This window comes from Xiphophorus maculatus, chromosome 6, assembly GCF_002775205.1.
Source record: "Xiphophorus maculatus strain JP 163 A chromosome 6, X_maculatus-5.0-male, whole genome shotgun sequence".
Taxonomy (NCBI): domain Eukaryota; kingdom Metazoa; phylum Chordata; class Actinopteri; order Cyprinodontiformes; family Poeciliidae; genus Xiphophorus; species Xiphophorus maculatus.
Window position 1 is genome coordinate 1,186,374 of NC_036448.1, and position 288,358 is coordinate 1,474,731.

Genomic DNA, 288,358 nt, shown 5'->3' on the forward strand with positions numbered 1-288,358 from the left:
CTTGCCACGTTCCAGGGGAACACAGGGGGCGGGACAAAGATAAAGACTAGCCACACGCTTGAATAAGCCCAACGCTTCTGGAATACCATTGGCCTGGATATCTGTAAGACTCGCCTATTTTTGTAAGTGCCACATTTTATTGGCCGTGAGAGCTGTCGGGCAAACAGCGGATGGGGTTTGTCCTCCTGCCTTATAGAACTCAGATCTCAAAGAATTTTTGATTCCTTTTCACTGCTGGAACTGTGTCAGTACGCTGTTCCAGGTTCGGTTCTGCCACACATCCAGCATGGCTTCAAAGAAGACTTCAAAGTCAAGCACAAAAGGCAAAGGTGCGTTGTTGCTAATCTTGTTCATCCTGTTCTACGAGGTTACAGTGGTTGAGATGCTGTTATCAAAGCCAGGCCTGGAGAAGTTTATAAGCTGTATTTGAACTTTCCTCCTGGCTTATTCTCCTCGCTATTTAGGCATTAAAAAGTTGCGTCACCGTGTCGTTTGCCGAGTGTTTTAGTTCTGCACGCATGTAAACAGCACTAGCGCGAGCTCACTGCGTTTACACGTCAACACGGCTGCGTCAGAAAGACAACTCTAAGCTGTTCGCTCAAAACGCTTTAACTTCGCTGCTTGCATTATTATGTCAAATATTTTCATAGTAGCCCAAATTATGATCTGTATGACTGAGTAACCGTCTGTCCTGGAGCTATTGGTTGGCTGGCTGGCGGATCTAGCCACAGGGATTACTGTGGAGCGCCGCTTCACACGCACAGATGACGCCAGTCGCTCAGCCCAGTCCGCGGGCTCTGCAGCAGGGAGGCCTCTTGCCTCTCTCCGCGGAAACTCTGGGACACACGCTGACTTTCCCCGGCATAGTAACTGTGCGCCCCGCTTTCCAAACGTTCACGTGTCAGTATACCCTGCGGAGGGGTGTCTTACAGAAGGCGGCCCGTGGTCCAGTAACCAATCAGCACGGAATGATCCTGTACAGCTACGTCCTCACTGCTTACGTCTCTTCAAGCGTCAGGAGCAGATAGACAGACTGCTGCTGGAGTCTGTCATGTAGGGGACCTGCGCCGAAAATCAGACACTCAAACCCAGAACATCCCCCACTTCTGAGAAGTTTAGGTTGTTCAGTCCAGGAAGGGAAATATATAGAAAATGTACATACTGTATGGAAAGCTGCCTTGTTTATAGACCACTCTTCTCCATCCGCTCTCTTACTCCCTCTACTGGTATATTTGAAATGAATGATCACAGCAGGTAACATTCAGAAGTTACCAGGATATATTTACCTGGATGGTAACGTCTGAATGGAGCTTGGGGGTCCCTCCCTCCTGGAAAGACTGTCTAATTGCACTTATGTATAACATTAAGCCTGTTGCGCTAACTTCATTTATCTTTGAGCCTTTTGAGAAGATAGCAGCAGATTTCCTGAGAGTAACCTAAACCTCTGTTTGTATTTTAGATCCAAAAAAGTTTTTAAATTACCCTGAAAGGCCATTTGAATGACTCTGTAATTAGTGTGGAATAATATAGTCCAGATTTGAAGAGTCTAAGGATTGTAGTTTTTTTTAAACAAACTCTCAAGGTAGTGAAAAATTAGGTGGAACCGCCCTTTAGCCATCTCTTGAAACAGAGATTACAATGGGAAGCCAACCTCAGCTTTGTCTGTGATTTTTTTTAATCAAATTTGCAAATGCTGTTTTTTTCTATTATAAAATCAGAAGACCATTAAAACAGTATATTATACTCAATATTGGAAAATTCTGTGATTGGGTTGTCCCTTGAACGTCTCAGACACTTTCACTATGCAGAAGTAAAGTCAAGAAGTAAACAGTGCTATAGTTGAGGGTTTGCTAAGTAGTGGCTGGCCATGCATTTGTTACCTGGGCCAGAAAAAGGGGTTTATCGATTGTATCCACCTTTATGGTGTCACAATTCTAAAAGTTACCAATGATATGGTATACAAAAACCCAACATAGCAAGTCCTGACATCATCATCAGCCTCCTGCTCTAATTGCGTCATTCAGACAGGTATTTAAATGCATCCTGAGTGGACACATTGACCTGGATCTCTCTAACTGTGCTGTATGCAAATAAATACAGAGACAAGGCAGCTAAGACTTTATTGTGGATACTTCCGTGGAGGGGGGAGCTTTGTGCTTTTATACCCGAACGTGGGGCTGTGACCAAGTTGTACCAAGCTGCACCGGCTGCAACCAATAGGAAAATTCAACTGCCTAAGTAGCAGTTGACAGAAGAGGCTCATTAGTGAGTAGTGAGATGGTTTCAGGCAAAAATAAATTTTTAATAATATTGATAAAAATACATATCAGTGAAAATTGACAACCAAATTTCACACCATAACTTGACAGAAAATGTTCATATCTTTACAGTCCTTAGCGCTCCATTTCATCTAGTGTTGAGTCATCTGCATGGGGCAAAATGTATTTTATAGACTTATAGGTTTTTTCTAACAATTTTTTGTTTTCTTTAAGTATTTCAGTGTCTTATTCACCAGTGAATGGGAGATTAACAGACACACTGAATCTTTGCCTGCAGTATTGAGGGCACCACTCTGCTCTACTGTGGTGATGCCAGGGCAAAGCTCTCGATTTATTGGTCTATGTACGTTTTGACCCCACGAGATATGAATCAAGACTGAAAGAATGAGATCCTGGATACAAACAATGAAATGAGCTTTCTTTTGAGGGAGGCTGGACTCGGCCTTGGAGTTAGGGTGAGGAGTTTTAACTTCCTGAAGCAGAGCTCGAAGTAGAGCCTCTGTTTCTCCACATCAAAAGGAGTTCACTGAGCAGGTGCAGACATCTGATCAGCCACATTCCACTAGCTAGTTGGCCAGAAAAAGTAGTCTGTTCATTTTATTTTCATTTTATTTCATTTATTGCAGCATTTACACACACACATACACACCCCAACGCACACAAAAGGAATTCAACTCATTCTCTTCTTACAAAATATATCAAAATAAAAAATACATTTTGTCCTAAATATTGCAAAGACTAAAATTTCCTAGATAAAAGCCTCCTATGTTTCAGAGGTTTGATTTCTGATTCTTTACTCTGTTCAACCAGCTTAAAACATAAAGATGGGGTTCAAGTTCCCAATAACTCCAAAGTTAAAAACGGTGTAAGAATTTCCTGAGTTTAGGTGCAATTTTCTTGTGTGTTCTGACTGGTTGAGTGCACACTTCTCTCAGGAACCCATATTTCTGTCAGTTGTTAGGATCAGTGCTGTTCTCAGCCTTTCTTGCTGAATGTTTGAACAGGAAAAGGAGTGTTTGATCTAATTGATGTGACTAGAACATGTGCCTCGTCAGCATTTCTTCTGTTAGGACTTTCTTCAGTGGCTCGTCAGATACTTGCTTTGGCTTACTGAGTTGCTTGATAAAGGTGTACAACCAGTGAGCTGTTAGCCAGGTGTTTGAAAATCTAATCATTCGACTCTTGGAATGTTTGAGGCCTTTTTTTTGTAATTAGTATGTCTGGTTCTATTCGAAACGTTACACAGTGTTAACTTTTACAAACATTAGTTGGGAGCACAAGACTAAATTTACTGTGGTATTTGTTTTCTAATCTAAATGGGGTCAAAATCATGCATACATCCTCAAATATTATATGCTGGTGCCTATCTCCAGCTCGCGTTGCGAGCAAGAGGCGGGGTCACCCTGGACAGGTCGCCAGTCTGTCGCAGTATCCAGAAATCAACCAGTTACAAGAAATAAAACTGGACCATTCATTACACAAAGAGTGGTCAAATATCAACTTTTATCTAATCATTACTGGGGCTGTATGTATATATTTGACACTGTATGGACCAAAAACAATCCACAGAAAATTCAAACTTGTATACCCAATTCTTGTTTTAATGATTCATTGAATTTGTCTTTTTTAATCATTCCTCCATGGACAAAGGACAATTCAGAGACATTAATGAAATTATGTCTGCTGGATGAAATAATGAAAAGCTGGATCTGTGTGTTTGTAATCAAAGATCACTGCTCTCATCATTCTCACTATATTTGCTCTTACATTTCTGTAATGGTTTCCTTAAGGGCTCTTGCTCCTTCTTCCCTGTTCAGAATCCTGGGAGGTGCTGAACTCTGCAGAGATGGAAGGGTAACAGCCAAGTCTGTTCCTCTGGGATCGTTGTGCTGTGTTGTAGTGTTCTATTTATTTATTTTTTAAAATTTGCATAACGTCACAAAAATCCTTAAATGCAAATTCCTCTAGCTGACCTTGCATGGACTTGCGGTGCTGTATTCATTTGGTTTTCATTTGGAGGTGTGTTGTGTCTGCAGTTAAACTAATCTGAACTTTGCAAGGTTAAATGTAGCCTTCAGCCTTGTTTTCAGGAAACGGCTGATTCTCTTAAGGTGTATTCAGTATTCTGGAATTTTAGTAGCACCTTTTTATAAGTTTTAGCAGCTGACTAAAGAACTTCTAGTGCTACTGTTAGGTTACTTTAGGAATTAATTATTTTACCTCCACTGTATCTTTTAAGCCATTTTATTTTCAACTTATACTGGAGACTTTCAGGATTCTTCTCCCCAAAAATCCAGATGTGATTTCCTTTTTACTGCTTTTGAGGTGCTGAGCTCCCAGCCTCCATCCCTGGAATGCACTGTCCAAGTTCAAAGATTCCAGTGCTTGAAAGTGAACCAGCCAGGGTTTCTGCAAGATTCCACAAAGTGGAAAACCTAAAGGTCCCCACTTTGAACTAAAAAGACAGATTTAGTGAAAAGTTTGTCGACTGTGTCAAGCCTGAATGTCCTCAAAAGGCATACAGAGATGCATGTGGGAGTGGAGTGTGGACGCAACAGCATGCATGCTTGTAAAAAGCCTTCAGGGGAAGAGTTGGGGTTAGGAGCCAGGAACTCGGCAGAACTTGCGTAAGATTTAAGAGGAGTAGCTTAAACTGAACAATGTGTGCAAAAAGAAGAAACTCAGCAGCAAGGTCTCTTATTTGTCTGAAAAATACTGGAATCCAACCATGTGTGTGAAATAACTGCTGCACTAATAACATTAACAATCTGGAAGGCATGGATGAACGGAACGGTATGTTATGCAACAGTTTCTGTGTTTGGGCACGGCAGTTTTTATTTATTGTGTGTATGTGTGAATGGGCTGGCTAGCCTTCTCTTTGCACAAACTGTGTTATACATACTTGAAATAAATATTAGACAGCACTGGAAAAATGTTCAGCATAATGTTGATGATACTGATATTTATCCATGGAGACTAACAAAAGGAATCATTGGGACTGCAAACATTTCCTAAAGACAAAGTCTGGACGACACAAACTGACTTCTACTGCTAAACTGTAAACTTTGTATTGCATTATCTAGTGAGTTGAATAATAAGAATTATGTATTGTTATGCTAGATGTCTCAATGGATACAGTTCTGTGAAAATGTTTTAACACTACATCCATAGTTTTTTTTTGTTGTTTGTTTTTCTTCCCCTTGTTTTACATTTCTGATAAATAGCAGTGTGTGCTGCATGGTGGTGTGGTTGGTAGAGCTGGTGGTTTGCAGTAAGGAGGTCCTGAGGTCTTTCTGCATGGAGTTTGCATGGAGCGTTCTCCCTGGATACTCTGACTTCCTCTTACAGCCAACAACAAGACTGTCAAGTTATCATAATTGCCTCTTGACCATTGACCACTGGAGATCATTGGTCACCCTCAAGCACAAGTGGTTTAAAATGGCAGATGGATAGAATATTTTGTTAGTTGTTTTTTTGTTGTTGTTGGTTTGTTTTGTTTAGTTTTGTTTTGGTTTTTTACCAGTGAGCATAAACATTATTTCTAGAATGTTACAATTTGATAAAATTACTTTTTGTAATTGAATTTCAAAAAGTTCAGTTTTACATAGCCCTTTAATTGATAGAGACACACCTGTAGATTAGTCTGTGCCTCTGGTGTTCAATAAAACCTTCTAAATTTGAAGACATTAGCTGCACAAGGTTACTTTAAGTGGTCTTGTTTTAAAACCTGTTGGGGCATTGAGATCAGTGCAGTTTAATCTACATTGGTTTAGTTTGATTTGACCCAAATGTTATATTTTAAGCTGAGTGGTGCTCAGGGACTCACTTGTCATAACGCATAAACCAGATTTTCCTGCTTTCTCAAATCTGTTGCAACACAACTACAAATGAAAAAGGAGCAGCAGCATTTACAGCCATGCTTTTTTTGTGGTTGACCATTTAAAATTGGGCCACTTTTTTTTCTTTTTCTTGTTAAACTTCATGTTTCAACATCTAGACACATTCATAACAGATGGTAAATGTTTTTTTTCATGTAAATCTATTTTATTCAAAACAAATTTTATTCAAACTCTCACTGGCTGTGAATTTACTACTAAACTGATGAAGGAACTGTTCTGGTTTTTCCAACTCCATCTCAGTGCCAAAGTACATGGGATTATTATTTTTTTATTTTATTGTCACAGAGAACAATGGAGTGAATCGTTGCATCTGTTTGTGTTTGAATGCCATGCATAGTGAAGTTATGAGTACGGTGGCCGACAGGTGCAAATGCGCAGCAAAAGAGAAAACATGCAAACAAAAAAGAAGACACCCCCGAATGAAATGCAGCAAATAAAAAGAGAGACGCAAACACCCCCGAATGAAATGCAGCAAACAAAAAGAGAGACGCAAACACCCCCGAATGAAATGCAGCAAACAAAAAGAGAGACGCAAACACCCCCGAATGAAATGCAGCAAACAAAAAGTGTTGAAAACGGAAGTGCTCCAGACCACTAGGGGGAGTCAAAGAAAATAGTATTCATTTCTATGGGACCAGATGCAAGATTCAGAGAAAGAAATTTGAAAGAAAGTAAAGGTATCTCTCTGAATCTTGCATCTGGAAAGTGTGATTATTGTGAGAAGTCTGAAACAATAGAGCATGTTATTTTAGAGTGTTGTAAGTATGAAGAAGAGAGAAGATGCATGCTGAGAGAGTGTGTAGGTATTAAAGAAATGTTTAATTTAATAGAATTTTTGAGGAGAGATTTCGGGAGTAGACATATTCAAATAATTATTCGGTATCTTAAAAAAACAAAGCTATTTCATAGAATATGAGTAGAGCAAGTTGGGTGTGAATGTGTAAAGAATATCAAAGAGGGGTATATAAAGTTATAAGCAAGTTGGATAATATAAGCAGGTGTGTATGTGTGGGGGTATGTTTAATCAGGAGTTAATGGAGGGAAAAGGTAGAAAGTGAAAGTTTATAGACCATCTCGAACCACACTCCAAACTGGTAAGTGGCGGTAATGCTACTGTAAGTTTGTTGCCAACCGCCAATAAATACCAAGAAGAAGAAGAAGAATTTTGCATCTGGTCCCATAGAAATGAATACTATTTTCTTTGACTCCCCCTAGTGGTCTGGAGCACTTCCGTTTTCAACACCTTTTGTTTGCTGCATTTCATTCGGGGGTGTTTGCGTCTCTCTTTTTGTTTGCTGCATTTCATTCGGGGGTGTTTGCGTCTCTCTTTTTGTTTGCTGCATTTCATTCGGGGGTGTTTGCGTCTCTCTTTTTGTTTGCTGCATTTCATTCGGGGGTGTCTTCTTTTTTGTTTGCATGTTTTCTCTTTTGCTGCGCATTTGCACCTGTCGGCCACCGTATATGAGAGATTTTAGGCTGACTAAGCAGGACTTTGATATGTAAATGATCTGATCTTTTTTACAAAGTTCTAAGACATTTGAATCCAACCTCAAGTTTACAAAACCACACCACAGATTTCACGCCACTGTTATTTAACATATGAAACCAAAAATGAAATGCTGTGTGTGGGAAGCAGAGGCACTGCAACGGACCTTTCCCACTGATATGGCTACATTCCCAAGACAAATCTAATTGAATGAAACACTTCGGAGAGGCTCTGATGCTGGGGGTGGCGATGTAAGGAATTGTGAGCGTTAATACACACTAGAACCAAACATTTTGAGTTGCCTAATTGCAACTTTGGCATAACTGAACTTGGACTACAAAATCGCTGTGAGGGGGAAAAAATGGTGTATTCATAAAACAGTGAGGGTGATGGCCTATCTAGCCATCTATTGTCCATACCCGCTTGTCCATGCAGGGTGGTAGGGGGCTGCATCTGCCTGGGACCTGGGACCTTCTTGCTGCAAGGCAACAGTACTTCCAACTCTAAAGGCAGTGACCTCTTTACACGAAATGTCATGTAGGCTATCTGCTTTGACACAGCAGAGCAAAACAAATACTTCAAGACTCTGAGATGAGGTGAGCCCATGCTGGGTTGGGCTTTACTGTTTGCTTTGAGAAAGAGAGACTGGTTTCTGTGCACTTATCCAGTGCACAGAGCAGTGAAGTGAGATCCACCAAATTACATAAAGATATTCACACAGATATGATTACTAAACAAAATGCTCTTCAGTCTCTATAGGTAAGCATGAGTTGGTTACCTAGAGGGGGCTGAATGGAACATACTTATAAACTATTACTGCACACTACCAGTCAACTGGCTGAAAGAAGGCTGCTATGCTTTTCATCAAACAGAGGCTATGAGAACAATATTTCTTGTTACAAAAAGTCCCACAGTAGGGTAGTAGAATTCCAACATTGTTTTTCTTTACCCCTCCAAGGGGTCTTTTGTGGGCTCTAGTGTCCCTTATATGACAGTGGCCTGACAGGAAACAGGGAAGGAGAGGGGGGAAGACATGCGGCAAATATCGTCGTGTCTGGGAGTCGAACCCGCGACGGCTGCGTCGAGGACTGAAGGCCTCCAAATACGGGTCGCGCTAACCGCTACGCCACCACGGCACACCCAGAATGCCAACATTGTTATGGCAAGCTGTTTTAAATACCAGCAGTATGATGTTACATCGAGGAACTGAAGAAACTTTCATGGAAAGCAATGTCTCCTGTCATGCAAACACGTAAAGGGGGATGAAAAGGGAGACCAACATAAAAACTGCTGCTAATGTTTAAATGTGGTTTAATATTGTTGGGGTTGATCAAATGAGCTGACCAAACTGTCCACTGTATACTCTGAAAGTTGAACCAACCACAATGGTCTAACAAAGTGTAGTCTTAATGTATTTTCCTGGACCTAGTGGAGACGATGCCTAGCTGACCTAGAATGGCCATAAGAAATATAAATGTCTGTTTGGAGGGACACAGTAGGTGGAGATAGAGCAGGGAAGACGCTGTGGCTGTCAGGTGAAAGGGGGAGCTCCTGGTCCATTAACTCACTCAGTGAGGGACTGATTGTTGCTGAGGTTAGTTCACAGAATCAGGCAGTGCATTATTTAGCACAATCTTTAAATAATATTGTGGTCTATGTAAGATGTAGATGTCAAACATGAGATTTTATTCTCTTTTCTCTGCTTGGGAGCAAATTCTTGTTGACTCCCCCTCCACTTGTTCCAGTCTGTGGAGGACAGTGACTGTGTTCCTTTCTTTGCCTGTATGTCAGGGCCAGCTGTTTAACAGCACTATAAATAGCTGAGTGACCTCCACATCCATACCCACAGCAAGAGTGACTTACTGACTGACCTGACTAACAACAAAACAAGTCAGGAGGGAAGGGCCGGATAGGAACACAAAGGAGGCAGCAGAGGCGGGGACTCAGAGCTGCTTTTTCAGCCCACCACTAGTTGTCAAGCTCTCATACGGCAGGGATGGGTGATCCAGCAAACCTGGTGGAGTCCATCACACCGCCTGTTGTCACAGCGATTCCTGCAGGGGAAATGCAAGGTGAGGAACAGGTCTGCTCATGAGTGACTGATTGGGTAGTAGGGAAGATGAGGGCAGGTTCAGGGCCATTGAATGGGACTGGTTGTTAGGTTCAGAGTGAAGGACAGCTGTCTTCTGAAAACCTGCCGGTCTGGTTGTGTCAGGTCATCCTGTCCTATTAACTTCATTGGTTATTTTATCATGTATTCTAAATGTTTGTTAGAAACCTTTAATGGAGTCAGGTACACACCTATGTTTGACGTTTGGCCACATTTAGGCATTCTGTGTCCAACTGTGCTTTCACACAGTTCTGAAGCAACAAACCTTTTGTACAATTGCAGCACAGACCTCTGTATCACACTTCAACATTGTTCTGGTCAAGTTTTACCTGATAGGTGAGAATTCCCTTACAGGTTAAAGGCACTAAACATTCCTTTTGTTTCACCCAGGTTAGTGAGCTTTGCATTTGGAACAGTGTTCAGAGTTGAGCACTGCTGGGGGTCTCTGAAATCTGACCTAGCAACACAAATCTCCCTTTAGCACCTGTTCATTCTCTCTGCCCTTTCTCCCGTCATGCATTGTGGGATATCTTTGGCACACCCGGAATAACCTTTTGGATCTGGTTCATCCTTTCTGGTGTAGCCTTTTTGCTCCTCCAGGGGAGCTCAAGTCCAGTCCTCCAGAGCTACCGTCCTGCAACTTTTAGATGCATCGTTAGTTCAACAGACCAGGATCATCTCTGAACAGGCCTGAAAATGAGCCATTCATTTGATTCGGGTGTATTGGAGCAGGGAAGCATCTGAAAGTTGCAGGATGGTAGCTCTTGAGAACTGGACTTGAGCAATCCTGCACTAGTGCTTTAGGGTTTTCAATTCTGGTCCTCAGTCCACACTACCCAGCATGTTTTAAAAGTTTCCCTACTTTAACACACCTGATTCAGGTGATTGCAGTGCAGGCAGAGCCTGTTGGATCAAGGCACTGCTGATTTTCATGGTGATTTAAAATACTGTTGCTTTACAGGATCAAAGTACTATAGTATCAACATGTCAAACAAAAATTTTATATGAGCAGAATAATTTTTATTTATAGCAGCACTTATTACTGTTGGTGCTAAAATAATCCAACAATTTCATTGTTGCAATTATAAAAATGTTATCTAAATCCCTTTTAATAATTAAAATTTCAGAGTTTGGATGCGTATAATGTGGAATATTGCACCTTTTGTGGCATATGTATGTCAAAAGTTTCCACACCAGGGCTGTTATTTGTTTCCTGTGGAAATGTGTCCAAAAAAGTGATTTATAGCCTTTTATCAGACAGCAGAGCAGAGCAGCAGATGAGGGAAGGGGATTGAGAATCAGAAAAAATGACTGGCTCTCATGAACTTGACTGTAGACCATAGGAATACTTTGACAGTTTTATTTATTTTGTTACTGCTGTTTTTTTTACATTAGCAAGTAAGGGCCCTGAAATTAAATTTTTTCTATTTAATGGATGAAAACTCAAAATTCCCACTACTAATAAAGTCTGTAAATGCATCAACAAATGTTACTTTGTTAGAAGAATTTTTCACTATAACAAATGATCTAAGTGAGACGTTGAAACTTTGCTGAGTTGTGTGATCCTTACATCTGGCAACAAATCCTACTATTGTTTATCTAGCTACATTAGAGGTTCTAATCTAGAAATAATTAGGGATGCACCAATATGAAAATTTGGGCCAATATTCGATATAAGTACAGGCCATTAATGTTGCTGTGATGGCCAATAACTAGGCCTGTCACGATAGCAAATTTTGCTCAACGATTAATTGTCTCAAAAATTATTGCGATAAACGATAATATTGTTTGAAGACCTTTTTACACTGATTTAATGGAAATGACGTAATAATGCATGCGATTTCCTGCCAAAGATAAATACACTTTATTTTCAAAGAATATTTAACACTGGAACTGATAAACAAAATAAACAAAACAACCAAAAACAAAATGGATTCTCAGTCTCCATTAACAAAAAATGTACTTGATAAAAACTAAACAACATAAAGCCAAAGTGGAAATAAATACTGCATTCAACCAAAAGAGTGCAGATTATGAAGTCTGTATATTATGTTGCCCTTCAGTAATAATTTAATTTAAATAGAAAAAATGGCCACATCGACCACCTGATGCAATAATTCACACTACATGATTTTTTGCTCCTATTTTTCCCCTTACGACAATCTTAGAACGTTGATCTTTCTAAGATTGTGTGGTGTGTTACGGTAGATCGTCTTTGCCGCTAAATCAGGGATTTTCCCCGACTGGGAGCTTTAACTACACCTGTTGAATGTGACAGGTAGCCAATCAGAAAGCGAGGATTCTCCTCGTGCTTTCTGAGGGGAAATTACGGAGGAGAATCTCTAACAGCTGACATGGTGCAACCCGAAGTGCAGCGAACATTGGAGATGATATGTGGAAACAACATTAATGTTTATTCAACATGCAAAGAATATAGAAATGACAAGAGGAGGAGTTGGAGCCAAATTGCTACCGCAGTTGATAAACCCGGTAACTTTTCAGCTGTTCTTCGTTAACGTGACGTAAATAGGTTCTAATGATTTTCATTCAGTCAGGACTGACACTAGCCACATGCATTGCAGGTAGATTGTAGTAAAGCATTGATTAATGCCTGGTTTTAAAATTAGTTCACTGGACTTGTAGCCATTATTTTGTGCCCATTGTTGGACACCACACTGCAGGAACGAACCCGATCGAACTGTTATATCTAGGATTTCTGTCGGCTAATGTGTGGACTGTCAGGTTTTGAAACTGGGCAGACAATCGGCAGACAGATCTAAGATCGTGTAGTGTGCGCTGGGCTTTACACTGAGGAAATGAGGAAGGAGGGTCAGTGGAGAGCACCGGAGTTGAGCCTTTTTTCATTCAGTGTCATCAACAGAAAGAGAAAAAGGCCGGAAGAGACGATAATGCCGATAATTAAAATGACGTCGATAGTTTTAATTTATCGTACGATTAATTGATTTACCGTTTATCCCGACAGGCCTACCAATAACTCATGTTTACCAATATTATTTATATTTCAGTAGTGTGAAATAAGATATAAATAAATATCAGTCATTAATATCAGCCCATTTTAATTTATCGGGCCAATACCAACAAGTTAAAATATGGTTAATATCGGCCAATACCAATGTCAGTCCTGATATAGAATAGAATAGAATTCAACTTTATTGTCATTGCACTGTCACAAGTACAAGCAACGAGATGTAGTTTGCATCTATCCAGAAGTGCTCTATGAGATATAAATATTTATTTACAGATGTACAAGACTATGTATGTATGGACTATAACGGGTTATAGCAAGAGATATAGATATTGTGTATAAATCTAAATATGGGAGCTATATGCACAGATTATACAGAATATACAAGAATGTTAGGGAATGGATTATAGATAAATAATGGCAGATAAAATTTACAGGTTCATATTGTGCATCCCCAGAAATAATTATCCATCCATCCATCCATTTTCTTCCACTTATCCGGGTTTTGGTCGTGGGGCTAACAGCCTATGAAGGGAGGCCCAGACTTCTTTCTCCCCAGCCACTTGTTCCAGCTCCTCTGGGGGAATCCCAAGGCATTCCCAGGCCAGCCGAGAAACATATGTCCCTTTTCCACCGGCCCATCTCAACTCTACTCCACTTGCTTTGTGAGCGTTTCCACCAGTTTTTTTTTTTTGAGGCTGCTGTACTGCTTCCCCCTCCTGAGATGCCGGGTGGTGGCCAGGACCCCTCCCTCGGCTTCCACCCATCCCACTGCACCCAACCTCTTTGGCCCCTCCCATGGGTAAAAGCCCTGCTGCCAGGCGCTAGTTAATGTGCCCCAACTCCAGGCCTGGCTCCAGGATGGGGCCCCGGTGACCTGCGTCCGGCCAGGGAACACTGAATCCAATCCAAGTCATCATTAGGGGTCTTCGGACTGCGCTTTGTCTGGTTCCTCACCTAGGGCCTGTCTGCCTTGGGTGACCCTACCAGGGGCACGAAGCCCCAGACAGCAAAGTTCCTAGGATCTCTGGGTCACTCAAACATCTCCACGCCAATAAGGTGGCAGCCCAAGGATGGGAGAAATAATTAAACCTAGCTTATTGGACTTGTTCTTTGAACCTCAGATACTCATCAAGCTAAATTAACACAGTTACTTTTTACTGGTGGGTAATAAATGTTCTAATTTTTACTGCTCGGCTGTTGATTACAAACATCGACATAAAGAATATGTTTTGCGAGACAAGGTAAACTGGTGCTTTTGGAAAAGCATTATTTACTGACCTTAGTTAAAGTCATCATTTAAATGGTTTCGCTAATGAAAACTAATTGACGGTCCTAAACCTGACGCTTTGTGTGTTTCTGTTCCAGATGCAGGTAAAGGCCTGTTATCCAGTAAGAACGGGAAGAAGCCGGACTCTGGCTCCAGCAGCAGCAGCAGTTTCTTCACCTGGTTCATCGTGCTGGCCCTGCTCGGTGTCTGGACTTCTGTGGCTGTGGTCTACTTTGACCTGGTCGACTATCAAGGAGTTCTAGGTGGGCACATGTTGGAACATACATCTAACACTTAAGACTCATATTGTTGCTGTCTTCATGTATTTGTGGCTTTAACGCTTGCCGCCTCCAAAGTGAATGATAGTGAATTGATAGGAGCTAACTGTATCCACGGTAAATAGCAGTTCAAGAAACATGTCTCTTTCAGCACTTTATCCTGGTTGTTTGGCCTCTTTTTCTATGAACTGTAATTTTAACCAAATGCTGATGTGCAGATGCAGCACTGTGAAATAGGCTGTGGTTTGGCCAGTCCAGTGAGTTCAGTACAAAAGGCAAAGCTGCACCAGCTATTTTAAAGGGATAATTCAGATATTTGAATTGAAGTTTTGTTAGCAGGTTGTGACACTTTAATGCTATGTTGTTAGCATCTTCATTTTAAAAGAAAGATCAGTTTTCCCATTAGAAGTGCACCAAGAATTCGGCTGGCTGATAAATCAACTTTGATTTACCTAATTTTGGGAGACTGGCGATCAGCCGATACCTCCATGAGAATCCGACCTTCTCTCCCTCCCCAAAAGTCTGAAAATCAGCAACAGTCTCCTTCTGCCCTACAGTGACAGACTTGCCCACCAGATAATGTCTGCAAATGTCACCCCACTGCTTGTTGCTATATTTAGTGACTTTGCAGACAAAAAAAACTATGTCAGGCTTTTTAAAGACAGGTGATCAGCCAGAAAAATGCAATCAGTTCACAAATATTCCACGCAGAGGCTAGTCAGGTTTCATCTTAAATCCACTTTACTTTCAAAACCTATCCTAGTGATTTTATGTCTGCTTTTCTAAAAGAAAATACGCTCAGTGTCTGCATTAGTCTTGTGTTTACATCAGTATGCTAATTTCCACCACAGACCATGGCACACTGCAGGTTGTAACAGTGACCTCTCATGTGAAACCTGTTAGGGTTCTCCCTCTTACTGCTGCCCTGGAATCTGTGGGGACTTCAAATCAGCTTTGGTTGAGAAGGCTGAGATGAAATTCTAAATGGATTTGATGAAGTAACTCTGTGGAGCTACTGCAGGGAAGATAGTGACTGCTCATAGCTTTTTAACAGAACTATGCTTGGCACTGGCAAGCAATAGCAGTTTTAGCTCCGAAACAATGTTTTTATTTTACAATATTTTACATAAATCTAATTATTTAATTTAATTTATAGCTTGTTTTTATAATGAGCATAGAAAGAGTTAGCATCTTACCTGCATTAGACAGCGCTCTGTACCATCCCTGTTTAGATGGGACAGGACAGTCAGTAATAACTACCCAGTGTTTTCAGTCCTTTTTATTTCTAAATTAAGCTCAGACTTATTGCTGAACTTGATCTGCAATCTTAACGCTTGATTTAGCACTTAGGTGCTGCATGTAACATTTACATGTAAAGAGGAGACAGCAAATCTCAGGGCCCTCAAAAGACCAGTTTCATCTAATTCTATATTTGAAATATTTCCTCAATATTTTACTGCAAAGCTTTCTTTTGCTGCTTTTCATGATGTTGCAAGTTTAAAAATCCTTCCAGAAGTCTTTCTCGTTTTTAAACTCATCTCTTCTTGTGAGGTTGATATTTTTCCTCTGCTGTGATCCAGCTTGGAATCACTCTGTGCAAATCAAACTGAAGCATCACCTTCTAAAGATGGAGTCTGGAATTTAGTGCTGGATTTATAAAGGAAGAAAATGTTTGTGAGAAACTTGATTTTTAAACCTAATCCTGTTGTATTTTTAAATGCATGTCTGATTGTTGGATCGGTGTCTTCTGATTAATCTGCATCCTCATAAAAAATGATACATTCTTGTCTGTGGTATGTATCTTTGATTAGTGTATTCCTTGTGAATCTCCTTTGCTCCCTTTACTAATCTTGCTGTTCTTCCAAATTTCTTGTTTTGCATGCAGACAAGGCTAAGGGCATACAGATTAACCTGTCTGAAACCTTGCAAGGTAAAGAACACTAGACACGTTTCTCTTGTTGTTATGGATATTTCTATTAGCTGTTTTTGTACTCCACAGATTATTATTCTAGAATGCTTAGTATTGCTTAAACATGTTTACTAAGCCAAAGTTCATTCTGCCTGGATTAGAACCGCATGCAGTCCTGACCTGCACCCCAACCACACCCCTAGCTAGAGCATCTAGTGCATTACAAGGTGAATTATAAGTCAAACATGACTGCAAAACATTTCCTTTCAGATCAGAATGTAGTTTTTTTGTTTTGTTTGTGTTTGTTTTTTAGGTAACAGCAGCTGTTGAAATACTAGTACATCAGGGGTGTCAAACTCCAGTCCTCAAGGGCCGCTGTCCTCCAACTTTTAGATGTGCCTCTGCTGCACCACACCTGAATAGAATAATTAGGTCATTAGCAAGGCTGTGGAGAACTGATCTACACAAGGAGGTAATTAAGCCATTTCATTCCAGTGTTTTGTACCTGTGGCACATCTAAAAGCTGTAGGACAGCGGCCCTCGAGGACTGGAGTTTGACACCTGTGTAGTACATCAACAACTTGGAATGTTGTATAAGTGAAATGTTTCTTACCAGTCATCTCAGAAACTGGAACTCATATATTCCACAGAATCATCACAGTGATTTATTCTAAGTCTTTTGTTTCTTGTCATTTTGATGATAATAGCTTACAGAAAACAAAAACTCAAAATTCAGTTTCTCTGAAAATTCTGCTACTGTGAAAAAGCTCAGTAATGGACACCATAATAAGTGAATTAACCTGCAAACAGCTGAAGGTTTCCTGAGTGCTCTCTCACTCTGGGTCAGTCGGCACAGTCAGCGTCCACAAGGAGGGGAAGACACAGCAAATCAATGCTGAAGAAGCTGGTTATTACATCCAAGCATATTCATAGAAAATTGAGTGGAAGGAAGAAGTGTGGTAACAGAAACAGGGAGGACTGGCCTGACCTTTAACCCCACAGACAATCTGTGGGATGTTGTTAAGAGAAAGATGAGGCCCCAGACCCAACTATCAAAGCTACCTGGACTTTATTACATCTGAGCAGAACCACAGGCTGATCTCCTCCATGCTGCGCTGTGTTGATGTAGTAATTCATGCTAAAGGAGCCACAACCAAGAACTGAGTGCAGAGAAATGAACCGGCTTTTCAGCTGCCTCAGATTTGTGTATAAAAAATCCTGTTTCATTAATCTAATGTAATTTTCTGAGATGCTGCATGTTTGGTTTTCATTATCTGTAAGTCCTAATCATTCAAAATGCAAAAAATAGAAACTTGAAATCTTTGACTCTGTGTAATGAATTTCTATAAAATGAATGTTTCACTTTTGGAGATGACTGGTAAGAAATATTACCATTGTGTAATTGTGTAATGCTGTAATTGTGTAATTACAGCATTACACAATGCTGTAATTTTTCTGGATGTACCTGTTCTCCTTTGACCAGAATATTTTCTAGCATCATTTTATAAATGGGGTCTTCCTCTTTAAGTCCAGGTGTCTGGCCCCTCCCCCTAGGATCTAAATGTGGGGCTGAATCAGTCACCCAGCTGACTGCAGTATTCTAAAGGTTTATTATAAAATACAATTTCCAAGACTTTACACACACCTGGCTGTTAGACTCTCCTTCTGAAGTACAGACTAAACTCCTGATAGAAATACTGAACAGTGATAACATGATGATGAACTTACAGGACTAACTTAATTTCTTTGCTTAGTCCAATTGAATAACATTTTCTGAGCTTCAGTAGGAATGTAGAATGTTGTCTGTTGTCTAGACAGATGCAGTAATTCTGTTTCTGGATGGCTCCGTATGTTTGTGGCTTCTGTAGGTAAACTGGCGGCGTACGACACTGATGGAGATGGTGACTTTGATGTGGAGGACGCTAAGGTGCTTCTAGGCAAGTGGATTTATTTCTTGTTAACCAGCACTGCGTTCATCTGAGCTGCTGACAAGGGAACCAGAATCTAGAGAATTTTTAGTAGAATTAGAGCATGCTATCTGGTGTCCACTTTCAATTAGCTAAGTGCACTAAAATGTATTTGCCAACAGTGATAACATTTAGAAATAAATTTCTAAGAATCTTGACATCAGAAAGCTTTGGGAGATTTTTAACGTACTGTAAGCAATGTTAGGATCTGGGGCTGAAAGTCTCAACATTACAAGATATTCTATTCAGTTGAAAAATACGTTATTGATCCCAAAGGGAAATTAAATGTTTTTGTGACTCATAATATTCAATGTTCTCTGCAGCAGCTTCTTTGAGCTCTGTGACTTTAAATAATCCATCAAGTGTTCTCTGACCAGTTGCCTCTGAATGACCAAATGGAAAGGGAAGCCTCTATACCCTCATGTCATTTCCATGTTGTTCGTATGGAGCCTGGTGATGATAATATGCGATTTGTTCTCATCAGAACCTTGAAACCGCCTTAAATGATGATTAGATGGTATTTCGACTCATAACTTGGCCCAGATGTTCACCTAGAAGCTCATTCTTCCTGTTCCTTCTTTTCTCTGTAGCAAAATCTAATCAAGTACATTTAGCAACAAGTGCTTCACATCATAAAAATACAAAAGTACAAAGTCATAGAACACACAGTCAACAAATGAAAGATTTTGTCAAGTGCCATCATGTTGTTGATTAATGTTTCATTGATTACAGCACTTCTAACAAAGTTTCAGGATAAAATGAGTCCTAAACTTGACTGACTGACGAGCTGGCTCACACTGTGTGCTTTCAAACCTTTCCGTGAATATCATTCTATTTACAATTAGAAGTCATTTTGTTTTCCACTAAACCGGGTTGTTGGATTGATTTGCCAAAGCCCCCAAAACTGAACTAAAATTGGTCAATATTAGGCCTGTCGCGATAAACGATAAATCGATTAATCGTACGATAAATTAAAACTATCGACGTCATTTCAATTATCGGCATTATCGTCTCTTCCGGCCTTTTTCTCTTTCTGTTGATGACACTGAATGAAAAAAGGCTCAACTCCGGTGCTCTCCACTGACCCTCCTTCCTCATTTCCTCAGTGTAAAGCCCAGCGCACACTACACGATCTTAGATCTGTCTGCCGATTGTCTGCCCAGTTTCAAAACCTGACAGTCCACACATTAGCCGACAGAAATCCTAGATATAACAGTTCGATCGGTTCGTTCCTGCCGTGTGGTGTCCAACAATGGGCACAAAATAATGGCTACAAGTCCAGTGAACTAATTTTAAAACCAGGCATTAATCAATGCTTTACTACAATCTACCTGCAATGCATGTGGCTAGTGTCAGTCCTGACTGAATGAAAATCATTAGAACCTATTTACGTCACGTTAACGAAGAACAGCTGAAAAGTTACCGGGTTTATCAACTGCGGTAGCAATTTGGCTCCAACTCCTCCTCTTGTCATTTCTATATTCTTTGCATGTTGAATAAACATTAATGTTGTTTCCACATATCATCTCCAATGTCCGCTGCACTTCGGGTTGCACCATGTCAGCTGTTAGAGATTCTCCTCCGTAATTTCCCCTCAGAAAGCACGAGGAGAATCCTCGCTTTCTGATTGGCTACCTGTCACATTCAACAGGTGTAGTTAAAGCTCCCAGTCGGGGAAAATCCCTGATTTAGCGGCAAAGACGATCTACCGTAACACACCACACAATCTTAGAAAGATCAACGTTCTAAGATTGTCGTAAGGGGAAAAATAGGAGCAAAAAATCATGTAGTGTGAATTATTGCATCAGGTGGTCGATGTGGCCATCTTCTCTATTTAAATCTAATTATTACTGAAGGGCAACATAATATACAGACTTCATAATCTGCACTCTTTTGGTTGAATGCAGTATTTATTTCCACTTTGGCTTTATGTTGTTTAGTTTTTATCAAGTACATTTTTTGTTAATGGAGACTGAGAATCCGTTTTGTTTTTGGTTGTTTTGTTTATGTTGTTTATCAGTTCCAGTGTTAAATATTCTTTGAAAATAAAGTGTATTTATCTTTGGCAGGAAATCGCATGCATTATTACGTCATTTCCATTAAATCAGTGTAAAAAGGTCTTCAAACAATATTATCGTTTATCACAATAATTTTTTGAGACAATTAATCGTTGAGCAAAATTTGCTATCGTGACAGGCCTAGTTTACATTTTGAAAACTGTCACCATGTTGTGACAGTATAATATGAGGCAGATGATCTGCCTCCACCTCCTCCCTGTGCTACTATTGCCATCTGAAAAAATGCATGTCAAAAACCACCAAACAGAGCCAGAAACTCTAACTTTAAAATGATATTTCATTTGGTGTCTGTATTCATTTTAGATTTTGTGTTTAAAGTTTGATTCACTTAAATATTCACATTAACTCCTCAACTAAGCTTTAGCTCCAGTCTCCTGTGCTTTGCTGCTGTGGTCCATAATAAAACTGAGTGTCCAGATGTCTATTCATCATTTCTCTACTTAAAGTTAACCTCATCAGGGAGTTATGATGCTCTATCAGCCATGTTTGTTTGGAAACGGTAGTGCAGAGGCCAGTGACTTCACATAAACAGACTGTAGGAGTTTTAAGAAAGTGTTCATTTTGAGAACTTAAAATTATGACATTGTGATTACGTTTTGATTCAATTGATTGATTTTTGTATCATTTTTTTTATAAATGTGATCATAGCCCTGCTGGCTTACCTTATGCAGCCTTTCACTGTGGCTCAGCAGCAGAACGGCTGCATGTTGATTTCAAACCTTAGTCACATTTGTCCTTTCAGAAATCCAACAGCTAAAACTGTTGATGAGAAGATACGTCAGACCCAGCTCTTTCAGCTGCTACATTTGATCAGCTACGTCACTATGCTGCATTAATAAACCAGGAGAAGATTGGAGAAGATTTTAGTTCCAAATCTGCCAGCCACTGGGTTCAGCTGTTCAAACAGAAAATCAGTCAGTTTCTGTTACTGCTGAGCAATCAGTGCAACTTTACATAACAATTGTTGCACCTGGCTTGACACCATAAATTATGCTTAGCAGAAATTTTGCAAATTATAAAGGAGCAGAGTAACCATGTCTAAATGTTCTCCTTTGTGACCCCCTCTGACGGCGCACAGTCCATCAGAAATGGAATGTTAGATTGGCTCTTTATCGTCTTTAGATGTGTTGAAATATATACATATTTGTTTTTTTTACACATGAATTTTTAAGACATGTATTTATGAATCAGATCTACATGAATATATAATTGGAACTTTATAAATATAGGAGTTAGGCCCTTTTCAGCATCCAAATAACATGTATTGGTTTGCTGATGTTATTCCACTGCCCATGTAACAGATTAGATTTACATTTTTGCAAATAATTGGATTTATTATTTGTCATCCTTGTGAGGTCACAGTAGACCCAGCATTAGTTTTCCTTCAGTGTACTGTGTGTTCATGGCTGTCTGCACATAGTGATCAGTGTAATTCTTTTCCCCATAGGCATCCCTCTTTCTGTTAGCCTAGCTTTAGCCCCAGGCAGCGCTCCCAGTGGATCCTGTGCAGATGGTCTGACTGGTTCTAGTTGTGTAAACAGTTCCCTCGCCACCTAACCTTCGTTTTAAACTTCTCTTACCTTTTCCGTTTGTTTCTCCCCCTCCTTCTCTCTCCTCTCCCCCATCCTCTCTTCCCTCCTCAGCACATGTTTTTCCTTCATTTGATCAAACTTTCTTTTTTTCCACCTTATGTTTGTTGTTCACTGCTTTTGGTTATCACCTCCACACATTTGGTCCCTGAACTTCCCCTTCACCTCCCCCAACCCCTCACCCTCTTGTCTGCGTAGGCCTGACCAGTTTGGGCTGCGGTCAGGGGGAAGCCCAGGTTCTGGATTGGTTAGAAGAAGTGGAGGAAGGTGGCTCTGATTGGTTAAACAGTTTCTTCACTTTCCTGTTCGGTGTGATAAACCCACTAGAGCCCCTGGAGGACAAGGAGGATCATGGCACCTCAGGACTCATGAATGGTCAGCAGGAGGATGAGGAAGAAGATGAGGAAGAAGTCAGACAAAGAGGTGCTAAAGACGATGGAAATAAGGGTCAGAAGATCGTCATAGTGGGCCTCCATAACCAGTAGTAATGGCAGCAGCTGCTCAGAACAGTGCAGGGTGTTCTCTCCCTAACTGCTTTAGCAGGTTCTGCCTTTTATCATTTCAAACCTTTTATAGATACCAACGTCTCCAAGCCAGGGTATTGCTATCCCAGCCTATTCTCTCAGTGGAATTTAGTTCCTTTGTGAAGGACAGCTCCATTCTGTACAAACCCATACCCTTCACTTCAGTCTCACCAGTCCCATTCAGGTTCAGGCCAGATTGGAACTGTGATCCAGTTCCAATCGATCAGAGCAGACTGACTGGGCCCCTGGCAGACTTGGCCATCCGTCTGCTGCTGTAGTCAGATGACTGTAAAACATGTAACCGCTTCTTTAGATTTCAGTTTCTTCACTTCAGAAATCCAACATTTCTGGAAAGCTGGATCTCAAACTTTACTGACTGGATTCCTGCATCAGCAGATCTTTTCCTATGATGTCAGCTCCTTAGCCTTGACATGGAGAGGATCCTCAGGAACTCTGCTCTCACTTTCTCTCCGTCAGCCCTTAAGAATTTAAACGTACACTGCCTGGCCAAAACAAAGTCACCAGCTGGATTTAACTAAGCAAATTGGTCCAAACCTCCTACTGCATAATTACTGCTTGGGCAATTATCTTTCAGCTGACAACAAGTTATTTAATATTTAGCTTCTCATGTCTTAAACCATGTGGAAAGACGCATCCTGTCATTGTGTAAAATATGTTAGATGTTTTCTCTGCTTGGTGCAATAATTTGAGCCTTTTTGAAACAGACTAAAGAGATGCAGAAATGACTGGGTTGTGAACTGCCAAGGTTTTATAATCATTTGAAGGCAAAGTGGGGAAGCATTGACTTTTAGGAAGAAATGTGGCCAGAAAAAATGAATGATGGCTGATCACTGAAGTGTTCTGCTGTGGATCGTCCTCCAGAGTTCAGACCTGAACCCCACTGTCACTCTTTGATATGTTCTGTCTGGACAAGGCTGTGAGCAATGGTCAGACTCTCCCATCATCAATACAAGAAGATCTTGACAAAAAGTTAATGCACCATTGGATGGAAATAAATCTGGTGGCATTACAGAAGCTTATTGAAGCAACTCCACAGCGGTGAGCTAAGGACGATCCGAACAAATGTCAGTGACCATTTTGGTGGCTTTTTTTTTTTTTTTTTGGCCAGTCGGTGTATATTTTCTGCACAAGCCTGTTGACAACAGCCAGTAACACTGTAAAAATCATGAAATGTGTTGAGGCTCCGCTGCATGCCAGAAACCTGAGCTGAAATCAGCTGCTACACACTTGTACAGTTTGCATGCATTTGTGCATTTTTATGCCTCTTTCAAGTTTAAAACTTTTAGTTTTATATTGAGCTAATTTTCTTCACTGGTAAGAATAAACTTTTTGTATTTGGAATAAAACAAAATGTAAATGTTATAGTAGATAGATGATTAGTACCCAGAATGCTGTAGGAATGTGGAAACCAGACCTGCAGGTTCTTCCTCTGGCGATGTGTGATGCATCTCAACTTCATGCTAAACTGTGAAATATTATCAGATTGATGAAATTATTTTATGACAGACACAAAGCCACACATTTATTCCCAAAAGAAAGCAGAATTATTGTGCTGAAGGGAATCTAATGAGATTTACTCGAATTACAGATTATTAACATTTGTGATGGTGAATATCAACCTCAAATTTACTGCAATAGTTTGTGGTTGTAACTACTTTCATGACAAAGCTTTATCTAAAATTCAATTAAATCTTTTAGACTTATAACTTCTCAGTCCTTAGTGAAACCAGCTGTTCAAATAGATTTCATTACACTGACTTGTTGGTACAGCTCTACCCTTTAGCCATGCAAAATAATGATTCCATTTGTTCATATTTTGAAACATGAACACAGCATTTATTATTCCACTCATTGAATCAATAGTGACCATTTTATTACCAATGACAAATTACCACAATTTTTTTTCTATGATAGATGACACTATATTTCCCATATCAAGTTACTAGCTGTGTTTTTAATTAGTATTTCATATATTGAGATTTAGTCACACCGCAAGCTCACTAGATCTCAGTAGATCTCTTCTCTCTGAACAATATGCAGCAACAGTTCCATCTTCTCTGTGTGCCTGCCTGAGCAGGAACTGCTAACCTGGCCTGTTCCTCATCTAGCTGGCTGCATTTATCTAAAACACTGGATCATAACTGATTCAGACACTTCTGTCCTGTTAAGCTGCAGATTAGATAAGTATTTGTTCCCCTCTACAGATTTTCTGAATGCCAGTTCCTCTGTCTCAACACTGAGTATAGTTCTTCCTGTCAGTGACAGTTACAGGCTTACTGAGCTGAAACCTGCCTCAGGTGTATTCAGTGAATGTGAAGGGTGTGTTTTTCTGAGTCACAGTTTGCAGTGAACTCCTAGAATAGTCAGGAATACTTGGCTTACACCTGATTTTTAAAAACAGGCTTTTCTTGATGTGAAATGAACCACCTCTGGCTGTGACTTGTTCACAAACCTTTAAAGCAGAAAAAACAAAACTGAATGATCAGCTTTATTGATTTTTTTTTGGTCATCAAATAATTTATGAACACTTAAACATTACAGCAATTTAAACAGCTTAATTGAAGAGGTACATGTAGAAGCACAAGGCTTATATTTCTGCCTCTGCTATACATCAGTGTGAGCATTTTCTGCTGTGAGACTGTTCAGGTGACTAAACATTACATTTGAATGGAAAATGAAAGTGCCTAACCCTTGAAATACATTAGCCAACAATTACTGCACTCCCAAAAGTCCTTTGCTAGATGAATATTGCACACACTGACATGGCGAATGACGGTACATTGTGCAGTTCTAGTTTTAATGTCTCATACGACAGGATCTCTTTACACCCCTAGTTACACCAGATATCTTATGCGTGGTGTTTTTGTAGTTGACTTGGCAGTTATTTTATGTCACAGTTTAGCAATGATTCAGGGGGAGTGGCTGATACTTTTCCTCAACAAAAATGTATATCTTCATATTTAATGTTTGTCTGTTGCTTTTGAGTTCTGAACTTTTAAAGGTGTAATATAAAGACATGAGGTGATCAGAGGATTGTCAAAGCTGACGAGAGTAAATATTTGGTGAATAGGAACAGTTTTTTTAATCCTTATCTTGTTTTTATTAAACATCAGATGATAAACCTGTAGAAGGGGTATGCAGAGGAGCAAATAAAGGTATAGTTACAACAGCCACAGCATGAAGATGTGTTGTATTTAAGTGTAGCATGGACTAATAGATGCAGTGTAATCCTCTTCTACATGGTTTTGGTCTTGGACTAAACAAAGTGTGACTGTACTTGGTTTTCATTTGAATGAATTCTCAGTTTACTGGTTTGTTGAGATTTACAGATTAAAATTGAAACCACAAGTTTACATACACAGAACACTTCACATGGTTGGAACGGAATCAGACCAAACTTCTCTTGCTTTAAGTCAGAATGACTACTTGATAAATGAATCGATGCATGAGAGAATATGTCAGATTTATTTATGGATGTCTTCAAAATCAGAAGCTTACTATATATTTACTGTCTCTATAAACGATGAGGAAATGTCCAGATGACGATGTCATGGTTTTGGAAACCTCTGATTGGTTCACTGACATATTTGAGTAAACTGGAGTTACACGTGAGGATGTATTTCAAGGCCGTGGAACACACCGCTTTCTGCTTTGACATGATGGGAAGGTCAGCAGAAATGAGCCAAGATATCAGGAAGAGAACCATGGAGCTGCTCCAGTCTGGTTCATCCTGGGAACCATTTACTGATGCTTGAAGCTGCTGCGTTCCTCTGTTGGAAGGAAGTTAAACTCTCGTAGTAAATTTGTCTTATAGATGGACAATGACCCTAAGATATAGCCAGGTTACATAGTGACTACAAAGTCAGTGTTTAGGTGTTTAGGTTTAGGTGTGGTCATGAGAAAGCCCTGGTCTCTTTGCCCTGTAGAGAATGAGGCGGCCTACAAACCTGACTCTGTTCCAGCAGTTCTGTCTGATGGAATGGACCAGCTAAAGCTGCCAAATACGGAGAAAGTATGTAAACCTCAGATTTTAATAAATATGTTTCATAGGCTTTCTCTCATTATTGTGGCATTTGGAAAATAGAAATAATTTTGGTAACTGAAATTGACCTAAAACAAGAGAAGTTTGGTCTGGTTTAACTTGAGACAGTGAGGAAAAAATGTGTCTTTTTATTCAGTGTATGTAAACTTCTGGTGTCAACTGTATTTGCTGTGGATGGACATCCTGAATTTAAACTGACTTTCCCATGGCTGCCTGCTGAGAACCTGAGCATGGTGTTGCTGCTCATCCTTCCTCTGATTGGTGTGGCACCAAACAGTGTTGTTGATGGTTCTGTCCCAGAATCCCTTTCACCCAGAGATGTTGGCTTAAAGCTTCGGGAGGCTCTGAAGCAGCAGCTGACAATCATCCATGAACGTGTGGAGGCCAAGAAGATGGCTAAGCTGGCTCTGGCTGAAGTCAGGCAGCTGCTGGCTAAAGAAGAGGAGGAAAAGGAGCTGGACCTGGGCAGGAAGGAAATGACTGCCAGGGTGAAGGAGAGAGTGGCCAGCAGACTAAAGGAGGAGGAGGAAAAGATGGAGAAAGAAGAAATAGAAAAGGCTCTGGAAAAAGTGCGAAAGGAAAAGGTTAAACAAAACGGCGAGGAAAAGGAAGAAGAGACCAAAGATAAGGGAGGGGAGAAGAAATCAAAGAAAAGAGAGGAGAAGGTGCTGGGAAAGGAAGTAAAAAATAAAGAAAAAGTTAAATTGACTCTCAAAGAAAAATGGAAGAAAATTAGAGCTGAGAAATCTGTTAAAGAAGGCAAAAAATAAACTCTGAGCTCTGTACATTTTATAAGAAAGGCAATCCCAGTCACAGCCATTTTTGATTGGTGGACTGGTAGTCAATATATGTTATACTTAATAGTCGTTATCTGTGTAATAAATACCAGAACCTCTAAATGATGAGACTATAGGTCCTGATCTGTTTTACCTGTGATTCCTGTTTTGTTTAAATATGACCCTTTAAATGGAGCCAGTGCAGTCAGCTGATCTTTGTATGGAAACCAGTCCTTCCATTTGCACTGTTGTGATGAGCCTGATGCAGCCTATCAGAGCAAGGAGTCATGAAATCACACCTCAATAACATCTCATATTATCTATTTTTGCTCTTTTTTTGTGAATTAAAAAAATCTAATTGCTCAATAGATTTTTAAGTGTCTGAGTGTAAAATATTAATATTCACAAAAGCGTTCGGTGAGATCAGTGAGAAGGCTGCAGTGTTTATGCTCGTTATTGTGTCGACTCTTTCTACTGAATTTCCCAGAAAAATGGATCAGACTGGCAAAAATCAAGCCATAAATAATGTTTTCACAGAATTAAAAAGTTTTCTATTAAAAATGTCATAATTTTTATGTTCTGAAGTTTAACATTTGCGATAACACTTTATTTGATGGGTTGTGAATAAGACTGTCATGACACCGTCATAAACATGACATAACACCTGTTATAACATGACTTAACACCTGTCATGAACATGAGGAAGTCTTCATGAATATTTATGACTGTTGTCATAAAGTGGCATTCGGTAAATCATAACACTTTAATGCAAAGTTGACATTATTCAAAATGTCTTTACTGATTAAACTTTAACTTTAATAGCTTAAAGATACATAATTTTTAAAGTTGAATCACTAATACTTTTATAACAAATTTATGTCAGAGCATGATTTCTTGGTTAATGTCAAGTTGTCATAACAAAGGCATTTTGAATAATGTCAACTTTGCATTAAAAGTGTCATGATTTACCAAATGACACTTTATGACAACAGTCATAAATATTCATGAAGACTTCCTCATGTTCATGACGGTGTTATGTCATGTTTATGACGGTGTCATGTCAGTCTTATTCACAACCCATCAAATAAAGAGTTACCAAATGTACAGAATCATTAATGTTGTAGCCTTTAAGGATAAAATTATTTAAAATAATAGATGGAAAATTAAAAATAATACCTTAAATTAGGTACTATTTCTCATTATGTATGATCCCTAACACACAGCATATCAAAGCAATATTGATATTTGACTGGACTGAAGAATCTAGTGGACCTAGCTTATAAGATGGAATAAATTGATTTTTCTCTTGCCAATAAAGATTGTTCATCCTTGTAACTGGTTTAAAACTTTTTTATATATATTTTGTGTTTTTGTTTGTTTTGTATTTCTTTGTATCTTCACAAGTAAATTGTGTATCAGCATTTGAGTTCAATGAAGTTGGAAGACTTGATGCCATAGGATAATAACGCTCCCACGCAGCCTTCCTGCACATTTAATCCTGTTTCATATCCATTCAGGATTCAGCAGAACACTAAATTCCACTGCATTGGTCTCAGTATACACGCTCTAGTCCACAGGTATCAAACTCCAATTCTCAAGGGCCGCTGTCCTGCAGGTTTTAGATGTGCCACAGGTAAAAAAAAACACTGGAATGAAATGGCTTCATTACCTCCTCCTTGTGTAGATCAGTTCTCCAGAACCTAATTATTCTGTTCAAGTGGTGCAGCAGAGACATCTAAAAGTTGCAGGACAGTGGCCCTTGAAGACGGAAGTTTGACATCCCTGCTCTATTCAGAGCAGAAGTGCATCAGAAACAACACATATGCTTCAAACACATTATGGGACTTGATGTTTCTCCAATTCTGTTCCATGTCCTCACGTTTCGACTTGTGTAAAACATGTTTTACAGTTGTTACAGGAAACTGTTGAACAGCAGCTTTAGGTCTTCACTGTTAACTTTACAAGTTTTTCATTACAATTTCAATTTCTATACACAGCTCTGTTGACATTACTTTGGGGTAGCATCTGTAGTTACACATTTTAACATTAAAACGTTCGTGTGAAATCCTGGATTGTACTTAACCAAGTTGGTTAACAGTGAAGAAAATGGACAAACATAATGCAGTTCAAATCTACTGTAAAAAAATTGAATTGAATTGACAAAGTTACAAAGAAGAGTTTTTGATTAGCCATACTTTAACAATACTAGAATGTTGAAATGCTGGGAGAGGCTGCTGACTTCAAAGGAAACCAAAACCATTAAAACAAGTTGATCAGAAAGTCATAGTGGGAATGAAGTCTGTAAATACTCAAGGGTTTATTGCTAAGAATGCACTGAAATGTAGCTTATTGGGTTTTAGTGAACAAACACATGAAGTCTAAGGAACACAGCAGGGAACTGAATGGGGGGCGGGGGGACTAAACTGGGTTTAGTTATAAAACAAGACTCCAAGGTTTAAATCTCTCGGAGATGGAAAACCAAAGGCTTACATGGTCTTTGGTTACAGTCAAAACGATGAGTCCATAGAATTGCACAAAAATCCATGAGGGACGGCCGAGTCCCTGCTCGAAATTCCATGAAAGAGGTGTACGGAGCCTTGTGCCAGAAGCCCATTAAAATGCTGTCTACATCGTTTTAAACTGTGTGATTGTGAGAGTGAGTGGGAATAAAAATAGCAACAGGTATTTTGTTCCATATAACACAGTAGGAGTGTAACAGGTAAACCTTTTATGGATGCAAACTCGATTAAAAACCCTCCTGTTTAGGATTGTATTTGAAACGTAATCAATTACAAATTTATTGATGTAACTTGACTTAATGTTGTGTTTTGATTGTTGATTCTATATTGCATTGTGTTTCTGTGTTTGATATGATGTAAAGCACTTTGAAATGCCTTGCTGCTGAAATGTGCTATACAAATAAAATTTGATTGATTGATTGATTGATTGCTGGAAGACTGACACTTTGAACACATCCACTGCACCATGAAATGGCAGCATGTTTCTTCAGCAGGGCCGGGGGGGGGGGGGGCTGGTCAAACCAAATGGGAAGAAGGATGGAGGTAAATCCAGAACACTCTAGAAGACAAGCTGCTGGTTGTTAAAACAGACTAATGGATCACTAATGAATCAGCCCCGATTTCCTTAGTTTTGGGTGATCAGTATTTTAAAATCAATTATTCATTCATTAACAAAGTCTCTTTTTTTAAAGACCTTTTTAAGTCACCATACAGTATTAAACCTTTTACTTCACAATTTGCTGTGGTGTGGTAGAAATCTAGAAGTTTCTGGTCATGATGTGACAAAGTGAGGGTAAAAATGACGGGATGTGAATACCTTTGAAAGGCTCTACATACATGACAGTATTACACAAACATGTGCACTCTTCATCTGTTCTTTACTCTTACATGCGACCTACCAACAATCTGTGCATTATTTAATATAGGACTGAAAGAAAAGGCTGCTGACGCTTTCACCCGTAGTGAGGATTCTGCTCCTGCTGTGGATGCTGAGGAACCTGAACCAACACCAGAAGGTACCACATGTTCCAGGTTTGACCCTCAGCAGCAAGTCAGGTTCAGGCTGAACTGAAGGCCTCAGCAGGGCTGTTCCTCACACCATTTCAAGTTTAGCAGATTAAGACTTTTGTTGTCTGAAACAAGGAATTGATACATTTCAGAACTGATAACAGTTCTGAAATGTAAATTAAATGTTAAGTTAATTTAAATTATAACCACATGAGTACTTTTTATATTTGGACTTGACTTTTCCTCTTTATTCATTTTCAGTCCTGTTCTACCTATTTTCAGATCTTATTTTTGCTGTTGCAAATTTAATATTTTGTTTTTAGATTTGCATCTATTGGTTTTACTGAGGATAAAATTCTACATGAAGGAGATAAAACAGGGTTATTACATTATGGACAACATAAAAATGTTTAGAATTAGATCCTGAAGCACTCTGTTACCAGTCCTAACATGGGCAGTGTTGGGTTGGATCTACAGAGAAATCCAAAGATAATAACTTTCACATTTAAAACTAGTGCATTACACCAAATAAGTCATTCCTAAACCATTATATGCTGCTGCAGATTAGCAATGTTTAAACTTGACATTAACAGTATTTACCTGAGCGATGCCTCATCCATAAGCAGATCCATGTGACTCATGGTAGGTTTTCAGACAGCAGCTCTTTGGTGCTGAACTATAACTTTCTTTATGTCCTGATCTTTGCTCAGCCATAGTTGAACCGGACCCTGAGCCTGTGGAAGATCTGACTGAGGATGAGATTGAAGCTGCTGTGGCAGAGGAGACTGCAGCGCCATCACTAGGTGACTATCTGCAAATGGTATTATTATAATAAGTGTAGATCTCTTCGGTCTTAGCAGGGATGTCCAGTGATTGTCTATGCCAGGTGTCAAACTGGAGGCCTGCAGGCCAAATCCAGACCACAATAGCTATTTATGTGGCCTCCAATTAGAACTTTCAAGTACTAATGAAAAGCAGCCATTTGTCAATTTTTTTAACAGTTCATTAATGGGTCGTTTGATCAATAGGTTCTGCTATAACCAGCTGTTTTTAGATCAGTCATGATCTAAAAACATGATCTTCATGTGACCTGAAATAAAAATGAGTTTGACCTCCTGACCTGGGCTGATAATAGAACATTCAGCCAATAAAAATCTGTGGTCCCACATCAGCACCACTGGCTGAATGTGGACCATATACAGCAGGTTCTAATGATCCAGGTATGGGTCTGAACTGTGAGGGAGTTCTGAGCGACTCAGAAAGCTTCATGGACATAGAACACTTCTCTGCTTCTCTGTCCTAGAAGCTGAGCCTGAAGTACCTGCTGAGCCTAAGATGGTGGAACCAGAACCAGAACCCGAGGAGATTCCTGAGGTTAGAACAGTCCAGCAAGTTAATCTCCAGCTCACTTTTTATTTTGGGATGTTCTCTGTCTACTTGCATGTTGAAACTGAAATGTTTTGTCGTTTATTGATTGATTGACCAGAAACCAAAGGAATTATGGGTCGTAGACAGTCTGGTCGATCAGCTAGTTGAAGTTTATTAGCTGGCTTGCTGGAGTTTTATTCTACAACTGACCCAAATTACTGTAGTTCCAAGAAAGTCATCAGAAACGATCTTAGAACAGCTGGCCACGGCCAGAACTCTACACACATTAAAATAGCAGTCAGTCTGCAGCCTCAAAACCCTTTACATGCTGGACACTGAGCTAAATGAGCTCCTTCTGTCCACACATCCTATGCTCACCAGCTAGAATGGGTGGGATTCTTCATTACTGAAGAAAAACCTTAAGACTGGAGCCAGCATATTTTCCTTTTCTGTGTATTCATTGAGGAGAAACAGTTCATCCCATAGTCCCAGAATAATACGTTTTAATGCAGGTTACAAATATGTAATACAATACATATTAGTCTTGCTTCCAGTTCAGAACTTTTCTTATCAGTTCAGTTAAATGTTTATTTCAAATGTGTAACATTTACGTGGCTGTGTGTGATGTTTTAGGTGATAGAGGAGGATCCAGAGGTGCTTGAGGAGGAGCTTCCTGTGGAGGTCTGTGATATGATCATTCTGTTACATCATGGTGGTAATAACTGCTTTTTAATGCAACTATTACAACTGGAAGTTTGGATGTGGAATAAAGTAAATTAAAGTATCTTAACTAGGTTCAGGTGTGCAGCTATGCATTTTAGCAAATACTAGGGAGAGAAATCCTGCTTTTGAAATCTACCTTTTAAGTAAAGCACCTTATAGAAGTCCATATCTATAGATTAAAATAGCATAAAAAGGTTTGATGTTTGTATTCAGTTCTAAAAGTGAAACTCATGTGGATTTCTGGAATTAAACCATATACAGATTTAACAAACGGCTCTATTTCAGTCATTTATTTCTGTCATGTTTGTTGAGGATTTATTGCAGCAAAGGAAAACCTGAAATTCAGTTTCTCAGAAAATATAAAAATTCTGAGGGTTGGGGGTTACAGCTGTAATTGATAATCTATTTGATATTCTCAGAAATAAAAGCTTAAATACATTATTCTGTGTTTAATGAATGGACCTTTCAGTTTACTTTTGAATTACAAAAATGAATGAACATTTTTATGCTGTTCTACTTCCTTGAGCTGCAGCTGTAGCTGTAAACGGGAAGTGTAGGTGTGTTTTTCATAAAGTGAAGTATTTCTGCCTCAGGAGGAGCCAGCTGAGGAGGAAACTGAGGAGGCCAGGGATGCAGAACAAACCGAGAACTCTGATCAGCCCATAGAGGAGGAGAAACTTCCTGCTGGAGTTCTGGAGGAGCCAGTTCAACAGCAGGAGGAGGAGGATGCTCCCGCTGAGGAAGCGGCAGAGGAGACCTTCGCAGAAGAAGCTGTGGAGGACTTAGCTACCACAGAAGAAGAGGAAGAACCTGTGGAGGAAATGGGAGGAGCTCCTTCAGAGGAGCCTGCTGGGGAGGGGCCTGCAGAAGAAGCTGGACACTCAGAGGATGTAGCTGAGGATGAGACAGAGCCCCCAGAGGAAGCTGCTGTAGAAAAACAAGAAGCAGCTGTGGAGGAGAAAGAGACTTTCTCAGAAGAACCAACCATAGAAGAAGAAGCTGATGAGCAGGAGGAGCCTGCAGAGGAGGAGGAGCCTGCAGAGGAGGAGGAGCCTGCAGAGGATGAGGAGCCTGCAGAGGAGGAAGAGCCTGAAGAGGAGGAGAGGCCTATAGAGGAGGAGGGGCCAATAGAGGAGGAGGGGCCAATAGAGGAGGAGGGGCCTATAGAGGAGGAGGGGCCAATAGAGGAGGAGGAGCCTGTAGAGGACGGGAGGGAGGTTGAAGATGCCACAGATGCAGCTGCTCTGGAGGAAACTCCTGAAGAATTAGAGGAGGATCAATCAGTTCCAGGTGAGAATAGAACTTGGAAGAAAAACCTCAAGCTGAAGTTCAAGTAGTCAGAGTCTGGTTCTGGTGTTCAAATATGTGTTTATTAACCTTCCTGCACTTTAAGCACCATTCTCTTCATACTTTCTGTTTCCCTGTTAATCTACAGATAAAGAAGAGGTAGAGGAGGAAGCAGAGGAAGGTGGGTAACTCTTTGAAAACGTTCTTCCCATGTGAATGGTCCTCCTGGGCTCACTTCTCACACTGTGTGTGTGTGCGTGTGTGTGTGGGGTTGTGCGTGTATGTGTGTGGCGCACAGCAGCAGCAGCAGGAGACTTTGCTGATACAGAGGAACAGCATAAGGATGAGCCCACAGGTAAAAGTCCTGTCCACCGTCCAAGTGAGAGAGGGCTTGTTAGCTTGGCTTTACTGCTGGAGATTAAACTTCTAGAGGAGACTCTGCAAAAGTAATCACACCCCTGGAACTATTACAGCTGCAACTTTCAGAGGATTTGGTTCAATTTTATGTGATAAACCACAACAAAGAAGTGCATCATTTTTGATGGAGTTGAAAGAGTCTGTTAACAGCACAGCTGTTAGACATGCATGGCACAAACTGGCCTTCTGGGAGAGAAGGAAGAGGTTTGCCACAGGTCTGTAAAAGAACCACAGCAAACAATAAAGAAGCTGCTTTGGTGAGAGGAAACCAAAGTAGAACTTTAAACTAGCACTGCACATCAACCCTAAATTCAATTCAAATTCATTACAAAAAGACTTTTTCCAAAAATTAAATGCTGTCATAACTCATATCATCCAAGTATCTTCAATATTATTGTGGTATATATTGTGGTTGGTGATTCTGTGGCCAGGAAGGATCTCCTGTAGCAGTCAGTCTTACAACAAATACAGACGCCTCTGACTGAATTTCTGAGCAGCAGAGACGATATTCCACAGCCACACATGAACAGCATCATCAATTTATGTGTTAATCCAAGAATGTGGAAGGTAGCTAGAGTTAAATCTTGTGAAAGACGTGGCACGCTGTGCTATGCTAACTTGTAGATGTTTATTTTGTCTGGATTTGGCTCCAAACTGAACATCAGTGCTGCTTCACTTTAGTCATGTGCAGATGAAATTCAGAGAAACGTTGTTCTCCCTCTTCATAAGTTCTGTGCTGTGGTTGGACCCTCCTAACATGTAATGCTCAGTGTTTCAGCTGCTTTCATGCACACACACCTGGTTCAGATCACAAACCCGGACCTGGAGATGCAGCAGACGAGACATTCTCACTACTTGTAAAGGCTGCTGTTTAGGGAAAACACATGCTTGCTAAATCATTATAATAACTTTGAATGTATATGAAGGCTTGCAATAAATCTTGGCCAGTATTTACTTTGTTCAGATACCAAACAAGAGCTACCAGAAGGAATTTGCTAACTGTGTTTCTTCCTTCCAGCAGAAACGTAGAGGCAGCAGCGCTCACTGTGCTGATGGAGCCGCTGATGGATCAGCGCAATCTGAGCTCGCTCAGAGTCATGCATTTCTCCACATACAGAGAAGTCTCCGTGACAACCCCACCCCCATCTTCACTTCCTCTTTTTAAAATGTTCCTTTAGTAAAAATGTGAGACTTTGGATAAATTGTTTACTAAAACGGTATTGCTGTTTGTTTTCCCCATCCTGTATTTTCATCATTCCTTTTTGCATCCTTTTTGTTTGTTGTTTTTTCTTTTTTTTTTAATTTAGCAACATAAGTAGCTCAGAGTTTGGGGAATGTTTGGGATATGTGTGCGTCTACCTGCAATATCAAACTATTTCTTTCATTTTTGAGTCTTTCTGTATAATAATTTTGTTTTAGAGCCAGATCCTGCTGCAGTTTCATTAACGTTAGTGATGAAGTCAAACTTTAATCTGAAACGTTGGTCTGAATGCAGCCAGAGCACATTTCCTGTCTCCTGACTAGAACCTCATTCTCTGTTCATGCAGTCGGTCCAGTCGGCTCTGCTCCTTCTTTCATGTAAATGTTGAGGTCAGCTCTGGCCACTTCTGATTCTATGCAAAGGTGAGGCGGCATTCACCTCACCACCACCACCCCCACACCTTCCTCTGCCCACTCCAGGCCAGATGAATGACCACTCCTGGATGAGCCATGTGCTAGGACCTGCACTCTGACAGAAAACTGTGTGTGCGTGTCTGTGTGTGTGTGAGATTGAGTTGTCTGTTGAGCGTTTATCTAATCACTTCTTTCTGAGCCCATGTAATCAGGATGTCTATGTTTGAGACTTTACCTCTTCTTCCTCCTCTCAGTGTGACTGACTGACTATTTGCTCTGTAAGTTCTGTTTCCCTGGTATCATCACCTGACCAGAAAACAAGTTGTCAGAAGTTTTAAAGTGAAGCTTCAGGTCCTGAAGTGTGAGCTCAAGCCAGCTGTGGATTCAGGCTGCACTGAAGCATTTTCACTCCATGACATGCAATCGTTCTTCTTGTTGACTTACTTCTGACTCATGGGGCGTCAAACAGATCAGCCATTATGTTTTTGAGGAAACTTCAGCCAGGGGTGTCCCGATACAACTTTATCGGTTTTGGCAGATACTGATGTTAACCAGATGCAATGTCAGCACAAATTAAACATACTTTTATTACTTATTTTGTAGTGTGCAATGTTTGAAAAGGCTTGATCAAGTGATTTTACTCCAATAGCCAACAACAAATAGGAGAACAACTGACCCGTTTATCGTTAAATGCGTCTGCCTGTGGATGACGATCTGGGCAGGCTAAATGCTCAGAGTGCTAAATATCAGTGTGCTTCTATCAGCAGGCCCATATAATCAGTTTCTGATACCGGATCGGGACACCCTTAGCTTCAACTAGCTGTGAGTCGAATTGTGTTGTTTAACTTCCCGGTTCCGTCTTAAAGGGATAACTTTTATTATTCCATCATTTTCTTTTACCTTCGTGACATTACAAACCTGATGAAATATTTTCCTACACATCCAACCATGATTGATTTTAATGTCTGTATACAGAACTGTATTCTGAATACTGCAGAAGCTGGCTTGTAAACTGAGCATCCATCACTAAGCTTCTGGTGAAATCCACTGACACACCACCAATCAGAGACACCGATGAAACGGTCCAGTCCCTGCAGCGCCGCATTAGAAAGCAGCAGCTGGGCTTTGGTGTCTCTAACCCCTCACCTTGTGGGGGATGTGTGCTAGCTGTGGTTTTGTCCTGTAACACTAACCGTTTGGTTTTTTTTTACTTCCTCACCCTTTGTAAGTGGCTGTGAACTGAAAGACATTTTTAGTGTTGAACATTACAAACTTTACTAAAAGAGCTTCTAGATTTTTAAAATGAACCTTTCTAAAAGTCAAGAGGACATGAAGCCTGTTTTAAGAAGCGTTCTGATCTAAAGCCATAAGCTGTGTGACCTGCAGGTTGAAGGGACCAGGCCACTTTCAGTGTGTTTTGAAATAAACAGTAGAGCAATAAGTTAAAGGCACAGAGCAGCCAGGTCACACCAGAGAATCCCTGTGAACCAAATCTTCATCACTAATGAGTGGCATACATTCCCAGCCTGACCCGCCTCAGATGCATGGAAGCATCAGGCTGACTGGCTGCCTCTGTCGATGTTCTCTGTTTCAGTCTGCAGACCTGCTGCTCGTCTCTGGACAGTGACTGTGGTGAATAAATTATTGTCATGCCACCATGGTTTGTTTTTGATTTTTAAAGTGGCATAGTTTTCTGTAAAAACTGTTCTGGAAGCTAAAATAAAATGTTTGGGACAACACGTTAATGTGTCCAGCATTTTTCTGTCTTTCGATAACATAACACCATCATTAATGTCAAGTCATGGATACTCTTGACCATCATTAATGTCAAGCCTGTCATCAGAGTATAAAGGTTCAAACTCTTGTAGTTTGAGCCGAAGAGGTTCAGGCCACACAGCCAAACTCCTCTGTCTACATTTCAACCATCATCTGAATGTGACTCTATATGTGTATTTGTGTTTTCATATTGAATCAAAGGTATGGAATCAATGTTAATTTGTGTACGTTTTTTGCTCTGATAGGTCTACATCATAACATACCATTAAAAGTTTTTTTCCACTGGTATCAAACACAATTTTATTGGCAGGCAATGCCAATAATGTGAACATTATGTTCAAAATTATCTTACATATTTCCAAAAAATGACAACATGGCATAAATATTACATATTGATTTTTACAGGGGATGGACATTGTCAACTGAGTGTGACACATTAATCATCTAAACTCAAAGCACCTGCACAGGTTGGTTCAATATGGGAAAGAATGCAGACCCAACTGGCCAGAAGACCATCACTGATAGCCTCTAAAGTTCATAGCTAAGGAGGGCTGTTGACAGAGAGCTGTTGTCCAAACGTCTCAATGGAAAGTCTAGTGGAAGGGCAAAATGTGGCAGGTGAAGATGCACCAGTAAAAGAGATGGCCGTGGGCTTTAATGCTTTAATCAAACAGAGAAGATTTAAGAATCTAGCAGAGAACCAGACAGAGTGGAATGAGGAGGAAGTAACCACTTCAAAAACCACCACATTCAGACGCTTCTGGGAGACGGGCTACAACTGTCAGATTCCTCGGGTCAAGGCACCTCTGAACCTGAGAACTTAAATCTGGACAGTTTCTCAGTGATCCAAAGTCTCTTTCAGATGAAAGTAAAGTTTGTATTTTATTTTGAAATCAAGGTTCTAGAATGTGGAGGAACAGTGCAGATGCACAGAACCCAGGCTTCTTCAGGTCCAATGTGAAGTTCACAGTCAGAAAGGATTTGGGGACTTGTGTCCTCTTCTGGCGTTGGTCCAAGTCTATGCAGCCATCTTCTATCAAGACCTTTTGAAGCACTTCCTGCTAGGCCTGGACAAATTGATCTGAATATTCATACTATTAGGATCAATAACTAGTATGATGAGGTTGAGACTTTTGTCTACAGTTTTTCTTCTATATGCCCAGCAAATCACTGCAATTTTCATGCTAAAAATGCTAAATATAAAAAGCTTGCATTTTCAGTTTGAGAATGCAAACTGAAAATGCATTGAGTGCATTTTGAGTGCATGCGTTCCTTCAAGTCTTTTTAATCCCCTTCATTAAGCACATCATATAATGTACATGGAGACACATTTTAAAAAACACATTATCTGGGTTAAAGATTCTTTTTTAATGATCTCATGTTATATTCTAATCTTCTGAGAAACACATTGTAGGATGTTATGAGCTGTAAAACTGAAAAATCTCAAATATTTCACTCTGCGTTCTATGGTCGTACCAACTTTGGCCAGAAGGTGTCATCCTAGCTCTCTCCCTTAGGGCTCTTAGATTTAGTCTCCATCTCGTAGCAAAAACCAGAATATGTGGTTCATCTTCTATCAACTGATCACATTCAGTCTCAGTTTGTTTTCTAACCTTATCCAACAATTTCTCCTTGTTTGTTTCTTCTTCAGAAACCTGATCTTTACTACAGTGTTGTTTCTTCTGTGCGTTTTAATCAATCACTAGTTAATGGGGCTCCAATACATGTATTTTTTAAAATCCAGATATAAAGATGGGTCAGTATTTCGGAATTAAACTGGGAAGGACCAACTTTAAAAGAAGAATGAAAACTCATGTAAATGTCTGATTTTGTTGGTAAGAAAACTCTGGATTTCTAGTTGCAGCTCTCACCTTCATGGTACTGATTCACCTTTTCTGCATCAAAGTTTTCTGGAGGACGACTGGGGGATCAGAGCTAATTAACTGCTAAACTCATTGTGATGGCAGTCAAAAGCTTTTCTGTATTCATTTTAAAACCAAAGTACCAAAACAGTCCAAGCAGAACATAAACTGAAGCAGCCTGGTAAGAACCAGATGATGGAAATAGGAAAACCTACAACCTTCCTGCAATCAGAAGGTTGTAGGTTGTAGTCACATGTCGATTTGTAAATGCAAATGGATAAATGTGTGTAACTGAGTGGTCAGCTTAACTGGAAAAGTGACTCCATCCACCAACACACTAAAAACCTAAACTATGAGGAAACCATAAGACAGAAGCAGAGTTCATCCTGTGTCATCCTAGAAAATCGGTTCAGCTGTTGACACTCTGTTCTTGTCAGAGCTTGTTGAGGCTGCCTCCACATCAGAAAAAAAGAAAATGCGTTAATGCAAATTTTGTGAAGTAAAACTGACCCTTAGCTGTCATCAAAAAGCAGTGTTGGTTGTGCCCCGGTTCTGCTCAGGGGCCCCAGATGAATGATGCTGGGCCTGTAAAACACACTCCACTGCAGCCTCAGTCAGGTCTGGCCTGCCTCACTCCATCTCTTCCTTTTTTGCAGTGTGTGTTCGTGTGCAACACTGTGGTGAAGTGAGCTCCTTGGCATTGTTGCCATGGTGAATTTTTGACCAGCCAATCAAAGCTTACACAGCAGTGTAATTGTCACATGTGCGTGTTTGTGCAAATGTGTACACACATGGTTATGTAAAGCTCATACTACATAAAGACATGAAGAGATTGCATTTCTATACCAAAACGTCTCTGGTGTCTCTGCACCCGCCCCCAGTTTGTTTGGCTTCCCAGCGCTCCCTCCTCTTATTGCCATGGAAACTCAGCTGAAATTGCAGGGTTGCAGCTGCAGAGAGGAGATCCGGTGAAAACCAGGGAACGAGGAAGACAGAAGAGATGCTTTTGTATATTTTTGATTTAAATGCCTAATCAGGAGATGTGGAGGTCATCATTCCCACATCAGTCCTGCATCTGCACAGAAATCAGGTCAGCAGCTCTGTCCCTGCTGTCTGTCCCTCCCTCTGACTGAGGGGGTGAAGAAGCTGTCCTTGAAAAGCTTTAACAGGCACTAAACACTGCTGTGCTTCTCTTTCCCTCTCCTGACTCAAACCAATCCAGATTTCAGTGACCTTATAATGTTCCATGTTGGCCCTAATCACTGTCACTCAGTTAGCTATTAATAGCAGGGAACACTTCCATTAACACATCCCCTTCCTCTGCTCTCATACCTCACAGTGTTTATCATGTGAGCTGGCAATCTAAGGCTAATCATCACTTTGATAAGAAGCAATGACCGCAGAAATCAAATCTTTTCATAGCAATTATCACACTTAATGTTTTGCAAGCATTCTTGAGCCCTTAAACTTTTTTTTACACATTTTAACTGAGATTTTATGTGACAGACCAACACAAAGTAGAGCATGATTGGAAAGAAATGATGCATAAATTGAAACTAACGTCAGAACAAAGCTTGTGTGTAAACAGGAGGTCTCACTTTAACATAAACTGTAGGAGTGTTTTGTATCTCAAGGTTTTGGTTAAAACAAGCTTGGTCTTTATTCAGTGAAGTTACTGACCGTGGGAAATTTTTCAGAAGTTTACTCAATTAAGAGTAGCAATACTTCATATTTAAATTACTCAAGTAAAAGTAATAAAAACATTGTAGTAAAGCCTAAAACTATGTTGTTGTTTTTGTTTTGTTTTTTGCAAAGTTTCTGAAGTAAATATAACTGAGGAAATGTAACTAGTTACTACCCACCTGTACATGTTTGATAGATTTTTTTTTCTTTCAAAAATCATCAACTTTTCTATAATGGAATATTCATCCATCCATGTGTTACCTAACACGCTTCTCCTTGCAGGGTCACCAGTGGGGTCACCAGTGGGACCATCAGAGGGTCACCAGTTCCCTTAGTTCACCCTGGACATTCACATTTTATAACATTTCTTTAAGAAAAAAAAAACCTTTACTTTGCAAACTGAAAGCAAAAACATAACCACAAAAATATTCAGTGCATATACATTTGAGAAACTGCTAAGGAAACATTTATTTATTTACTAACTTTCAATTTTAAAAAATTCTGACTGTTGTCATAAAGTGTCATTTGGTAAATCATAGCACTTTTAATACAAAGTTGACATTATTCAAAATGCCTTTGTTATGACAACTTGACATTAACCAAGAAATCATGCTCTGACATAAATTTGTTATAAAAGTATTAGTGATTCAACTTTAAAAATTATGTATCTTTAAGCTATTAAAGTTAAAGTTTAATCAGTAAAGACATTTTGAATAATGTCAACTTTGCATTAAAGTGTTATGATTTACCGAATGCCACTTTATGACAACAGTCATAAATATTCATGAAGACTTCCTCATGTTCATGACAGGTGTTATGTCATGTTTATGACGGTGTCATGACAGTCTTATTCACAACCCATCAAATGAAGTGTTACCAGAATTTGTTATCATTTTGGTAACAGTTACTGGTAGAGGATGCAGATCCCTGACTCAGACCGTTCTACTGCAGCTCTGGCAGTCTGTTAGGGGAGGTAAATCTCTGCCCAGTGAAGATTTGTAGCTCTAACAGGTTTAAATCCTCCCCTTACTTCTGACCAGCTTCACTGTTCCCACTGAATCTTCCCTGCTGCACGATTTTCTCAACACAAAGTGTCAGAAATATTAGAGGGTGTTACTCCTTTTTTGAAATTTCTCGCTCCTTCTAGCAATGGATTGTCAGCAACTAGATTGGATTTCTGCTTAGTGTCTTTCTGTAGAAATAAAATACAGTTTCTGTTCCAATAAATGCAGATCAGAGAAATATAACAAACATTTTACTGACAGGGTCATTTTGATATCAAACCTTTATTTTGTTACAGAAACACCACTGCAAAACATAAACTTTGATATTTGTCAGTATCGTTACACTGAACTGATCAGTGACGGTAGAGTAACAGTTAATTCTCTTCATCACATCAACAGTCTGAATTGTACTGCATGTAGAAACCTTTCTGTGTCCTCTAAGCAAGGCAGTGCTTGTCTTCATGTGACACTTTGAATGTGGAAGCCACCTTATAGTGTCAGCTCAAGAGCAAACTTCACCCATTTCCCTTGTTTAACTTTGATCCCAGTTTCAATGTCTGAGCTGGTCGTCCTGTAAAAACACTGTTTTACTCTGCATGTTGGCAAATAACAGCAAAGATGATGTGAAAACATGAAACAGGCTGAGAAAAATCCCAGTTTGACACAATCTCTTCATCTGAGAGGGCTTTACTTCTCAGTGATGAAGCACACCTCACTCACTAAAGGCTGGGGAAAAGAAATGCTTATGTTCTAATTCCAAGAATGGAAAAGAAATAAAAAAACATCTTGATGTACAGTGATTAATCACTGTAAATATCACATTAAATTTTTTTTTTTTTTTTAATTCCATCTCTGAAGGCTTTATGCTTCTCTATATAAAGACAATCTGAAATGCTTATTGTTTCGAGTCAAAAGCATAAGGCGGAAAATACATGACCAGTATATAATTCACTGCCCTCAGAAACAGACATACTTCTCAAAATCTGAATATTGTGAAAAAGTTGAATATTTCTTGTCAGAACAGACACTTTACACATAGAGAGTGGAATAGTTCAAGTCCTTATGTCTTGCAGTTTTGCTGCTTACAGTTTACAGATAATGAAAACCAAACATGCAGCATCTCAGAAAATTACATTAGATTAATGAAACAGGATTTTTTATACACAAATCTGAGGCAGCTGAAAAGCCGGTTCATTTCTCTGCACTCAGTTCTTGGTTGTGGCTCCTTTAGCATGAATTACTACATCAACACAGCGCAGCATGGAGGAGATCAGCCTGTGGTTCTGCTCAGATGTAATAAAGTCCAGGTAGCTTTGATAGTTGGGTCTGGGGCCTCATCTTTCTCTTAACAACATCCCACAGATTGTCTGTGGGGTTAAAGGTCAGGCCAGTTTGCTGGTCAATGAAGAACAGGAACACCAGAATCACTGAAGCAGCTTCTGGTACCTCTATCAGTGTGGGCTGGTGCCAAGTTTTGCTGGAAAATAAAATCATCATCTGCATTCAGAGGGAAGCATAAAGCGCTCTAGAATGTCCTGGTAGATTCTACATCGACTGTGGACTTCAGAAAACCCAGTGGACCAGAACCAGCAGATGACAAACCATCACTGACTGGAAACTTCACTCTGGAGTTCCTCTCCACTCTTCCTCCAGACCCTGAGACCTTGATTCCAAATAAAGTTACTTTCACCTGAAAACAGAACTCTGGACCATTGCATTCCAGTTCCAGTTCCAGTTCCAGTTCCAGTTCCAGTTCCAGTTCTCCTTACCCTGACAACGCCTCTGGTTCAGGAGAATGTGACATGAGGAATGCAGCATTCGTCACTCATGTCTGGTATTCGTCTGTGTGTAATGACTCTTCTGAAAAAGATTTCACTTGACAACCCTCTCAAGGCTGCAGTCCTCCCTGTTTCTGTTACCAAACTTCTTCCTTCTGCTCAACTTTCTATGAATATGCTTGGATGCAATAACCAGCTTCTTCAGCATTGACTTGCTGTGTCTTCCCCTCCTTGTGGACGCTGACTGTGACTACACACAGTCAGCAGATTGTGTGTAGCCGACTGACCCAGAGTGAGAGAGCACTCAGGAAACCTTCAGCTGTTTGCAGGTTAATTCACTTATTATGGTGTCAGTTTCACCATGAGGTTCTAATATTTTCCTTTTTGTAATATTCACATTTTCCGAGACATTGAATTTTAGGTGTTCAATATCTGTGAGCCATAATCATCAAAATTACAACAATATTTCCCTCCATGTGATTAATCTATTTTATGGGGGTTTCACTTTCTGAAATGAATGACAAAAATAAACTTTGAACTCTTTTATTAGCGGAAGATGGGTGCCTGTACTGAGCCAGGTTCTGGTTCTGGTTCTGCTGCAGGATTCTTCCTGTTAAACGGGACTTTTTCCTTTCCATGTCACTACATGCATGCTCAGTATGAGGGATTGCTGCAAGTCAATAACTTGATGCTCTGCTGGTTTTACTTAGAAACTTTTTAAGCTACTTTGAATAATTAGTTGAGCATACTGTACTGTTTGATAACTAGAATCAATTGGAATTGAACTGAAATGATTGTTTTGTAAAGTCCTTTGAGACAACATTTGTTGTGAATTTTGGTGCTATATAAATAAACTGAACTGAATTGAACTTCTTCATGATCTTCATGTTTAATGTACTTGTAGCTACAGAGTCAGCACACTTATACTGAAACTTATACAAGTTAGGAACAGATTCCAAATGTCTGTTCTTTCCAACATACCTGATGATGTCAGAATCAGCAGGTTGGCTAAGACTTTGGAACAATGAGCAAATCTACATGGAACCAGGAGAACCAGGAGAACCAGTCTGAGCTCATGAACACTTTACAGGGATAAGTAAAAAGATATAAATATTTATTTTTTTAGCAATAGAAACAACAAAGCTCACATTAATAAGCATATTTTAAAGAAAAAAACCAAGCCAAAACCACACTAAACCTTCAAAAACATTTTACAGCAGCAACATTTTAGAAATGCAAATCTGGACCATGTGTGAGACATTCTTGGACATTTGTCTTTAACAGTCTAGAGGCAGTGTCTTGATAAAGGGAACACTGCAGCAGCTCTGTGAGAAAAACCTCTTATTTAGTCCATAAAACATCGAGAATGTGAAGCCCTCAGGAAAAGCCCTCGCTGCTGTTTATGGGTCGTACAGTTTGGTAGCTCAGCAACCTATTATTTAATACACAAAAAATATAAGAGTCTTCTAGTTTGTAGCATTTCATATGATTTCTTTCCTTTGCTTCAAAATGTGGAACTTGGACCTGGGATCATGTTCAAGGTTCAAATCTGAAACCCATTGAAATTTTGCTACGTGTGCCTAAAGTAGAACAGATAGCAATGGAACTCTCTTTATTTTATGCATCCAAGTGCAATAAAAACATTTTCACTAGTAGACGCAATTCAGTAGCATCACATGTAGTGAGACATACTGTTAAGGCCAAGACCCACCGAATCCGATTTGGCATCAGATCCAATGTAAAAACCTCACAGATGAAATATGCAGCAACTAGAAACTCCAGCAACTAGAAACACATCTAAAGGTGGCAGGTCCGTGTCCTGCCACCTTTAGATGTGTCCCTTGTCCTACACACTGAAATTACTGTAAATGGCTAAACTGCATGCAGTCAGCTTCCACAGAGTTCTGCTGATGAACTAATGTTGGTGTGAGACATCTAAAAGTTGCAGGAGACCGACCCTTCAGGGCTGGAGTTTGAGATCACAGCTAAACTGGAGAAACTTTGGCCTGTCCCAGTCTTCATCTGACTGGGATCCAACCAGACATCGGTGCTGGCTGGAACTTTAAACATGAATTGTTAGCCTTAATGCAATACATTATATACTTCAAAGTTAAATTGTAGGAAATTTTAAGGGTTAAGTTTGCTTTTCTTACGCTCATATTGTACCAATATGCCTCCTTCAGCCAGGACAGCCACTGTCCCATATGGCTGCATATAAAATCCAGTCAAGGTTGCAGCATTTTAATATTGTGTATCACATTTACAACCCCTACATATGAACATGTCTATTTAGCCTTTTAACATAAAACAGAGAGAAAATTAATTCTGTTGACTTGAATTGCTAATGGTAATTAGCAACAAAGCAATTTGTTTTCTGATTTGGCATGATGTCATTTCCACATCCAAGCACCAGTTCCTCAGACAAACCCACTGTAAGTGTTTCAGCATTTCAACGTGTCTGGAAACAAAGTGGTGTTAGATGGACCTGATGCTCTCAGACGGTTACAGCAATCCCTTCACAGCTCACTACAGGCCTGACCGGAGAGCCAGTCCCCACCCTGACAGTACACTATATAGTTGCTATGGCAAATATTCACATTTAGCCAGAGTAAATAAAAGCTATACACTGAGAGAAATATCTACATAATGTTTAATACTACAAGCCATAAAAAGAAAAAACACAAAGTATTAGAAATACGTAGTATTTAAATCATTTTCTCTGAACCATTCACTTTCAGTGTCATTAACTTTGGACCAATAGGTAGTATTAAGTATGTTTCAGAATGTTTGTGCGGAACCGTCCAGGACACCAAAGGGTCCTACAGAAAAGCTCTCACCATGGTTTGAATGAGTGAAAGATGAAATCAACATATGAACTGTAAACACTTGATAAAGCTACTTACACATTTGATATTAATAACGCAGCTCCATAGCAACGACATAGAAAGCAGTTCAGACTCAAGGATGGACCACAGACATGTAATCAGCTCTTTAGAATGCTTCTCATGTCATAAAGTTGGAAATTGATCAACATTTTAAACAGCAAACTCAATCCATTTTAAAGTCAAGGACAGCTCAGTGAATTTCCGGTGAATAAGTGAGATTTGTTGGAATGTTTTGGGGTCGACTCATTTCTTGCGTGGATCTAAGTTGTGCTTCCAGATCGCTCAGACTTGTGCCAGTACAGCCTGACTTTAAATGTTATATTCCAGAAAAAGAAAAGGTACACAAGGTCAATAACATTTCACAACATCGAAAAAATGGACATAAGTTTCCATTGACAAATGACTTTAGGCTTTGAAATCAAATTTCTTTACATTTACATTGAACAGTAGTTGTTAAGCAAGGAGATTTTCAACAACATCCTGCCGAAAACATAAATAATTACAACTACAGGTACAACCTGAAACTGAAGCAAATATCAAATATGATCAAATATTCTGAGGGATTCATGTGTCGGGTAATAAGTGTTAACACCAGACTAGATCACACCATGGGATGATTAGAAATCACATTTACTAACATTTATCAAAAATATTCTTTCCTTTCTGCAGAACTATACAGAGGGATAAACGTATGAATAGGGTACACTGTCCCCCAGTATTGTTGGAAGTTATGGACCACATATCTGCAAATAGCTCAAATTAACTTCAGAGTCCCTCTAAAAAAGCTTTGAACTGTGTGGGATGTGCACACATAAACTCAGTTTTATTTTCATTCTCAGAACTATGCAAGTTAAACAAAATGGCACTGGATGTGATGTCGATTCCTAGCTTATGATGATTGAGAAACATTGTATTTGTGGAAGGTAATGTGAGAAAGTTCTGCCCTCCAATTGTGACTGATAAAGCAGTTATTCTCTTATTTATAAAGATTTGCAAAAACAACAAAAAGGTACTCTTGGTTTGTTCTTTTTTGCAGTGGTTTTAACGGCACAGTTTGGAGAAGCACCAGAAGTAGTTTTTGCCCATTAACACATATAATATTAATGTAAAAATAAGTAAATGCAACTGTGAAAGAATAAACTTCAAAATGTTAGAATTACGTTTGGAAAAATTGCACTTTTTGAGAAATATTTCAAACTAGCAAACTGGAGTCGTTGATCCTTGCCAGGATTGTATGTTGCTAACATTCATTATAGATCCTAAATACAACTTTATTCAGTCTGAACCTTCTAGACAGAGTGCTGGTCTTTTAGGGCACTCCAACAATCTATGTATTATCTCTAATAGAATTATTTTAACTAAATAAGCATAAAAGAAAATATTAATATTTTAAAACTTATTAAAATACATCTTGATTTGTAAACAAACGTGAACACTTTTAAGTTCTATATATTTTAGGATAAAGTCACAATGACTTCCTTTTGACATTCTGTATAATAACTTCCTTTTTCTATATTAGTGTTCAAGCATTTGAAAATGAATACTGGTTCTGTGAGAGCTCCTCAGGGAGCGTTGTTAAGACCTGCATCACACTGGATGAAGACGCTCCACATGAACTATCAGAACTGATGCATTCCAGTGAATTAGCTAAATTTTCCCCATGACGCTGATGTGCTCCTAGTACTTTTCAAAGTAGTTTTTTCTGCTGTTTTCTACTTCCCAGATGCTCTACACACTTTAAAGATGATTTATGTATTCCTGGAACATTCCTATGCTCGGGTCAATGACCTGACGCGACTCTCTGACTGTGCTTTACAATAGAAGATCCTGCTACCAACACATGAACAAAACCATGGGGGTCAAATTTTAGCTGTGTTTCAAACTGTCAACTAGCAGGCTCATTTGGCTCAGGGTGGTTCTGGTGGCTCTGGGTGGTTCTGGTGGCTCTGGGTGGTTCTGGTGGCTCAGGGTGGTTCTGGTGGCTCAGGTTGGCTCTTTTGGCTCAGGGTGGTTCTGATGGCTCAGGGTGGTTCTGGTGGCTCAGGGTGGTTCTGGTGGCTCAGGGTGGTTCTGATGGCTCAGGGTGCTTCTGGTGGCTCAGGGTGGTTCTGATGGCTCAGGGTGGTTCTGATGGCTCTGGGTGGTTCTGGTGGCTCTGGGTGGTTCTGGGTGGTTCTGGTGGCTCAGGGTGGTTCTGATGGCTCTGGGTGGTTCTGGTGGCTCAGGGTGGCTCTTTTGGTTCAGGGTGGTTCTGATGGCTCAGGGTGGTTCTGATGGCTCAGGGTGGTTCTGATGGCTCAGGGTGGTTCTGGTGGCTCATGGTGGTTCTGGTGGCTCTGGGTGGTTCTGGTGGCTCAGGGTGGTTCTGGTGGCTCTGGGTGGTTCTGGTGGCTCAGGGTGGTTCTGGTGGCTCAGGGTGGTTCTGATGGCTCTGGGTGGTTCTGGTGGCTCAGGGTGGCTCTTTTGGCTCAGGGTGGTTCTGGTGGCTCAGGGTGGTTCTGGTGGCTCAGGGTGGTTCTGATGGCTCTGGGTGGTTCTGGTGGCTCAGGGTGGCTCTTTTGGCTCAGGGTGGTTCTGGTGGCTCAGGGTGGTTCTGGTGGCTCAGGGTGGCTCTTTTGGCTCAGGGTGGTTCTGATGGCTCAGGGTGGTTCTGATGGCTCAGGGTGGTTCTGGTGGCTCAGGGTGGTTCTGGTGGCTCAGGGTGGTTCTGATGGCTCAGGGTGCTTCTGGTGGCTCAGGGTGGTTCTGATGGCTCAGGGTGGTTCTGATGGCTCTGGGTGGTTCTGGTGGCTCTGGGTGGTTCTGGGTGGTTCTGGTGGCTCAGGGTGGTTCTGATGGCTCAGGGTGGTTCTGGTGGCTCAGGGTGGCTCTTTTGGCTCAGGGTGGTTCTGATGGCTCAGGGTGGTTCTGATGGCTCTGGGTGGTTCTGGTGGCTCAGGGTGGTTCTGATGGCTCTGGGTGGTTCTAGTGGCTCAGGGTGGTTCTGATGGCTCTGGGTGGTTCTGATGGCTCAGGGTGGTTCTGATGGCTCTGGGTGGTTCTGATGGCTCTGGGTGGTTCTGCCCCCCAGCTTCTCCATCCTCCCAGTCAGATAATGATAGACTGCCATCACACTTCTTTTTCCTCCTTTCCTAAATTCCGTTTTCAGAGTTTAGGGGCTCTAACTCCTTTTCATCCTTCCACCAACTCTGATTCAGGACAATAGAACCGATTTCCTATAAAATCCTTTGTATAATCTAACAACTGCAAAACATCAAACCAGGTCAAAGGTTAGCACAACAATGTGCTTTTTGTTGAGTGATCAGGATATTTGGGGCCCATCCTTCACTGACTAGACTCAACCTGTGTAGCTGCTAAAGCACATTCAGTCACACTTCTAAAATAATGCCCACTATGTAATAAAAGTTGAAATATTTTTTCCTTTTACTATTTTGGATGAAGTTAAAAATACATCAACACATACTGACAGCGTATTATCATCATATAAGCTTCATCATGACAGCTAAAATTTCATAATAAGCAAACTAACATCTGAGCAGAAGCCTATAAAATCATAATATACAAAGCAGCAGTTATACATATCTATTGTATTCTGTCTATTTTCTGACAAAGCCAACACCTGATACTTACATACTGTATAAAACATTAAAGTCATTTCTAAAGGCTTCTTTAGAGAAATTTTATCTTGCCTCATGTTCAAAGTTTCTATACATGAGGATTACCATGCCTCTAAAGAATTTGTCTAACCATAACATTTGATGAGGCTGTGCTTTTAAAGGCTATTGATTTAAAGGTTAATTCACAACTTCTGAGTTGCGTCTCAAACAAACTGTTTAATGTGTGTTTTTATGGGAAAATCCAAAGAAATCAGCCAACTGAAAATCTGGTCCATCCATGGCTGGAAGGTGCCAGGTTCATTTATTTAAACTATCATTGATGAGGATGAACAGCAGTCAGGAAGGACCTGGTGTGAAATGTGTGCATCAACCCAACAACAAAAGTAGGAGATCTGGTGAAGATGCTGGTGATGGCTGATGATATTTCGGTTTGCAGATGCATTCTGGGATAAACTCTTTAGGTTCTGGCGACATGTTCAGGTCTGATAAACTAGAGTTGAAGTATTTGACCATAATGACCATTGTAACATCTGAAGTAAAAAGGCGGAAGCTTGTAAGCCAACTTTGAGGTATGGGAGTGGCAGTGTCATGCTGTGTGATTGTTATTCTGCAGGTGCACTGATCAAAATAGCTGACATGATGAACAAAGACTGCTGTGGGGAAATATTGAAGCAACATCTCAAAAGATCAACCAGGAAGTTAAAACTTGGGTAGATATGGGTCTTCCAAACAGACAGTGACCCAAAGAGACAAATGAGTTCCAAAATATTACTGGGCAGAACCATAAAGCTGTGTGTGAGCAAGGCAGCCTACAAATGTGACTCAGTTCCAGTCTGTCAGAGAGAATGGACTGTAAAGGCAAACCAGTCTGAGACTGAGAAAAGTTACCAGAAACTTTTGACCCACATCAAAAAACTTAACAGAGAATTCTACTCAATACTGAGGAAATGTATCAAAGCCTTTCAATGTAAAATATGTTTAAAAAAATCAAAACTAATGTATCTCACTCATTATAATGATCCTAACTGACCAAGAACCGTTTTATCTGAATAAATGTCAAACTGTGAGAAAAGGAGATTGTTTTTATACATAAATAGCTCTTTCAACTGTGCTTATATATCAAACAAGCCAAACATGACAGCATTTCTGTTTCCAAGGAAGTTGCAATAAAACGATGAACACACTGAGAGCAGCTGACTGTACATGTCTTCTTTGATGACACTTTGGCAGGAAGTAAAACAGGAATATGAAAACAGATCATGTCTGTGGACAAGCTGGCTTACCGGCAAAAAGAAAAAAAAAATCACTGAAGGATTTATACCTGCTGAATTTATCCTATTGATGTGATCACTGCTGGAGCTGCACTGTTGCCTGGCAGCAAGAAGCTTTTGGGTTCAAATTCCTACCTGGGTATTTTATGCATGGAGTTCACATTAGGGCTGCACAATATTAGAAAATGTTGTGATAGGATCATATCAGTAAATACTGCAATAATATCACGTGAGATCTGTGACTACAGGAAAGAAGGAAGGAACAAAGAAAGAAGAAAAAAGGTGAAAGGAAGGAAGGATATGATTGATAGAACCAGCTACATAATGTCTCACTGTTGAATGATGGCAACATAAAGCTTGAAGCGTTCTTCATAAACCATAATGTTCTGCAGCAGACTGTTGTTCTGGTCTGTTCATCGTCTCTCATGTTTTCGTTAAAAAGTTGTGTTACTAACAGAGTTTCACATTTTGGTTCCACTTGTTCTTCAGGTTTAAAACAGGACTAGGTAGGTTTGGTACAAGTGAGTACAAGGGATGCACAATATTATAAAATCTACTGATGGCAATCATTTTAATTTTGGTAAATATTGTGATAATAATATCAGGTGCCTGTTTTCTTCTTTCCTCTCTTTTGAATCTGTGGTCACTCTGTGATCTCTTTGCCTGGTTTGACCATTTGCTGTCCAGACTTTGTCCTACTGGCAAAATATTGCATTAACATGAAAAATACAACTTGTAAAATATATTACCCAACAATTATTGCTGTCCAAACATTTTTTTGTGATATGAATATTGAGCACACTGATATTTTGATGATAATACATTTGTGATATATTATGCAGCCCTAGTGAGTAGAGAACCAACAGAGCCATACTGAACACTTTTGACATAAATATATGTACAACTACCTAGCAATTATTAATATCAATTGTAATGATATTGATATAGCAAAAAAGGTTTAGGTGTGTAAAATTCACTAAAAACAACTAAAAAGTTGACTTATACATTAAAGACAAACTGCCTTATTCATTTTGGTGCTATAAACACATTAACATCTAAAGCTTGTTATGGATACAAAATTATAGACAGGTAAAGAAATTGCTACTGTTTAATTATCATTTTGAACAGGGATTCTGATGTGTTATGGATTGTTAGTTTTAAAATCATATTGAAATTTATATAATTATAAATAAATAAAATTACATTTCCCATAATACTATATCCCCTAAACCAGTGGTCCCCAACCCTCAGGCCGCAGACCGGTACCGATCCGTGGACCAATTGGTACCGGGCCGCGGAAGAAATAATTAAATACTTCCGTCTCTGCGCGCAACCCCCCCAGCCCCCTGGTCCGCAGTGCAGTCTTGTGCGCAACCCCCCTCCCTCAGGCCCGTCCGTAGCAAATATGCTAAGTGTTGTTGCGTGCCCCGCCCCCCCGGTCCGCAGCGAATTTTCGAAGTCTTGACCGGTCCGCGGTACTAAAAAGGTTGGGGACCACTGTCCTAAACTATATGTAGATTTTTATAATAAATGAATCTTTCTGAATCGTAATGTGTAATTTGTATCTCTACGTCTTGGGTTTAGTCTTTGGCCTCGTTGTTGTTTCGGTGGATTTAGATCATTCACACTCCACATGTCAAAGCACCAACAACACTAAGATCAGCAGCAAATCATACTGCACAAAATTAAAATGTTGCATCTAATAGAATAAAGACAGCATGTTTTACTGTATATTTAACACAATATGTAACTTATTGATCTCTGCCACCACAAACACAATACCACAGTCACCTATAAGATACTGTTACTGCTCTGACTGCACTCAGGACTGCAGCCCACTCACACTGAAGATTGGGGGGTCGATTCATTTCAGGCTGCAGATTCACACAAAAAACATCACAGGGTGGCCATAGAATGTAGATCAATTGCTCACTCTGTAATGTTCACAAGTTGATGGTTTGTTTAGTAAAAGTATAAAAGCTGATAAATTTGTAAATGATTGTGAATCCAATCAGCGTCAAACTCACAGGTGTAAAAGGAGGACAGCGGATGGAGATCTGGGTTCCCTTGTACACTAGCATCACTCAGTTTGTTCAGCCCATTGTGTATGTGCCTATGAAGTCACTGTTTGGCAAAAGTTATCCAGTCTCTCCAACAGGCATTGATTTAAATATAAAGTTAAATAATAAACACAATAAAAAATGGGCTCAAACTCTTACACATAGAGCCCAGGCTATAAAATTCACAACTGATGGAGTTGGTTGGAACTGATTGAATACTCACTATTGTGGGAGAGGGAAACATTCCCAGTCTTGATCCCGGACAGTGGATAGATATGATCCCACACTCTTACAAGTTTTGGTCCCACCAGCAGTCTCAAACTGGTCACATTGTTTTAAACACAGGTACAGATGGATGACTCATTCTTTATAGGCCAGCCCCAGAGTAGGAGGTGGAGTGTGAGTCAGGAGGGGGCGGGGCAGAGTAGGAGGAGGAGTTGGGCTTGGACGACCAAACACAACCTGCATCTGCCTGTTGGGGAAATTAGGCTGGATTGGATTTTCTTGAAAATTTCGAAGGTTTTCATGGAAACGGTTGCTGCTCTCATTGTCAAGGCGGTTGCTGTCATCACTGGGGCGGTGGTTGTTATGGAGATCCGGGGTGGGTCCTCGGTCTTGGACATGAACAACATTGGTGCTGCCCTTTCTTCGAAGAGTGGACTCCCGGCTGGACGAGGCCACTGACTGGCTGTCTGAACCTCCGTCACTGCTAGCAGCTGTCGTCTCCACTGGGGTCACCCTGATAGTGGTGACTGCTTGGGGATGAGGGTGGAAGGGAGGAGCAAAGGTGACAGTGGAAGGAAAAGACATGTTGGAGTTGTTGGAGCTGGGGTTATAATTTGGATGAACATTGTTAAAGTTTGGATTATTGGGATTGTTGGGGTTAAAATTGTGATGCTGGTAATTGTTAGGATTATTTTGGTGTAAGGGGTGCAAAGGATGCATCACACGTGGATGATTGGCGAATGCACCTCCTCCCCCCACCCCTCCACCTCCTACATCCCCCCCACCTTCACTCTCTGATTCAGTCCCTGTCACGCTCCTCCTTCCGTCCACTGAACCTCCATCTCTCAGAGAATCGCAGCTGTCTGTGTGTCTGTTTAGGTCATTTAGGGCGAACGTTGACTGTCGAAGGGATGCTCTTTGTTCTGGCGGTTTCCATCGCCATGATCCACTGCCATCTGTGCTTGGAGGTTTCACCACAGGCTTTTGTCTGGATTCAGGATGAGCTTCTACACGAACTATGCTGCCACTTCTTTCCAAACCACCTCCTACAAAACAGACCAAGGAAACAACTATCTATTGTACATCATACAACAACAGTTGGTGGCATGGCATAGAACTGTCTGAAGTCCATTTTTGGGATTTGTCTTTTCACATCTATGTGCTTCTAAAGACTTCTGAAACAGAAAATATCTTGACATGATTACGCCAAGATTCATACTGCCAAAGAAAAGTGCGCAGATACCTCCAACTCCTATTGCCCCAGTGGTAGAGGCCGGCGGAGATGGATCTTGATCTGTCAGCGCTCTGTACCGAATAGATCCACCATCTTCAGAACGAGGAGAGTGAAGGAGACCTTGCTGTTTGGACAAGGCTATAACCTGGAAAAAGAAAGAGGCAATAAATGAAAGCCAATTCCAAACACTGCTGCCAGGAAACTAGACCAAAAAAATTGCCTAACTTTCCAGCTGAATGTGAAGTAGCAGTGCTACAGATAGAAGTCTAGGAAAAGGATTCCTAGATAGACATCTACAGTATAAGACAGGGGCCCGGAGGACCAGAGTTAAGACCCACTGGATAAAAAAGCTTTATAATGACTGCATGGCTAAGCGATATAAAGCATTCTAGTGCTGACCCATATGGATGTCAGAACAACATTGCTGATCAGAAGCAGAGCAGCAATTGCAACACCTTCCTGAATACTGGCTGAATTTGTGTTTTTGAAAGTATTGATAGTATGGCAGCCTGGTGAATTACAGGCAGAGTAGACTTGCTTAAATCTGTTTGTTTAAATCAGTGGGTAGCAAACTGTTCGGTTTGTTTGAGTCTCCAAGCTACTTCTGTCAGACATCCTCCTCCCGTCTGGTATCTTGCCACATTAATATTCACTTTATGAACTCCAATTTAAGCTGGGGGCTTTGCTTTCACTTCATTCTCCATGAATGGCCACTGATCCCCAAGGCTCAGGTTCCAAACACAACATCATCCTCCTGCCACAGTTCAGTTGCCTTGTGGTGACTTTGTCTTTTAAGCAGTGTGCAAATTCAAAATATGTCATTTTGAATTTGCACACTGATATTAGCCCAAATACAACTGTAAAGGAAAACTTCTAAAAACATCACATAGAGTCTTTAAGTTGAATTATTGTAAACATGAATAGAGAGGATCTACAGAGGGTGAGCCTCTTCTATTCCAATTATGTCACTTTGGTAGAAATGAACAAAATTAATTTGCAGTACAGTAAATCTTTTAAAAATATGTTGTTAAAGGGGTGGCATTCAGTGACATGCTGTCAGGGGAAGCAGATATGTAAACATATCAAATGAAACGTAATATATACGTATGTTAACAATGATGAGAGAAAATCAGTTTGTCCACTTTCTATAAATGGTTTATATTGCTAATTTCAACGTTTTTATGGTCAAACTCGTTGAATTTAAGCTTTTGAAATACATGAAGTAAGATCAGGGTGAGGCAGTGCAGTGCTGTGCCTCACCTCTGGGGGCGCTGTGTCAGACAAGAGAATGAAGCATGCAATTGGCGCTAGCTGCTGTCTGTCTCCAGACTATATTGCTAATGTACTTGTTTAACTACCCATTTTCTACATTTTTGACGTTCCACAGCCTGTTTGATATATTTAATGAATGTGTGTGACATATTTCATTATTCTATTTGACCATAGATGTGCAGTGAAAATGTGTGGCTGAAGCAGAAAGTACTGTGCTTCACTGATAGGGGGCAGTGCTGAGTGAGCTCTATAGACACAATGAGCAACAGGTGCTCTTCTTCTACACATTGAAGAGAATTAAATCAGTTGGTGGTGGGGATACAGACCATTCTGTTTGGCTGACACATTTTAGAAAATTAAAGGAAAATGAGAAGCAAGGATCTCTCCATGACATATTCATGGAGAGGGATAGGTGCATGAATGTCATGTAAAATAAATGTAAGACCATACATTTTCCAGATTTTCAATTTTAATCTGGAAAGAGAGGTCAGATAAAGAAAAGATTCAAATAATTAAAAAAACTGTGACCTTATTAAATATTAGTTTGTCTTTCTTGCTATTATATTGTTACAAGTTTCAATTAGTGACTGTCAAAATTAAAATATAGGTTCTATACTGGATTTTGAATTTGCACATCTGATTTTGGTGGAGTCTGTGCCTCACCAGTCATGGTGGCATTATATGTTTTTCAGGCACATGATGCCATTTTGTAGCACAATCAAGTAAGTATGTTACCTTTAGTTTTTATAATAATGTTGTTTATATCAAATATAACTTAAGAGAAATTGACTTCACAATTTGATGCCATGAAATTGGGCCTATGTCTCTTTCATAACCTCCTGCTTTTTCCAACATTCCTTCTTCACAAAGTCGTCACAACAGTGTTTCTCCATTATTCCATTTACAAGTGTTCCTAGGAGAATTGGATGAGAAGAAGTTTTCATGATGAGCTCAGCAGACTCCAGTTCCACCAGCTGTTTGCTAATTGCTGCTGCCACTAGTCTGAAGGGCTAGGAGCAGGCAGGGTGGAGGGCTGCTCTGTGAAGCAGAAGCTCTGCTGAAGACTGCAGCTCTACGGGGGAGCTTTGTGGACATAGGTGGAGGTGCAGGTGTTTAGGTTCCTCTGAATAGAATAGGCGCCTCTCAAACATGCATGAAAAAATCAAAGCAACACTCCAGAAATGTTTTTGATTATAGTATAACATTATAGTATGATGTGAAGCCAAGAGAAAACTTTTTTTTCCCATAATACCCTCCCTTTAAAATATCTGTGGATCAGAAAGTAAAAGAAGTTTAACCTGCATTAGACGAGGCTGTCCTCCAGCACTCAGGGGTCTGCAAGGAAGGGTGGTCTTCTCAGCCACTCTCAGCCATTTTTCTCTCACTGACCCTCCGCCGTCCATCATGCTGTCCTCTGATTCACTCTCCTGGTCCTTGCTGTTAGGATTTTCCTCCTCAGGAATGTGAACCAGCTGGGAGGATCCAGGACGAGGCTGCATGGAGACTCTGGCCCCACCGGCCATTCCACTGCTGCCATTATGTGCCAGGTGATTATGATTGCTAATGGGGACAGAGCTTGCTGCTAATTTCATGTACTGCGCCGGGATATGGGCCCCAGCACGCATCTCCACTTCCTGGCTTGAGGACGAAGGTATGTGGGCTCCAGCCCGGAGCTCCGCCTCCAGGCCCATTGCACACGGCTCGGAGGAGCAACGGAACTCTGTGTTCCTCTGGGGAGAAGAGGAAGGGAGCGGCCTTATTCCATCCATCACCTGCATCGAGAGCTTCCTGTTATCATTCTTGTTCTTCCATTGGCTGAGCAGCTGCTTAGATCTGGTGGAGTCCATGGAGGTGTGGATGGAGGCATGTCGTCGTGGGATACGGCCTTCCTCCACAGAGGAGCCTCCATGGGACCTGGAGAATGATGAGATGAAATACAAGACAAAAGAAGACTGTGGCAAAGGTCACTATGTAGGCACAAATCTCTCAAATAAAGTTGTTCCATGAAAAGATAAATTTAAAAAAGAACTGAAAGACCCTCTGAAAGGCCAGAGAAGCTCAGATCAAAACCACTGTAAAAGAGTAACTAAAGTACCTGGTGCTTTAAAACTTCACTAGAACCTTCAACATTGGTGACTAAATGTGTTCGGTGTGAAACAAACTGCTACCTTGGCAGTGTGCTGCTGCTGAAGGTCATCATGTTGTCACGGTTTCCAGGTGGACTGGACTGAGTGATCACCTCCACATCAGCACTGGCTCTCTTCAGATTGCTCATAGATGGCTCCCGATAGGAGGAGCTTCGGGTTAGGATGGGTACTGGATGGTCAGGGGCCAAAGTGTGGGAGGAGGTCCTTGTAATGATGGGCTTTGGTGGGCTGGGGGCCAGGGTGTGGTGGACTATCAAAGACAGCAAAAAAGGAGTTAAACTCTTACTGCTGGGTTAAATCTGAGGCAATTAGGACATCTGATTAAAGTGAAAATTTAATTCAGATAGCCATATCTGGACCACATCAAAACTGATGGAATTCCCAGAGCTTTAATACAGTTTGACTTTAATAATAACTTGCTATAGACTGAACAAAATGTGAAGCATTTGTAGTTTTTCTATGACCCCTGGTGAGGCACCAGGGGTCAGGAGGCACTGCCGATCTCCAGCTAACGTTCCGGGCAAGAGGCGGGGTCACCTGGACAGGTCGCCAATCTGTCGCAGTGCTTTTTACATATTTGTGAAATTAATAGAAAATGTGAATCCACACAACAGGGCGCAGTACAAAATGCTGTAGAAGGTATGCCGGGCCAATCGGTGGTGCTGTAAGCAAAAATATTGTTTGTTATTTGTGTGAGTGAGGTGGATGGAGGTTTTCACTTTAAAATGTATCAACTCTGGGATCCAGTTTCAAAATGACTGTTGTTTCTGGCCTGCCAAAACGCTGAATTCATGCAGACACAGAGTCTAAAAAAACAAAAAACCTAAACTTGTCTCAGTGTGTTCTGTCTGTTTGGTGTGTACCTTAAGGCCCCCACATACTCTGGTGTACTTCACTCCACATTATATCTGCTGGACACGTCTGTGCAAAGGTACATTTTTACAGCCATATATGCATATGCTCAGTGTTTCAGTGGAAACTGTGTTCACATCAAACTGTTTGATAAGCGACACTGAGATGATAAGGCTGAGAGTCAGTGCAATCTGTTGCTAGAAAGCGCATCAGACTGCTACTTTGTGCCGCACTGACAGGTGTGCAGTGGTTGCCCTGGTGAAGCAGAAACGGGACTAGGTGCCCAGCTGGCTCAGCAAACTTGCTAGCAATCTGCTGGGTTTGTTTAGACAAAAAACTCATTTTTACCAATTTGAATAATGAAATGAACTTGGCTTCATCATCTGATAACTAGTATCAATTCGGAAAGATTGTAAGAAATTAAAGAATTTGTCACAAGAAATGCAGGCAATCAGTATACTTGACTATAAAATTTCAACCGTATGCAGAGTTTGTGTAGCTAACAGCATATGTGCAGTATGTCTTAGTATGTGGGAGTCTTTAGTGTGAAAGTACAATGTGTGTTAAAGGTGTCATTTAACACATTTCAAAAGGCACAAGATTTTACCTTGGTGGCTGTTGCTGGTTGCTGATTGGCTGACGTTGGGGAGGGAAGAGAGGGATCGCTCTCTAAGAATGGGAGGATTCAGTTGACTTCTGCAGCGATCTTCACTTGGCTTGAAGTTGCTTACTGCGTATACACCCTGTACAAACAAAACCCAAGCAGACAAAGACCCAGGCTAGCAGCAGAAAATAAAGATGTGTCATGATGTTAGATGTCAAATGGAACTGTCATAAGTTCAGCCTCAGTAGAGTCAAATAAAACAATGTATAACCAGAAGGGATGTCAAAACCATGAGGGTTTATCAGACAACAACATGTTATATGTTCGTTCAGGAGGAGTGACTGCTACAAGTCAATGACTCAATGGAATCTGCTGAGTTTCCTTAGGCAGAAAATTAATTTATACAAATTTGAATAATAAACTGAACTTGGCATCATCAGTTAGTAACCAGCATCAATTTCTAAAGCATGTAACTGACTGTAAATCTTATCTGACTGTATGATTGGACAGTTACCTTATTTTATAATGTGCCATAAGACAACATGTTGTGAACTGGTGCTATAAATAAACTGAATCAAACAGAAGCAGTCTGCAAGCCAAGCTGCCGAATTTTATACACCTGTACATGTAAGTTATTGGGGCACGTGAACTCAATGTTCTGGGGAGCTGACCCACTATGATGGCATTATTGTGTACCTCAAATTTGTAATAGAGAAGAGAGTAGGACATGTCAGACTTCCACGAGTATGTTTTCTTTAACTATGAGTAAATTCAGATTTTAATTCTGAATAAAAGTTTCTCAACATGACCAGGCATATCTACTGGCAGAGTTTCGCCCTGCAGGACAAACCAGAACAACAAAAAACGTGGGTAGCTGCAGAGGGAAGTGTTAGAATGTGTAGATGTGTCAATGCTTCAGCAGAAAGTCTGAAAGTGTATACTGGCAGTGTCTAAAGCAGAGAGTGGGCCGAGGGTTGTGGTGTGTAGGAGGTATTATACTATATGACTATCAGCCAAGCAGTTCCTACATATCAGGATTTCCTCCCAGTCAGAAGCTTGGCTCTAAGAATCTTACATCTAATAACATGTACCATATGTTATATGAGTTTGACTATTTATTAAGCAACTTTGATAGCTAACTGACTAACTAGATGCTAAACACTATTAAAGTATACTATAAAAACCGATAAGACTGTTGGTGTAATATTTTCATGTTATAATGCTCACTCTGCTCATGAAGTTAATAATGAATTTCTTCTTTTCTTTTTCCATCATTAGGATATAATCAAATAAATGACTCAGCAGGGTCACCAGCCACCTGTCTACTGTTCACACAACCCACAACTGCAGAGACCCCTGCAGGTTGGTCCAGATGGCTGTGTTCAGAGTGATAAAGGAAGTGAGAGAACAGGCTGAAGTGATGGGGATCATACTCTGATTTAGGATGAGATGAATAATCAAGTCACTTAAATTATTTGATACCAAAAAATCCTGGAGCGGAAACTCCCTGATTTGATGCTCTGAATACAAAATGCAGGCTGAGCAGCAGGCATGCTTCTCATGCTGTACAGATATGTGGTAAAGCACCATGCTTTTTCCCACATTATGACAGCCAAGTCAAACTGCTCCACAAAAACAAACTAATTTGTTTCCTGACACTACAAGAACAAAGCACAGTAGACTAGATTTTTCTATAAGACATGTCTGAAATATATAAAAGAAAACGCAGGTTGGAAAGCTGCACTATTGCCTGTATTTGCAAAGCAGCCAATGCAGGAACGGCAATCATTTTCCTTGGTGCTGATTGACTGTACTCCCAAGAGGGACATAAAATGGACCATAATTATTTGCTTCAACTGTAATAAAAAGATGTTTTTTACTGTGATAAGTTTATTAAAATGCATTAATAGACTATTAATGCATTTAATAATTTATTAATGTATTAATAGTTTCATGCATTTAAACTATTAATGCACTGAACTTTAACTATTTAACTATAAATAGTTAAATAGTTAACTATTTATTAACTATTAATAAATAGTTAATAGTTTGTTAACTATTTATTAATAGTTAATAAACTATTAATGCATTTTAAAGTATATTTGGTAATTGAACTATTAAAATAGGAAGTTAAAGGTGTCTTAGAGGGAGTCCCAAGTGTTTGCTGGATTTGACCATTTTTCTGTTCTTGTAGCTCATGTGCAGGTCTCATGATGTGAGTCATGTACCTGCTATATACACAGTTTTTTTTCTTTGTTCATTTCTTGAACACAACATAGGCAACAGCACTCTGTGCTCTGCATGCTGCTACCATGTGAGGAAGACTGAAAGGCCATATATTTTCACATTCACTGAAATTCAACATACTAGATTTTAAAATGTTAGACTTAGACTTAGACTGACTTTATTGTCATTTTGCATGCACAGGGTGTATACAGAACGAAATTTTGTTGCATACGGCTCAGAACAATGTTTGAGGTTCCAAATTCCAGGTTCCAAATGTTAGTAGTCTTTTGGAAGTTTAGTGGTAAGAAACTACATTTTCAAGACAATACACACACAGACAGACAGTTTCTAGTTAGTAATGTCCCACACCTCTGTTAAAATGCCAGGATTTTGTGATGTAAAAAAAAAAATCAAATGACCAGGATACTGTTATTAATTTTTTTTTTTTGCATATAATGTAACAAACATCCAGTACAATTCAACTGAATACAAACAAAACTGTTCAAAAAACACAAACATAAAAAAATGAAAAGTGTAAGGTTTAAAATCAATTCAATCAGACAAACATTCCAACTGATCCTAGTTTTCAAAAAGCGCATCAGTTTCAGTTCATCATTCAAATTGGTTTAAAGTTTCTATATAAGGAAATCCAGCCGATTGCATCAAGTCACGTAGCAATCACCTGCTTGGTGTCGTTGACTTTGCAGCAATCCTTCATACAGAAGATTTTTGTTTGCCCTGATAAAGCTCAAATGTTAAAAGTAAGCCAACCTTTCTGCTGCTACATGTAGAGATCACCAACTTTCGAGTGATGCTACCGGGGTGAGTGAGCGTGGCTGTAGGTGTGATAATAGATAGAAAACCTATCAATGTCATATCATATTTAAATACAAGTATGTTCAGGGTGAAAGGGTTCATGTACCAAAATTCAACAATTTGAAACAACTGTTTGAGGGAAACTGGTTCCAGTGCTTAACTGGTGATAGAACTTGCTACGCACCATCACTTTGTGTTTCCACTAGTAACAATTGGTGTTACTAGTGCAAATGATCTGCCTCGACGCTTACTTAAATGATGTTTTACTGTTTAGCGCACCGTGTTCTGGCTGGTGATTATTATTTATATTGTGCTACTCTCACTTCTTCCTATGAGTTGTTGATGAATGCTAAGTGCTATCAGTGTAGCGTCCAATTTTCAAGTTCTATCCAGGAGAATTTTATTGACAGATGATAATGTCCGGGTTTTTATCATTTATGGGAGGACCAATAGGAATCCTTAAAATGACTGGCATGAAGCCTGGAATACAACAGACTTTTTCCTCCAGACCTGCTGCTTCGTGACCAGTTTAGAATAGAATAGAATAGAATAGAATAGAATAGAATAGAATAGAATAGAATAGAATAGAATAGAATAGAATAGAATAGAATAGAATAGAATAGAATAGAATAGAATAGAATAGAATAGAATTACTTTATTCATCCCAGCAGGGAAATTATTTCACACTTTGGAGCAAACAGTGGCGAAGAGTGTGGCAGGTGTATCTATACAGGTGAAGCAGAGACTCACCTGTATAGATATGCAGATAGATATAAACAAAGAAGCTATAAATGGCTGTGCAAAGTGAGAGTCCAGTTATTAAATTGACTGAAGATGAATATATAAACTAAAAACTGCTGTAGACATTTTTTTAGAAGTGTCTTTATGAATCTGTTGCTTTATTATTAAATTAAATATAATTTCAAATTGTCCAGGTTAACTTAAAAAGTGAGCTACTGTTGTTACATTTTAATTCTCTAAACTACAAAAAAGTAATTGTTAGGGATGCTCAAATATTAAAAATTGGGCCGCTGTTCATATCTGATATTGATACTGTAATATTTTACCAATAAAATATGGTTAAAATATTTACCAATATTTTATTTCATAAATGTTTTTTACTCGATTAATCATCAGAATAATTGATAGATTACTAAAATAGTAACTTACAAAAGGCCAACACTAATGTATGTTCCGCCTTCTTCAGGAGAGCATTTCTAATGCCAGTTGGGCAGGTTAGGGTTAAACCTAAATGTCTAGTGAAGCGTTATACTCAGAAAAAGGTGGCACACTAGAATGTCTCATGCTGTCTCCCAATCAATGGACTGTGTTGTGTGACACCCAGAGCTCCACTCTAACTGTCCAGTACCGTTGTGTTATGGAGCTGCAGCTGAAGGAATGGAGCGGCATAGGTCACTTTTTACAATGGAAAGACAAAGTAATGCACAGAATGCACCAACCTGTGCTCCACTGTGGACCCAGCTCCTAGTTTCAGTTCGCCCTTCTAAATGGGCAGAGGGATGGATCAGCAGTCTTGTTATTGTACAAAGATCATAGCCAGCATTAAGCTCTCCTTAACCTCCTTAAGTTCATATTTATTATCTTGCTAATGGTGACGAAACAAGTGTACTGAACCAAAAACCATCAGTCAGGAACTGAATCAGAAGATTCATTTTGAGATATGTTACCTCAGCATATTATTCACATTCAGATTTAATATTAAAATCAGCCATAACTAGAGCAACAAAGATAACAGAGTACCGGTTCCCTGGTACTCTGGCCGGTACTGGCGGCCTTGTGGTGTGTGTTATTGACTGATTCCCTTCTATCAAATTAAAGTACATTCTCTCAATACTGAAACATGGGTTTTACCAAATAAACAGCGATGGCAGCTCCCAGTAACCAGCCACAGTACACATCCACAGGGTGGTTTCTGAACTGAATGATCCGGATCAATCCGGCCAGGATGGCCAGCATGACGAAAGAGAAGACCAGCAGAGGCTTCAGGAGCTTGGCTGAGTCTGTCAGCACTGTGTTGAAGTACATCTAAGAGACACGGTTACAAGTGTACCACTTATTATTTCTGATCATTTTTTTAACAATAATGACAGAGTTCAGCATTTACATGCTTCACTCTGCACATACAAAAGTGCAAAGACTACTTACAGAGATGTAGACAGCAGCAAAGGCAGCCAGCGTGGCATGCTGGGATGGGAAAGACTTCCTAAAAGACAAAAAGCAAGGAAAGCTGAGTGTTCTGCACCATGTTCACACAGCCAAGGACATCGCTGAATATTTATCTAAAAGAGGAATGTGACTTTTAAAGAAACTTGGATGAGTTATGTGGCAACACTGCACTAGCAGGTGTATAAATGCAGCATGTAAAAGAATAACAATGAATTATGTGAGGATTTGTTTGTCCTGTTGTCCCGTCTACCCTTGATTGATCCCAGCTGCGTTCTGTTTCCCTGATTACCTTCTGTGTATTTAAATCCACCTGTGTCTCTTGTTTCCTTGTCAGGTCCTCGTCTGTTCTGTCGTTTGTCATGTTAGCCTGTGTCTCCCCAGTGCCTGTTTTGAGTTATTCCAGTTGCTACCAGACTCTGAGCTATTAGCCTTATTGCTCACTTGTGCTGCCTGGACTTTTCTGTACTCCTCATTGTCATCATTAAAAGTACAAATTTATGTAGGGTTATGGTGGGTTATAATCTGTCACACATCATGACACATTATGCCTCTTTAGTATAGTTTAAAATGTAACTTTGGCTTGGATTGGTAAAAACACATTATTACATTGTTTAACACACAGTTGTTGCTACTTCATGTCCTGATGATTAGTTTGTTCATGTTAATGATAAATCCTCTTGTAGCTGCATTTGATCCTGTTGATCCTTGTATTATAAAGGCCTGAACATGTTGTAGTGATCAAGGAAACAGCCCAAGGCTAAGTTGGATAAATTTCCACTGTTATCCTGATGATACTCAGTTATTTTTATCCATAAATACTGATGCTCAGCATGAGGGATTGCAGCAACGACACCAACTGTCCACCGCGGCCACATGCTCATTCAGGAGGAGTGAATGCTGATTGCATCACATCAATGACTTGAACCACTTTGCTGGGTAGGTAGGACACTTTGAGCCCTTTTGAATATATGGAATTGATTTGAATCTGTCTGTATAATTGGATTGAAATGACATTTTTTCTACAAAGTACCTTGAGACAACATCTGTTGTAGATTGGTGCTATATTAAAAAAAGTGAATTTAATTTAATTGAACAAATATCTACCGAAAAGTATCTTGCATCTATCCAGATCAACAAATGATTTGAATGTTCCTATTCCCAAAAATAATGAGATAAACCCCACTAGCTTTTTAAAAAAGCTAGTGGGTAGTAGTTATGGCAACGACTGAGGAAAACTGATCTGGGAGAAAATTGTCTTGGGTATCTCTATTCAATGTATACGCACATATATAATTTATAGTGTGGAACACAACAATTTATTTGATTTTGAATTTTCTTTCCATGGCCATTAGTGAACTGAGAACAAACAGGCCACCAAAAACTGTGATGAGAAAATTGAACCCTATGTGAGTCAGTGCAACTACCAAAACCAACAAATAATCCCCACACTCCCACAAGCATCCTCTGACATCCTGAGTGGCTCATTGAGCTTCACCTCCCAGCGTTGATGAGTCCCAGGTCCGGTCCAGAACAGATATCCTCCAGAATGAAGGCTTCATCACAGCTCGACATGTTAATGTGGGTCAAGTTGGGTTTGCACACATCCAGCCAGTAGGGCGTATGCTGCCCAGTGGACAGCTGGAGGATGTCCGTAATCAGAGCCGTCACACACAGGCCAAAGATATGGACACCTGTGCAACAGAGCGCATTCAAAGCATGCTTGTGTTAATAATCATACAATAATGTACAACTTCTACACCTGCAGATTAATACACATATTTTGTAGACGTTTTGCTTTCTTCAGTTGTTCTGTTTGCCATTATATCCTCTCACTTTTAAAACAGCTCTGCTGGTTTTATGTTTCTTACAGACACTATGGAGATGTTTCTAATCTGTTGTGGTATAAGGCATATATTCTCCCACCTATAAAGCGGACAGCTCTGCGAATGTAGGAGTTGAAATTACAGCCTGCGGCGTTGATGTTAGCTTCAGTCTGAGTGGTTGACGACCTCCTGGACAGATAGCAGTACAGGATGGCTTCTCCTATCAGGATCTGCAGCACAAAAGAGTTAGCAAACCAGACTTTTATAGCTGCTGACTAACTAAACTGTTAAGATAAAAAAAAAAAAAAAGAAACACAGAGTAGTGTAAGACGTTTGATTGCAGATGTAAATATTTTTTTGTTTTTAGGAATGCATGGATCTTCATGTATTTCACAACCACCCACGATTCGCTGAAATCCACCAATACTTCAGACTCATTTGAAAAACTTTTATAAATGACTACTTAAATAGTTTAACAAACAAATAGTAGTTACCAGTAGCTGCGTTTCCATTAACCATAAAATTGCAGAAATTGAAATTACAAAAATAAATTTGCTTAATGGAGACATGGCAAGTAAAAAAAAAAAAACCTTTTTCAATAAAAAGTTTTTTGCACTAGGATGAGGTGGTTTTCAGCCATATTGAAATAGGTGTATTTTGCAGAACTACAATGGAAACACTTTTTTGCATCACATGAGTCACATGAACGAAAACTGGCTGTTACTACTGGCGAAAACCATGAAGAAGACATCAGGAAGTCGTATTAGGAAGATGGCTTGTTTTTGTTTTTTTCAGACAATGTGCAGCTAAAAAAACCAGAGCTCTCACAGCATCACACTGTTCATAAAAGGTTTTGTGTCATTTGAACATGTTGAATCCTGTGGAGAATTATCCGTTCTCCATGCTGAGTTCTTGATGTATGAGGTTACAGAAGAGTCAGTGAGTTGAATTCATGAATTCCATTTATTAACACCAAAATACAGCTGGTCCATTATGACCTGCTACCTCTAAGAGCTAACAGTCAAAATGGTATCCCACAAGAGTTTCCCATTCCCTTTGTTACCCTCTCTGTGAGCTCCGCCCCAAAGAGGGCGTTACCTAGCTCCTAGTATTCTGTAATCTTAGCTTTGAGGGCTTTTCCTAACATGTCCTTTCCTCTGGCTTTAGCTTAGCAACTAACTAAAAGAGATAAAAGGAAAACACAGAATTATTTATTCTCAACAATCCATAGCTCTTCTCTAAATTCACTGACAACAATTTCCCAAAATGCCGCACACTTAGCGTTCCAACGCCTGAATGAGACGGCAACGCCTCCTCTGATGGATGATGACTAGAGCCAGAACTGAATTATGAATATATATCATGTAACTGTTTGCATTCAGTGCTGCCATGATTTTTAATGACTCATCTCATGAACAAGCTTATTCACATGTGATTTTAATTTATATTTCTTATTTAATAAAAACAACACAACTGCAAAATTTTGGTTTTTCGATATTTGCAGGAAATAGACAAAAATTTGTGCATGTTTGTAACAGAAACGCAGCCAGTACAACATCTGACAGAGATACATCTCCAGACAAGAACATGAATCCCCATCATGTTCTTAATATAAAAGCTCCAGTGAGGTGGAAACAGAAATGGCTAATCTAGGATGAAATGTATTTTTTTAGAACGTGATAGATTTTTGGAACTGTTTTTTTCTTATCATTTAACAACTAACTTCAAAGATGGCAGACAATATAAATTGCTGACAAGTTAATTGTTATTTGTGATAAAGTGCTGGAAAACCAATATATGCATTTATATGCAACAGAAATTTAATGTGTTTGTATGCTATATATTTGCTTTATGCACCAATTTTTTTAAAAATCACACTTTCTTTGCTGGTGAACAGAACCTACCATCATTTAGATCAACCATTTTCCCAACATTGGCAGGTTCTCACTCATTTTTAAAGTTTAATGTTTTCATTAATTCTGAATTTCATAACAGATTTGTTTTCAATTTCAGCATTGAAGAAAAATAAAAATACTGATTAAAAAGCTGTTGGTATTTAGGATATAAAAATAAGGGAAAGATTACTGCTAGAGAATCATTAGAAAAATTATTGATTGATTGAAATAAACAATATAAAAACTGAAAGTGATGAGTAACTGAATGGCTAATTACATAATCACACTGACATTAGGAACTAAAAGCAACTTAACTTACATACACAAGCTAATATGATATTCATCTCGCAATTTATAAATGGCCTGTATTTTTCCACTGTGATAAATTCACCTGACTGATGTGTTGCTTAAGACCTCAGATAAGAATTCTAGTATATCTGTTTTGAAAGTTCATTAATAAGACCAAATTCAATTTCATTCATTAACAAAATGTGATTTCTATAAAACTTACTGTGACTGTTGGAGCTGCAAAGGCCAAGCTGAAGAGCAAAGGGAGTGGGCAGACTTCCTGTCTGGGCGGGATGTAGGGCAACGACAAGCTGCGGTCATTACAAGTGTACCCAGAATGCACCGGCTGGAAAATATCAGTCAGCTCCAGAAAATAAAGACTGACAACAGAGGAGGCCAGGATGGGGAGCTGCGACACAGAGAGAAGATCAGAACAAAACCTCAGAGAAAAGCCTTAAAATCAGGCAGTCACACTAACATGAACACGCCAGCATCTCATCTCCACTATTATAAAGCATAGGTGTGGAAACCCCTGATGTTATTTCTGGGTCTTAATTTCTGGGTGATATCACCTTTATCAATATTGGTGATAAAGGTGATATTGACATTGTTGGTAACAACCCAAATAATCCATACATAGAAAAAATAAATAAACAAGTTCAGAAATTAAGTCGTGTAATAATGTCAAATAACCATCCATCCATCCATCCATCCATCTTCTTCCGCTTATCCGAGGTCGGGTCGCAGGGGTAGCAGCTTCAGAAGGGCGGCCCAGACTTCCCTCTCCCCGGCCACTTCTTCCAGCTCTTCCGGGGGAATCCTGAGGCGTTCCCAGGCCAGCCGAGAGACATAGTCCCTCCAGCGTGTCCTGGGTCTTCCCCGGGGCCTCCTCCTGGTGGGACATGCCCGAAACACCTCACCAGGGAGGCGTCCAGGAGGCATCCTGACCAGATGCCCGAGCCACCTCAACTGGCTCCTCTCGATGTGAAGGAGCAGCGGCTCTACTCTGAGTCCCTCCCGGATGACTGAGTTTCTCACCCTATCTCTGAGGGAGAGCCCAGACACCCTACGGAGAAAACCCATTTCGGCCGCTTGTATCCGCGATCTCGTTCATTCGGTCATGACCCAAAGCTCATGACCATAGATGAGGGTGGGAACGTAGATTGACCGGTAAATCGAGAGCTTTGCTTTTTGGCTCAGCTCTCTCTTCACCACGACGGACCGGTACAGCGCCCGCTTGACAGCAGACGCTGCGCCAATCCGCCTGTCGACCTCCCGCTCCCTTCTTCCCCCATTCGTGAACAAGATCCCGAGATACTTAAACTCCTCCACTTGGGGCAGGACACCCCCCTGACCCGGAGAAGGCACTCTACCCATGTCAAATAACACAAGGAAAAATATTGAACACATACAAAGGGAAGTGGAAAAAGGCATGGGAAGTGTAACCCGCAATTAGTAAAGGACTTTTATTTTTGCGGGCCCACTTCCTGTGTTGCCCAAACTCTAACTTATTTAAAGCCCCGCCTCCAGTGCGCAGTAAAAGGTCCTCACCTGTTCCACTGTGATTGTGGTTTGCTGTTGGCGTCTTCCTCAAGAATTCCTCCAAAAATCTTTGAACCTATTGATTTGATTGCTGGATGAGTTTGCTATTTGATAACAGTATTACTTTTTCATGTGGTACTTCTGCTCGATTTCTCATTGGAGGGTTGTTTTATTAGAATCACTGGCATTGTTTACCTGGACCGTCACCGGGATTCTGTCAGTGCTGATTGTGGCTCAGTACGGCCCACTGTCTTCTAGAAGGTAACTTGTTGCTGAATTTTGTGTTCTGACACCTTTACACTGATGCCGAGGCACTGAAGTTTAAAATAAAATTGATCAGAACAGAATGTAGCTACACTTAAGTTGATATTGCGCAGTATATTTATTTATTTATTTTCCTTCCCTCACTCTGCTTGAGTATTTGACAATTAATTTATTTTATTTTTCTTGATTGATATTTTGGAAGTGCACTTTAACTTTAGCACTTTAAATTGATTAGTTGAAATATGATAGTTTTGTTTTATTTAAATTATAGTTAATTTAACCTGATTGAAATGTTTGTTTAATTATTAGGAATCTAATTATTGCATTTGCATTTAGTATGCATAAACTAGATGTTTAAATTTAATAATTATTTCCTTTGTATTATATTTGTGCATAATTGTTTCTGATAAAACACTTAATGAGTTTTCTGACCTTTTAGGTCAGGGTTTTTCCACCTGTTGGATCAGATTCTCATCTGGATCAAAAGATGGCGAGCTAGGAATGGACTATGGACTTTATGATTTGGAAATCAATTTATTCTGAGTCAATTCTCATGTGTCTCATTGTGTTGTTGTAATTGTATGTTTTTTATTCAAATCACTTAATATATATTCACCAAAACTAAAAGCACTGCCTCCTGTTTTTTTCACACCTCAGGCTCCTTAAAGGCCGCTCTGCTGATGCTGCTTATGTAGCCGCAGTTAGCTGCCTAGCCCATAACTGTTACAGAAGCAAAGAGGCCAGTTAAAATCCATCAGTGATCAGAAAGACATCCTGAACTTTATGAATATCAGCTGTTTCAGTAATAATCTATCTTTACTGAAAATCAATAAACAAATGGAGATAAATTTATCACTAGCACTGCAATAGACAAAGTGATTGGTCTGCATTTGGGATCAGGTCCCAGTAAAACAATCGGGTTTAGTAAGTGTGATAAAGTACACATTATAATGTGTACTTTATCACATTATAAAGTACACATTTACTTGTGTACTTTACACAAGTAAATGTGCAAAGTATCTGGTCAGGATGCCTCCTTATCAATGGAAGCTAAGAAGCAATTTGAATAAAATACTTTGGTTTTATTCAAATGACCAAATGTATTAAATAACTTAGTTTGGAGTATTTGGAAACTAACAAATCCAAAGTATGGAGCAGATTGGAGGGAAGAGAAGAAGTAAGGAGGAGGAAGAAGGTAGATTATGGTACCAATCGTGCATATTTAAAGTTCTTTTAAATGGTAGAGAAATATTTTCTGAGGTCAAATTGAAAATCCAGTTGCTGCATTTGGTCTCTAATTATTTCCTTAATGTTTGAAAGTGTTAAATCAACCAAAACATTCTCCTAGAAAAACCATGAGGTAAGCATAATGTAACTGAAGGAGAACGGAGCCCAGCGACTGCGATCTGATTGCTGAATTCAAGAAGAAGTTTTATTAATCTAGCACTTTTTCAGCAACAAGGCAGTTCAAAGTGCTTTACATGAATTAGAAGAAAAACAAGAACAACACAAGCACAATAAAAGAAAAAAAATCTAAGTTTGTTTTAGATTAGTAAAGAATCAGTTAAATGTTGGTTCTCCATGTTTGATTCTTGTTCTGGGATAATAAGAATAATTTCTAAACTTATAAACATGAATTTCTCTAGGTCTCGCTCCATTATTAAAATTATAAAGCTAAATGTAGGTCTAAAGCAATAGGTACTCCACAATTCATAATGAAATAAAAAGACAGACAGGTGATGAAATGACAGCATCAGCAAGGAGAGAATCCCAGCAGCACACACAGCAACATTCAGACATGCGGCCAGCGAAAAGCGATGAAATCAGGGAGTGTGTATCTTTAGCCTTGAGATATGTGTGCAATAAGTCCGTGAACCCCATGCAGCCAGCTTTCCCAGGCAACAGTCTCTGATTGTCTTATCTAAGAGCAAGTCCTTGGGAGCACTCTGCTCCACAGTTGCATCGATGTCTTCAGGAAGAGAATGAGGTGAGAAAGAGAGTCTTGTTTACATATCATCCAGGAGATCTGAGATAACCTGCTGGCCAAGGCCGACACAGGGGAACCAGTTCAGATAGACAATATTCTTTAGATTGCGTAGTTTTTTTAATTTTCCATCTGCCCTAAAGTCTCACCAGTACATCTCTTGATTCCAATCATCCAAATTAGTTCCTGCCGGGCCAAACTAGCAACTACTCTAAGATAAAGAGGCTCCAAAAACCAGCACAAAGAGAAAAAAAGTCCAGGATACAACTTTCTAGGACTGCACAATGTACAGCAAGTATATTGTTATTGCAGTATTACTGTACACCAAATATCAGTGTGCAATGAACTGCTTCGATTGCAATAAATTTTAACTAGTGCTGAGACTTTAACGTGTCAAATTTGATTATTAATTGAATATACAGATTTTAAGACAATAAAATTTTTTACACAATTAATCACTTTTTTTTTACATACAAAAATCCTGAGCCAGACTCTTTGTATTTTGTTTCTGGTACAACCTTAAATTGGACGTACAAGTGACAATCGCTAACAACAGTGACAGCCTAGTGGGGGTTCATTTCTGATTAGAGAAACGATCTGATGGGAAGCTAAAAAAACACCATCAAGTGGTGCTATAAGGAGTTAGCTTGTAAGTGAACCTATTCAAGCCTAAAATAGTATCTCAATGCTAAAAACATGTAGCAGCAGCACAGATGTCCCCAATGCTAATGTCAGTGTCCACTGTTCACATTTCTAAACAAGTTCCACGAATCATCAGGAAATGCTGAACACTGAAATGCTGAATGAATGGATAGAATACCACTTTGCTCCAATCTGATAACTGAAGAACCTGAAGAACAGATTGAGTAAAAAAAGATTTTAAAGATAATCGAGTCTCACAACCTGCTTTCACTAAATATAACAATTCCATGGAAGTGGACTAAACCATTTCCTCTGGGTGTTTATTTTTATTTTGTAGTCAGCATAATCCTCACATTCATTTATAACTAATCAAATGCTCATCAGATTATGATGTCATACTCTCTACAGTAAAATACTCCCACTGCTTCCAGAATATACTGTGCTGCATTGCAATGAGGCTCTTGCCCTAATTTACTGCCCTAAATCAACTCACATGCTGAAGTTACCAAGGGAGGAGACACTATGCAGGTAGATTCCCCAGCACAGACACACATAGAAACAACAGTTATCTAAATTTAGTTGGAAAGAAAGTATAAAGTCTAATTTTCTGTTGTTAAGAACATAAAACTGATCTGAAGATAATGCATAATGATAATTGAACCAAAGGTTTTCTATTGAGCATGCAGCAGAAAACAGGCTGCAGTAAGAATGTTTTCTTCCTCATAACATCCATAGCCCTGAGCACACAGATATAAAAATACACCCCATTCAGAAGGCCATGTTGCCTAGCAGCCAGCAAGTGGGTATCATAGTGTGGCAGTGTGTGAGATACAAGCACAGCTTTGCTGTGGACAGAAGGAAGCAAACAGAGAAATTTGCACTTCTGATAGTTAACCCAAAGCTATACTGAACCTCCCCTATCATTCAGATCAGAAAGAACAGAAGAACAGAAAATAGCAATATTTCTATGAACATATCAATTCAGTCAACAACTCCTCAGTCATCTCCAGTCCAGTCAGTCTATTCTCAGCCACATTTAAGCGAGCTACAGGCACACTTCTAGAAAGAGTTGCTTGAAAATAGACATAAAGGCCTCAGGGAGAAAGTAAACAGAAAAATACTATAAAGCCACAGTACCAAGACAAAGTAATATGCTTCTAATTCAGAAAGGACTTGAGTACAGTTGCACAGTATTGGTGTCCTGGGGTTTTAGAACGTGGTTTCAGATTGAAACCACAAATCTCAATGTGTTTTATAGGAAGGAGAACAACAGAAAGTTGCACATACACATGTCAGGAAAAAACGATCATTTTTCTATGAGTCCAGGTTTGTGGAGTGCAACTGCACTGGACTTCTCACAGCAGCAAGAAAACTAAAGTTTGTTGTATAATCACTTTTCTTATGGATCTACATCCAGGCAAGTCCTACCACAGGATGTCTATTTTATTCAACGGACCTGAGTAAGTCACAACCACCCTTTGACTTTATTTAACATATTATTAAACATAACACACTCCAGAAAGGCAGATTTTCCAGATTTGTTTTGTTTTTGAGGTTAAACTATGTGGCAAATATCACTATAATTCAGAATTAGTGGTTATAAGTGCATTTCAACTCCATGATGCTGATTATTTTAGCATCATGGATAGAGGTTGATTAGTTTTAGACTTTTAGCAACTATTGAATCTGCAATGCAGGGAAGAAGAGTATCTCACCTACTGTTTGTCTCCGTTTTTGTTAGAAGCGAAACCGCGCACAAAGATCCTCGTAAAAGCGCACGCCCGGACCGCGCACAGAGTAAAAAGCTCGCAGAGTTCAATTGATCGCTTTGGATCAGACAGATCCAACTGACTGATGAACCAGTGCAGATTTCTCTGCAGATGTGGACCAGGAGGAATTTATGAAGCTGTGTGTTCAGACCGCAGTAGGTGAAGTGCTGGTAATTTAATTGGAGTCGTTTAATTTCACTTATTATAAGTTATTGGGGCCACAGTCAGTGGTTTTTGTCACTCCAGAGAAAAAGGTAGATGCATTCATCTCCTTTATGTGTGATGGGATCTGGATTCACGTTCAACTAGGTGAATATTAACTAAAAATCCCCAAAGTAGCATATGTGAATATGATTATAATTTGACGGGTAAAAATAGGAGATTTTGGGGGTTTTTTTAATGCTGTCCGTCAAATGATGGAGAACAAAAAAGTCTAGGGCAACTCCTGGTTGAATGTGGGTTTTTTTGGATATATTTGACATGTTAGAGTTTAAAGCTTTCAGTTCCAGCAGCTGGGCTAAGTGTCTGTTACTGCAGCGCTGCAGTCAGAGGGAATGCAAAAATTCTGGCAAATGCAATTCATAATGAATTTGACGTAAATGAGTATATTCAAATTATAAATTTTCCTAGTGTCTATTTATTGAGATATTTATTATTTTGATAATGCTAGTAGTGACTAAGGTTGTCTGATGTCTTTTCCCACTGATACTAGGTTCTACATAGTTTTACGGTACAGGTCAGTCAAATGTCAAAAAATAAGACTGAAATAGTACTGACTGAAGAAGATAACTCTGTATGCCTTTATATGAAATGAACAGATTCTCCGAGGGGCTGGCAGGTTGGCCAGCATTTTTGCAGGAGCAGACAGAGTTTCCTAAGACCCGGCGGCGCCACTGCTAATGAGACGATAAATAGTAAATGGACTGAATTCTTTGTAGCACTAGTCATACCAACAGATCAAATTATTTCACAATAGAGTCACATTCACACAGATTTTTATTCACACAATAATGATCAGATCAGTATTAAGTGCCTGGCTCAGGGGCACATCAGCATGTGGAAGAAGGAAACTTGAACAACTTTTCTATTGCAGGACAACTAACCCCGCATGGAGGTTGGATGAAACAGCCCCTGGACCTCCAGAGAACCAGGGGGACTCATGGAGCTCCTTTACCCAGGGATAGGGTATGGGGCTTGCCAAATGGGGGTATATGACCACGGGGGTGTTGCCACTTGGGGGACCAACACTTAAGCACCATTCAAACCTGGGGACCCAGACTTAAGCCAAATGGGTGTTTAGGACTATGGGGGTCTTGCCACTTTGTGGACCCACACTTAAGCACCCTTCGAACCTGGGTATCCCACACTTAGGGTTAAGCACTGTCCCAACCTGGGTACCCAAACTTGCCAAATGGGGGTATATGACCACGGGGGTGTTGCCACTTGGGGGACCAACACTTAAGCACCATTCAAACCTGGGGACCCAGACTTAAGCCAAATGGGTGTTTAGGACTATGGGGGTCTTGCCACTTTGTGGACCCACACTTAAGCACCCTTCGAACCTGGGTACCCCACACTTAAGCACCCCTCCGCGGACTACACCCACCAGTACGCATGGCCCAGAGTCTCGTGCCCCTGGTAAGGCTCCCTTTGTGAACATAGGCTGCCACCTGGGTGTTTATGTCAATGGGAGGGTTGCCACCTGGGTATTCGAGTACATGGGGCTTGCCACCTGGGTGTTTATGACAATGGGGGCTTGCCACTTGGGTATTCGTGAACATGGGGGGTTGCCACTTGGGTGTTTATGACAATGGGGGCTTGCCACCTGGGTATTCGTGAACATGGGGCTTGCCACCTGGGTATTCGTGAACATGGGGCTTGCCACCTGGGTGTTTATATCAATGGGAGGCTTGCCACATGGGTATTCGAGTACATGGGGCTTGCCACTTGGGTATTCGTGAACATGGGGCTTGCAACCTGGGTGTTTATGTCAATGGGAGGCTTGCCACTTTGGGGACCAACACTTAAGGACCGTTCGAACATGGGTACCCCACACTTAAGCACCCCTCCGCGGACTAGACCCACCAGCATGCATGGCCCAGAGTCTCGCGCCCCTGGTAAGGCTCCCTTTGTGAACATGGGCTTGCCAAATGGGTATTCGGCACCATTGGGGCTTGCCACATTTCAATATAAATGCTCTGCCATCTGGGCACATTGACCCTGGCTTCCCCGTGGCACAATGGTTAAGAAGCTTGCCTCCCACCCGGCAGAGCCTGGTTCGATACCAGCTTGGGACGCTGAGCTGCAGGACTTGCCATCCGGGTATCACTTTCAAATGCATTGATGCCAAATGGGAACCAACATTCACGGGGGCTTTAAGGGGGGGTCCCGCGCATTTATTGGGCCAAAGGTGGGCTCGGGTCATCACACACACTTGGAAGAATAAACGAAACCAGGCACAACCTCCTCTGATGACCCCCTGCTCTGGGGGGGCTTTGCCAAGGAATGGAGCACCATAACCCCGCATGGAGGTTGGGAGACAGACCCCTTGGACCTCCAGACAACCAGGGGGGACTCATGGAGCTTCTGTACCCAGGAATGGAGCACCATAACCCCGCATGGAGGTTGGGAGACAGACCCCTTGGACCTCCAGACAACCAGGGGGGACTCATGGAGCTCATTTACCCAGGGCTAGGGCACTGAAAGCCCGCATGGAGGGCAGATGAACCACCCCCATGGACCTCCAGAGAACCAGGGGGACTCATGGAGCTAAAGTACCCAGGAATGGAGCACCATAACCCCGCATGGAGGTTGGGAGACAGACCCCTTGGACCTCCAGACAACCAGGGGGGACTCATGGAGCTCATTTACCCAGGGCTAGGGCACTGAAAGCCCGCATGGAGGGCAGATGAACCACCCCCATGGACCTCCAGAGAACCAGGGGGACTCATGGAGCTAAAGTACCCAGGAATGGAGCACCATAACCCCGCATGGAGGTTGGGAGACAGACCCCTTGGACCTCCAGACAACCAGGGGGGACTCATGGAGCTCATTTACCCAGGGCTAGGGCACTGAAAGCCCGCATGGAGGGCAGATGAACCACCCCCATGGACCTCCAGAGAACCAGGGGGACTCATGGAGCTAAAGTACCCAGGAATGGAGCACCATAACCCCGCATGGAGGTTGGGAGACAGACCCCTTGGACCTCCAGACAACCAGGGGGGACTCATGGAGCTCATTTACCCAGGGCTAGGGCACTGAAAGCCCGCATGGAGGACAGATGAACCACCCCCATGGACCTCCAGAGAACCAGGGCACATCATGGTGCTCAAGTACCCAGGAATGGAGCACCATAACCCCGCATGGAGGTTGGATGAAACAGCCCCTGGACCTCCAGAGAACCAGGAGGACTTATGGAGCTTAAGTACTTGGACCTCCAGAGAACCAGGGCACATCATGGAGCTCAGGTACCCAGGAATGGAGCACCATAACCCCGCATGGAGGACAGATGAACCACCCCCATGGACCTCCAGAGAACCAGGGGGACTCATGGAGGTTAAGTACCCAGGAATGGAGCACCATAACCCCGCATGGAGGACAGATGAACCACCCCCATGGACCTCCAGAGAACCAGGGGGACTCATGGAGGTTAAGTACCCAGGAATGGAGCACCATAACCCCGCATGGAGGACAGATGAACCACCCCCATGGACCTCCAGAGAACCAGGGCACATCTTCACTGAACACTTGGACCTCCAGAGAACCAGGGCACACCATGGAGCTCAAGTACCCAGGAATGGAGCACCATAACCCCGCATGGAGGACAGATGAACCACCCCCATGGACCTCCAGAGTAGTACCCATGAACCACCAGCACTCAGACACTTAGCAAACAAAGCTAAGCCACTTTGCCACAAGGGAACACCGGTCAGAACACCCAAGTGGCAGGCCTCCCCTCCCCCACACCAGCCAGGGACCACACTACCCATGAACCACCAGCACTCAGACACTTAGCACACCCAGCTAACCCACTTTGCCACCAAGGAACACAGGTCAGAATACCCAAGTGGCAGGCCTCCCCATCCCCCACAATGCCCGTGGACCACACTACCCATGAACCACCAGCACTCAGACACTTAGCACACCCAGCTAACCCACTTTGCCACCAAGGATCACCGGTCGGAACACCCAGGTGGCAGGCCCTCTGAGCTGAAAGTGAAAATCTGACACGATTCTATTCCTAATACAAGAGCTCCATCCAGGGGATTTTGCATGAACTGCATCTGCACCCGTATGGCACCAAAAGCGCCCAAATGGCCCATTCAAAGGAATACCGGGGTGGCAAATGAGCTCTTGCAGCCACTTAGGCATAGTGGCAGCCACGGCGGTGTCAAAGCCTATAGGAAAATTTTGCCACTTCGGACCGTGGCCCTAACCCTAACCCTAACCCTAACCCTAACCCTTTCCACTGAGCCAAAGTCACCCATTCAGACTCGGATCAGTCTGAATAGGTGAATGAATTTTCTAATTTAGTAGAAATAAATGAAAGTTTATTTCTATATTTTCTGAGTGGAAACACATTTTCAGCTGTTTGTTAATTTTGCTTGCTTTCATTCTGAAGACTGCTATGTAATAAAGCAGAATAGTTACAGCATGATGCATTTCATTTCATAGCTTTATTTAACAACAACAATAACCATCGTGTGATTTTGCAAATTGGGATGTCAGCAAGGAAAACTTATAATCTCCAGCCAGAAGAGAGAACTAGTGAGCATGCTGGAGGGCTGCTCAACAGTCTGGAGGCGGTGAACCAAATGCAACATGACTGCAGGCTTTAGGCCAAGAGGAAAAAACAATTACACTGAAAGTCAGTGATTTGCTAGAAAAATGGCTAAACCCTAAACTGTGAGCATGAATGTCCAATACCATGATTAAATGGAACCAGGCCCTAAAGTGCATTAGGACTATCTTATATGCTTTGTGTGAACTCTTCACTGTTAAATGCCAATCAAAATATTTGCCTCAGAATTTTTGGGCCAAACTGCTGGATGCTGGATGAATAACAATATCCTGGAAACGACTGCAGAGTCACTGGCAGCCAAAACAAGAGGAGCAAACACGGCAGAGAGGAATGAGAATCAAACTTCCAACCCGCACGAATCACTTCTGGCGACAATCAGAATAACTACAGAGGGGGATGGGATGGAAAACATCAGCAGTCCACCTGACTGACATCTGATGGATGGATGGATGGATGGATGGATGGATGGATGGATGGATGGATGGATGGATGGATGGATGATGGATGATGGATGGATGGATTGATTACCTCCACAAAATAAAAGCATGGCAGCAGAGTGACGCTGTCCTTCGTCTCCTTCCCGGCTTTCAGTCGCTCCTTGGCGCGAGACATGACGAGCGGCCGGTGGTCTCCCCCGGTACCGGGAGACAGTGAACTGTACTTGATTCCCGTCGTAATTTTGGCGAAATTCCTGCCAAGTCCCTGACCGCCCACACCTGGACCGAGTGGAATTAGATCCCTACAGGCCAGCCTGCATCACCTGACGGGGTGGACATGAAGGGTCGCTGCCCACAGAGCAGATGTGTCCGCTGTCGCACCTTCGGCTCAGTTTCTTCTCTTCGAAAAAGAAAACGTCAGCGCAGGAATCCAGCCGCTGTGTCCTCCACACATGTCAGTGGAAAAACAGTCTCGTTCAGAAACGTGCGGCGTCTCTGAAGCAGAGCAGAGTTGAAGTCCCGCCGCAGCTCCGGTCATTCAGTCAGCAGGTCTGTAGCGGCTCTGCTGCAGCAGGTGGACCTCTCTACCTCTACCTCAGACAAAACAAGCCACATATCCTGCCGAGGATTTCAAAATAAGCTTCTCCTCCACCGTCTTTCTTGAGCACAAAACACACAGAGAGCAGCGCAGCGGGCTGCGCAACGTATGACGCACACCACCACCGATTCAATATATCTATATACCGCTAAGAGAGAGAGAGAATAGAATATAGACCAGTCAGGTTCATGTGAACGAGACGTATCCAAAGTTCGGCCATTTATGGTCAAAACACAATTTTAGAATAAAGCAAATCTGTCCTGTAAGCTCAACAAAAAATATTTTGAACTTTTTATCCAGGCTTCTGCATTCTTCTTAATTATCACTGACCCCTTAATATAAATGAACTTTGGATAAGTGACCCATGTCCCATTCTTATTGCTGAACAGGCTAAATCCTAAACGCATCTGTTCAAGACCCTCTAAATGATTCACAGATCCATTTTCTACAAAGGTCTATTTTGTTTGTTTCAATACAATCTTGCGCATTTAGTTTATTATTAAAAAGAAAAGTTACATTTTTAAAACTGTGCTTCCCCATCCCACTTCTACCAAGTGCTTTTATTTTGGCCCTCATGGCAAAAAGTTTGGACACCACTGATCTAAGCCAGAGTCACTCCTCTATGCTTTAAGGCCCTTACTTTGTGAAGCTGTTTCTACCGTGAGCAGAGATTGTCAAAAATGTCTTGGTACGCTACAGTATTATTTTCTCTTTTCAGTCCATTCTGTGTGTGACGACACCAGAAGATCAACATTTTCTATGACCTGCCAATACAAACCACTGATAAAGAAAGGTATAAACTAATCTCGCTTTTGAATAGAAGTCCAGAGAACACAATTACATGACACAAGAGTTTATGCACATCACGAGGTCTACACTGTGTGCACAATTATTAGGCAAGTTTTAGTTTTGACCATATCAACATTTTTATGTATATTTTCCAACTCCAAGATGTATAAACTTGAATGCTTATATGATACTTATATTCAATAAGCAGCAGCAATAATAAAAATAATAATATGTTTATAAACATATCAGGGGAGGGTGGGTCCTAAGGAGATCAACACTCTATATTAAGGTGTGCATAATTATTAGGCACCTTCTTTTCCTCAGGCAAAATTGGTCAAAAAAGAGATTTAGGTGACTCTGAAAAGTACAAAATTGTAAAAAGTCTTTCAGAGGGAGGCAGCATTCTTGAAATTGCTAAGATAATGGGGCGTGATCACAGAACCATCAAATTGTTTGCTACAAATAGTCAACAGGGTTGCAAAAAATATGTTGCGAAAAAAAGATGTAGATTAACTGTCAAAGATTTGAGAACGTGAAGCTACAGGAACCCATCATCTTCCAGCACCCTCCCCGGAGTTCCCAGAAGGACAAGCTGTTCAGAGCTCAGAGACATGGTCAAGGTAAGGAACGCTGGAACCTGACCACCACTGAACAAGACACATAAGTTGAGACCCCAAGCCTGAAGCCAAGACAGACCTGAAGACAGATTTTTCAAAGGTTTTATGCACTGATGAGATGAGAGTGACTCTTATGGACCAGATGGACGGGCCCATGGCTGAGTCAGTAATGGGCACAGAGCTCCACCTCACATCAGACGCCATCAAGGTGGAGGCAGGTAATGGTATGGACTGGTGTTATAAAGATTTTTTGGGTTGAAGATGGATTCAAAATCAACTCCTGAACCTACAGCCAGTTTTTAGAAAACACTTTCTTCAAGCAGTGATACAGGAAAAAGTCTGCATCTTTCAAGAAGGCCATGATTTTTATGCTCCAACAAGCATCAAAGTACTCCACTATGTGGCCAGTTATGTAATAGTGTTTAGGTTGTAGAATCCCACTTGCTTCAGTGCAATGGGGAAATAGCGCCCCCATCTCTGTGTGGCTGGTTATAGGTTGCTGGCCCGTGTACTCAGAGCCAGTCTGTGAAAGCTGCATGAGAGGTGAGTTGCATTCTTCATCACACAGTGTAGAAAAGTGTTAGCAACACATAAAAAACTATTTTTATTAATTTAGATAAATAGAGTGTAATTAATATTGACTAGATGTGTGCCTGGCACCAGTTTTTGTACATTTAGTTTCTTTAATACTATATGTGCTAAAGTTAAAAGCTAACATAACATTCTGTTGTAGTGTGCTGAGTGAAGCTGAGACGTTGCACTGATTCGAACCCCGATATGTTCTCATTCAGGAAATAAACTGCCTGATCACCCAGAAACTCCTTGTCTTCATTAAAAACAAATACACAACGCAGTCGAGGGGTTACTTGGACCAGAGAGAGCTGGAGTTGTTCAACAATAAAATTAATCCTCAAAACTACAACTTATTACACAACTTGTGTAATAATTGTGCAAAAATCCATCCATCTATCCATCCATTTTCTCCCACTTATCTGGGGTCAGGACACGGGGTCAGCAGTCTAAGAAGGGAGGCCCAGACTTCCCTCTCCCCAGCCACTTGTTCCAGCTCCTCTGGGGGAATCCCAAGGCCAGCCGAGAGACATAGTCCTTCCAGCGTGTCCTGGGTCTTCCCCGGGGCCTCCTCCCGGTGGGACGCGCCCGAAACACCTCACCAGAGAGGCGTCCAGGAGGCATCCTGACCAGATGCCCGAGCCACCTCAACTGGCTCCTCTTGACGGGAAGGAGTAGCCGTTCTACTCTGAGTCCCTCCCTGATGACTGAGCTTCTCACCCTATCTCTAACGGAGAGCCCAGACACCCTACGGAGAAAACCCATTTCGGCCGCTTGTATCCGCGATCTTGTTCTTTCGGTCATGACCCAAAGCTCATGACCATAGATGAGGGTGGGAACGTAGATCGACCGGTAAATCGAAAGCTTCGCTTTTTGACTCAGCTCTCTCTTCACCACAGCAGACCGGTACAGTGCCCACTTCACAGCAGACGCTGCGCCAATCCGCCTGTCGATCTCCAGCTCCCTTCTTCCCTCATTGGTGAACAAGATCCCGAGATACTTGAACTCCTCCACTTGGGGCAGGACACCCCGCCCTCATCCTGATCCTCATCCCGGCCGCTTCACACTTGACTGCGAACCGCTCCAGTGAGAGCTGCAGATCACGACCTGATAAAGCCAGTAGGACCACATCATCCACAAACAGCAGAGATGAGATACTAAGGCCACCAAAACAGATCCCCTCAACACCTTGGCTGCGCCTAGAAATTCTGTCCATGAAAGTAATGAACAGAATCGGTGACAAAGGGCAGCCCTGGCGGAGTCCAACTCTCACCGGAAACGAGCCTGAGTTACTGCCGGCAATGTGGTCCAGACTCTGACTCTGGTCATACAGGGACCTGACAGCCCATATCAAAGGGCCCGGTACCCCATACTCCCAGAGACCCCCCACAGGGCTCCCCGAGGGACAAGGTCGAACACCTTCTCCAAGTCCACAAAACATATGTAGACCGGTTGGGCGAACTCCCATGCACCCTCTGCATGCACACCCCTGCCGAGGGTATAGAGCTGGTCCAGTGTTCCACAACCAGGACAAAAACCACACTGCTCTTCCTGAATCCGAGGTTCAACTATCCGACGGACCCTCCTCTCCAGGACCCCTGAATAGACCTTGCCAGGAAGGCTTAAGAGTGTGACCCCCCTGTAATTGGAGCACACCCTCCAGTCCCCCTTTTTGAACAGGGGTCCACCACCCCAGTCTGCCAATCCAGGGGAACTGCCCCCAATGTCCATGCAATGTTGCAGAGTCGCGTCAGCCAACACAACCCTACAACATCCAGAGCTTTAAGGAACTCCGGGCGAATCTCATCCACCCCCTGGGGCCCTGGCACCGAGGAGCTTTTTAATCACCTCGGCGACCTCGTCCCCAGAGATTGGAGAGCCCAACCCAGAGTCCCCTGGCTCAGCTTCCTCAATCAAAGGCATGTTGGTGGGATTGAGGAGGTCTTCGAAGTATTCTGCCCACCAGCCCACAACATCCTGAGTTGAGGTCAGTAGCACACCACCCCCACTATAAACACTGTTGGTGCTGTACTGCTTCCCCCTCCTGAGACACCGGATGGTGGACTAGAATCGCCTCGAAGCCGTGCAGAAGTCTTTCTCCATGGCCTTTCCAAACTCCTCCCACGCCCGAGTTTTTGCCTCAGCAACCACCCGAACCGCATGCCGCTTCGCCCGCCAATACCCATCAGCTGCTTCCGGAGTCCCACTGGCCAAAAAGGCCAGATAGGACTCCTTCTTCAGCCTGACGGCATCCCTCACCGAAGGTGTCCACCAACGGGTTCGAGGGTTGCCGCCGCGACAGGCGCCGACAACCTTGCAGCCACAGCTCTGATAAGCTGTCTCGACAATAGAGGCACAGAACATGGTCCACTCAGACTCAATGCCCTCCGCCTCCCCCGAAACGTGTTCAAAGTTCTGCCGGAAATGGGAGTTAGAGCTCCGTCTCACCAGGGATTCCGCCAGACGTTCCCAGCAGACCCTCACAACACGTTTGGGCCTGCCAGGTCTGACCGGCTTCCTCCACAACCACTGGAGCCAACTCACCACCAGGTAGTGGTCAGTGGACAGCTCCGCACCTCTCTTTACCCGAGTGTCCAAGACATACGGCCGCAGATCCGATGAAACGATGACAAAGTCGATCATTGAACTGCGGCCTAGGGTGTCTTGTTGCCAAGTGCACATATGGACACCCTTATGCCTGAACATGGTGTTCGTTGTGGACAATCCATGACGAGCACAGAAGTCCAACAACAGAACACCACTCGAGTTCAGATAGGGGGCCATTCCTCCCAACCACGCCCCTCCAGGTCTCACTGTCATTGCCCACATGAGCGTTGAAGTCCCCAAGCAGAACAAGGGAGTCCCCAGGAGGAGCACTCTCCAGTACCCCCTCTAAGGACTCTAAGAAGGGTGGGTAATCTGAACTGTCATTCGGCCTGTAAGCACAAACAACAGTCAGGACCCGTCCCCTAACCCGTAGGCGGAGGGAGGCTACCCTCTCGTTCATTGGGGTAAACCCCAACATACAGGCGCCGAGATAGGGAGCAACAAGTATGCCCACTCCTGCCCGACGCCTCTCACCTTGGGCAACTCCAGAGTGGAAGTATGTCCAGCCCTCTCAAGGAGACTGGTTCCAGAACCAGAGCCATGCATCGAGGTGAGACTGACTATTTCTAGCCGGAACCTCTCAACCTCACAAACTAGCTCTGGCTCCTTCCCCACCAGAGAGGTGACATTCCATGTCCCAAGAGCCAGTTTCTGCAACCAAGGATCGGACCACCAGGGTCCCCTCCCTCGGCTACCACCCATCACACACTGCACCCGACCTCTTTGGCCCCTCTCAAGGATGGTGGGCCCATGGGAGGGGGGACCCATGTTTCCTCTTCGGGCTGAGCCCGGCTGGGCTCCATAGGAAAAAGCCCAGTCACCAGGCGCTCGGCATCGTGGTCCCCCTCCAGGCCTGGCTCCAGAGTGGGGCCCCAGTCCCGGCGAGGGAACACCAAATTCAAAGGTGCCATTCATCATTGGGGTTTGTGCAACATTTATCTTTGTTTATGCATTCATATGGCAGTAAAACTATTATTAATCTGAAGCAAACACAGCAGGCTTTGGGGAAAAACAAATGGGTAAAAAGAAATTGAAACTGTTCTCAACCCTTCAGGTTGAAAGGTTCAATGGAAATCAGGGGCTAAGAGGGTGGTGCTGCAGCTGCTGCAGCACCACCCTCTTCAGCTAAGAGCTGGGTGGCCTTTCCAGGCAGGAGGTAGGTAAGAAGATGGTCTTTTTGAAAACACAGGTCCAGACCGGCCCTGAAAGGATGTGGGGACAACTTAGAAACAGCTTCAGTTCCAACAAGTTACTATGGCACCACAGAAGTCTTTCAGTACATCTGTATGGATTTTTTGGACATGTTCACATGTTCTATATTCCATTTTTCATCCTACCATTTCTGAAGGTTCTTTATTTTTTATTATACTTTTGCTGTTGGGTCTTTGCCAACTGTAAACATGACATGGGACACAAACGTACCAATAACTTGACAGAATCTCTACTCAGAAATGTAAACAACCTTGTAAGATATTTAATTGTGCCAATATGCCCAGGTGTAATTTAATGATGCAAGGTTCAATAAATTTGTCATAAAAACATCTTTTTCTAAGGTTAGCATACATGACTGCAAATGCCCCACTTGTAGCACACCAGAATCATGTTTGTAATAATATGTGGGACAAGCTCCCTCTGAGGGGAGGATGGACCATGTCCGCCCTCAGGAAAGAGCCTGCAATATGCCATCTATGCTGAGACAAGACCACTGCCACTCTATTCCACACAGCGTTGGGAAGAAAGACAACTGCAGGAAAGGCAGAGCAGCACATGAAAAAGCTAATGTGATCTTCTAATGTGAAGAAAATTCAGAGGCCAAGTTAATAATAAACATGCATTTTAAGTGTATAAAATCCATTATATCCAGACAGCTACTTTAAACATTAATGTCAAGATTGCTGTTTCTGCAAATCACAAAGCTGTAGAATAAGAGCTGCTTTTCATCAGCATATCAGAATTTCAATCCCTTCCATGTCCACAGGTGTATAAGATCCAACACCTTGGCATGCAGACATGCTTTAACAGCCTGTTAAAGAATGGTCTGAGACAGATAGTCTGGTTCTTCTACTTCCTCCCAGTGCTCCCAGTGCTAACTAGGAACAATCAATCAGAGCCAGGAGTCAATGACAGTCTCATCCCCATCCCTTCTCCCTTGCTTTCTGCTATTCTGCAACTTCTTCCTGCTAAATCAGTGCCAAAGCTATTTAGCATAGCCACTGATAACGGCGGATAATCAGTTTTACTATAACACAATTTATTTGCATGTTTCTCTGCCATTAGCACATTTAGCAGTGTGTATACAAAGATGATTGTCAGTGCTAAGATCCTCCTCTTGGCTCTGATTGGTTGTTTTTGACCAGAAGAACATTTCTGCAGACAGCAATAGCAACACAAGGGGAAGGTGAAAAGTTCGATCTTTTCATAGATTATCTGTCATTTATGACACTAACAGTTTCAACAAATATGTAAAAAAAAATAAAAAGTTTTTTATATACTGCATCTATAAAGAGTTGTCAAAACTCTGAACATAGCTCCAGTTCATCACCATATTTCTGACTCTTCCAACAACTCTTTAGTTATGGACTTTCTTTAGCAATGACTGGTTTTGGCTAGCCTGGCTAGCGGTGTCAGGGACTGTGCTGGTTGATCTATAACAGGGTCTTAACAGAACATTTCCATTTAAAAGCCCTTTTAAAAATTGGACTTATGTAATATTTTGTTTTTGAGTAACTGAAAATTGGGTTTTCTTAAGCTGTAAAACATAAAAGAACAAAAATAATTGCTTGAAATATATAACTCTGTGTGTCACATAAATACAACAGTGAACATTTTTCATATCAAATGTTTTTGCTCCAAACAGTGATAGCTCTTATTGAACAAACCTAATGGACTGCAAAGCAGAATACAACCCATTGATGTCAAAGACATTCGTTTTCAATCAGTAATCAATGCAGCCTTCAGTTACAAGAATTCAATAAATGACCTGCTAAAGAAATTTGAACCTGAAGAAATGTCTTATATAAACTCATCTTATCAAATCCTGCTTCTGAAAGCTCAGAGGAGAAATGAAAGCTTCTGCTCAGAATCAGACTCAAGGCTGCCATCTGGCGTCAGGAGCAGGGCATGAATGAGAAAATGTTTCTGTTTAGTAAAGTCATTAATGTTGGAATAAATCATGTCTTAATAAACCATGTCACTCTGACAGCAAGGTCACTAGAAAAAATACTCAGAGTATTGTCTTTACTCTGAGTGCTGTTTTCAACACATTGAACTTCTACAGCAGAAAACAGGGTCCAACATGTCAGCCCTCTCAGGATAAACAAAGACTCATTTCATTCCATCAAGTAGTGACAATAAACTACTTGCTCTACTTCTAACATGTGCATAAAAAACTAATGTTTGAAAAAGTGAATACATTTGGAGAGGTGGTAAACATGCGTGGATCCCTTCTGGATACAGATGGAAGACATGAGCCACACAGTTTGTTTGTCTAACATGTCAGAATGGAAAATCCTGGAAAATCAGCAATAATTTAGTGCTCAGCCAAGCTCTCCTTCTTATTAATACTGATAAAATAGTTTTTACTTTTTGTAATTTTAACTTACCTGTGACGTGTCAGAAATCCATGCTGAGACACACTGTTGCACTTGTAAATGATTTATTATTACAATACAATGATTTAATTTGTGCTTTGCATTATAATGGTTCAGCACAATATATTAATGAATTTAACAAAGAAAAAACACATTTATGTATTCAAACCTGAAGGCTTGAGCATTATCTAATGATAATAACATATACATAGGAAACCAGATATTTACATACATATTTTCTCTTACTCTGAATTTAAATCAGATCAAATTTCTCCTGTTTTGGTTCAGAATTACCAACAACATTTCTGTTTGCTAAATGCCATAACACATTTTTTGAGTCAGTGCCAGGAGTAATTGTCATTTAAACTGTACAACTCAGGTCAAACCTTCCTTCCAAAAGCTTCTCCCAGCAGCTTGCTGGAGTTCTGGTCCATTCGTCCTGCAGAACTGAGGCAGGTTTGTTTCAGATCAGGGCTTTGGGATCACCACTGACTTCGCCAGTCAGTCCCAAACTGTTACTTCCTGGTTGATGTTTTTCGATGTTGCTTCAATATTTACATATAATGTTGTTTCCTTATGATCCCATTTATTTTATAAATCGCACCAGTTCCTCCCTCCAGCAAAACAACCCCACAGCATGATGCTGCCACTTCCATTCTTCACAGTTAGGATGGCACAAGCATTGCCATTTTTCCTCCAAATGTAACAATGGTCATTATGCCCAGAAAGTTCTGCTTTAGTTTCCTCAGACCACAGGACATGTCTCCATTAATAAAGGTCTTTGTACCTGTGGACATTTGCAAACTGCAATCTGTGTTTTGATGTTTCTTTTGGAGTAATGGCTTCCTCCTTGCTGAGTGTCCTTTCAGCCCACGTAGGTACAGGATGTGTTTCACCAGACTGGAGCAGCTCCATGGTTCTCTTCCTGATATCTTGGCTCATTTCTGCTGACCTTTCCATCATGTCAAAGCAGAAAGCGGTGTGTTCCACGGCCTTGAAATACATCCTGAGGTGTGACTTCAGTTTACTCAAATATGTCAGTGAGCCAATTAGAGGTTTCCAAAGCCATGACATCATCATTTGGACATTTCCTCATTGTTTATAGAGACAGTAAACATAGTATGCAAGCTCTGAATTCAAAGGAAGTTACAAAACACATCTTTAAAAAATATTCTCGATATGTTTTCTAGCATTTAGCAAATATAAGTTAGTTTGAACATTTTAACTGACCCAAAACAGGAGAATTTTGGTCTGATTTAACTTTAGACAGTGAAAAAAAATCTGCATGTCTTCATTTGGTGTATATGTAAACTTCTGGTTTTAATTGTCCATCATGAATCAGATTTCTTATTGGTAATTTAGTTTAAAGTTTACAGAGAATCTGAAGGCCCAATCACAGAATCCTGATAAATACCTGCACCAAACCGAGGAAGCTAACATAGAGCTGCAGCTGTTTTGTTTTAGCAGATATGTTTGCAGCTGCACTATTTACAGAAATACAATAATAACTTGAGATGTATGAGGAGATCAGCTCCTTCCTGTGGTTTTCAGATTATTTTCTTCTTTTCAACATCAAGCCTCATGTGATTCTGCTGACAGTATTTCTCAACCTTTTTTGGGCCAGCGTCCCCATCAAAGAATTTGTAGGCTGCTTTTCACTGAATATTATTTTATTATTAATTACTAGCACTTCAGAGTAGAAAAATATTCTTGTTCTGAGCCATTTTAGTCTGTTTACCTGAGTGTTTTTATGGCTCATGTTTGGTAAATTACTGAATGCAGAGCTGGAAAGTGAGACTGAGTTATTAGTGAGGAGCTAAGGCGGGGGTGTCAAACTCAAATCCACAGTGGACCAAAATTTTAAATTGAACAAAGCCGCGGGCCAAGGTTGAACAAATGAATCTTTTAATATGGACCCAAACAAGTTTTGATTTAACAATAAATATTGAACAAGCAAGGCTTATATAACTTAAAAGTGCAGGCGTGCAAAATTGAGTTGCTAATAATAATAATAATAAAACATATAAATGGCATATTAAATAAAATTTAAATAAAAATTGAAAGCCTCCTTTCTGAGGTAAATGTCAAAATTAGCTTCGTACACAGACTAATAAATTTGAAAATAAAATAACATAACAACTATGAATAAATCATTAAATAAACTATGAATAAACCATTCAGGCCTTGGAGTAACAAGAAAAGGTGCATAGAAAACTTATTTATTGCTCATTTTGCGACACACTGATCTACTCTGATGCAGCCAAGCCAGATACCTGGCATCTTTTCTTGGATGCCAGTTCATCAATGTCGGGGCTCAGAGTTTGAGCTGAGGAAACCTTCATTATCGAACAAAGGTGTTCGTCAGTCAGACGTCTCCTGTGAGACTTTTTCATCATCTTCACTGAGGAGAAAAGTTGCTCACATACATATGTAAACAGATATTCTGTCTCCCACCTGTCCAGAAAAGTTCTATTTTCTGTCTTTCTTTTTGCCATTGTTTGGTAGGGTAACACAGTGACAGCTGTAGTTTGAGGTCGCAGTGTGGTTTGGGGAGAGGCCCGGGGATGCGGGGTGCGCCGGGGCTTTCACCCAAGGAGTGCACAAGAAGACGGACCACCACCTTCCTAATACATCCATGTCCGCTACCATAAGTGCTACTGACACAGAGGAGGAGGCGTGTCTGCCTCTGTCCTGATTGACACGCCAAAAAAACAGCAGAGCATTATGGGATTTGTAGTATAAGCGGTGAATGCAGCGTCACAGCGTTGCCACCGTATAATACCGGCGGGCCGGCTCTAATATTAATTTGAAATTGCCTCGTCGGGCCAAATATAATTACACTGCGGGCCAAATTTGGCCCGCGGGCCAGAGTTTGACACCTATGAGCTAAGGTGTCATTTTTATTTATTTAAGTATCATTTTTATTTATTTTGTAGATCAAACTGTTGCACTGATGTAGAGAGTTGTTCAAGAAGAACAAAACTTGATTTTAGATTTTATTTTTGTTGGTCAAACTGCTGGATTGAGTTTAAAACTGATGAGTCCTATTTTATGAGCTGTTTTAGAAAGAGGCAGAACCTGTTCAATTGCCAGTCAACTTACATCAATGCATTTTGACCAATAATCAAATGTCTTTTGACCAATAAAATATATCAGAATCTGGCAGCCTGTGTGCTACCAGAGTATTTAGCTTGCTAGTTGTGAGCCAAATGATAAAGTTTAGTGTTCAGTCCTGGAATGACAGTCATTATGCTACATGGATGCATAACTTTAATCTGATTATTGGATTGTAAATAGTAACGTGTTAGAATACTTGTTACAGAAACAAGGGGCCAGATTAGAGTAAAGCTTTACTGATGTGTTGATGGCACAATTGCTTATCATATTTCTGCTCAAGCTATTTCCGATGTGCCCCCCCCCCCTCATTGACAGACTCGTTCCTACGACCTTCAATCTAGGAGCCCCAACTAAGTACTGAGTGCTGCACATGCTCATACTTTTAATGTTCATAGTTTTCAGGTGGCCAACAGGTGGATTTCTAAAAATCCTTTTTTTGTATTGGTCTTAAGTAATATTCAAATTTTATGAGATAAAGAATTTGTCTGTGACAGACTGGTGACCTGTCCAGGGTGACCCCGCCTCTCGCCCTGAACGTTAGCTGGAGATAGGCACCAGCACCTCCTGACCCCACTAGGGACAAGGGGGTTAGATAATGGATGGATGAAGAATTTGTGGTTTTCATTAGTTGTCCGTTTTAATCATCAAGATTAAAAGAAATAAACATTTGAGATATATCAGTGTGTGTGTAACAAATTAATATAAAATACAAGTTTCACTCTGACTGGAATTGCTGACATTTCAACTTTTTCATGATATTCTAATTTTATGACCAGCACCTGCATATGAAAGAACACAGAGTCACTATTTGCAGCTTTAGCCATTTTTTACTACAAAATTGGAACAGTTTGGTGAACCAGGCACCTCTGTATCATCACACTGCTAACATACAGACAACAACAATAGCACAGTCATTGATTATACGCTTCTCAATTATTTCATAATTATATATATATATACATACATAAGATGTAATCAGGAGTTCCAGAGTGTGGCGCAGCAGGATCAGGGTGTGGATAAAGTCATCTGTGTTCTTTTCAAAAACTGGTTAGCAGAGACAAACAAACGATAATGTCACAGATTGTTGATCGATGCGAAAGTTGAACTTTTTTTAATCATCTGTTCTTTGAAAGTCATAAGTGTCACATATAAACTGTCAGTAACTTTCATTCAGTTTGTAACATCATCCACTGACGAAGAGCATCATAACTTTTCCTGGAAGCAGACACCAGTTAGTTCATGTGGCCACTGTCTGTTCATCAACCAAGGAAAAGTCACACTTTGGAAAATCACGACCCCTTTAGGCGGAAAAAACCTTCCAGAGGGACAGATGGAGCAGAGAGGAAGGTGTTGGCCTGAAGCAGTCGGTTCAGTCACATAGACCTCAGAAGCAACCCTGATTGCCGAGTGATGCATACAGAGAACATTGAATTAATCAGAGCACTGTTTCTCAACAAATGACACTGTAACACTGTTGACTTATTGCTCAGTCCAAAGTCAGTTTAGGATTTTGCAGACATGCAACTTGAATTCTTCAGCTTTCTGCAGTTTATGACTCATGTAATTGACACAGTGACCTCTTTATCAGAACAGGCCAGAGAAAACTCCACAGAGTTCCCTGAAAGCAGAAGCAAAGCACGGCTTTCTGATTGGTCCAGTCACCTCTGGAGCGTTGTCAGGAGTTGGCTGGGATCTGTTGGTACAAAGTGAACTATTCCTGATTTAGATCTTCAACTTTGACATTCCTAAGACATTCTGAAAGAACCTGGGTTTTGTACTGCAAATTCCACTATTTAAATCAAGGTTCTTTAACACCTTTTCTAAAATAAAAATATTTAAAAAAAAAAAATGTTATGGCCCATGACTTAAGAAAACATTGCTTTTACCAAATGATAAGATCTAAGTGAACTCTGTATCTGAGGACAAACAAAAGAAATAAAAATCACAACAAGCATTTTCAAAGATTTTGATGACATGGGCGACGCCTTACTTTGGGAAATATTTAGCGGAAGGATGAAAAGGGGAGGATGAGTCATCTGTCTGAGCCAGTGTTATGCATCTTTACTCATGATAGGCTGCTGTGTTTGACAGACTGCATCTTTCTATGGAATGTTAAAAAGCTTTAACATGGCCTAAATGAGGCTGAAACAATTAAGTGAAAGTCAGAATAAATAAATTTAGGTCAGTCAACTTATTGGTCCATTTTCTCATTGTAAAATAATGAAGATTTTTAAGTTAATGTGCAATTGACAAGAAGGGGCAGGAATGTCTGACAGGCAGCCCAGAAGCTGCTGCGATGCTTTACAATCAGCAGGTGAAGGTGCAAACATGCTGAAAATATCCTGAGTTCAAATCGCTTCCCACTTATCTCAGGCCCTGATGGGAAACACTGAGGCTCCACCTTATGGCTCTACAGCTGCTCCCTCATCAAAACACAAGGAAATGTCCACACACAAAACTAAACAGCACTTATATGGTCCAAAATTCTGACATTAACAGCCAAAACCCCTCAAGAGATGATTTTCTAAATGTACCTACTGAAAATATGAAGGTGAGCTCCTCATCCTCTCTCTACAGCAGAGCCAGCCAGCCAACTGAAGGAGGAGGAGCCGACTCACATGTCAGCTTCCTTCTGATCAAGATGGGATGGATCTTCCTTTCTGCACTCTTGGTTAAACCAACCAGCAAAGAACCTAAGTGTGACAACAGTCCAAGTGGCTCTCTAATGTTCAACCAGGTAGAAACCACAACATTAGACACAAAGCATCATCAACCTCTTTGTACCACCAGAATCTAAAGGTTCTGCTCTATTGTGTCCAAACAAAGGCTTGGTGATGACGACACGGCTGCACAGATATGAGCTACAAACACATGAAAAACATGCACTGCACCAGCTTCCACTGCTGCTCACTGACAAGCAGAAAACATTCATCCTTACAGGACGCCTTAAAGAAAAAGAATATCTCAAATTGCACAGCCTGGCAGGTGACATTAGGACAACATACTAGCTTCAAATGAAAACTATGATGGAAGTGTGCATGTTAGCCCAAATGTATACCAGATATACAGATTCCCAGCAGCACATTGGAGGCAGATCAGTTAACATTTAACATAGATTAGCTTCCAAGAACCTTCCATCTTATTCTGGGCGTTCCCAGTGTGGTCCAGCACACCCTGGTTCATGGAAGATGTGTCTGCTAACTCCTTCTACTACAGAACTGTTGACTGGTCACTTGTTCACAGAAAGCCAGGATTTTCAGTAATAAAACACCAACAGATCAGTCAGTGATTACATCTTAAAACCTGTGAAGAGTGGAGGCAGAACCTGTGGACGAGTCATCAGAATTCTGACACAGATTTCTTGCTTTTGAAGCAGAAATGTTCAGGTGGAGAACATTTGTTAACAGAGACAGCAACCTGTGTTCCTCAGACATAACCTGTGATTAATCACAGTGCTGCTTACACTCACATCTACAGTCACTAAAAGGTGAACAAAAAGAAGTCAGATTAACCCCTGAAAGACACGCATACAACGACTGGAACAGAACTGCATTACTGCTCAACTTAACAGACTTAAAACTTCACATTACTGCTTTAAATCTTTTAAAAACAGATAGAACTATAGTATTAACTCCACGCCTAATGGACAGCATTTTGTTTCAAATGGAATGCTTTTAAATTCACTTTAGAAATAAAGGGAGATCCATTTTGCTAATTTTATTGGTACCTAAATGTAAGCGAAGTTAAACTTTGGTATGCCTCAACAGTAAAATGGGTTTGAATACTTTATTTGGGCCCAATGAGCTGATGTTGGAACAGCACCAGCTCACCACTAGAACCAGTTCTAAGGTAGATTTCAAACTGGATGATTTCATTTGCCACATGATCCTTCAGCAAACACATCTTTTCACTCTTATGATGTTCATGTTGGTAGTGTAAATGAGTGTGGGACAGACAGGTGACCTCTCCTCTTCATCATCATTCATGCACTTCAGCTAAACAAGTGCTAACAGTAGAACAATTAGCCTTCCTGTTCTAGGCCCTTAGATTTTCAGTTTGGATTTCTGAGGACAGACACTGAGTTAGCAGGCGGTGTTTGGGCATTTCTCTCAGTCACACACCCACACACAAACAGGCGCACACACCCCCACACACATTCAGGAGAACTGTCTTCTAACAGAAAGTATTTCTTCACACATTCCAGTGGAAGTTGGCTGTGGGATCTTCATTGTTTCATAAGGAACTTCATTCCAGCTGCTGTTCCAAACAGTCAGACCTTCACTTAATTTTCTGCTTGATTGTTTCTGAACATTTTCACAAACTCGACCAAATGAGTTTGTCTCATGATTACAACCATGTTTGATGATAGTCAGTGTGTTGATCGTCACCCTGGGTTCCTCATACATGCAGATACATTGAAATAAATCACTGCTCTAGTGGATGACCTTTTCTACAAAGTGCATGTTGGTGTTTCCAAAGCATGTAAGGTGCAAGAAGGCAGCTCTGTGATGACGAGGTGGGAGGAGCTAGAGACGAGGTGGGGTCGGGGGGAGTGGTTGGCTTGGCATATGTTGATCAGAACTGCATCATGATGGAGGGGAAGAGGAAGAGACCGTTTCAGTTTTCTTGGTGAGGAAGAAGAGATTCTCTCTCACTGTTTGGTCCAAATGAACAGAGGAACCCCCTGTGCTACTGAGGGCCCCTCTCAACGCTTGCTTTTTCAGTAGCTGCATTGTTCTTGCTGAGGCTCTGAGGACGCTCAGAGTGATAATTGAGGAGTCCACTGCTGGGTAATCATCAGGAAGGATCATGCCCCCACTGGGTCGGGAAGAGTTTTTATTGAAGGTGGAGGAGCCGAAGAGCTGCTTTAAAACGCTGACAATTCTTCCCTTGAAATAACTGTGAACCCCAGCAGAGGCTTGTGGATAGGAAAATGATTCAGAGGTCAAACCTCGTCCTGTTCTTGAGCTCAACGCCCGCTCGCTGGGTAATCTCTAGCTTAGGAGGCGGAGTTTCCTCCTTTGAATAAATTCTGGACCCAGGCGAGGGGCGTGGCCTGATGTCAGGAGTCATCATCGGTGTCATCGATCAGAACTTTGGTGTCACGAGTCTTTGATCTGTTGGTGGAAAGGAGACATAGAAAACACACAATTATACAATAATATTAATACATTTGATGCCAATACTGTCAACGGTACCATAATAATAGTAATACAAATACCACCACTAATAATTAGAATAATAATGGGTAATTAATATGGCCATTTGTGACTGAACTTAGCTAAATTGGGGCCTGCCATGCAAAGCAATGGCAGGAACCTATTGCTATTCTCCCAAGAAAAGTTTCTTTATTGGGGCCTGCCATGCAAAGCAATGGCAGGAACCTATTGCTATTCTCCCAAGAACGGTTTCTTTAATATTATTGGGGCCTGCCATGCAAAGCAATGGCAGGAACCTATTACTCTACACCCAACAAGCGTCTCTTTATTGGGGCCTGCCATGCAAAGCAATGGCAGGAACCTATTACTATTGTCGGAGAGAAGCGTCTCTTTATTGGGGCCTGCCATGCAAAGCAATGGCAGGAACCTATTACTCTACACCCAACAAGCGTCTCTTTATTATAATTGGGGCCTGCCATGCAAAGCAATGGCAGGAACCTATTACTATTGTCGGAGAAAGTGTTTCTTTCTTCTTCTTTATTTTTCTTCCGTAACCGTTAATGCGGCTCGTACCGCTGGGTGCACACCTACAAATGAGGTATCAAAACGTGCAGAAAATTCACGCCATTCCAGCTATTACTTTTGGTGGGATTTGGGCTTAACGTGGTGACATAATTCGCAAAAAACTACGAAAAAAACCCCATTATAAGTCAATGGGAAAAATCCTAGAAATACCCTATTTTTGAGGATTTTCTGTGTCGTCACAATTTCACCTAGAAATGCCATTCAAATTTCATTTTGTAGATACGTCTGTGATCTCTTCGAAAGTGAAGACGGCTCGTCGATACCAGTTACGGTTTGTCCACAATTTGCCTCTAAGCGACCCAAAGTTTCTCATTTTTCCTAAAGTTAGAGTGCGTCTCTGGCTGCTTAGAGTGAGAGATGAAGACAACTTTTTCAGCCCAAATCATTTTTGAAATCGCCATCACGCCCACAAATATCGCACGATTAGTATCAAAATCGGTCCTGACATTGATACGCCTGTCTGCTCCGGTAAAATGTTTTCGAAATTTATCTAGACCGTACGGTTTTCTGTCACGGTGCTTCAGAGCAAAGTCATGCGACAGGATTTTCTGAGGCTGTCTGAGGCTCTCTCCCATGTATTTGAATAGAATTTCAGATCTGGGCACAACATTTCTTTCTCTCATCGCTGTAAATGCTCTGACTGAGGTACAGATATGAATCTCGGGACTATCGCAGAAGACACATAGGCCTCTCATACGCTCGAAACGCTTTTCGAATATGTATTACGGTTCCCGAACACGAAGGATTTGTTTCCAATGCTTTTTTTCAGTAAAACGTGTAGGCTCAAACACACAATTGTGTGTTTGAGCATGTATGACTCACAGCTCACACCTGCTGAGACCATTATTTACCATGGCAACGGAACTCAAGAGGCTATTGGCTGGTGGTCAGGACTACAAATACGCATCGCTGTAGTTCTATCTATCCTCAGTTGAAACAGATCAGGACTGAGAACTGGCCTTTAGAACTACTTGCTGCTATGGGCTGTATATAACTGATTTAACTCAGTAACTGTTACACATGGGATTAGTTTGGAACTTTAAAATTAAGCATGCTGAAAATTTCAAAATAAAAGCCTTGAATATTTTACATGACGTAATTGCTCTTTTTGGCCGTATATGACTTTTTCATCCAAAGCAATGTTACACATGGGATTAGTTCGGAACTTTAAAATGGAGCATAATAATAATTTCAAAATAAAAGCCTTGAATATTTTTACATCAGCTAATTGCTGTTTTTGGCTTTATGTGACTTTTTCATCCAAAGCACTGTTACACGTGGTATTAGTTTGGCCCTCTGAAATGAAGCATACTGAAAATTTCAAAATAAAAGCCTTGAATATTTTTACATCATGCAATTGCTGTTTTTGGCTTTGTATGACTTTTTCATCCAAAGCACTGTTACACATGGGATTACTTCGGAACTTTAAAATGGAGCATAATAATAATTTCAAAATAAAAGCCTTGAATATTTTTACATCATGTAATTGCTCTTTTTGGCTTTATTTGACTTTTTCATCCATTTCAAAATAAAAGCCTTGAATATTTTTACATGACGTAATGAAGCATACTGAAAATTTCAAAATAAAAGCCTTGAATATTTTTACATGACGTAATTGCTCTTTTTGGCTTTATTTGACTTTTTCATCCAAAGCACTCTTACACGTGGTATTAGTTCGGAACTTTAAAATGAAGCATACTGAAAATTTCAAAATAAAAGCCTTTAATATTTTTACATCAGCTACTTGTGTTTTGAGCATTATATAACTATTTTAACCCAAGGACTATTACGCATGGGATTAGTTTGTCCCTTTGAAATGAAGTTTAACAAAACTTCCAAAATAAAAGCCTTGACAACATTTTAAATCGTACCGAATGGTGCACGTCCACCTCGCTTAACGTTCTTGCGGTTCTCCGCGTGCCACTGATTACGTCGCGGCGTTCTTTAGCGTCGATGCCGATTTGTAGCGACGACGCCGTGCCCAAACCCCACGGGCGCGCCTCGGCAGGCCCCGGCTAAATTTCTTCCGAAATTTTCTAGTTCTTTATTTTTCTTCCGTAACCGTTAATGCGGCTCGTACCGCTGGGTGCACACCTACAAATGAGGTATCAAAACGTGCAGAAAATTCACGCCATTGGAGCTATTATCTTTGGTGGGATTTGGGGTTAACGTGGCGACATAATTCGCAAAAAACTACGAAAAAAACCCCATTATAAGTCAATGGGAAAAATCCTGGAAATACCCTATTTTTGAGGATTTGCTGTGTCGTCACACATTCACCTAGAAATGCCATTCAAATTTCATTTTGTAGATACGTCTGTGATCTCTTCGAAAGTGAAGACGGCTCGTCGATACCAGTTACGGTTTGTCCACAATTTGCCTCTAAGCGACCCAAAGTTTCTCATTTTTGCTCAAATTAGAGTGACAGCCGATGTAGGTTCAGATCTGGGCACAACATTTTTTTCTCTCATCGCTGTAAATGTTCTGAGTGAGGTACAGATATGAATCTCGGGACTATCGCAGAAGACACATTGAACTGTCATACGCTGCAAACGCTTTTCGAATATGTATTACGGTTCCCGAACAAGAAGGATTTGTTTCCAATGCTTTTTTGTCAGTAAAACGTGTTTGCTCAAACACACAATTGTGTGTTTGAGAGCTCAGAGCTCAGAGCTCACACCTGCTGAGACCATTATTTGCCATAGCAACGGATCTCAAGAGGCTATTGGCTGCTGGTTTGGACTACAAATATGCATCGCTGTAGTTCTATATATAGTGGAATACTCAGTTGAAACAGAGGTTGACTGAACTGGCCTTTAGAACTAATTGCTGCTATGGGCTGTATATAACTGATTTAACTCAGTAACTGTTACACATGGGATTAGTTTTGAACTTTAAAATTAAGCATATTGAAAATTTCACAATAAAAGCCCTGAATATTTTTACATGACGTAATTGCTCTTTTTGGCTTTATTTGACTTTTTCATCCAAAGCACTGTTACACATGGTATTAGTTTGGCCCTTTAAAATGAAGCTTAACAAAAATTTCAAAATAAAAGCCTTGAATATTTTTACATGACGTAATTGCTCTTTTTGGCTTTATTTGACTTTTTCATCCAAAGCACTCTTACACGTGGTATTAGTTTGGCCCTCTGAAATGAAGCATACTGAAAATTTCAAAATAAAAGCCTTGAATATTTTTACATCATGTATGTGCTTTTTTTGGCCGTATATGACTTTTTCATCCACAGCACTGTTACACATGGGATTAGTTTGGAACTTTAAAATGGAGCATAATAATAATTTCAAAATAAAAGCCTTGAATATTTTTACATCATGCAATTGCTGTTTTTGGCTTTGTATGACTTTTTCATCCAAAGCACTGTTACACATGGTATTAGTTTGGCCCTTTGAAATGAAGCATACTGAAAATTTCAAAATAAAAGCCTTGAATATTTTTACATGACGTAATTGCTCTTTTTGGCTTTATTTGATTTTTTCATCCAAAGCACTGTTACACATGGTATTAGTTTGGCCCTTTGAAATGAAGCTTAACAAAAGTTTCAAAATAAAAGCCTTGAATATTTTTACATGACGTAATTGCTCTTTTTGGCTTTATTTGACTTTTTCATCCAAAGCACTCTTACACGTGGTATTAGTTCAGAACTTTAAAATGAAGCATACTGAAAATTTCAAAATAAAAGCCTTGAATATTTTTACATCAGCTACTTGTGTTTTGAGCATTATATAACTATTTTAACCCAAGGACTATTACGCTTGGGATTAGTTTGGCCCTTTGAAATGAAGTTTAACAAAACTTCCAAAATAAAAGCCTCGACAACATTTTAAATCGTACCGAACGGTGCACGTCCGCCTCGCTTAACGTTCTTGCGGTTCTCCGCGTGCCACTGATTACGTCGCGGCGTTCTTTAGCGTCGACGCCGATTTGTGGCGCGACGACGCCGGGCCCATGCCCGACGGGCGCGCCTCGGCAGGCCCCGGCTAAATTTCTTCCGAAATTTTCTAGTTATAATTCTTTATTTTTCATCCGTAACCGTTAATGCGGCTCATACCGCTGCGTGCACACCTACAAAAGAGGTATCAAAACCTGCAGAAAATTCACGCCATTCCAGCTATTACTTTTGGTGGGATTCGGGATGAACATGGCGACATAATTCGCAAAAAACTACAAAAAAAACCCCATTATAATTCAATGGGAAAACTCCTACAAACACCCTAATACCCTACTGGCTAAAACAGAGAATTGTCTCCCCCAGCTGGCTCAAATGAAGTATTGTAAGTCTGAAAAGCGAAAAGAGCAAGTATGAAAAAAAAAAAGATTGTGCCTTGGATATACTGGATTAAACAAAACTTTAAATTTGATTGGTAAACATCCAACAGGTAGATGTGAGTGTGGTATGGATATGGAAACAGTAGAACATGTAATAATTAATTGTGGAAAATATAAAGCAAGTAGAGAGAAGCTAAAACAATAAATTAGGAAATATGATATAGAGACATTTAAACTTAATAAGATATTAATTAAACACAAAATAAATAAAGCGGTTATTACATTTTTGAAGGTAACAGGATTATATGTAAGACTTTAGATTGGGGAGCGGTTAACTGAGTAACTGTTACACATGGAATTAGTTTGGAACTTTAAAATGAAGCATAATAATAATAGGCTTCTAAAGAATAAGTCACAGTTAAAAATTCCAGATATTTTGGGATATTCCTCTTCCTCTGAATATTTATGTTATTTCATAAAATTTCTTAAGAAAACTAAACTGATAGAAAGGATTTAGTGTTTTTTTTTTAAGTTGCGCCCTGATCCACACTCCATACCAGTAGGTGGCGGTAATGCACACCATTAAGTTGCTTGCCAACCGCCATTAAAAACAAAAAGAAGAAGAAGAAGAGCTTTCTGCTTCCGACTCTGCTTGGTTAAGGTAAGAAGTGTTTGTGTTCTGTCCATAAAATATACTATTTAATTTCATTACTATATTATTAGAACTGCTTACAGTTGTTAAATGTAATGTGTTCTTTAAGAAATGTGATCGATTTTAAAAGTTTGACTGCTGTGGGATATTTTGTTGTGGCTCTGATAGCGTAGCTGCTAGCTTGATGGAACCACAATTTGTTCACATGTTAGCACTTTGCTAACTGGCTTTCGTGAAACCTGTTAGGCTACAAAATCTCTGTTAACATCAATCTGATCAGCTGAAATAAGGCAATTTTGTTTTACCTCAACCTAGAGCTATTGTGACTTGCAGAAATTGCCACAAATAACCGGAACTAGCATATTAAGCTACTTCACTGAATCAGTTGCTTCGGATACAGATACTCTCAGCTGCCGTCTTGTGCCGACAGTGGAAAAACAGCAGAACTACATAATATTAGCTTGGTATGATGTAAATTAGAATTTTTGTTTGAATTACATAAAATAACTTCATGATCTGAGTTTTCTTTCATTATACTTGGCCTATCAATAATTTCAAATAATAAAACATAAAATATCTGGGTTTATTTTGTTCATCCGAACCAGAACCTCCAGGTTCTCCGTTGTAGAGTTTTACTGAAAATCAGCGGAGAAATATCTGTAGCGCAGCAGCTGCGGTACAGTCTGCCCACTAGAGTAGAACTGAACCGAACCAAACATGAACGTATTTCATCGCCTAACGAAAGACAAGGAAGCAAAGAGATTTCGGCTAAAGAAATCTGAACTTGATTACGTTGCGGTGTCCTTTAGCGTCGATGCCAATTTGTAGCGTGACGACGCCGGGCACAAACCAGACGGGCGCGCCTTGGCAGGCCCCGGCTAAATTTCTTCAGAAATTTTGTTTTTCTAGTTAACAGTAATATTGTCTCTCTAAATCGTTTTTTACTAACAAGGTGACTGACTGTTAGATGTGAATCTTTATCTCGGAGAAAAAGATAAATTCCAATAATCAGTGGTTTGAACACTTCCGCTAATTCGCTAAAGCGGAGATAACTTTGAAAACATTTAGCACACTGAACTTTCTCTAAATGAATTTTCCCAGATAAATTCTAAATTGCAAATTTACCTGCCCATTGTGTAGTAAACCTTCACTTTGTGCTTTTTAGTTTAGTTATTTTTCAAGTAGTTAGACGTTTATGTTCATTTTCTTATTTTGAAGTCACCGTGGGTCATTCCTGGACATTCAGCTCAACTTTGCTAAAAACACTGACTGGCTTTTTAAGAAATGCTCACAGAGACTCAATGCTTTAGGAAGACTTATTTATCTTGGGGTTAGAAAACCAGAGGTTGTGTACAAGATAATTGTTGAGAATGTTTTAACTTTTCATCTACTCACCTGGTTTTGGTCACAGGAGCTGCAGAATAAAAGACAAACTTTTAAGAATTGTTTCAATGGCAGGTAATTAATGGTTGAATAATGACAAAAAGCTCTGTTTCATCTGTTTGCTGAAAGAACATGGAAAACAGCAAGGAATATTTTAGCAGATTTTAGAATCCATCCTTTTCTTCATCAGTATGAACCTCTGAGCTCAAGAAGGCAATAACAGGAAAATGACATTTATTCAGACCAACAAGTTCAGCTAATCCTGATCCCTCAGTTCAACCACTCCGACAGTTTGGTCCAGTGTAGGGAGATATTACACATTTTGTCATTGAAACATACCGACGTAGTTGAAGTTAATGCTTTAGCATTAGTTTCCGCAAATTAGTGCTGGCATTGGCTTCTGCTAGATATCATGTAGAGATTTGGAACGTGACGTCACTGCTCTAGACGTAGGGATTAGTGATGGGATTTTCGGCTCCTTTTCGAGATGCGGCTCTAATGGCTCTTCTTACTGTGGAGAGCCGGCTCTTTCGGCTCCCAAACGGCTCCCCATATATATTTTTGACATAATTAATTAATTAATAGCTTAAACCTAATTTTATAATATTTTGTTTCATTATTGACATTGTTAAGCACTTATGATGAGTAAAAATGCCGCATAACAATGCTATAGCAATACCGATGCGTGTGATGTCCACATGTGCCTGTGCAGGTTGTTTGTCGAAGCTGCACGATAGGAAATGCTGACTTTGCTCAGTCTGCACTCTGCCCTGGAGCTTGATGTAGCATTAAAATGAGTCCAAATCTTGCTCCGTTTTATGCCACTCATTTATTTTCACCTATTCAGTTCTCACACTGACTCCCCTTCTTTCTGTGCTTCTTGACCGCTGAGTGAGTGTCTGTACATAAACACCTGCCGACGAACGCTATACAGCTTGGCCAACTGCCTGCAGTTTCCACCAAAAAAGTGGAGATAAACTTTTTTTCAGTGTTTTCCCGCCACATTATTAATTGAAACTGTGTGTGATTGGTCAGATGTGTGGAGCACACGCTTGACATGAGGGCAGTGGACCGACCGAGGGAAAAAACTCTCCGCTCTAGCACTGACAGAAGAGCAAAACGAGCAAGGAGAGGGAGAAGGAGGGGAGAGACAGCGAGGCACCGCAGGACAAAAAAAAACAATGTGGGGAAAAACTATCGGGCAGAGCACAAGCACAACGACAGGGAGGCGGAGAGATAGCGATATACTGTAGAAAAAAAAAACGGCTCCCAAATAGGATCCTAAAACGGCTCCCATTGTGGAGCCGGTTCCAATCGTTCACTTCAAAGAGCCGGCTCTTAGAGCCGGATCGTTCGCGACCGACACATCACTAGTAGGGATATGAGCGCCATCTTCAGGGGCCATAAACATAACCGACTGACTCAGATATTTTGAATCCAAGTTACTTAAAATAATTTAGCAATGGTACGAACTTCCTGCGTTATTCGATGTAATGTCCGATCACATGACCGAAATGGTAAAAAGATGGAAAACGTTCTTTCGTTTCACGCCTGGAAACAACACGAGGAGGCTAAGCTATCGAAGCTAACGAAAAGGAGACGAATATCCGGTATGGCAAGCCGTTTTAACATAAATTCGGTTCCGTCCAACTATCCGTAATTACATTCTAGATATCTAAAAATGCATTTTGACTAGACAAAACCACATTTTAACTATCCAGAATGGTAATTTAAGATATCTGCATTTACATTCTGACTAGTAAGAATAATAATTTGAGATATCTTCAATTACATTTTGACGAGTCAAAATTCCTTTCAAGATATCTCAAATTACGACCCTGGATCCGTCATTTGACGGGACACATCCGTAATTACAATTTAAGATATCTTGAACTGAATTATGACTAGTCAAAATTACAATTTTAGCTATCTGAATTAAGAATTGCGTGGAATGCCCTTTGTGTTGTCCCAACAGTTGCCTGCAGAATTTGATGTTTCTTGCACAAAACTGAGCTCGGCAATGTTGGAAATGCGGAGAACACAAAACTTCATCAACTGTAAGACTGCTTCTCAAATCTGCAAAGAATTTCCTGTTTATTCATTTCCAACAAACCGAATGCACCTTGAAAAACAGCTTTGAAAAGCTAAAACTGCTTTTGTCAAAGAATTTTCAACATCAAAGTTGTGCATTTTCAAACATCTTTTTTCGTTTTTTCTATTTTTCATTGTTTGGTTAAACATTCGAATTGCCACGTAAGTCAGGGGCGTTTTAACTATACAGAATACATATTCAAGATATCAGTAATGTCATTCTGACTAGTCAGAATGTTAATTTAAGATATCTTAAATAGAAAAGCGGTGTAATTCAATATATCTCTAATTCATTTAAAGATTTTTTAAAAGGAATTTTGATCAGTCAAAATTACAATTCAAGATATCTTTAATTTAAGATAAGATAAATCTTTATTGTCATTGTCACAAGGACAACGAAATTCAAAAGGTGCCATCAGTCGGTGCACATGCCCAAAAACAAAAAATAACTCTCACAATTCACACAAAACACAAGAATCAACAAACAACTGGCAAAAAAAAAAAAAAAAAAGTAAGAACAGCCACATTCTCACATACATCATTCATGATGATTAATGGTTGTTTTTGATTGCATTTAGTTTTGTTATTGCTATCGGGTAGAAACTGTCTCTGAGACGGTTGGTTCTGGTTCTGGTTGCTCTGTATCTTCTGCCTGAAGGCAGCAGTGTGAACAGAGAAGGTCCGGGGTGAGAAGTGTCCTTTGTTGTGCTTTTCTTAGACAGCGGTCGCTGTGCAGGTCCTCCAGTGAGGGGAGAGGGCAGCCAATGATTTTTTGGGCTGTATTCACAACCCTTTGGAGAGCTTTCCTTTGAGCCGTAGTGCTGCTGTTATACCAGACGCAGATACAGTAGGTCAGTATGCTCTCTATGGAGCACTTGTAGAAGGACACCAGCAGCTTCTCCTTGATGCTGTTCCTCCTGAGAACCCTCAGGAAGTACAGTCTTTGCTGGGCTTTTTTTATCAGCTCGAAGGTGTTCATGTTCCATGTGAGGCCCTGCTCAATGTGGACCCCCAGGAAACGGAAATCAGCTACCCTCTCCACACATTTTCCCCCAATGGTTAGTGGTGTAATGTCCGTTTTATTCCTCCTGTAATCTATTATGAGTTCTTTTGTCTTTGAGTTGTTGAGGAGCAGATTGTTCTAATTTAGTTTTCACTAGTCAAAACTACATATCTCCTATCCAAAAATAAATTTAAGATATCTTGAATTATTGTGTTATTGAGATATCTTTAGTTAGAATTATGACTAGTCAAAACAAAAATCGAGATATCTTGCATTTACTTTATGACTAGTCATAATTTAATTGTAGATATCTGAAATGTGTATTTCAGATGATCAGTAATTCATTGTTGATATCTTGAATTGAAGTCTCCATACAACTCAATGGTAAATCTGACATCATTTCGACTAGTCAGAATGTAATTATATGTAATTATATCTTAAATCGTTAAAACGTCTAGTCCTAAAACAATTTGAGATATCTGGAATGTAAGGGCGGCAAAACCGAATTTATGTTAAAACCTTGCCATAGACCTGGCTATCAGCGGTGAGACATCCTGATATTACGTCCTCCTACATTCCAAGTTATCTACTAGTTTGCTCCAGACATGTCCATTCTGGTGAGTGTCTAATCGCTTGTTTGGTGTTGTGTCATAATGTTTTGCTATGATTTTGTCCTGGTGACTCATGTTCAGTTTCATTGAGTTCATTTAAGTGGGTCAACCTTGTTTAGGTCGGGCTTCTATTTTTTATGTAGCATAGTCCGAGTTTTGTCAGTGAACATCGAGGTTATTCCATTATGGTGAAGTAAACTATTTTACTAGTGTTATCAAATTTACAACATTAATACTGATGTGTGTTCTGATATGTCCTCTTAAAGGCAAACCGACGTATGAAATGGATTAGATCAATCCAAACTGAATCTGGGTCACTGCGAGGTAAACGCCACAACATCAGACCGACATGCGCGACAATTAAAGAGGCGATACAGCAAAACCACGGTGGATCAACAAGTTCCAGAGACTGTTTTCATGATTTACCCTAGAAGAAGTAAATAATGACAACACAGCAGTGGAGGCTGTAGAAGAGGAGCGAGTTGGAGAGGCTGAAGAGGAAACCCCAGGAGAGAAGCTCAGTAAGGCTGCAGACTCTGAAGAGGAACATGAACCATTTGGGTTGAAATATGTGTTCAGTTGGAAGTGGCTGTTTTCTCTCATTTAATAATTTAATGTGGTAAAAATTCATGAAACGTTTGATTCAAGCTCTTCAAGTTGCATTTAAACAGGTGATGAAATGAATCACATTTTAAGTAAAAATTTGATATTTAAAAGATTTCAGGTAATAAACATACATGTAATGAAAGATTATATTTTAAATAAACATTTTATGTGGGGGCGCTGGTGAGCAAGATATGGCGTAGGACGTACTTTTCAGAGCTCCTGCAAAATCCGTTTTAATTACATAAAAAAAGAGAAAAAAACAGCATTAACCACGGTAATATCTGTTGAAAAATTGGAGAGAAAAATTGGAGAGAAAACCTTACGGTCATAAATAGCCGGACAATCCGAACATAATCATCCTGAATGGCCGAAAAACTGCAAAAGTATAGATGCGGAAGCGATGCTAATGCTACAAGGCCTGCTAGGACCACGAGACAGCGGGCAACAGGCGGCGCTGACCCACCGACAACCACCGGGTCTGACGGGCCAAATATGAGTAACGAAGAAATGAAAGCGGACATCTTATTGTCACTGAGAGGAGATATCGCTAAAGTGATAAGAGACGAGCTTAAAGGCGCATTAGCGGAAGATTTCCAAGCTATAAGATCCGAACTGCAAGCGGTCCGTTCCGAAATTGCTAACAACTCAAAGGCCATACAAGCTGAAATGGATATTATAAAGACGGACGTTCTGGACTTAAAGGGCGGCCTATCAACGTGGTCAGACGAGGTTACTTCACTACAGTCTACTGTAACAAGTTTACAGAAGGAAATGTCAACGCTCAAAGATAAATGTGAAGATCTAGAGGGGAGAATGAGAAGGTCTAATATCCGTATAGCGGGCATTGAAGAACGTCCTGGCTCCAGCTCCCCACAAGCTGTGGCAAAAATCATCAAAGAAGTTCTGCAGATGGACCGAGACATAAAGGTGGACCGCTCACACCGTACACTCACCGGGAGAGGACCCAGGGACCGTGAGACACCAAGAGTCATCATCGCTAAATTACATCATGACGGGGACGCGGCGGAGATCCTGAGGAGAGCCCGGGGCAGAGCTCCGCTTTTTCACAATGGCCACCGTGTCGCCTTCTTCCCCGATTACACGGCCAGCGTAGCCAAAGCAAGAGCCACCTTCACGGAGGTACGGAGGGCGCTGCAGGGCATCAAGGAGGTCCGCTACGGCCTCCTCTATCCGGCCCGATTTCGGATTACATATCATAATGAAGAAAAGGAGTTCCTCGACCCCAAAACGGCTATGGAATACGTCCGGAACAATATTACTCCAACAGAGTCAGCCGAATAAAGGTACCGTTAGCCTATAGAGACAATAATATTAGAAAATATCTCATTGTCATGGCTAACGTTCATATAGCTCTCTTTATAAGGTTTATGATGATAAATCTATAGATTTCAACGATAGGAGCAAATACGCTGTTTTATTTTAGATTTCTTTTTTAGGATTTGCGGGAGTTTCTGCAGTATATTTGAAGCTTACGTGGTTATATTATTTTCCCCATTATGACTTTAGCTTACTTCCCACCTTGTGTACATATCTAAGCGCACCTACTGCACATATATTCAATCTTGGTTGTGCACTTTAGCGGCTCATTTTAGCTGCTGGGGACTATGTCCCAAATATTCAAACATTGTATTTACCTGTTCTATGTTTTTCTAGTTCGGATCCCTCTGTTCCCCGGGGACCCTGCGCAAATTATTTTTGCAAACTTATTTTGTTTCTGTTATTATCATTTTGCCTCATTTCTTGCTCATACTCATTCTGTGAGACTAGAAATGCTGGTCACAGTTGTCAAAAATTTGCTTTATTCCTCCCTGTTTGGTTTTGTGGACATTCTGTACATATTCCTTAGACCCCACACAGATAAGACAGTGTTATGCATAAAGGGTTTGTTGCCATTTATGATATATTCTGAGATGTCTAAACATAGACCACATAGAGATAATGGATGACCCACTTAAAATCGTAACTTATAATGTAAAAGGGCTCCACAATCCAGCCAAAAGAAAGAAAATATTGAATCAATTAAAACAAATCAACTGTCACATTGCTTTTTTGCAAGAAACTCATCTATCTGATACAGAGCATGAAAAATTAAAAAAATCTTGGGCAGATAAGGCTTTCTACTCATCCCACCAGTCGGGGAAAAAAAAGGGCGTTGCCATACTTGTGCACCGGCAGATTAATTTCACACAAACGTTGCTACATAGAGACACAGAGGGAAGATATGTATTAGTTAATGGTACAATTGATGGCATAGAAGTATCGCTTGTAAATGTGTATGCACCCAACACGGATGCGCCTGATTTCATAAAGTCACTGTTTAAGGTAATATTACAGCACAGTACTGGGCTGTTGTTGCTGGGTGGGGACTTCAACTGTACTCTGTCACAAATATTGGACAGATTACCCACTCCAAAAACCCCCCTCTCTAGAATGAGTAGGATGCTTAAACATCAGATTATAGAGACAGGTATTGTAGACGTATGGAGAAGCAGGTTTCCCAGAACTAAAGACTTTACTTTCTACTCAAACAGTCATGCCTCCTACTCTAGGATTGACTATTTCTTTACCCCAAAGTCAGAACTGCATAGAATAGTAGATATCGAAATATTACCTATTACTATTTCTGACCATGCACCTATCTTATTAAAATGGAATATAGGACACAGGCTAACATCTAAACAATGGAGGCTTAATACGTCCCTGCTTAACGACAAGGTATTCATTGCATTTATTACAGAGGAGCTCAGGATATACCTAGAAACTAATACATCTACAGAAACAACACCTCTGATATTATGGGACTGTGCCAAAGCATTCCTTCGGGGCCGCATAATATCCTTCACATCTGCGAGGAAAAAACAGAAGAATGCTAAACAAAAAGATTTGGAGGACAAAATTAAAGAATTAGAGCTTAAACATAAAAGACACGCTTCAGCTAAAATCTTGAAGGAATTAAATGCAACCCGCAGACAACTAAACAGCCTATTGTCAGATAAAGTAGAGGGCAACTTGAGGTTCACTAATCAAAAATATTATGAATATGGCCAGAAGGCTAGTAGGTTATTGGCATTTAGATTGAGGAAACAACAGTCCTCCAACATGGTTCATAAAATAAAATCCCAAGAGTCTATTGAGACAAGACCTGACAAAATAGCAGAGGCCTTTGCAAAATTTTACAAATTATTATATACAAACACCGATACCTGTAATAATGACCAAGAGCTCACAGATTTTTTAAATAATATAAAATTGAACCACTTAACGGATGAGGCGGCGTTGAACTTAGATCAACCGATTGAGGAATGGGAGATCAAGCAGATAATTAAATCACTTAAGAACAACAAAAGTCCAGGCCCAGATGGATTTACAAACGATTTTTATAAAACTTTTCTAGATCTTCTGGCCCCCCTGCTATTAAAAGCATATCACCATGCTTTAAAATCCAAAACTATGGCACCATCTTGGACAGAAGCCACTATAGTAGTAATCCACAAAGAGGGTAAGGATCCTACAGACTGCCAGTCCTATAGACCTATATCACTGTTGAATACAGATTCACGCATACTCACAGCAATCCTAGCAAGACGACTTAACAAATTCATCACCCAAATCATACATCCCGATCAGACAGGATTTATTGTAGGCAGGTACTATGCTGATAATCTAAGGCGCTTACTAAACATAACAAGCGTTCAAAAAGAGAGAAAGATTGAATCAGCAATCATATCCTTAGATGCCCAAAAGGCGTTTGACAGAGTGTCTTGGAAATACTTAATTCATACTTTGAAATGTTTTGGATTTGGCCCACATTTTGTTGACTGGGTGCAAACACTTTACTCCTCTCCACAGGCAGCAGTTAAAGTTAATGGCTTTAGGTCTGCTAGATTTTCATTAGAACGGGGGTGTAGACAGGGGTGCCCGCTCTCACCCCTTCTGTTTGCCATTAGTATTGAACCGTTAGCCCAAATCATTAGAGATGATGCTAATATTAAAGGGATAGAAATTAACAAGAAAGTACACAAAATCTCATTATATGCTGATGATGTATTATTGTATTTGACGGAACCTAAATCAACAATCCCCCACCTGAAAGAGCTCATCTCTCAATATGGATTTTACTCAGGCTACAAAATCAACATAGAAAAGACGGAAGCTATGGATGTAAATGGCACAATTTCAGACTTCATAAAAGTACAGAGTGGCTTTAAGTGGCCCAAGAACGGTATCAAATATCTGGGTATTCAAATACCTCCACTTCTATGTGACCTCTATGAGGCAAACTATAGCAAACTTCTACGAGTCATTAAAAATGACCTGGAGCGTTGGGATACACTCCCTATCTCTCTGATAGGTCGTGTTGAAAGTATCCGTATGAACGTTTTACCAAGACTACTCTATCTATTCCAGATGCTACCGGTGGAGATTCCCAAATCTACCTTTGACACTTTAGATAAAATGATAACTGGATTCATTTGGCAAAAAAAGCGACCTAGAATCAGATTGAAAACCCTGCAGTTACCTAAACCCAAAGGGGGCCTCAAGCTCCCAAACTTCAAATATTATTACTGGGCTGCACAACTTAAACCCTTATTAGTATGGCTAGAGAATAGTGCAGATACTCGTTGGCTGGAAATAGAGGAAAGCAGGTGCTCAATACCACTACAAACATTACCTTTCTTAGATACTCCTGCAAAGGAAATGACAATCTGGACAAAAAACACCCTCAAAGTTTGGAACAAAATACAATCGGCTTTTAAATTATCAAAACAGATTTCACTTTTATCAAATATAGGATATATGAAGACATTTACACCGAACAATTTAGATTCTGGGTTCAAAAACTGGTCTAATTATGGGCTATCTCATATCCACCAATTAATTAATAAGGGGAATTTCAAAACCTTTGAACAGATAAAAAGTGAATTTGGCCTCCCTAAGACGGACTTCTATAGATACTTACAACTTAGAACCTTTGTGACGACACACAACAATTGGACTAAACTTCTTGAATCTACACCTATAGAAAATTTCCTAATGGACATACAAAGGGGAAAGGGAAATGATAAAGTAATTAGTAAAATATATGACTTGTTTCTGTCCATAAATGTGCACGATTCCACAAACATAAAGCATAAATGGGAGACTGAATTGCAGGAGTCAATAGCAGGAGACACATGGGAAGAAATATGTACTGAAGCACAATTAACAACAAATTCTAATACATGGAGAGAATTCAAATGGAAAGTAATAGTCCGGTTTTTCAGAACACCAGCAATAACCAGTAAAATGAACCCAACACAACCCAGTCCGTGCTGGAGAAACTGTGGAACGCAGAATGCAAATCATACTCATATCTTATGGGCTTGTCCTAAACTAAGTGTATTCTGGGAGGACATTTTTGAAGCTCTCAAGGTAATTTTCAGAAGAAATGTTCCAAAAACCCCCTTGGTGGCAATTTTGGGAGTAATACCCGATGGATTGGACAGGAAGGATGATAGATATCTTCTAAGAATCTTGCTCACAGCAGCATTGAAATGCATAACTATCAGATGGCTGAAGCCAGGACCTCCTACATATAACACATGGATACAAAAAGTTTGGGACATTCATTTGATGGAAGAAATCACATATTCCTTAAGGCTTCAAAAAACAGTTGTTAATATAAGGTGGAGCTCTGTCATACCGTTATTATTTCAGTGACACAATTACAGGATTGCCCTTTTGCACTTGTATGTTCTCTTGGGTCGGTCTAAAATACCATGGTGGGAACCACTTTAACTCAGGGAGGATTTAATTGTATGTTTTGTATTTATTTTATTTTGCTGTTATCTGTCTGTTGATTTTGTTTTGTTGTTTTGTAATCATTATTACATTTGTTAAGAACACCTACTGTCTCATCTCCTGTTGCCAAGTTGTAATGCAGATGACAAATGTCAGTAAGAGACGGAAGAATGTAACCTTGAACATGTGTTGTAAAAAAAAAATAAAATAAAAAATAAAGTTAAAAAAAAAAAAACATTTTATGTGATTAAAGTAAACAATTATATAATCAGACATTTTGCAGTAAACATTTAATGTAAACAATCAAACCAGATGAAAAAGCCCATCTTTAAACATTTAATGTGTAATTAAACATTTCAGAGTAAACATTAAATGTCATGAAATAGATCACACTTTAAGTAAATACTTGTTGTATTTAACATATTTCAGGTAAGAAGTGAACATTTAATGAAATAGATCCTGTCATAGAATTTTATGTAATTGAACATTACAGGTAACAAATGTGATGATCATCTGAAGTAATACATTTTATGAACATTTTAAACAATATATTTTAAATATAAAATTAGTTAAAAAATTAAAAATGGGTCAAAATGTAATAAAGATGAATGTGCTTCATCTATACAGTCTAAAAGAACAATTTCACACTGATTTTGAGTTAATGAGGCACACAATTTGGAAGCTATTGAAGAAAACATTTACTATTAAAATTATTTAAAATATTGAATATGACTTAAAATTTTAATAGAGGATAGTGTGCCTCGTGTAATAGCATGAGTTATCACTTTTTTGTATTAGTTGGTCACAAGGCATTTATTAACAGGAGTGTTTGGTTGGAAATTGACGGTCCCTCTGTGAACCTCGGAGCGCTTGAGGAGGGAGCGGTAGAGAACAGCTGGCCGGAATCAGCGTTCATAAATCGGATCAACCTCGAGCTAAACGCCCCTTACTCCGAGGAGCGCAGATATCCAATATCCAACTTGAAAACAACTTCAATGCGGTCGGTAACACAATGAAAACGCCGGAATAAAGTTTGTTTTGGTCTGCGGCCTTTAAAGATGGCGCCGAGCGACTGTGCGAGACGTAAACATCACATGCAGTGACGTCAGTTCCAAAGTCTATAGGACTTTAGTTGAACCAATGTTTATGATTAGTGCTTCAGTTTTAGCAGAGCTAACCTTTTGGTTAGTACCCACTGCTGCCAACAAGGTCATTTATGAAATGATAGCAGAAAACCAAAATTTCACAAAAACTGAAGATTGGCCACTTAACTCGTTTAATCCCACCGGTAACACTTGTTGCCAGACATTTTTTCTAACTTCTGGAAGCTGTAAAATAATTGTCTCGACTTTTAGCAGCTAATTGAAGTTTTTAAATCAAATAATAGAGTGTCTACTCTAAGCAATATCAATTTCATGTATCTAGTGTGAAAGGTCACATGACCAAACCTCTTTACTTCCTGCCTGTAAAGCTGGAGGTAAATGTGTGTCACAAACGTGTACAAGACATATGTTCTTTCAAGTGTCTTCTACTGATATATGAAAAAAATTGTATCCATTCATTCATCTTTTAATCATAAGAAGAGTGAATGTGAGCATGGCAACAATTGTTGCCACTAGAATAACACATAGACAGCAGCACTATACTGTAAGTGTCAATAAAATAGTTTATTTCTTGAAAAAATGTATGTTTATTTCTAAAAGATAAAATAATGTATTTTAAGTTGTTTGGTTCACGTTTTAAGATTTGTGTTAAATGATTGTATTTTATTTCGTGTCAAATAATTTTTTGTCGAAAGGCATCGTGAGATTTGTGTACATGTGTGAGGCTGCGAGACTTAAATAACCATAGAAGAAGCAGAAGCTCGTGCCAGAGCTATGTGTAGCAGCCTCATGTCCTGTCGTTGTCAAGGTATTTTGTAGTTATGTTTGTAATGTTTTGTGAATTTATTGGTCATGGTGTTTTATGGTGTTTTAATTACTTAATATTTTGGTTTAGAGTGAACAACGACGAATCATTCTGTTAAAGACCTCCGAAGTGGCAGGCGGCCACGACGTAACTTTTTTGTCAAAGCACGTGTCACCTGTCTGTTTGTAAATGTAACTATGTCTAAAGCTTTGTCTTTTATTTCTGTAGTTTTCACGGCATTTAATAAAGAGCCCGTCTTAAGGAAGCCGTGCCAGAGTTGTCACTTTGGAGCTACAGTGAAAACTCGCCCAGCCAGCGCCTGTAAGAAGCTCATTAGGAAGTAGTGATGTGTCGGTCGCGAACGATCCGGCTCTAAGAGCCGGCTCTTTGAAGTGAACGATTGGAACCGGCTCCACAATGGGAGCCGTTTTAGGATCCTATTTGGGAGCCGTTTTTTTTCTACAGTATATCGCTATCTCTCCGCCTCCCTGTCGTTGTGCTTGTGCTCTGCAAGTGCCAGAGCCCATAGTTTTTCCCCACATTGTTTTTTTTTTGTCCTGCGGTGCCTCGCTGTCTCTCCCCTCCTTCTCCCTCTCCTTGCTCGTTTTGCTCTTCTGTCAGTGCTAGAGCGGAGAGTTTTTTCCCTCGGTCGGTCCACTGCCCTCATGTCAAGCGTGTGCTCCACACATCTGACCAATCACACATAGTTTCAATTAATAATGTGGCGGGAAAACACTGAAAAAAAAGTTTATCTCCACTTTTTTGGTGGAAACTGCAGGCAATTGGCCAAGCTGTATAGCGTTCGTCGGCAGGTGTTTATGTACAGACACTCACTCAGCGGTCAAGAAGCACAGAAAGAAGGGGAGTCAGTGTGAGAACTGAATAGGTGAAAATAAATGAGTGACAGAAAACGGAGCAAGATTTGGACTCATTTTAATGCTACATCAAGCTCCAGGGCAGAGTGCAGACTGTGCAAAGTCAGCATTTCCTATCGTGCAGCTTCGACAAACAACCTGCACAGGCACATGTGGACATCACACGCATCGGTATTGCTATAGCATTGTTATGCGGCATTTTTACTCATCATAAGTGCTTAACAATGTCAATAATGAAACAAAATATTATAAAATTAGGTTTAAGCTATTAATTAATTATGTCAAAAATATATATGGGGAGCCGTTTGGGAGCCGAAAGAGCCGGCTCTCCACAGTAAGAAGAGCCATTAGAGCCGCATCTCGAAAAGGAGCCGAAAATCCCATCACTATTAAGAAGACGGCAGCTGCAGTGAGTGACGGTACCGTGGTGTAACACAAGAGGGCGCCATTTGACAAGCTCACCGTTCACAAGAAGTCAAGCACAGCAGCAACAACCTTGTACAACTGAAGTAAGGTAGAAATTAAGAAAGGACAGTGTTAAGACCAAAATAAGAGTGTTTTAAGTGACGTTTAAAGCCACAATAAGTTTCTATAACATTTGTCAAAAGGTTGCTTATTTTCTACTGAACTTTGAAGTGATGTGTTGTTGTTAAGAGTGTTGTGTATTTATCTTGAGGTCAAATTAATTGTGAAGTTAACAAAGTTCTTTAAGTTTAAATACATCTGTATTAAGAGTGAAGCACATTATAGGTACAGTAATATCAAAGTAATATTCAAGTCACATAAGTTAGAATTTGTAAGGAGTGTTTTGCAATTTAAATAGAGCATTGAGTGACATTTAACCAGACTTATAAAATGACTGACAAAGATCATAAAGAGCTCTATGCTGTATCATGTACTGAAGTGGAGGAAAATGATACTGAGCAAATCTCAGAACCACAGACTGTTCGAAGGAGTGAAAGAGTTAGAACATTAACCAAAAAAGGTAAAGAGCTTCAAGAGGAGAAACTTAAAATGGTTCAACACAGATATGCAGTTGGTTTTGAAAAATGGAGATATGAAGCAAGACTGAGCAAAGTAATACTAAGAAAAGAAGCTTCAGACAGTGAATTAAAGGTGCTGATTAACAATGTAAACATCACCTGCAAAGATATGCTAACCATTTATGAAGAAATACGACAAATACAAACTCCTGATGCAGACGCAAGGCACAAAGTAGATGCATGTACATCACTTTCTGCATTCATTGTCAGAAGAGCTGAGAAACAACTGCAAGGAGACTTTGCAGAAGGCGACGAAGAGCCATGGCCAGAATTTGGGTCATGCTTAGGATCTGAAAGTACGACATCAAGGTCAAAATCCAGAAGGTCTAAAAGTAGCTCAGAAAGCTCACAAACAACCAAGAGACTGGAAGCAGAGGCTGAGGCAGCTGCATCACAAGAAATATTAGCAGTTATGGAAGAGCAAGAAAAGGAAACAATTGAGTTACAAAAACTGGAACGTGAGAATTTGGAAAGGCAGCAAGCAATGGAAGAGCAGTGAAGAAAGATGAAACGCTTGGAAGAAGTTAAAAAATTTAATGCTGCAAAAGCACGAGCAAAGGTTTATGATGAAGCTGGAAGTATTTCTGCAAGTCAGAGTTCATCACAGAGCATTAAAGCAGAAAGTGAAATCCAAGCAATCCCTGTCAGAGCACACAGTTCTTCTCCAGCTCTAAATGCTACACATTTCCATAATGCTACAATTGTTGGATCTGTACCACATATTCCTGCAGTAATAAACCAAACTCAACAAAGTCCTGGTGAACAACCTAAGGCCACCATAAGCCAAACACTTAAAGCATCAAGTCCACCATTCACCCCTCAAGCCACACAGGTTCCCTCTGTTGCAGCTCAACAACAGTTAAATTGAGCTAGTTGGAATACTAGCAGAAGCAATAAGTGCTAATCGTCTTCCAACTCCTGAACCTACATTGTTCACTGGGGATCCTTTAAAGTTCAAAGATTGGCAGTTGTCATTTGAAACCCTGATAGAAAGGAAAAACATTCCAAAGAATGAGAGACTCTATTATCTCAGAAAGTATCTTGGTGGACCCGCGAAGAGAGCAGTTGAAGGTTTTCTTCTAGTGGGGACAGATGAAGCATATGACTCAGCTTGGAAAGTGCTGGAAAAACGTTTTGGAGATCTATTCACCATAGGAAAATGCTTCAGAGACAAGCTTCACAGTTGGCCTAAAATAAACTCTAAGGATGGAAGTGAGTTGAGAGAATTTGCTGACTTCCTGAAGAATTGTGAAGCTGCAATGTTGCACATAAGGTCATTGGAGGTTCTCAATGATTGTATGGAAATCCAGAAACTCTTGCTAAAACTTCCAGATTGGTTGACCACAAGATGGAACCGAACAGCCATGAAAATAAGAAAAGCTAGTGATGGGGAATATCCATCTTTTCATGTGTTTGCTGATTTTGTATCCACTGAAGCAGACTTAGCATGTGAGCCCATAGCATCAATGCAAGCTCTTAAAGATTTGGAAATAAGTAAACCCAAACAATTACGCAACCAAGTCATCCAAGCAAAAACACTAACAACAAACTCAAATCACACAAATACTGTAACCTGTCTTTTCTGCAAAAGAAATGGTCACCCACTTGATAAATGTTTCAAATTTATAGAAACCCCACTCCAAGACCGTATCAAGTTTGCACAAGCGGAAAGGCTGTGTTTTGGATGTTTAAAGAGAGGACATCATTCCAAGAAGTGTGACAAAAGGAGCACATGTGAAAAATGTCAAAAGAGACATCCAACATGTCTGCACGATGACACGTTCATTGAGCGTAAAAAGGTAATACCTGCAGTGACTGAAAAGTCTCAAGACAAGGACGAAGCTGACGCTAAAGAAGGAGACAAACCATTGGTTGCGATCTCTAACAGAGTAACTCAAGCAACTTCAAACACATTGGCATCCTCTATACTACCTGTATGGGTTTCAGCAAAGAACGACCCAGACAGAGAGGTTTTAGTTTATGCACTCCTTGATTCACAGAGTGAGACATCCTTCATCTTGGATGAAGTAGCCCAAGATCTTGACACAAATAAAAGTAAAGTTAATCTGCGCTTGTCAACTATGTCTACCAAGTCAACAGTTATACCATGTGACAAGCTGGTAAACCTTCAAGTTAGAGGATATAAGGACAAAAAGAGAATTACATTGCCACCAGTCTATACAAGAGAGTTTATCCCTGTCAACAGATCACATATTCCAACGTCTGAAACTGCCTGAAACGGCCTCATCTGGAAAAGCTGGCAGATAAGTTACCTCCACTGCTTGAATGCGAAGTTGGTCTACTTATCGGCTATAACTGTCAACAAGCCCTCCTACCACGTGAAGTTCTTGCAGGCAAAGAGAACCATCCTTACGCACAGTTAACTGATCTCGGCTGGAGCATAGTTGGTTGCTCGTCTCAAGTTCAAAATCACAATGATATCATCGGTACAAGTCACAGAATCATTGTTCGTGAAGTATTTCCTGTCTCACAACCAGCAGTTGAACTCAAGCAACAAGTGCATTTTGTATGCAGAACTCAAATAAAGGAAGTCAGTCCAACTGATGTGATTAAGGCTTTGGAATCCGATTTCTCTGAACATGCAACAGATGACAATCCAGTTTCACAGGAAGACATTTTGTTCATGTCAAAGGTGACCAAAGGCATAAAGCAGAAGAAAGATGGTCATTACGAACTTCCGTTACCATTCAAAACAGACAATCCGAATCTCCCAAATAACAAGCAAAGTGCTGAACACAGATTGTCTTCATTGGAACGTCGACTCAAAAGAGATGAGAAATGCTATAAAGATTATGTCAAGTTCATGAAGGATCTTCCAATCAAAAGGGAAATGGTGGGAGAAGTCGAAGAGACAGATCCCGAACTTCGTGCAGGTCATGCACACACTGTGCAGTCAAAAGAAGTGAACCCTGTTCTAGAGCGTCTAAAGAAGTTCTCTGATTGGTCGAGAGCTGTATATTGCCAGACTCAAACGATGCATAAAAGAGTTTAAAGGTGTTCAAGAAAGAACAAACAAAGCAACAGATCTTGAAGAAAGAAGAGACACAGAAGTGTTCATTATCAAGCTAGTGCAAAGAGAAGCTTTCACTGAGGAAATACAGAAAATCAGATCACAGAAGGAAAATTCTCTGCACAAGCATAACAGACTAAAGCAGCTAAATGCTTTCTTAGACAAATCCGATGTTCTCAGGGTGGGAGGAAGATTGTGTCAATCAGCCTTGCATCATCATGTCAAACATCCCACAATTCTTCCCAAGGAGTCCCATGTATCAGCCCTCATCGTCAAACACTATCATGGACGTGTACATCACCAAGGAAGAGGCATGACCATAAATGAATTGCGTGCAAATGGCATATGTATTCTAGGATGTGGAAGTATGGTCTCTAAGCACATTTACCACTGTGTTAAATGTAGGAGATATAGAAAGGCCACAAATGTCCAACAGATGGCAGAGTTACCAGAAGTAAGAACAAAAACAGCACCTCCTTTTACATAATGTGGTGTCGACTGTTTTGGCCCATTCATGGTAAAGGAAGAAAGGAAGTCAAAAGATATGGATTATTGTTCACCTGCTTATGTTCACGAGCTGTGCATATTGAAACACTTGATGACTTATCAACTGATGCTTTCATGAGCGCTCTTCGGGTTCTGATCGCCATAAGAGGTCCTGTTCGACAATTAAGATGTGACCAAGGGACGAATCTTGTGGGAGCCAGAAGAGAGTTTTTGGAGCTAATGAAAGATATGGACCAAGAACCACAAAGAGCTATTGGTTGCGAGTTTGTTATAAACGTTCCATCAGCTAGCCACATGGGAGGCATCTGGGAACGCCAAATTCGGACAGTACGAAGCGTACTAATGTTACAGGTTACACTAACAGCAATGTTAGATAAATTCTCAAACAGACTTGATACAACTAGTCTAATAACACTTCTTTACGAGACAATGGCCATCATTAACAGCAGACCCTTAAGTGTAGAGTATCTTAATGATCCCTTGGGTCCAGAGCCATTAACTCCCAATCACATATTAACGATGAAGTCTTCAGTTATTCTTTCCCCTCCAGGACAGTTTTGCAGAGAGGATTTGTACTTGAACAAAAGATGGAGAAGAGTACAATTTCTAGCAAACGTGTTTTGGCAAAGATGGAAACGAGAATATCTGCTAAATCTCCAACAGCGACAGAAATGGCAGAAGGTTTCACGGAACCTGCACATTAATGACATTGTAATCCTACAAGATGACAATGCTCCACGATGTAAATGGAAACTAGCTCTAGTTGTAGAGACTCTAGAAAGCCCAGACGGCAAGGTTCGAAAGGTGAAACTAAAGACAAGTGAAACGACATTTGACAAAGGAAAACCACTGACAAGGTTGATATATTTAGAAAGACCTATTCACAAGGTAGCGACATTACTTGAGTCTAATACAGAGTAAAACAGACTCTACTGTTGACACTCATTGGAAAATCACATTGAGAATCAATTAGTGATTTTGGTGGGAGTGTAAGTGTCAATAAAATAGTTTATTTCTTGAAAAAATGTATGTTTATTTCTAAAAGATAAAATAATGTATTTTAAGTTGTTTGGTTCACGTTTTAAGATTTGTGTTAAATGATTGTATTTTATTTCGTGTCAAATAATTTTTTGTCGAAAGGCATCGTGAGATTTGTGTGCATGTGTGAGGCTGCGAGACTTAAATAACCATAGAAGAAGCAGAAGCTCGTGCCAGAGCTATGTGTAGCAGCCTCATGTCCTGTCGTTGTCAAGGTATTTTGTAGTTGGGGCCTGCCATGCAAAGCAATGGCAGGAACCTATTACTATTCTCCCAATTCTTTATTTTTCATCCGTAACCGTTAATGCGGCTCATACTGCTGCGTGCACACCTACAAATGAGGTATCAAAACGTGCAGAAAATTCACGCCATTGGAGCTATTACTTTTGGTGGGATTCGGGGTTAACATTTTTCACCCCAAAATAATTTTGAAATCGCCATCACGCCCACAAATATCGCACAATTGGTATCAAAATCGGTCCTGACATTGATACGCATGTCTGCTCCAGTAAAATGTTTTCGAAATTTATCTAGACCGTACGGTTTTCTGTCACGGTGCTTCAGAGCAAAGTCATGCGACAGGATTTTCTGAGGCTGTCTCAGGCTCTTTCCCATATATTTCTCAAACATTTCAGATCTGGGCAAACCATTTCTTTCTCTCATCGCTGTAAATGCTGTGAGTGAGGTAGAGACATGAATCTCGGGACTATCGCAGAAGACACATAGCCCTCTCATACGCTTCAAACGGTTTTCGAATATGTATTACGGTTCCCGAATGGAAAGGAGTTGTTTCCAATGCTTTTCTTGGGTAAAACTAGCTGGCTCAACCAGAGAATTGTCTGCCCCAGCCTCTCTCACTAACAGCTCACACTTTGCTGAGAAAATTATTTACCATAGCAACGGAATTCAAGAGGCTATTGGCTGCTGATTAGGACTACAAATAAGCATCACTGTAGTTCTAACTATGGTGGAACACTCAGTTGAAACTGAGGTTGACTGAACTGGCCTTTAGAGCTACTTGCTGCTATGAGCTGTATATAACTGATTTAACTCAGTAACTGTTACACATGGGATTAGTTCGGAACTTTAAAATTAAGCATAATAATAATTTCAAAATAAAAGCCTTGAATATTTTTAAATCAGGTAATTGCTCTGTTGAGCATTATATAACTGATTTTATCCAATGACTGTTATACATGGGATTAGGTTGGCCCTTTGAAATGAAGCTTAAAAAAGATTTCAAAATAAAAGCCTTGACAATTTTTACATGAGATTATTGCTCTTTTGAGCATTATATAACTGATTTTATACAATGACTGTTATACATGGTATTAGTTTGGCCCTTTCAAATGAAGCATACTGAAAATTTCAAATTAAAACCCTTGACAATTTTTAGATCAGGTATTTGCTCTTTTGGCCATTATGTGACTTTTTTATCCAAAGCACTGATACACATAGGATTAGATTGGCACATTGAAATGAAGCTTAACAAAAATTTCTAAATAAAAGCCTTTAATATTTTTAAATCAACTACTTGTGTTTTGAGCATTATATAACTGATTTTATAGAATGAGTGTTATACATGGGATTAGGTTGGCCCTTTGAAATGAAGCTTAACAAAAATTTCAAAATAAAAGCCTTGGGATTTTTACATCAACTACTTGTGTTTTGAGCATTATATAACTGATTTAACCCAATGACTATTACACATGGGATTAGTTTGGCCCTTTGAAATGAAGTTTAACAAAAATTCCAAAATAAAAGCCTTGACAAATTTTAAATCATACTGAATGGTGCACGTCCACCTTACTTAACGTTCTTGTGATTTTCCACATGCTATTGATTACATTGCAGCGTTCTTTAGCATTGATGCTAATTTTTAGCATGACAACGCCGGGCCCAAACCGATGGGCATGGCTTGGCAGGTCCCGGTTAAATTTCTTCAGAAATTTTCTAGTTCTATATGCCCTGCTGTTCCCACACAGCTTAAAACTAGAAGATGTTTTACATCTTCTAGATCTGAAGGAACCTCAAAATGATGTCTTCTACAACATCACTGTCATTCCCACAGCTGAAGCCCTCCCCACTGCCCATCCCCTGAAAGCCGATCCTTTCCACACAGTGTGGCCTGTCCACTGAATGACCACAAGATGACGCCAGGCCTGAAAGTAGTTCAGGACAAGGCGAAGGTCTTGTGCTTGGTCTGGTGGAACAGGGAGAGTGTCCTCTCAGATGCAGATTTGTTCATACTAACATTTTCACCTGATTTTGCTTAATTGATGAAATAATCAAATGAGGTCAAAGGTCACTTGGCACATTGAGACAATGACATCTGCAGGATGTGGCATTGAATTTTAATGTTTCTAAAATATTTCTGAGCACTCTTGTAACCATTCTTTGTTATAATAAGTTATGCATGTCAAGATTTTTCTTATTTCTTTTATGTGTAAATAGGCCAAATTTGTGTCATTTAGACCACTGGTCCCCAACCACCGGTACCGAGCCGCGCAAGAAATAATGAACTACTTCCGGATCTTTTATTATGAAAATCCTAAACCGGATTTTACCGGTTACATCTTAAGCTTCAAAATTGAGCCAACTTGCAGCAGAATGAGTAACAAAACAACATCGGAGTACAGTGAACCCTCGCTATTTCGCGGTTCACCTTTCACGGTCTCGCTGCTTCACGGATTTGCATCGTGCATTGTGTTCTGCATTCTGATTGGCTAAACAGTCTCTCCGCTTCTTCTCTACCTGTGCGGTTTAATATGTACACATACGTAAAACAGCTTGCCATATTTAACATAATTGATGGTGGCATGTCGGTTTATAAGAATCTTTTTGCCCAGAAGAAAAAAGAGCGACAACAACTACCGATAACTATGTTCTTCTCTCGAAAAAAACACACCTGCACCGCGGGCTTTACAAGAAAAAACCCCGCTACAGAGAGTCAGGAAGCAGCGGCTCAGTCAGAAGAGCAGTGAAATACACGTGACTCACTATTTGTCCTACTGTACTTTGTTTTGTTTTTTTATTTTCTCCCGTTCTAATCCAATAACTCAGGTCGCGGTGGGGCGGCGCTGATCTCCGCAATTTGGGCACTGGAATCCGCTTTCAGTTCATATTAAAATTATTATTTTACAGTACAGTAATTATTTGTAAAAAAAAAAAAATGTTTATACAGTACTTTTTAAACAAATGTTTGGGCCTGTAAAGAGGTTTTGTTCTTTGGTTTCAATGTATTATGAAATACTTCATTGTATAATAATTGTAAAAACCCGGTCCACAGCAAAATTGCGAAGGGCTGAACGGTCCGTGCGACTAAAAAGGTTGGGAACCGCTGATTTAGACTATGCAGTTTCCCACCGGCAACAATTGTTGCCAAGTATAAAACCTATATTTTCACTAACATAACCAACATAAAATGTAATAATTCATAAATATCATGTGTGAAGGAGGTCTAAGGAATGAAATGCATGTACTTACTTTGCAAGAAAAAATTAGGGATTAAACGGGTTAATTTTGATTGGTACATTCTGAGAAAGACTATATGTATTGGGTGGAATACACGACTAACACAGACTATAGTTATGATATAGCAGAATATGATGAATGCCTATCTGGGACAAATGCTCACTGTGAGGCCAGCCGTGGCCGGCGCAGACTCATGCTGTAGCTTCTTTTCCAGCTTTTCTTGCCCTGCCGATTCCTGACTCCGTCCTCCTGGTCCATCATCTGCTCCAGCAGCGTCTGGTCATCGGCGTTGAGAGGGGCCACACTGATGTCTCGGACCGCCCTGAACTCACCACAGTTATTCAGATGCTCGTTCTCAAGTCGGAAGAAATTCCACACGAAGCGTCTGGAAATTAAAAAAACGATCCATAATGATGCATTAATGTTGCTCAGTGTCCCCGATAATTGATGCTAGTAATGTTGAATAAAGGATTTTTAAAAAATGGCTGCATCTTTTTCTGAAAAATCAATAACAGTTTTGCATGAGAAAGAAACAAAAAATAGACAATGAAGAGATGATTTAGGAAGACAAATCCTTTTAGCACCTGAAGACCTCCAGCGGAGCCAGCAGGGTAGCTAGAATGTCAGCCATGTCTGCAAAGTTGGTGAGCAAGGTGAGAGTGATTGTTAAAACCCAGGCGAAACGCAGGAGCACATCCTCCACTATAGCACAGTAATAATAGGCCTGTAGAGACAGAGGACATGAAACAGACCTCAGTAAATAGTTACATGAGTGAGCACAGATCCCAGAGCGCTCTGCTGAAGCTCACCTTCTGTGGGTAGACTATCTCCTCCCGTAGGAAAGTGTTCTCTCCTGCATTTCGGTCAAACAGGCCCCAGTCCATCTTCAGATCCCAGATCAGTGTATAACAAGAGCTTACAATTAAACAGGCAATGTACAAGTACAGGTAGATTTTGTGTTCGGGTTCGGAGTCTGTGGAGGAAGGAGTTGGCAGTTAGTTAAGAGGTGAAGACTCAAACACCCACAGACATTAAGGAGAAAAACAAAAACTGAACTAGTCACCTCTGGACTGTACTAGTGAGGGAGGGATGGATGGGGGGATGGATGGATGCATGGATGCATCCATGTACAACCATCACATTGTACATGGATGGATGTACAATGTGATGGTTGGATGATTGTGCTCACAGAAGACAGATGAATATTTAGATGTTGGACAGGGAATAAAAACTATATTGTTTTTCCAGAAACAATTTCCAGTTTTTCAGATCTAGATTCAGATTCTAGTTTCTCCAGACTGTAGGAAGACTTTATTTCATTACGAAAACCAGGTGTGTAAAAGTAAACACCTTACTTTTGTGTGTGTTGTACAGGGCGGAGAAAGTGACGACAAAGAAGGAAGTGGAGTACTTCCCAGCATTAACCAGATGAGGAAAGGCCCGCTTGGTGTCCCGATAGCGCCGCAGACACTGGGCGAATCGGAACCACGCAGGAAGACACTTGATGACCGCCCGAACACCATAGGAGTAGGTGTTACACACGCTTTCTGAACACAACACATTTATCAGCATCAGCCAGATATCTCTCTATCAAGAGACCTTTCTGTTCATCTCACCTGTGTTACTATAAAGCCCATCCTCTTTTGTCCACTCCAGCTCTAAGCTGTAGAAACAGATCATGTACTCCAGATCCATCAGAACCACCACCAGAGAGTTTAACTGGTCAGCCAGCCAGAAGTCTGCAAATCCAACATGATGAAATGGAGCAGTCACCACTCTGAACTGTGGAGGAAGGCAGACAGGACACAGTCACTGCTACAGGTCCAATTCACTGTCTCTTAAAAAATATCCATCTGCTTTGTAACATGAGTGTTTCAACTGTTTAGGGGGTAGGAGTTCATAAGTTCTCACTTCTTCCTACCCCATTTTGAGCATGATATGTTAACTGAAACAAAAAATCTGTATTTTCTCTTCTTTTTTATGCACTTCTTGTTACTGTGCACTATTTTTATTTATATTTGTATCATGTTCGAATAAATTTCAAATTTCAATTTCAAATTTCAAATTTCAATTTCAATGATGAAATGTGGAAAAAACAATCAGTTGAGATCCTCTGAAAGGCAATGTATAAATAAAAAATGACATACGTTTTCAAAATCAAAACTCATTAATTCCAAGACTGATGCATCTAATAAATAACTTCATACATAAGAAATGCATTTGTGCATACAGCAAAGATGTAGAGAACACTACCTGCTGTTGGGCCACTGGAATGTTGAAAATTAAATATATTTTTTTATATTTGTAGAACTTATATATTAACTTAGTACAAGAGAAAAAACTGTTGCCAGGTTTTTTTTGTCTTCTACTGTTTTTCACTGATTTGTTGGGAGCAACTGAAGCTAACTAACCAAGCTGTACCGCTGTAACCAACAGCTACAGTAGCCACCATCAGACCCGGCTTCAGAGGAGTTTTATTTAATATAAATAAATCTTTATGTAAAATGAAATAACCAAGTTGTTTATTAATACAAAATAAACAAAAATGACAAAAGGTTTAGGTGAGTCACCAGAAAATGATGAGTAATCATGCTCAGCATAAACTTTAGCTCAAACATCTCAGAAATTCATGTGTCCCATCTTTGAAGTATGTTTCTGTAAATGCAAAATTAGACAACAATGTGTGAGAGACGAACTGATTGAAAGGGGAATAGTATGCTGTTTATGCTAGCTATTCAGACAAAAGATATTTTGGAATGTGATTCTGAAATATCTGTAAAAACCCAGTACAGATTGCTGCCTGGTTAAAATGGCTCCTTACCTGAGCAGACCCTGCATCATCGCCCTGCTGCTGCCTCTGGTCTAATGTCTCCTGCCTGACTCTTTTCTCTTTCTATTGTGAAAATAAAAACTTCTTTTAAATATGTGAAAAAGCCATAGTGAGCCTAACGTCTGCTGAAAGAGGAGCGGGATTATTTCTGGCACTAAATAACCAGCGAGAGATGGAACATCGGCAGAGGTGGGAAGAATAGCAAAAAGTATACTCAAGTAAGAACAACTAACTCTTACTTGCTATATTTTTGGAAAATAGTGTAGAATTAAACATGAAAATGTCAGAATTTGTACACAAAAATAAAGAAAGAACCCAATTTAGACAGTTTAGCTGCAAAAATACTTCAGGTATCATTTGTGCTTTTGAGATACTAAACAGTTACAAAGTCGACCTTTTCCCACCTGAAAAACATCTCCAGAATTAAAGGACTAATGTCTCAGCAAAAAATAGAGAAATGCATCCATTTATTTTTAGTTGTATTGATTGCTGCAGCAGTGTCTTCACAGGTCTGCCTAACAAATAAATCCTCCAGCTGCAGCTGATCCAGAACGCTGCTGCTGACGTTCTGACTAAAACCAGGAGGATAGAGGACATCATCAAGTTCTAAAGCCCACTCACAGAATAGATTTTAAAATACTGTTGGTAGTTTATAAATCACTGAACAGCTTAGCACCACAATACATTAAAGATCTGCTGTTGTTCCAGACCTCTCAGGTCTTTGGTTCTGGTTCTGCTCTGCATCCCCAGAACCAAACATGTAGAAGCAGCATTGAGTTTTTGCACACCACAAATCTAGAACAAACTTCAAGAAAATTGCAAGACAGCCGTAATACTGAGTTCCTTTAAATCAAGACTAAAAACCCACCTGTTTAGAGTTGCTTTTGAGCAATAATAAATGAAACACTTACCAACATGTGTAATGATGTCACTTGACAAAATATAATGTTTCAGTTGTTGATTTTTGTGTTTTTATGATGTAAAGCACTTTGAAGTGCCTTGATGCTGAAATGTGCAGTACAAATAAACTTGATTGATTAATTGGTTATACATGTGCCTCCCAAAGGTGACAAATAAAACCTTGTTGTCATGGTAACGCATCATAAAAACTGCATAGCAGTGTTGCTGAATAAAATGTTAAATAAGAAGACGTTGTATTATGATTGAGAGGCCCTACCAGCAGCTTGAGCAGCCAGAAGCGGGACTTGTAGTAACAGGTCTTTGACGGGTTGATGAGAAACAGGAGGAAGACGCCATAAAGAGCCAGAGGGTTGGCCTGCATCGGAATCCTGATGTCATCACAGAAAAGACTTGACAGCAAGCTGACGCACCAGAGCACCCCCAACAGGCCTGCAATCTGCAGCCAAACATAAAGACTGGTTCAGTCAGTGAACAATCCATACAGACAGACTCAGCCCTTCTAACGCATTAATACAGGCACTGACTGAGATGTGTGTGTGTGTGGGTGAACGTGTCAGAGAGAGAGAAAGAGTTCTCACCTCAAACAGATGTTGGTGGGAGAGGTTGTTTCTGGGATTAAGTTCAAATATGAGGACATGATTAACTCCTGCCTGCCTCCAGCCATAGGTGTTGATCCCTAAAAGATGAGAAAAGAATGGAATCATATCCTTTAATACATAATTTAGGGCTCATACATGACATCAGTGTTTTCTGAAAATCACTTTTTCTATTACTAAAGCTTTGTATTGCTTTCCTGAAAGAGAAGTCTCTGACATGAATTTGTCTGTTTGAAATTGGTCAATAAATTCTGATTTGTGCATCTCTATGTCTTATTAAAGAAAACCAAAGGGCACAAAAAACTCAATTATAAAAGCTACTTCAATAAAAGCATGTCAAAGCAGTATAAGTGGGGGCGGAAGGCTTCAGTGCACAACCATTTGTAAAGAAATGATTCTAAAGAGTGATTAAAAATTCCATGTGTGTTAGTGTGCACTCACCTAAAAGGAAGAGAAACTCTATTAGCAGGAAGCCTCCTCTGTAGATCCTGACCACAGGCCAGACTTTAGAACCACCAATCTTCACAGCTCCTGTTGGAAGAAATGTGATGCAACAGCAGGAGAAGAAAGAAGAGGTCACATTACTGAATATGTTGTGGTGTAAAAGTATTAATGGAGAGAACCTGTGTCTGTAGTATAAATGCATTTAAGGTGATTCTGCTGTTTTAAATTGAAATGATAAACTGAGCTTACAGTGTCATTGACACTATAAAACCACTGAGATGATTTAAAAAGATGAACTACTGCGCTTTCACTTTGTGTACACAAAAGCTTTTAAATATTTCCCACAGAATACTGGAATACAGAGTGTCACCGTTTTCGTCTGTAGTAACTGGGTTAAACGTCAAAGCTGTCTTGTGATGTAATCAGGGTAAATCAAACCGTAAACACAAAAGTGGAGGAACTTGTGAGGAATTCAGCAAAGATTTGAGCAATTTATCTACAGTTTTGAAGGAGGAAGCCAGATGGAGTGATGAATAAGAAGGAGCTGCTTCTACTGAAGGACTGCAACGCTGTTTTTCTGAGCCATATTGATCAGAAAGCAACGATGATTCCAACATTTCTGGGAAGGAAGGATCCAACAGTGAAGGGTTGGAGCTGGATGTCTGTCGCCTCCAAATCACTGAATGGTAATAAACACATCTATGAACATAATAGTTATTCATTTATAGTATTCTGTGAGAAATCTTTTTTATTAAAAGCTTTTGTGAACACAGAATAAAATCACAAGAGTTCATCTTTTTAAATGTAAGTGGTTTTATTGTGTCAGTGACATTTTAATGTTTGTCAATCCTTCCTCAGTTCAAAAACATGACTGTCAGGTTAACTGGTCTCTTTAAATTCTGTGTGTCTCTGTGTTGCCCTGCGATGAACTGGTGACCTGTTCAGGGTGACCCCGCCTCTCGCCCGATGACCGCTAGAGAGGGGTACCAGCACCTCTCCTGACCCCTCAGGGGTGATACGCGTGTTGGATGATGGACAGATGGGTGACTGAATTGAAATGACTTTTTTTGGTAAAGTGCATGGAGATAACATCTGTTGTGAATTGGTGCTATATAAAAAAAAACTGAACTGAATTTCCTTAATTGCACAATACAAGCTGTGCAATTGGTAAAGCTTTCACCAAGATAATAGAAGAATGATGACTGACATTCATCATTCTTATGTTAGATTATAGATATAAATGGGCACTAAATTATCATCACATCTGTGATTTTATTTCATCAATAGGACAGGTATCATACTGTCCACCTCATCTGGTGTAAATTAATAGGGATGAAATTCAGAAAATCTGATTTTTATAGTTAAAATCTGGGATTTAAACTATTCTTAAATGAATTGGATCATATTAAGAAAAATAACACATGATCAGAAAATTCCTATTTTTTTAGTATCTTTAAGTTGTCGCTTTACAGATATCCTTAGAACAACATTTTAGTAATAACAATAACCTTTATTTAACCAGATAAAAATCTTTGTTGAGATTCAAAATCTCCTTTTCAAGATGGACCTGGCAAACTGGCAGCATGGCTGACAAATATCAAAATCATCCATGTAGTTTTAAAAGAATCAAAGCAGTCATAAATAATATTCTCCATACTACAGACTCCAGAATTTTATATGCAACAAACCCAAAAAGCTACCCGAATACTTTTTGAAGTGAGATAAATGATCTGACTGACAGGCAGTTGAACTTCTGCATGACACACAACATCCCAAAGGAGAACCAAGCAGAAGCACCACTAACCTTTGCATATTGTTATGTCAAACTTTGTTTTATTTCAATCAATCCATCAAGTAATCAATTTTAGCTATAAAGCACCCTTCATGTTGGAAGCAGATCGCTGGAAACAAATAATAAATGGTATTTTTGAACTGGGTTTGAACCATACAGAGTCACAGTCTGCAGGTGCAAATACCAGAGTTGTGAAGTAAACTGAAACTGGTGGGATAATCCCTTTTGCTCCAATCTCTATAAGAGGGCTGGTGGATATTAAAAGCGATGTACCTTTATCTTTTCTTCACTTCCCTGGACTAGCCAGGGGAGTCATTGCTATATTCTTTGCTTAATTTCTTAATAAAATAATAATCAAAATGCATATTGGTTCATTCTTGATTGACTCACCTAAGGTAAGACGTATTTATCTCCTTAACAATTTGTCATTTGATCTGCATATTTAGCTGCAGATAGGACACAAGAACCTGATCACAATAATTGATTACAGTGGAGTAATAAATGATTTGAACATTTAGGTCTTTGTATAAGATCACCACCTGTGCACAGACAGCTGTAGAGGGATTTGTAGCAATTTTCTCCCAACTCAAGATAGCTAATGTGTAAGTCTACATTGAGTCAGAGTCATATGTTCTCTCAAGCAACAATGTGACCTATAATAAAAATAACTTGTGGACAATATCAAATTCCATGAAGTAAAAACTGAGTCAACTTTTCATTGTAAACAAGTTTGTTTGAAGGGGTGTGCAGGGGTGTGTGTGCGTGGGCGTGTGTGTTGGCGTGTGTGTGTGTGGCTGCGTGCGCGTGTAATACCTGTAATGACTACAGTGACAATCAAGACGAGGAATACTCCACAGTAAAGTCCCACTCTGAAGGTGGTCCAAGCTGGAGCAGGCTGTGAACACACACACACACCCACACACATTTCTTAAATCCACACCATCACAAACAACTACAACTTCTGGAACTGGAACCACTGGGTCAAAGAATTACATTCAGTATAGAGCAGACGAGTTTGGAAAAGTCTATACCCATATAAATCCAAACTAATATTATATGTATGATTGAACATTAGATGGTTTATTTGGTCAGACTGAACAGACTGGCAGAACCTGATTTGATTATTTGATTGGCCTTATTGTAAAATTCATCATCAACTACAGCTATTCCACTTGAAGCAGTGAAATCGAAGACAGAGGCAGAGTCTTATTGGCTGGGGCCTGGACAGAGCCAACAGTATGATCTCTGCCAGCATGTTAGGCTTGGTGCATCACACCGCAGCTAGCATCACTGTGAGTTTTAGACTTCAGAACTTGAAAATTCTGACCTCTGAGTATAATGAGAGTGACAAATTGAACCATCTTTTGTCTATATCTATGAAAAGAAATGTTTCTTATACTTGTGGGTTTTAATTCTTCCTTATTGTAAGACAAAAGATAACTCTATGGTGTTAGTTTGTGCGGTTGTGCTACAGAGCATCACTGCATTATATGATCATATAAAAAGAATCTCAAACAATATCAATGGAACCATTTTGTTTTCTTATTAATTTGGAGCAACAGAACAATGTTCTTCTAAGCAGGACGTTTAAGCTGTGTGACTGACTTGTGCAGCTCCCAGTGGAGGAACTCTCAGCCTCTTCATGGCCTTCTGCCGGTCGCCGCCTTCCAGCTCTGTTGTGACCAGAGCCTAGTGAGCACAGACCAAAACATAAGAAACCATTTTTCTATTAAAACTTCTTTTACACATGACTAGTTAAACATCTAGTTAACTCTGAGGTGTGTGTGACTTTCACCTCAGTCTCAGAGATGAGTTGGGTGATCTTCTTGCATGTATAAAATGGAGCCACTTCAACGTGGGCCACCCTCCAATCTGCCCCCTTGGAAGTTTCCAAAATCTTATCATGCTTCTTGAGAATCTTCCTGAATCCTGTGAAGTTCAAGTTCTGACAGGAAGTGAAAAGAGGAACAGTGAGTCAGTGAAGCCCACCAACCGCAGGTCTGTAGACACAGGTGACACATAATGTTAGCACAGCTGTCTAAATTGTGACTGCAATTTAACACATCAGATCTATGACCCACAGGGTAGCTCCAGTGCCTCCATCTGTCAACAGGGTAGACATAACCAGGACAGATGCTGCATTCCAGTTGTGGTTGGAACTGGAAAATTCTGACTTCCCAATCTGAAAAATCATCTGTAACATTCTCTGAAGTCAGATTTCCCACTGAGAGCCTGGAAGCAACTCCATCTACCCTCAGTGAACAATGTCTATAGTTGTTGTCGCCATGATGAAGTTCCGACTTCTTAACTAGGATTCTGTTACCTCGGGTCTGAACTCAAACCCAGCACTGAGTTCACTGGAATGCAGCAAGAGAATCATGTGTGCTCAAATACCTACAGGAAGAGAAACCTCAGAGTGGCTAAGTAAACGTTGTGGTAGAGAGATGACTATCCCTGCCTGCACAGGAAGAACATGGAAACTGCTCACAGAAAGGCCGTCAGTGGGATATGCTGAGAGCAAACAATCCTTAGGCACTGTGCTACATCCATTTAATTATGGATTAAAATTCTCTAATAAAACCTGAAAAGAGCCATTGTAATGTGCTGATATTTGAACTTGTCAGTACATAAACTGTCTTATCATCTACCTGATAATTCTGCAGCAGTATAAGGCTGAGGTAGAACTCGGAGAAGGCCAGCTGCAGATCCTTAATGTTTCTATGTTTGCATCTCTCCTTCTGTGAAAGGGCAAACACAGTTTTCCTTCTTCTGAGGCCCAGCCCGGTGGCAGAGCTCTCCCTCTGGGCGTCCAGCGATGACTGCAGCTCATTCTGCAGCGTGGCGAAGCATCGCTGAGCCTCGGCCAGCTTTTCTGTTGGGGAGGAAACAAAAGTGACCTAAAGATGTAGAAGGAAGTTGTGCCTCATAGTACTGTACTGCTGGAATTACCAGAATAGAAGGTATTGATTTTGGCCAGCTCTTTCTCACAAGTCTGGAAAAACTTCTCCTCAAACTTGGCATAATACCTCTTGACTGTATCATCGTCTGTGACTGTAAAAAACAAAATAAAGCAATTTGTTACACCAATAAGGAAAACTTGCCTTCATCCATTCCATGTAGATACTAAGTTATAGCAGTCAAAGGGACACAGAAGGTTGAACTAATGTACTAAGTCTCTCTGGGACTTGAAAAAACTACTCAATGCAAAAACCCTTTATTTTGTTTTTCAACCACCAGGGGGAGTGGTGAGACAGCAGACAGATCTACCACAATAACAGGCACGGAACGTTCTTCTTCTGTGTTTCTGCGTTTTCTAGGGGTCTGTTCAATATGACAAAGACATACTGACAGAACATCCACTATTTTAGGACAATTATCACAGTTGTATTTCATCCCTTAATGCTGCTAACAGAGTGTAGTTCTGTGGTAAGGTCAACAGAAACAATAACCGCAATATGTACAGCAAGGAAAACACACACACACACACACACACACAAAAAAACAATTTATATGCTGACTGGCCAAAATAAAAATGAACTAAGCAAATAGGTATGAGCCTCCTATTGGATGATTACTGCATGGGCAATTATGTTTCAACTGGCAAAAAATTATTTAACCCCAACTGCTGCAGTGAGTTGCTTCTCATTTCTTAAATAACCATGTTGAAAGACACATCTTGTGGTTGTAGAAAAGATGTCAGTCTGTTTGAGAGGGGTCAAATCAGTGGCATGCATCAAGCAGAGGAGATTGCAGAAACTATTAAAACTGGGTAAAGAACTGTCCAAAGTGTTATTAAAAATAGTGGGGATCCATCGTCTTTGAGGAAGAAATGTAGCCAGAAGAAAATCCTGAATAATCATGATTGGTGACCACTTAGGCAATTGGTGAAATCAAATCAAACAAAAACAGTAGAACTCCGGGGTATGTTTAACCTGTTTTATCCAAATTTATTTTGTGCACAATATCTGCATGCCTTTCAATCCTTGGATGTCCCCAACACATACTATTTATGAATTATTGCATTTTATGTTGGTTATGTTAGTGAAGATGTAGGTTTTATAGCCTGCAACAATTGATGCCAGTGAGAAAGTGCATAGTCTAATTGATACAAATCTGGCCAATTTATACATATAAAAATAAGAAAAATAATAACATACATAACCTTTTATTACAAGACATGATTTAGAGCACAGGTGTCAAACTCCAGTCCTCGAGGGCCGCTGTCCTACAGCTTTTAGATGTGCCACAGGTACAAAACACTGGAATGAAACGGCTTAATTACCTCCTCCTTGTGTAGATCAGTTCTCCACAGCCTTGCTAATGACCTAATTATTCTATTCAGGTGTGGTGCAGCAGAGGCACATCTAAAGTTGGAGGACAGCGGCCCTTGAGGACTGGAGTTTGACACCCCTGATTTAGAGGTTCATCCAGGCATTATATACTGCCTGGCCAAAAAAAAGTCGCCACCTGGATTTAACTAAGCAAATAGGTACAAGCCTCCTATTGGATAAGTACTGCATAGGCGATTATCTTTCAACTGGCAACAAGTTATTTAACCCCAGCTGATGCAATGAGTAACTCCTCATTTCTTAAACAACCATGGCAAAAGACACATCCTGTGGTCGTGGAAAAGACGTTAGTCTGTTTAAGAAGGGTCAAATCATTGGCATGCATCAAGCAGAGAAAACATCTAAGGAGATTGCAGAAACTACTAGAATTGGGTTAAGAACTGTCCAACACATCATTAAAAACTGGAAGGATGGTGGGGAACCATCGTCTTCCAGGAAGAAATGTGGTCGGAAAAAAATCCTGAATGATCGTGATCGGCGATTACTTAAACGTTTGGTCAAATCAAATCGAAGAAAAACAACAGCAGAACTCAGGAGTATGTTTAATTGTGAACGCAAAAGCATTTCCACACGCACAATGCGAAGGGAACTCAAGGGGTTGGGATTGAACAGCTGTGTAGCCGTAAGAAAACCTCTAATCAGTAAGGCTAACCAGAAAACAAGGCTTCAGTTTGCTAGGGAGCATAAAGATTGGACTCTGGAGGAATGGAAGAGGGTCATGTGGTCTGATGAGTCCAGATTTACCCTGTTCCAGAGTGATGGGTGCATCAGGGTAAGAAGAGAGGCAGGTGAAGTGATGCACCCATCATGCCTAGTGCCTACTGTACAAGCCTGTGGGGGCAGTGCTATGATCTGGGGTTGCTGCAGTTGGTCAGGTCTAGGTTCAGCAACATTGTGTGCCCAAAGAATGAGGTCAGCTGACTACCTGAATATACTGAATGACCAGGTTATTCCATCAATGGATTTTGTCTTCCCAAATGGAACGGGCATATTCCAAGATGACAATGCCAGGATTCATTGGGCTCACATTGTGAAAGAGTGGTTCAGGGAGCATGAGACATCTTGTTCACACATAGATTGGCCACCATAGAGTCCAGACCTTAACCCCATTGAGAATCTTTGGGATGTGCTGGAGAAGGCTTTGCGCAGTGGTCAGACTCTCCCATCATCAATACAAGATCTTGGTGAAAGATTAATGCAACACTGGATGGAAATAAATCTTGTGACACTGCAGAAGCTTATTGAAACAATGCCACAGCAAATGCGGGCTGTAATCAAAGCTAAAGGCGGTCCAACAAAATATTAGAGAGTGACCATTTTTTGGTGGCGACTTTTTTTTTTGGCCAGGCAGTGTATATACGTATATACACACACACATATACAGTGCCTTGCGAAAATATTCGTCCCCCTTGAACTTTTCAACCTTTTGCCGCTTTTCAGGCTTCAAACATAAAGATCTAAAATTGTTATTTTATTATTACTAATTTGTGAAGAATCAACAACAATCATGAGGTGGAATGAAATTTATTGGATATTTTAAACTTTTTTAACAAATACAAAACTGCAAAGTAAAGCGTGCAATATTATTGGCCCAGTTGTGTTAATACTTTGTAGCGCCACCTTTTGCTGCGAATACAGCTGCAAGTCGCTTATCAGTTTTGCACCTGGAGAGACTGAAATTCTTGCCCATTCTTCCTTGCAAACCAGCTGGAGCTCAGTGAGGTTGGATGGAGAACGCTCGTGAACAGCAGTTTTCAGCTCTTTCCACAGATTCTCCAATGGATTCAGATCTGGACTTTGACTTGGCCATTCTAACACCTGGATATGTTTATTTGTGAACCATTCCATTGTAGATTTTGCTTTATGTTTGGGATCATTGTCTTGTTGGAAGATAAATCTCCATCCCAGTCTCAGGTCTTTTGCAGACTGCAGCAGGTTTTCTTCCAGAATGGTTCTGTATTCGGCTCTATTGATCTTCCCATCAATTTATATATATATATATATATATATATATATACTGTATATACAGTACAGACCAAAAGTTTGGACACACCTTTCTAATTCAATGGGTTTTCTTTATTTTCATGACTATTTATAAGGCAAGAAATCCCACTTATTAACCTGACAGGGCAGGTTGACCTATGAAGTGAAAACCATTTCAGGTGACGACCTCTTGAAGCTCATCAAGAAAATGCAGAGTGTGTGCAAAGCAGTAATCACAGCAAAAGGTTGATACTTTGAAGAAACTAGAATATAAGGGGTATTTTCAGTTGTTTTACACTTTTTTGTTTAGTGCATATTTCCACATGTGTTATTCATAGTTTTGATGCCTTTAGTGTGAATCTACAATGTCAATAGTCATGAAAATAAAGGAAACTCATTGAATTAAAAGGTGTGTCTAAACTTTTGGTCTGTACTGTATATAGTTTTTTTTTTAAATAATATGTGTTTATGAAAGCCAGGAAACCCTTTAATATAGAACCTTCATAGCATAGGAGGAACGTAGTGTATGAATGCAGTATAGCAGCAGAAGGACAAAGGGACAAAGACAAAATGGTTTCTGCAAATAGAAAAATCAGGAAGTACTTTCTAACTGAAATGTGCTGATGTAGGATTAATCTGCTGCACATGCAGGAACTCTGGGTCTTTGAAAACATTCTAAGTTTGCATGTTTTGACATAAATATCAACATAAGCTGACATAAGAAAATGAGCCAAAATCTTTATTTACTTGTGGGGAAAAAACAAGAAGAGTTTTGGTCCAACTGAAAATAACATAATATTAATGGATATACTGTATTACCAACAAGGCTAGATTACTTTTTGGAAATACCTGATCTTCTTAATTATTGAATTTCTTTATTAATAGGATAAGATTAACAAGGTACAAGAAAACTGTACCTGTACAGTTATCCCAAGATAACTGGGTGCAGTTTGGTGTTAATGTTTGTTTTCTTTTATTTAATGTTTTAAGCAATCTCTTAAATAGCCACAAATCTCTGCTAGGTGTGTCTAGCATTATCAATAAAAATCTTTTATTAAATGAGCACCGTCTAGTTGGTCCATGTATCTTAACTATCACTGCTTTTTCCTGTACATCTGTAGGAACACAGCATCATCCTGTCTGGTGGAAGATCTGTTTGGGGTTTCATTAACAAGTCATTTGGCAAAAAGTTTAGAATCAGTCAATCAGAGGAAAGACCTTAGTGGACAGTAAACAAGACTTCTGACTCAACAATGTCTTTATTGTCAGCACTAAAACATCCAAACATGTATTAAACACTGACAGTTGGATTTCACTTTTTTTTTAATTTTGGTAATTCAGAGAAACTGTAGTTTAGGAAATTGGATGACTGTGGCAGTTTTGCTGTGCTGGCTTCATTTTGATCGACCGATAAGGAAACCAGACACTTTAATATCTTTATCTCTTGTGATGAGAAGGACTATACAGGAATTATTTTTCCAGACATGACTGATCGTTGGTACTTCTGAGGTGGAGACAGCTGAAAGACATGTTGAAATTAGGAATAAATAGAGATGGCGATGATATAAATGTTAGAGTGATACAATTCCAGGGTGGATTACCAGGTTAGTCAGAAGATAAAAATGAACAACCTGTGATTCACACAATGTTAAGTAGGAGCATCTGACCATCTGCACAGGGATCGACCCATATGCTGATTAAATGATCAACTAGCAGACAGAGCTGATACTGTGTTGTTTTTGTAAATAAGCATAAGGTAAAAGTCTAAACAGTTTATGTCCAGGATGTGTGTCTGCAGAGATGCTGACTTCAATTTTCCTGACCCTAAACCTGCAGCAGTCCTGGATGGAAGATCAGCCGTAATGATGTTCACTGCAGACCTGAACATTTGTTGCAGTTTGGACCCGTCCTGTTCTGAAAAACAGCCATGAAGATTTTGAGCAGCTCCTTTGTTGGACTTTTGGAGTTGCTGCAGGAAGTTCAGTCTTGGTCTATATTTCTATTTCTATAAATGTACAGTGGCTTGCAAAAGTATTGGGCATACTCCTTGAACTTTTCCATAATTTGTCATATTACAGCCACAAACATAAATATGTCTTTGGAACTTAATGTGAAAGACCAACACAAAGTGGTATACAATAGTGAAGTAGAAAGAAAATTATATATGATTCAAAACATTTCTTTACAAAGTGTGGTGTGTAAAAATATTCAGCCCCCTGAGTCAATACTTTATGGAACCACCTTTTGCTGCAATTCCAGCTGCTAGTCTTCAGGGTTTGTCTCTACCAGCTTTGCTCATCTGTGACAGAAATTTTTGCCCATTCTTCTTTGCAAAACAGCTCAAGTTCAGTCAGATTAGATGGATAACAGGACTTCTTATGGTTTTCTTCTTGCCGCTCTTTCAGAAAGATCACATTTGTGCAGTGATGACTAATAGTTGTCCTGTGGACAGATTCCTCCTCTGAGCTGTGGATCTCTGCCTTTGGTCCAGAATCACCATGGGCCTCTTGGCTGCATCTCTGATCAGAGCTCTCCTTGTTCAACCTAGGAAATCTTTTTACAGCCTAAGTCTGCTTTAAACTTCTCCACAGCTTTCTCCCTCACCTGTCTGCTGTGTTCCTTGGACTTTGTGATCCTGTTTGCTCCCCAATATTCTCTGAACCTCTGAGGCGTCACAGAGCAGCTGGATTTCTACTGAGATTAGATTACACACAGGTGGACTCTGTTCAGTCATTAGCAGACATCAGGAAACTCCTGAAGGAAACTGGTTGCATTCAGAGAAAAGGGGGATAAATACTTTTGCACAACACACTTTTCAGTTTTTATTTGTAAAAAATGTTAAAAATGTATAATTTCTTTTCTACTTCACAATTGTATACCACATTATGTTTGTCTTTCACATAAAATTTCAATTAAGTCAATTCTTGTTTCCTTCTTTTTTATATACATACCTAAACTATTAAAAATGACCAGTAACAATGTTTTCTGAGGATCTTTTGGAACTGTGACTTATCAACAGCATCCAAACATCGTGTGAGCAGGTGGTGTTGAGTCACACCGTGCAGACTAAGTGAATCACCGTGTTCTAACTTGGACTCTTTTAGACAAAACACCAAATTAAGTCAGTTGGAGTGCGCCGACCACTCCCTGTAAAACTTCCCTGCATCACACAAACAGTTGGCACAGTCAGAAGACAGTAATCTTCTTATCCCTTTTTGGCCTTATTCTGCTGTTTTCACTCTCTGTCTCAGCACATGTCATCATCATTATCATCATTATCATCATTATGACACATCTGTCTCAGTAACAGCCTATACTTTCCATTTTAAAATTGAAGGGTTTTAGGTTTATTATTTAGCAACACCCCTTTTCACTCTTACTCAGCTTTCTGCAATACGCAGCAGCAACAACACAAGGCTGCAGCTGGTCCACAGATAAGGACTAGTTTTATAAAAATGAAAAAAAAAAACAGTTGTCCTACACCTGAGAACTGATTTCCTCTTTCTGCAGGGCCTCACCAGTTTATAAAAAATATTAAGGCTGTACCTTGGTAGAAAAGCTATTGTGGCTTTAATTGTCAAACAGGCTGATGAAAATGCCGATCATTTCATCAATTCTATCACATTTTATTGTATATGTGCCAGTAGGGATCACCATAGTAACTTGTGTATTACAATAAACATCAACAATGAGCATGCCAACCTCTGGATCACATTGGCCTCTCTCAGCTAGGTGCATCCTGAGTAGACCCTACTGTTAATGTGGATGGATGTTGTTCTAGGTGAACTCTGTTGTCAACCATACACAGCGATTCATGGAACTAGTATTCGCTAACGGCTCTGACATGATTCAAGACATGTCAGAGCAAAGGTGAGCAAAATGGCTCCAGAATGGCATCTGGAAATCACCACATAACTTGGATTGTAGGACAAAACCCCCCAGATCTTATCTCAGGATGACAAAGCAGAAATCTAGACTAACTAAAGAAGCTATACATGTCTGGACAAAGTGAGAGTTTATCTATTAAATTGACTGAGGATGAATACATTAACTAAAAACTGGTGTATAGAGATTTTTTAGAAGCATCTTTGTGAGCCTGTTGCTTTATTATTAAACTGAATATCACTTTTTTTATCATTTTTGTCCAGGTCACCTTAAAAATTGAGCTATTACTGTTACAGGTTCATTCTCTTCAGAAAAGTACTTGTTAGGTACACAGAGACATGAAAATTTGGGCCAATGTTGACAGCGGATGTTAACACTGATATTATGGCAGTATTTACCAATATTTTATTTCATCAAATGTTTTATTTGATTACTCAATAAATTGTCAGAATAACCGATAGAAAACTCGATTACTAAAATAATCGTTTTCAACAGCCCTAGTAACAAAATGGTGACAGTTTGAACAAATATGTAAAAAACATATCTTTTATAAAAGTAACATTTTACTTTGCATCAATGAGCTGAAAGTTCAAATTAAAAACCTCCTAAAATAAAATAAAAAGGTTGAAATGATGATATAAAAATGATTTAAATCATAGGTGCAAATATTGTAAGAGCTGAACATCTCATGAACATCTCAAACTGAACATTTTACTATGTTCACATTTTTCTTAAGAATTATTTCAAACTTGAACTTAGTGAATATTGTTGGCAAAGTTAAGACGCCAACATACTTCATCTGATGCAGAACAGTCACATTATTTTGGTACGTTTCTATCCACACACCTCTCACACACTGGCGCTACATCTCCCACATCAGTGTATGTCACGCGCCTTCTCACAGGGTTCTAAAGAGAGGCTGGCTTGGCTTCTTCAGCACCTGCCTGTTAAAGTCCACAAGTCGGAAGCTGAGTCCTCCCTCAAATCTTATCTGCCACTTTAACCAGGTTACCAAGCCTGGCTTCACTGAGCGAGGCAGGGTAAGCTACTGCTGCAGCTCCACTGTGTGGTGTAGTGATTACAGTCTGTCTCTGACAGCTTGCCAGGGTAAGGAAGCACAATGACCACCTCATCTTGCCATTACTACATGTTGGACAAGAAATAGAACAGATATCACTAAGTAAAGTACTCAGTGGCAGTAATTCAACTTCGACACATTACTGAATTCATTGTTTTTTCAGTTTCTTTCTTTAAACTGAAAAAAAAACTGAAAGTCACTAATTAGACTGATGAGCAGTTAGTTTGAGATGTGTGAAGACACATTAGAACAAGTATTTTACAAAAAGGTTGAATGGACTGTGTAAGTACAACCTACAGTCTAGTACAGACAGTAGCATACAACTCTGTGACCTGGTCACTACACCAGCACTACATAGTGCACATTTTGAAAATGTCAAATAAATGTTTGCATCAAAAATTTAGTGGGCCATTATAAGTCCATTACCATCAATTCAGTTTCTGAAGTGCAATAACATATTTAGCCAGTAGAGGCACTCTCACTACCTTTGATGTTCATACCTCATTACATTCATTATATTCTGCAACCCAAAAACCATCTTCGCCTTCAGTCAAGCTAAATGTGAAGCTCTAGACCTTTGATTTTTTTATTTTTGATAAATACCATAATATGAAATGTGTTGTAATTTTGAAACAACAGTATTATTTCTATTTTTGGGTTCAAGAAAAAGACAAGCATACAACTTTTGCAAACGGATGATGGATACATTTTCTTACATATGACTACTAAACTCTCACTAATCTTTTATTAAAATAGAGCTTAGTTTTAGTTACTAAAATATTGACACTTTTTATTATTACTCATTTATTTTATTATGATTGGAGCATTTCAACAAAATTTCATTTAATATGTAAATTTTAAATGTACAGTTTAATGACAACAAAGTTTGTCTGCCTATGTATATGACGTAGATATTTGCTAAAAGCTGCATTCAATATTCTATCTATATTTAAAAATGTGACTTGGTTTCTTATCATTTTTAGCCAAAGTGACTAAGAACTAGGGCTGCACCGATTGCAATTTTCTGGCCGATCACTGATTACCAATCTTTTAAAAAGCCTAACTTACCAATTCTGATTTTGCCCGATGCCATTTTTTTGTCTGAAAAGAAGGTTGCTGAATTGGAAACAATGGGATGACAAATGTGCAGACATAAGCTGGTCGGCCGGTTTGTCAGTCAAACCTCTCTCACGGTAGAAAAAAAAAGCACAGTGTGTGATTCTTAGACCTTTGCCGATGTTGATAACATCAATGGATAAGATCGGCCGATCACTGATGTCCCAAAATTAAGGAAATTGGCATTGATAAAATCAGCTGGCCGCTAAATCAGTGCACCCCTACTAAGAACCATTGTGGAAGGTCCAAACAGCCACTTCTGGGTCTGCAGGCACAGGGTGCAGCCCCAGCCTTCTATAAATGATTCTCTGCTCGCATGGGGAAAGATGTGGATATGCTGAAAACAAAATCATGGTTGCTAATGCAGAAAATGTGAAATAAAAAAAACTATGCACATCTTACATTAATAATTGTATATCACTCAGTTCTAAAATATATGGTCACAACCTAAATTAATAATGTAATGATTCATAATCAAGAAAATGACAATTTTGTCTTAAATGTCAAACTTTTAATTTCCCTTAATCCAGAAGACATTCCTCAGAAACAAAATATCTACAAGCATTCCCCAGTTTGTGAAAAGCTGGAAAAAACGGACAACATCAGACATTTCACAGCACATGTGTCAAACTCCAGTCCTCAAGGGCCGCTGTCCTGCAACTTTTAGATGTGCCACTGCTGCACCACACCTGAATAGAATAATTAGGTCATTAGCAAGGCTGTGGAGAACTGATCTACACAAGGAGGTAATTAAGTCATTTCATTCCAGCATTTCGTACCTGTGGCACATCTAAAAACCGCAGGACAGCGGCCCTTGAGGACTGGAGTTTGACACCCCTGTTTCACAGGTTCCTTTTAAATGAGTTCTAACCAAGTTAAACTGAAGATGTCTTCTAACATGTTTTTAGATAAACTTTAGCTAGATTAGAACACTATGAAAGTTTCATGGTGGTTCCTTCAACTTATATATTTAGTTAAATATAGAAACTGCCTTCACTGGAATCTGAATCCACTGATTTCTTCTGTTCTTACATTTAAGCCTCACACCACTGCTGTACTCTCTTATCTCTTTGTATTTGGGCACAGCATAAATATACAATCTAAATTAAAGCTTAAACATAATATCTGAATGACAGTAATTTATAGGAAGCCTGAAAATAAGAAGGAAGTAATCATTTCAGACACACACTCATTGTGTGTGGTCATGTCTAACAAAGATGAGCTCATTTAACAACAAAAAGCCTGCTTTGTCAAATGAAGATACCAGTTAAAGGTGACATAGACATGCCATGATGAGAAGTATTATTTAGTACAAACAGGCCTGTAATTATCCCAAAAAAAAGAGTCCCACTAACTGGTTAGTCCATGAAATGCTTCATTTAGATGATTCTATGGCTCCTGGTGGTGTAACTTTACAAGAAATGCACCATTAAGGAATAACACAAGTTGAGGTAGTACATGTAAAAAAAATAATTAAAAAAACAAGTGAGAGAGAATGACACATTATAATACCAGGCACAGGGCTGTATTTTCTATGCCAGCATTACTGCAGTCGATTAAAGGACACAACAGAATGCAGTGCTGTGTTTCCATAATGACCAACGGTGATGCTGCGGCTTAATTGTGGAGCACAGCCGAGGAGAATACAGCAGTGATTGTTAATGGAAATATTGTATTTAACAGTGTCCTGTATTATATTTAATGAAACAATAACATTAATGTGCCAAATGAGACGTTTAATGTTTTGCACAAATGTTTAAGTACTTGCATAAGAGCCGTATGGGCTAGAAACTGGTTCTAATTAGACCCAAAATCACATCTGCAGGTTGGAGACTAAGATGTGAATGAAGGCGTTTGAGGTTATAATTATTCATACAATAACTATATATTAGGTAAGGGATATGATTAGTAGGACTGTGTGTGTCTGGAATACCTTCAACGGATGGAGCTTGGTCCTGTGCAGCATACAACATCTCCTTAAACGCCTGCAGACAAAACAAGAAAAAAAGAAACCAATAATGCACCATAAATGATTCTCTTCCTTAAGTTTTAGACTATGAAAAGGCATTTTAACTTATTCAAAAAGTATTTTATATGATAAAATTATTCTTAATAAAATTGTCTTGCTGTAGATAGGAATGTCTTTCTTTTGTATATACTGTATATGTGTATGTGTGTGTGTGGGCAGGGGTGGGCGTGTGTGTGTGTGTGTGTGTGTGAACATGTGTGTGTCCTAAGACAATTAGGGCTGAAACGATTCCTCGAGTGATTCGAGTACCTCAATTATTAAAATTCCTCGAGGAAAATGTATCTGCCTCGAAGCTTCGTTAAGTTATATTTTATTATTTAGCGCACCGTGTTCCGGCCGGGTTATTACTTGCGTTGCCCAGCGCTCTCACTTCCGCCTAAGTTGTTGACAAAAGCTAAGTGTTAGCAGCATAACGTCCAATTTTCAAGTTCGGCCCGGGAGGAATTTATTGATCCATGATACTGTCCAAGTTTTTGTCGTTTTTCAGGGGTTCAATAAGCATCCTTAAAATGACTGGCACGATGCCTGGAGCTTTTCTCCTCCTGGAGCTGCTGGTTCAGAGCGAACGGCGAGGACGAGCACGGCGGGATTATTTATACAGGTGAGCAGATAGACTGAACACTGCGGGCGGCTGTGCTTTAGATGCGTATCTTTACAGACAAACCGGAAAATAAATTTCCTATCATCCCGGTTGCCACTAATGGGTGGCGTTACACACTTGGTAGATGAGTTTCTGTGTGTGACGAATGCAGGAGTCAAATCCCCGTCGCTAACATGAACACAAAAGCTATAAATGTCTGGGCAAGATGAGAGTTCATCTATTGCATTGACTGGAGATGAATACATAAACCAAAAGCTGGAGTATAGACATTTTTTGTAAGCCTATTTGTGAGCCTGCCTCTTTATTATTAAATTGAATATGATTTCAGATTTTTGTATTTTTTTTCTTCAGGTTAACGTAGAAAGTGAGCCATTATTGCTGCTGTTATGTTAGATTTACTGATGTTTTTTTAAATCCGATTACTCGATCAGTCGTAAGAATAATCAATAGATTAGTGGATTACTAAAATATTCGTTTAGAACAACCCTAAAGACAACGCTCCAGGAGTCTGTTTCTACAGAGCAATGAAAGAAAAGAAATAAAACAAAAAAATCAGAGAACCGAGAAACCATAGGGACAAACAACGTGTAATAATAACCACAACATCTATGAAAAGAACAGTGCTAGTTATTACAAGATGTATTTAGTGGCAACTGCAGCCCAACTAAAAATACCTGAATTTAAACACCTCTGTTTGTTTTTGTGCACATGGGTGTGTCTGTGGATGCATCCCCTTTATCTAATTCTGAAGTTCTCTTTTTAGCTTGAGCAACCCGTCTTCAATACAACTATGCATTTAGTAAGCATGTAGTTAGGGTTAGGGTTACCATTAGTGTTCAAATGCAATTGAAAAGGTGTCGAGTTGGTAGTAAGTGTGGATCGACACACCCCAGACAATGGAATGGTAGATGAAATTACCTTCTACATTTCTGTATTTTCTTGTAATAATATTTTTTTAAAAAAACGTAAAAATTGCAAAAAAAAATTTAATCAGTGTCAGAATCCTACTCATGCATTTCAGTTCTTCTGATTATGTCATTCTTGCTTTCACTGTTTCCACATACAGTAGATGGAGCCACATTTGATACTGATAGTTAGTCAATGTGTAATTTGTTGTGAATAGGGTGTGAAGAGAGCAGTCACTGAGTCACAGTAAGGATGGAGAGGACAACAGGACAGCCACTGTCTTTTGTCCTCTCTTGGTTGATGGGCAGATAGTAGAGTGGTCAGTCAGTGTTTCAAAAAGTCAGACAGGCTGAAGACTACAACAAAGTCACTGTTCACCACTAGGTCAGCCAGATAAGTAGCCAAGCAGGACAAACATGCCTCTGTCCCCAGCAGTAAAGCAAGGAAGGCCATCATATAGCCCACATAGCAGGTCTCAAGTCAAGCTCACTCTCTTTCTTAGAAGAGGGAAACAGCAGAAGGCTTCAGGGGAATACATCGAGGGAGGAGGAAGTACTTTTCTTCATTAATGCGGACATGGGTACATGGGGCCTCCGCCCAGTGGGACATGCCCGGAACGCCTCACAAGGGAGGCGTCCAGGAGGCATCCTAACCCTAAGATGCCCGAGCCACCTCAACTGGCTTCTCTCTATGTGAAGGAGCAGCGGCTCTACTCTGAGTCCCTCCTGGAGGACCGAGCTTCTCACCCTATCTCTAAGGGAAAGCCCAGACACCCTACAAAGAAAACCCATTTCGGCCATATTAAACTTCTTAAAAACTGATAAAACTGTATGTAGCAATAAAACAAAACAATTTTCCTTTTCAGGCAGGCAGTAATATTCTGAAATTTAAATAAAGTATTAACAGTACTCCAACAAAACAGAATGCAGTTTAAGTTCTAGATTATCTCGAGTGATCAGTAGTTAGATTTGCACCCAGAGTGACTCTCTCCCTGCAAGCACTAACAGCTGGCTGTGTGTTGGTGTGTTTTGTATTGGGCCTGATGTCTAATCAATCAATCAAATTTTATTTGTATAGCACATTTCAGCAACAAGGCATTTCAAAGTGCTTTACATCATAACAAACACAAAATCATGCAACATAGAATCAACAAATAAAAACATTACATTAAGTCAAGAGCCATCATTAAATTCATAATTGCTTATGTTTCTAATCCAATTCTAAACAGGTGGGTTTTTAGTCTAGATTTAAAAGAAGTCAGTGTTTCAGCTGTTTTACAGTTTTCTGGAAGTTTGTTCCAAATTTGTGGTGCATAGAAACTGAAAGCTGCTTCTCCTCGTTTGGTTCTGGTTCTGGGGATGCAGAGCAGACCAGAACCAGAACCTGAGAGGTCTGGAAGGTTGATACAACAACAGCAGATCTTTAATGTATTGTGGTGCTAAGCTGTTCAGTGATTTATAAATTAACAGGATTTTAAAGTCTGTTCTTTGAGCTACAGGGAGCCAGTGGAGGGACTGGAGAACTGGGTGATGTGCTCTATCTTCCTGGTTTTAGTGAGAACACCAGCAGCAGCATTATGGATCAGCTGCAGCTGGAGGATTGATTGACAGACCTGTGAAGATGCTGCTGAGGTAATCAATGTGACTAAAGATAAACGCATGGATGAGTTTCTCTAGATCTGGCTGAGACATTAGTCCTTTAATCCTGGAAATGTTCTTCAGGTGATAGAAGGTCGACTTTGTAACTGTCTTTATGTGGCTCTGGAGGGTCAGGTCAGAGTCCATCACTACTCCCAGGTTTCGGGCCTGATCGCTGGTTTTAGTAAGCAGCACACCGGACAGTGCATGCTTTCATTTCATTCGACAGTAACCTGTGGTGGCACAGTCCTTCATCCACCAGCCTTGCATTGTGCTGACATAAGCACTAAAACCACAACCTTTGCAGCAAACCATAGAGGCATAGGCTTTCCCACACTTTTTATTATGCCCACAGAATGCCTGTGTGTTTCATTGGGCTGGCTCAGCACATGCTAATATGCAAGTTTCCAAAACAAAGCACACATAGCTAAGCAGGAAGAAGGGCAGCACTCGTTATCCCCACAGATTACCCTACTTCTTACCTTTCCCCCTCCATTCTTTCCTTGTTCCCTCTCCAGTGCACACTCTGTTTCTATAGGCTTCCCTGAACACTCCTGCTACACCTTTGTCCAGACTCAAACCCACAGCTCTACAATACTTTTCCCAACTTATTTTATCTTTCTGGTATTCTTGATTCCTTATTAAGAGCATATTTGTAAAATTACTGATATCTATGCACCTTACCCACTCTTTTCTGCGTGCTTTCTTACCTCTAATCTTTATAACACACTTCTCCTCTTTTTCCCCCTCTCCCTTCAAATCCAGGCAAACACACATCTCGACACGAAACTGTTAAAAGGATTATGTGAGTCATAACTGGATTATATTTGGATTTGTGTCTTCCAGAAGCCTTAGATCTTTATGCTGTTCCCATTTCTGCTGGTGGTGGTTCTCCCAATTCTATGTAATGCACAAAGCTAAAGCAGCAAAAAAGGCAACGTGAAGTAAGGTTCAGATTTTAAATATTATCTGCAATGAGGATGCAGTAAGAGAGAAATATGGCTCCAGAAATTCTAAAATATATATAGTTTGGGATATATTTTGACTGAAGATGGTAATTTCATACTTTGCAATGTTGAAATGACAAACTAAAAGGTAAACCAGAATCCTTATCTTGTAGTAACATCTAATTCACTGTTATTTATGTATGTGGAAAATACAAACAACAATATCTTGACATTTAACACCAAAATATTAAATGCCTTAAAATGTCTATATACATTTTACCAATTACCAATTTTAATAATTACCAAGATGCCTTAAATTATCTATTTTTTGGCTTTGTGCTTTTAGTGACCCTTACTTTAGATCTTCACATGTTGGATTCCACATATTAAACTACACTTTTAGCATGTTTTCAAACAACGTCACAGGTAGATAATTGGCATTTTTTCTTGTTTTCTGGAGAGAAGGGAGGGATGTCCAGAAAAACAGTCAAAACACTATCTATACCCCAAGAACTTTGGGGTATAGATATTATTAGCAACTTTGAGTTGCTAATAATAATAATAAAACATATAAATGGCATATTAAATAAAATTTAAATAAAAATTGAAAGCCTCCTTTCTGAGGTAAATGTCAAAATTAGCTTCGTACACAGACTAATAAATTTGAAAATAAAATAACATAACAACTATGAATAAATCATTAAATAAACTATGAATAAACCATTCAGGCCTTGGAGTAACAAGAAAAGGTGCATAGAAAACTTATTTATTGCTCATTTTGCGACACACTGATCTACTCTGATGCAGCCAAGCCAGATACCTGGCATCTTTTCTTGGATGCCAGTTCATCAATGTCGGGGCTCAGAGTTTGAGCTGAGGAAACCTTCATTATCGAACAAAGGTGTTCGTCAGTCAGACGTCTCCTGTGAGACTTTTTCATCATCTTCACTGAGGAGAAAAGTTGCTCACATACATATGTAAACAGATATTCTGTCTCCCACCTGTCCAGAAAAGTTCTATTTTCTGTCTTTCTTTTTGCCATTGTTTGGTAGGGTAACACAGTGACAGCTGTAGTTTGAGGTCGCAGTGTGGTTTGGGGAGAGGCCCGGGGATGCGGGGTGCGCCGGGGCTTTCACCCAAGGAGTGCACAAGAAGACGGACCACCACCTTCCTAATACATCCATGTCCGCTACCATAAGTGCTACTGACACAGAGGAGGAGGCGTGTCTGCCTCTGTCCTGATTGACACGCCAAAAAAACAGCAGAGCATTATGGGATTTGTAGTATAAGCGGTGAATGCAGCGTCACAGCGTTGCCACCGTATAATACCGGCGGGCCGGCTCTAATATTAATTTGAAATTGCCTCGTCGGGCCAAATATAATTACACTGCGGGCCAAATTTGGCCCGCGGGCCAGAGTTTGACACCTATGGTCTAGTGCTCCTCTGATCCAGAGATCTGGTCTTTGTCCCGCCCCCGCAGCCAATGAACCAATCAATAGCTTACTCCAAACCGGCCCGGTCTGGCCGGCCCGATTGGAACCACAACTCTCGGGGTTCCAGAGAACAGGGTGGTACTGGGCTGGAAGTGCTAATGCAAAAACGATCAAGCCGGGTCGACCTGGGTCCAGCTGTGCAGTGCAAAAGGGGCTTAAGTGTCGTTATGACAAAAAATGTGATGTTTATTACCGGTTACCTTCGTGGTGCTGACTAACGTGGTTCCCATCCATCAGTTTCATTCAACTGGATATGAGGTGGGCTGCAGTCCATGATTCATTTCTTGCATTATTCCAGACTTCTTTTTGATTTTGGAAATGTAATAAATTGTATTCCACCCTCTATATATTCTGGATGACTGCTGTCGGAATGCATGTCACCAGTGACAACTTGGACCGTGATTATCTATTATTTTCCTCAAAATCTGACTGCAGCGTGTTTTCTATGATATATATACTGTCAATATTGTCGGAGTACTGTACTTGGAACGCTGATTGGTCAGTTGCTGACAAGTGCCCTGGAATGATTAGGGGAGGATTGCTCTACGTCAGCATGGGGGCGAAGCCGGCACCATGTCAATTGACTTTGATCAAAAATTCTGCATAGATCAATCCTCAGTGAAGACTGAGGGTTGATGTAAATATCCATACATGTCAGCCTCTGTCCAGTTTGAGTGAAAGGAGGCACGTGTGATCTGTGGTGAGGTAAACTTCAGACATCAAGCAGCAACAGCGCCCGAGGCAAGGCGCAGAGGCACCAGCGTTGTGATTGATCTGTGCTCCTGGCTTTGTGGGTTTATACATCAACTCTAAACTAGAGTTGTGAAGATGGATCAACCACTGATCATAATCGGCCGATTTCCATGAAAAAGTGTATGACCGGTAATCGCCGATCACCAAAATCGATCACATTGATCTCACTTCGCAGCCTGCGTGGCAGCTGATCTCCTCTTTCCTTCACACTGCGCAAGCGCGCAGAAACAAATCCTGCCATGTGGAACTATAACGCTCTTAGGGTTAATAGGGACGTTTGCGTGTTGCGGCGTAAAATTACTTCGGGGGTGAAGCACGTCACAATGCATCAACACAGCCAATCTAATATGGCATTTAAAAAAACAAGGACTATATGGAGTTTGGCTGCATCGAAGCTCTCTGCTGGAAAAAAAGGACATCCATCGCAGCCAGATAGCAGGTAAAGCAGCACTCACTCGGATTAGCATCATGGTTAGAAAGCTAAACAAATAACCCAAAACATAATTCAAGTCTTCGAGCTGGCGAGCTAGTTCTGCTCTGGCTGTCGGACCGCCGCTACGCGCTACTGGTAGTAATATCATGTATCATGTATCATGTAACTTAAAAAAAAAAGATTTGATATGTATTAAAATATGTCTAACTTAGGTGAATTTATTGCCAGATAATTTTTTCATTTTGCCAGATAAGTTGGCATAACATAGTATCATTTGTCTAAAGCGAAAAATTAACAGCCATTCCAGGCAATGGGCAGTGATCGGTTATCAGCAGAGATCGGCTTCACAGATGATTGGTATCGGATTCGGCAGCAAAAAACCTGATCAGAGCATCCCTATTATAAACCCATCTTTTAGGAATAATTCTACTCACCTGGTGAAACGCTCAGCGCAACACAGACGCTGGCAGTCTGGCTTATTAAAAAAAAAGTGGGCTGCTTAATTTTTTGATTAATCGTTATTTTTCTAAAAAACAAAAACAAGCAATGCTTAGCCTGGCGGGTCACCACGTTTATAATATACTGGGGGAAATCCTGAAATAGCCTTCATTTTTTGTGACTTGTCAATGTTTTCAGGACAAAGTCCTTTTAATGACCTCTAATTTGCCCTCTCAAGGTTACTCCATTACTTTATCCCTTTCTATGGTGCCTAGCAATTCGCTGCTGAGAAATAAAGTTCAAGTCTCAATGGTTCCATCCTTTAGTCATCTGTGCTAAAACATCAAGCTACTAAGCTCATGCTGCCACCTTAGGCCAATGGGACGTCAACATTTTAAAGGCCTGTGTTTTTACCCTTTGTTCCCTTTTTGGAGAACTGATTCCTTGAGTTTTGCTGACAAGGACTGTGCCTGCAAGTCAAAACAGTATTGTTGGTTCACCCTTATTTTGCTGTCTTCTTCTCTTTTCCTCACTATACCTGAAACCAGCTTAAATCAGCAACCAACTTCACATGACATGTGGCTGCTGTGCTCTAGCATTACTGAAAATCCAATGACCTCAACAGCAAAACTTTACTAAGCAAAAAACATGTCGAATATCATTTGGTGAATAAAAGAGCTACGCCACACACATATACAGTATACACACAAGCATATACTGTATATATATATACATAAATATATACATATATATGTGTATAATGAATTATATAATATATATATATATATATATATATATATATATATATGTGTGTGTGTGTGAGAGACGCCGAATGTATTAGTTTATTTATTTATTGTACTGTTCATGTGTATTATAGTTCACAGGTACCCCACCCAATTTGTTTTGTTTATTATAATAAGTTCATTCATCTTTCATTGTAGCTTGATAACTTAGTAACTGATATTTCCTTTATGTCATTGAATGCGACTGTTTTTGATGTGTGTTCCTGGAACGTTGGGTTGCAGTGCTCGGTTTCCGTTCTTCTGGGGAGAGTTAGGCACCGAGTATGTCAAGCTGTATTTTTGTATAAAGGTAAATAAAACCTTTTTTTTAATTTGCAAAGACAACTCCGGATGTCATCTGTGTCTGAGCCGAGCAACATATACTGTATATATATATATATATATATATATATATATATATATATATATATATATATATACAGTACAGACCAAAAGTTTGGACACACCTTTCTAATTCATAGGGTTTTCTTTATTTTCATGACTATAAGGCAAGAAATCCCACTTATTAACCTGACAGGGCACACCTATGAAGTGAAAACCATTTCAGGTGACTACCTCTTGAAGCTCATCAAGAAAATGCAGAGTGTGTGCAAAGCAGTAATCACAGCAAAAGGTTGCTACTTTGAAGAAACTAGAATATAAGGGGTATTTTCAGTTGTTTTACACTTTTTTGTTTAGTTCCTTATTTCCACATGTGTTATTCATAGTTTTGATGCCTTCAGTGTGAATCTACAGTGTCAATAGTCATGAAAATAAAGGAAACTCATTGAATTAAAAGGTGTGTCCAAACTTTTGGTCTGTACTGTATATATATATATATATATATATATATATATACTGTATATATACACACACACATACACGTATGTATGTATGTATGTATATATATACGCCCCCAGGTTCGCCACCAACCACATCGTGAAGTTCGCGGACGACACAACGGTGGTGGGCCTCATCAGAGACGACAACGACCTGGACTACAGAGAGGAGGTGGAGCAGCTGGTGGACTGGTGCAGAGACAACAGCCTGATCCTGAACGTTGACAAGACGAAGGAGATGATCGTCGACTTCAGGAAGAACCGGCCCAGCCACGCTCCACTGCTCATCAACAGCTCAGCTGTGGAGGTGGTCAGCAGCACCAAATTCCTGGGGGTGCACATCACTAACGACCTCACCTGGACTGTGAACACCACGTCTCTGGTCAAGAGGGCACAGAAACGCTTGTATTTCCTGCGGAGGATGAGAAGAGCACACTTGCCCCCGCCCATCCTCAAGACGTTCTACAGAAGCACCATAGAGAGCATTCTGACCAGCTGCCTCTCTGTGTGGTGTGGAGGCTGCAGCGCCTCCGACTGGAAGAACGTGAGGAGAGCGGTGCGGACAGCAGAGAGGATCATCGGGGCCCCCCTTCCCTCCATTCAGGACATTTCATCCCAGTGCTGCGTGTCCTGAGGCCGAAACATCGTCAGTGACCCCTCACACCCCCACCATGGACTGTTCTCCCTGCTGCCCTCTGGAAAGAGGTTCCGCAGCATCCGGTGCAGGTCCACCAGGTTCCAAAACAGCTATTTCCCACTTGCCATCAGACTGCTGAACTCTTAACTGGACTGCACTCAAAAACTGGTCTCCACTTCATACCATGCACATGTACAGAGCTAAATAACTTCTATTTTACTGTCATTCCTGCACTTTATATTTTATATTCATATTTATATTCATATTTTATACTGTATTTTATTTTATTCTGGAGTAACCTCATAACATTGGAACCTCAAAACACCATATGCAACGAAATTTCGTTCTGTATACACCCTGTGCATGCAAAATGACAATAAAGTCAGTCTAAGTTTAAGTCTCTCTCTCTATATATATATATATATATATATATGGCTAAAACAGATCCCAGGAGCAACATCAGACATCTCAGTCCAGAAATGTGCAGTTGTAGGCACAGCCAAGATACTGCACAGATCCTCAAGTTCCCAGGCCTCTGGACCCGAGCACAGAGGATGAGAGACCACCCGCGGAGGGTAAGAAGGGAATTATTTTAATGCATGCATACATACACACATACATACAACTTTGAAGATCTTATCAATAGCAAAAAACATGCATTATATTTCAATGTATTTCTGCAAATTCAAGGTTATGATGATAGTGTTGCATCCTAGGCTGAACTGAGTGCTATTTTAGTTTTGTCAGAGTTTTGTTTTTTTAGTATTAAGTACTAATAGCCAGAAGACTACTTAGCTTTATAAACTTAAATGTTTAAACCTTTTGTTTTTACCTCCTTTTTTTTATTTGTAGATAATATCTGCTATTGAAGAACCATCATTTTTCCAGAACCTTTTAGGCTGCTGTATAGAAAAATAAAAGATGAAAAAAATAAAATATCTGAAATAATTGATTGCCCATGAACAGAGAGGTGTTCATAGAGAAATACTTTCTGTGGTTGCTCCAAGAAGAGCATTAACTCACGACAGCCCTCAGAATTAACCCTGCCTATTGACATTATGTTTTTTCCATGTTGCACTTTATGTAATGCGTTATGCGCTCTGCTTTTCTGTCATCACATCCTCGCCTTCATAGGACATCAGTCATTGGGGCCTGCCATGCAAAGCAATGGCAGGAACCTATTACTATTGTCGGAGAAAGTGTTTCTTTCTTCTTCTTTATTTTTCTTCCGTAACCGTTAATGCGGCTCGTACCGCTGGGTGCACACCTACAAATGAGGTATCAAAACGTGCAGAAAATTCACGCCATTCCAGCTATTACTTTTGGTGGGATTTGGGCTTAACGTGGCGACATAATTCGCAAAAAACTACGAAAAAAAACCCATTATAAGTCAATGGGAAAAATCCTAGAAATACCCTATTTTTGAGGATTTTCTGTGTCGTCACAATTTCACCTAGAAATGCCATTCAAATTTCATTTTGTAGATACGTCTGTGATCTCTTCGAAAGTGAAGACGGCTCGTCGATACCAGTTACGGTTTGTCCACAATTTGCCTCTAAGCGACCCAAAGTTTCTCATTTTTCCTAAAGTTAGAGTGCGTCTCTGGCTGCTTAGAGTGAGAGATGAAGACAACTTTTTCAGCCCAAATCATTTTTGAAATCGCCATCACGCCCACAAATATCGCACGATTAGTATCAAAATCGGTCCTGACATTGATACGCCTGTCTGCTCCGGTAAAATGTTTTCGAAATTTATCTAGACCGTACGGTTTTCTGTCACGGTGCTTCAGAGCAAAGTCATGCGACAGGATTTTCTGAGGCTGTCTGAGGCTCTCTCCCATGTATTTGAATAGAATTTCAGATCTGGGCACAACATTTCTTTCTCTCATCGCTGTAAATGCTCTGAGTGAGGTACAGATATGAATCTCGGGACTATCGCAGAAGACACATTGACCTCTCATACGCTCGAAACGCTTTTCGAATATGTATTACGGTTCCCGAACACGAAGGATTTGTTTCCAATGCTTTTTTTCAGTAAAACGTGTAGGCTCAAACACACAATGGTGTGTTTGAGCATGTATGACTCACAGCTCACACCTGCTGAGACCATTATTTACCATGGCAACGGAACTCAAGAGGCTATTGGCTGGTGGTCAGGACTACAAATTCGCATCGCTGTAGTTCTATCTATCCTCAGTTGAAACAGATCAGGACTGAGAACTGGCCTTTAGAACTACTTGCTGCTTTGGGCTGTATATAACTGATTTAACTCAGTAACTGTTACACATGGGATTAGTTTGGAACTTTAAAATTAAGCATATTGAAAATTTCAAAATAAAAGCCCTGAATATTTTTACATGACGTAATTGCTCTTTTTGGCTTTATTTTACTTTTCCATCCAAAGCACTGTTACACATGGGATTAGTTCGGAACTTTAAAATTAAGCATGCTGAAAATTTCAAAATAAAAGCCTTGAATATTTTACATGACGTAATTGCTCTTTTTGGCCGTATATGACTTTTTCATCCAAAGCAATGTTACACATGGGATTAGTTCGGAACTTTAAAATGGAGCATAATAATAATTTCAAAATAAAAGCCTTGAATATTTTTACATCAGCTAATTGCTGTTTTTGGCTTTATGTGACTTTTTCATCCAAAGCACTGTTACACGTGGTATTAGTTTGGCCCTCTGAAATGAAGCATACTGAAAATTTCAAAATAAAAGCCTTGCATATTTTTACATCATGTAATTGCTTTTTTTGGCCGTATATGACTTTTTCATACAAAGCACTGTTACACATGGGATTAGTTTGGAACTTTAAAATGGAGCATAATAATTTCAAAATAAAAGCCTTGAATATTTTTACATCATGTAATTGCTCTTTTTGGCTTTATTTGACTTTTTCATCAATTTCAAAATAAAAGCCTTGAATATTTTTACATGACGTAATGAAGCATACTGAAAATTTCAAAATAAAAGCCTTGCATATTTTTACATGACGTAATTGCTCTTTTTGGCTTTATTTGACTTTTTCATCCAAAGCACTCTTACACGTGGTATTAGTTCAGAACTTTAAAATAAAGCATACTGCAAATTTCAAAATAAAAGCCTTTAATATTTTTACATCAGCTACTTGTGTTTTGAGCATTATATAACTATTTTAACCCAAGGACTATTACACATGGGATTAGTTTGGCCCTTTGAAATGAAGTTTAACAAAACTTCCAAAAATAAAAGCCTTGAATATTTTTACATCATGTAATTGCTCTTTTTGGCTTTATTTGACTTTTTCATCAATTTCAAAATAAAAGCCTTGAATATTTTTACATGACGTAATTGCTCTTTTTGGCTTTATTTGACTTTTTCATCCAAAGCACTCTTACACGTGGTATTAGTTCGGAACTTTAAAATGAAGCATACTGAAAATTTCAAAATAAAAGCCTTGAATATTTTTACATCAGCTACTTGTGTTTTGAGCATTATATAACTATTTTCACCCAAGGACTATTACGCATGGGATTAGTTTGTCCCTTTGAAATGAAGTTTAACAAAACTTCCAAAATAAAAGCCTTGACAACATTTTAAATCGTACCGAATGGTGCACGTCCACCTCGCTTAACGTTCTTGCGGTTCTCCGCGTGCCACTGATTACGTCGCGGCGTTCTTTAGCGTCGATGCCGATTTGTAGCGACGACGCCGTGCCCAAACCCCACGGGCGCGCCTCGGCAGGCCCCGGCTAAATTTCTTCCGAAATTTTCTAGTTTTTGAATGAGAAGCTGATGCTGCGCTACTGTGCAACAGCTCAGGTGAATGAGTATTAAGAGGATAACTTAAGGAGCTTGTTGAGTCTTTATATTTCAAAACAGAACCGCATAAAGTCCATGTTGCATCCCACACCCGACTATGTTTGACTGTTTCTCTTTCCTGAACTGCTATGAGACTGCCATCTTTATTCCTGTCAAAGTTTTTCTACTCCAAACCTAAAACTCCCCCATACTGTGTGCATTCTGTGAGCAGTTGCAGCATAGCAGAGAGAAAGGGTGAGGGTGTGAGCAGCATTTACGTGAGCATAATTGACAGCGCTAAGACCCTCCTCCAGGGTTGATTGGTTGTTTCTGGCATTTCAGTGTAGTTGTTCAGATAACAGCAGGTCCATAAGGGAGAAGGCAAAGGAGCTCAATTCTTATACTAATTATGTCTCATACTGTCATAACATATTGACAGTTTCATGAAATATGTAAAATGCAATGAAATGACATCAAACTTATATATCGCCTTATTTGGGCGCTCAAAGATGCTTGACATGAAAACAGTCATTTCCATTCATAAATACATCCACATGCTGATGGTGGTGAGCTTCTGGACAATAGCCACGACTGCCCTGGGGCAGGTTGACATGCTGCAGAGCTACCAGACCATCTGAACATCACCACTGGCGGTGGAAGTGTCTTGCCCAAGGACACAACAACAGAAGCAGGAGAAGTGGGAAACCAACCAGCAACACACAGATTGCAGGGCAAACGCATCACCACCACCAAAATATAGTTTTTTATAAAAAACTTTTTTATATATATATAAAAGTTACATACTGCTGCTTTAGGAGTTCTATTTAGTAGAGTGAAGAGGATATAAATCCACCCCACATCTTAGTCCTTTCTCCACTGAACTTTATACTTGACATGATATAGTCAGGCCAGTGTGGTTGTCCTGGCAACTCCCACTTCCAATGCTGTAATGTTTGTAAAAGTTGTCTGCATGCCTATGTGCTGGATTTTCTAAATCTGTTCCCATCAAAGTGACAGGAACAACTAAATTTAATGATCTGGATGGGAGACCAAATACTTCTGACAATAATACAGAGTCAAATATTGTTTGTACCCAAACTGTCCTTTGCGGCTGTGATACTACATACAAGCCTTCCTCTTCCTGTAGCAGCTTCCAAGATGAAGATTGTTGTATTTAGGATGTCGGCACGGTGTGTTCATGGATTTAAAACAGATGGGGATTTTAGAGTTTCTGACAGTCCTTCACCATTTAGGGATGGTCAAGCTAAAAATCAGTTGACTACTCACTAACTGAATTGATGCAATTTCTATAGGATTTTATTTTCTGATACTTTAATAAAAATGGCTCTGTTTGGATGAACTATGCATGGGTTTAGTTACAGAAAACCTACCACTAAATATCAGCAAAAAAAGTATGATTTTTATCAAACTAAAACTCTGTATTGTCAATACTGCTTTTCATTTCCTTTCACATGCATTGCTATAAGCTTCAGAATGGTGAACAGAAAACAAGAGAGACTGTTTTATTACAGCCCTGGTAAAATTTTCAACAAAATATTAAGGAATCTAACACTAACATCTAATCAGCAAAGCTGTCTCAGCAGACAGTCTGGTGAGTCAGTTCAGATGACCATCAAGCATTCCTATTTTTAAAGTTAATGTCTGAGAGTCATGTGAGATACACGTCTACTTTAATAAAACTGTTTACATCACATTTTTATAAGCACACTCTCCAATGGTGCCATGTTCTGGACTAAACCAGAGTAGATTTCTGTAGTTCAAACACAGAAAAACAAAGGGTAGAACACCCATAGTTAGAGTTCAGCACAGTTACAATGAATTCAATGAACAGTTAACATCCCAGGAAAAATAGAGACAAAGAAACAATGTTTCTGCATGCATTCCTTTATGACAGCCCTGGCTTCACCTTGTGAATCAAACAGTCCTGCAGTATGTCTAACCAAGCATAGCTGCAACAAGAACACACAGGAGACATGCAACGGCCCCAAGGAGCACAGCTTTGAAAAGCTCACAGGCCCAGTTCTCCACAGCTTCAAGAGACTCAGAGTGAACACACAGAAGGCTAGAATTACAGCTGAGTGCAACAACATCCTACATCTGGTTTGTCTCCAAACACAGCAGGGAATGGACAAACAGACTGGGTGAAACCTCAGAGGAGAGGAGCTTCACAAAAGCAGAAACGATGGGAATGCTTCTGATTTCCACAGCTACAAACAGGCCTACCCCCGGGTGTTGACCTCAATGTTGCACAGCGCCTGGCCCACAGCAGGACGCCTGCATCTTCACGATAATAAAGCGATTAATTGTTTCAAACATTATTGCAATAAACAATAATATTGTCTGATGACCATTTTAAACTGATGTGATGGTAATGACATAATAATGCAAGCACATCCTGCCAAAATAAACACACTTTATTTTCAAAAGAACGCTCAACACTGGAAAACTAAATATACAAAACAACCAAAAATAAAATAGACTCTGAGTCTCTGTTAACAAAAAATGCACTTCAATAAAAAATAAAGACAACATGAAACCAAAGTGCAAATAAAAACTACATTCAACCACAAGAGTAGAGTTTATGAAGTCTGTATACTATATTGCCTTTCAATAATTATTAGATTTAGATAGAGAAGATAGTTCTATCCAACTACCTGATGCAATAGTTCACGCTAAGGAAAATGAGGAATGGAGGGGTCAGTGGAGAGCACTAGAGCTGAGCCTTTTTTCATCCAGTGTCATCAATAGAAAGAGAAAAAGGCAGGAAGAAACGATAAAGTCGATCAATTAAAATGAGGTCGATAATTTTCATTTATCATGCAATTAATTGAGTTATTGTTTATCGTGACAGGCCTATTAATAACATGTATTCATATGAATAACCTCTTCAGATTTTCATCATCCACCACAAGCTTCTTGTTAGGAGTTTATGTCATAGTGTAACAGAAAGTGGGTGCATTGCTAAGATAGAGGAAATTGATACAAGTTTCTTTTTTTTTATTATTTGAAAAATTGTGTTACTGCATTTGTACTTAGTCTGAGTCAATAGTTTTCTGTTTCTTGATGTTCTAAAAACATATAAAATATCACTTATATTAAGAGATCTAAGGCACTCTGATCTAACATGGACTTAAGACAAAGGCAGTAGACTTTGTTATTTCTCCCAGAGGACCTTTCCACTAGAAGACACAACTGTTTATGCCTTTTTGACTCTCCAGAGCCAAGCTAAGATGAAATGTATTCTAAAAATGTGCTAGGCTGCTGAAGTTCCTCATAATAACTATGGAAAAAGACCGTTGGCTGCATGCCTAATGTGACTGTGCTGCAAAAAGCACAGAAGCAAATAACATGTCAAGACTGGAAATAGACAGGAATTATACTAACATGAATAAACCATGTAAGAAATAAACTACATAGAGGGAGAATGTGGTGTTTGAAGTGACTCATTGCTAAATATCTCTAATGATGTGAGAGACTGTTAGAAATGGATTGGCTCACCGAAAGAATGTGCTGCAGTCGCACTGAGAAAAAAACTGTTTCTACTTTGCAGAACACTGCAATCACTGCAGCGTTCAGGCAGACCACCCTGAGGTGGATACATGACACCTGCACTGCAATGCTGCTTAATGTAATTCAATAGGGTATTTATACACATACATATTGAACTATGATTCTTAAAATGATCGGCCTTAATATTGTATAACACTCAGAAAGACACGAGTCCTGTTTTGGTAAGGGAAGACATGAACAAAACTGATTGACAGGTCAGTCCTTTCAGGATGTTGCAATGTAGTGGTTCAGCTTTCAAGAGACATTTTGAAGCAGAAAGTTAAATTAGAAGAAGGCTAAGGGGACTGGTCAAAATTTAGATGAGTTGCAATGATTGGTCAGAAAAGAAGGAAGCATAAGAAATGCTATGGTGATTGGTCAAATTTGAGGAAAGGCTGAGATGACTGATGTTATTGCAAGTCCAAGCAAGATCTGCGTATAATGAGGGAATTTGCATTGATAGTTGTAACTGCAACATCATGGAGGGACTGATATGTTTTCAACCAAAACAAGCCTCCAGATCAGCCATATTTACCCTCAATCGTAAGAGCAAATATTGCAAAATTCCTTACAAATATTTCTGAAGCGTTACTTCAAAATCAGTGCCTTTGATAGAAAAAAAGACAAAAAAAGTGTGAAATAATGGAGAGATTGACTATAGGTAAGAGAAGTACTACTGATAGTAACCTCAAAGAGCAATCATAAAAAAAAATCTAAACTATCGTTTTCTGCTAACACACCTGCCAAATTTTGCTTGTACACAGACAATTTAGAAAATGACATGGAACAATGTGGGAAAAATCTGTAGTTCTTCAAGGTACAATCAATATAAAACAATATATTACAGTTCAATACAGAAACCATTACAAGCTTCTTCCAAAAAAGGAGAATAATAATGATAAATAAAAACATTTTTAATCTAAAAGGAACATAATAATTTACACAATTAACTAACTACTGAACTGTGAATTACTATGTTGTCTCAAAAGAAGAAAAGATATGGGAAAATCTTTAATTGAAATATTACTTTATATTATATATACAAGAATATCCCCACAACTATCCATGAACTGTAGGATCTCAGCTATTAAAGTCCACATCAGGTGTGCTCATCAAAGGCAGAGAAAAATGAAAAAATGCTATTGGAAATTTAATGTAAGTCACTTGATATACAACAGGCCACCAAATTTTTCACCAAACAGTCCTTTGTAGGCGTGCACCGATTGCAGTTTTCTGGCCAATCACTGATTACTGATCTATTACAAATCCTGACCTGCCGATTCCAATTTTGGCTGATACCAATTGTTTTTGTCTAAAATGTTGCTAAATGTAACAAGAAAGTTGATGAGTTGCCAAAAGCAAAAGTGAGATGACTATTGTTACCTGGACCTGATCAGGGGCCGGTCTGCTAGTCAAACCTCTCTCACAGCAGAGCAGAAGAAAATAACAGTTGATTTAAATACCTTTGCCGACGTAGATAAAATCGGTGGTTAAGATCGGCTCCACGTGTAAAAATCGGCCGATCACAGATTTCCTAAAATTAGGGAAATCGGCACCAATATGGCTGGCCGATATATTGGTGTGATTGTACCGTATTTTCCGCACTATAAGGTGCACCTAAAAACCTTCAATTTTCTCAAAAGCCGAGAGTGCGCCTTATAATCTGGTGCGCCTTATATGTGGACCAATATTGAGCCACAACAGGTCTCGCAACTACGGTAAGCAGCCGCCGACTTCATTTTCCCCCGTAGAAGAAGAAGCGGCGGTGCACGCTGGGTTTTGTGTAAAGACCCCAAAATGGCTCCTATTAAGAGACACGCTTATGACGCAGAGTTTAAACTCAAGGCGATCAGTCACACGGTATCAATGGTGCGGAAGTGGATATATATTGTGATTGCACTAACGTTTGATTTACCGTAACAGTATCAGACTGTTTTTTATGTGTTTATTGAATCGAGGAAAAGTTCCCCTCCACTATATGTTATGCCTTGCTGTTGTTAAAAGATAAACTGTGTCACGAAAATACCACGTCACTGACTTTACCTCGGGGAAAATAATAAAACAGCTGTTTATTCATTTTGGGAATGAACAGAGTTGTCAGAACGCTGGTTTGTAATCTATTAATAAAGTTTGACTGACCTATCTGACTATTTTGTTGACATTCCCTTTAGCGCAGTTCCATCTAATGGATGCATGACATAACCCCAGCCTCTACTGTAGCGTCTATTCTATGCGCCTTATAATGCGGTGCGCCTTATATATGAAAAAAGTTTTTAAAATAGGCCATTCATTGAAGGTGCGCCTTATAATGTGGTGCGCCTTATAGTGCGGAAAATATGATAGTATCAATATAAGGACTGAAATTTGATAAGTTAAATGAGCATGTGATGTGCTGATAGAGGCATGATAGGGGGCAGCATATCTAGCAGCACAGTGTGCTATTGCTTCAGGGCATCTTATGAACTCATTCAATAAGGAGAGAAATTAAACTGAAGAAAATAAACTGTGCTTCATAACTTTGGTTTGGAAATCCCAGTTGAGCTCTCACAAACCAGGTCAAACCCAGCAGCAATCCATGATTCTCAGCAGCTACAGGCCACAGGACAGGGAGCTAACAGCACCATCTATATTTCCCAGCAGCCTCTCAGTGAAAAGCTAAAGCTTTGGAATGTCCCACAGCTAAAAACATGCAGCCTTAACTGCTGCATTTTAACATACAGTTATCTGAAACTGATGTAAACACCTGGCAGCTGTAGAGTCAGAGTAACCTTTTAACTGGACCCATCTGGCTTTTCTGACTGAAAGTTAAATGAAGTCTGAAGTGGCCCAGCCAGAGTCTCCACTAGAATCAATAACAGAATGTGTGGAAACAGCTCCAGACTGTGGTTATGGTTCTGAGGCCTCATAACCTCAAACACTTGGAGCTCATTGCAAAAGATGATTGATCAAAATACCAATGGAGACGCGCTAAAAGTTGGTCAGCAAGGATAACAACATATTCAAGCATTCCACTGATCATTAATTTGGTAAATAACTTTCAAAGTGCAATTTTCTTTTTTTTTTTTAAATAAGAAAATATTTCAATATAATATCTCTTTGGGAGTTATCCGCCTCATTTCCAAACTTCTTCACTGAATTAAATATGATTTAAATCTCTATGAATATTGGGCATAACTGTATTATTAAAGCTAGCTGTAATATTATATTCTATTTTCTCATCACTTCTCTTAATTGATATGGTCTCAGTCTAAAAAAATGTTAGAAGTATGGACTACAATAGTTTCTGGCATTTCTTAGGATTTCATGATAGAAATACAATAATTCTGCACAGTCCTTCAGGCCATCAGTAGACCACTTCATAAAGCACAAACACTGCTCTAAATTTTAACCAACCCACCATCAAAAAAGGACCAATACGCTACAATATTTACATCAGCACACTATAATTACAGCTAATCATATTTTGAAACATTAACTCAGCATCTGCAGTACCTCAGGTAGATGTTGTGGTTGTAACTGTACGTTGACTAATCTTAATGGACAATGTTTTTTCTCCACTGAATCTTTAGCTACATTCCTATTTGAAAGTAATAACTACTGTTATTTACCTCTCAAAGCCATGTTGACTACATAGTGTTCAGTCACAAGATGCATTGTTGAATTGTATGCATTTAGAATCAATTGCAGCAAGCTCAGCTCACTGCATGCTTTATCCTGCAAATCTGCCAACAGTAACTGTGTGAAAATGGTATTTGTTGTCAGAAGCAGGTTTGGTTTCTATTTCATGTTTCTCTATCACAGAACACCAGTCTAGTCCATTCTGAACCTGAGCAGTGGGTGTTTGCAGAGATGGAGATCTACTTAAGTTAACAAGGGAAACTTCTTCTTTGGCACTGATCAGTCCTAGTCTCTGAAAAACTGTTTGTACAAAGAGCAAAGAGATGTTAGTTAATAAAACGGTTCTCATCCTATCATCTATGCTTCTATTGCTTCATGTTCTTAAACTGTCTTTTGACTGCAAATATAATTGCACTTAGCAAACATTTCATTCCAAAAATTCTTGGACTACCACAAACGGAGAGAGATTCCAGCAGCTGATGACCCTGCAGATACGGAACTAACACCAGAAAACACAATACCAGTAATTACAATCCATCATCTCTGGATGAGAGCTGATGACAGCTGAACAACCACTAGTGTTTTTGTGGGATTTTTGTACCATTAAGTACACTGTGTCCTAAAATGACAATTCTCCACCCAAAGAAAAAAAAAGAAAATCACAATAGCAAAATTATTCAAAACTCAACGTAGCTATAAAATACGGTATTTTCGAACTATAAGCCGCTACTTTTTTCCCACGCTTTGTACCATGCGACTTGTAGGCCGGTGCGGCTTTTCTGTGGATTTTTCTTCAACCACCAGGGGGCTCTTTAGCAAGAAGTGAATCATTGGAAGTCAAAATTGGAAATCAAAGAAGAAAGTGCTGATTTTCATTTAGAACAAGCACATATTAACAGCAGGTACGAAGGAGAAATTTCTTCGAACTGACAGCCTCTCATCATGGAAACCACACAAACAAGTTCATATGATGCAGCTTTTCAGTTGAAGGCTATGGCTCTGGTAGTACAGGAGGGAAATAGAGCCGCTGAATGTAAACTCAGCGTGAACGAATCCATGGTTCGGTATTGGAAATGGAGGACTGCGTCCTTAACAGCAGATTTATTAAGAACGCTGCCCTCCGCTGCGTCCTTGTGGAAAACCGAGAGCGGCAGAGATACCAGCGGCTTTTAGCTCAGTGCGGCTTATATATGTATGCTTCCAGCTTTAAAAGACATTTTTTTAAAAAACTTTGTGAGTGCGGCTTATAGTGAGGTGCGCTCCATCTACCTTATTGCTGGGAGGCTAAATTGTAAAACGATTATGGGTCTTACTTCCGGTGCCCACCGGAAGTAGCAGTATTTCACTGTAGGGGGTTTTGCCAATCTATATTCATGATAGAAGTTATACCTCTCTTTTCGGTTATAATACAATATTTCATTAAACTTGTTCACGGACACACCGTCTGCTATCAGAGAGCTGCTCAGTACAGAGGATAGTAATTGTGAGTTTAATCACGGGGAGCCACAGGAACACGATCATTACGTTTTGTTACGGAATGACCGTGAATTAGCAGCGCTGCTAGCAGCTCGTTTCTCTGAAGAACTGACAGTAATAAAGAAGAGAAAAGCAGAGAAGCTGGTCAGAGATCTGAGCTGCTGTTCTGCGCAGACAGTGTAAAACACCAGAACTACATAATATTGGCTTGGTGTGATGTGAATTTTATTTTTCGCTTGTATTTAAAAAATAATAAAGTTCATGATCTGAGTCTTTATCATTATGCCAGGAACATTTTTATAAGACAAAATAAAATATCTGGGTTTATTTAATCCATCACAACCAGAACCTCGAGGTTCTCCGGTGCTGAGTGTCGCTGCAAATCAGCGGAGAAATGACTGCAGCTGCTGCGCTCCAGACCGTAATATGGAGAATCTCCCCTGGACCAGAACTGGACTGAATCACACATTGACCTGTTATAGAGAGCAACTTGCCACTGGAAAGTGTCTGCCCTTTCGGAGCTCGGTAACTGTTGTGCTGTTCGTGGCTGTACTTTAATAATCAGACCAAGTTTAATCAGTGGCAGCAACAGGCGTGTCTTGAACGGCTCCCAAAATAAAAGCGGTAGTTTTCATCGCCCACCGACAGATAAGGAAACAATAAGAATTTGGCTAAAAATTCTAAACCTGAACATAGAACCCAAAATGCTTTATTTACTGAATGCTTGGTCATTTGTAGCAAAAGATGCATCTGGAGCTGAAAAATCATTCCAACATCAAAAGCTCAGGCCTTTCTGCTGGACTGAACATCAAGAAAGTTATAAAGTATAGGGCTGATCTGGTGACTAATTTGGCTTTTTTCCTTTTTTGAGTCTTTGTACTCCAGTTAACCATCGATTACTCAATTAGTTCAAGATTCATCACATTAATCGTTTCAGCTCCAATTCAATTACGTTTTTTACCACTGAAATTTTGACATTAACTTTATTTATTTAGCTGCAAACTAGATACAAGCAACAGATCTGTTTAGTAAATGACTAGTTACCTAGTTAAAAACCAGTTCAAATGATTAAGGTACAGTGTCGTGGCTGGGTTTCGGTTTACTGTAAGAACATACTTTCTAGAAATCTTTCATTTTATTTACACACCGAGCCATGTGAGGCTTGTGGACAAGTTGGGGCAAAGTAAAGGCAGGAGGTTCGCTGTCGTCCAAATGGTACTAATGGGTCAAAGGTTGCAGATGGAGTTATCAGCACCTCTGTGTCCTGATGTTTAAACAGCAGCAGCATGATCGACAGCTGCCTCAGCTGTTTCAGTACTGAGCCGGGGTCAACGGGCGCAAAGATTAACTCAACTAATACACGCCGAGTCAGCCGGACATCTTGTTGTCCCATAAACGCATTCCAGTCGGCCAGATACGGCACACAAACGCAAACAACCCTCAGCCGGTTCTATGGAGGCACGGAGGAACCTGCGGAGCAACAAAACAACCCCATCTGACTAGTTTGCTAGCTAACACCGAGCTGTTGTCTCATTATCTACTCAAGCACTTCCTCTCTTCCTGTTGTTTCATTGTAGGGGAGCAGCCCTAATGGTAGCCATGTTCCACTACCCGTTCTAAAATTCAATAAATGGCATAAAGCTAAACAGGCATCCAGATCTCCACTGATCTAACTAGGCTAACCTTTAAGCTCACTCACCTCATACTGGATGTACTGTTTCCTCCACTCCGGCGTGATGTGAGCTGAGAGATGCTCTGTGAATTTCATTTTGACAGCCTGCTGTTTCTCCCCCTCTGCTGCTTTTACTGACAGAAATCAGCTGGTTGTGCTCGACAGCAGAGCTCGCGCTGTGCTACTGAACTGACTGCGTCCCACACAGGCTACAGCACGAGCGGCGGCGGCGGCGGCTGCTGCGGTCAGAGATGCCCTTTTTGTCTTCTCTCTATCCCCGCTCACAACACATTTTTGTCCTTTTTTTTTTTTTACCTCTAAACGATGTGTCTGTTGAGTCACACTTTAAGGTGAACACTGCGTTAATTTTGCTGGAAGTGCAGCATCAATGTCGTTAACACAGCACTGTGGCTCTGATAAACAAGCTGACAGTGTTAGTGTTAGCTAAGTCCTGCTACCCCCTTCTCTTTCTCTCTGACGCTCGTCCATCCTCTGCCTCTCTCCACCTCCTCTGCCCTGCTGCCTTCAGGTGCAGTGGGGAAATTAGCTAACAACAACCTGTCGGTGGATATCTCCTTTTCGGTGCCAAATTCAATGTATGGCAGAAGAAATGCTTGGACAGGTTTAATTGAATTTGCTCAGGTAAATTTAACTTTGCATAGTTGTTCTTTTTTTTGTTCCTATGTTAGAAACACATAGTCTTTGGAAGTATTGTTTGCTCTACGTATTTAATCAGTTAAAATTCTGGCAACGTTTACGGATTATCTCTCCTGAATGTAGAGTTGTTCTGCTAGTCCTAAACGTGTTTTTAAAATATCGTGATATTTCCTTTGAGTATTCCGAGGTTACGCGAACACAATGAAAGTGACGTCGCCCAGAGACTTTTGGGAAAAAAAATGACGTAGATGTAGATCGTTTCTCTTGTGAGGTGGGAAATGCATGTGGAAACTTTCCACTGCATATTGTATGTGCCTGCGCCTCTCTGCGGCCAAAATAACCAAATAAAACCTAGAAACGAAACAACCACGCTCAGTAATTGTTTAAACTATGGAAGCCCCTTTCCGATACTCTGATTTTATTTATATATATATATATATATATATATATATATATATATATATATATATATATATATATAGAGAGAGAGAGAGAGAGAGAGAGAGAGAGAGCTCAAAAAATAAAGGGAACTTGTAAACAACACAATATAACTCCAATTAAATCAAATTTCTGTGAAATCAAACTGTCCACTTAGGAAGCAGCACTGATTGACAATCAATTTCACATGCTGTTGTGCAAATGGGATAAACAACATGGGGAAATGATTGGCAATTAGCAAGACACACTCAATAAAGAAGTGGTTCTGCAGGTGGAGACCACACACCACTTCTCAGTACCTATGCTTTCTGGCTGATGTTTTGCTCAGTTTTGAATGTTGGTGGTGCTTTCACACTCGTGGTAGCATGAGACGGACTCCACAACCCACACAAGTGGCTCAGGTAGTGCAGCTCATCCAGGATGGCACATCAATGTGAGCTGTGGCAAGAAGGATTGTGTGTCTGTCAATGTAGTGTCCAGAGGCTGGAGGCGCTACCAGGAGACAGGCCAGTACACCAGGAGATGTAGATGAGGCCGTAGGAGGGAAACAACCCAGCAGCAGGACCGCTACCTCCGCCTTTGTGCAAGAAGGAACAGGAGGAGCACTGCCAGAGCCCTGCAAAATGACCTCCAGCAGGCCACAAATGTGCATGTGTCTGCACAAACGATTAGAAACCGACTCCATGAGGATGGTATGAGGGCCCGACGTCCACAGATGGGGGTTGTGCTCACAGCCCAACACCGTGCAGGACACTTGGCAATTGCCAGAGAACACCAGGATTGGCAAATTCACCACTGGCGCCCTGTACTCCTCACAGATGAAAGCAGGTTCACACTGAGCATGTGACAGACGTGACAGAGTCTGGAGACACCGTGGAGAGCGGTCTGCTGCCTGCAACATCCTTCAGCATGACCGGTTTGGCAGTGGGTCAGTAATGGTGTGGGGTGGCATTTCTTTGGAGGGCCGCACAGCCCTCCATGTGCTCACCAGAGGTAGCCTGACTGCCATTAGGTACCGAGATGAGATCCTCAGACCCCTTGTGAGACCATATGCTGGTGCGGTTGGCCCTGGGTTCCTCCTAATGCAGGACAATGCTAGACCTCATGTGGCTGGAGTGTGTCAGCAGTTCCTGCAAGATGAAGGCATTGAAGCTATGGACTGGCCCGCTCATTCACCAGACCTGAATCCGATTGAGGAGATCCCTCAAGAGACCATCTGCCACCTCATCAGGAGCATGCCCAGGTGTTGGAGGGAGGTCAAACAGGCACGTGGAGGCCACACACACACAATACTGAGCCTCATTTTGACTTGTTTTAAGGACATTACATCAGCGTTGGATCAGCTTGTAGTGTGTTTTCCACTTTAATTTTGTGTATAACTCCAAATTCAGGCCTCCATTGGTTAATAAATTTGATTTCCATTGATGATTTTTGAGTGATTTTGTTGTCAGCACATTCAACTTTGTACAGAACAAAGTATTCAATGAGAATACTTCATTCATTCAGATCTAGGATGTGTTATTTGAGTCTTTCCTTTATTTTTTTGAACAGTGTATATATATGGTGCCTTGTGAAAGTATTCGGCCCCCTTGAACATTTCTACCTTTCGTGCTTTTCAGGCTTCAAACATAAAGATCTAAAATTTTTATTATTTTGTGACAAATCAACATCAAGTGGGACGCAATCTTGAGGTGGAACGAAATTTATTGGCTATTTTAATCTTTAACAAATGAAAAACTGCAAAGTGGGGCTTGCAATATCATTGGGCCCCTTTACTGTCAAGCAAACTCACTCCAGAAGTTCAATGAGGATCTCTGAATGAGCCAACGTTGTTCTAAATGACTGATGATGATGAATAGAATCCACCTGTGTGTAATAAAGTCCTGTATAAATGCACCTGCTCTGTGACCCTCTCAGGGTTGGGGGGATAGAAGAGGATGGAGTTGTCCAATACTTAATAAAAACAATATAGTAGAAGTAACCGACAGAGAAAAGGCTGATATTTTAGTAAGCACATTTGTGGAGATACATAGTGGGAAAAATTGATCAGTTAATGAAATACAGGGAAGAGAGAAAACTAAAAGGAAAAATGATGAAATTTTAAGAAGGAAGGAGAGTAATACTGATGATCTGATGAATTATCCCTTCTCTATTGGAGAACTGAAAAGAGCTTTGGATAGAACTAGGAATAGTGCTCCAGGTAAAGGTGAAGTGTGTTATATTATGTTAAGACATGTGAGTGATGACCTTTTAAATAAATTATTAATTTTGTATAATAAGATTTGGAAAGAGGGGAGACTGCCTTGTAAATGGAAAGAAGCCATTGTTATTCCGATAAAGAAGCCTGGGAAAGATCATAGTAAACCTGGAAACTACAGACCGACTGCTTTAACTTCTAATTTGTGTAAATTGATGGAAAGGATTGTGAATGAGAGATTAATACAATATTTGGAGTCAAAAATTATAATTGCTCCTTATCAGAGTGGCTTTCGTAGAGGAAGATGAGAAATAGATTCTGTTATATGTTTAGAAGATGATATTAGAAAAGCTCAGATTAATAAGGAAACTGTTGTTGCTGTGTTTTTTGATGTGGAAAAAGCATACGATATGCTATGGGGAGAAGGGTTAATGATTAAATTACATCAGATAGGTATAGGAGGCAATATGTTTAATTGGTTATGGGATTTTTTTATGTGATAGAACTATTCAAGTCAAAATAGAACCTCATGTTTCACAATCATGTAAAATACAAAATGGAACCCCTCAAGCCTAAAATTATTCTGTTATGATTAATGATATTTTTAAAGAATTATCAATTAGTTTTGGAAAGTCATTTTTGCTGATGATGGAGCATTATGGAAAGGGGAAAAATGTAGAACATCTTATTTTAAAACTTCAGGAAGGCATAGATAAAGTGGTAAGTGGGGGATAGAGTGGGGTTTTAAATTTTCAATCGAGAAGACAAAAGTAATGTTTTTTACAAATTAAAAAAATGGGGTTGATAAAAAGTTGTATTTATATGGGAAAGAATTATAAAGGGTTGACTGTTTTTGATAAGAAACTAACTTAGGAAAATCATATAGAACATATTACGGAGAAAAGTAAAAAGGTTCTTAATATTATGAGGTGTTTAGCAGGTTGGCATGGGGTGCAAGTTTTCAATCACTTAAAAATGTTTGTGTCTCTAATTCGGTCAAGGATAGATTATGGGAGTGTGGTGTATGGTTCAGCGGCTAAAACTAGATTTAAAAATTAGATGTTATTCAAGCTAGAGCATTGAGAATTTGTTTAGGGGCAATTAAATCGACTCCAGTATGTGCTTTACAAGTAGAATCAGGAGAAATGCCATTATGTATCAGAAGACAACAGATAGTGGTTAATTATTGGATACATTTAAAAGGACATACTGAAGATCATCCAGTTAAGAAAGTATTAGAAAATTGTTGGGAAAGAGGAAAGGAACAAATGATAGTTTTGGGTGGGTTGAGGATGACAGAGCAAAAACATTTTATGTATATAACAAAGAATTTAGTCCAACAGTATTGTGGCCTTTGAGACCTACATGGACATGGAAATATATTAATATAGACAGATCACTATCAAATATTAAGGAAAGAAATATAATAGATATCTGCCAAGAATTTTATAATCAAATACAGAATAAATATAATGATTATTTGCAAATTTATACTGATGGTTCGAAAAAACCCAAAAATGAAGCGACTGGTATAGCAGTAGTGATTTCTGAATTAAAGATTAATATTTCAAAAAGAACATCTAATTATCTCAGTATATATGCAGTAGAATTATGTGCTATATTATTAGCTTTAGAATGGGTGGAGGATACTAATATAAATAAAATAATAGTTTGTAGTGATTCATTATCTGCATTGTTAAATATTGGAAGAGGAAGTACAAATAATCATCAAAATATATTATATGAGATTATGGCTGTTCATCATAGAATTTGTGAACAAAATAAAAATCTAATATTATTTTGGACTCCTGCTCATGTGGGTATTTTGGGTAATGAAAGAGCAGATAGGTTGGCTAAGGAGGCTATTAAAAAAGAAGATATTGATATGCCAATAAAGTTATCTAAATCTGAAGGCAAAAGCATAGTTTGGAGAGAAAGTAAGAAGTTATGGAAAATTAGGTGGGATAATGAAATAAATGGAAGGCATTTATACAGGATACGAAATACAGTTGATGTAGTAAAAATTAGAGGAATAAACAGGAGGGAGGAGATCATTATAAACAGATTAAAGCTGCAAGCAGCCTCGGGCGGCCCTCGCAGCAAGCGCCGCTCCGGCCTATTGGCCACCGCGGGGGTTCCAGCCACCGCAGAAGCTCTCGCACGGTTTCCAGAGCCGCAGCCCGCTCCCCACCGCAGAAGCTCTGCCGCACTTTCCAGCACCGCCGCCCGCCAGCCACCGCAGAAGCTGTCGTGCATTTTCCCCGCCCGTCCACCGGGCGACATGCGTGAATGCGTTCGGCAGCGCTCCCCGACGACTGTCAAAAAATCTGGTGCAGATCGGTCGATGTATCGAGGAGATATAGCCGATGTATCAACTTAGGGGGCGCAGTGGATTCAAATTACATCTCAAACCCGTTGGGTCTTTAGAGGTGAACAAAGGTCATACATATCCAGTTTGGCGCCAATCGGATGATCCATGTGTGAATTAGAGCCAAACGTATGAATATGGCGAGGGACTGATATTCGCCATTTGGCCACGCCCACACGGTTCAGCCAGCAGCGAGTATTGACAGAGCTCATCATCCGAATCATCTGCATTAGGTCAAGAGAGCCATAAAAGGAGCTTTCCAAGGAAAAATACGGCACTTCCTGTTCTGAGGGGGCGGGGCTTAGATGACGTCATAATATGATGACGTAGGATCGTCCGGCATCCCACCAGGAACACTCAGGCCAATTTTGGTGCAGCTCGGTCAAAAAATGTGGAATCCAGAGGCAAACGTATACCAACGGCGTTGCCGCCATTGAAAACTCTTGGCACTTTAAAGCAAGTGAGACCAACTTCCTGTCTGTCATCCAACACAGAATCACAGGAGGAGGAGTTCGATCAAATACAAAGGCTGTAAACGTCAAAATCGGGGTCAAAATGGGACCTTCAATCCAAAATGGCCGACTTCCTGTGATAGTTGGCTTATAACATTAAATGTAAGTTCTGAGTCTTTTGGTGAGCTCTACAAGTGTACCAAATTTCATGTCTCTACGATGAAGTACGTTCATACCATTGTGTCAACAGAAAATTGCTAGTTGCCGCCGTTGAGCAATTTTTTTTGCGATTTTTGCGACAACCTTAAAATTCAAAATTTTTAAATTTTCTTGTCGCGACCGCCAAGTTTGGTGAGTTTTTGAATATGATAAAGCCCCCAAAAAGGCGCCTCTTTGGGGGGGCAGAATCGTAATAATGAGAAACAGTACCAGTGACGTGCGGTGAGGTTCATAGCTGGCGAGGCACTGACGTCATCAGAATCAGATTTGCAAATAGATGCATAGATTGACAGCAGTTTACAGGTTATGTTTCACTTCTGCATCCTTACACATACAAACTGTAGCTCACAAAACACACATTTCCTTAAAAAACAAAACAAAATAAATGTTATTACTGTCTTACCTTTACTTATAAATGAAGTCCATGCGTCGCTCCTTCTGCACAAAAACATCCGTCACTTTGCGATAGAAGTCCAGTCCTTCCTTCAGTTTTAAAAGTCTCTCTGTCTCAATGGAGATCAATCTATCGCTGCACTTGACTTGCTTCCCGAATCGTTTAGCCTAGCTCGCTGTCACTTACTCGGCAGTAGACCCTTTTCACAGTGACGTCAGACAATGGCCGCCATAACTCAAAACTGGGTATCTTTACTTCCGGTGTGATTTTGCCTTGGGAACCAAGCTGAAAACTTCCCGCATTCTCATAATCTTAAGGATATAATAAAAGGTAAGTTTAATAATAACAGCATTTAAGTGTTAGATAGCTGTTACTAATCATTGTAAATTCACCATTCTCTATCTGTGTATAAAATAAACAGCCTCCGATCGGAGAGTAAACCACCTAGCAGCAGCTTTAGCCACATTTAGGAAAAATATACTCTCTGTCAGCGCTGTAACGTTTAGAGGTTCACTTTCTGTGTTTTATAAAACGGTGTTTACGTGTTAGATAACCGTTATCAGTCATTGTCAATTTACCATTCTCCAACTGTATTCAAAGGAACCAGCTTCCGATCATGAGTAAACCAGCTAGCAGCAGCTTTAGCCACAGTTAGGAAACATATACACCGCCGCCTGTCAGTGATGTAACGTTTAGAGGTTCGTTTTCTGTATTAATGGAAAATAAAAACAAGACAAAAGCCACAAATAACAGTTGGGCTTGACGATATTTCTGTTTTTCCAGCAACAAAATGCGCATCTCCATGCACTGTTCATGTTTCTGTCACTGCTAACTGTCACAGAGTCTCTCCCAAAGACGCAAAGAAGGAATAAAAATAAATACACAAGAAAATATTAATGTGCAATGATTTGGATAAATAACTTTAATCTGATTACTGGATTTGAAATACGAACTCGTTAGATTATTCGTTACCGAAAAAGTGGTCCGATTAAAGGCATTACAAAGCAGCGGCGGCACCGGACATCTCTGCTTATAACAAACAAATCCCTATTTTATGGGATGAGTGGCAACTCCAGTCTATAATTTAATAATCTGATCAAGATTAGAGCCTAAAACGTTATAGTTCAAAAACAGTAAAAAGGTTTGGTTAAGGAACAGTTATGTCACGTAGTTAGCTAGCTAACAAAATTCACTAATGCTAAGCTAACGGTTACGCAAAACAAAAATACCTACCTTCATAGTCAAACAGGTATTGTTCGGTGAAGAATTTGTAGCCTTTGTCTAATTTAGATTTTTTTGTCAGAGAGAACTGGTTTGCAAATCGTGATATATCTTCAAATCTTATTTTAGGCAAATGTTTTAGAGACTGTGTAAACTCCATGCTCCGGTGATCTGTCTGATCAACATATGCTGTCAGATTTATACATCTCTCTCTCTCTCTCTCTCTCTCTCTCTCTCTCTATATATATATATATATATATATATATATGAAATAGACAACTTTATCATTACTTACTATGTACACCGGAACTAAGGATACACAGCTTCGAGCCAAAACGGAAGTTGTGTGACGTCATGTGAAAAGGGTCTGTTGAGGAGTGAACAAGACGAACGTCTGGGATCTTGAGCGCCCCCTGCCTTGAGGCAAGAGAACTGCCTGCCTCACCTCGAACCTGTTCTCTGCCGTTTATAATCGCTCATTACACGAAACACGTTACACAAACACAGTTGGTGACAAAAAGCACTGTACATTATATACATAAGCTAAATTATTGGAAATAAGTTCACATATTAAATTTGTTTAAACCATTTTATTGACGCCGTACAGCAACATGCTCTCTCCGCTTAGCAGCCAGCGCAGAGCCAGGGGTTGCGCAATCCAAGGTGAGGCAGAGCTCGCTGCTGCCTCACCGGCATCGCTTCCAAGCATTTGAATGGGAAAATAAGAAAATTCAGCGATTTTGAACAAATAAAAATCGAAATTGGTGAAGCTACATGAAAATTAAATATTTTTTAGTACAAACCACCGGATGAATATAACAATTTAAATTACTTTATGATTATATATTTTCTTTCTTTCCATGATGGCTGGTGAGGCACTGCCTCACCTGCCTCCCCTGACCGCACGTCACTGAACAGTACAGATACAATAGGCCTTCACAGGGCTTTGCTGCTCGGGCCTAATAAGATCATATTGAAATGGAAGGAGTATCAGACCACTGCAAATCTACCAAGACCCGGCCGTCCCTCTAAATCAGGGGTCTCAAACTCCAGTCCTCAAGGGCCGGTGTCCTGTAACTTTTAGATGTCTCTGCTGCACCACCTGAATAGAATAATTAGGTCATTAAGGCTCTGGAGAAATGATTTACACAAGGAGGAGGTAATGAAGCCATTTCATTCCAGTGTTTTGGACCTGTGGCACATCTAAAAACTGCAGGACAGCGGCCCTCGAGGCCTGGAGTTTGACACCTGTGGTCTAAACTTTCATCTGGAACAAGGAGAAGAAAGATCAGAGATGCAGCCAAGAGGCCCATGATCACTCTGGATCTACAGCTGAGGTGTCCATAGGACAACAATCAGTGGTACATTGCACAAATCTGGCCTTTATGGAAGAGTGGCAAGAAGAAAGACATTTCTCAAAGAGAATCATAAAAAGTCTGGTTTAAATTTTGATTCAAGCCACCTGGGAGACATACCATACATGGAAGGAGGAACTCTGGTCAGATGAAACTAAAATCCAATTTTTTGGCTGCAATGCAAAACGATATGTTTGGCATAAAAGCAACACAGCTCATCACCCTGAACACACCATCCCCACTGTCAAACATGGTGGTGGCAGCATCATGGTTTGGGCCTGTTTTTCTTCAGCAGAGACAGGGAAGCTGGTTAAAATTGATGGGAAGATCAATAGAGCCGAATACAGAACCATTCTGGAAGAAAACCTGCTGCAGTCTGCAAAAGACCTGAGACTGGGATGGAGATTTATCTTCCAACAAGACAATGATCCCAAACATAAAGCAAAATCTACAATGGAATGGTTCACAAATAAACATATCCAGGTGTTAGAATGGCCAAGTCAAAGTCCAGATCTGAATCCATTGGAGAATCTGTGGAAAGAGCTGAAAACTGCTGTTCACGAGCGTTCTCCATCCAACCTCACTGAGCTCCAGCTGGTACACATCACAATGCTGATTGTTTTATTATGTTTCTAATCCAACTCTAAACAGGTGGGTTTTTAGTCTAGATTTAAAGGAAGTCAGTGTTTCAGCTGTTCTACAGTTTTCTGGAAGTTTGTTGTTGTAGTGCATAGAAACTGAATGCTGCTTCTCAATGTTTGGTTCTGGTTCTGGGTATGCAGAGCAGAACCAGAACCTGAGAGGTCTGGAAGGTTGATACAACAACAGCAGATCTTTAATGTATTGTGGTGCTAAGCCGTTCAGTGATTTATAAACTAACAGGATTTTAAAGTCTGTTCTTTGAGCTACAGGGAGCCAGTGGAGGGACTGGAGAACTGGGTGATGTGCTCTATCTTCCTGGGTTTTCCAGCAGCAACATTCTGGATCAGCTGCAGCTATAGAGATACAGTATTATCTCATTATAATGAGATAACTACAGTATATAATAATAGACTTCCATATTAAGCCAATTACAAGTAGTTGCCTAAAATAAATAGAAAGTGTATTATTGCATGTGAAATATTTGGGGCCTGCCATGCAAAGCAATGGCAGGAACCTATTGCTATTCTCCCAATTCTTTATTTTTCATCCGTAACCGTTAATGCGGCTCATACCGCTGCGTGCACACCTACAAATGAGGTATCAAAACGTGCAGAAAATTCACGCCATTGGAGCTATTACTTTTGGTGGGATTCGGGGTTAACATGGTGACATAATTCGCAAAAAACTACGAAAAAAGACCCATTATAAGTCAATGGGAAAAATCATTCAAATACCCTATTTTTGAGGATTTTCTGTGTCGTCACGAATTCACGTAGAAATGCCATTCAAATTTCATTTTGTAGATACGTCTGTGATCTCTTCGAAAGTGAAGACGGCTCGTCGATACCAATTACGGTTTGTCCACAATTTGTCTCTAAGCGACCCAAAGTTTTTCATTTTTCCTAAAATTAGAGTGAGAGTCAGGGCTTTTAGATCTCCGCTAGAGTGAGAAATGAAGAGAATTTTTCACCCCAAAATAATTTTGAAATCGCCATCACGCCCACAAATATCGCACGATTAGTATCAAAATCGGTCCTGACATTGATACGCATGTCTGCTCCAGTAAAATGTTTTCGAAATTTATCTAGACCGTACAGTTTTCTGTCACGGTGCTTCAGAGCAAAGTCATGCGACAGGATTTTCTGAGGCTGTCTCAGGCTCTCTCCCATATATTTCTCAAACATTTCAGATCTGGGCAAACCATTTCTTTCTCTCATCGCTGTAAATGTTCTGAGTGAGGTAGAGACATGAATCTCGGGACTATCGCAGAAGACACATAGCCCTCTCATACGCTTCAAACGGTTTTCGAATATGTATTACGGTTCCCGAATGGAAAGGAGTTGTTTCCAATGCTTTTTTTGGGTAAAACTGGCTGGCTCAACCAGAGAATTGTCTGCCCCAGCCTCTCTCACTAACAGCTCACACTTTGCTGAGAAAATTATTTACCATAGCAACGGAACTCAAGAGGCTATTGGCTGCTGATTAGGACTACAAATAAGCATCACTGTAGTTCTAACTATAGTGGAACACTCAGTTGAAACTGAGGTTGACTGAACTGGCCTTTACAACTACTTGCTGCTATGAGCTGTATATAACTGATTTAACTCAGTAACTGTTACACATGGGATTCGTTCGGAACTTTAAAATGAAGCATAATAATAATTTAAAAAATAAAAGCCTTGAATATTTTTAAATCAGGTAATTGCTCTTTTGAGCATTATATAACTGATTTTATCCAATGACTGTTATACATGGGATTAGTTTGGACCTTTCAAATGAAGTATACTGAAAATTTCAAATTAAAAGCCTTGAAAATATTTAGATCAGGTATTTGCTCTTTTGGGCATTATGTGAATTTTTTATCCAAAGCACTGATACACATAGGATTAGATTGGTGCTTTGAAATGAAGCTTAACAAAAATTTCAAAATAAAAGCCTTTAATATTTTTACATCAACTACTTGCGTTTTCAGCATTATATAACTGATTTAACCCAATGACTATTACACATGGGATTAGTTTGGCCCTTTGAAATGAAGTTTAACAAAAATTCCAAAATAAAAGCCTTGACAAATTTGAAATCATACTGAATGGTGCGTTCTTGTGATTCTCCACATGCTATTGATTACATTGCAGCGTTCTTTAGCATCGATGCTAATTTCTAGCATGACAACGCTGGGCCCATACCGTCGGACACGCTTTGGCAGGCCCCGGTTAAATTTCTTCAGAAATTTTCTAGTTTACTTTTTAGAATTTTGCTTTATTACCTTAAAGCTATACAACTTGAGTCAAATGTTTGGTGTTCTTGAAGCTTCCAACAAGAGTTTCCTGGAATCCTGGCCCATGCTCCCTGACACAGCAGGAGACAATCAAGTTGATTTGTTCAGCAGCAAGGCAGCTCAAGGTGCTTTACAACAAAAAACAGAAAAGTACAGCGTTATAAACAAAACACCATACAGTCAACACTTGAACATGCATTTTGATGAGTGTCAAAACCAAAATCTACACAAACATGTTGGTCAATGTTTCATTTGTTATGGTTCAAAAGCAACTCTAAACAGATGGGTTTTTGGGACTTGATTTAAAGAGACCCAAATATAACTTCAGGTTTGTTTCTGTTCAGCTGGAGAAAGTTTTGGCACATCCACACATTTATCTGTTCTAAGTATCTGTTCAGTGACTGCATAGGGTGAAAGCTCACCTGGTGACATCGTAATGTAGAGCTGTGTATCATCTGCGCAATTATGGTATGGTTGTTTTTTCAAACAAAAGATTTAGTAACATTGAAATTTGTTTTTGCATATGTAGATGCATTGCTTGTTTAGATATGTTGGACACCTTTAGTCCAATCCAGTGCTGTAACTAGTGACTTATTCACACCATTGTACAAATCATTTCATTTCCAGTGCTGAAGTAATGTAGTTATTGTTAAACTATTTTAAGCTTAGTACACAATTAATTAACAAAATTACCCTCTATGACCATGACTACCCCCCTATATTAAGGGAATTTAACAAATTAACTGTCCAACTCGCATATCCATCTAATATTTAGCTAATTTAGAGTGCCACAACAGCTAAATATTGATAGTTTTACAAATGTCTCTGATGAAAACCTTCTCCTTGTTTTCCTTAAGTACAGCTTTAGAACATAACTTTCATAAAACATCTTCACCTGAATTTCACCTTCAAATTAATATTATACTACTCATCTGGACTATCAAAACATGTCTACTTATCTCTTAACATGACCCTTTTTTTCATTACCTACAATACTTCCAGATCTCAACATTTCAAGTGTTGAGAGCCTGAGTTGTCTATAAAAATATAAAATTTAGTTGGCTATTGATTTAACTAGCCACTGTCCAAATTTAATGTGTGCACACAATTAATTATGTTAGGACTTCAGTTCTCAGCAAAGGCAGCAGAATCACTTTAACCTACTCTTCCAGAGATCTCAGACAAAGAAATTAAAAAACAAATACTGCAGTATAACTCGTATAAGTCATCCTTAAACTCAGTTTTCCAAAACTTTGAGACTTCTTTATAAACAACATTTACTCATTTTCCTAAAATATCAAAGGCCACACAGAGAAATCTCTTATTTCTCTCACTGGAGAACTTCGTTCTTTCTCAGTGGAGAACTTTGACTCTCTCAGGGAGCCTCTGTCTTTCCCGGTATTAAGGAAGAATATTTTATAAAATTAACTTTGGACAAAACGTTTGGCTCTCTCTTCCTTAATCTTCCGGGTCCTCTCAGCGTGCAGGCACAAGGAAACAACAACACTGCGCGTTGACGTCACAAAATCACAGAGTTTAATCCCATACAAAGCAACGCATGAATCAACAACAAAGCTGCAGAGGAACAGAGATATGCATTCTTTACCTTATACAGACAAAGACAGACAAGACAAAGACAAACAAAAAACAAAACAAAGACGCGTCTTTGGAGAGAGCGATGCAAAAAAAGCAAAAATAGTGGCAACTCTCTGAGTTTTTTACTCCTGACACGAAGTCTTATACTAAAGGTGTGTCTTTGTTTTTTAATATATGCACTTAAGGCGTTCCTCTAGTTGACCAACTGGAAGCTACCTTGGACAATCAGAAAAACTTAGGAACTCCCCCTAATTTACGGCAAAGATCAAAGACCATTTGCTCTCTTGGTAAAACAAAAGAGCGAACAGCTGTGCGCCGACCCCCCGCGGCTCCACGGCCATCCCGGGCACAGAGAAGCATGAGACAAGAATTCACACCATCCCAGATGTTGGTTTCTGGAAGACCTTTTTTGATCTTCTGTGAACAAAACAGGCTTCTCTCCCCCAAGCTCAATTTATTGCCCTGCTGGAAATGCTAATTTTATGGCTTTGTGTGCTCTGGCCGCACAGCGGGAGGCCCCATTGAGAGATCTGCATTTGGCCCCCGTTTGTCTGAATGCCTGCTCATCTGGCCCAATCCCGAATGCTCAACACAAACCTGTTCAAAATAAAGAAATTTGTTCAAAATAAGAGTGTTTAATATACCTTTTACACATTCCGTAAAATTAACTGTATTAAGCACTAAAAATAATCATTTTTCCTCAACACCGGGAAGATTCAAGGTCCCTTTTTGTGGCCTTTTACTTGAACAACATAGAGATAGCAATCTCTCTTCGCAGATTCAGATGGCTTAATATTAAAACTCACGGCCTCTTGCCGTACCACTAAGCTCACGGCCTCTTGCCGTACCACTAAGCTCACGGCCTCTTGCCGTACCACTAAGCTCACGGTCTCTTGCCGTACTAGGAGTTGACCTACTGGAATAATTAGAGACGTCTTGACCTCAACATCTGCTCCACTTCAGATGAACTATTAGTCATATTGTTTGTTCCTTGTCTTTCCAAACAGAGGTTCTTTCTCCAGTCTTTTGCTCCGGCCCGGTTCCTTTGCAGGCGAGCAGGGGAAAGGTTGGGTGCCAGAATTTACATCCACAACAGCTTAAAACTAACATCTTTCCTCTCTTAAGTGATTGTTATTCCACATCTCTCCAAATCTGAATTCCTTCCTGACTTCTAGGTCAGATTAACCCAGTCCATTTGACACAGTCCATTTCTTTTAGGTTAAAACATATATAAGTGCGAACGAACCAAACATAATTTTTTAACTATTAATATAATTATATTCTTCTACAATTTATTGGGAAGAGTCTTGGATATAGAGGCCCAGAAACGTTTGATAAGGCTGGGTTTTTTGGCTGGTTTTACCATTTTCTCTTTGCAAATGGAAATGAATGCCTCATCTACCATTGAACTGTTTAAACCCAACAGTACGAGAACATCTTTTTTTGAGCAGCCTAATTTTTTTGTGACTGCTCTCAGTATGTCCTTGCTGAGATTGTTCAGACTACTTTGAATGTCCTTTAGATCTTGCACCTTGACCTCGGCACAGATTTTCTCAGACAACCTCTCTACGATGTCTTGGAGGTGATTGTACTTGCATGTTATCCTTGATTTTGTTATGGCCTTCATAAGAACTGCATTGACAAGCAGCATGATGGATGACTTCTGCTCCTCCTTCTCTGCGACTGGCAGCGGTTCAGCAACCTTTGTGGTAACCACTGACTCCTGCTCCGCATCAACTAACTGCCTGCCTTTTGAGTGGGTCGATTCCTCTGAAATTAAGTTTTCCTCTGATGGAACTGTCGTTTCTTCATCCTCTGGTGCCAGAAAATCTCTATTGCATTGTTCTTTGCTGTAATTTTCAAGGTTCTTCTTCATTTTGACTCCAGCTGCTTTGTTCTTCTGTTGTGCAATGGGAAGAGAAACAGCTTGATGTCTAGACTCTTGGTTTTCAGTTGGTGAAAGGTCATCCAATGAATTACCTGGGATCTCTAAACGGTATTGGTCAGAGATTGACTTTTTCACTTCCCTAACCTTTGGCAGCACCTCAAAGATTAATTCTAGACTTAACTCCTTTTCCTTCAACGTAAGATGAGTTGCCTGTGCCGGATCTGAAAACTCCTCCGAAATAAATTCATCCACCATCTTTATATCTGGTTCCCACTCATTAGAGATCAAATCATTTACATTACTGGTCTTTGAAAGATCCTCCAAAATGAATTCATCCACCATCTTTATATCTGGTTCCCTCTCATTAGAGATCAAATCATTTACATTAGTGGAATTTGAAAGATCCTCCGAAATAAATTCATCCACCATCTTTATATCTGGTTCCCTCTCATTAGAGATCAAATCATTTACATTAGTGGAATTTGAAAGATCCTCCGAAATAAATTCATCCACCATCTTTATATCTGATTCCCTCTCATTAGAGATCAAATCATCTATATTAGTGATCTTTGAAAGTTCCTCCAAAATGAATTCATCCACCATCTTCAAGTCTGATTCCTCGTTTTCAGAAACAGGATTGCTGTCATATGTCTCGTCTGTTGTCACCTCAGAGTCTAATTTCTCAAGGATGTCTGGTATCAGGTTTACATTAAACTGCTTACTCCCATAGCGGTCGGTATGAGTTTTGGTTGCGTCTTTCTCTTCAGCTTGGAAATGGCCAACATCAGAGCAAGCACCTGCATGGTCTTTTCTCTGTTGCTGGTCTTCAGCAGCTTTTCGTTCTGTCTGACGATGTTCTTTGCAGCGACATACCAACAGTTCCTCTATCAGCCGGAGTGCATGTGGAAGGATTGAATCCATTGCGTCCGACCAACAAATGTGTCGGACGTCAGAAGTTTCTGGATCATGCGTAGAGCAGGCAGATCTCAATGATTCTTTGACATATTTAAGGAATAACTCATTGAAACAGTCAAAGCTCTTGGGATGAACTTTCCCTGTAATCTGAAGGGTGTCTGCAAATGTTGTTAGCAGCACATTGCCCAAGATCGTGTCCACCTCTCGGGATCTGATGCCCTGCTTAGGGATATTGCAGAGAATGTAGGTACAACATTCATCCACTAAGTTTACAAGCAGCTCCTTCAAGCAGGACTTGGTGTCGCAATCAGGCTTCCCCAAGGCCAAATCCAGGGTCTGCTTCAATGAAATGGACCCAAAAAACTCTTCAATCATAGGCGCAATCATGTCCCCAGAAAAAACCGGGAATGCATGAGGCTTTGGATTCTTTCCGTGGCTCATGGCTTCTTGGATTTGCAATGTAAAGCAAACTCTAGGACAATTAAATAACTATTTTGTTTAAATCACAAACTATCTCAATCTCTCACCAAACTCCAGCTGTCTCTCTTAAAGAAAGTAGCAGAAGGAAAGAATTGCTGCCTTATATCTGTGATGTCATATATATCTCTGTGATGTCATAACAGACCAGATTTCATCTGCAGGTTAAGTCAGCTTAGCAACCGTTGCTAGGTGTGTCACCAGCTGTGTGCAGCTCAGAGAAATAATGTCTAATTTAAAGGAGGAAAAGTGACAGTTTCCATGTTTTAGAGGCTCTGAGGCTGAGAAGGAATCCTCCAGTCACTAAACGCTTCCATTCTCTTCATGTTGTAGTGCGACTGAGACAGGACTGACACAGCAGCAATAAAAACAGGCAGGGTTGTTTTCAGATTACTTCAATAACCGAACTTACTAAGGATCTTAAAAACACAGGAAATGGATCATTTGCGCAGCCGCGGTACCACGATTCTGCGCAGTTGCTGCCGCAAAGTGTCTTTCATCAGGCGGGTTTTTCCACTGTTGAGTACGATGCTTGCCTGTTGTAGTTTTGTTGGCACTACTTTGTGAAGCGGAAGGTTACGTGCTTATAAAAGCAATAAAGGCGAGCCTCCTTGTTTCTCTGTGTGTTCGGCCAGAGCAGAGCGGCTACCAGTTAAATTGATAATGATGTCTCCTGTCTCCTATGTATTTCATAAGTCAGTTAATACTTCTGCAAAGATGTATTCACAAGGTACAGATGATGACAGAGTCCAGAGATTCCCGTGGAAATAATAGGAGTTCCGCTGCAGAAGAACCAACAGGTTATGCGCCCAGGTAAGTTCCGAGTATGGCAAGGGGATTGCCGCCACGGCTTGACGGAGACGAAGCCCGCTACCACATCTGGGAAGCAAGGTTTTTAGCAAACTTACGTAAAAGCCATCGGTCTCAAAGAGGCTATCCTGGGAAGTGAGCTAGCAATGGGAGCTAATGTACAAGAAGCTCCCGGAGACCGGTAGGAAAAACGAACTGGCGTATGCAGAACTGTGTGGTTGTTTGGATGATGAGACGCCAACGCTAATTCTCTATTAAGCGCCAGATGACGACAAGAAAAGCCTAGAAATATTGAGACGCCATTTTGTGTCAGAAGAAAAGCAACGGATAGAGCTTTGGAACGTGACGTCACTGCTCTAGGCGTAGGGATATGAACGCCATCTTGTGAGGCCATATACATAACCGACAAAACGACTGTGTCACAGATATTTTGAATCTAAGTTACTTAAAATTATTTAGCAATGGTTCGAACTTGCTGCGTCATTGGGTGTAAAGTCTAATGACACAACCGAAACGGTAAAAAGATGGAAAACGGACTTTCGTTTCACTGTCTGTAAACAATGCCAGGGGCCAAGTTATCGGAGCTAAAAAGGAGACGAATGTCCCGGTATCAGCGGTGAGACATCCTGATATTACGTCCTCCTACATTCCAAGTTATCTACTAGTTTGCTCCAGACATGTCCATTCTGGTGAGTGTCTAATCGCTTGTTTGGTGTTGTGTCATAATGTTTTGCTATGATTTTGTCCTGGTGACTCATGTTCAGTTTCATTGAGTTCATTTAAGCGGGTCAACCTTGTTTAGGTCGGGCTTCTATTTTTTATGTAGCATAGTCCGAGTTTTGTCAGTGAACATCGAGGTTATTCCATTATGGTGAAGTAAACTATTTTACTAGTGTTATCAAATTTACAACATTAATACTGATGTGTGTTCTGATATGTCCTCTTAAAGGCAAACCGACGTATGAAATGGATTAGATCAATCCAAACTGAATCTGGGTCACTGCGAGGTAAACGCCACAACATCAGACCGACATGCGCGACAATTAAAGAGGCGATACAGCAAAACCACGGTGGATCAACAAGTTCCAGAGACTGTTTTCATGATTTACCCTAGAAGAAGTAAATAATGACAACACAGCAGTGGAGGCTGTAGAAGAGGAGCGAGTTGGAGAGGCTGAGGAGGAAACCCCAGGAGAGAAGCTCAGTAAGGCTGCAGACTCTGAAGAGGAACATGAACCATTTGGGTTGAAATATGTGTTCAGTTGGAAGTGGCTGTTTTCTCTCATTTAATAATTTAATGTGGTAAAAATTCATGAAACGTTTGGTTTAAGCTCTTCAAGTTGCATTTAAACAGGTGATGAAATGAATCACATTTTAAGTAAAAATTTGATATTTAAAAGATTTCAGGTAATAAACATACATGTAATGAAAGATTGTATTTTAAATAAACATTTTATGTGATTAAAGTAAACAATTATATAATCAGACATTTTGCAGTAAACATTTAATGTAAACAATCAAACCAGATGAAAAAGCCCATCTTTAAACATTTAATGTGTAATTAAACATTTCAGAGTAAACATTAAATGTCATGAAATAGATCACACTTTAAGTAAATACTTGTTGTATTTAACATATTTCAGGTAAGAAGTGAACATTTAATGAAATAGATCCTGTCATAGAATTTTATGTAATTGAACATTACAGGTAACAAATGTGATGATCATCTGAAGTAATACATTTTATGAACATTTTAAACAATATATTTTAAATATAAAATTAGTTAAAAAATTAAAAATGGGTCAAAATGTAATAAAGATGAATGTGCTTCATCTATACAGTCTAAAAGAACAATTTCACACTGATTTTGAGTTAATGAGGCACACAATTTGGAAGCTATTGAAGAAAACATTTAATATTAAAATTATTTAAAATATTGAATATGACTTAAAATTTTAATAGAGGATAGTGTGCCTCGTGTAATAGCATGAGTTATCACTTTTTTGTATTAGTTGGTCACAAGGCATTTATTAACAGGAGTGTTTGGTTGGAAATTGACGGTCCCTCTGTGAACCTCGGAGCGCTTGAGGAGGGAGCGGTAGAGAACAGCTGGCCGGAATCAGCGTTCATAAATCGGATCAACCTCGAGCTAAACGCCCCTTACTCCGAGGAGCGCAGATATCCAATATCCAACTTGAAAACAACTTCAATGCGGTCGGTAACACAATGAAAACGCCGGAATAAAGTTTGTTTTGGTCTGCGGCCTTTAAAGATGGCGCCGAGCGACTGTGCGAGACGTAAACATCACATGCAGTGACGTCAGTTCCAAAGCTCTATTTACACTGGCAGTGTTATTTTAAAGCTGTGTGGTGTCAAAACAACACTCACACTCTTTATTTAACACTACACCTGAGATTTTAACACTTGGCGTTTTTACTGTGTAGATTCCAGGTAGATTCCAGGTAGATTCCAGGTAGATTCCAGAGATGCGCATCGCAGCAGCTGTTCCTCCAGGGCCGGGCCAAGGTAATATGGGGCCTTAGACAGAACCCCCTCCCTCCGGAACCCGTCCTACTAAGAACCTCAGCATCGCTAACATGTTTAAATATAGATAAGGTGAATCTGTGAGAGGGAGACCAGATTTATTGGCCAAGTTTAAAATCAATCACTGATTATTGGTTATTTGCTGTGATGTATTTGTGAACAAACCCAACTCACACACAAAGATTACATCATATTGTAGCCATGGTAACACAACAATCAAACTATCAAGATGATTCTTTAAACTTTTACAAAGTAAACGTCCTAATTAAATCCTAAATATACTATTTATTTTTCTCAACTGAATGCATTAAATAAAATGTAATAACATTGTCATTCTCTATAAATGATGCTTCGTGTTTAGATCTATGGTCTGTGTTACAATTAAACCATTTCTAGGGGCCCCTGAGTGTCTGGAGGCCCCTGCCAGCAGCTACTGAGTTTTCTTTGCCTTGATATCTCAGTCTTATAATTCTAGATCTAGAGGTTTAACATCAAACTATTATATAGAGTTAACCCCTTTGAGTTTTCTGATCTATAAATCAGTCTGCAGCCAAGTTGTTGTAGAGGTTAAATAGATATTATTAGGGCTTATTTAGTAAAATAGCAGCAAATTAGCTTATTTCATAACTTTATAACCTTTGACTTTCTCTCCTCTGGTCTGTTTAAGAGCTACAGTCTCAGATCAGCTCAAATCTCCAGGACTGTCAGCAGCAGAAACAAAAACTTTTTACCTGTTGGTGAAATTATAGACTAGATTTGCTTTGCATTGTCCCCACATGATGGCAATGATATAGTAGGATCCAATTAGATTCTTAACTAATATGGGTTGTTGCTATGTTGTTGTTTTTGTTCAATGTGCCCCTTTTTTAAATTTGAGCCCCTGCCCCTCTATAGGTCTCTGCACGGCCCTGAAGCGGGGTTCACTGGAAACAGAGTAGATGGACTGTGAGTAATAGAGGCGCTGATGACTGAATGTTGTTCTTACTGGAGATGAAGATGATGAGCCCCCTGGGGGAATGTGATGGACTCCAGTGGTTGAGTCCTTGTGTGGGAGTTTTGATCCACCGTTGTAGAAAGAAGGGAGTGAGGGATCCATGGAGCAGCCTGCTGGATAGCACTGGTGTTGGAGGGTAGACAGGTTACACAGCACTGACTAGGATGGAAAGGAGCAAGTTGTTGCCAGTCATGGGGGGTTGAACTAGAAATCTTCACTGAGAGTCAACTGACAGTTGAAAACACCAGGAGAAACCAAGGCGGCCCAGGAACGCTGCTGAAAGAACCTTTAAAAGAGAGCATAACAGTGAGTCACAAAAACCACAGAGATCACAGAAAGAACAAACACTGGGAGCCACAAAGCACCATGCAAGGCTAACAACCAGGAACCAGAGGACTGACAACGGGCTCTTTTTAAGCTCTGGCTGATGCAGCAGATGATTTGCAGGTGCGTGTAATAGTTCAGCAATGAGGAGCAACCTCCTGGCTCCCTCTGGTGGATGACTGTAGTACTGAACAAAAATCCACACAGAACCCAAACCCCAGCTTCCCAAAAAAGATTGTTTTTTGTTTTTTTTTATCATTGGTTTGATAAGTGCTGCTTTTAAAGCCTGGGGGAAACACCTGATGAGAGATACATTTACTATCCGATCAGATCAGATACAATGACAGACAGAACTTTCTTATTGAAAGACAGCAGTAACCTGAACTTAATTGATTTATAATTTCTTCTAAGTTTTATAGTTAAGTAGTTGAAATTGAGTAATTTTTTTTCTGCATTTGTTATGTTTGGGCATAGCATTGGTTGTGAATTTAGAGTGGATGTGGAGATTAATCCTCTAATTTTTTTTTTACTTTTCTGTGCAAAGAAAACGGGAAATTCATTGCAGGCCCTGTTAGTGGAGTTTGGGTGCAACAGTCACTGGGCTGTTTGTGAGCCTGTCGACTGTTGCAACTAAAGCACAGGTATTGTTAATGTTTTTGTTTAAGATTCCTCAAAAATCGTTTCCCTTGCATGTTTTAGTGTTGAGTGATAACTTTGCAGTCTTTCTTTCAGATTTCATAACAAACAGGAACAGTAGCAACTGCAGCTGTAAGGCTGAACGTATTGTGCTTACTTTTAGATTTTCTTTTAACTAAAAAAAAAAAGAAAGAAAGTAAGTATTGGATTCACCACACGCTCCTCTGCCAACCCTCAGCATGCAGTGTGAAAGAAAGAAAGAATTTCCATCTCTCCTTTTGGACAAACCAATAGCTACTTCAACTGAGCATAGGAACGTTTTTGCAAAATTGAGGTTGTTAAATGGCATTTATGTGTGTGGGGGGGGGGGGGGGGGGGGGGTGCTTTTGTGTGTGCGCGTATGTCTGTAGAACACAATACAGGATTATTTTGGAACAGAGTTCAAGGCTTTTATGAAATACTGTGCGAAGGTCAAACCTGAAGCCAGTATGAACACAGAGACACTTTCCAGGACTAAATGTAGACAGATGCTTACTGCGGATTACCAGCCAGTCCAGGTCAGATTAGTTCAGCTTACTTTCTACAAAGTGGCTTGGCTGCTTAAATGTAAACAAGCAAGTATCTGTGAATTTTTTTGAAGACAGTTTTGAGAGTTGTATTAGTTATGCTAGATCAGACAAACCTTCTAGGGTGTTTCTGTCATATATGGTGTTGAGGATCCACCAGCAAACATATTAAAAGAAGCTGGGGACCACATTCAATAACAACAACATTGAACAAATCTGTTTTTATTTGAACATTAAATTTGAAGCCCAGTCTGCCTATTCTCCCTGAAAACTGCCAAGGAGCTTGGCAGTAAAATGGCTTATATTACAGTACTAACATTAAAAATAAATTGTCCTGAGCAATTTATGGATTTATTTTTAATGTCAATACATTCATGTCCTTCATTTAACTTGGTTTTCAGTGAGGATAGGCAGCACTAGGCTTTAAATGCTTACATGCTTAAATGTTTATATAGTTTCAACATTTCTTAAATTCTGCTGCAAGGGTTTAAATTGATTTGTTTTTCTGCATAACTTTTGCACCACAGATAGGTTCATCCAGTTATAAGGCAACAGAGCACACCCTAAAAGCTCCATGTATCTGTGACTGGTTAATGGCGCTTGTTGAATTAAAAACTTGGGGGGTTTTGGAGAATCAACTCCTATTTTTCTATTGTGAAGTTCAAGAAAACAATTGACACTGGATCAGTAGAAAAATATTGTCTATTTATTGATAAAATAATTTCAACCAAAACACATGGTGAGAACAAATCTGTTCCTGCAGGGCACATAGAAAAACTGATGTGTTGTTTCATGAACCCAGTAGCAGGCTTCATACTGTAGATGTAATGTTTCTTCAATATAGAAAATCCTATTTACCAGAAGTAAAGGCTTGAAAACAGCAGCCTGAGTGTAACTAATCTGTGTTGTGTTTCACTTAGTGAAATGATTTATTGAAATAAATGAGCTTTTCAACAATATTCAATATGACTGTACTTTATTTTTTTGTCAATGTTACAGAACGTTTACAAGTATTAATTCAACAATGTGGTATATTTTTCATGTGCTGTCACTCTCTTGACTGAGACGGAACCATTTGTATCCAAGCTGGACTTTAATAAGTCAGCAAAGGAAATATCACACATGCTCTTTATGATCATGTCTAAGCTGGTGGAGAATGGATGCAAAACCTGGAACAGCAAAATCAAAATGCACAGTCACGTTCAATTCCAGCGTTGTAGTGAGACTTCTCTCTTGGCATTCACCGCGTGCCTTAATTGACTGATTTTAAATCAAGGTCCACTGTGAACACGGAGAGAAAGGAGCCAAGAAACACACATGGTCAAGTAAACAGCAGGTAGAAATCATAGAAGGTCACAGATGTCCAAACATTTACCAACTGCACAAGAACATGCATGTTCCTGATCATTTGTTCTGCTTGACATGTCAAGGGCATCAGGCAGACGGCCATGACGGAGCAGAACCAGGTGACTGATATGAGAGACTTCCTCCTGTGGTCTGGTACACAGGAGGAAGTAGAATATAAAGAAAAAGGTCTCTGTTGTTTTTTCTTTGTTTCAGATTATCACACAGCCTCATTTCCTTAATATGTGCATAAAAGAGTAGTAAGTTTGTTGTAATAGAAATGCTGGATTACATGATCAACATTTGATCTAAATGCAACGACGTCATGCATTCAGGACAGGTTCAATCATATCTGATCCTTTTGGAGTCTTATATAACAGTGTTTTCCTCCACCCAATGAATGGAGCAGATGAGTCTGCAGGCCGACCATGCAACGTTAGCCTACATGATCCAAACAGGCCCGAACCGCCGCATTCCGCCTAACCCACTGCAGCTTCTTCCTTCAACCGTCTGTAATTTAGAGATGCTGGCATCTTTCAGCTGACTCCGTCTCCATCAGGCTGATCAGTGCACAGAGGCAGCGAGTCCCGCAAGACCCGCAGCAGGGAGAGGAGAAGCACAGGGAACGCTGATCTCTGTTACTGCCTGTGTCGCATAATCTCCTCCAGGATCCATCCCGCAGCCTCCACATCCTCCCCCTCTCTCCTCCTCCCGTCTTCTCCTAGATGCGGGACATGGAAAATACAGAGGAAAAAGAAGGAAGAAAGAAAAACAACCGACGCGTCTCTGCCTTCCGCACCATGGATGATGAAAAGCACCGTGTTGTTTTTGACGCTGAGTTGTTTGGATTCCTCCTCCCGGACGGTGCGGACGGCAGAGGATTCAGGAGCAGGAGAAGGCAGGGTGACGTCACCATGCAGACAGATGCTCTCTCTCTCACACACACACACACACACACACACACACACACACACACACACACACACACACACACACACACACACACACACACACACACACACACACACACACACACACGCACACAGCATCATCTCCTCCCTCTCTTTGCCCTTGACAGCAGGCCTCCAGCACCGGTTGAGTCGGTCCTGTAGCAGTGATGCAGGATCCTGCGTCCCGTTTTACTGGGTCAGAATTAGGGAGGCATGAAATGGACACTTTGAAGAAACTTGTGCTTCTCTTGAATGTTCGTGTTCAATTACTGCTTGTATATCTTATTTACCTTAAAGTAAGTAAGTAAAATATTTAACTAGGTCAAAACAAAATACCGCACTGAGCTAAAAGCCGCTGGTATCTCTGCCGCTCTCGGTTTTCCACAAGGACGCAGCGGAGGGCAGCGTTCTTAATAAATCTGCTGTTAAGGACGCAGTCCTCCATTTCCAATACCGAACCATGGATTCGTTCACGCTGAGTTTACATTCAGCGGCTCTATTTCCCTCCTGTACTACCAGAGCCATAGCCTTCAACTGAAAAGCTGCATCATATGAACTTGTTTGTGTGGTTTCCATGATGAGAGGCTGTGAGTTCGAAGAAATTTCTCCTTCGTACCTGCTGTTAATATGTGCTTGTTCTAAATGAAAATCAGCACTTTCTTCTTTGATTTCCAATTTTGACTTCCAATGATTCACTTCTTGCTAAAGAGCCCCCTGGTGGTTGAAGAAAAATCCACAGAAAAGCCGCACTGGGCTATAAGCAGCATGGTACAAAGCAGGGCCGGCCTAAGGCAGAAGCAAACTAAGCAGCCGCTTAGGGCCCCAGGGCCACTAAGAGGCCTCCGTGGAGCTGTTTTTTGTTGTTGTTTTTAGTAATAATTTCTAGGTCATTATAATATCAAAAACACACAATTTCACTATGAAATGATTTGTTTTTACAATAATATATATTTGATAATGTATGTAAAAATTATTATTTTATTGGTAAGAAAAAAAAAACAAAATTGCTCTTCGGGGCCCCTGGTGGCCGCAGTAGGTACCGCATGCTTTGCCAGTATCATGAGCTTAATTAAAACCTTAAAATAATTAAAACTTCTTAATGTTTGACATTATCTAGCAAAATGTTTTTATGTCAGGCTACATAGCTGCTACATCAATGAGCTGCTCTATACTGTAGTTGGGGATATGTTGTTTGCTGCTGAGCAAAATCATTTTGTGGCCAAAACAAACATTATTTTTACATTAACTTCTAAGTTATGTGAAACTTCTGTTAAAATCATTTGAAGGCTCAGAATCAGCCCAGTACTGATACCGGTCCACATTCTCAGGGGAGAAAGACTCACCTGGTATAAATTAAAGTTTTAGCTATTGGAGTTATGCTTAAAAGAAATTTATTTAATCAATTAATGTCATGAATGTGTGTGTAGAGCTGCACTGATTGCAGTTTTTTGGCCGATCCCTGGTTACTGATCTTTAAAAACACCTGACCTGCAGATTTTGAATTTGGCTGATATGAATTTTTTTGTCTAAAATGTCGCTAAATATAGCAAGAAAGTTACTGAGTTGTCAACAGTGGGGTGAATATTGTTAACTGTAAATGTGCAGACCTGACCTGGTGGGTTTGTCTGTCAGTCAAACATCTCACTGCAGAGCAGAAGAGGACAGAGATGATTTTTAAACCTTTGCTGACAAAATTAAGATCAGTGGATAAGATGGGCTTCACATGTAAGTATCAGCCAATCAAGATCCACCAAAATTAAGGAAATTGGTGCCCAGAAATCAACTGGTCGATAAATCAGTTGGCCAGTAAAAGTATCCTATTATACATGTATATAATGTAAACAGCACTGCCAGAGATGCAATAAGTTTATAGCAAGTGTGTGAATGATCTAATGAATATGAAATGAAATATTTAGTTTACAGTTTTTCTCAGTTGCTTCGGTGCATTTCTCAGAACAGAATTTAATTTATCAAACTACTTGTGCACACTTCAAATCATTGCGTCACTTACGCATTTAAAAAAGTAGCTTCTTATTTTGTTCAAAAAATTGCAAATGACAGACAAATAAGAACATGTACATAAAGAAGTCACAACCCAAATCCTCAACAGTGCTTAATATAGAGCTTCATTTAAAACGTCCAGAGGCTGGATTTTGGGTTCTGTGTGGGGTTTGCCTTCGTCAGTGTCCTCCAGGGGGAGCCAATGAGCCGCTGTGGAGGATGGACCTGCTGTACATCTGGCACACCTGCAATCATCTGGGCAAATCAGCCAGAGGATAAGAGGAGTTTGTTGTCATTCCCTCGACGCTCGAGTGTTAGCCTTTATGGTACTCTGAGCTCTTCAGCGTTCAAACCTTTGGCACTCTGTGTGAAAGCTGGATTATCTTTGCGACTCACCTCTACGTGTCCTCTTTTAAAGGTTTCTTCTGAAGAAGTTCTTGGATTCCTCCCTCCAAATACCTCTGGTCTCTTCCTCCTGATCTCATTCCACAGCTGGTAATACTCAACACCTCTTCCTCATACCTGCAAACCTGTCCGTCCTCCACCATCCAGCAGTTTTCCCTCTGGACTGTCTCAAGATCTCCCTGACACCAAGACCCACATTTTTCATTTTGACAAGATCTTTGGAAAACTTATCTCTCTTCCTCTTCTGCAGTGTTGCTGTCCTTCCATTCCTCCAACAGATTTTCTGTAATGGGACATTTCATCAAAAATAGCTCCTGGAACAGATCTCTGTACTCTTCTCTGGGATGTGAAGCTTCATGTAATGAATGAGTGACTCCACTGCTGAGAGTCAGACCAGAACTTGATGACCTGGGGCTGATTGAAGATGGCTACAGCCACATTTTAAATATGCTGTACATCTTTTCTTTTTGTATTTTTGTGTTCTGTTTTCAGAATCTGGTAGAATTGGGAACAAATTCTGGGTTTTGGCAACATGAGAGGAGCAGATGGGAAAGTTTAGTGACACTTCAGTGTGTCACCTCCCTGACACGTTACTTCAGTGAGTACTCATTAAATGTGCAGAATGAGCCAGAAGCTCAAATCTCCAACCACATGATCAAGTGAAGCTAACAACTGAGCAGTTAGCTTCACTTCGTTCAGAAAAATCAATAAAGTCCTTTTTACCGAGTTTGGCAACAAAGAAGTGAGAGCTTCTTCAATCATAACAGAGGCTCAAGTGTCTTTTACTGAACATTTCTGTTCAGTCTTTATTGAGCAAAAACGGCAAAAGATGATGACAACTGCAACAGCTGGTTGTAACGTAGTGTGGCAACCTGGGGTGGATTTTCTTTATTAGGAAACCCAAATGTAAGATGTTAAAGTTTAAGATAAGGGAAACCGACAACGCCACCTGGAATAACTCCAGGAAAATAGAATAATAATAAGGACACAGGTACGTTCTACAGGAAGTGAGACAAGATTCAGACAATTCTACAAAAAAATTTATTAAACTTTAATAGGTTGTTTAATTTCACAATAACCTGAAATCGAATAGTTAAAACAGTGAAGGCATTTTTAATAAAGTTGATTATAAAATGTTTAAATTTCAGAGGAAACTGAGGCTTACCAGTGGGGGGAGAGTAGTGAGGAAAGGGGCAACATCCAGTGAAGAAAAGGGATCACCCTGGACACTACAAAGACACGGCAAACACACACACACACAAAAAAGGGGTGTTCCACAAAACACACGAGACAAGACACCGCCACCAGGGGTCACCACCGCCACCACAGAAGCCTCAGTCCCTAAAAGAAAGACAAAAAAATGAAACAATAGGAGTAAAACAGTGATACAATAGCACTAAAATATTGCTTTTTATCCCGTTCGTAGTGCCATCGATACTCCCGGCAGCGGGGGAAAGTTCATACAAATCTTTTAAAACAATTCATCGTAGGCAAAACAGCAGCGAGTGTACGTCCAAATTTAATAGTTGTCAGGGACTCAGCAGGAGGCTAAAAAATAGAGTAGATTATTAATACAACTGCTGATAAAAACTATGACTTATGGTAGCTGCTTACCTGTAAATTACTACACGGCCAGACAAACAGATCCACAAGGTCACTTATGGAGCGCAGCTGTAACAGAACACTACATAAAGGCTTCGTTTACATGAGACGGATGTTACCTAGCCATGCTAGTGCTTACCTTCCCGGCAGCAAACAAACAACCGAACAAATCGGTCCAGGAGTTGGAGGCACAGCAAGGGAGGCCAGCACAGCTCAGCAAACAAACTAAGCAAAATGAGTTGACGTCATGACGCAAGTAGTCTTGTGACAGGTAGAGACCTGCTTATATGCAGCAGCTGAAATTGATCTTAAAGTGGCAGCGTACCATTTATGCTGCTACAATCTACCCCCCCAACTTGCGTCGACGCCCCGACGACGACCCCAAAAACACTAGCACCAAGGTCTAAACAGTGCAGAAACAGCATTACAGTGTGGATCAGGAGAGTGTGCAGCCCCATGCACTAATCCCATTGGTCTTGGGAGATGGTGGACATTAGAGTGCTGACCTGCTGTTGAGCGTGTAGTTCTTCTCATTACCCTTGGAAGGCCCTGATCTTTACTTGAGCTGGCAACACTAGGAGCTTGAGATGCAGATGTTGAAGGAGCTTCATGAGGATATACCTCGGCAGACAGAGGAACCGTGTTGTTTCTGACCAGGTGTGGGTTGGCTGGCAAAGAAGGCGGTGACTGGTGGACATTTACCCTCAAAAACAAATCAGGATCAGTTTCATCCTCAGAGGATGAATCAGTCAACAGCGGTTCCCCAATAGGGGATGCTGGGATGTCACTGCAAACAACTGGCTTCAGTAGAGACCGGTGGACCCTTTTAGTTTTGTTCAACTCATCTGCAGGAGCCACAGTGTAAACTGCTCCAGTATCACCCAGTACTTTTAGGACCTTATACACCTTGGAGCGCCACAGATCCTGAATCTTGTGTCTTCCTTGTTGACTGGTGTCTCGGAGTAGGACAAGTTGGCCTTCGTGCAGAGGAGAATCTTGAACATGCTGGTCATCATTTCTCTTTCTCCTATCTGCAGCAATCTTCAGCTTCTCCCTGGCTTCCTCAAAAGCCAGTTGCAAGCGCGTCTGGTGCTCTGCAACCCACTTGTCAACTCCACCAGCACTTGGTTCTGATACATGGCCAAGCAGAAAGTCTAAAGGAAGCCTAGGTTGTTGGCCAAACATCAGGAAGAAGGGACTTTCTCCAGTGCTCTGATGTGGTGTGGTGTTATAACAAAAGATCACTTGTGGCAAATAAGAGGTCCAGGCTCTTTTACTGGTGGTGGGGAGGGTACGCAACAGGTTATGAAGCGTACGATTAAACCTTTCACATTGTCCATTTCCAGCAGGGTGGTACGGTGTGGTCCTGGACTTCTTGATGCCATAGAATTGACAGAGCTGCTGGATGAGGGAACTTTCAAAATTACGTCCCTGGTCTGAGTGAACACGGGCTGGTACACCAAACTTTGAAAACCACTCTGTCACCAGGACATGAGCCACAGTAGAGGCACGTTGATCTCTGGTTGGTATAGCCAGGGTGTACTTGCTAAAAACATCAGTTAAGACAAGCACATTCTCCTGCCCATCTTGAGAAGGCTCCAGGATTGTGAAGTCCATGGCAAGGATCTCATTGGGTCGTGACGCTAGCAAATGGCCCATATAGGTCCGTGCAAGAGGTCGAGTATCTTTTGCCACTTGGCATCGCTCACATGACCTGCACCAATCAACGACATCAGAGGACATTTTTGGCCAGTAACATCTTGTTCTCAGCAGTGAGAGAGTCCTGTCCACACCTTGATGGCCATGGTCCTGGTGGGCCTGAGTCAGGACCTCCTCCTTCAAGGCTGTGGGCAGCAACAGCTGTAGCATCTCCTCAGCACCATCGGGACGAAAGGTCTTGCGGTGGAGGACACCATCCTTCTCCACCAGGCGATCCCACTGCCTCAGGAATGCCAACAGAGGTGCAGGTAAATTCTTTCGCTCTGTGCGGTCGGGTTGTTTCTTGCGAGTCCAAAAGGTCCAAAGTTCCTGCAAAACTGGGTCAGCATGTTGTAATACTTGCATATCCTTTGTGGTACGTTCAGGGAGGACTGTGATGGCAGCTTGCGTAACTTCCCGTCTCTCCATCATCAGCTGCAGAGATTCAGGCAGACTACTCCCTGGAACAAGAGCACCAACCTGTTCTCTAGTAGATGGATGTTTTCTGGAAAGAGCATCTGCGTTCCTGTTTGTACGCCCTGAGCGATACTGGATCTTGAAATCAAAGGAGGCAAGTTGTGCAGCCCATCGATGTTCAGTGGCACCTAACTTGGCAGTACCAAGATAACTGAGGGGATTGTTATCAGTGAATACAAGACATTTATGGCCCAACAAGTACTCTCTGAATTTTTCAGTCATGGCCCATTTAAGGGCTAAAAATTCAAGTTTCATGGAGCTATAGTTGTCCATATTACGTTCAGTTGGCCTTAATCCTCGGCTGGCGTAGGCAATAGGACGCACAACCCCGTCCTGTTGTTGGGAAAGGACAGCCCCCAGACCACCATGGCTCGCATCAACCTCTAGGATAAAAGGCAGAGAAAAGTCAGCGTAGGCTAGCACAGGTGAAGTAGTTAGCCTCCTTTTCAATTCCTCAAAGCTCTGTTGGTGTTCTGCAGTCCAGCCCTCAGCGATGTCCTGTCTTAGCCGCTTCTTTGTTTTTGAACTGCTTAAATGTCCCACTAGTTGGTGAAGGGGCGCAGCCAGCTTGGCAAAGCCTGCAACAAACCGCCGATAGTAACTGGCGAACCCAAGGAAGGACCTCAGCTCTGTGGATGTGGTGGGGCGCTGCCAGTTAACCACTGCCTCAATCTTAGACGGATCAGTTGCAACACCTTTGCTAGAAATGACATGGCCTAAGTATTTAACTTCTCGTTGAAGAAAGGAGCACTTTGTCAGCTTTGCCTTGAGACCCTCTTTCTTCAGGCGTCCAAGCACCATCCCCAGGCGCTCCAAATGCTGTTCCACAGTGGAGGAAAACACAACTATGTCATCAAGATACAGCAGCAATGATTGATTCTGCTTATCAGAGAAAATGCGTTGCATAAGCCTCTGAAATGTACTGGGCGCATTACAAAGGCCAAATGGCATTCTATTCCACTCAAATAGACCAGATGGAGTACAGAACGCCGTTTTATGACGATCTGCTTCTGCAACAGGTACCTGGTTGTAACCACTTGCCAAGTCCAAGGTAGAGAACCAGCAAGCACCTGTAAGTGCATCCAAAGACTCTTCAATGCGTGGTAATGGAAAGGCATCTTTGCGGGTTTTGCTATTAAGCTGCCGATAGTCCACACACATCCTCAGGCTCCCATCCTTCTTTTTGACTAGCACAATGGGAGATGCATAGGGGCTGCAGCTCTCTCTGATCACATTAGTACTAAGTAACTGATTGATGTGATCCTTTACTGCTTCATAGTCTGACGGTGGTATACGCCGGTATCGCTGGTTTACAGGGGTCTCATCAATAAGGGGTATGTCATGACTAATTATGTTTGTACACCCCAAATCACTGTCATTTTCAGCAAAAACTGATGAATAATCCCTAAGAAGGGTCCTCACCTGCCCCTGGTGTGTGCAGGGCAGTTGGGAGAGGTCAATGGCCTCAATTTGGTCCTGCACAGTTGGAAGTACAATCTGAGAGGACACCTTAGCTGTATATGAGGGCTCTTCTTTAACACCGGGAGGCAGACTGATAACATTAACATGATGCAGAGTACCTACAACAGTACGTGGGTAAAGCAAGATATCTGTAGAGCCTACATTAACAATTGGTATGTAGGCTGTGCCTCGCACCACACGGATTAGGGCAGGGGAAGCAAGCAAACCTCCTGGCAGACCTGCCTCAGGAGGCTCAAATAGTACAGCCTGTGACACCTGATCAGAGCATGTAGCAGCCACAAGCTTCATAACCCCACCTGGGACCCTGCATGCTGCACGACCCCGCACCTTTACCTTCCCCACATAGTCTAATGGACCCTGCAAGCTTGCCTGATGGCACTTTTGCAATGCAGGCCAGATTTCATGAGGAGCCTGTGGGACATTGTCCTGACTGAACAACCCTGCACCATGCTGTACAAAAAGCTCATGATAGCATTTTTGGATTACATTCATGCCTAAAACACCTGGTGTGGGAGCCACTTTGCCAGGAGGATCTTTTACAATCAAAACCCCGCAGTTTGGGATGTCTTTGCCACAAATCTCAACACTAAGCTCTATGTAGCCAAGGTATGGGATATTTAACCCATTTGCTGCCTTAAGCTGCAACCAGTGACAAGGGCGTAAACCATCAGGGCCACCAGACTTGAAATGATCCTTAAAGAAACTTTCTGTAAGGGTCGACACCATAGAACCAGTGTCAATTAGACAGGGCACCTGAACACCTCCCAAACACACATCTAAATGAGGACACGCTGCAACAAGCTTTGGCGTTTCCATACCATTATATGGTGCTGTGACTGAGCCAATAATGGCCCCACCCGAACTGCGGCTCAACAGTTCAGTGGGAACTAGTTTTCCGAGACCGCAGAATTAGGAGGCAGGGAACTCGAGGGCTGCTGAGGGCCTCGAGTGTGAAAACGGGAAGGGACACGTACACCATCACATTCCCTAGCATAATGACCTGGCTGTTGGCACCGTCTGCAGACTATAGGGACATTACGAGGGGGACGACTCTGTTGGTGAGTTTGACTAAGAGAGGCAATGCTCTGAGTGAGTTGATTTAATTGCTCTTGTTGTCGTGCCAACATCTCATGCAGTGACCTCAATTCTGACCCCTGATCCCTTGGACTAATCTGAGAAGTGCCATGGACAGCATATTGAAATCCAAGGGATGGAACTGAAAGACTCCGAGCCCTACTACCGCCTGATGATCCCTCCCGTTCCCACCTAATAGCTTCAGCCCTGACATCAAGTAAAGTAGCTGCAGGTTTCTCCCGTACAAACTGTTTCAATGCACACCGCAGTGGACCATCTAAAACATGCTCCACAAACTGATCCCTCAACAATACAGCAGCATTAACCATGCTAGTGGGTGCACAAGCTTTAACCTTCTCCATTAATTCCATTAGTGCAAGGGAAAATTCTTGAAGGGTTTCACCCTCCTGCTGCTTTCTAGAAAAGAAAGCCTCTTGCAATGAGACATGGGAATCAGTACAACCATATACCTCTTTTAGCACTCTAATAATGCAAGCTGGATCTGTCCGCTCAGCACTAGGACGGTGTCTAAGTTCCTCTCGTGCCTCACCCTCCAAATGATCATACAAGTAAAAAGCCTGATCAACAGGTGATAAGTGACGTGCCCTCATACAGGTCTCAGCCTCCTCCAACCACTCATTTAACCCTATTCCTGATCTTCCCCTGAACATTGGACATTTCCTGTCACGAGGCACAAACACCAACCTCTCTGACACAGGGGGACCCAAGGCAGGCAAAGCATTCTGAGATGTGCTCGAAGTAGAAGGGGCAGTAGAAGTACCTGGGGCCGAGCGTGACTGTTCCTGTCGTAATCGCTCGTTGTCTGCTTTCAATTGGGCAATCAAGTCCCGCATTTCTTGGATCTCCTCCTCCATGACCTGGATCCTTTGTGATTAGATAGGCTCGCTGCTGTTTTGCCTGTACACACAACACAATTCTCTTCCAACGCAAAAAAAAAAAAAAATACGCCACTACACAAACAAGAAAAATACAAAACAAACAAAAAAAAGAAACAGCTGAAGAATCAAGTCTCACTTTACACAGCAGATCCTGCCGACAACGCCAATTTGTGGCAACCTGGGGTGGATTTTCTTTATTAGGAAACCCAAATGTAAGATGTTAAAGTTTAAGATAAGGGAAACCGACAACGCCACCTGGAATAACTCCAGGAAAATAGAATAATAATAAGGACACAGGTACGTTCTACAGGAAGTGAGACAAGATTCAGACAATTCTACAAAAAAATTTATTAAACTTTAATAGGTTGTTTAATTTCACAATAACCTGAAATCGAATAGTTAAAACAGTGAAGGCATTTTTAATAAAGTTGATTATAAAATGTTTAAATTTCAGAGGAAACTGAGGCTTACCAGTGGGGGGAGAGTAGTGAGGAAAGGGGCAACATCCAGTGAAGAAAAGGGATCACCCTGGACACTACAAAGACACGGCAAACACACACACACACAAAAAAGGGGTGTTCCACAAAACACACGAGACAAGACACCGCCACCAGGGGTCACCACCGCCACCACAGAAGCCTCAGTCCCTAAAAGAAAGACAAAAAATGAAACAATAGGAGTAAAACAGTGATACAATAGCACTAAAATATTGCTTTTTATCCCGTTCGTAGTGCCATCGATACTCCCGGCAGCGGGGGAAAGTTCATACAAATCTTTTAAAACAATTCATCGTAGGCAAAACAGCAGCGAGTGTACGTCCAAATTTAATAGTTGTCAGGGACTCAGCAGGAGGCTAAAAAATAGAGTAGATTATTAATACAACTGCTGATAAAAACTATGACTTATGGTAGCTGCTTACCTGTAAATTACTACACGGCCAGACAAACAGATCCACAAGGTCACTTATGGAGCGCAGCTGTAACAGAACACTACATAAAGGCTTCGTTTACATGAGACGGATGTTACCTAGCCATGCTAGTGCTTACCTTCCCGGCAGCAAACAAACAACCGAACAAATCGGTCCAGGAGTTGGAGGCACAGCAAGGGAGGCCAGCACAGCTCAGCAAACAAACTAAGCAAAATGAGTTGACGTCATGACGCAAGTAGTCTTGTGACAGGTAGAGACCTGCTTATATGCAGCAGCTGAAATTGATCTTAAAGTGGCAGCGTACCATTTATGCTGCTACAGTAGCAACCGAAATCAATACAAGGTAAGATAGTGACAAAGGAAAAAACTAGATTCTGTTGAGCATTCTTCAAAATAAATCATGCTTTGCACTTAAATATGTTTCACTTCACCCTTTTGTAATTATGTACACTCATGTTAGATTTAGAGACTTATAATCATAAATTATGCTTAACATATTATAAAGAAGTCATAACAATGGAACCTTCTCTTGAGGAGATGCTGCAGAATCCCACAGAGTCTCATCTGGACCTGCAGCCTGGTTCTGGTTCAGTCTCTCCAGCTGCCTCTTCACTTCTAGATACAGAAAAGTGGAAGCTGGAGGCAAAGTGGGTCAGAGGAAGGTGGGATGTCTGTATGGCTGGAGACAGGAGAGGATGATGATGATGATGATGATGATGCGCTTGTTCCTGAACTACACCTGCTGAAGAATGTGTTCAGTTCTATCCAGACTTTCATCTGTCTGATCCTCCTTTTGCTTTAAGCCTGACCACACGTCTCTGATATTGTTCCTCTTCAGTTTATTCTCCAGCTTCTTCCTGTACTTCTCCTTGCTGACTCTAATCTTGACTTTGAGCTTCTTCTGTATACTCCTCAGTAACTCTCTGTCTCGTTCCTAAAGACTCTTTGTTTCTGGTTTAACAGTTCCTTTACGTCACTGGTGATCCAGTGACTATTCTGGTGGGGATGGTTCTGATCACACAGAGGTTTATATAGTCAGTCACACACTCAGTCATGGCACTGATGTCATCTCCATGTGTAAAGTGCTTTACTTTGGAACCATATTCACATTTATACACTGATATGAATGTGGCAGCACTAGGTGGAGCTCATGAATATTATGCAACTTCAGTTCTTCGATCCAAAAAATAAGCAGCTCAGCAACACCACCCTGGGAATATTACCTTCTCTTTTTAAGGCACATGGGTTCAAATATGCAGATATTTATGACATTTGAGATGAGATCTAAATTTACAAATCAATTTATTAAATTCTATGTAAATACTGTTTTAAAAACACATTCTCAAAAAGAAAAGCAAATAAGGAAAACAGGGGAAACCCCACAGAAGCTGAGGTTACTGGTAGGAGAGACAGAAACAAGGGGCAGCATTCAGCAAACAACAATAAAAAAACCCTTTAAAGCACCAGACAGTGAGACAAGTTAAACCCACTTCATCATCTAAATGGACACCAGAGGGCAGTCTTTTCCATGAAGACTTCCGTTTCCTGCTGATGATAGCATTGTCCCAATACTCCTCTGTGTGTGGAATGAAACAGTGAAAACAGTTTGTCCTGGTGAGACGAGCAGCAGTGTGGCAGAGCTAAGAGACCATGTGCCCTATTGCTGGGCTCAATAAAGATTCTCTTTATTCTCACTTTCCACTCTTGGACAGATGTCCTCAGATGTCCTCAGATGTCCTCAGGTGTCCTCAGATGTCCTCAGCTCATTCCCTCCCTACATGGATATAATCTTATGCCTAATTGGCTAACTGGAGCAGCTAAGACCAGATATAGGGCTGTGTCTCACAGAGGAACATCTATGTCTGACTACGAGTGTTAGACTTTAGCATGGTCAGAAGTATACAAACACTCAGTGTCAACGTCATTCTTGGATTTATTTTGTTCATTTTATTATTCATTTCTGTGTATTTTTTCTTTTTTTAATCTCTTTTTTCAGGGTTAGGATGGTCATAATTCATATTTCTGACCTCTGTCTTAGAGTTCGTGTAAATTACACTGTTAAAAAAGTCACTGGAGAATTTACAGTAACTTACTGGCAGCAGGGTTGCCAGCCAGTTACTGTAATTTTTACGGTAAAGAAATTAAAGTAACTTTACAGTTCCCTTATTGTAATTTTTTTACAATAGCCTTACTGTAATTCTATTGCAGTTTACTGTCATTTTTATTACTATCTTACTGTAATTTGATTAGTGTCACTGTATTTTCTTTAAAATAGCACAGTAATTATATAACATGGTTAATGTGATTTCATCACATTTTTGTCATAAAATTACAGTAGTCTTGTAGAATTACAAAAAGTTGCAATTAAGTAAGTAATTGTAATTGAAGAAATTGTGACAACTTTGCCGAAACTCGTTGTTTGAGCTTTCACGTGTCCGTAGTTCTCCAGATAAGCGCTGAACAAGCGCGTGGTTGCTACGCGCGTGCTTTCTCAGTGCTCATAACGAGCACGCGCGTATTTTGCCGCCTGTGCGGAGCGGCAAGAAGAGGCAGGGGGAACCGAATCTGATTGGGAAACGCGAATCGACGTAATACCGCGTTTTACGTCGACGTTTGATATGGGCCATGAAGCCCACATCAAACATTCACATTCTCAAAAAATGTTTTGTCTCAAATCAACCATGTCTGAAGTTTCTTAGTTTTCTAGGTTTTTATATTCAGGAGGGTTTATACTGGTTTAGAAATGTTCCTCTACATTCATTTCCTGTGATGAGCAGGTGTTCTATCAGATTATCATACGCGGTCAGAATAGCGTACATGCAGTGAGTACGCATGCCTGCGCATGCGCATTAAGAAGTCCGACCGTCAGAGGAGCTCAGTTCAGTTTACGCGACAGGTTGTGACGAAAATAAGTCATTAAATTGCTTTCAATAATAACTAGATAGATATAAATGCATTGTCGTGGTTTCAAAGTGTATTTAAAGCAGAGTCTAGCTACAGCTGCAGTCAGCTACAACACGCCCCCTTGTGAAACTCATTAGCCTAGTTAACCGCTAAGTCAGGATGTCACACCGCTGTTAATAGCAAATGTATGACGATCTACGTCATGATTCTATGTTGCTGACTAACTAAGATCATATGGTGATGACAGGGTATACTTGTCTGATAGATATAACCGTCAGTTCGTGCTAAGCGGCTCTCTATTGTCCTCATCCATCCGGTGAAGACCGGGGTAATTCGTGTAATTACAGGCTAGTAAACTAGATGTGCACAAAGTTGGCTAAAGATGCAACTCAAGAAAGATGAAACTGTTCAACTCTTGTTGCTGTCTGTCAGCTGTCGCGGAAAAAGTATTTCGCTGTTCGTAGCTCCCCGTGTGTAACGTGTTGCTGTGAACTAGATAACCCTCCGCGGGTGAGAGGCGTTGATGTCAAAATAGATGGTTCATTAATCTGCGTTATGTAAAATTAACGCATTAAACGCGTTAACGTGGACAGTCCTATGTGCGAGAGAAAATAAAATAAAATAAAAAACAGTTGAGGCATCCTACCCTCAAACAACTTCCGCAAAAAGACCAGAATATAACCATCTGCATAGGTGAACTAAAAAGAACTTGTGTTGCACATAATATTAGCTGAGAAATAACCGAAGTTAGCTTTAGCAAACAAGCGAGAGTAGCTCAAAATGACCACATCAAATATATTTTCTTACACAAACAAACACAAAAAAGCAATATGTTTTTTAAAAAGTACTTACAGGCTAGAGTCCTGTAAGTACCTCTAGCCTGTGAACGTTCGCCTCCAGTACATTAAAAATTAAAAATTTACAGTACAGCTGTAAATTTCCGCACGTGATCCAGCGGTCCAATCAGGCCCCATATACTTTCCATATGCATGGAAAATATATTCACATCACAGTGAAGAGCTGTATTTTCAAAATCTTACTGAATTTTCACAATGTAGTTTTTACAGTCATTTGTTACAGTGTAGGGAAGCTGAAAAATTAAAAGTTAATTTAATGTACCTCAGTCATTATTCCATCTATAGATGCCAGCATCTCTACGCTTCACAGTTGGAACCATGTGAAGCGTTTTTGTTGGTGCAAACTTTGCTACTCTTTGTGTCAAACCAAAGAACACTGCAAACACACACTTCTTCAGCACTGATGAGGAGTTCATCTATGAGAGGTGAGCAGCCACAGATTCACAGTAAATGTTGTTTCATAGAACTTTATATGAAGAATACATGACATTTGGACATTTTAAATAAAAAATAAATAAATAAAAACAACTGAAAACAACAGACGTTTTTCACAACTGGAAGCTAGAAAAAATACAAACCAAACACCACCAAAACCATAAACATAATGGATTATAAGGTCTCTGCAAACAAAATTTGAAACTAGACACAAGACATGTAAAACATCCAAACTCTCAGTTAAGACTTTTATGAGTATTGAGCTCATTTTAATTTATAATGTTAATTATTGATTTATTCCTTATTGCAACAAGCGTAGGCTACATATATCTCAAATTGTTTTGACACCCTAACCAGACGCTGGACTCTGAAATGTTTAGTTGGATAACCTAGAAAAAATACTTTGTAATCACCATTAAGACTTGTGAGTGAGCTAGCGCCATGTGAAGCTCACAGCTCTGGAGCTCAGACTGTTGGCACCATCAGGTGACAGAACAAAAACGCCTCAGGCCAGCTGAACCAGTCTGGGACTGGAAGCTATCAGAGGTTGCTTAGTGATGCACAAACGTAGAAACAATATTATGAAAGCATTACTATCAGCTATTACATAAAGGAAAAGGGATTACTGCATAAGCATGCATAAACTGTTCACCTACTCAGCCCTGCTGGGCTCTGGGAACTTGCAAGTCAGTGTGTGTGAATGTGTGTGTGATGTGTGAGTGTGTGTCCAAGCAGTGCAGATCAGCAGAGAGATTAGTGTTTTCTGAGTGTGTGGACGGCTTGATGGAACGTTCTGGAAGCCTTTCAGCTGTAGGAAACTGGAGAGAAGACAGAATCTTGAAGTTCTGACTTTCTTCATTTGAGCTGAACAGAAGGAACCAAACTAAAACCAACTTCAGGAGTTACTACAGTCAGTAGTGTCAGTGCTGGATCCAGGCAGAGATAACACAGAGGGATAACGGACCATGCTCCTCCCCTGTGGACGCCCAGGCTTTTGGCCACATCACAAGTGGTGTCATATCAGCTAAATCAGACCGAGAAATAATCCGTTTATTTTAAAGTGAAACAGAGGCTTGGTCAGACTCCACTGACAGCAACACTTCAACCTCACTGGTCAAATGGCAGAGGAATACGAACAGGCAGAATTTATCAAAGGTAAGTTCAGCAAGAATATTTATTTTGTATCAAATAATTATTCAATGCAAATCTCACATCCATCATATTTCAGCAATATTAATACAACCTGCATGTGTTTTAAGCTGCACACTGAGACTGGTGTTACTAACATACTGTATATTACCTATAAACCTTTTGATATACTCAAGTATCAAAAGGTTTGTCACTGGAACTTTTCTGAAAGAATAGGACTGTCATGAAAAGTGGGGTGTGGTGGTGAGGCAGACGCCATAGACCCAGGTTGAAGTGGATGAAATGAAGATTTAATGAAAAATATCCAGAATAAACACAGTCCAACACAATCCAGAATGCCGGGCAGCACAGCCGAGCGGACACTAGGGCTCGACGCCGCTAGCAACCGGTTAAACGGAGGAAGAGACGGACTGGGCACACAGACGACAGCGACAAGACGCCAACTGAGACAAGAACTAGACCAGGATCCGACAGAGACACAGGTGACATTAAATACACAGGAGATAATCAGGGAATGAGACACATCTGGGAATAATCGAGGGGAAGACAGGACAACACAGAAACTCAAAATAAACACACAAAGAACTCAAATCAACACAGAGAAAAACCGATTCCTAACAAGGACATTCCACCAGAACATTTATCATTTATGAATGGATATGGCAATAAACACTTGCTTATTCTTATTAGATTTAGTTATTGGTAAATATATGGAGCTCCATAACCGTCAATCATTCAATTTTAAGGTGACCACTTTTCATTTTCTGTAATTCCTTTCAGAAGTTCCAATGTTTTATTCACTGATGTAATATTTACAGGAGGTGGGATGGAAATTGCTTTAAAAAATTATAGACAAAAACATGTTACAACTCTTTAAAGGTCAGCCTTTACTTTCTGAAATGTATCTTTAAAAAAGTGCATGAGAAATGGGCCAGATGGGGAATCTGAGGGGCCCATCACGTTCATACGGCTGACCCCGGGTGGGGGCCACTGGTTATTGAAAGAAAATGATTTAAACGTAGATGTTAATCAATTATTAAACAAAAGAATTGACATTTCTCTTTGGTATATTATGATTATTTAAAAAGAAAAAACACAACCGTAAATTGTCATGACGACACTGGTGTCATGGACACGTTGACTTGTTAGTGTTTTCAGGGTGACAGTTAAGGTTAAGTGTACAAACTATTTAAAAATAATCTATCATTTTTTATTTTAGGAATCACAAACCAGAACTAGTTTTCCTGACAGCTTGATTTAAATAAAGTCTTCTTCTTCTTCTTCTGCTGGGTTCCTGTTTACAGCTTTTGATTTTTCAAAGTATGAATAATTTTATTTTTAACATAATTTCAGTCGCCCTTGGACTGAGGTTAAGTGAATATTGCATTTTAAGGTGAAAGGTTTTGGCATGCTGCCATGTTAGACAGTCGGTGGAAGAAGTTGGCGTTATCTAATCCAAGCACTGATCCTTTCTTAAGAATTCTTGAGCTTAAAATATAAACTCAAAGTTTTAGTCAACTCAGAAGTAAGCTGGAGGTTCATCTGGTTTGTCTGAAGGTGATGAGACCCAGACCAACACACCACAGCAGGGGCTGCTGGGACATGGAGTCAGAGCTGCCTGAGTCCAGTCCACAACACCTGTCATAATAATGAAATCCTGTCTGTCTGCGTGTGTTTGCGTGTATGTGTGGGGGTGTGCGTGTGTGTGTCCTGTACCCTGCAGATCGACTGTACTTTGCTACTCTTCGTGTCAAACCAAAGAACACTGCCAACACACACTTCTTCAGCACTGATGAGGAGTTCATCTATGAGAGGTGAGCAGCCAGCCTGCTGCAGTCTCTGAGCCCGGCTCGACTCTCAGCTGTTCACACAACCTGACCTGAGACCGTCAGACTGTCGGTGCAAACAGCCTGGAAAGAAACTAGGTCACACAAAATGTAGAATTTATGTTTGTTGGTTTTAAAGAACAGCTAGAGAAGAAACCAGGGTTATTACAAGGTCAGACCCATCAGAAAAATACACGTTAACACACCCACACACACGCCCACGCACACACACACACACACAGGAACTCAGAACTAGTTGTCTCCAGTAGACCATGCATGCATGTGAGGTGGAGTTGAGCCACAGGTCACACGTCTCTGATGTTAGTCAGACTCATCACTGGATCTTAAATGTCTAAAACAATTCTTATTGTCACCTTCATCAAATATCGGCCTAAATAATTTTTTGCATAAAAAAAACAAAAACAAATCTCCACCTGTTTCTTTCCAAATGATATTTTAGGCAAAACAAACAAATAAATATACATTTTACAAAAATAATGTAGGCTATTTTGTTTAAGAAGGTGACAATATTAATACTTCTGAAATCATATCTATTAATGTTTTAATAACTGCTTTCAAGATCTTGAATGATTTAGTTTTGATTCACCTTACCTTACAGTTGCCACTTATTTTTCTTATCTAGTAACAGACAGTGATTTAAAGTCATATTTTTCTGTCATAATTATGATACTGATATGTAAACTAAAAGAAAATAATGATTTCCTCCAAAAGGGAGTCCAGGGAAAAACACTGAAATATGGAGCTGAAACAGTCTGAATATTCACAAATTCTTAGAAAGATTCACATTTGTATTTCTAATATATCTGATTTAAAAGCTGCTTCTGGTCTGCAGACTTTACTGCATTTATCTGGGAATGTTTAGGCTTCCTGCTGTGGCTCAATACAACCAATGAGATATCTTCCTTGTTTCAGCCAATCGTGTGAATGGAGTAACTTATATATAAGCCAATCACAGAGTCTAGTCCACAGGTGTCAAACTCCAGTCCTCAAGGGCAGCTGTCCTGCAGTTTTTACAGGTACAAAATGCTGGAATGAAATGGCTTCATTACCTCCTCCTTGTGTAGATCAGTTCTCCAGAGCCTTAATGACCTAATTATTGTGTTCAGGTGGTGCAGCAGAGACACATCTAAAGTTGCAGGACTGGGTTAGGGTCCCTTGAGGACTGGAGTTTGACTCCCCTGGTCTAGAGGACCACAGAAATAGCCGTGAGTTTGACATGTGCTGAAGATGCTCAGAATCTGAATCATCTACACAGATTTAAACTCACTGATGATGATTCTCTGACAAAGTGAAGCACAAAGCAGTGAGTCATGCAGAATGAGCTGGAGACTTCAGACCTAATCATGACGCCCTCACCTCCCAACAGCCACTTTCATGAGTTGACGTTCTGCAGGTATTTGTATATTTTTGAAGGTATTTTAAATCTGATCAGGGAGATTTCCTTTTAAATAAAATTAGCAGATTTTGACGCTAATGAGCAGTTTGGTGGAAGTGCTCTTTTCTAGGTTAGAGGCTTTAATCAGTGTGTGTTTATAATTCCACATTTGTATTCATAGATAAACCAGAACACCAAGGTGTTTTTCACTACAATCCTTTTTCATGTAACCCAAGCATAATAGAGAAATATTTTTATGGTTAGGCTGTGTAATATGCATATGTCATTTTTAGGGGAGGAATTCAAATTAGTTTATGTATGTAACCTCATTCATGATGGTGGTTAGCCTGTGCTTATGGCTCCACGGTAAGATGTAGGCCAAGATGAGATCAGCGCACCGCCTGATGAAGAGATTTAGAACAATCTCCATGATGGCGTTCAGACCAGACACTTAATCATGTAAGCAGACACCATCAGGCTTCACGTCTGGCACTTGAAATGTCATCATCGTCAGACATCAAAGTGGAAATTATCAAATAAACACAAAATGCCATTATTCTAGCCAGAAGTACCAAATTCATAAGAATATTTTACTTCAAACCACCATTATTAACAGAAGGACTATAAATATGTAAATAAAATAAATCTGACATAGAAACAAATAAGAGGTTAAATACTGTAGAATCTAAAGCTTTTCGTCAACAGCAAATGAATCATACCAGTTGTATCAATAACTTCTGAGATCACAAAGAGATCCTCTCTTTGTGTCACTCTTAAAGTTTGAATATCAGCCCCAGAATCATGCAAGACTAGCAGAAACCCGTATGGATGGTCTGTTGATCCCAGCAGATCCCATCCAGCAGAGGGCAGGGCGTCCTTCCTTTACTACAGGAAGTGGAGTCAGCACATCAAGTTTACTTCAAGCAAAGATTTTCCTCTTAAAACTATAACTGACTCTGGAAAACCTACTCTGCACACTTCTGTCACATTATGGTGGATCTATTTATTTAATGCTGTTACAGCAGTAAAGAGGACACCTAAGTTCATTAGTAATTAATTTCTATCAGACTGGTCTAATAGAAAATCCAAAACTGGTTCAGCTACATTAAAGCTACAGTATAGTTACTGTATGCAGTAATTAATTATTAAGTAATTATTAATGTACGCAGCAGCCAGATTTCTCACCAAATCCAGTAAATTCTGTCATATTTGTCCTGTTCTATATTCACTACATTGTCTCCCAGTTGATTTTAGAATTTGTTTTAAAGTACTTGTGCTGACATATAGAGCATTACATAGCCACTCCTGATTATCTTTGTCAGTTTGTAACTAAATATTCTGCTGCTTGTGGTCTTCGTTCTCTAAGTCTGAATCTCCTGGTTGTTCCACGAACACTGTTAAAAACTAAAGGGGACCGAACCATTCAGTCGGTGGCCCCGCAGTTGGCCCTTGCAGCTCCGTTTTTCTGACTCTGTCGAGGTTTTTAAAAAGCAACTAAAACATTTCTATTTTCCCAGTTTTTTATCTCTTGATTTTATTGTGTTTCTTATCTTGGTTTTATGTTTTGTTGATTTTTATTGTACAGCGCTTTGTGATTTCATTTCTGTGAAAAGTACTTTATAAATAAACTTTACTTACTTACTTTGAGATTTCAATTGGAGATATAATGGGCTTTATAAATAAAATGGATTATTATTATTATCATCATAGGGTTATGGTTAATAACTAAAGGAAAAAGGCATAACACTAATAAACTTAGAAATGCCCAAAGAATACAAACTAAGAACAAAATATGAAACTCAATATGAAGAAATGGATTGCTAAAGGTAAGATCTCAGCTTAAATGAATATGGAAATCATCATACAAACACAAAACACCCCAGAATTGTGACACGGAGAATCTTCAGCAAATCTTTTACTCCAGATTACTGACTTGACTGGAACATCTGCCAGCCAGAGTCCTTCCATGTGGAGTTTGCATTTTCTTCCTACTTGTCTGTTATTTTCTCTTGGTAATCCAGTTCCATCCAGTTTACTCTGGATGTGTGTCTAATAGTCCGACCCGGTTCAGGTGTGGCCAACGATCAGCCAATCACCAAGGGAGAGTGCATGTGGTCTGGAAGGATTAACAGGAAACTGAAAACAAGCAAATGTCCTGACTACATTCTGTTTCTAACATTTACTATTAACATTTAGTAACATCCACAAACACTGTCAAAGTAAATGTCAGCCATGTTGGATTTTAAGTGATTCATTTTTACATTCTGATACACTATATCTCATTGTTACATAAGTTGTTTTATTTTTTACTGTTTGAAAACTAAAAACAACCAATGGAATTACATAACATTTCTCACTGTATGTTCTAGTTTCTACGCAGACTTTGGGCCCCTGAATCTCGCAATGCTCTACAAATACTGCTGCAAACTCAACAAGAAGCTCAAGGTAATACTGAAAGTTTTAACCATTTCAAATTTTGTTCCTTCACCTTTATTATTTATCTGTTAGTGATCTTTTGTTCTTTGGATGTTTTTTGTCTGGCTAGTCCTTCACAATGTCTAGAAAGAAACTGGTTCACTTCACCAGCTATGACCAAAAGAAGAGAGCCAACGCTGCTTTTCTCATCGCTGCCTACTCTGTAAATATCATTTCATTTTCCCCCTCACTCATCACTCCATCAGTATACTTCTTTGTCTAGTTGCTCATTGCTACTAACCCAGTTTAACTTTTACTCTGTAGGTTATCTATTTGAAAAGGAGTCCAGATGAAGCCTACAGAACTCTGATCTCAGGAAATAATACTCCCTACCTGCCATTCAGGTACAAACCCACAAACATGCACCAGTTAGCAGCTTTCTGCTTGTTGACAAAAAGAAAATCCAGCTACTTGGAAATCTAACCAGTTAACTAGTTACTTTACACTAATGGCTCATCTGAACCGAGTGTGTAACACTAGATCCAGTTCATGAACCTGGATGATCATGCTGCTTCCAATGACTTGGGAAAAAGATTCATTTTTCTGTATTTCACAAATATGGCTGACACCAATCAGAATCTCCAGGCTGGTAAAGTTGTTGCTGCTGCCTTGTTGTTGCCCCTGCTGCCTTGTTGTTGCCCCTGCCCCTGATGAACATTATTGAATGATCCATCCATCCATTTTCTAACACCATTGTCCCTAGTGGGGTCAGGAGGTGCTGGTGTCTATCTCCAGCTAACGTTCCGGGCGAGAGGCGGGGTCACTCTGGACAGGTCACCAGTCTGTCGCAGGGCAACACAGAGACATGTCATGTTTTTGGACTGTGGAAGGAAGCCAGAGAACCAGAGAGAACCCGCCACGCACAGGGAGAACATGCAAACTCCATGCAGAAAGAACCCAGGACCTTCTTGCTGCAAGGCAACAGTGCTACCAACTGTGCCACTTATGTGCCCATTATTGAATGATGTTTATTGAAAAAATGTTTAAACTGTAACAACAAAGCAGGTAAAAACAGCAGAGAAAGTAAACCAGCTGTAACTCAGGGACAAAACAGAAAATCGAGCAGATAAATGGGAGGATCAGGGTAACCTAACCCTAAACCTGAGGAATGGAATAATCAGAAGAGCCTAATCCTTGGAGAGACAAAGAAACCAGTGTAGCTAATCAGAGGTGAATGGAAGCAGCTGAGAGCAAAGACAGAGGGAAATCAGGAGATGGATCCCAGCTGGCTGAGGGAAAGGAGAACAATGAACTAAAACTAGAGAACTGAAGGGGAAAACCTGGAACTAACAATAAATACATGATTTAAAGAAACAAGTCCAGATGCACGGAGAAGAATAAATGCACAAAGAAACTAACAGAATAGAATAAACTAAGCTCAAATGGCAAGATCTAGTAAGAAAACCACAAAGACAGAACCCCAAATCATCCCTCTATTATCTACTTCACATTTTTAGGTTAAATATTTTAAGTTGTAGATGGTCAGTTGAAGGGCAGATTTATTGAAAAACTGTGAAATAGGCCTTTAGTTTATCTTACAGATCAGTATAATCTTTCTGCTTACCTGATGCAGTAACAGAAATATATATTTTTATCTGCAATGAAAACCTTCTTGTGTGAAAACTGCAACAGACTTTAGTCATGCAATGTGCTAATGCTAAGAAATGTACTGTACATAAACATATTGTAGCAGTGATCTGATAATAACGTTATCTAATGTCATGCTATGCAGAAGTTCCATCTGCACTGATGAATATTCCCTCTGCTCTCTTTGCTGTTTTACTGTTGTGACTTCTCTTATTTTTTAAATGTTGCTGTAACAAGAACATATAAATGAAATACTGCTCCTGAATTTATTTACAAGCTCTGGCTGATGAATGGTTCCGTATTACACTAATCTAAACCTTTGTTGAGCTTATCGACATCCTAACGTTTATGTGTCCCACAGGGATGCAGCGGCGGCAGAGAGCACCTTCAACCTCACTGTCCTGGACTGTTTACAGGGAATACGTAAGGTAGTGTGCACGGCTCGCCTCTCCTCATGTTTCCATCTCCTCCTACCCTGGAGTGACAGTTGACTTTTCTGGTTCTAGTGAATAGTTATTATGTTTCTCTCTTGCAGGCATTGCAGCACAGATTCCTGGATTTTGAAACTTTTAGTCCTGAGAAATATGAACATTACGAGGTAAAAGTGATTAGCTGTGGCAACCCTTAAGTTTGATTTGGGTTTATTCCATGATATTAACTGTCAGCAAAACTATAAAGGGTTTTGATATCTCATGTGTGAATAGTTGATGCACATTATTCAGTAACTTCCATTTGTGTTTTTGCTGTGTCTGACTTCAGCGAGTTGAAAATGGAGACATGAACTGGATCATCCCAGGAAAAATTCTGGCTTTCAGCAGCCCTCATGCTCGAAACAGGGTGGAGAACGGTGAGTGGAGGAATTCTCATTACTGCAGGGAATGTCAAAGGAGGGAACAGTCTTCCTTGGTTTGCCTTACAAAACTAATGGAACCATTACACCTTTATAAGTCAGGACATTTTGTTGTCATTCTTCATCTTTCATCATGATATAGTTACAGTACATCTCAATGTCTTTTGGTTGGATTTGATGTGACACAAAGTAACTACAAAACTGAGAGAAAGATGGAAAATATATTTGGTTTTTAACATTTTCAGTAAAGGCAAATCTGAAAAGTTGTGGTATACTTTATATTGATCCAGGTCTCCTGAGTCAACACTTTGCAGTGCCACCTTTCCTTCCACTTCCAGCTGCAGACCTTCTGGAATTTGTCTCTAGTAGCTTTGAACGTCTGGAGACTGAAATATCTTTTGCCTTGTCTTTGTAAAATAGTTCAAGCTCAGTCAGACTGGATAAAGAACGTCTTTAATTGTCAACTTTGAAATCCTGGCATCCATCAAGTGTTATTTCTTAAACCCACTGTAACTTTGTCCTTGTGAATTTTAAGGTTATCCTCTCCATGCACCTGAGGCGTACTTTGAGTTCTTCGGCCAAAACAACGTGACTGATGTGGTCCGCCTGAATAAAAAGTTGTACGAGAGCCGACGGTTTGAGGACGCACAATTTGAACACCATGATTTCTTCTTCATGGACGGCTCAACACCCTCTGACCTGATCGTTAGACGCTTCCTGCACGTGTGTGAGAGTGCAGAGGGAGCTGTAGCTGTGCACTGTAAAGGTGCGGTTGGATGTTTTTTTTTCCTTGCGCTCTAAGAACCATGCAGAAGCTAAATGTATCACTTTCCAATCTCAGCTGGTTTGGGCCGTACAGGCACTCTGATCGCCTGCTATCTGATGAAGCACTTCAGGTTCACAGCAGCTGAGGCTATCGCTTGGATCAGGATCTGCCGACCCGGGTCAATTATTGGTCCCCAGCAGAACTTCTTAGAAGAGTAAGTTTAAGACTTTGTTAAGGATCAACAAGAAAAACTACATTTGAAATTTTTATTTTGATGACGCCTGTTTCTAGAATAATTTGTCATATTTTAGATTGGTATTAACTCAATCTCTGAGGGAAACTCAAGAAATCTTTTATGTTCATGAATGGATTATGTGGAGTGTATGAACAAGTATGCCCGAAAAACCTTAAATATGGTGAAAAGTTCAAGATTTACTGTTACTCATGTCAGAAGGTGAAACTCATATTGCATACATTCACTACAAATAGAGTGAAATATTTAAAATCTTTATTTCTTCTACTTTTGATGATCATGGCAAATGAAGTAAAAAAAAAAAGTGAAGTGGGAGCACAGGCTCTTTATACCTTGACTTTTTTCTACATCCATTATCTCACTCGAAACAACAGAATCATCCAGTATATTTTTCTAAAACATATTTCTAATTTACAAATTAGTAAAAGAAAAAAATAAATAAACGATCACAATCAGACTTTGTATTTATTTAGCAAATGATTTTTCTATATTTGTTTTAAAGAATGGAAATCAGTTTTAACTCTTGACAACAATTATTTCTCACAGAAATTCCTCTAGCTAAAGTGCAGTTGTTTTAAATATTTGTCCTAACCTTTAGTTTTTTTTTTAACAAACACTTATCTCTTAATAATTTATTTATTGAATTATTAATAAAAGCTTTGCACATTGTCAATGTCATTATCAATCTGAAGTGAATAAATTTCCATCCCATTGACTGATATAGATTGAAAAACAGCAGGAGGTAATCTATTTCTCAGCACTGTTAATTGTTTCCATCAGATATGAGGACACATCACCCAAAAAAATCACCACTACTGGTGATGAAAATCACCACTACTGCAACTTGATGAGAAGATGCTAACAAGTTATATTTTTAGCTAGAGTAATTTATCACTCATTGTGTAATATGAGAAGGGGTGTGTGTGTGTGTGTGTGTGTGTGGTGTGTGTGTGTGTGCGTGCGTGCAGGAAACAACACAGCTTGTGGGTTCAGGGAGATGTGCATCGCTCCAAACAGAAGCTTGCCCAGCAGAGGTTCAATCGACAGCAGCAGCAGCAGCAGCAGCAGCAGCAGTACCATCTGCCTGGTTCTGACCCGGTACCACTGGGCAAACAAGAAGCAATGCCTCATCTGGTTACAAGCATGAATGATCTGTCAATCAAAACCGCTCTGTGCAAATCCTACAGTTTGGATGAAGTGAGTCGTTGAAGTTTTTGGCATCTGTTTTTAAGCAGTGTAGAAGTGTAGTCAAAGTAACACTGATTTTTTATGTGAGCAGAGCAACTGTAAGGAAACCAGTCTGACCCAGGGAGACAATCTGAGAGCAGTGAAGGGAAAACGGACACCAAGATCAGCTTCCTCCTCTTCCAGGTACTGCCTGCTCATACAGCAGCAGGTTTCATGTGATTATCCTTAGGAGGAAGAAAAACACTCCTCAAGCTCAAAGCTTAAAATTCTAATTAATTGAATATTAATTAGAATTTGAATTTTGTCTTCCATCTTCCTGGGTCAGTTAAGTTCCTTGCAAGGAGCAAGAACTGCCCTGACCCTAACTTTTAATTCTTACCCCTCGAGACAGCAGTGAGGGGTGATTCATACAGGGACAGGAAGTTGTCACGACTGGCAATGCCCCCACAGGAAGTATATCCTGTAACTTAGAAGCCTGTACAATTACCTAGAGCAGCCCAGCTGGAAGTAGCAGTATTTGTCCACCACATTCCATAGTGCTTAGAATGAATTTTTAAATTGGTATTGCAGCACTCAAATCTTTCATATAATTGCTGAGAAAGATTTTTGCATATTTCTCCTGGTACGTTTATGGTTTATTATTAGTGTCTTTAATGTCTCCTTGCCATCACCCTAATCGTTAGCTCCCTCCCTCCCTCCCTTCCTTTAAAGATGTCAAATTTCTTTCTACCTTTCTTTCAGGTCAAACATGTCAAAGGAGTCCCACTGTTCCATCCTCCCTCCCCCTAAGTCTCCTAAAATCAGTCTTTCCCTTCCTCCATCCTCTTCTAAAAAGCTTAGAAGAAGCTCTTCCACTGTCACACAGATCAAGAGGTGGGTGATGACTGTCCTGCTGGGTGACACAGACACCATTTTTTTTTGTTCTGTCTTTGCATCTCTAACTCTTTGACATTGCATGCCTCTCTCCTCAGCCCTTTCAGCCTTAGTCTGTTCAGCACCAGGCCTGCACTGATTCACTGAACTCAGCTGGGAGAACAAGGTTATGGATCTGACAGTGAGCAGATTGCAAAACTGGATCAGCCAGAGTCTGAGAAGGCCTTAAACATTGTGTTCATGAAGCTGTTGAATTCTGCTTCATTGATTTGCGAGAACAGTCGATGAACAAATCAGCTGTTAAGAATTATATTTTTCCTGTAATACCCATTGTAACATAGCCACTATGTTTGTTTTTTTCTGAATAAATACATTAAAGAGTAAATGTATCAAACTGTTTTGTAGAACAGTTGCTGTTATTTCATAGTTAAAATCTCCACTGTTTAAAGTTGATTTTGGGCAGCATCATGCTGGTTTTAGGTGTGGTTGAAATTAGTGAATAAAAAGGGGCGTGGCGTCGAAGAGGAAGACGCACACAGTCAGATCTGACTTGATTGAATGTTTAAAATAAGTTAAAAATCAAAGAAAAGAGATAAAACAGCAATCAAAGTTCAACCCAGCGCCGCAGATCGTGCATTTAGAAACCGGATCGGAGCTTGTACCCAGGAAACGCCGCCCGGTGTGAGAGGACGCCACCGAGGGGGAAGAAAGACGCTCCGGTGAGATCTGGACTTTTGCTGGTACCACTCTTTTTGCTTATCTTTTTTGGGGGGATTTTGACGTTTTGGATTTTTCATTTTGGATTGGGACTTTGGATTAAAACGGAGAAATACTTCCAGGACTTTGTTTTGTTTGTTGGAGGATATGGAACTCCTTTGTGGACATTATTCTTTTGAAAAAAGAATGGGAAATTTTGGACATTTAATTATTTAGGTTTTTGCTGATATAAACTGAGTGATTTAAATCTAACCTATAATTATTTTTTGAGGGATTTTTGGTTATTGATTTAGTTATCAAGATAACTATTATTATTTCTTAGTATTGTGATTTTTTTTTTTGGAATAAATCATTGTTGCTAAAAATCAACAAATTTCATATTGAGTGGTTGGATATTTATTTTCTTATCAAATTAATGGTGTAACATATTTTACCTGATTCCTGTGACAGATCCCCCTGCAGTGTATTGTGAGTTCTGCTTTAAGTCGAGCTGAATTTTACCCCATGAACAACCGGTGGTGGTTGTCTGTGACGCAGACAGGGATTGTCTGAATATGAACATAGCAACATGTTGCTTTCTCTCACTTTTGAACTGCTGATGTCGACAACAGACCTTTTAGAGATGAACTAGCAGAAGTTTTAAAGTGAGGCATGAAGAACATGTTTTGTGGCACAAACAGAATACCTTGAAGACTCTGCTCGGTACGCTGCTGTCATCCTGACTTTAACTACACCCATCATCGGCTGCTAGAGCCAAACCAGCTGAATATTACCACAATGCTGCCACCTGCTGGTCAAAGACAGTGACTGATGTTCTGCTGGGAACCTTTTGCTCCTTTTAGGCTTAATTTAATAGTGATTTTTTTTTAAAGTAGGATGATGCAAAAACACTTTTTAGAATGTCTCATTGAGCAAACAGTGGAGAAAATAGCAAAAGTAACAATCCCAACAATATAGACAGTTTTGTGTTTTTAAAACATTAATTGGAATTTATTATGGCAACAATAAATCAAAATTCAAAATTTATCACAATAAATGCAATACGACAATACGATAAATGCCCTCTCCTAACTGGAAGTAAATCTAATATTTAAAATTCAAAAGCATATGGAGAAAATAACTCACTGTTATATCCTGTACTGTGATGACCAATTTAAATCTTTTTTAAAGCTTTTCTTTCTCATGTTAAAATTAGCACACTTAGAGTATAATGATAAATTCATATGGATTTGTCTTCAATGTAAAAAAAAAAAAAAAACAAGACAATCAAAGATATGAAGAAACAGAAAACCACCAAGATGCACTTTATTGTTTGGGGCATCATATAAATGAAACATGTTAGTTCAGAACATAAAAATGTGCTGCCTTTTGTAAATTAAGCTGGAGAGGCAAAGTTTTGAAAACCGCACTAGAACACCCACTAGTGGATATTTTGTTATGTTGTTTGGTGTTAATCAAACTCTCTAAATCATTCTCTGTGATAGACTGGGAACCGGCAGGGATAAGCTACTGATGAAGGACGGATGGATTTACCTTGTAGCTGAAGACTTGTAGATACATTTAAACTAGAGATGCATCATGGTGCTCTGTGTCCACTACATCAATGTCTCCTGAAGTTCTTTGGGAGATGCAGAGTGGAGGAGGCCTTGAATAACATCTCCCTGAAACATCAGGTTCCAAATCACAATCTGAGTGTGTTAACGTGTGTTGTAAACAACCCCATGTGGATTAGGGCCATGACATCTTTGCAATAATAAATTGTCATAAACATTCCTCTTGCTCTGATTTAAATTGCTCAATATTTGGTCATAAATTGCCAAATGGAGCTAACAAAATTATGAAGTCTGTTCATTGAATGATGATCTTCCATGTCTGGATTTTGGTACTTCAAAAGATAAATTTTCACAATCACTGAAAATCTAATCAAATTATTTACGTCCCTTATATTCCCACCTATTTAAGCCTGACATGTTTGTGTGATTTACCTGGCTGCTCTCTCCAACATGGAGGTTCTGCAGCTGGTACGCCGTCACCTGGCCATCACTGTCTCCTACCACAACACAGTCTGTGAGGGATGCAAACAGAAGGGACGTCATCTTCAGTCCAGGAGCAGCAGGCTGCACAATTACCGGATCCAAACTGGAAGATAGAAGTTATGGAATCAGGTTCACTTTCTTCCCTTGTTTCCAGTTCTTTTCTGCGTGCTGATGTGCTTACTGGCAGAGTGAAATGAAGCAAGCAAATTCCTCACACTTACAAGCTGGAGTTCAGGTCCCAAATCTCAAGCCGCTCTTCGTTAACAGCACCAAATACTGTGGCGTGCTTTGGAGACCACCTGACTTCAGCCACCGGCTGGTTGGAGGTGAAGCTTAACAAAGGGTTAATGCAGTCCTGCTTCCAGAGTTGGATGGTGGAGTCAGAGGAGCAGCTCAGGAACACATCAGGATGGAGAGGACACCATGTGATACAGTTCACAGGACACTGACAGGAAACAACACAAACACAAAAAAGTCACTCAAATTATGTCATTTATTCTAAGGATTATTGCTTCACATTAGTGTGGTGCTATTAATCAGTTCTATGTAGATTTATAAGGTGCTATTGTTCCGTTCCAATGACCAACAACAGCTGCAGGTTCTTGGAGAATGATCATTTTGCTACGGTTGGGAGTGAACAAACCACCAGAGCTGGGGTTTGTGAAACTTACTGTTGTTCTCAAAAGAGCACAGATCCTATTGTGATGTTAAAAAAAAAAACACACAGTAACATTACAAATCATCTTAAAAAATCCAAATTAAATGTGGCACATCCTGTGCAGATTATTGTTACTGCAGAGACTTTCAAATTAAAAAATCTAAAGCCAGAGAACATGTGGTATGTACTGAGACTCCCTGATGAGAGAAAAACAGCTATGTGTTGCTATGCTAACATGTTTTTCATTCAAAACGTTTTTAGTTTTTATTTTATACCAGAAGAACAAAAAATACTCTACTGTAGTTAACTTAAAAATACCATTTTCAAAAAGAGCTACTCCAACACGCTGCCACCAAGAGAAGCAGAATTCTGGAATCCACAACACTCCAGTTTCCACCGAGATAATGTAGAACTGCTCTTCAACATACACAAGTTACTTTAATTATTGATTCAGTAAGTAACCAAATTTTATTCAAAATTAAAACACCTTTTGATCCAAATGTTTGTATTTGATTCTTTTAAAAAAATATTGATTGCTGTTAATCAGCTAGGCCTGTTACAATAACAAATTTTGCTCAACAATAAATTATCCCAGAAATTATTGCAATAATTGATAATATTGTTGTTCAAGACAATTTTCAAGTAATATGGAGGTAATGGTACAATAATGCAGGAACACATTCTCAAAGATCATTAAACTTTAAATATATTGAACATTTAACACTGGAACTGAAAGACATTTTACATTTCTGAAATAAATAAGCAAAACTACAGAAACGCCAAATATAATGAACCATGAAGTTTCTGTAAACAAAATTGTCCTTCAAAAAAGGGCTAGGCTGTGGCTAGAAAACCTTTATACAAAACAGTTGCTTGTTTTTATCATGTAACATTGTTTACTGCACTGCCCTTGATGAAAAAAACTTGAATTGAGTTAAAATAATTTGATAAATTTCCTAATGGCATCCCACCAGAGTAACATTATGTTTGTAAATGTAAGAAAGATTGACTTAGTTTTGGTGGATTTCACTGCAGTGGAAGAAAGAGGAGGTGACTTTTACTGTGTCAAACTTACAAAATGTTTCCTGTAAGTTTCCAGAAACTGGTGACCATTGGAGCAGGAACACTTGTGGATGTTACCTTCCCAGGTACCAGTCAAATAGATGTTGGAGTCCTGTAGAAGCATGGTGCCACAAACAGAAACATGCTATGAGTCAGCTGGCATATGAGCAGCCAGTAACTTACAGATATTCTGGAGCAACTTACACTTGGATGAAAGTCAAAGCACAGACCAGGGGTGAGAACAGACAGCACACACTCTGCTGTCTTCTCTGGCTTGTTCTGTTCAGTCTTTCTCAGGGTATTATTCATCTTCTTGAGCTTCATCAGGTCTATACAATAACCAATTAAATATTCAGTTGTTAATCTTATTTAACAACGTATTCGTTGTTAAGAGTGTATTCTTAACTGAAGAAAAAAGGTAACTTTTAACAAAACAACGTCCTACCCTTAATATCTAGGTTGTTTCACAACAACTAATGTAGTGATTTTAGCTCTTTTAAGTGGGAATAAATTTGCTCACAGAAACATTTTAAAGTCTTTTCAAATCTTAAAGTGGTAGTATTATGTGTTGTCCAGGCACACAGAGGAAATGTCTAGCACAATCAAGTAACTACTACCTTTAGTTGTTATAAAAATGGTAAATACAGGGTGGGCCATAAGTTTCCATACATAGAAAAAATAAACATTTTATATTGGACAACCATTTTTATTTTTGTGGGACTCTGTCTAATCGCTGCGCATTTCCAGTTTTCTGAAACTTGCAAATAAGTTTTGCCACAGTGTCGTGTGTGATGCTCGTTCCATGTTTTCTGTTAAAGTTTTCTGCTTCCCGATCCAGCCAACTGTATCATTTTAATTCTTTGCTCTTTTGTCAAACGTATCTTCTTGGGTATCTGAAATATAAAAGAAATATACATTTTACATTCTCCTATGTATGGAAACTTATGGCCCACCCTGTATATCAAATATGACTTAAAAGAAATTGAACTTTGATACTTAGCACCTTGAAATTGGGCTTCTGTCTCTTTAAAAACTCCTGCTCTTTCTGAAACTCCACCTTCAGGAAGTCATCACAATATCACTCCTCTATTAATCCTTCAACAACATTTTTACTGCCGTTGCATTGAGAAGTAGCTCACAATGAGCTCAGCAGATTCACAGTTCCACCAATTGTTTGCTAATTGCTACTGGCTAGTCTGAAGGAGCTGAGTAGGGCTGCATCTTGAAGGTGGCACTAGGTCCACCCAGGCGTTTTGCACCGCTGAATGGTTGCCATGGGAGATTAAAAGAATTCTCAAAACATACATGAAAGAATCAGGGCAACACTCCAGATATGTTTTTGATAACATGATGTAAAGCTCAAAAAAGTAGATTTAATATAACACTGTCCCTTTAAATACCTATATTAATTCTTCATATATCTAAACATCTTGTTTTTGGAAAATATGGATATGCATCTTGTTTTTCACATATAAATGTTAGGAAAATTCATAGAGGCTTTAAATAACATATTGTTTCATTTTGCCTCAAAGAGCACTGTGAGCTGAAAATTGAAAAGGCAGATTCTACAGTGGAGAACTGTACCTGTACAGTCAAGGCCACCGTTGATGACAAACCACTTGCAGATTCTGCCGTCTGCTCCCACAGAGTACAGAGATTCAACCTTCTCCTCTCCAGTGAAGCTCAGTTCTTGTTGGTTCCACCTGAGCTGCCACACTGGCCCAAGGTGTCTTTTGGCACATTCACTGCATACCGGAAGAAACAGAACAGCAACCTAGGAAAGTAACTCAGGGATGTACCATATGTTGCCATTTACGTTGACATTGGTGTTAATTATCAAAGTTTATTTCAATCTTGTTGCTATGTGTGTATTAAGAGAGGGCGTGTCATAGTGACTGTGGGTTGTCAAACTGAAGCAGAGAAGGAATCTCAACAGTGTGGTCATTTCTTCACAGTGTGGAATAGCTATGACAGCAATATTGATATTGGGTGTCACTACTGGCCCAAACCTTCATTTCGGTGCATCTCTAATTGAACTTCTCTATAAATAATGATAAGAGAGCCACACCATCCACCAACACTCATTCCTCACCGGCTGCTGATGAAAGGTGATTTATTATCTGCACTCTGCACATTGTGGATAGCAATGCTGCCGTCACTCATCCCCACAGCCAGCTGCCCAGGGCTGTTAGATGAAAAATCCACAGTTGTTACAGCGCTGTCACAGTTAATGATTCGCTCAGGCCACTGCAAGAAGAGAAGAATGAAAACAGCTGAAGCTTCTACATACCTAACCAGCCCATCACCTATCTTGAAGGACAACTAGAGACTGTAACAATGACAAGACAGAACAAATGTAGTAGAAATCAGGAGTCCAAAGGCTGCTGAACATTCTAAACACTGATATGTAGAGCTACTTGTTGTCAGTGAAGCGGTAAATGGCCTGTACATGTACAGTGCTTTATCAAGTCCAGAGGACCCCAAAGCACTTCACATTACATTCAGTCATTCACCCATTCATGCACGAACACACCCTCACACACCCTCACATGAAGCAGACAACTGCAATATTTTTTATTTTGTAACCAGGTTGCTATGTATTGCAGACTTCTGCCCAGGTCTCTCTTGACAATGAGAACTAGATCTCAACGGAGTTTACCTTGTTAAATAAAGGAAATAAAAAATAAATTAATTAATCTAGTTGGGTAAGAAATGTTGTCAATGGCCAACATAAAAGAAAACATGGTGAAGGTCTAAGGGACTTTTAACCCCACACTAGACCAGATGATGGCAACTTCCTTGCATGTCAATGCCTTGCATGCTGCCACTGCTCCATTGTTTTAGCATGAAGTAATATGATCAAACATGTACATAGTGTAGAGGTGAACTGTTTGTGCCACTATCTCTGCTGTTACTCCTGTGAATAAATGAGAGATTTTGCATTTTGCATGCACTCTGATGTTTGACAAAGTCGGCCATCTATCACCTGAAGAACATCTCCAGGATTAAAGGACTAATGTCTCAGCCAGATCTAGAGAAACTCATCCATGCGTTCATCTTCAGTCGTATTGATTACTGCAACAGCGTCTTCACAGGTCTGTCCAACAAATCAATCCTCCAGCAGCAGCTGATCCAGAATGCTGCTGCTGGTGTTCTCACTAAAACCAGGAAGATGGAGCACATAACACTAGTTTTAAAGTCCCTCCACTGGCTCCCTGTAGCTCAAAGAACACACTTTAAAATCCTGTTGTTAGTTTACAAATCACTGAACAGCTTAGCACCACAATACATTAAAGATCTGCTGCTGTTGTATCAACCTTCCAGACCTCTCAGGTTCTGGTTCTGGTCTGCTCTGCATCCCCAGAACCAGAACCAAACAAGGAGAAGCAGCTTTCAGCATCTATGCACCACAAATTTGGAACAAACTTCCAGAAAACTGTAAAACAGCTGAAACACTGATTTATTTTAAATCTCGAATGAAAACCCACCTGTTTAGGATTGTATTTGAAATGTAATCAATTACAAATTTATTGATGGAATTTTACTTAATGCTGTGTTTTGATTGTTGATTCTATATTGCATTGTGTTTCTGTGTTTGATATGATGTAAAGCACTTTGAAATGCCTTGCTGCTGAAATGTGCTATACAAATAAAATTTGATTGATTGATTGATTGATTTCTGCCTCTGCAAAGGTCTTTTATAAACAACCAAATACTGTAAGGCATCTAATTTTCTGATTAGCAATCTGATTTTGGAATCAGATGTTATGGGCTACTTCCTTGGGAATGAAAGTGTCCGGATTAAGACCAGCTTTTATTTTTAATATTACAATAATAGTACAGTCAGAACATCTCGTTTGATTTGACAGCAGTGTCTGATTATTGCCCTAACCTATATATCCTCCAGATTTATTACTGAAACTACACAAACATCTGATTACTGAGGAGACATGAACTGAAGTCAGTCATACCGTCGGGTTTTTAATAGACCAGCAGCACACCAGACCTTGTTCATGGTTTCTGTAGTCAGTCTCACCATAACCTACAGCAAGGAGGTCCTAGCACAAAAACACCACAGTCAATGTTATGATGAGGTGAAAATATCAGTGGCAATAACTGTGCAATTATATAACAGAGACACATCAAAATTTTTGTTGTGAGGTCTTGGCTTAGAAGTTAACAACCAGCTAATTATAATCCAGAAGCTGAAGGAAATGGCTTAATGGCAATAAGGAAAGTATAACATCAACGGTTGGTGGAAATGCAATTTATGATTCTGCTCTATGATACTGATAATTATTCACAAAGGAAATGAGAATGGAAGGCAATGCCTCATCAGTGGTATTTTGTGTGAAAAATGTAACATGACAATAGAAAAAGAAAAGCATTTTTAGTAAAACTTGGGCCCAAAAAATCTGGATTCTAGATTCCTACTTAATAAAGTCATGATTAGTGGGAAATTATTATTTCAATGTATGTCCTGTTACAGAGTTTTTCTGACCTCACAATTTTCCTGTATATGTATCAGCTGGGTAGTGTGTGTCTTACCGGGTTTTTTTTGTTCCAGGCCATGCTACTGACCCTACAGCCTCTGCTGAGCTCACAGCGGAAAACCCAGAGACACTGTAGGGCTGGAGAGCAGGAAGTCTCTGCTTCACTCTGTTCCCCTTCCTTAGGTTTTACTAGTCTGTCAGGGTCTGAGAAAATCATTGTAATCACTTTCTTGACTTTCTTTATATATACAGGGGTTGGACAATGAAACTGAAACACCTAGCTTTAGACCACAATAACTTATTAGTATGGTGTAGGGCCTCCTTTTGCGGCCAATACAGCGTCAATTCGTCTTGGGAATGACATATACAAGTCCTGCACAGTGGTCAGAGGGATTTTAAGCCATTCTTCTTGCAGGATAGTGGCCAGGTCACGACGTGATGCTGGTGGAGGAAATGTTTCCTGACTCGCTCCTCCAAAACACCCCAAAGTGGCTGAATAATATTTAGATCTGGTGACTGTGCAGGCCATGGGAGATGTTCAACTTCACTTTCATGTTCATCAAACCAATCTTTCACCAGTCTTGCTGTGTGTATTGGTGCATTGTCATCCTGATACACGGCACCGCCTTCAGGATACAATGTTTGAACCATTGGATGCACATGGTCCTCCAGAATGGTTCGGTAGTCCTTGGCAGTGACGCGCCTATCTAGCACAAGTATGGGGCCAAGGGAATGCCATGATATGGCAGCCCAAACCATCACTGATCCACCCCCATGCTTCACTCTGTAAATGCAACAGTCTGGGTGGTACGCCTCTTTGGGGCTTCTCCACACCGTAACTCTCCCGGATGTGGGGAAAACAGTAAAGGTGGACTCATCAGAGAACAATACATGTTTCATATTGTCCACAGCCCAAGATTTGTGCTCCTTGCACCATTGAAACCGACGTTTGGCATTGGCACGAGTGACCAAAGGTTTGGCTACAGCAGCCCGGCCGTGTATATTGACCCTGTGGAGCTCCCGACGGACAGTTTCGGTGGAAACAGGAGAGTTGAGGTGCACATTTAATTCTGCCATGATTTGGGTAGTCGTGGTTTTATGTTTTTTGGATACAATCCAGGTTAGCACCCGAACATCCCTTTCAGACAGCTTCCTCTTGCGCCCACAGTTAATCCTGTTGGATGTGGTTCGTCCTTCTTGGTGGTATGCTGACATTACCCTGGATACTGTGGCTCTTGATACATCACAAAGACTTGCTGTCTTGGTCACAGATGCACCAGCAAGATGTGCACCAACAATTTGTCCTCTTCTGAACTCTGGTATGTCACCCATAATGTTGTGTGCATTGCAATATTTTGAGCAAAACTGGGCTCTTACCCTGCTAATTGGACCTTCACACTCTGCTCTTATTAGTTCAATGTGCAATTAATGAAGATTGGCCACTAGGCTGGTCCAATTTAGCCATGAAACCTCCCACACTAAAATGAGAGGTGTTATACAGTTATACAGGTATATACAGGTGTCCAACCCCTGTATATATATATATATACAGTGTATATATATATATATATATATATATATATATATATATATATATATATATCTTTGTACAAAAAGTCTGAAATTACCTTCCAGCAAAGGCAGCTTTCTGTAAGCAGCCAGCTGGCTTTGGAAGTTGTTCCGCAGTACAGTCCTCTCCATTAGAAGTAAGGAGTACTGGAATTTATCTGACGTCATGATGAGCTCAAAGTCTACCTGTGTGTTTAAACTGCTCCCAACTGTTTCTACATCTTTCAGCGAACAGGAGGAAATAACTGTAAAGGAATATGTTTGAGTTACATTTGTTTTAAAACAACCAAACTGAAGCAGGACAACTCTTTTACGTGACGTCATCTCTGTTACCTATACCAGGTTACCTGTACTAGCTGAGCTGGTCAGGGACAGACTCCTCTCTGGACTTCTCCTGGAGTCCACAACAGTCTCTGTATCATTGGTCTGTTTCATTTCAGGGCTGTAAACCATCACTTCCTGCTCTGGAGGTGCATACATGTCGAAGGCGGACACAATCGTGGCTATAGATAGGGATGAAATTCTTTTAAAAACACTTCCACTGTATGAAAGATTATGTTTGTGATTAAAAAGGTTTTAGTTTTTGTCAAAGAAATTCAAACAGAAAAACTTCAAACACTGACAGTGAATCGTTCAGCCCAGGTCAAAACTCTGTTCAGTCCTAGTCCAATGCAGAGGATTCAGTTCAGTCTTTTATAACATGCAAGACAGATTGCTGCGCTAACAAAAAGCTACTTCAGATCTCAGGTGATGAGGACCAGAAAGCAAACTCACATTACACTGATTTTAAAGTTTCGGAACTGACTGCCTGTCCATATTAAAATTGATTTCAATGCTTTTACTGGCATTTTAAACTCTAAATGGTCTTATGTTTGCATATGTCTTGGTAATGTAATGTTTATAGAAAACATTTGTCGAGCTGCAAATAGAAGATTAGCTTGTTAGCGACCTTGAACGATCCAGTCAAACATTTATGCTAGAATGTTTGTGTTTGTGTGAAACTGAGTTTTATCTTTAAATGAGTTGATTCTCATGGTTGGCCCTGTATCTTTCTAAGGTTTGTTTAGCTTCAAAACGGCGTGTTTGATAATGTTTAATAACAACAATTAAAACGTATCAATGTTTGACATTGTCAAGCAAAATGTTTTTACATCAGGCAACAAAAAACCCCTATGAAAAACCCTATTTAAAATAAACAAACAACATGTAGCCTGGTGGCAGGGCAAGTAAAGCCTGGTGGCCCGCCAGGCTGATAATACACTGGGGGAAACCCTGTTGAGCAATATATACGTTTTATGTCAATAATTCTTGAATGCTGATTAAAAAACATACCAGTCCAATTGTCAGATTTTCTTCACTTATATAATGGGAAAAACATTTGAATTTTTTTGAGCTTGGTATATTTTGCAGTGTGCTATACTTTTTTATAGTGAACGTATTGTCTTGAATCAAACCTGTGTCCACCATGAGCATGAGGTTGTTCTGTATCTGTTTGTTCTTAGTCGCTCCATTCAGTGTCTGCATGGCTCGCTCCACATACTTCTCATTGTTTCCTCTGTTTCTACAAACTTCAGAATACTGTTTATTTCTCTCTCTGCAATACAAAACAAGGTTGAGTTAACAATAGCTTGTTCCAATCAGAGATAAAAACAATTTAAATATTGGTTAAAAAGAAAAATCAAAAACAATTTCCCTTACATTATGACATCTGCATCATCAGCATTCACTGACACTAAGGTGGGGGGAATGTCCAGCAGAGAAATAGTGTCTGTCTCTGTGATTAAAATGTCTTTAATCCCTTTCAACAGAACTTGTGTCATTTGTTCTTTCACTGAGCCTTTTTTCCTCTTCTCATCTGGTAACAAAGATTCTACAAAACAGAACAATGTCTAAAAGGTGTCTTTTTCAGCAAAGAACAGAAATGCGCATAATGAATGGAGTAGAACAAAATATCTGATTTATTCTTTGAGCTCTCAACTTTTGCCAGTCAAGAAACACGCTGCATTTGGAGACGTCGGCTGTCTTTCGAAAACCTGAGGCTTTTGGTAATGATCTACACTCTCAAAACATAGAGGCAGCATTGAAGCTTTACAAAAACTAGTGCAAGGAAACTGGTTGAAAAGTTACAGTCGGTGTGTACATCTCTAAATACAGTGGCTTGAAAAAGTATTCATACCCCTTGAACTTTTCCATAGTAATTTAAATATATTTCCTTTGAGTTTTATGTGAAAGACCAAAACCAAGCGGTATGGAAATGTGAAATATAAAAAAAAATTATACTTGACTCAAAAAAATTTTTTCAAATAAAAAATTTATAAAAAGATTTCCCAAGCTTTGAACGTCTCACAGAGCTCTGTTCAGTCCATCATCTGGAAATAGAAAGAGTGTGGAACAACGGCAACAAGACAAGGCCGTCCACCTAAACTTCCAGCTGAGCACTGATCAGAGATGCAGCCAATAGGCCCATGGTGACTCTGGACCAAAGGCAGAGATCCACAGCTCAGAGGAGGAATCTGTCCACAGGACAACTATTAGTCACCACTGCACAAATGTGATCTTTCTGGAAGAGCGGCAAGAAGAAAACCATAAGAAGTCCTATTTGCAGTTTTCTAGGAGTCATGTTGGACACAACAAACGTGGAAGAATAAACTTTGGTCAGGACAGAACAAAATTCAACTTTTAGGCCACTTTTAGGAGAACTAACACTGCGCATCACTCTGAACACACCATGCCCACTGTCAAACATGGTGGCGGCAGCATCATGCTCTGAGGTTGCTTCTCTTCAGCAGGGACGGTGAAGATGCTCAGAGTTGATATGAAGATGGATGGAGTCAAATACAGGACAATGGAGTCTGCAACAGACATGAGACTGGGGCAGAGCTTCACCTCCCAGCAGGACAACCACCCTAAACATAAAGACAGGCTACAATGGAATGGTTTCAAGCAAAACATATTCATGTGTTAGAATGGCCCAGTCAAAGTCCAGACCTCAACCCAATCAAGATCTGAAACCTGCTGTTCACAAATGTTCTCCATCTAATCTGACTTAACTTCAGCTGTTTTGCAAAGAAGAATGGGCAAAACTATGTCAATACGGTGCAGAGAGCTGAATACTTTTACACACCACACTTTTCAGTTTTTTATATGCAAAAAATTTTTGAATCATGTATAATGTTTTTTCTAATTCACAATTGTTTACCATTTTGTGTTGGTCTGACACGTTAAATTCCAAAGAAATATATTTATATTTATGGTTGTAATAAGATAATTTACGGAAGAGTTCAAGGGATATGAACGCTTTTGCAAGTTACTGTATATATTGTGGTGATGAACCTGGTAAGCTGAAGGAAAAGTCACGTCTGCAAAATGTTTCCTCCATTTCCTCGTTCACAGACTCTATGGTTGACTGGCTGGATAACTTGCTGCTACCCAAAACTGACCTGAAAAACAATGTCAGAGCAGATGTTTACTACAAAGTCATCATGAAAAAAGCAGCTTCCTCACTAACACACTAACACTGATTGACAGGAAGGTTGTTGAATTGTGCTTTGTTTGAATTCTGAAGAGCCCTACCCTCAATACTCTATGTGAATGGGTTTAAGAGCTTTCTCACATTTTTCTAATGACACATGGTGGTATCAACATGGTTGAATTTGGTGCCTTAGCATTACCTGCCGCTAACTCCTAGGTTGTTATAGTGTTTTAGTAGAACTAATGTTTACATAAACATTACTTTATGTTAAACATAAACTAATGTTTATGCTAGCTAAAAAGTTAAGTCAATGCAGTTAACTTTTTAGCTAGCCGTGCCCACCGCTGCTATTTGATGATTTAACAATGTTAGTTTTTGAAAATAGTGCTTTATAGTGCAGACCTGAAGGAAAAGATATACACAATTTTTGTCAACAATGTGTGTTCTCTATAGAGAACACACACCACAGCTCAAGTGGAATTATTCCCGATCCTCTACAAGTCCTGGATGTGGAGAAGGTCAGCCCTGACAATGGTCTCTGCAAATCTAATTGTTCATTGCAGTTTAAACCAATCCTACTTTGAGGCTGAGTCAAACCACAAAGTGATACATAAACACAGGCCAAACTGCATAATGGCTGCATAGGAGATGACCAGCAGCTCCTGTGAAAAGTTGCCCCTCACAAAAGACAAATACAGACTAATTTTGTCAAAAAGAATGAGACTTTCAGCTGCTTCCACTTGGGGAAATTTCTGCTACAAAGAACCGTAGCTGAAACAACAGCGTCTACAGAAAGGCAGTCAGAATTTTAGTGTCTAGTTTCACCATGGGGTGCTTTTAAATCACCAGGTGGGGTGCTGGTCTGATAAGTCTTCGAGGAATTGATTTCCTGACTTCCTCCTTATGACTGAATAGATAACCATTTAAATCTTAAATTTTGGAGCTCTTCATTCAGCTGAAGGTTTTGCTATCACTACTTGCATTCTGGGGGACCAGGGTACTAAACATTGATGTCTGGATTTGATGCTACATGTGTTGCATCTTTACTTTTTGGCCACTTTCATCTGGAACTTGGCTGGCATGTGCTCACAATATTTCCTTCACGCCATTACATCATTGTCAATTTCGGACATGGAACTGAAGAGAACTATTATGAGCAACAAGGTAGAATACAACTGAAAAAAATGTCTGTACAAATTATGATAATACTCTGTAAACAGAAGTGCTGCTGTATAGTACAGCTTGAACCCCTCCTGAACAGGTCAACTCCCCACCTCCTGCTGGTGCACAGCACTGAGCTCTCTTACCTTGAAAAAGGCATAGTGAAGCTCCCAGTGAACGTTGTCTGGTCTGATGTTGATCCAGCAGAGAGTTCATCCACCAAGAACCTGCTGCCTGGCTCTGCTCCGACATCTGCCCGGTAAAATGGCTGAGGAGTCACATCATTGTTTTCCTCATCAAACACCTGAACACAGGAGAACAGTCAGCTATATCTGTTGCATTAAACACCTCTGAACATTTAAAAGCAGCAAAATACCAAACACGTTTCTTTAAATGCATAATATTTCCTTATTCAGTAAGTATTACACATCTGAACTTAGTTAATATGACATAATTTAGTAAATATTAGGCTACAAAGCCCCTTTGATTTTTTTAGGTTTTGTTAGGCACTTAATTTAATAGTAAATAGGGGGAAGAAGGGGAAGACTAGCAGCAAATGGTCAGAACTATACCATCTGTCCATGGTGCGCCACCCAGCGCCTTTGTTCAGGTATTCATGTGGTTAACAAGAATTTGTAATTATTTGTCGAATTCATGGTGTAAGTTACCCGAGCAGCTTGTCTCGGAGTAGGACCCGCCATTCTGTCCAGAATTTTGCTGCCGCTGAAAGTAAAACTCCGTCTGCTGGACAAGGCGAGCAAGCTGCTGCCGCGTTTAGAGCTACGAAACACCATAACGGTAAATTAGCACAGCTACCAATGCTTTTATTTAACAATATATTAACTAACTTAATGTTTATGAACCGAGCTGTCAACTTACGGCCTCAGCATCACTGTATATCTCATCTTTTTCCCTTCTTTTGCTACAGAAGTAGACATGATGGAACGGCCTCTGTTGTGGCTTGTTGTCGGGGCAACACAGCCACTGCGGTGAAGAGGCCAAACACTGACCCCTATTGACGATTGAAAGTTACAGGTTTCGTTGCTCGATCAAGGCACAAAATGTGGACTTGTTTACACAAATACGCCGTTCTCTAAAGAAAGAGGATTAAGACCACTGGGGGAAAAAATCCGAACTTTGACTTTAATCTCAGATTACTGGCTTTTATGCAAATGGGTTGCTGGAAGCAACGCACTTCAACGATAGACCCGTGAGTCATGCTGCTGGAGAAGAGCTAACTTTATGGAGGAATGTAACCCGGATGTAAATTTTAACTTCCATTCCCCCATTCTCCGCTTTTTCCCATTTATCTCTCAAATCTCATGATAGTTGTAATATATCGACGAGTCTCGCGAGACTACTGATCAGCCAATCGCTGTTCAGTATCAGGGTCACATGTGGCACCGCAGCCTATCTGCTAGGCATATTAGCTGGAGCGGGGAAGTGTGAAACAGTAGGACGCGGTGAGAGGAGCAGAGCTGCTGAGATGAGATCTAAACTGTAGATCTGGTGAGTGTTTCTGTGTGTAACTTAGCGGTTAGCTCATTGATGTCACTGTTTGTTTGTGTAGCTGCTAGATTACTGACTGCTATGTAAATCCAGACGCCCATACTAGCTTTGAATAACCCATATGTGAACAATAAAGTGCCTTAAATAGTTATTGAGCCCTTCTTTAGATTATCTTTTTTTTTCCTTTTTTGCATTTCATGTTAACTAATTTATATAGTGCATATTTATTGGATTTTTCATGGATGTAATTTCTATTTATTGAATATGCATATTGACTGAAAATGATTGTTGGAATTGTCTATAGTGGAAAGAGTGCCATTTATTGAATTTGTGTGCACACTGGAATGATTGGATTACATTTATTCATAGGCGTAACTTCCTGAAGGACTGGTGTGGGCGTGTCTCCAGCAATATTTCCTGAACCTTTTTTCTTCTTCTTTATGTTCCTGCATCTATATGTAACTCGGCAGCACCTGCACGTTGTATTCAAAGCATTAACAGCCAGGTAATGATTTTTAAAATTCCTTTGTAAAAGGTAAATGGCAAGTCAGTTCAGCGATCTAGTGGACTGGACATCAGGTGACTCACTGAGCGCCACATGAGCTTTTGCTTTACATAGAATCTGAATATCGGTGGTCGGGGAAATGGCACAATAAAGCAAAGAATCTGAGAAGGGGATGCAAAGATTAATTGTCAACACTATGATAACAAGATGGCTTATCACAGGTCAGTAAAAAGCATTATTTAAAAATATATATATAAAGAAAGTGGAGAGTATGTTGGTTATGCTAGCTTAACTTTTATCACCTTAACATGTACTCTTGCTGCGCAGTTCGGAGTATTTCGGTTCAATTTACACAAAAATAAGGAAGTGCAGATGTTTAAGTTAATCAACCACCGCTAATGTTCAGGCGATCCCTTCCTAATGATCGCAAAATGGAAATTCAAAAACATAAATCTGCAACGGACAGAAAATTCTGTTTGGTGTTTTTTTTTTTTTGTGTGTGTGAGTGTAATCTGTGCTCCTCGCTCCCGGGGCTGTTTATTAGTTGCCATGGCAACGAGTCTGCGTGTGACCTTAAGCTGACACGCTGAGAAAAAAATACTACAATCAGCCGTTTTTCTACATTTTTCCCAGGACAAATTGCATCATTTGTTCGTAGAACGTGGCAAAATTCAGAGCAGTCATCAAATAGGATGAAATATTCCATAAAGCATAAAGAGCCAAAGTTTGTTAGATTTTAAATCTTTGCTCCTATTAAGTAAAATTAAATTATGGGCCATTGTAAAGAGAAAGTCGCTTTGTTCTCTCTTGTTTCTAGAACTGACAGAAACCAAACTGTAGATTTATTAGCAGAGAGAAAATATATTTTACATATCCAAACATCATTGCAGCTTTAAGCCACATTTTATAGAATCCAGTAATAACTCTATTCAGGAACTCCAACCAGACCCAAAAAAGGTTTTGCGTCTTTATTATTTGCTATATTAAGGACGCATCATATCTCATCTGCTATGTGTGAGTCAGCAGGACTAAAGGTTTTGCCAGCCAGCTGTGGAGTCAGAATCACGTCATTGAAAAATGCAAAGTTTGTACTGACAAGGATTCATTAGGTTTACACAGAAGTTACTTATTCTGTTTTTGAAATGTTTAATAACATTTTTAATTGCTACAGAATCTCATATATTTTGTTTTTAGCACTTGATAAAATCAAACAATAAAAAACAACTATGTGACAATTCTTCACAAAAAAAAATACTAAATTGTAGGTAAGCATTCAGCAAATGCAGGCTGATTTCATAAATTAGAATATGACTGGAAAGTTCCTTTGTCAGCAAATGAAAGACATTATATAAATTAATTAGATGACTTTTGTTTTAACATGTTTATATTTCGTAGTATGTTTAATACCTGCTAAAAGATTATTTTCGAAAGATACTGGTAATCTGACAAGCCTGATCAGGATGTATGACCTAATTTATTGAATAAGACTGTCTGGCTGACATGTAAGTTTTGGCTTTATTCTTAGCACTAGAAAAAAAAGGCCTTCCAGTAACTGTGGATGCATCATCACACTAGCTTTACCCCCCACTCATCTTCATCCCCACCAACTTGCAACACAAAGTTACAGCCTTTCATTTGTTTATTGAAAAAATGGTCCTGTTTTATTATTCAGGCCAGGTTTGGCGAGCTGAAGGTCCAGGCCTAGAGCGTAAAAAAAATTGCACTTTCACACTGGTGTGTGATGGAAGACTTCTGCTTCCCCTGGCAGGCTGGTAGGTGGCTCCTTGCAGCCAATGAACGATTTTGTCCTCACTCTGATCTGACTTTTGTCAGCCCATGACCTGCACCAAGCACATTATAATTAACTTGCTTGGGACCTCTAACCCACCCCAGCTTGGGGGCAATGAACTGAAGGATGTGGTTCATTAATTATGGAACTGTGGGAAAATTGACTAATTTTTGTTGTTTTTCTCTTTTGTGCATTTTTATATGGTCATTTGGATGTTTCCACTGACGCTGTAAATATGTTCCGTATTTTTCGGACTATAAGCCGCTACTTTTTTCCTACGCTTTGTACCATGCTGCTTATAGCCCAGTGCGGCTTTTCTGTGGCTTTCTCTACAACCACCAGGGGGCTCTTCAGCAGGAAGTGAATCATTGGAAATCAAAGAAAGTTCTGATTTTTCATTTTAGAACAAGCACATGCTAGCAGCAGGCACAACGGAGACATTTCTTCAAACTCGTAGGATGCAGCTTTTCAGTTGAAGGCTATGGCTCTGGTAGTACAGGAGGGAAATAGAGCCGCTGAATGTAAACTCAGCGTGAACGAATCCATGGTTCGGTATTGGAAATGGAGGACTGCGTCCTTAACAGCAGATTTATTAAGAACGCTGCCCTCCGCTGCGTCCTTGTGGAAAACCGAGAGCGGCAGAGATACCAGCGGCTTTTAGCTCAGTGCGGCTTATATATGTATGCTCCCAGCTTTTTTTTTTTTTTTTTTTTTTTTTTTGGTGCTCTCTATATTCCAGAAAATACGGTACATAATTTTCCTCACTATAAATACAAGCCACTCGCAACTGCAAACTTCCAGTCTGTCTGAGTCGTATCTTATCTTCTGAGGAATTAGCCCATTTGATATTTTTATTCATCAACCGTTTACATTGATGTATATTATCTTTACAAATATGCTACAGGAATATAAGCAATTTATTTTTCTTATTTGTTTTGTGTTACTTTTATTACATAACCGATCAAGTCAGAATTCTGAGATTAAAGACAGAATTATTATCTAATCATTCTCTGTGGTTCTCACATTGTAATATGAATTGTCTTCTTCTACCCAAAAATAAAGTAATTAATTAAATTAATGTGACGCAAAGCTGCTTTGTGTAACTGAGCATTCTATTTTTTAAAAATTAACAAGTGATATTGCTGTACTTGACATTTTTTTAAATAAACTGATTTACAACACAATAAACTGTTTTTGAGTACATTACCTGTCAATTCTATTGTCACTTAAGGGAAGTGTTGTGTTCTACTGCCCTCTGCTGGCCTCCTATGGACTTACCGGTAGTAATTCAGACAGGCACAGAAAGACTGCTCCGATCAGTCTTTCTCTCCCAGCAACAGCAACTCCAGATCATGATTTGTTTTTGCGTTATTTTCTGCTGGTTCTTACACATTTTCTTCACCCATGCACTGCCGACTCGACTGACAGATTTAAAAGATAAATCCATAAATTATTTACAATGAAATAGATTTTTTTGTAGGTGATTTCCACTCTGCCACTGGCCATAAGCAAGTCTGTGAAATGGAGACCTCGAAAGATGGTATGCGTGGGGAACTGAACACATGTACAGCATATTTTTCAGATTTTTTGTTTTGTTAAAAGGTATTTCATTACTTTATACATAAATTATTCATAAATTTCACAAAGGTTATTAGTTATGAGGTGTGAAAAGTGAAAACGTTTAAAGTATGTTTGCCCATCAGATCTTTCATCAACCTCTTGGAGAGAGTCTATACATAAATTCAGCCATTTCTTTGAAGAATCATTCTGTTTACAGGTATCATTTTAATTTAAATTAAACTTCTAATATGATGTCTCATAAGTTTTAGAGACATCATATTAGATGTATGATGTCTGGTGACCAGATAAATCCATAAACATGAGGTTCATAACTTAATATTTATTTGCCAACAGGCTGTGAGGTCAAGGAATACACGTGCAGCTGCTTTCTGTCTAGATGTGAGGAGAGCAGAAATTGCCCATGGACCTTATCTGCTTAATGATTGTGGACTCTGCTATTTAGATAAGATGCATATAAATAGGAGGCATATTCCTAAGCTCTCTCAAACACTGCATGTCAGAATCTTATTCATGAAGTTGGCTAAAAGCTGCAAGAAAACAAAGTAGGAGACTTGAGAGGAACCAGAACAAAGAAGACTAGCTGTCAAAGCAGGTTGGTGTTGACATGATGTGCTAACATTAGTATTTTATGTTACATATGTTATCTAAGAAGGTACAGCTGCAGGAGAATTAAGGGTTTCATTTTAAAGCATGAATTGAAAGCAGACCATTCAGGTATTTCACATTTTGTTTCCCTCAAGGATGAAGCCTGATCATAAGGATGGAGGCCAAAATCAGAAGCGAGAACAAGACTTTTATCTGGGCTGCCTAACCAAGAAATGGTTGATAATGTTATCAACTACTGTTGGACTTCTTATCCTGGCCATCATTATTGTCCCTGTTGTGATTCTCACCAGACCAGGAACCAAAGGTACAAACTTTGTTGTTGTGGTTCACTTTTTGTTCTTATAAATTAAAATCCAGCTATGTCCTGAGATGATGCTAAATTTCACATACAAAATATATGAATTCAGTGCGGTTCTGGTTATCACTAAATTTAATGAGTTTTCTTGATAAAAGTAGCAATCCACATTATGTGTTCCAAGGGGAACACCCAGAGCAGGAAGTAAGATCAAGTTAAAGGTAAAGCACAACCACTTCTAGAACAGATGGTTCTAACAGTTCCATCTCCTGCTACTGGATTAGTTATTTAGTTATCGAGTTAATGTAACACTGTCAGAACTGATCCACTGTTGTAAAATGATAAAACGAGGTAAAACCAATTATTGCTCAGGTTTTTCTTGAACCTATAAATAGAAAACAATAATCATTTCTGTCATCGGAGACGCACTTTGAGGTCACATCTTTAGTTTTGATCCTTTATGATTAAATAGGAAGCCTTGTATTTTCATAGTTTTTACAAACTCAAAGGAAAGCTCTCCAAAGGGTTGTGAATACAGCCCAAAAAATCATTGGCTGCCCTCTCCCCTCACTGGAGGACCTGCACAGCGACCGCTGTCTAAGAAAAGCACAACACATCACAAAGGACACTTCTCACCCCGGACCTTATCTGTTCACACTGCTGCCTTCAGGCAGAAGATACAGAGCAACCAGAACAAGAACCAACCGTCTCAGAGACAGTTTCTACCCGATAGCAATAACAAAACTAAATGCAATCAAAAACAACCATTAATCATCATGAATGATGTATGTGAGAATGTGGCTGTTCTTACTTTTTTTTTCTTTTTTTTTGCCAGTTTGTTGATTTGTGCGTTGTGTGTGAATTGTGAGACAGTTATTTTTTGTTTTTGGGCATGTGCACTGACTGATGGCACCTTTTGAATTTCGTTGTCCTTGTGACAATGACAATAAAGATTTATCTTATCTTATCTAAACAAGTTGGTAGCCTTCTGTTAATGACTAATAATCCAACAATGGTAATTGAAATAACTTCAAGCCAAGAAGTCAGTGTGCTGTTTGGTGACATGGTGCGTAATACACTGAGCATGGATCACAGGAAGTGAAGGAGAGCGTTGTCCCAGGAGATTAACATGTGAATGATGGAGCAGCATGTTTAAAGGTAAAGTCTATAAGATCATCTCCAAGCAGCTTGGTGCCCCTGTGACAACAGCTGCACTGATTATTCAGAAGTTTAAGGTCCACAGGACTGCAGTCAACCTTCCTGGCCACTGCTGCACTGATGACAAATGGAAGAGAAGGATTATATGACTGGTAACCAAAGAGTCCAGAACAACCTACACAGAAATTGAAGGTGAACTCCAAGGTCAAGGTACATCAGTGGCAGATCACACCATCTGTCATCAGTTGAGCCAAAGTGGGCCTCATGGAAGATGACCAAGAAAGAAATCCGAAAGTGGCAGTATTATGTGTTTCCCAGGCACATGGATTCAAACCAGATCCTATGTATTTGTGTGTTTCTGGTGCACCAAGAAATATAATTTTTGCTTTAAAAAAGAAGGTCTGATGGGACAGTGGAGAAACTTATTGTTCTAAAAGGAGTTGGCCTACCAGCTATTCAAGCCTGTGATGGCAGTTCAATGTAAGTTGCAGAACTCTGACCTTTGAGGACTGCAGTTTGAGAACTGATTTCTATAGAAAAGGCATGGCCACAAAATACACTAGTGTTTATCACAAGTATGCACACCTGTTGAAGTTTTTGTTGCACTACAACCATCACTATTTATTAGTCTGATCTGCTAAGATGATTGGTGCAGTCATTTGGCTTTTTAATCATTCATTTTAAGTCACTGAAATCAAATCTGTCATTTGGTAGACTCATTTGACAGATCTCATGGCTTGTATTTGACTCTTTGTTTTACCCAGCTCCTGTTCCGCTGTTTCCTACTGATGGAGACATGCTGGACTTCCTGGTTCAGTCAGGTGAAATCAGTGAACAAGATGGTCTCTTGGCAACCTGGTTCCACCGAGCCAACAGCAAGGAGCAAATGAACATGGCTCTTGCATGTAAGAGCACATAGATGCAGTCATATTAGTATTTTGTCCTTGGTTTACATTCTGAACAATTGTAACAACATGCTCATCACAAAGTATGATTCTTAGAAAACACAGCTGGTTTTTTTGTTTTGTTTTTTTCTCCCTCCTTCAAGCTGATGTTATGATCCTAGAGGCAGACGTTACTCTGGAGGGTTATGGAACTCCTGATCAGAATCCAGTACCGATTATGGCTCACCCTCCTGATGTTTATAGTGACAACACCCTGGACCAGTGGTTGGATGCTGTGTTGGACTCTAGAAAAGGTGCAGATTACACCCAAAGAAACAGTATTTGTGTGGCAGATATGATTGAAATTTTATCGGTTTGTATCAACTTTCAGGCATAAAACTTGACTTCAAGGCTCTGGACTCTGTGGGTTTCTCTCTGGACCTGCTCAAGCAAAAGAACAGCAGCAGAGGAATAAACAGGCCTGTGTGGCTCAATGCAGACATCCTTCGAGGTCCCAATGTACCAAACTTTGTGTCTCCAGTCAATGGAACCAGGTCAGAATTCTTAGAACTTAAAAGTGAAATTATTTTATTTATTTTAAGTTTATTTGGTAGGGACAGGCACACATCCATATAGACAAACTGAACAAACTGCAGTCCCATGTTTGCGTCATAGTGCAATAGCAGCAGCTAATTAGCAGCACTTGTCCCTAGATGGGCTTTTAAAAAGTACCTCTAAAAAATTGAAGTGATAATCATTTAAAATAGCACAGCATAATGTTGACATCTACAAACAAATGTGAAACATAAAACATCAAAAATGGATTCAGTTCTGTTTTTGACATAACCAGAGTTTTGTTTGTTTTTTGAACATACTAAAACTGGAAACAGACTTTAAATCAACAGGAAGTGAGTTCCAAACTGCAGATCCTCTCATAGACAGAGCACTTTGAGCAAAAGTGGTTCTTCGAAAGGGAACCTTACGGTTTCCATCTGTAGCCGCTCTAGTAGATCTGCTGTTGCCCTGCAGTCTCTGTATGCAATCGCTTAATAGTGTTTTATATATCCACTCAAACACTTAAAAATCAATTTTAAAAGATTATAATTTATAAATTCAGGAAAGTCCAAAATGCCAAATTTAGCCAAAATGTGGCAATGATGGAATCTGATTGGCTTTTGATATAAAGCCTTCAAAGCCCGATTATAGAGACTTGCTAATGATTTGAGTATATTTGAGTAGTCTGAGACCAGACAGCAGCTCCATAAGAAACATGTGAGAGGATCATTGAGTTCAAGAACATCTCTGCACAGTGACGTGTTAAACCTTTTCTAATCATTTTAGAACAGTTTATATTTGATCTAACAGTTTTGCTGATTTTATCAACATGGCTCCTAACATTTAACTGAGCATCCAGAATTATTCTTAAATTTTTCTTGTGATACTTGCTCAATAGGGGCCCCATTGATCTGAATATTCAAGGACTGTAATGATGTTGTCTTGATTGAAAATCAAATGCACTTTGTTTTCTTTGTATTGAGAGTTAAACAGGAATCATTTAGCCATGATGATAATCTCTGCAGGCTGTTCTGAAGTTTTTCACTGACTACAATACTGCTTTTGTCCAATGTGTAAACAATGGTGTCATCAGCAAACATTAGAAGGTTAACTTCAAAACAAATTTCAGAAAGACTGTTAACATACAAACTAAAAAGGACCGGACCTAAGATAGTTCCTTGTGGAATCCCTGTTGCTATTTTACGGAAGACAGATTTACTATTATTAATGACAAAACATTGTTCACGATTTTTTCAAAATGATTGAAACCAAGACAATGACCATTCTGAGAAATTAAATGATGAAAGCCTTGAGATCAGTAAATTGTGATTCACCGTTTCAAAAGCCTTTTTCAAATCAAAGAAAACTGCACCAGTGATTTGTCCTGTCAAGTGATTATTTAACCTTTTCAAGCAGCAAACTTATAGCAGTCTCTGTGGAATGATTATGTCTGAAGCCAAACTGAAGAGGATGCAGAAAATTGTTACTTTCTAAATAAAATAGTAGTTGTTCTAGAATAACTTTCTCCAGCACTTTTGACATGACTGGAATGAGACTTATTGGCCTGTAGTTACTGATTTCATGGGGACTTCCTGATTTAAAAATCGGTTTCACCAAAGCTTTTTTCCATGCATCGGGATATTGCGCTGTTCTGATGGAAATATTAACTATGTGAGTTAAAGATTCTACTAAAATATTGCTGCATTTTTTAAAAACATAGCATCTAATTATACATATCCTTTGTGTAAGAGTTGCTTAAGCTATTGCTAGCTTTTTGAACATCAGAGTAATAAATTTCCTTCATCTCAAACAAATCAGAACACTGTTTGGTTTTGTACTGTGTCTATCCGTTGGAGTTGGTAAGAACTTTGATGCCAAGTCTTTAACTGAAGAGAGGAAAGAATCATTAAACATTGTTACTAGCTGAGCAGGATCAGTTATGAAGCACAGCTGTTAGTGAATTGCTGTTTTTCATCACTTTCCCAGATTTCTTCAGTTGATTCAGAAGACATTTCCAGATGTGACTTTGTCTCCTGGATGGATGGTGTGTATGTTCATGACCTAACAAGAACATCAGTTTGGTGTTCTTGTTTCATGTTTTTAGTCATTATAACTCCAGTGAGTGTTGCAATGACTTCTACAGTTCTGCAGTCAATGTCTTGGTTCCTATCTGGTCCCTAGGATATTTTTCTTTAAATGAAGACAGGTAATCACTGTTCATAAATGTATCCAGTTTGTGTGTGGATCTACTTTTGTTGGTGGTGGCAGAGAAGCCCACTCTCACCACAGAGTTATGATTCAATAACTTGTAGAACAGAAGTCTCAAACTCCCAACCTAACACAAACTTGATAGTCTACATTTTGCCTCTTGAGATGCAGAAGTGAAGACTCTTGTCAAGGACCTCTTGTTTTCTAGGTCATGCAAAGGTCACAGGATACAGGCTGTCTATGTTTTCACAAATTGAGCTCATGATGAACTAATGGCAGAAAATAAGCATCTTAAAACATTTATGTAAATTGAATCTTCTAAGCAATATTGTCAAGACCAAGAAATGTAACAAGACTCAATCTGCCATGAGAGACCTCAGTGGCATGTGAATATTGTGCTGTTGATGATTCAGTGGAATTATTTTACTGTTGACTATGATTTTATCAGTTTCCAGAGTTCAATATTTAATCAATAAATAGATGAGAGCCAGGCCCTGTGTTTACACAAGCCCAATCATCAGCCTCTCCACCATGCTTAACAGGCAGTATGAGGTGCTGATATGGTGTTTTAGTTTTTTGCCAAACTTATCAATATGTAAACTATTGTTAACGGGGCCCGCGGATGGATTGTAAAGGTGCAGGATAATAACCACTCCAGGAGGGAATAATGTTAATCCTTCTTTAATGATGATAACCAAACAGGAGTACAGCTGGGTGGTTTAGGTGCTCTAACGCCGATGCAGACGAACTTTATACATCCACACCAGAGTCAGTGAGCATCCAACAGCAAAACATTCCCCTGGAACACACACCCACTGCATGCAGAGTTCCGTTAACGAGATAAATGCACAGTAACGCACCTAAACGACCTAGCAAGCATGGAAATAGTGCTGGCATAAGCAGAAATATACAAGTACTACAATATTTAAGGACAGATGTCTCTGCTTTAGATTCATCTTCACTAAAGGACATTGTTCTGGAATATTTGTGTTGTATTTTTAGTAGACTGTATTTCCATAAAATGTCACTAATTGGAAAGCAAAGCTGATGCAAAACTGTTGTCAGGGTTTTTAATAAATAAACATGTTCCTCATTATCCTGAGGTTTAGCCTTGGATCCTTTGTCTGTGTAATAGATCATTTTTATAAAGAATGATTGTGTCCTCATTTACAGTTAACATCACTATGTTTCTGACAGGTTCTCTATATTCCTCAAATTGCTATTGGAACTTATTCCAAAGAAATGGTGGAACACATGTATCATCTGATCAAAGATGTCCCTCAGAAGGTGAGAGGAAAGAAACATTTGTGGGTAAAACTGGGTGTAAAGTTCTCTGTCATAGGTCAGCACAGCTGAAACAGCGGATGCATGTTAGTTTAATTTGCTGCTTTAAACTATTCATAATTCCTTCAAAAGCAGAAGGAATGAAATCTGACTTTATCTTATGCAGCATAGTGTGTATTGTGTAGAACAGGTTAGGTCAATAGCTGGAGAGAGGCACCAGCACCTCTCCTGACCTCACTAGGGATAAGGGTGTTAGAAAATGGATGGATGGATGGATGTTGGGTCAATATAACAATGGCAGCCATCTCTGGTTGTTTATCTGGTCTGCCCCATCAAAGAGTAACATATTGTGAATTTCTCCCCTGAAATGGCATTCACTGTTTATGCTATTCTAATGTATTTAAATAAACATTTATTTTTCAAATTTCATAAAAAATATATAGCACAGTTTAATTTTTTAGCAGTTACTGAAGGCTGCAGCTTAAGTGGACTGCGCAGCAGCGTAACAGTAACTTTCTGGTCAGTTGAACACTGAATCTCTGCAGGTGACGTTCCCAGTCCATGCTCTGCTGGTCCACAGAGGATGGCAGCACATCAGCTGGCTCCTCAACCAGTCACCAAGGTACCAAACAGCATCAACCTTACAAGGATCACAACATATCAGTCACACAGACATGTGTGGACAGACCTGAAGCTTGAAGCAGCAAATAAATTCAGCAGATCTTAAAGTTGGTCATTCTGGTAACAAGTTTAAGCTGTACATGTTTTTCTAGGTTCAGCTTGACTCTGTGGCAGGGTTCAGATCATCCAACCGTCAGGGACCTGCTGTTTGTCCGGGACAACACCCAACCTGCACAAGTCTACTACGACATCTATGAACCTACGCTGACAGCGTTTAAAGAGGCCGCAAGTAAAGAATAATGCTCAATGTTCAGGCAGTACTTGTAATGTAGATGGAATAATCCGATAACGGAAAACTTTACAAATTAATTTTACATGTGGAAAATAATTGTTTTTGTTTGAGCATTGTTTTCAGAGATTGTGAGAGTGTGACAACAACAAAAAAAGGAGTAAATGATGAAGCATAACTTAGACTTGGGATTCTTAAAAAACATCTTTTAAAACATAAATATGCCAAGAAATTATGACTTGGTTTGGAAACACTAATGTTACCTGCTGCATTGACATATTGTTTTGTACATTGTGATACCATTCAGAAATTGTAGTTGTTTACATCATATACCAGCTAAATATGAAAAAAGGATTTAGGAAAACTGATGTCTTCATTGAAGTGGTTTTGGAATGTGTCTCCAGGAAACCGCAGTGGTGTTCGGAGGTTTTATCCTGGAGGAAACCTGATGGACTTTCTTTATCCAGTTCACAACTGGAGCAGCAGCTTCCTTACTGATGTCACCCAGCGCAGCAGTCTGGGAGTGCGCTGGTTTTCAGTCGCTGATGAGGCCTTCCTGCTGGCGCGGCTCTCAGGTGAAGGCCCTGCTGAAATAACACTTCCAATAATTTGTTGGAATGCTACGACTTTTCCAGGCAGCACTGTGTCACAATCTTCCTCTTGCATCTCTGACATCCTCTAACGCCAGTGGCGTATCTAGGCCTGTTTAAAAAAAACCTGTATCTCAGCACCCCTGAATCAGGTTGCCACCCATCCCGTAAAATACGGAGTCGTCCCATATTTGTCCGTTAAATGTGCGCCCGTATTGAACCGATACATAACTGTCCGATAGAAACGCCTATCATACATACATCAACACTAAGTTAAACAATAATGACCAAAATAAAACACAGGAAATATTAAGGTCAGCTAAATTGTAGTGGTGGGAGCTAAAGGACCCCAGGACGCTACGGACCGACGCTGAACGTCACAGTTGCCTAGAGACGGACACTGCGCAGCCGCGGTAAGCTGCTATCAACCCGCGTCTTTTTCAAACGTCTTCGACCCGATTCACTGTCCTTAGAAGCAAAAACGCTTTTAAAAATACAGAGTGAGTGGGTGTGCCGTGGTGGCGTAGCGACCCATATTTGGAGGCCTTCAGTCCTCGACGCGGCCGTCGCGGGTTCGACTCCCGGACCCGACGACATTTGCCGCATGTCTTCCCCCCTCTCCGTCCCTGTTTCCTGTCAGCCCACTGTCATATAAGGGACACTGGAGCCCACAAAAGACCCCTGGGGGGGTAAAAAAAGAAAAAATAAATACAGAGTAAGTGAAAAAACGCGCATTATAAGCGGAACGATTTCAGAGAGGATAGAAACTGTGGACATAGAAAGACAAAAAAAAAAGTGTCCGTCGTGACACCGTGTGCTGCTGTATGACAGACAGAATGGATCAGGAGAGGAACTGCAGACCCATCAGAATCTAAAGAACCAGATATCAGCCTCTCTTCATCCTCAATCATCTGATGAGGCTGATATGGTACAGAACATTTAGTTATTGATTCAGTTTCTTATTGTGATTTTAGTTGACTATTGTGGTTTGATTATTTGCTTAGGATGTTGAGTTTGGATGATATTTAATAAATAATAGCAATAGCCAAAATAAGTGGCCATTTAAAGAACAAATCATACTAATAGATTAATAGTAAATACATAAATATTTCCTACATTACATTACTTTCAGTGTGTTTTATTCAAAAATGTTGATATATTTTATGAGTAATTTGTCCAGTGCTCATTTAATGTATTATTTTATTAATGTGGTTTACCAGTTTGGATAATCTGACAATGAAGAAAAAACATGCTAAGCAAAAATACACCAGACCTGCAGGCCAGGGGCGGTTCTAGACGGGGGCTAAGAGGGGCTCTAAAGAAATTATACTAAATAAAATATTCAGTGGTAGATATTTTTTCTTCACAATTTTCTTTTTAAATGATGAAATTTCTGTGTGTTTCTTTAATTCTTTTTTTTAAGTGTCTCCATAAAAACACTGTTCCTTGCGGTAAATTTGGTGTAGAACCAGCCTCTAAAGGAAACAGTAAATACCATTATATATATATATATATATATATATATATATATATATATATATATACGTATATCTCGCAACCGTTAAACGATAAATCAATTAATCGTACGATAAATTAAAACTATCGACGTCATTTTAATTATCGGCATTATCGTCTCTTCCGGCCTTTTTCTCTTTCTGTTGATGACACTGAATGAAAAAAGGCTCAACTCCGGTGCTCTCCACTGACCCTCCTTCCTCATTTCCTCAGTGTAAAGCCCAGCGCACACTACACGATCTTAGATCTGTCTGCCGATTGTCTGCCCAGTTTCAAAACCTGACAGTCCACACATTAGCCGACAGAAATCCTAGATATAACAGTTCGATCGGTTCGTTCCTGCAGTGTGGTGTCCAACAATGGGCACAAAATAATGGCTACAAGTCCAGTTAACTAATTTTAAAACCAGGCATTAATCAATGCTTTACTACAATCTACCTGCAATGCATGTGGCTAGTGTCAGTCCTGACTGAATGAAAATCATTAGAACCTATTTACGTCACGTTAACGAAGAACAGCTGAAAAGTTACCGGGTTTATCAACTGCGGTAGCAATTTGGCTCCAACTCCTCCTCTTGTCATTTCTATATTCTTTGCATGTTGAATAAACATTAATGTTGTTTCCACATATCATCTCCAATGTTCGCTGCACTTCGGGTTGCACCATGTCAGCTGTTAGAGATTCTCCTCCGTAATTTCCCCTCAGAAAGCACGAGGAGAATCCTCGCTTTCTGATTGGCTACCTGTCACATTCAACAGGTGTAGTTAAAGCTCCCAGTCGGGGAAAATCCCTGATTTAGCGGCAAAGACGATCTACCGTAACACACCACACAATCTTAGAAAGATCAACGTTCTAAGATTGTCGTAAGGGGAAAAATAGGAGCAAAAAATCATGTAGTGTGAATTATTGCATCAGGTGGTCGATGTGGCCATTTTTTCTATTTAAATTAAATTATTACTGAAGGGCAACATAATATACAGACTTCATAATCTGTAGTCTTTTGGTTGAATGCAGTATTTATTTCCACTTTGGCTTTATGTTGTTTAGTTTTTATCAAGTACATTTTTTGTTAATGGAGACTGAGAATCCATTTTGTTTTTGGTTGTTTTGTTTATTTTGTTTATCAGTTCCAGTGTTAAATATTCTTTGAAAATAAAGTGTATTTATCTTTGGCAGGAAATCGCATGCATTATTACGTCATTTCCATTAAATCAGTGTAAAAAGGTCTTCAAACAATATTATCTTTTATCGCAATAATTTTTTGAGACAATTAATCGTTGAGCAAAATTTGTTATAGTGACAGGCCTATGTATACATATATATATATATATATTTATATATATATACATATATATATATATATATATATTTATATATATATATATATATATATATATATATATATATATATATATATATATATATATATATATATATATATATATATATATATATATATATATATTTTAACCAGCTATAAGGAGCCTGACTTGTATCATCAGCACCTTTATGCAAAATATTATACTTAGCGATTTTTTAAAAATGGGCAATGCAGTACATAATTAATTTAGAATTATTTTTATATTTATGAATGAAATTGTGTACAGTATTGGTTTTATTTATTTGAAGAGTATTTTGTAGTTGTTCAGTACAAAATGTTGTATGTGTGCAAAATATTTGGATAAATAATGGGTTAGCCTGATCCTGGTTCTTAGCCTTGTTAATTACTCTTGTTGGTCTTTTTTGAAGTTTGATTAGTGACTGTTTTGTTGTTTTGTAATTAATTTCTCAAATCTTTCTGGAGTCACTTAAATAAGGTCAAACTAAAGAACAGTACAGAATGTTAGGCTGTTTCTGTGTCTGTGAACAGAAAGGTGTTTGGTACTGAAACTATGATAGACCCACTTCATGATCTGTGAACTGAAATAGTAAAACCCGATTGGGAAAAATTTAAAGTTTCTCTGATTTTACTTTTTGTAAGTATATGCTTGAGTACAATGAACATTGTTCTTTTGTTCTGTGAATTACTGACATGTCTCTTAATTTTGTTTTGAATGTATGTAAATAAGCAGTTAGATTTAGAAAAAAGCACCAACAAATATCTTCTCATGGGTCTTAGCCCTGCTGGGGGCTCAGCACCCCTAAAAGTCCGTTCCTAGAATCGCCCCTGTCTAACTCTACACTTTTATCAGACCCTGAAAAAAATCTTTGCTACAGCAGAATAAGATCCCAGAAGAATTTTGTATCTGGCTTTACCCAGTGCAGTATGGAAAACTTTTTTCTTTTAAGTTTTTATTATCCTTCTACATTTTTCACTTGACTCATATCCTCCGGGGACAAACTGTCCATTATTGTTCCAGTATTTTAGCTGTTGTAAACCTTGTCCTTAATTGATTTCTGGTTCAGCTCACATGTAAACCCAAGCCTTGGGCTGGAGGCATTTCTGGCTCCATCCTGGTTCAGATCTGTTTGTCTGACTCATGCTGTGAGATCAGGAAGAAGCCTTGTCCAGAGTCACTGCTGAAATACTGCTGACCCTGGCATGGACTTACTTGACCTTAACGTAAAACTTCAGTGACTATATCACCACTATGAATGCTTTTCATAATTCCAATATGTAGAAAATTACACAACTCTTACAAATTTCTCCTTATCCAGTGGCAAAAACGCCCTGCTCACTCAAAGCTGGACTGAAATTTGTTCAAAATCTGCACATCTCAGCAAAGTCCAGTCAGAAATGCTGACTGAGATCTAAAGAAGCTGAGTGCTGATGCACTGAACACTGAATCTCATTTCTCATCTGCGTGTCTCTAGATGAGGATGGTGGGATGCTGGTTCTTCATGTAGTTTCTGACAGAAATCAGCCTGGAGTTCCTGTGCTGGGAGGTTCTGGGACCAGCTCTGAGCCCTTCACACTTCAGGTAAATAAGTGGAGATGAGCTAACCTTTTTATTCCACATGGCTTTACACAATCACTGCAGTAGACCTGGCTGAGAGCACTCCTCAGCCAGGGAGTTCCTTTGGGTTTGTCTTGTCCCTGGAAACTCTCACACCTTAGCTCAGTTTACTGAGCTGCTGTAGTGTCCTTAAAACATGCCACCTTAAACATTCAATGATTAATCTTTTATGTTAAGCATCTTACTTCAGAAATATGATTACAGTATTTAATAAAATCCCACCTTACTCCTGCTGATCTTTTATTAGCTTGAAGTGCTAGGCTAACATTAGCTTCATTATTTAGTTTTGATATGACTTATTTGTAACTGGGCTCCTAACATATTTCAGTTTTGCTCCAGTTAATCATCACATGGGTAGAATTCACTGAAAAAGTTGTTCTTTCACATGTTGGATTTTAAGGCCAGAGTTGGCTTTTTTTTTTGCCAAGACTTTTTCCCCCCCTAAATCATCTTTTTACAATAAAAAGGTGATGATATCTTTTGTCAAAATCACCTTTGGCCATTATTTTAAGAAGTTGATTATATAAGTGGAACAGAGTTCTGAGCTATTCTTTTCTACTACATTTCTTATGTCTCTCACATTAAAATCCAATTTAGGCATAAAAGGTTTTACATGTGCATACCAATACTTCAATTGTCAGCTTTGATTTTGTAAACCAACACTTAACATAAAGTTTAGGGAGCAATGAAATGATGCAATGTACACAAGAGAACCTTTTCTGTGTGTGCATTTTGTGTTTGAAGCGTGTCTTTGAGCTGCTTGGGCAGAGGACTGATGCACCCTGGGGGGTTTATCTTCGGGTTCATGGCCATCAGCTTCTGGAAGCTTCCCTCAAACTGCTGCAGGCCGCTTACTCTGCAGAGGAACTCTACAGACCCATCTGGATCAGCATGGAGAGTTCCCAAAGCAGCTACAGCACAAATGTGTGTATCATTATTTAGGTCATTACGTAAAATATGACTTCTTGAAATATTTGAACAAGTCATAAAAATGCTAACAAATAACTTTTAAAAGGTCATTTGAAACAAACTGATTATCAGGTTAACAGTCAAGTGCATTCAACTGTTTCCTACTGGTCTTCAGTTCATGCTTACTGAGCTGAAATAAGCATGAACTGTGTGTCGTCTGTGTATTTCAGGATTTTGTGTCCACAGTGGAGGAGTTGTTTCCGTATGTCACTGTGGTCTTGGCTGAGCAGAACTGGCCTCCTCTGATCCCAGCCTCACTGACAGGCCTGTCCCAAAGGCTGGCTGTTCACCTCACCGCAGCATCACTGCTCAAAGAACCACAGGAACTTCCCTCCCTGAAGCAGAGGAACCAGTGTGACTTTGTAGTGGAGGTGGACATGGAGGACACTGCAGAAACATTTAGAATTATGAAGAAGCTCATGGCCCAACAGGGAGGAAAATCAAAAGCAAATCTCTACATGATGACTAGCAAATAAAAGAAACTATCTGACACAACCATATGAGGTTGGACCTTCTCATCTAGCATGATGGAGATTATCTTTAGTGTCAGCGAGGAGTTGTTTGCTTTATTTCTTTTCTCTAACCATTACACCTTGATTTTAATAAAGTTAAATGGAATAAAGCCTGGTTAGTTCTCAAAGTATGTTTTCTGTTTGCATTATGTGTCATGAAGGAAAACGATGCTAATGTTAAAATGAAGGTCCTCATACTGTTAAACTTTCTATTTACAGTCACAAACTTTAAATTATGCCATTTTGAGTTGGTCAAATAAAATCATTGAAAGACTTTAAAGAAAATAAAGCTGTGAATAAACAGTGTTCATGTGTGTTTGATCTTCAATGAGAAAAAAGCCACAAGAGGATGTGTACGTCTCAAAAAAAACTGAATTATTTCTTATGCATGCAAAATGTATAAGAAAAAAACAAACTGCACGTCATCCTAAATACAGCAGTGCCTTGGATTGTGGTGGCAGCTCAATGCTTTTTGTCTGCTGACATGTGGAAGCTAATTAGTTGATGGAAAAACAGAAATGTCTGCAGGAAGCGATAAGCGTGTCAAACTGAGAACTGACCTGGCAGGAAAAACACCCAAAGGCTAAAGGGTCAAAGCTTGTGACTCGCTGAGATAATATCCACAGAGAGACACAGGAAACAATGCCATGTCAATAGTCATGTGCAAATGAGTTAAAAAATGTTTTGGGGTCAAAAGGACTAATGTCTCAGCCAGATCTAGAGAAACTCATCCATGCGTTCATCTTCAGTCGTATTGATTATTGCAACAGCGTCTTCACAGGTCTGTCCAACAAATCAATCAAACAGCTGCAGCTGATCCAGAATGCTGCTGCTGGTGTTCTCACTAAAACCAGGAAGATAGAGCACATAACACTAGTTTTAAAGTCCCTCCACTGGCTCCCTGTAGCTCAAAGAACACACTTTAAAATCCTGTTGTTAGATTATAAATCACTGAACAGCTTAGCACCACAATACATTAAAGATCTGCTGCTGTTGTATCAACCTTCCAGACCTCTCAGGTTCTGGTTCTGGTCTGCTCTGCATCCCCAGAACCAGAACCAAACGAGGAGAAGCAGCTTTCAGCATCTATGCACCATAAATTTGGAACAAACTTCCAGAAAACTGTAAAACAGCTGAAACACTGACTTCTTTTAAATCTCAACTAAAAACCCACCTGTTTAGAATTGTATTTGAAATGTGATCAATTACAAATTTATTGATGTAACTTGACTTAATGCTGTGTTTTGATTGTTGATTCTATATTGCATTGTGTTTCTGTGTTTGATATGATGTAAAGCACTTTGAAATGCCTTGCTGCTGAAATGTGCTATACAAATAAAATTTGATTTATTGATTGATTGATTGATTGATTGATTGATTGATTGATTGATTGATTGATTGATTGATTGATTGATTGATTGATTGATTGAAAATGGCACTCTGTCTCTCACTCTAGCGGAGTGTCAGTTACGCTCTAATTTTACAAAAAATCAAAAACTTTGGGTCGCTTAGAGATGAGTTGTGGACAAACCGTAATTGGTATCGACGTGCTGTCTTCACTTCTGAACAGGGCAAAGTGAAATTTGAATGGCATTTCTACGTGAATTAATGACGACACAGAAAATCCTCAAAAATAGGGTATTATTAGGATTTTTTTCCCCCTCGCGCCATTGACTTACATGGGATTTCGGGGCGTCGTTTTTCTCAATTTATGTCACCATGGTAACTCCGAATCCCAATAAAAGAAATAGTTCCCTTCTCGAGATCGAGCTGCACGTTTTGATACCATTTTTTGGGGGGGGACTGAGGGGCACGCAGCGGGACGAGCCGCATTAACGGTGATGGAAGAAAAACAGACATAAAGAGACATTATATTAGGTGCTGTGCTCCCTATGCATTGCTATGGCAGGCCCCAACAATATCTTTGTTCAGCTTGTACGTCCATGTGTGCATATGTTTTAATTTGTGTAACCAGGTTGTCATGTTTTACAGATTTCTGCTCAAATCCCTCTTGAAAATGAGATGTAGATCCTGATGGGATCTTACCTGGTTAAATAAAGGAAATAAATGAAAAAAATATTTCAATAATTTAACAGCAAAAAGATTTTTGAATGGAATATGCTTATTTTGTTCATTTGTACTTTTGGATTAAAAAGTCATGACAGACCAAGCAACTAACTTCATTAAAAGGTGATTGAATCACAACACAAATAATTTTTTATTTATCTTATTCTTTTGAAAAGTGTCGTTACGACTCTCTGATTGAGACTATTTCGATTTTTGATCAAATTGAGACCGCTTAGAAAAATATACTTTTAATAAAATCTATTTTTTTCATTAATTCATTTGATGAAGTTTGTTTACTAATTGCTACTAGTAAGAAACATTATTTTGTGTTGCAGTGTATCATGCATAATAACAAACACTACCACAGGTAAAACTAAAACTAAGACACATAAACTTCTACGTTACCTGAATTTCTCCTTTGCAGAATAATAAAAGTTGCTTCTAGTCTATTCTAAGTTCTTGTTCTTTTTAATGATACACCAGAGTTAAAAATTTACACAGAGAACACAAAGTGAAAAAAAAGTATTTTATTGATATACCCCAGTACCTGAATCTGTACAGCAAACATCATCTCTCCTAAGAGCTGTAATGTCATTTATTAAACATAGACATGTTTAATAAATTTTGATATAAGGAAACAAAAGTACAAAATCAATTTCCAACCTTAGTCAATAGCTTAAAATCTCAGTTTTATTCTTTGGTTTGCATCTCAGAGAATTATTTAAAAAAACATCTGTGTTTTTCAGAAAACACCAACTGTAGCGTTTTTTGACGGTTCCATGTGTTAAGCAGCACACTGACAATTTGGCCCATAAACTGGCCCTGCTGTCTACAGCGGGGTGCTGTGCACTACCCCTGACAGCAGATAGGTGGGGCTGTTGGTGTTCGCGGCGCCATAGTTGCCTGTGACCTCCTCAGAGGCGACCGGCTGCCTGTTTCTGCTCAGGTACTGGCTGCAGGAGCAGAAGGTGTGATAAAAAGAGGAGGAGAGGCCTGCAATATCTGTGGAGATGTAAGGAAGGACCTCTGGAGACGCCTGGTTATAATAACTGATCTGGGGAAAAAGTAGAAAAGTAACTAAGGCTGGACCTAAAAAGGCTTTAAAAGAGAACAGATTAACCAACAAGCTCACCAATGACATGTTGTTGTTGGTCTCCAGTATGGTAAATCCAGCACAAAGAACCTCTCCTCTGTTGTATCCTTCAAAGGGAGGATGGGTTGCCAGGGAGACTGAGCGCAGAGCAATGACATAAGAGTCTCTGAAGAAGGAAGACAAAGAGTGGCTGTCAGTCCTGTGGGTCAACTTCAGGAGGACATGTCTATACATGCAACTGACCCATGACCACAGGGCTTCCTTCTAGAGGCTAAAAGGATGAAATCCTGGAGAACATCTTCTCCACAATTGGTTGAGGTGGGGGACCCACCCACATCCTGATGCACTGATGGTGTCACCACACGATAAATGAAGTCATCATCATCAACACCGTGAATCAGCTCACATTTCCTGGTTTAGACAAGATATACACAGATCATCAGGTAGAAATAATTATAGCCAGTGGTTTTCAAGAATGTGTTCATAAGTGGAGCTCACTTTCTGTAAACTTTGAACAGGACAGTGTTGTGTTTTATATTATGAATGTGAGAGGAAACTCAGCTCACCCTGATGTCATTTCCCAGCAAAACAAAACTGTTTTTCAGCAGGAAACTTTGGGTTTTTCTTGTAGAAAGAACTGCAGCATTTTCCCTTGAGATGTGTGCTGAGTGACTGCTGTGTGTGTAGCAGTTGTGATGCACATGCATGGAGTTTTTGCCATCTTTGTGAGGATCCAGATTGGTAATATTTGCCTTTTTGTCTGCCCTTGCCACCTTTGGCTTCGCTTTATTAGTGGGAATAGAAACATACACTCAAGCAACAACAGACTGAACTTGCACTCCACTTTTAGTTTTGTTTCTGGCCAGGAGAACGGAGAAGCTTTTTTCCCTTACACCATTTAGACGAATGAATACATGTAATTTTGTCAGATGAAGTACCTAAATATTTGATTTATTTAGTTATTTTTTTCTATACAATCATTAAATTGACATCGTCACCTTTCAGTATCTGGCAGTTATTCTGTATTACTGTGTGATTTTGACTATCCAATAAGAGCTTAAAGAGCAAAAACAAAATAAATGTCATGCCACATCCTGTCTACACTAAATTAATGGTAATAAATGGAATAAAAGGGAAAGTTGTTACTTCAAATTTTCATGCGTATACCAAGTTTAAGAGATTTCATTTTTTCATTTTGCGCAGGCTGAAATGAATTAAGAAGTATTTCATGTAAAGGATGAACTGCTACAACACAACATATATCTGTCTTAAAACGTCCTGAAGCAACATGCAGTGAGCTGTGGTTTAACGGTTAGTGTGATCTATGTTGATCTCTATGACAAAAATCATAACGAAATATCTGAATGTTAAGAACACTGGTTTAGTCTGGATGCTGAAGGAGAGTGAAGGGAGTCTGCCATTTTCAGTATCAGTGAGGGATTTAATATAAAGACTGTTGAAGCACAACGATGTAAGAAGTTCTGAAAAAGGACACTATTTTCTACAACATGTTTTTAATTTCATTTCTATATCTTCTTATTTATAGTTCTGAGAGAGATCATTGTTATCAGAAGGTAAGGTCATTTTATTTATAAAGCACATTTTCAGCAAAAAGGCAGTTCAAAGTAAATTATTGATCATGAGTTTCATTAAAACTTCCTAAAAAAAAGAGACCAGAATTTGACCACAAAATTCTGATCTGTGCATCTACAACAAGAACAAGTTCATCTGTAATCAGTGTCATTATTATTATTACTATGATGATTCCAAAAAGTGTTTCTTTTCTTTTCTTTCTTTTTTTTTTTTTTACATCAGTTTAGACTATCTTATGCTACCACTTAAAAGAGTTTGTTTTGCAGTTCACTTACTGCTTTACTTGTTTGCAATTTACTATTTTCAATTCAGTTCATCATCAAAGTTTATCATCAAGTATGTATTTAAAGATACATGATATTTAACAATCTTTTTCCACTGATTAATCCTATTTAAGTTCTCTTACATTATGGACAAGTAGTGTGACCTGTGTGTCTCTTTGGCCAAACCAGAAACCTGAGTTCACAGTAAAGGTAAATAAAATATGGCCTTTGGTGTAAGGAAGGAAAACTCAATACTGTATGTTCTTCATTGATTCAAGGCCGACCATGTTCACAAGTTAAGATTTATTCCTTCTAGATGGATTATATGTTGGTGACACGTTTTAGCTAAAACACCAAAATTATGAGGAACTGCAGAAAATGACACTCACTGACAGACATGTGTTGATGCATTACGACTTATGTTAATATATCTGTAAATGTGTGTGTGGTTGCATTACTTATAGTGCATGTCCCAACTTGTTCTGTTGCTTAGTTCAGCAAGCAAACAAAAGGCTCTGTGAGCAGGAACATCCACCTCAGCCTCCACCCTGAAACTCAACATGGACTTTTGCTCCAGGGTGTACAGACGGACCTAACGAGGGGAAACCACACAGCTGTGTGTGTTGAAACAGGAAAGAGAAACTCATCTCATTTCAAAAGATAAAAGCACTTCCTCAGACCTTATCTTTCTCTGTGCTCAGGCGCCAGTTCTTCCTAGCTGCCAGCATCTTCAAGGCTGATACATTGTTGTAGCTGAGATACACCTGCTCACAAAGACACACAGCACATGACAAACAGTCACCACATGAGTCAGTGTCTTGGTGTAAACTGAAGCGTTGAGCAATGGTGCAAGCACACATTGCTACAGCCTCTGTCTGAGTGATGCATCTGCATCATTAGTCAGCCAGCTTGATAGGTTTATTGTAATTCCTATCTAGCAAGGATTCAGACCAGTCGTGATTGTCTTTTCTGCAGAATAGGAGGGAAGATCCGAGACGCGACAAATCGCTGTAAAACACTGTCTGGGATCAACTCTGCCAGATCTTTCTCTGCATTTGGCTTTATTAGAAAATACAAGGAAGGAGGTTGGGCCTTCTCACATAGTCACACAAAGAATTTGACCAATGACCTTTTTCTACAGGGTGTCCTGAAACCTTCTGTGGGCATGCCCTTAAAAGGGCATGGTTGACCACAACTAATCAGTTACAGATGGAAGCTGATACCACAGGAATGTGCAAAGTCTCTAGCCTCCAGGCAAACATCCTACAAATGGTTAATAGTATTTCACAGAAGAGAAGAAGTCAAGTAACATCAAATAATAATATGAAAACATAACCTTTCAAATAAACTCACAAGTAAATGAACTTAGATAATTATTCTAACACAGCTGGTTGTCACTTCTCCCCCTCAGCGTGTTTGAGGCCATCATTACCCAACAGCCACTGTCACAGGATCAAGTGGTTGATCTAAAAGTACTTTTCTACTTTTTAAAGAGAAGAGTAAAGAGTATGTGTACTGTCACACCAATTTGGAGGATTTGCTTGGGGCTAAAGGGAACAATGTTATGGGACAGTTGGACTCACCCCTTCATTCCAGTAAACAAAACAAAAAAATCTTACAGTGGAAGAATAACAAGAGATTTTGAACAATTTCAGTTTCAGTTTGGAGATGGTACAAAGTGACCTGGTGCACAGACAGAGAGATGTTTGTAAAAGAACATGACTGGGCTGAACAGATCCTGATCTAAGCAAGGCCTTTTTATTTAACCACAAAAAAGTGTTTCAGACAGGAAATCAGACATCAGGCATCTGAAAGATAACAATATAAAAGAAGTAATATTTCAAAATAATCTGAATAAACTGGATTAAAAATGGCATATTGATGGATGGATAATATGGAAGTTAAATTTAGCCATTTTGTCGTCTTTGAAGCAGCGGTTTTGAAAAAAAAAGTTGAGGTGAAAATTAAAGACAGATCATATTTTCCCTTTTTTACCTTCTCTTCAGTATTCATTATCTGCAGCTCTTTATATTTTCTCTTCACAGAAGGTACACCTGACCTGCTGTTGGGTTTAGCTGTCACACCTTTCCAAGGGGGAAGCATTAGCTAAGCTACTGCCAATGACTGTATGTTCTTTTTTCTCTTTCATATTCTTATTGACATTCTTAAACATATTGACAATATCCCATGCTTTGATTAATCTAATTACTTTTTTGAATATACTTTTTTCCTTCATTTATTGTGAATAAATTAAATTGAAACTAAATTAAAATGAAATTAAATTACAAACTTTATAGAACTTTTGCCTCTGTGTCACTAAGCAGTTCAAGTGTTTCAGTTTACGATTGGCTCCCATATTGAACTGTGATGAACATGTCTTACATAAATGAGTGGCAGGTATTGTTGATGTCTGTAAAAAAAAGCACTGCCAAATGTGTGATTGTTGTGTTACCTGCCTGGTTCTGTGTGAGTGATTGAACTCACCTGGTTCCTGGGGTCCCAGGGAACAGACAGAGGAACTTCGCTCTGTTTGCGGGAGATGATGTACTTCCTGAAACACATTTTTTCTGACATGAGACAGTATGAACCCATTCGTAACATTATAATTTCAGACAACTTATGGAAGTGTGTTCAAAGTGTCATGTTACACTGCAGAGCTGAAAGATTTTAATTTGTCATTGGAAATTAAAAGTTCAAACAGAACTTTAATGATCGATCTGGAAAGCAAACCTTCACCTGTCCAGGCGGATTTTTTTCCTGGCTGTTGCTTCTTGGAATCTTCTCTCACCTTCCTATAAATGAAGGATATGTGCGTGCACACAGGCACACGCACACACACGCACACACACCCACACACACGCACGCACGCACACACACACACACACACACACACACACACACACACACACACACACACACACACACACACACACACACCCACACACACGCACACACACACACACACACAGAGGAGGTAAATAAACAACAAAAAAAAACCTGAGGTAGTCTAAGATCTGCTTTCACACACTGGGCCAACTGGTTCTTGGACAATCAGTTGCTTAAGGTCTGCTATGTTTGTCATGATAATCATTGCTATAATCTGATTATAGTAACTCATAATTCTAAGTGCTCATGCAGCGAGAGCCGACACAAAGTTCTGAACTTCAAAAGGTTTATGATGTTGATTAGATATTTCTAATTATCTAACTGTTCTCCTTAACTTTTACAATCCAAAAAGTCTCCGTCATGCTCTTAGTGCAGCTGATGACCAGATTAAAACCCAGTAGAGATCGAGGCTTTGCCATTGCAGAAACACGACTCTGGAACAAACTCCTTTATATTTGTGCTGCAGAGTCTGTACAGTTTTTTAAAAATCTCTCCTGCAAACTCATTTCTTTGGTTTCAGTTTGAGTTCAATCAGACCTGTTTGGTTGCACTGTCCTGTTGTTAAGTTTATCCTATTTTTTGATTTCATTATTGTTTTTAATGTTGCTTTAACCCTTTGTGAAGCACTTTGTAGCTTTTAAATGTGCTTTAGAAATAAATTTGACATTGAAATTGATGACCAATGAGTGTCAACAGAGTTTTACACACAAACAGTGAATAATTGTTGCTTTATGAGGTTAAGGTCCTGTATAGCTAACTCACCAGGGGTTCTGGTCGTATCCGGGGAAGAGTACATGGCTTCCCGCTGTCATCAAGAACCTCAAAGGTCATGAAGGCGGAGTTTATGTGCCGGTTAGGCCCCTCCTCCTGGTAGGCTTCTGCACGTACCCCCACCTCCAAACTGCAAGGAATTGTCTCATCTATTAGCCTACAAGTGTCTCATAAATGAGACACTTGGAGAGAGTGCTGAGCCCTCACACTATCCAAACGCAAGGTTCCCATTATCTGAGCTGACATTGTGTCGAAGCAGAAGCCCTGGATACCTGTTTTTGAAGGCGTTGTTGACTATAGCCCTCAGCAGGAGTCTGTCTCCAACCTGGGAGGGTCCTCTGAAAGTGAACATGTCAATGGTCCGAAGAGTCGGATGAGCCTGGCACAGGCGGCTGGGTCAGCACAGGAAGAATAACAGAACAGTCACATTAGAACAAGAGCAAACCAAACTCTATTAGAGAAAAAAATAGAATAATCATATTCAAGCTAATAGGAATTATTTAATCCTCACATAACAATTGCTTTAAAATACTGTTAGTTGCCAGTTTATTTCATGTTTTCATTATTTTGTCTTTTTTTCAAACACTTAGTTCAAAGACAAACTGTCCTAAAAGCAAACAAACCAGTTTTCCAGAAACATTCATGAAGTCGTCATTATCTCAGGATTTTGGTTTTGCAATGTTCAAATGTTCTTTTGTAAAAATAAGCTTAAGTTTTATTTTTACCAGAAGATTCAGATCCTGATTAGTTGTTAGAAATCTAAACACATAATCCATGAAAGGCTTTAGGCCTGAACAATGATGAGTAAGAACATTATTTTCTAACTAAATATGCAATTAAAGTGTACTTTTTGACATATCTGCCATGTGAGCTGCTGCTTCAGGTTTACATATTTTATACATCAAGAATGTCTTTAGATATTAAATATGCAAACAGGTCAGAAATGCAGTTTGTTCCATTTTTTATTTTATTTTCCCCATACCAATTTGAAATAATAAAAGGAAGTTTCATGCTTTCTAAAACAGAATAGCAACCCTGCTTTGTGAAGCTTTTTCTACTTTTTTCTTCCACATAACTTTTCATGAATATGCTTGCATGCATAAGTCTATGAGCAGCCAGCTCCTTTAACAGTGACCTTTTGTGGCTTCACTTCCATGTTGACATTATCGCTGACTGTTGCTAGACCACTGCCAACTCAGCAGTTCAGACTTTGACATGAACAGTGCCAACGTTTCTGTGTTACATCCTAATTTTCTGAGTGTGTATAATGTGGGTTGTTGACCATGTTGATCATTTGTAGTTTCTCTACACCATTGTTAGATGCAATAGTTTGACCATTTCCATCAAACTGAAAATGCAAATGAAAAAAGCAACGATTCAAAGTGAGGAATTACCTGGCAGCAATTGTTGCCACATTCACCATCCAGGCCATGATCTGTCCTCCAAATGTATTCACCTGAATACAGATGAATTACAGTCAATGACGTCTCTACTTTCACATGACAAATGTTCCCTGGAAGAACGCTACCATTGATCATTCTTCCCTTTACAGCTGGAGAAACAAAAGTACATGAAGAACCTGGTGGTTTGCATGTGGAGGCAGAACCAGTTCAACACTCTCCACCCTGGTCTTCTCTGCTGCCACCCCGCTACACACTGCAGAGCTGTCAGCTGGTACAGAGAGACACGCTCAAACAACACTTCTACACTTCTGACCCGACGGCGCTGTGCATCACACCCACCCTGCTCCACAGAGCCACTGGACAGGAGTTCTTTGACGATGTCGCTGTGCAGCATCCGGACCCGTCTTCGCTCAGCTGCCACGCTGTATTCCACATGCTCCCTCTGCGTCTGAGGAACAACTGGCCTCAGCGTCACCTGTGAACAAACATATCCTAGACTTTTAACATCCTCACTAATACACAGGTAGAGCTTACAGTCATCTGCAGTAATGTCCAGTTTTAAAACCACACTTTCCTCAGAATTACTGGAGACTGTCTAGCAATATTTCAAACAGGTTTTCATCAATTTATTAAGAGTATTATTATTCTGTTCTTATACCTACAGCTTAACGTGAAGAAAGTGACCAACAGCGGCGATTCTAGCCGTTTTAGGTCTAAAACTGGACCTCAGCACCCCTGAGTAGGATTACCACCCCTCCGTAAAATACCGTTAAATGTCACGTCCCGTATTGAACCGATACATAACTGTCCGATAGACACACCTGTCACATTTTATCATTGATCAATTTTTTTATTGAGCTTTTAGTAAACTATAATGGTTTGATTGTTTGCTTAGGATGTTGAGTTTGGATGATACTTTATTTAATATGTAATAGCATTAGCCAAAATTATATGGCCAGAACAAATCATGCTGATAGATTAACAGTACATACATATTTCCAACATTAAAAACGTTTGTTAGAACTTTCTGTGTGTTTCATTCAGAAATGTTGATATATTTTAAGAATTCGGGGTTCATTGGTCATTTAATGTATTATTTCACTATTATTTTATTAATGTGGTTTACCAGTTTGGATAATCTGACTTCCTATCAATGAAGAAAAAACATGCTAATCAAAACTGAACCAGATACAGACCTGCAGCCCAGAGGCGGTTCTAGACGGAGGCTACTGAGGAAATTATACGAAATAAATGTCTTTTTTAAATATTCAGTGGTGAATTTTTTTAACCTTCACAATTTTACTTTAACAATGAATTAAACATTATAGTGCTGCATTTTTAGCTGCCGTATTGAGATAGGATTAGGGCTGAAACGATTCCTCGAGTGATTCGAGTACCTCAATTATTAAAATTCCTCGAGGAAAATGTATCTGCCTCGAAGCTTCGTTAAGTTATATTTTATTATTTAGCGCACCGTGTTCCGGCCGGGTTATTACTTGCGTTGCCCAGCGCTCTCACTTCCGCCTAAGTTGTTGACAAAAGCTAAGTGTTAGCAGCATAACGTCCAATTTTCAAGTTCGGCCCGGGAGGAATTTATTGATCCATGATACTGTCCAAGTTTTTGTCGTTTTTCAGGGGTTCAATAAGCATCCTTAAAATGACTGGCACGATGCCTGGAGCTTTTCTCCTCCTGGAGCTGCTGGTTCAGAGCGAACGGCGAGGACGAGCACGGCGGGATTATTTATACAGGTGAGCAGATAGACTGAACACTGCGGGCGGCTGTGCTTTAGATGCGTATCTTTACAGACAAACCGGAAAATAAATTTCCTATCATCCCGGTTGCCACTAATGGGTGGCGTTACACACTTGGTAGATGAGTTTCTGTGTGTGACGAATGCAGGAGTCAAATCCCCGTCGCTAACATGAACACAAAAGCTATAAATGTCTGGGCAAGATGAGAGTTCATCTATTGCATTGACTGGAGATGAATACATAAACCAAAAGCTGGAGTATAGACATTTTTTGTAAGCCTATTTGTGAGCCTGCCTCTTTATTATTAAATTGAATATGATTTCAGATTTTTGTATTTTTTTTCTTCAGGTTAACGTAGAAAGTGAGCCATTATTGCTACAGGTTAATTTTCTAAACTAAAGAAAAGTTATTGTTAGGAAAACTAAAATGTGAAAAATTGGACTGATATTGATATGCAATAGTAATACTGCTGTTATGTTAGATTTACTGATGTTTTTTTAAATCCGATTACTCGATCAATCGTAAGAATAATCAATAGATTAGTGGATTACTAAAATATTCGTTTAGAACAACCCTACATAGGATCACATTTTCCATCTGCTAGGCCAGGGACCTGAAACCTGAGTCTCTGGAGACACAAGTGGCTCTTTCGTTGACTTAATATATTTATACATATATATATCATTATATATTGCTATGCTTATTGTGTAATTCTTTTTTAAGTGTTCCCCATAAAACACTCTGACTACAATGTCCCCTGTAGTAAATTTGATCTAGAACCAGCCTCTAAAGAAAACAGTAAAGACCATTATATAGGCTTTTTTAACCAGCTAAAAGAGGCCAGACTTCATCCTCAAGTCAATTGCCATCCTTATTCAGATGGCAATTTGTAATGCAAAATATTATGCTTAGTGATTTTTTGCAATGGGTAATGCAGTACTTAATTTAGAATTATTTTTGTGATATTCATTAATGGAAATTGTGTACAGTATTGGTTTTATTTATTTGAAGAGTATTTTGTAGTTGTTCAGTACAAAATGTTGTATGTGTGCAAAATATTTGGATAAATAATGGGTTAGCCTGATCCTGGTTCTTAGCCTTGTTAATTACTCTTGTTGGTCTTTTTTGAAGTTTGATTAGTGAATGTTTTGTTGTTTTGTAATTAATTTCTCAAATCTTTCTGGAGTCACTTAAATAAGGTCAAACTAAAGAACAGTACAGAATGTTAGGCTGTTTCTGTGTCTGTGAACAGAAAGGTGTTTGGTACTGAAACTATGATAGACCCACTTCATGATCTGTGAACTGAAATAGTAAAACCCTGATTCACAATGTTTACTTTTCCAAAGATGGACAATCATTGTTGTTTAAAGAAAAAAGGCCAACAGCCGCATAACGTTCAGATAAAAATAAGGGTAATACAATTTCTAAGTATGATTTTCAAATAAAGTTCAGGTTAATGACTCCTTTTCTCTAGTCATTATCCTGACCTACCTGGATAATAAACTGGTTTTAGGTTTATTAATCCTATGAATTTAGTAAAATGCTCTTCAAATGACTGAAAATGCATAGTTTTGAGTAGATTTTATTTTGATTTCTGGGGGAACAGACCCCACTAGGACTGTGTCACTCTACAGCTGCTTGTGTCTCATTAATATTAGTAGATGTTGGCAGGTATGATGTAGTCTTGAGATTCTGTTTCACATATTTACAGCTCTGGAAAAAATGATCAGTCCTCTGATTGTACTCTTTATACATATGTTTGAGTAAAATGAACATTGTTGAACTACTGACAACATGTCTCTGAAATTCCGAGCAAAAACTTAGTATTTATTTTATTCATAGTTATACCTATTAACATGCTTCACATCTTTTCATTTAAATATTTTGTTATTATGATTTTTTATGATGATTTTTCAAAAGCCTGATTGTTTTATTCCTTCCTTCCCCTGCCGACCTTATTTATTGTGTGGTCCTGTCCCAATAATTACAGCAAATGTCCAAATTAGCACTTACAACTAACCAATTTTATATTAGGACACATTAGCACGGTAGGTAAGTAGACTCAAAAGGTATTTGGCAAGTGTGATGGATTGAAATGTGGTTATTTCAGAGGCTGGCTAGTCTGATTTGGCTGAAGCAGTGGTCAAATCCAACCAGCAGGGGGAGTCTAGCGCTTGCGCTAGCTATAGTGAAGAGCACCGGAACTTCCTCCTTAGTTAATAATAACCGTTGGAGCAGAAGCACCGTGTCCAGCTCTTTTATTAAAACACTCCCCTTCTTCAGGTATGAGTATATATATATATATACACACCTGTATATTGTAAATGAGTTTATTGACTTTCAGAAAGCTGTGAGTTCTTTTGGCACTCCGAATGTTAAATTCTGTTGTTAGCTCCGTTGTTAGCGCTGTTGCTAACATACTGCTGTTAAATCGAGTTAATATTTCTAAACCAGCCTCTTCAGTCCCTGTTGTACTTTCAACTCTCGATCAATTTAGCCGCGTCTCTGGCTATAAACTAAACCTTGGTAAAAGTGAAATTTTTCCATTAAATTCGGTGGCTCGAAAATATTCACTTGCTTCTCTCCCATTTAGGGTTGCCCTTGATGGTTTTACATATTTAGGTGTTAAGGTCAAATGTAAATTTTGCGACCTTTTTAAATTTAACTTTGAGCCGTTGGTGGACAAGGTCAAACAAGACCTAGATAGATGGTCTTTGCTTCATTTATCCGTTGCTGGGAGAATTAATACGATTAAAATGAACGTGCTTCCCAAGTTTTCTTTTCTCTTTCAGTGTGTCCCTGTTTTTATCCCCGTTTCTTTTTTAGTAAACTGGACCAAATTATCACTGGATTTATTTGGGATCATAAACCCTCTAGAATTCGTAAATCATATCTTAGGAGACCAAAAAGTGTGGGTGGAATGGCATGGCCGGACTTTATGTTTTATTATTGGGCATCCAATATTAGAATTCTTAATTATTGGTTAAAGGCAAATGATTTGGACAGTGCCCCGGCTTGGCTGGATTTGGAAGCCTCATCCTGTATACGATCGTCTTTGTCTGCTTTAGTTTATGCTCCCAAATTGCTATCAGGAGCTGAAATTCCGAACAACAAAATGGTGAGAGTGACTCTGAAAATTTGGTTTCAGTTCCGCCGCTATTTTAAATTAAACTTTTTTTCTTTACAATCTCCTATCTTCAAGAACCCTTTATTCCGGCCCTCTATGATCGATAATGCTTTCTCCGTTTGGTTCTCTCATGGTATCAAAAGCTTTAGTGACCTCTATGAGGAGGGTACATTTGTCTCCTTTGATCAGCTTTCTGCAAAATTCGACCTCCCAAAGAGCCACTTTTTTCGTTACCTACAGGTCCGAAGTTATGTAAAGGAAAAAACTTCTCTCTTTCCCTCTAAACCTCCTGTTAATGATTTGGATAATCTTCTGTCACCTTCCCCACCGAAAAAGGGTCCTATTACATGTTTGTATGAGAGATTGTGCTGTCTTCGTGAGTCCCCAATTCTCTCAATCAAAGCGGCATGGGAAGAGGACTTGGGTTTTCTGTTTCCAGATGACTTGTGGGATAGAATTCTTTACCGTGTTCATGGTTCATCATTGTGTGCCAGACACGGACTAATTCAGTGTAAGGTCCTGCATCGCACTCACTGGACTAAGGCCAGGCTTTCTAAAATATACCCAAACGTTAGTCCGGAATGCGATCGTTGCCATCAAACACCTGCCTCACTGATCCATATGTTTTGGTCATGCCCATCACTAAAGCAATATTGGACAAACATTTTTGCAGCCTTGTCTGAAGTAGCTCACATGTCCATCCAGCCTGATCCACTAACTGCATTGTTTGGTGTACTTTCTGAGACGGTTTCTTTGTCAAGACTTGAGGCTGATCTGGTTTCATTTCTCACTTTGTTGGCGAGGCGTAGAATATTGCTGTGCTGGAAATCAGCTTTACCTCCCTCATTTGAAATCTGGATTAAAGATGCTTTACACTTTAGTAAACTTGATAAGATTAAATTTACCCTACGAGGTTCCACAACCAAATTTTTAAAGACTTGGCAGCCGTTTTTTGATTTTGTTCAGACATTGCCGTCCCGTATGGTGCCCAACTAAATTTTGCTTCTGCCTGACCTTTTTATTTACATTATCATATTATTTATCAGATTATTTATTTTGTCATTAATACCCATTGATGTACCTTTTTCTTAAATCCTCCCCCCCCCTTTTTTTTTTTTTTCTTTCTTTCACTATTAAGACCTATATTTATATCATTGTACTTTGCACACAAGACTAATGTCTTTTTTATTTCTTCTTCTAACATATCTACTTTTTGTTTTTTCTTGTTTCCTTTTCTTATTCCTCTGGATTTTATTTGGGAAGGCTTATCCATGTGTTCTGTACGACTTATGTTCGGTTCTGTTATAGAAAAAAAGTTTACATATCTTGTTCATATATTTTTGTACATTTTGTATTTTGATGTTAAAACCTAATAAAAAAAAATAAAAAAAATCGAGTTAATAATAACCGTTGGAGCAGAAGCACCGTGTCCAGCTCTTTTATTAAAACACTCCCCTTCTTCAGGGCATTTACACAAGCAGTTCTGATCCACACGTACTTTTTGTCCAGTATTGGTTCGTTGGGTCACAAAGGTGGCGTAGGAATGGCACACCCTCCAGTGGCGATCAGAGAACAGGTCTTCACAGCTCACATGGATCCCCACCTGGGACAGGACACACAGGAGAAACTCACACTCTTGACAGATGTAGATGTAAATGTACGGTGGGCTACTTTAATCCCACTGAGATTTAACGTGTTTCTCCAATGTAGCTAGGAGGAGTTTTCCAGAGTTTCCATAGTTCCAAACACTTGATGGCAGCTGTTGCTGCCAAAGGTGGAACAGCCAGTTTTTAACTGTAGGTAGGCCTGTCACGATAGCAAATTTTGCTGAGCGATTAATTGTCTCAAAAAATTATTGCGATAAAAGATAATATTGTTTGAAGACCTTTTTACACTGATTTAATGGAAATGACGTAATAATGCATGCGATTTCCTGCCAAAGATAGATACACTTTATTTTCAAAGAATATTTAACACTGGAACTGATAAACAAAATAAACAAAACAACCAAAAACAAAATGGATTCTCAGTCTCCATTAACAAAAAATGTACTTGAATAAAAACTAAACAACATAAAGCCAAAGTGGAAATAAATACTGCATTCAACCAAAAGAGTGCAGATTATGAAGTCTGTATATTATGTTGCCCTTCAGTAATAATTAGATTTAAATAGAGAAGATGGCCACATCGACCACCTGATGCAATAATTCACACTACATGATTTTTTGCTCCTATTTTTCCCCTTACGACAATCTTAGAACGTTGATCTTTCTAAGATTGTGTGGTGTGTTACGGTAGATCGTCTTTGCCGCTAAATCAGGGATTTTCCCCGACTGGGAGCTTTAACTACACCTGTTGAATGTGACAGGTAGCCAATCAGAAAGCGAGGATTCTCCTCGTGCTTTCTGAGGGGAAATTACGGAGGAGAATCTCTAACAGCTGACATGGTGCAACCCGAAGTGCAGCGAACATTGGAGATGATATGTGGAAACAACATTAATGTTTATTCAACATGCAAAGAATATAGAAATGACAAGAGGAGGAGTTGGAGCCAAATTGCTACTGCAGTTGATAAACCCGGTAACTTTTCAGCTGTTCTTCGTTAACGTGACGTAAATAGGTTCTAATGATTTTCATTCAGTCAGGACTGACACTAGCCACATGCATTGCAGGTAGATTGTAGTAAAGCATTGATTAATGCCTGGTTTTAAAATTAGTTCACTGGACTTGTAGCCATTATTTTGTGCCCATTGTTGGACACCACACAGCAGGAACGAACCGATCGAACTGTTATATCTAGGATTTCTGTCGGCTAATGTGTGATCTGTCAGGTTTTGAAACTGGGCAGACAATCGGCAGACAGATCTAAGATCGTGTAGTGTGCGCTGGGCTTTACACTGAGGAAATGAGGAAGGAGGGTCAGTGGAGAGCACCGGAGTTGAGCCTTTTTTCATTCAGTGTCATCAACAGAAAGAGAAAAAGGCCGGAAGAGACGATAATGCCGATAATTAAAATGACGTCGATAGTTTTAATTTATCGTACGATTAATTGATTTATCGTTTATCCCGACAGGCCTACCTGTAGGGGACATTTAGGACCAGGCTGCCTTGGTTTTGTTTGTCCAACTCAATTAAATCATTTCTGATTACAGATTATCTTTGTGTGACAGTAAAGTTTGATAATCTGGAAGATTTAAATGTAACAAAAACAGAAAAGTCAAATGTCCCTATTCTGTTATTAATTTTTTACTTTTCATTAAATTAAAGCACTGCATATGTGACACTTGAAATGTGATCAACGCTTCAAAATTATTCAACATCATTAGGATTAGCTATTAGCACCGTTTACACAGTTCAGCTTCACTGACCTCCATGCTGGTGCTGAAGGCTCTGTTGACCTTTGCCCTGATATTCACCACCTGACCCACGCTGAGGACATGGAGCAGACGGATCAGTACTTTATATCACATTATTCTGATACACACATGGCCTTCCTGTTACCTGATGGTGTGTTCAAAGTGGATGTCATCCATGGAGGCGGTGACACAGAGACTTCCAGCATGCCTCTCAGCTGCTCACATGAAACAAGAGTCATTTCCTGTCTGGATTAGCTTTGCTGACAACAAGAAATGTCGTTTCCAGAAACTCATCTAACAGCATGGCACACCTGAGAGGCAGGCAGTGGAGTCCATCCATTTCAGCAGCTGTCCCACACTCAGCTCCTGCTGATGGTTACAGTGGCAGGGCATGACTATCTGACTCATTTTCACCTCTGTAGGGTTAACACAACCCTCTTCATCTTCCTCCTCCTCTTCATCCTCTTCCTTAAGGTCATCCAACACCTGGGAAGTCATCCTCAAAGAAAAAGAACATAGTTACAACCAAGAATGCACCAATTGCAGTTTTCTGGACAATCACTCATCACCGATCTTTTAAAAGCCTGACCGGCTGATTCAGATTTTGGCTGATACCAATTTTTGTTTTTGTCTGAAAAGTTGCTAAACCTGAACATCCCATAGAGTTTGTTCATTTAATACAGAGACTTTTGCTAGATCTTGCAAAAATCATTTTAACACACATTTTGTAATTTGCATTTTGCAGCAAGAAGGTCCTGGGTTCGATTCCCAGCCCGGGTTCTTTCTGTATGGAGTTTGCATGTTCTCCCTGTGCATTTTGGGTTCTCTCCTGGTACTCCTGCTTCCTCCCACTGTCCAAAAACATGACTGTCAGGTTAGTTGGTCTTTCTAAATTCTCCCTAGGTGTGAGTGTGTGCGTGCGTGGTTGTGTGTCCTGTCTGTCTCTGTGTTGCCCTGCAACAGACTGGCGACCTGTCCAGGTGACCCCGCCTCTCGCCTGAAATGTCTCGCTGGAGATAGGCACCAGCACCTCCTGACCCCACTAGGGACAAGGGTGTTAGAAAATGGATGGATGGATGGATGGATGGTGACCAGTAGGGTTAGGGTTAGTGATGGTGACCAATGCACACTGTAAAATATGTTTTTTTAAATTTTAGAATTAAAAAAAGCTTTATTTAATTTATTTTATACTTGGCTTTCATTATCATTTCATCATCATTTCATTATCTCTTGAAGCTGTGCAGGCTCCCTTTTGTTATGCAGGATCAGCTGTGAAAGAACACCCGCCTGATTGGCTGCTTGGAGGCTGCAGGAGAGCAGCCACCCCATTGGACCGTATAAAAGGCTCCTGAAATCACTCGTCCAGTGGGGCAGTTAGTAGGAAGAGGTTTTGTTAAGCTGTTCCCCACCTTTGGTGTTTACAACCGTTTTGGGCAGTTTTCAACTATTTTGTTCTTGCTTGTTCTGCTAAGTAGTTTGACTCTGCTCTAGATTGACTTTACATAAGCTAGACGCTGGTGTTTGGGAGGTTTGGTCCTCCCTTGTGTCCTTTCTTGTGGGTTGTTTTGAGTTTACTTTAGACTGACTTGTTTGAACATTTTGTAATTTAAATTGCACTTAACAATACTTGAATTTGTTAGTCCTTTTGTTTTAATTGGCTGAAGTTGTATTGTGTTTTGGTTTTGTGAAACCATCTTTTGTAATAAAAAAAATTACATTCCACTTGTTTTCTCTGGACACATCTTCATGTTACCGCCCCTGAACCCCTAGACCTTTTGGGCGTAACATTAAGTATTACTTCATGTTTTAAGTTTACATGAGAGGCAGCTTAAACATATTTATTAATGGCTTTGTTAACCAACTGTTTGGCGTTTAATCAGGACAAAATATGTGGTTTTGTGGGTTATTCTGTCTCTATACTTTAAGATATTTTAGATTAATTACAGGCTTTTTTTTTATTAAACCGCGATAAATAGATGTTATCGATACTATGTGAGATTGAAGCTGTGTAACAGCAGTGTAATATTAGTGTATGATTAAGCATATCCTGTCATTTCAAGTGCACAGTGACCTGCGCAGTTCGGTGGACACATTTGATAAAGTCATACAAAGGATTAATGCGCAAAAGAGTTTGCGGTGATCTGTCTGCGTTTAATTTAATTCTAATAAAATCTGATACTGGGAATGCGCTAACGTGAGAACGGGCGAACCAATAAGGGATGTTTACGGGAAAATAATAATACGGGAGCACAGCGGGAAACGGGGTTAGAAAACGGTAGTTTCCCGACCAAAACGGGAGACTTTACAGGTCTGTTCAGTAGAAGGTTTATCCTCAGCAACAGACTTTTAAACTAAGATACCATATCTTTTCGACGGCTTAAACGTAGCCGACATAATATATGACTTATTGATTTGCCTTTATAACTCAGCATATCAGAACATTCTCTTCTTACCTTGTTTAGCTGCCAGTCTGACTCTATTACCGGTGTTATGGATTAACTGGTGGCTAAATTAACTGGTTGAAATCTATGTGCACCGCATTTGTTTCTAAATTGTAGGTGGCTGCATCAATGCCTGTTGAAAAATGCTAACTATGTGACAAAATCGTTTGCAAAACTTTACTATAAATCCCATTTGAAGCAAATATGTTCAATGTTCCATGTGAAAATTATGTTTCAAAACAAGTTTCTACAGAGCAGCGTTCAGTGTGTATCGAAAACACCGCATTTGAGCAAAACCAGATCAATGAGTAACACAATCCCATTCACATTCATTCATGTTCACCAGAATAAATTAATTTCATCTCATGAACAGCCGCAATGTAAACCTAAGTGGAAGGTTTCTGCTTTTTGTAACCAGCACTGATCAGAAAAACATTGGAATTGACTCTCAAGTATCTGTAATGTGATTTATTAACACTTCTAGCCTAGTGTGTGTTTTTGGATCAGATCCTGCAATGCAACCTCACTGTTTCTGAACTTTCTTCTTTTAGCGACACTACCCACAGGAAGTGTCGCTAAACAATGAGGTTGGTTTCATCATATTTAATAAAATTTAAATCACATACCTGATGGTGTTGCTTTACGTGGAGTTTACGTGTCCAATTAGAGAGGAATATCAAGTAATGTTAAGTTATACTGCAATAAAAATCTCGTCTAAATGACATAACGTTAACAGCCAAAATGATAATAATAAACGTTCCTACATTATACTGTCAGATACCAACAGATTATGATCCATATCTACAGTATTTGTCTGTGTTCTCTACTGGGAAACAGTTTGCAGGCTGGTGACGAGGGGAAATCAACTTAAAAACAAAACGAGCCGCATTAAGATTAACTAGTGACAGTCAAACGGGGTCCTCAACGCAGATGTTTGTAAAAAAAAAAAAAATTTAGGTGGCTATGTCGTTTCCTGATCAAAACGCGACAAACGTAAATAAACGGATTAGAAAATGTCTCTTTCTCTATGATATCTTCAAAACAATAATAATTCTTTGTATGTGAAGGAATATTCAAGAATATATTTAAATATCACCAAAATACACCACACTTCAAGAAGAGGCTGTGCTAAACTGTAAGAATTTGTACCATCACCCACCATTTAGAGAACTGATGATTATTTTACATTTTCTCGGTCTTATATTGACTGACATGTTCTGCTAACATGTCGATAAATGTAAACAGTTTTGATATCATGAAAACTACGGTAATTCTTTGCTCACTTAATGGAAGCCACTTTATTTCGTTTGCACCTTAATTGGGCTGCAGACGCAAAGCTGTGCAATTTAGTAATTTCACAAAATCCTTACAGTTAAAAGTTTGCCTGGCAAACCTGTTAAACGATGTTACCTTCAAAATGTTGGCAGCAAGGGAATTTTATTATTTTAGACAGTAAAATAAACTGGTCCAAAACTTGAATTAGATGACTGCGTTAACTGAACTCGTACCAGCGGTCGCTGAGTTCAGAGAGCAAAGTTTTCTCCACTAAACTATATCGACCGACGGAAGTCCAATAATCCAACCCGTTATTGATTCTGATCTAACGGACACCTGGCGCTTTAAGAAGCAAACCTGGATTAACTGGTGACACTTTCAGAATCTCAGTTTGAGGGAAGATTTGAACCGTTTCTGATGTAAAAGTATAAAAGACAATAGTTTTTTGTCTCTTATGGTTGAGTTTTAGAGTCACTTGATGAAAAGAATAAAGATGTTTAATTAAATTACGAGAAAAAAGATCAACAATAAAGAAGAAATGACACTGCCACATAGATCTGCAGTAGCCATGTCTTCTTTAAATGAACTAGGAAATAAACTATATCTTGTTACAAAAACAGTGTTTAAAAAGATTTCACTATAGTTTATGTGGATATCTAATTCAAATATCATACAATATGAGGGAGATGTGAAAACAACACAGCCAGTCGATCTTTTTAAACGTTTTATTTTTAATCCCATGGCTCTTCAACATTTATGTTGGCTTTCAGGGATTAATCTTTGCTTTGAGATCTGCTTATGGCATCTTGAGATCTATTTCGATCTTCCTTTGACGAGTTTCAACCTCTGAAGCAACACAGAAATCTTCTGCGTAATTCACGTTTTGGTGATTTTGTAGATTAATGTAAAAAAAAAAAAAGGCAACATACCTTGTTAGACCAATAAAAGTCTTTCTAATTAGTTATTCCCGAGATCTTAATGGGTGTCTTACGGCATCGGATAGTATTTTTGTAAAAATTTGTAGTCTTTTCAGCTTATTGCATTGTTTACTTCCTGGTTCAGTAAAGGGGTCCTAAAAAGTCACGCCCACGAAAGACAAACATCTGTCTTTCCTAGTTGCGCGCTCCCGACACAGGGGGAACAGATTTTCACAGGGGAACAGAATTGCGCACAAGACCTCTACCAGTTAATCCAAACCACCGGAGTCTGGACGGAGCAACCAAACAAAGCGTTCAAACTTTCTCCAGAACACACACGGAATGTCAAATCCCAGAGGAGCAGACCTGAGTAGTTTCTGTTAAACTTGCACCAACAAACATCCACCAGCTCCAACAGAATCCAGCCTGGCCGCCAATTCACCAAACACCCAGCAACTAACCAACACCGCTTCAGCAGCACTAATATAAGAACTCTGGATTACAAGTTTTGGACGCATTAGGATTCATTTACCTGATAACAGGTCAACAAGTCTACACACGAAAGACAATCAACAAAATTTGCTACGTGTTCCTGTGAATATTTCAAAATAAAAGCCATCCAACTAGGCAAACTGCCATTGTGGTGTTTGGCTGTGCAATTTAGCCGCTAATGTTGTTTAACGGAGGAATCAGCCAGAGCTTTAACGAGAACTAAACTATTTTGCTTCTGAAGGCAAAACACTTGACTTCCGGTTTCGTGTGGAAATCTTCACAGCTTCACACAACTGTAGAAAAGTTGATCTTAGTTTTAGGAAGAGCTGATTGTGAAAAGGTGCATTCCGTGTGAACGTGGCTGCAGAGGCTTGACTCTGTGGACTTTATGCTTTGAGTTTAAAGCTGCAGTATGTAACTTTTTTGAGGAAATATTATTTTCATATTTGTTAAAAACCTGATTATGTCCTGAAAGTAAAAGATGAGAGAGACAATTTGTGAAAAAATCAAGTCTCCATGCCTCTTCTCTGTGCTCCTAATGGCATTTAGAAAAAAACACTCCGCTCCCGAACCAAAGCAGCCAATCAGAGCCACGAGGCGTGTCTTATATATGCAGCTCACTGCTGGTGGTTTCCTAATGGCAGAGAAACAAACCAACCTTACAGGGAAATGTCTAATTTCTGGAATAGTACCTGGTCCAAAAACCAAGACAGGTAAACAAAAGAAGACCCACGATGAAAGGCAAACTAAAAAGAGAGAAATAGGCCGAGTAAAAAATAAAACAAGGGTAAATATTGGAGCAGCGCTTCGTAGGTGGAGTTCTGAAAGGATTCAAAACTGATCCAGTTATCCACATCTCTGCCTGACAAGTAAGTATCTCTGCTTGATTTTTAATTTTAAAAAGTAACAGCTGAGATGCGGTTACAGTATCACTGGTGATGGTGCAAATCTAATATTACTCTGTAGCTTGATGCAGCACAGTAAGAAAGTTGTAGCCGGATGGTGATTCATTTTAACATTACCTGATAACTCAACCTCAGTATAAATATTGTTTCTATACCTACATTAATTTGTCCCAACATATTTTTCGGATCAGAATTAAATGCATCTAGATTTGGTTAAATTATTTTATTGTGAAGTGACTAGACCAAGGACACAATGACAGATCAAATCAATCAATCAAATTTTATTTGTATAGCACATTTCAGCAGCAAGGCATTTCAAAGTGCTTTACATCATATCAAACACAGAAACACAATGCAATATAGAATCAACAATCAAAACACAGCATTAAGTCAAGTTACATCAATAAATTTGTAATTGATCACATTTCAAATACAATTCTAAACAGGTGGGTTTTTAGTCTAGATTTAAAAGAAGTCAGTGTTTCAGCTGTTTTACAGTTTTCTGGAAGTTTGTTCCAAATTTGTGGTGCATAGATGCTGAAAGCTGCTTCTCCTCGTTTGGTTCTGGTTCTGGGGATGCAGAGCAGACCAGAACCAGAACCTGAGAGGTCTGGAAGGTTGATACAACAGCAGCAGATCTTTAATGTATTGTGGTGCTAAGCTGTTCAGTGATTTATAATCTAACAACAGGATTTTAAAGTCTGTTCTTTGAGCTACAGGGAGCCAGTGGAGGGACTTTAAAACTAGTGTTATGTGCTCTACCTTCCTGGTTTTAGTGAGAACACCAGCAGCAGCATTATGGATCAGCTGCAGCTGGAGGATTGATTGACAGACCTGTGAAGACGCTGTTGCAATAATCAATACGACTGAAGATGAAGGCATGGATGAGTTTCTCTAGATCTGGCTGAGACATTAGTCCTTTAATCCTGGAAATGTTCTTCAGGTGATAGAAGGCCGACTTTGTAACTGTCTTTATGTGGCTCTGGAGGGTCAGGACAGAGTCCATCACTACTCCCAGGTTTTGGCCTGATCTCTGGTGTTTAGTTGTAATAACTGAAGCTCTGTATTGACTCTAGATCTATAACTCTAGATTTATAACTCTAGATCGTTCCTCTTTAGGTCCAAAAATAATAACTTCAGTTTTGTTTCTGTTCAGCTGGAGAAAGTTTTGGCACATCCACACATTTATCTGTTCTATGCATCTGTTCAGTGATTGGATGGGGTCAAAGGTCACCTGGTAACATCGTAATGTAGAGCTGTGTGTCATCTGCATAGTTATGGTAGCTAATATTATTTCCTGTTATAACCTGAGCTAGTGGGAGCATATAAATATTGAATAAGAGGGGTCCTAGGATGGAACCTTGGGGTACCCCACATGTGACCTTTGACCTCTTTGATGAGAAGTTTCCAGTTGAAACAAAGAAATCCCTGTTCTTTATGTAAGACTCAAACCAGTTAAGCACTGGACCGGAGAGTCTGACCCAACTCTCCAGTCGATTCAGTAATATGTCATGGTCAACACTGAGGTCCAACAGAACCAGCACTGTGGTTCTGCCACAGTCTGTATTTATATGGATGTCATTGAACACTTTTACGAGGGCGGTCTCTGTGCTGTGGTGAGACTGGAAACCAGACTGGAAGGAGTCAAAGAGGTTGGTTATTGTTAGGAAGCTAGTTAATTGTTTACACACAGCTTTTTCAATAACTTTGCTGATGAATGGGAGGTCAGAGGTCGGCCTGTAATTCTGCATTAGTGATTTGTCCAGATTGTTCTTTTTTTATCAGTGGTTTGATTACTGCTGTTTTCAAAGCCTGGGGGAAAACGCCTGATGAGAGCGATGAGTTTACTATTTGGATCAGATCAGTAGCAATAACAGGCAGGACTTTCTTAAAGAAATGTGTGGGTAAAACATCCAGACAACTAGAGCTTAGTTGACTTGTAATTTCCTGTAGGGTTTCATAATTAAGTAGTTGAAATTGGGTCATTTTTCCTGTATTTGTTTTGTTTGAGCACAACATTGGTACTGACTTTATAGTGGATGTGCAGATTAATCCTCTGATTTTTTGAATTTTCTCTGAAACGAAGCTGGAAAACTGGTTGCAGGCGGCAATACATTGGAATTCAGGCGGTAACGTCATAGGAGGGTTTGTGATTCTGTCAACTGTTGCAAATAAAGCTCGAGCATTGTTAATGTTTTTGTTTATGACATCTGCAAAGAAAGCCTCTCTTGCATGTTTTAGTGTTAAATGATAGTTACGTAGTCTTTCTTTATAGATGTCACAATGAACGTGAAGGTGAGTTTGACGCGATTTTCTTTTGGCCCTACAGCAGAGTTGTCTTGCAGATCTACTGTAACTGTTTGTGCATTTCTCCATGGAGATTTCTTCCTGCCAGACACAACCTTCATTTGCTGACAGACCAGGAATCACTCTGTTAACCATTTTACACAACACATGTACAATGAGATTAAAGTAAAAAAAGCTGACTCTAAAAACTAATGGCAGTGCAAACAGAGTAAGAAATACTTATAATATAAACATAAATATGGTGATATTATAATGATACATATAATGTTCAGATTATTATTCACATTGGTTAAATTAAGTTTTCTATCTAAAGAATCCAAACAGAATGTATCCAGATGTTGTCTTGCAGCCTTCATCTTTTACAATCAGTTGAATTAAACAGTGGATAATTAATTGCATTTTGCCTTTAACTTTGCAGAAATTCCTAATACCAAGCATGCATGTCTCAACAATGGGGAGGAAAAACTCCCCATTGTCTTTATCTGGAAGAAACCTCCAGCAGAAAGTGGGTGAGTACACCGATCTGCCACGACCAACAGGGGTTTTGAGAAGACAGAGCAGATACACACAATAGAAACAGAATCTAATAAGAGTACTAGGACATGTCAAAAAAAAAAAAAACTATAATATTTCCAGTCATTTCAGATAATGAAACTGTCATTTTATAGAGCTTCATTATTATACAAACCACTTCCATGTTATTGTTTACATCTGGAAATTTCATGCATGGGCAAAAGGCTGTAGGGTAAAAAGACAATTGTTATACACATAGATATGAATACATAGACACCTCAGTGAACACTGAGACCTACTTTACATTGCCACCTTCTTGAACGTGGCAGTACAGTGATCAGAGGTCTATTATTCATGTGCTGTGTGGATTTGTTTAAACTGTTTCAAAGCGCAAACTGGACCTATTAGAAGACCATAATAGACCAATCAAAAACTGATACTTTAAGCACAAACTTGTGAAATGTAAGGGACATAAAAAGGCTCAACAACCCGATAAAGAATGCTGGTGCTGTTCTGGTTCAGTTCTGGTTCTGGTTCAGTTCTGGTTCTGTTCTGGGGATGACTGTGGAACCTCTGGAGATGATGATTCAAAGAAGGATTCTTCATAAAATCAATAAAATTATGGACAACCCTGACCATCCTCTTCAGGAGACTGGCTTGAGAAAACAGAGAATCTCCAGTCAGAGGTTTCTTCAGATTCGCTGTAATACAAACTGCTACAGGAGATCTTTCCTGCCAACAGCCATCAAGATCTACAATAACTCTTTGAAGAATCTGAATTCATGAGTTACAACAACATTTAGTTATCCTTTGGGACCAATAAAGTATTTTTGAATTTGAGTGTGCATTTGTTGCACTCACAAAACAGACAGGAGTCCTTCTTCAGTTTTGGCAACTTTATTTGCCCCACGCTGTGTGTATTTTTAATTTGGATTTGTTTCCTCTCAGAAGCAGCCGGGCACAGAAAACCGCTACAATATTTCTTATTTTCTGCGCTACAACGTTACAACTAACCATCTGACCCACTTTCCCAACCAATCAGTGACGTAGCACGCAGCTCAGATTCTGCAATGTTTCTCCAGCTGAACAAAAACAACCGGGCAATAAAATATATTAAATAGTGTTTTATCCATAAATTTTAAAAAATAGTAATCATTTCAATAAAATACTTTTAGTATGCAACACATTTATATGAACTCAGGCCTCCTCGTATGAATTGCTGCATCAACCATCAGCCTGTGATTATGCGTAGGTGTAATGGAAGCTCAGATAGCTTTGATAGCTTCCTTCAGGTCATCTGCCTTGTTGGGTCTGATGTCTCATCTTTCTCTTGATCTCTTGACCACAGCCCACATATTTTCCATGTGGTTAAAGATCAGAGGAGCTTGCTGGCCAATCAAGAACAGGAATACCATGGTCACTGAATCAACTTTCAGTACCTTTGGCTGTGTGAGCAGGTGCCAAGTCTTTTTGGAAAATAAAAAAAGCATCTCCATGCAGCTTGTCAGCAGAGGGAGCATGGAGTGCTCTAGAATGTCCTGATAGATGGCTATACTGACTGTGAACATCAAAAAACACAGTGGACCAATGCCAGCAGATGACATTGCATCCCAAGACATCATTGACTGTGGAAGCTTCACAACTGCCTTCAGGCGGCGTGGATTCTGTGCCTTTCCACTCTTCCTGCAGAGCCTGGAATCCTTGGTTTCCACATGAAATGCAGAATTTACCTTAATCTGACATCAGGACTCTGGACCAGTGAGCAACTGTATAGTTCCATTTCTCCTTATCTAAGGTAAGATGCCTCTGACATGAAAAATTATGATTCCTGGTCAAATCAATTCTATTTATTGGGCTCATACAATCACATTTCTTTAAATCAACAGTTGTTGAAGACGGTACAAAACGTCACTTAAAGACAGCAATTTTTATTCCCCAATCTTGGGGACAAAATGACCAAAACTGGAAAAAGTACAAAAAGTTTGAAACGGACAATTCACGGTAACTCTTTTTTTCACTCTGAGCCAAATTTGTTTGAGTTGTTAAAACATTCATGATAAATTGTTTGTGTGGCAGTTTAAGATGTGCTTGGCTGGCAGTCCTTAGCATCTTTATTGCTGCTTTTGTAGTCTTTATGCACATCAAGGTCACCATACAAT

The 288,358-nt window shown here is 39.8% G+C and overlaps 9 protein-coding genes and 3 long non-coding RNA genes across 18 annotated transcripts in view; 6 read left to right on the top strand and 6 right to left on the bottom strand.

Annotated features, from left to right (window-relative positions):
* Window positions 1-9,641: 9,641 nt before the first annotated feature.
* LOC102221881 (fibrous sheath CABYR-binding protein-like) lies at window positions 9,642-33,963 on the top strand. The gene is made up of 11 exons (XM_023335210.1): window positions 9,642-9,736; window positions 14,129-14,293; window positions 16,194-16,238; window positions 16,379-16,444; window positions 18,086-18,154; window positions 30,660-30,749; window positions 31,452-31,544; window positions 32,045-32,115; window positions 32,743-32,790; window positions 33,426-33,901; window positions 33,951-33,963. Exons 1-11 carry the CDS (start codon window positions 9,661-9,663, stop codon window positions 33,961-33,963), a joined length of 1,212 nt encoding a protein of 403 aa, XP_023190978.1. The 5' UTR covers window positions 9,642-9,660.
* Window positions 26,521-27,887, top strand: LOC111608935 (myosin-M heavy chain-like). Its single transcript, XM_023335505.1, has one exon. It carries the CDS (start codon window positions 26,669-26,671, stop codon window positions 27,206-27,208), a length of 540 nt encoding a protein of 179 aa, XP_023191273.1. The 5' UTR covers window positions 26,521-26,668; the 3' UTR covers window positions 27,209-27,887.
* Window positions 33,964-33,973: 10 nt separating the features above from the next.
* On the top strand, window positions 33,974-37,336 carry LOC106700136. 2 transcript variants are annotated; one of them, XR_001351238.2, is made up of 4 exons: window positions 33,974-34,122; window positions 34,268-34,300; window positions 34,418-34,474; window positions 35,555-37,336. It is a non-coding gene; the product is annotated as an uncharacterized LOC106700136 (long non-coding RNA). The 2 variants fall into 2 exon arrangements; XR_002752948.1 differs by having other exon boundaries at window positions 35,558-37,336.
* Window positions 37,337-53,413: 16,077 nt separating this feature from the next.
* Window positions 53,414-81,799, bottom strand: LOC102222145 (phospholipid phosphatase-related protein type 4-like). Its single transcript, XM_023334737.1, has 11 exons — window positions 81,186-81,799; window positions 69,879-70,064; window positions 67,573-67,702; window positions 67,145-67,340; window positions 65,629-65,686; window positions 65,335-65,508; window positions 60,424-60,559; window positions 58,986-59,214; window positions 58,116-58,731; window positions 55,555-55,690; window positions 53,414-55,357 (listed from the first exon to the last, which is right to left on the bottom strand). Exons 1-11 carry the CDS (start codon window positions 81,267-81,269, stop codon window positions 54,447-54,449), a joined length of 2,856 nt encoding a protein of 951 aa, XP_023190505.1. The 5' UTR covers window positions 81,270-81,799; the 3' UTR covers window positions 53,414-54,446.
* An 11,990-nt stretch (window positions 81,800-93,789) lies between these two features.
* Window positions 93,790-172,146, bottom strand: LOC102221433 (xenotropic and polytropic retrovirus receptor 1 homolog). Its single transcript, XM_023334917.1, has 16 exons — window positions 171,682-172,146; window positions 147,969-148,020; window positions 136,574-136,675; window positions 136,273-136,496; window positions 135,420-135,569; window positions 135,230-135,313; window positions 134,438-134,519; window positions 131,830-131,919; window positions 131,371-131,468; window positions 131,049-131,228; window positions 128,658-128,823; window positions 128,397-128,588; window positions 127,851-128,014; window positions 127,626-127,765; window positions 127,205-127,426; window positions 93,790-98,099 (listed from the first exon to the last, which is right to left on the bottom strand). Exons 1-16 carry the CDS (start codon window positions 171,748-171,750, stop codon window positions 98,045-98,047), a joined length of 2,070 nt encoding a protein of 689 aa, XP_023190685.1. The 5' UTR covers window positions 171,751-172,146; the 3' UTR covers window positions 93,790-98,044.
* Window positions 172,147-195,584: 23,438 nt separating this feature from the next.
* Window positions 195,585-196,901, bottom strand: LOC111608969. Its single transcript, XR_002752938.1, has 2 exons — window positions 196,769-196,901; window positions 195,585-196,690 (listed from the first exon to the last, which is right to left on the bottom strand). It is a non-coding gene; the product is annotated as an uncharacterized LOC111608969 (long non-coding RNA).
* A 1,892-nt stretch (window positions 196,902-198,793) lies between these two features.
* On the top strand, window positions 198,794-200,051 carry LOC111608986. Its single transcript, XR_002752951.1, has 2 exons — window positions 198,794-199,246; window positions 199,339-200,051. It is a non-coding gene; the product is annotated as an uncharacterized LOC111608986 (long non-coding RNA).
* Window positions 200,052-209,833: 9,782 nt separating this feature from the next.
* Window positions 209,834-225,084, top strand: LOC102219174 (dual specificity protein phosphatase CDC14AB-like). Of its 3 annotated transcripts, none has more exons than XM_014474467.2 (14): window positions 209,834-212,836; window positions 214,554-214,644; window positions 218,422-218,497; window positions 218,598-218,690; window positions 218,792-218,871; window positions 220,476-220,542; window positions 220,650-220,712; window positions 220,874-220,961; window positions 221,500-221,730; window positions 221,806-221,944; window positions 222,952-223,180; window positions 223,263-223,354; window positions 223,913-224,044; window positions 224,143-225,084. In XM_014474467.2, the coding sequence occupies exons 1-14, from the start codon at window positions 212,800-212,802 to the stop codon at window positions 224,189-224,191; spliced, it is 1,467 nt and encodes a 488-aa protein (XP_014329953.1). In that variant the 5' UTR covers window positions 209,834-212,799; the 3' UTR covers window positions 224,192-225,084. The 3 variants fall into 3 exon arrangements, with proteins under 3 accessions (XP_014329953.1, XP_023190619.1, XP_023190618.1); XM_023334851.1 differs by lacking the exon at window positions 209,834-212,836 and adding an exon at window positions 213,218-213,312; XM_023334850.1 differs by lacking the exon at window positions 209,834-212,836 and having other exon boundaries at window positions 213,378-214,644.
* Window positions 225,085-225,762: 678 nt separating this feature from the next.
* Window positions 225,763-240,178, bottom strand: wdr78 (WD repeat domain 78). The gene is made up of 17 exons (XM_014474468.2): window positions 240,092-240,178; window positions 239,881-239,992; window positions 239,359-239,516; window positions 237,913-238,019; window positions 236,278-236,449; window positions 236,034-236,173; window positions 234,927-235,082; window positions 234,639-234,824; window positions 233,066-233,214; window positions 232,489-232,575; window positions 230,610-230,764; window positions 230,102-230,262; window positions 228,722-228,846; window positions 228,531-228,629; window positions 227,019-227,242; window positions 226,747-226,900; window positions 225,763-226,422 (listed from the first exon to the last, which is right to left on the bottom strand). The coding sequence occupies exons 1-17, from the start codon at window positions 240,148-240,150 to the stop codon at window positions 226,357-226,359; spliced, it is 2,310 nt and encodes a 769-aa protein (XP_014329954.1). The 5' UTR covers window positions 240,151-240,178; the 3' UTR covers window positions 225,763-226,356.
* Window positions 240,179-240,647: 469 nt separating this feature from the next.
* fam151a (family with sequence similarity 151 member A) lies at window positions 240,648-259,733 on the top strand. Of its 3 annotated transcripts, XM_023334776.1 has the most exons (14): window positions 240,658-240,721; window positions 241,091-241,226; window positions 245,337-245,506; window positions 247,420-247,560; window positions 247,704-247,853; window positions 247,931-248,093; window positions 250,081-250,138; window positions 251,500-251,589; window positions 252,132-252,208; window positions 252,360-252,496; window positions 252,901-253,071; window positions 257,416-257,522; window positions 258,303-258,482; window positions 258,698-259,733. In XM_023334776.1, the coding sequence occupies exons 2-14, from the start codon at window positions 241,162-241,164 to the stop codon at window positions 259,001-259,003; spliced, it is 1,815 nt and encodes a 604-aa protein (XP_023190544.1). In that variant the 5' UTR covers window positions 240,658-240,721; window positions 241,091-241,161; the 3' UTR covers window positions 259,004-259,733. The 3 variants fall into 3 exon arrangements, with proteins under 3 accessions (XP_023190546.1, XP_023190544.1, XP_023190545.1); XM_023334778.1 differs by lacking the exon at window positions 241,091-241,226 and having other exon boundaries at window positions 240,648-240,721; XM_023334777.1 differs by lacking the exons at window positions 240,658-240,721; window positions 241,091-241,226 and adding an exon at window positions 244,958-245,188.
* A 2,049-nt stretch (window positions 259,734-261,782) lies between these two features.
* LOC102231902 (acyl-coenzyme A thioesterase 11-like) lies at window positions 261,783-280,313 on the bottom strand. 2 transcript variants are annotated; one of them, XM_023335539.1, is made up of 17 exons: window positions 279,803-280,304; window positions 277,661-277,848; window positions 277,495-277,564; window positions 277,362-277,422; window positions 275,493-275,597; window positions 269,455-269,590; window positions 269,292-269,383; window positions 269,107-269,168; window positions 267,985-268,104; window positions 267,704-267,842; window positions 266,792-266,847; window positions 266,540-266,606; window positions 264,736-264,819; window positions 264,514-264,647; window positions 262,443-262,610; window positions 262,239-262,365; window positions 261,783-262,160 (listed from the first exon to the last, which is right to left on the bottom strand). In XM_023335539.1, exons 2-17 carry the CDS (start codon window positions 277,845-277,847, stop codon window positions 261,936-261,938), a joined length of 1,833 nt encoding a protein of 610 aa, XP_023191307.1. In that variant the 5' UTR covers window position 277,848; window positions 279,803-280,304; the 3' UTR covers window positions 261,783-261,935. The 2 variants fall into 2 exon arrangements, with proteins under 2 accessions (XP_023191307.1, XP_023191308.1); XM_023335540.1 differs by having other exon boundaries at window positions 262,063-262,155; window positions 279,803-280,313.
* A 7,718-nt stretch (window positions 280,314-288,031) lies between these two features.
* c6h5orf22 (chromosome 6 C5orf22 homolog) overlaps window positions 288,032-288,358 on the bottom strand; it is a 13,547-nt gene continuing 13,220 nt past the window's right edge. Inside the window, exon 10 of the mRNA XM_005814715.3 lies at window positions 288,032-288,358. This exon is cut by the window's right edge and continues 75 nt beyond it. Coding sequence (XP_005814772.1) covers window positions 288,277-288,358 — 82 coding nt within the window. The 3' untranslated portion in view covers window positions 288,032-288,276.

Bases quoted from the DNA above. Each gene is read 5' to 3' on its own strand.
- fam151a (XM_023334776.1), top strand. From the start codon at position 241,162: ATGTTCCTGCATCTATATGTAACTCGGCAGCACCTGCACGTTGTATTC. The intron at 248,094-250,080 runs GTCAGAATTCTT...TCACTTTCCCAG, and splicing joins TCTCCAGTCAATGGAACCAG to ATTTCTTCAGTTGATTCAGA. The intron at 253,072-257,415 runs GTGAAGGCCCTG...GCGTGTCTCTAG, and splicing joins CCTGCTGGCGCGGCTCTCAG to ATGAGGATGGTGGGATGCTG.
- wdr78 (XM_014474468.2), bottom strand. From the start codon at position 240,150: ATGTCTACTTCTGTAGCAAAAGAAGGGAAAAAGATGAGATATACAGTG. The intron at 236,174-236,277 runs GTAAGGGAAATT...TTTGTATTGCAG, and splicing joins GATGATGCAGATGTCATAAT to AGAGAGAAATAAACAGTATT. The intron at 234,825-234,926 runs GTAACCTGGTAT...ATTCCTTTACAG, and splicing joins GACCAGCTCAGCTAGTACAG to TTATTTCCTCCTGTTCGCTG.
- LOC111608935 (XM_023335505.1), top strand. From the start codon at position 26,669: ATGGTGTTGCTGCTCATCCTTCCTCTGATTGGTGTGGCACCAAACAGT.
- LOC102231902 (XM_023335539.1), bottom strand. From the start codon at position 277,847: ATGACTTCCCAGGTGTTGGATGACCTTAAGGAAGAGGATGAAGAGGAG. The intron at 275,598-277,361 runs GTCAGTGAAGCT...GTCCTGTCCCAG, and splicing joins CCTTCAGCACCAGCATGGAG to GTGGGGATCCATGTGAGCTG. The intron at 266,848-267,703 runs GTGAGTTAGCTA...CTTCATTTATAG, and splicing joins GGATACGACCAGAACCCCTG to GAAGGTGAGAGAAGATTCCA.
- LOC102221881 (XM_023335210.1), top strand. From the start codon at position 9,661: ATGGGTGATCCAGCAAACCTGGTGGAGTCCATCACACCGCCTGTTGTC. The intron at 9,737-14,128 runs GTGAGGAACAGG...TTTCTGTTCCAG, and splicing joins TCCTGCAGGGGAAATGCAAG to ATGCAGGTAAAGGCCTGTTA. The intron at 32,116-32,742 runs GTTAGAACAGTC...GTGATGTTTTAG, and splicing joins AACCCGAGGAGATTCCTGAG to GTGATAGAGGAGGATCCAGA.
- LOC102222145 (XM_023334737.1), bottom strand. From the start codon at position 81,269: ATGTCTCGCGCCAAGGAGCGACTGAAAGCCGGGAAGGAGACGAAGGAC. The intron at 58,732-58,985 runs GTAGCAGTTTGT...ATCATTCTCCAG, and splicing joins AGCAGCAGCACACTGCCAAG to GTCCCATGGAGGCTCCTCTG. The intron at 55,358-55,554 runs GTATCTGCGCAC...TCTGTTTTGTAG, and splicing joins TGGGGCAATAGGAGTTGGAG to GAGGTGGTTTGGAAAGAAGT.
- LOC102221433 (XM_023334917.1), bottom strand. From the start codon at position 171,750: ATGAAATTCACAGAGCATCTCTCAGCTCACATCACGCCGGAGTGGAGG. The intron at 135,314-135,419 runs GTGAAAGTCACA...TGTGCTCACTAG, and splicing joins AACTCATCTCTGAGACTGAG to GCTCTGGTCACAACAGAGCT. The intron at 128,589-128,657 runs GTGAGATGAACA...TGTTGTGTTCAG, and splicing joins TGGGCTTTATAGTAACACAG to AAAGCGTGTGTAACACCTAC.
- LOC102219174 (XM_023334850.1), top strand. From the start codon at position 214,514: ATGTGTGGGGGTGTGCGTGTGTGTGTCCTGTACCCTGCAGATCGACTG. The intron at 218,498-218,597 runs GTAATACTGAAA...TTGTCTGGCTAG, and splicing joins AACTCAACAAGAAGCTCAAG to TCCTTCACAATGTCTAGAAA. The intron at 223,181-223,262 runs GTGAGTCGTTGA...TTATGTGAGCAG, and splicing joins AATCCTACAGTTTGGATGAA to AGCAACTGTAAGGAAACCAG.